The sequence below is a fragment of the Corapipo altera genome, unplaced genomic scaffold (genome assembly GCF_003945725.1).
Source record: "Corapipo altera isolate COAL_440 unplaced genomic scaffold, ASM394572v1 58, whole genome shotgun sequence".
Classification (NCBI taxonomy): domain Eukaryota; kingdom Metazoa; phylum Chordata; class Aves; order Passeriformes; family Pipridae; genus Corapipo; species Corapipo altera.
In genome coordinates this window covers 8,814,129-9,102,486 of record NW_020884898.1, presented here as the reverse complement: position 1 = coordinate 9,102,486, position 288,358 = coordinate 8,814,129, and the positions used below count along the sequence as shown (strand labels likewise).

Genomic DNA, 288,358 nt, shown 5'->3' with positions numbered 1-288,358 from the left:
GCAATGTCATTGTTTCTGAATCTATTGCTAAACATATCAAAAGCATTTTTACACTATTTGAATCCTTGATGTTAAGTGTTTTCTTGCCTGGAAATATGTTTAATAAGTAGTATGGAGATAGATAGGAAAATGTCCTGATCATAACCTGCTCAGTATCTCACAAAATGTAATCAAGTCTTCTTGTCCATTGCAAAGAGAAATGGGTGTTTTTTGGCTCTAGATCTGTTCATCTGTTGGTGGTTTGGAGGACTCTAAGAGGGCTAGGAAGCTTTGAGCTGAGGCAGCAATATGAGCTTGACTGACCTCTAATGTGGGGTTGTAGCAAGGAAGCAAGGCTTGACTGGTTCTGTTATTAGCTGCTTCATCCTTAGGATTAAACTCTGCCCAGACACTGAAGAATCTAGGGGATTATTCTTTTATATACATCAAAAAGGAGATGCAGATTATGGGACTGTGAAGCTCTGAAGAGAGAACAAATGGCAATAAGAAACATGTTTAAACCATTTTGGACTTTCCAGGGAAGGTCCAGGAGTGGTGTTCAGTCCAGGGAAACCTGTAAGATCTGTCCTGAGAAACACACTTATAACCATCTGATATAGTGTGCAGAATATGTGACGTTTTGCAGCTGGTAGATTATGTTGAGGGTTTATAATTGGGCTGGTTGTGCAATGAAAATTACTGGTTGTGTAAAATCTGAGCTACCTTTGGGTAATGTTTGTTACCAAAAATTATCAAGTTTACACAGGCAAGGAATGGAAAAATTATATTCCACTGCAGGTCAAGTCACCTCGAAAAAAAATTAAAAAATCACCTAATTAAAGGTTTGATTCTAGACTGACAAAGCTGCACATAGCAGGTTCCACTTTAGCATGTCATGTTATCAGGAGAGTAGTTGGGCTTCTTTTCTTCTTTATGATCCATGCTTAAAACAAACAGGAGATATTTTCACATATACACACACAAGCACACACAAAATGGTGCTATGGAAATCTTCACCACGGGACACTCCTGACAAAAAATTACCTTTGTTCAAAAAATTACATTTATTCAAAGAGTGTTCAGTCAAATGTCTGGATGAAAAATCCATGGAGAGCTGTTAAACACATTGGTATTACCTCTAACTCAGTAAATCCTTGAGATGTGAATTGCTGCCGGCTAGGAAGCTATAGCAGGGAAGTATTTCTGTTTGTATGTCCTTTTTTCTCTTAGGCATTTACTGTCAGAGATAGGATACTGGACTCTGATGTGTTCTAGTACATGCATTACTTGGTTCCCTGAGGTGCTAAGTGTGACCCCATTTAAATTTTCCTCAGTGCTGTCTTTGGGAGTAAATTGACTTTAGCTATAATAAACAAAATACAGTTGAGCAGATGGTATATGTACAAAAATGGAAACAGCAAGCCACTAAATTGTTCTTTTCAGGTATTACATTGTGATAATAAAAAAGATAGAGGAATTTTGATGGTGCATGAAATAAAGCATGTGGAAACACTGTAGTCAGCTGAAACAAGATATTTTGGTTTCTTGAATGTTCAGAGATGCTTGGCATTTATCAGAAAGTTGAAATATATCTGCATTTTTAAATCCTTTTAGAATGTCCCATTCAGCATCAAATTCTGAAGCTGCTTTGACCACCTTAGTAATACAAGAAAATCTGAAATGGTGAAAAACCTTGCTACGTAAAAATTTGATATTTTGATAATTTTCAGTAGGCTGCTCTATGAGTGTATGGCTGTATTTCATTTTTCTGTTAACTGAAAGATGCTGTCCTGACCTAAAGCCTACCCATCAAATACCTTTGAAACAACAACTGTGTGCGTGAAATAGCTGCTTCTTAGGTTTCCATTAATTTCTCCCACAAAATTTATGCTCTATGGCTGTTTCCTGTAGATTACTTCAATTAGTCTATGATTTTTTGTGAGAGGCAGTTATAATGGTTTGAGTCTCTAAGTTATTAACATATCATTCATTGTAATACATGCAACATCCTGAAAATTATGTAGATTTACTGTCCAAGCAGAATGGGCTAAGTACATGTAAATGTACATATTTTTAGTAAAAGCTCTCATTGTTAAGCCAGCTGCTTTAATTGGTCTACAAAACATAAATTATTTCCTTTTGTTTCTCATCCTGCAAAATATGGACATAGAATTAAGACTATGATAATGATGATTGCCATGCTGAAAAAGATATTTACATTGTAAATAACACCCAAACACTAGTTAAATCTGAAAACAAGAATATAAGGAATGACAATCTGTTGGTGTTTTGTAACAATATATATTTCCATTTAAGTCACTGAAAAGCAACTAAGTGCTAAGCGTTGCTTCCCTAGTTTTTAGAAAGTTACAGTGATCACAGAGACCTGGAAAATTCTGGAGCTTAATGCTTCTCTGGAAATTTTTTTAAATAGTTGACATGATGTCATTGTAAAAAATTATAAAAATTACATTTGCAATATTTTTGCGAGTTATTTTTGAAGACACTGTGTGGTTCTGCTCACAATCCAAATTTTGGAGCCAACATCAACATGAATGTTGATAGGAATGCAAACCATTATTTTGATATAGTTACATAATTTTATTATGCATATTAATTTTCTGGCATGTATTTGGAACTATATTAGTGTCTTTTCTAAAAATTTTTACTGAGCTGACTAAATAAAGACTTACCTCTCAGTAGTTTTTTCCTGTGCCATTCTGATATATATCTGAAATAGTTTTTTTGTATGGCATAAATGACTAATATTTCTTTCCTTCCTTTACTTACCTGCTCAGTCTCCTTTTTGGCTTAGCATCATGTCTTTTACAGCAGTGTCTATGTAATACAGAAATGTATGTCTCCATTAAAATATGTCCATGAGAGAGACCTGGGTACAAATTTTGTGCACCTCATAACCAATTGTTTCATATCCCTTATAGTTACACTCTCATGACTGGTAGCTTCATTATTCATTTTCTCTCATTTCTTTTCACAGTTCCTGTTATTGATATAATAACCTATATTGATTATTATTAATGTGACTTATTAAAATTTTTCCAAGACTTCTTCATAACTTTCACCTCCTCATGCCTTCCTACCAATGTAGCTATTATTTGGATCTGGATGTTCATTATAACAATCAGAGCAATGTTTTGGTGTCACTGGAGGCCTAATCACAATTAGAAGCTACTGTTGCACAACAATTATGAAGACACAAACCCTGACCAAATGACCAAAAAAAAAGAAAAAGAAAAAGAAACAAAAGCAATGCAGTGCAGCATGTATCAGAATAGCATATAGTAGTCTTATTATTTATTGTTAGTGCAAACTCTGTCAGCTTCAGTAGTTAAATACCACTTTATTTCTTTAAAACGTGGACATTGTCATGTTGTTCAACGTTAGCATCATAAAATAACATGTAGATTCTTCTATACAATAATGTTAGTACCTTGTCTCTATAAGTGGTGTTATTTTGCTCTCGTCAAACGGTTTTTTCTAAATAGAGTTAATCACACATTGCCTAAGTAGAAGCATGTAAATCAAGGACGTTTGACTCACTGTGCTGAAGGATACAGAATCACCTATGATCAGAGATCTGTCTGTTCATCTCGACTTTTATATTGTATTTTCTGATCTGTGTCAGTCAGGTGAACTCTGATAAGGTGGTACAAGCATATATAAAAAGCATCACTTTAAACAATGCAACCAGCTGTAAGGAAACACATCCTCTACCGTATTTGGGAAAGGTAGACTCACAGGAGGGAATGGAAAACACAGAACTGATTTTTAAGCACTTAGCTCTTGAGATAATCCATTTATCAGCTCTTTTCCAACTTCTGTGTACAACTGGTGAATTAGACAATTTGCTCTCCCTCTGTTTTGTGCTCAATCTATTTTAAAGTTTGATAGTAGCAAGTTTATTTCCCACTATACTTAAAACAGTTCAGCCCATTGCTTCTGTCCTCTCTGTTTTATTTGGTGGATAATTTTCAGCAAGTCTCTCAGCGTGCATTTTCATGCCCTTTCCATCCAGTGCAAGAGAATTAGATGGATTCTCAAGGGAGCTAAAGTAACTCTTCAGATTGGTTTTGTTGAGGTAATTCACTTACTGCTGAAAAAAACGAAACACCAACTAGGAAGTACAGGAGCATACTTGGATTCCTTTTTCACTGGGATAATCCTTGAAAATAAAGCTTTGTATGATATAAATTTATGCATAATCCTAGAACTAAGTGCACCTGGTAAGCAATAGGCAGCAAGTCAGCTCAGGAAGAAGCATATATACTGTAGGCAGATGTCTTGTGAATTTCTTACTTAATATGGAACAGTTTATTTGAGTGACCTCCGAGGAAATGTTTGAGAGAAAGAAGAGTTTGTATCACAAGTCAGTTTGAAAAGGTTTGGTTGGTTTTTTTGTCATGTCTTTGTCCTGGTTATCTGAAGCATCAGCAACCTCTTCCAGTATGCAAATCTCAGTGTTAGATGTTTTCTCTACTACCTGAGTTAACTTCTGTTGAGCTGTTTCTACATGTTGAACTTGCAAGGATTCACACTCCTTTCTTGTTTGTTATACAGAAACGTGCCTCTAGATTTTATAGCTTACCCTCTCTTGTTAGCTGCAATATTCCTTGATGCATAGGCAACCTTAATGTTTGTTTTTCCCTACTTAACTCTGATAGGCAGTTTAAGCTATTGTTTATACTTTGCATTTTTGGCCAGATGCTAGAAATCCTGATAAAATCGTATGAATCTTTAAAAAAATAATAAATGAAAGTACAATTCTAGTACTAGTGGTGTGGTTTCCTGGTTTGGGTAAATAAAACATTTTAAAGAACTTAGAAGATTTCAATTGGCTGCACAAAATACACTTGCGTGATAAAGAATAAACTTTGTGTTCGTATTTATTCAAAGAGATAACATATATTTGATATTCATTAATATCTATTCCATCCCCTACTTCTCAGAATTATGAGTCAGTTGTTCTGTCCCTTCTGTCCAGTTCAGGGTCTTCTGGGATCTTGGAAAATGAAACATTCTTTAGAGGAAATATTGTAGAATCATAGAATGGTTTAGGTTGGAAGGGACCTTAAATATCATCTCGTTCCAACCCCCCTGCCATGGACAGGGGCACCTTCCACTAGACCAAGTTGAGCCCCATCCAGCCTGGCCTTCACACTTCCAGGGATTGCCTCAGTCTTTTTTGAACTCAGTCCTTGTCAACCCTCTGCTTTACAGTGTGGTGTTGAAAAAGTTGTTCCACTTCTGTGATAGTGTCAAATGTGTTCAGTGACTGTTTATTACAGCAATGTCTGACAGACATCTGTTAGGAGGAAGAAACCAGTGCGTTTTGCTAAATCAGCTATTGAATTTGCCTTGCCCAATCAGACAAGAGGTTTCAATATCACTCGTGAGACTGCTGGGAAGTGCTATTTAGAAAAAAAAAAAAAAGAGATGCTCGTTTTTGCAGCTCCTTCATGGCTGTGTGTAATCTTAATAGCAGCACCTAAATGCATTAATGACTTTCACAGATGAGTTTAGTTCTCTGGTGTTATTACAAAGATAATGCAGTTTGGTAGCTATTTGGTTTCCCTGTTCAGAGATGAGTTTTGGAGATACCATCAGGTATTGCTACCTTCTATCAGAGGAAGATTACTGATTTTGCTTGTGCTTTTTGCTTGTCTTGTGTGTTGTCTTTATTTATGTTGTGTTCTTATTGAATTTACTGTTATGGATAGTTGGTGAATAAGAGCCAACCTTTAACAGTGTTTAGAACTGTGTCTCCATGTAGACTTTTATAGTTATGTATAGAAATATATTGTATCTAGCTCTTAGATTAAAAATTATATTGAGGAAGGATATTTGAAATGTAGGGGATTTTTTTTAATTGATTATAATAGTCAGGTTCTTTAATAATATTTAAGAAAAATACAAATGAAGCAGGATCTAGTATTGAAGATTTGCCAAAAGCAGTAATTCTGTTGGGCAATACAGGATGAGGGTGTTTTGTTAGGGGAATCACAGTCAATAGTTCTGTGATTTGTTGGTCTGTTTTTTTTAATTTAGTGAATATAGACTAGGAAAGTGTTTTAAACTTGACTTGTGACAAGAGACCAGCTACAAATGGAAAGTGGGTGAACACCTGCATGGGTATGGCACAAAAACCTAATCAGACTCATGTTTGGCATGAATGCTCTCTGTGTTTTATGTCATGCTAAGAACTTCTTAGTTTTCATTTCCTGAGTTGCTCAGTAGTACAATACACTGGCTTGAACTGTTTTCTGTCAGCATAGTCCTTGAAATCTTTAGCACCAGCATTTTCCTGGGCTATGCTGGCCTTGAAATAATCCTAGAAATATTCAGGACCCTTTTGGGCATGAGAGAAAAAACTGAATTTATAGTCAGCTTTTTAAAAAAAACAACAAAAAAATGTACTAAAAAACTCCCCAAACCTGTGTTATGATGAGCTGCAAGAATTAGTGGAAAAAAATATAAAATAAAACAAAAAAAAATAAAGTCAGGATAATGCCTATGAGTGACTTGCTCTGATTTTTTCTTCCAAAAAAAGACAGAAACAAAAAAAATTCTATTCAATAAGGTCTCCACCTTTTTGGAGAAATTTTGGCCAAAATTAGAATATTGGGGCCTTTTTATAGATACCAGGTGGCAAGGTACACTTTATCTTTACTAGAGATACATTTATTTATTTAATTGTCATTTACTATTTCAGCTTTTATCTTTTTAGTCAGAAATTGGGTGTGTTTTGTCCAGTTCTATTATATTGAGATTAAAATGTGAAGGGATTTCTAACACATATTAGAAATCTTTGGATCAGATAATACATCAGATTTACTGCCACATAATACCTTTATGGCAGGTACTTCAGTTTGAACTAAGAATGAAAGGGATATATTCCTTCAGAAAGAGTGGAAAGTATTTCTCTTTCAGTACCGTGCAGCATTTCAGATGAAGCACAGATAATTATATATAAAATATATAATGGTTAGCACATTATAATTATTTGTGAGGCTGTTTCAGTTATGAAGGTACATAGTAAACCAGTGTGGGAAAGTAGCTGAACTCCAAGGCCTCTTCTACAAATGGGTCTCTCACAGGTAGACTTGTGGATTAAAATAAAGGATTGGTGCATGTGGAGGTAAAGTTATTTGTATGTAAGAACTTTGACTTCTGGCTTCCTTGTTCTGCCCATTCTGCTGTTGGAGTGGCCTGGAAAAACACAGTGTTCATGCTTACATTTAATTTCTTTTGGAAAGTTCAGCATAACTGTGAAGCAGCTTTTTGAGTGGTGAAAACAAATTGTGTTCCTCATATAAGAGAGTGAAGCTCATAGAAGAGATCGGAGGTCAAAAGGTAAATTCAACTTCCTGCAGCAAATATTTTTTGATCTGATTGCTGTTCAGGAGATGAGCACAGCTTTCTCTTGCAGTGCACATTGAAGCAAGAGATGTCATCCAGCAAAAAATACCTATAAAACCTGTACCTTTTACTGCTTTTACTTTGTGACTTTATCTTTTGTGGTTTGTTTGTATTTGAAATTTTCTGTGAATGGATCACTCCTATGTTGTACAGCAAAAAAAAAAAAAAAAAAGGGAAAGGGATTGGGATGAAGAAACATGATTTGGTAGGAAAATGATTACTCAGTAATGTAGAAAAAGGGATTGGGAAGAGATAAAAAGAAAAATTTTCACCAGAAATCAGAACTACTAGCAAAGTAATAGTGTCAGAGTTGGAAGTTGTAAAATTATTAATTTACATTGTTTTGGAAGTTGTTTCCATTGATTTAGTCATAAACTTTCCTAATGGACTCTGATTCTACTGTTTTTGCTACAGTCCCTGGCTCTAATTAAAGCATGGAAATTTGATTTTGGAACTTGATTGTTACCTTGAAGCTGTTCTTCTGCACTCTGCTAATGGTTTGTCAAAATATTCTTCAGTGTGCTGAACTTTGCAAAAAATCTTGTGAGAAGCAGTTCCTTGTTATGGGATTTTGGCATCTGTTCTCCATACTTAGGAGCAAAAAGTGCTGAGACCATGAAAAGAAACTGGCAATCAGGTGAGGTAAATGGGAGGGAGACACATTTTTCTTATATAGAGAACATCCCTCTTTTCCCCTGTGTGAGACATGCAAACATTGCTGGCAATAAAATGGATGTTTCAGCAAAGCACCCATGGACTTTCTGTCTCTGGGGGCACAAAATTACCTTCTTATGTTCCACAGGTGCTTCTTCCATCACTGTCAGTTAATATAATTTAGTAGTCAAACTGTGGAACTTTGAGGTGTCTTCAACATTGATGGCAGTTTGGTAATTTGGAGGAGTCTTTGTTTTGTTATAGAGGGTCATGCCTTGGAAAATACTTCTCTTTCTCTCTCTTATTGTTTTTTTTTGCTCTTGTTAAAAAGAATAGAAGAGGCAGGGAGATGAAAGTAGTGGCTTAAGACCAAAAATGCTTTTAGTTTTTCCTTTCTTCTCAAGATAAGAGACTGAATAAGTACTATTTATTTTCCAAAATAGAAATCATAAAATGAATCTACTTTTTTTTTTTTTTTTTTTTTTTTTCTGTGAATCCAACCACTATAGCCTGTAATGATACCGTGACTTTCCTGGCTGGGTCCAAAGTTGGTTTTAATTGATATTATGGTGTTTTATTACTGATTTGACTTTTGTTTGTTGGAGTCACAGATTTTTTGTATTTACCAACGAAAGGGTGCACAAAGAGATCAAAGCAGACATAAGAGATTAAACTCCTGGTCTCAATTAAGTAAAACAATGCACATATTATCACAAAAACTATTTTATTTTCTCCCCTTTGATTTGCTGTACCTAATTAATTATAATGTACAGGCAACAAAAATCCCCAGCTTTTATTATTAAGCTTTGTAAGTTAGGACCTTACTCTACCACTTCATCTCACTTTGAACAGTGCCTTTACACAAAAGTAATTCTACTGTTGCGGTGATTGGGATCACTTACGTGGCAACAAAGGACTCAGGGAAAGAAGATGTTTGATTCCAGACTTGAATAGTGAGATGAGATGCTTTGAAAATGTTTAAGTAGGTGGGTAGTGTGGCAAAGATTTTACAGATGTATCCAGCAGAAGTTAAAGCACTCGTTATTTGAAAAAGCAGAAGATAAATGCCTTCAGCTTGGAAAGGCAACACGATACCCGTCCTTGAAATCTTCCAGCATTGGTCTCGCTCTGTTTGTTCTGAACTGGGGATCCAGCTGATGATCACTGAAATCAAACAAGCTGTCCTTCTCTTCACATCCATAGCATGTTGAATACATTATGGAAAACCCGTTATGACAGTTGTAGTCATCTGTTACACTTTTGGAAAACGGAACATCTCATTCTTCTGTCCCTTCTCTTGTGTGCCCGTAGGCAGACGTCATTCCACTGACTCGAACTGCCTTGTACCTCCCTTAGCCATTCAAGTTTTACTGGCTGCTTGAAAACTTTCACTGCTAATGGTGGCTATTTAGAAGTGTGATGGACTGATAGTTAGAGTTGTGCAGGCAGTGTTCCCTTTTAAATCTAAGGCAGGTTTGGTTGAAGTTTAGCTGTCTTCTGCCATGCTTACTAGCTGTGTGAGGCTTTGATTTAGGCTCTGTCAGAGGTGGAGGAATGTTTTCAGTTTGCTTTGGTTTCTTTGAGAACCTTTGGCACAATTCTTGGTTTCTTGGATTTTCTTTCTAAAAACACCTTAGTAGCTCTTGAAATATGTGCAGAGATTATCGTCCTTTCTAGCTCTGAATTTAATTTGTGGTGCAAACTGATAAAAGTGATAAAAATACAGACCTTTATTGTTAAGATTTGATAGTAATGTAGAAATCTCTCCCAGAGCTGTGGCAGTTTTAGCTCAATCTATGGGGTTAATGTTGCTGGTTTTGCCAGGTGTCCTGGGGATTCGTTATGGGAAAAGAAATTCAACTTTATATGCAAGTCTGGTGATAGAATGACTTAAACATGTGCTGGAAGGGGCTATAACTAATATGCCTGGAGGTATTCCCCTTGAGGTTCAGACTGCCCTACAGCTATCCTTGTTATTATATACCCTACTCCACTTAGGATTCCCATTTTCTTCTTGAGGTACAAAATCAAGTTAATTTATAGTCTTTCTGTTTATGCATAATCATGAAGTTTTGCAAATTAAATATTAGAGATTATGATAGGTCCTCAGAAATCACTGCATTTATGAAAAAGAGCTTTGACATGACTTCTTTAATTATGTATGCGAGTAATATGCATTGAGAGAACTGTCATGAAAACCAAAACCAGAATGAACTGTTAACATTTCCAAAACAGTTATTATTTAAGAAAAAAGTAAAAAAAAAGAATAACCACATGCAATTTAATTTTTTCAAGGGGAGTGTGTGTAGTCCACCAAGCAAAATAACATGCAAAACAAAAAAAATCTTTTAATGGTCAAGTTGGGTCTAGTGAAGGTACTGGCATATAGTAATCTTTCTGCCTAACAGGTTGTTAGTAAGAGAAACTAAGCTCTCCTACTTTGATTTTTTTCTTAGTATTATTGAAGGGTTTGTGTGTATGTTTATCACATGGTTTTGTAACAGCTCCCTTTTGAATACCGCAACCTTTTCAATGAACTGAATCTTTACATTCTAAAGTTTTCCTTGATTGCAATGGCTGGGCCTCTTCTTCCTCTGACAAATTTTCAGATCAAGAGCTATGAGCCTTTTACCTTTTTACAGACTCCAGAGGCATTTCACAACACTTGGGTAACCCTTGATTGGGCTTACAGGACTGTCTTAGTTTGATGTGGCTGAACCATAAACTACCAGGCATGAAGTCTTTGTTCCAGAAGAAATCAATGTTATTTTAAACAGTGTAAGGAATAGACTAAAGTTGTGTATTTCCTTACCTCATTTCATGACACATCTCAGTGAAAAAACCAGAGTTGATTATGGCACTTAGAAGTCTTCATTTCTCTTTGCTAGTGTCTTCTGGAACGTAGTTTCTCCAGTCATAATCCTTCTCCTCTCTTCTTCAGAAAAAGCAAACCATCACTAAGCCTCTCACTTTAGAAATTCTAGTCATTTTTTGTTGGATGACCTTCTGACTGGTCTTATCACATGATAAAAAAATAACTAATTGTCCAATGTATTACCATGCAACAAAAAATTGGGAAGAGATGCTACTACTCCTTGTATCCCAAAGGATACTTAATTATTCAAAGAAGCTTTTCTCCAAACAGTATTCACCAAGATTTAATGTTCTCGAGCTGCCAACCCTGTCTTATTTTTCCTGTGGTGGAAGTGTTCTGTTGGTTTAATGAGAGGTTCACAAAGACAACACAGGAGACAAATGTGTTTTGTTCTAAAAGGAGTTCTCAGTCAGATGCAGAGACACAGAACTGATGTGGTCAGAAAAGTCAAGCTGTCATTAAGGAAACCTGTATGAATATGTATGAACACTTAAATGCCTCTATGCAAATGCAGGCAGCGTGGGGAATAAAGAAGAGGAGTTAGAGAGTGCACATGCCTGCAGGGCTGTGATCTTATTGGCATCATGGAGATGTAGTGGAATGGCTCTTATACCTGGAGTGTTGGAATGGAAGGATACAAGCTTTTTAGGAAGGACAGGCAGGGCATAAAAGGAGGGGGTGTTGCCCTTTGAGTCAATGGCCGGTGGAGCTGTGCCTGGGGATGGATGAGGAGATGACTGAGAGCTTATGGGTCAGGATTAATGGGAGGGCAGGGACAGGTAACATTGTAGTGGGGCCTGCTCCAGGCCACCTTACCAGGAAAACCGAGTGGATGAGGCTCTTTATAGACAGAAAGGAGCAGCCTCATGTTCACAAGCCCTGGTCCTCATTGGGGACTTCAACCACCCCAATATCTGTTGGAGGGACAATGTAAGCAATGCAGGAGGTTCCTGGAATGTGGTGATGACAGCTTCCTTCTAAAAGTGATAGAAGAGTCAACGAGGAGTGGTGCTACCCTGGGCCTTGTGCTCACCAACAAGGAGGGGCTGGTGGGAAATGTGAAGCTCAGGGGCAGCCTGGGCTGCAGTGACCATGAAATGGTGGAGTTCAAGCTCCTCAGAGCAGCAAGGAGGGGACACAATAAGCTGCCTGCCCTGGACTTCAGGGAAACAGACTTTGGCCACTTTTTTTTAAAGGTGTTTACTTGGTAGAGTACCATGGGATAAAGCCCTGGAGGGAAGATGGGCCCAAGAAAGCTGGTTAATATTCAAGGACCACCACCTCCAAGCTCAGGAGTGGCGCATCCCAAAAAAGAGGACGTCAGATCAAAACACCAAGGAGGCCTGCGTGGATGAACAGAGAGCTCCTGGACAAACTTAAATACAAAAAGGAAGCCTACAGAGTGTGGAAGCAAGAACAGGTAGCCTGGGTTGAATACAGAGAAATTGTCCATGCCACCAGGGATCAGGTTAGTAAACCTAAAGCCCTGATAGAATTAACCCAGAGACATCGAGGGCTACAAAGAAAAACGTCGTATATAGATGTATGAGGGAGAATATGGGCCCTCTCCAGAAGGAAGTGGGAGAGCTGATTGCCCAGGACATGGAGAAGGCTGAGGTACTCAGTGCCTTTTTTGCCCTGGTCTTCGTGCATGTGCCCCGGCCACACTACACAAGTCACTGAAGACAAAGGCAGGGACTGGAAAAATGAAGAACCACTTGCTGTAGGACAAGATCAGGTTTAAGACCATCTAAGGAAAATCTAAGTTCATGTGGCCTTATGAGATGCATTTGCAGGTCCCAAGAGTCCTAAGGCCAAGCCAGCATCCATCATATTTGAGAAGTCATAACTTGGTGAAGTTCCCACTGACTTAAAAAGGTGAAACATAACCCCCATTTAAAAAAAAAAAAAAAAAGCAAAGGAAGACCTTGGGAACTACAGGGCAGTCGGTCTCATCTCAGTGCCCGAAAAGGTCATGGAGCAGATCCTCCTGGTAACTGTGCTAAGGCACAGGGAAAATAAGGAGATGACTGGTGACAGGCAGCATGGCTTCACTAGGAACAAATCATGCCTGACAAATTTGGTGGCCTTCTATGATGGGATTTGCATTGGCAGATAAGGGAAGAGTGACTGATGTAATTTATCTGGACTTGTGCAAAATTCATTTGATACTGCCCTACACAACAGCCTTCTCTCTAAACTGGAGAGACATGGATTTCACAGATGGACCACTTCATGGATGAGGAATTGCCTGTGTAGTTGCACTTAAAGAGTTGAGGTGTAGAGCAGTGACAACTGGCATTCCTCAGGGTTTGGTATAGGGACTGACACTGTTTAACAACTTTTTTGGTGACGTGGGCAGTGGGATTGAGTTATCCGGTTTGCCAATGACACCAGGCTGTGTAGTGAAGTCAACATGCTGAAGGAAAGGGATGCCATCCAGAGGGATCTTGACAAGCTTGAGAGGTGGGTCTGTGTGAACCTCATGAAGTTCAACAAGGCTGAGTGCAAAGTGGATTGGGGCAATCCCAAGAGCAGCCTGGAGGAGAAGGACTTGGTGGTGTTCCTGAGGATGTTGGTGGACAAGAAGCTCAACATAAATGTGCTTTTGCAGCCCAGAACTCCCCCCTGTCCTGGGCTGCATCCAAAGCAGTGTGGGCAGCAGGAGAGGGAGGGAATTCTGCCCCTCTGCTCTGCTCTGGTGAGACCCCACCTGCAGTGCTGCCTCGAGCTCTAGGGTCCCCAGCACAGGAAGGACAGGAGTGAGTCAAGAGGAGGGCTGTAGAGACAATCAGTGTGCTGGAGCACCACTGCTAAGAAGAGGCTGAGAGAGTTGGGATTGTTCATATTGGAGAAGAGAAGGCTCTGGGGAGACCTTATAGCAGCTTCCAGTACCCAAAAGGGACTACAAGAGAGCTGGAGAGGGACTTTTTAAAAGGGCATGCAATGATGGGAAAAGGGGGAATGGCTTTAAGCTGAAAGAGAGTAGGTTTAGATTAGATGTTAAGAAAAAATTCTTTCCTGTGAGGGTGATGAGGCACAGGAACAGGTTGTCCAGAGAAGTTGTGGATGCCCCATCCCTGGAAGTGTTCAAGGTGTCCCTGCCCATGGCAGGGGTGTTGGAATGAGACGATCCTTCAGGTCCCTTCCAGCCCAAACTGGTCTACGATTCTGTGTTTATCAGTAGAATTGGAGTACAGAGGAACTCAAATATTTGAGTGAATTTTGATTTCTTCTGTTGCCATCTCAGTCTGTGTACCAAAAAGCATCTTAAAGATGCTCAAATTTAGGGAGCAAACTCTTACAAACTGCTGTGGTTTGCTAAGTTGTGGTTCCAAAGGTTTAAGCTGTGACAAGCTCCATTACAGTGCTTGGATTTGTTTCTTTATCACTGCACTGGCAGCTCTTCTTAGCGTTGGTGCCTTGCCACGGTGAGACTGCTTGTAAACTGGTGTTAACAGATGCACAGCAGTGTGCACCTTCCCTCCTGAAGGTGCTTTTCTGAGGCCACAGGGACCACATCTGATGGATGAAGAACAGCCTCTCCTCCTTTTAGGTCACGGGCTTAGAAAGATGCATAGTCTTGTAGCCTCACTTTCTTTTTTAACTGTAATAATATTTTAACAACCGTAGCTCTTATGACATTGCAGGTACTATTCAAATCATCTGCATAACATGTACCAACCAAACTGCTTTGAAATAACATGCAGCAAATTAAAGGAATTAGTATAGAATAGGGCTGCCTGTCAATGAGTGTTCTCTGGCTTCTACATCTCATTTTGAGACATATAAATTGTAGTGTTTTTGTGGGAGTTGAGCCTTCCAACACTTATGTGTCAACAGGTCACTTTCCTGATTAACCTCCATTTGCTCAAGAGGAAGACTCCACCATTGGCCACCACTCAAACTGAATATTTCCCATACTGATAGTAAAAAAAATAACTACTAAATCTCTTCCACAGTGATCATCAATCTCTGTCCTGGATTACTCCTGTCCTAAAACAATTACTCTTTTTATATGCTACTCCTATCTAGGCAAGAACTCAAACAGAGAGGGATAATGCCCAATGAAGTCAGAAAGTTTCCAACAAAATAAATCTGCTCTACAGATTATTTTTTGGCTCATTATGAAGCTGCATATATTTCAAGGTGTGACTGTTGTCAAAAAGAGTGCCAGCTAAAAAAGTGAAAACTATCTTGGTCTATTTTAGACAGTTAAATTTGCATGATAATGTTTGTAGTTATTTGAGAAAATTTCCATGATAATCAGGTTTTAGTACTTTTTATCGTTTCATTTTTTTCAAAATTTCATCATGTCTGTGTTCTTTAGACTAAAGAGTAGCTTTTCCAGTAGACCCAGAACTGTGGATGCTCATGGTTTCCATACAGGCCATGCACTGTGATACTAGTACTGTTCTCTCCCTTCTATCTTTGTATTCATGGACTGTTTTTAGGGATCTTGAGCTTTAACAGCATTTGCTCCAGGTCTTCTCATTTGGATCTGCCTGCCGCTTTGTTTTTATTTCAATACTGTTTTTTACTTCACTCAGGAACTATGAATGTGCCCTTCCCAAATTAATGGATTGGAAAAGGCTTTCCATCAGTGATTTATTTTCCAATGGCAACCATCCTGAAATGTGGAGAGATGCAATTGCATTTTCACATAGTCTGGAAAATTGCTAAAGGGACTGAAAAGCTTTATTCAGCATTCTCTTTTAAGAACATTTCTCTGTGATTGCTTCAGTCTTCCCCTGTGCCTTAGGTGTCTTAATTCCACGTTGTTTATTAAGCATTCTACCCCTTGGAATTTCTAGTTTTAAACACTACGAATAGAATCTCAATGCTTCTGGAAATAGCTGCTCTTTCTTAATGCCTGTTCTGGCTTGATGCTAAGAGTAACAAGTTATTTGTATTCTTAACTTCACAGGTAACTTTTCTAACTGATCTAAAGACTCCATACTGAATACCAATACTTCAGCATTCAGTAAAAATAGCAACAACTGCCAGTTGTGTCATTGCTAATGCATGTGTCTTCCTTTAAGTTTCCCTTCCTATGTATCATCTATTTAGTATTCCACACAAAGTTGATCAAAGCCAGTATTTTATTTCTGATTTTTGTGCCTACAAGTGATCCTGCAGTATGTCAGACAATTTGCTTCAAGCTAAAGTAGTCAGAAGCAGGAAATTAAAGCAAATAATTCTGTTTGGTTTTGGAATAAAACTTTGAATAGTGTTTATGCGCAAAGAAAGAAAAATCACTTCTTAAATAAACAGAATTTCCAAACAGATATTTCCAAACAAAAATGATCCTATGAGTTTAGGATAGAGGGTATCAGGTTACTCAGGCTTTCTAAAGACATGGTGCCCCTCAGTCCTATTGGACTGGCTGTGCCCTGGTTTCAGATGTCTATGAACCACAGCTAAACTGAACAGCTTTGGCACTCCAGTGATGTTGTGATTAAACTCCTGGAAGTTCATAAGAAATTCCTGAGATCTGCTGGAAGAGGAGGTAATTTTCTAGTTCATGTTCATATTAATAAAAGAAATCGGATCGGGTCATTATTTTTAGTTCTAGTGTGCAATTACCCATGCTGTTTAATTGTTTGCATGCTCCCTGACACAGTTTCAGCTTGTGGCTGAAAGCAATTAAGTGATAGCATGGGCCAAGCAATATGATATGGCAGTATGGATATGCATCCTATTTTTAGGAAGCAGAATTAACTGTGCAGTTGGGAGTCTTGCCACTCTGTCCTCTGGGCCTCAGGTTTTCCAGTTAAGACAATACAATGCTTCCTTTGGTCTTCCAATATCCCTCTTATGGAGCTGACAGGACAGGCTGTCAGAGTAAAAGCTAGAGTTGAGTTGTCTTCCAAACCAAAGCATAGAGCTTCAACCCCAAGACAGGTTACTGAAGCGTGGCTTGTGTTCGAGCCTTCCAGGGAATTGTTGGAAATCTGGTTGTGCTTCAACAAAAGTTTTAAATTCATGGTGGGTTTTTTCGTTTATGCTACTTTGCTGTCAAAATTTGTTTTTTAAAGGAATTTCTGGTTCCTTTTGCAATTTTAAGTGGTAACATTACTCATCTCATGACACTCATGCCAAGAATGAGATTATAAAACATTCTCTTTAGGTTATTGATTTTTGAATAGAGAGTGCCAGTGAGCAAGGCAACTTCAGAGAAGGTGATCCTTTTCATGTTGTAGATCTGAGACCACCAGCTATCTTGCCTGAGCCACTGGAAAGTCTATTTGCTGCTAGAAGATAATTTCTGCCATTTTCTAGACAACATTAAATGAGTGAGAAAAGGGAATAGAATAAATTAGGCCTTGCTCCACATTGTGGAGATAAACTCATTTACACTACTAAACCCAGCACTGAATCCCAGCTTATTTAGGCTAACCCAGTAGTATTGCTGAGGCATTGAATGTGGCATTGTAACTGAATGTGGCATTGTAACTCAATGTGGAATTGTAACTGAATGTTTTTTTCTGAAAGGCCTGAAGACCTGAGTCAGTCCATTTTCCAAAAAAAATATATAAATTTAAGAGGCAAGTAACTTTGAAAAGTAGTGGGAAGGAAAAAAGAAAAACATCCACCCATCTTCTATGTTCATCTCCTTCCTGGGAGGAAGAGATAAAAAATATCAGCATATATTAAAAATAATAATTTAAAAAAAAAAAACAAAAGGAAAAAAGCAAATGAACCTCTCAAATCCCAAAAACATTTCAAACATCAAGGTTTAAAGTTAATCACAGACTGCTTAAATAAATGTTTGACTTTTGGAGATGCTGACCACCCACAGTTCCAAAAGTTTTTAATTAGTAGTTTGACTCAGAAATGAAGTAATTTCCACTTGCTTTTTAAATTTAAGCAGTACAGTTTTAAATGTGGTCTGCAAAACTTTAATCAAGTTCCCAGATTTTTATAAATATGTTTCCATAATATGACAAGAATCTATATCCAGATGTTGATTATGTGCACTAATCTGTTTAAAAGTTGACTGTAAAGTACCTTACCCAAGATAGTCATACCATTAAGGCAAAGTTTAAAGTTCCATAAACTTCATAGATGAAGACTAAACATTGTGAACATGACTCTGCAAGCAGTAAACAAAGTCCTTTGCTTTCAAACTATAACATATATATATAAGTAATGCTAAACCTAATGTGTAAAGAAGATTTGCCTCTGTTTTTCTAAACATGGATGCCAACCTGCCAAGATTTAACCGTGGGGAGTTCTATTCTCACAACTGCCTATGTAAATACAAAATTAGGACCTCTGACACAGTCAATGCCTTTTAAACTGCTGTATTAGGAACAGAATTATGCCCAGGAAATCTCATGTTTATGTTAGCTAACAGAATTGAAAGAAATTTGGTTTTTTTGGTGTCAAGACCAAGCTGTCACAGGAAATAAGTTGGCAAATCTGTTATAAATGGATCTGCATTGATTTTCATTATGTTGCAATGTGACCCATTGCATTCTTTGTTTGTTCAGCTTGCTTCTCATTACAGAAGTTGTCTTCTAACTCATGTGGCTGTACTGACAGTGCTTTTAGTAAACTTTGGATTTGAACTTTGCACTGAGACAGACACTAAGTGCTCAGATTCAGGTTCCCCGCTTGGGAGGACATGATTAGCAGTGGAGCCTGGAACTTTATTTCCACTTTGCAGCCTACATTCATGAAACATTGGTTAATTGTTCCTGTATGCACAGTCCAGGCACATACTGTGATGACTTGAGTGTAGCTGAGTCCAGCTGACATGTCCACGTTAGATTTACCTATAACCTTTTGTCATACCTCTGTTCTTCTGATGTTACTTTTGTCAGCAATTAACTGCATCTGATTTAGCTATATTTTTTTCACATTGCTCTGTCTTATTCTCCGTAAATCCTTACAATGGACATAAAGAGTAATCTACAGATGCTGACTTGGGATATACTTCTACAATATTTTCTACAAGGAATGTCTTAGTGAACAAGTAATGACCATGGTGACAAGGGGAGCTATTTAGATTAGATTCTTAAAGTAAAACAAAATCCTTGTGGATTTTGAAGGTAAATATGTGATATCTACCACCTTTTCTGCTGCAGTTGCACTCCACATACTTTAGTAGGTGTGGTCGTTTGGGCTAGGCCTTCCTTGGTGACCAGTTTGTAACCAAGGAAGGGGCCAGATTTACCCAGTATTCCCTACGATTTTTACGTAAGCCAGATTATAAGAAGAAAGGAGGAGAGGCTTTTGCTCTCTTTCCTTCCGGCGGCTTGGAGGTGCAGGTTCCCTGCTGTTGAGTCTGCCGTGTTGGGGAGCGAGGCCTGGTGAGGCCTTGTCGACCTTGGGAGACGGAGGTTGCCGGCGATCGTCCCGGAGCAACTCTCAGTTGTCCCAAGGAGAGTGGTGATATATTTCCTTTGCTAACTCTCTAGTTACTAGATCTCGGGCTACTGATTTGGGATATATATATATATATATATATATATATATAATTTTGGTTTTGTTCCCTTCCCCTTTCCCTTTCCCTTCCCTTGTGAAAATTGTATATATTTTAAATGATATATATAAGTGTAAATATATTTATATATATCACTTTAGCTGTCTCTCTCGTTTCGGGTTATTTCTTAGTTGGTTGTTTTTCTCCCTCTTCTCCCTGAGGTTTGGGGGGGGGGGGACTTCTGGTGGTAAGGTTTGGAGACTTGGCAGGGAGCCAGCTTCAAACCATATCAGTAGGAGTCTTGTTTCAAAGCAGAAATAGTCTCTTACTTATTGACCTGTTTCTCCATAACCCCATCACTTCAGTTTTTCATCAGCAAGGGAGCATTGTGCTCTTCATTTTACCTTAATGATTCCTTATTTTCAAACAATGTTTTCTTTTGTTATTTTAAGTTCTAGAAAAGTTTTTCTCTAAAAAAACCTAGATCTTTCTTAACTTTAAAGTCATTCTATTTCTGCACTTCATTTTGAAATACAGAATAAACCCACTATTTTGAGCTCTGTTTATATGTGGCATGACATGCCAACACTGGCTCTGAGATAATTTTAGGGGTAAACTATATAACAAATCAGAGATGGCTCTCTCATGGAACTCATGTTCTTAAGTGCTCTAGATGTGAGAGAAAATATATTATGAGCAATTTCTAACTGCTTCAGACAAACTAGGTCTCAGAGCTAGTCACTCCACCATGTGACACTCTTGGTGGGTTTAGAATTGCTTTCATGAAACTTAGGAAGAGAAGAGGCATGTCTGTACTCAGCAGTCATAATAAGAAATGACTGTCAGATTTTTTGACTGTGCATGGAATAACTTATAGCATTATGCACTTATCAATAGGTAGAGGCTGTCTCATCTTTGCTGTAGTTATAAAAGTTATACAAGCATCTCTGAATAAATCCTATTCCACTGGTAGTAACCTGAACTTATTCTCTCACATCCTTGAGCTCAGTGTAATCAACAAAAAGTTTATTTATCTTCTGTTACGTATTTATCCAATAGTTCATTCAAAAGAAAAATCAGCTTGCAATACCTCTTAAAACTTTAACTCTTCAGGTTCCATTTAAGTTCCTTCTACTTTTAGTTTTCAGTTTGATTTATTTATTTTACGAACATTGGGTAGTGTGTCAAGGACAAATGGAAAAGCAATGAGATGTACAAATACTCTCTAGATGCAATTTAAAGCAACATATATACTCATGTATACTGATTGCTGTTCAAGGCTGGCAGTTCTTATTCAGTGAAACCCATTATGACTTCTGGATTTGATTCCTGGACTTTTGCATGAGCTGTCTTTTCAGGCAAGAGAACTTTGATTTCTCAGGTAAAGATAATAAAACAAATTCATCAAATTCATCCAGTGGTACCAGTAGTTGTGAGATTTTGAAATATTTTTTCCTTTAAATAGGTGGCTTATTTTTAATTAAATTGGCAAGACTTCAATTATCTTAAGTAACTAAATACATTATGTATTCATTTAGAGAGCCTATGTTGAGGCTTAGTACAAGTTGCACTCATTTTGACAAATTTTAGGCAGAAAATTTCTCAGGGGAGTCCTGCTTTCTGTCATTCAAAAAGCTTTTATAATCATTTAGTCCAAAATGGTGATGTAGGCCGAAGTTTGAATCCCTGGCATATTGCTATAATGCTGCATTAGCTTAATCCTTCATTTTCTTGTCAATTAAGGACTTATCTTTATTCACAGATTCACTTATCTGTTATTCTTAGAGTATTTTAATGCTAGTAGTTAAAATCCCTTTGTTTATGGCAATAAGGCACCATTCAGTTTGTGAACTTTATAAAACCAACCTCTGCCAATTTTGCTGTTTGAGAATTGCTGTAAAGAAGTGTTCCCACAGTAATTACTTATTCCAGAGATGTTCACTAAAGAATGAAGTAAGGGGAAAGTGTATAAAACAATTGTGCACCAACTGAGGCAAGTTTTACCCAGCACCTTCCCAGCAACTACGGGGCATTAAAAAAAAAAAAAAAAATCCTTGCAAAACAGTACACAAAAATCTGTTGTCCTTAATGCAGTTGCATATAGTGACTTTACAAATATTGGCAATTACTTAAGGTATTCACATTTAAATTAGATCTGGCCAAAAGGTTGGGAAAAAGTGAGGGGGAGAAGCGAGGGGGGGTTGGCAACAGCTTTTCAACGTGGGGCTCAGCTGCCCATCATTACTGGCTTTCAATGGTTTGGGTCATGGGTAGTGTCACTCATTTTAATACACACTTAGTCACATTGAAGTAGAAATGGCGATGCTGAGATAAAGAACTATGTGATAAGCAAAAATCTTAGGAAAATCTTTCCAGTTGGGTATTTCTTATGGCGCACATGCTGTTCTTTTTTTTAACTTCGTTACTTTTGAAAATGTATTTTAAGTTAAAATGTGGGGTTGGAAGGAATAGAGTGTGCTATTAATATGCAAAGGCAACTGTGGAAAACTGCCATGAGTTTGTACTTTGAGCGTTTCATTTCAGCAGTACTTGTAGAATGGGCTTAGACCAGGAAACCATTGTGGAAAGCTTTGTGAAAACTTTAATGAGGCCAGGAGTTTACCCATGGCAACTGCCCCAGTCACTTAAAGCATCACTTCTGAGAAACAAGTAGCAAACCCAGAAGCTTCTGTTTTTGTGCTACCTCAGCACATCTGATCAAAAAAATGTAAACCCCAACATTTTACTTCAAAAACAGAGTAAATTCTGCCTTTGAGCCCCTTGGCGGAAATGCATCATCTTTAATGTAGCATAGAAAAGACAGAAAGAAAAGAAAACAAATGTGTAAAATTGTATTCATGTTGGAATTTTAGTACTGATAATGTAAGAGTTAGATGTGTTCTGCTTCTCAGACTTCAAGGGCCATATTTCTTCAAGGGCAATAAGGCAGATTTTTGGGTTGACAGAAGGGTTCTTAAAGACCGTTTTCTTCTGCTTTCTAAGGAAAGAGATATGACCCAGTTTTCAGATGCCGGAACTACCCAAAGCCTAACACTATTTTCAGTGGCTTCACCTGAATGGATGAGCTTTCACAGAATGTCACAGAATATTCTGAGTTGGAAGGGACCCACAAGGTCAGACACGAATCAGTCAAGGAGAATTTGGGTTGTAACTGAAATGGCTCTGTGCTCAGTCATCCTACTGGTGCAGAATGTCTCCAGCCTCATGCTAGAAAGAGAACCTTAAAAAAACCCCTAAATCTATGCAACCGTTAAAAAATTGTAAATGTCTTTGTAGCATTTAAAAAAGTAATTTCATTCTTATTGTACGTATAAACTATTTCTTGATGACTTCAAAGGATACATAATATTTTATTTCTATTTCTATAACACAATAGAAGAGTGATCTTAGAGGAGAGGAGGAGTAATGCAGGAGTTACTGAACTCAGTGGAGAGTGAAGAAAAGTAACTGAGGTTGAAATCTTACAAACCCTGATGTGATTCAATCTCCTTGCTTTTAGCTAAATGAAGAAGAAAAGAAAAAAAGGAAAATTGTACCTGTTCTAGTGACTTTGTTCAGCTGAAGTTGATAAAGATTTCTCCTGATAAACTGAAACAGTCACTTCTAGGATGCTTCTTATCTTTTCATTCATTATGGCTGCTTCAAGAATAGAGCTAGAATAATTGACTAAGCAAAAAAAAAAATGCTTTGTAAATAGTCAAATATTATCCTGAAGCCTTGCAAGAAAGGATTCAAAGATCAGTTTTTAAAAGGAATTTTCCTCAGGGAAAAGCTTTGCATGCTAGTTTTAAAGACCGAGCTTAATAAATGTCTTCTACTTTTCAAAATGTTTCAGAACTGGGTTAGTAATTGGACTTTAACCTAGAAAACTGGGTTCTCTCATTATTGGTTTTTGCGAAGGATGAACCATTATTCTGTCATTCACTTTTTTGCCTACAACTTAATGGCAGAGGATGACCTGATGCTACATTTTCTGCAAGATGGGAACTGTCAGCAGAAAGATCACAGTTTAAAACTAATCCCTTCTGTCTGACTATCTGCTATGCTGCTTGAGACTAAATTAGTGTATTTAGTGAGTGCCTAGTTTTGAGAGCTGTTATATACCTGTCATACCAGACAGACAGACATTCTGTCTGTTGTGAACCACAGTGATCTCTAACCAACAGAGATTACCGAGAAAACATCTGACTGCTGGTTCCAACTGACCTGTGCACTAAACCCTGAGCCCTGTGCTCGTCTTCCTAGGTGAACTCTGACTCCAGCTCTGCATTCCTCTCATGTTATATAAAAATGACATTTGCCTGCCAGAAGCACAGCATGAGCAATAGCTGTAAAATGTTGCCTAAGGATGGAAATGCTACTGAGAGAGTTTCACAATTGGGTTAATTTTCTCTTCCAAGGGAAATACTTTGCATAGTGTTTGCTTGAAGACAGGCACTGTTTCAATTGCCCTTGCCTTTCTAAAATTATTTTTAACTTATTTTGTAAAACTTGGGATCATGTGAACTGTCCTTCTATTTTAATTATTGAATATCTCGACATGTATATTACTTCATAGGTTTTAGTCCCTGGCTTGTTTTGGAAGGCAATAACATACACTTGGTTTAGGTTACATAATGCCAGTACTGAGTAAAAGCAGGTGATCTTATACATATGCAGCTATATAATTTTCTAGAATTTTCTATGCCATTCCTTCTGTGGAATACTATGTTAAAATGTTATTTTAATAATGAAAGTACAGATTGTAAACTATAATCTCCTCAGCCATGTCATGCTTCAGATTCTATTAAATGATCCCCATCTTATCTTTTAAATTATCAGCACAGCAAATACTTAACTCAAAACTTCTGGATAATTCGATTGTCATAAACAATCATTTGTAAACTGATTCTTCTCCAGGCTGCTGCCAGTTTGTGGAGCAGTGAATTCAGCTGGATCCTGCTATTAAACTCTGTGCTGTAATCCAAATGATGGGACGGGAGACAACCTGAGCAGAACTTGATAAGTTAATGCACTTGGTAAGTGCAATTTTCCTGCTGTAGCAAAGGTGGTTTTTATTCCCTTATTGAATGATGAGTGGTCAGTAGAAACAAGTTACCCGTTAATGAAATTTGCTTTTGACAAGGTAAGTGGTGTATGTACTAAAAATTCCTATTGATTGTCAGTTAGATCACCCAGGACTTTGTATCACCCATGGCAAAATCAAATGAGTCATAATTGAGCCCAGGTGCTGATGTCAGTGAGTGGGAAGCAGCTCACTAATGGCTTTCTGCAGTGCAGTCAAAGAGCAGCTGTGTGCAAGGGGCAACCACCAGGCCTCACGACTTGGCTAATGGGAAGATCTGCAGCTTGGAAGTCTTTTGTTACAGGACACTTTTCAGTGAGTTGTGGAAACTAGCCGGGAATGAAACCCACCTACCTGAATCTGTAAAGGTGCACGTTATCTCAGATAGTTTGGGCAAACCTGGCACTGGCAGTAGACAGTAGTTTTCTTTCTCTGCTGTGGGTCTCACAGTCTGAAATCTGTTGAGTGGGTGAACCAGTTTTGAGAGTCCAGGTGAGGGGATCTGATGTATCCTGTTTGTTGCTTGTAACACATATCTGCTAAGTAGTTTTCAAAAGATCTAGTAGATTTAAGTGAATTGTTAGAAAAGCACCTTTTGGTTTTAAATCTCATAATAAAAAAAAAATAATTTTGGAGAGATGTTCCCCATGAATTTCAGTGAAAAAGTGTAGAACCTGAATTTGAGAGGATGTAATTGATGCTTTGAAAAGCCCTTAGACACATAACCTTCAAATTCATAAATATGCTTTTCTATGCCTTAAATGTGCTTCTCCTGGCACTTCTGCATCTTATGAATTGTAAGTAGCCACAAGGATTATATCCCTGATGAGACCATCTAAACTGTGTTATTCCATGTCTTATAAAAAAGCTTTCTGCAGACATATTTGGAGCCACAGATATCCATGGTTAGGTCTTTTTACTGCATGAAAATGTGAGAATTTTCCTGTGTGGCTGCCTTTCTTAGATTTCAGTATACCTTGCAAATATAACATTAGTTCAGATACAGGTAATGTCTTTGTCCAATGTTTTACAGTTCATAAATTTAAATTAATATCATGAATATAGACACATTTAGAATGAAAGTAGCATGTTAGACCCTTTCTCTGAGATGAAAAAATTGTATAAAGGTTTTTTTAATGTTATTTTTTTATTTTTAATTTATTATGATTTGTCCTTTTTACATTTTATGACAAAAACTATGTTTCTCAATGAGGTAATGCAGTTGTTGGGTTTTTTTGTTGGTAGATTCTTCAAAAAAATCAAATATAAGTTGACTTTCTGTTCCCTTGTAATACATATAAACTTTAGAGTATCTAATTTTATTTTAGTCAGTTTTAGAAGCATATTGCTCTCGTGTCATCAAGTTTGTGAGATTAGCCAGACATGATTGGCATAGTTCAGCCTGAACAACAACTGTAGAGCTTGGACTTTTCTCTGCTCAAATCTTTCCTTTGGGTGTACTCTTGGTATGGATTTTGTTACACCTACCTAAACATATCAGATACATGCAGTACAATATCTAGCTAATCAGTAAGATTATTATTCTGTTTAGAAAATGGAATGGTAGCAAGATTGTGCAGATTTGTCAAATCAGCAAAATTGCACTGTAAAAATTACGGCTATTTTAGCACATTATATTCTGAAAACATGCAATGGTTTTGTAGGCCTTTGAAGAATGTTTCCACTTCCCAAATATTTTAGCCTATCTTTTATGAAAGTATTTTACTACTTGTTTCTTCAAACAGAATAATTGCTGAGTCTATGAAATACTCATAAATTTGGGAAAGTTTCTTCTGGTGTGAAGAACAGAAGCAGATGGGACATGAGATAGGAACCATATAAACTTCAGTATAATGTCTATTCATGAAAAGTCTTAATTAGGTGGGGTTTTTTTAGTACAGTAGTGACTGTTTTTTGAGTGATTTACTACACAGATACTATTTTGTTGTTGTTGCAGAATATGGGGTAGAATTTCCTTTGCCAAAGAAGGTAGAATGTGCCCCATGTTTAATATTTGCTAGAGAGCAATAAAGTCTGCCAGCCTGTCTCTTGTACAGAGTCAGTAGGAACTCAAATGCCTGTTCTCCACCATGAACATTCCATATTATACTGTAAAACTTGTACTTAAAATTTTCCTGACTTTATCAGACCAACATAAAATCATTAGGAAGTCTGTTACAAAGCATAATTTTACTAGCTATTCTTTTATTAAGAGGATGAGTGTGTCCAGTCTTTGTCAAACTTTGAGAAAGTTTTCTGGGGACTATTACGTTCACAACATGTTGATGTGAACAAAAAGCAATAATAATATTTCAATTATCATTGAGTGTGTTTGGCTTAATAGTGGATTGCAGTCATGTCTAGGATGTCCTGTGTAGGTAATGGAATGATGAGTTAGTCTTTCTCTGTGCAGGCATGAGTTACTGCTTTGTGATTTTGGTGTATTTTTTTTCTTCATCTGCTGGTTTTGATATTGATTCTCCTGCTGTTCTGTAAGATTCTGGTATGAGTTACAAACCTCAACCATGGAGGTTTAAACTCCACTCTAGTAAAGACTGTGAAAATTTCAGCTAGAAATCCCTCTTTTTAGTTTATCTGATTTCTTAAACTCTGTGGAGCTTGCAAGGACTCTAATGAATCGTGCTTAGCTCTACTCTGGTTGGCTGGCAAAGTTGCAGCAATATGGACTCAAATATAGAGCAGTTTTAACTTTATGAACTGTAATCCAAACCCATCTTTGGCCATCTGTGAACTTTTCATGGTAGTATGCTTATTTTGGCAGTGTCACATCATGCCTATCATGGTGACACTGACTGCAGACAGCTCAGAATTTTTCTTTACCCTGAAGTCTCTCCCTGCCTCGCTGTGATATCTGTCCAGCAGGCTCAAGAAAGACCAAGCTTAGAGCACCCATTCTTAGGAGGAAAGAAGGTCAAGAGTTGCCACTGAGACTGGGCTATGCAGCTGAAACTAATTTATGGCCAACCAGCTCTACCCTTCTTTCTTATACACATGCAAACCTTTGCTTAAATGTGTTGGAAAGTAATTGCACGCCCCCTCCCCACTCCAAGCACGTTAAAGAACACAACTTCCAGCCTTTTTCTTTTTTCCCCTGTATTTTCTCACTTGAAAAATGGTCTCAATTTGAAATACTAAAGTTTAGAACTTAGGTCTGAAAGCTTCAAATCTCGGTCTGCCCTGATTCCTTTTGTGCATCTTCTCTTTTCTCATCTGGCTTCAAAGAGTGTGCTGGGGACTGTAGACTAGTGCAGAATTTTCAGCTGACAATAACAAGTTACAATGGATACCTGTGTTTTGAGAAAAAAAATACATTCTTCAAAGTTATAAACTTACCATGAACCAAAACTGAAAGCCAACTGCATGTAAAAGTGTGGTTTATTGTGTATTTTGTTTTCTCTTAATTTTAACTTATTCTCTTAATTTTAACTTACTCTCTTTGATTTATATATGCTGCAAGAATACTAGGTCATGGTACCAGTGGGATTAATGGAGTTTCAATAATCCATTAATCAATCTGTAAATGTGTTTTTCAGCACACAAGTGTCAATAAGATAAAACAGTGGTTAGAAAGAGCTGTTCAGTTCTTCGTTTCATTATGTGTATAGGATGATGGTAGCACTATGTATAAGTTGTGATTTCTTTCACTTCTCCATTTCTAAAAGTCTTAGAAATTCAGACTTGCAATGTGGAATATAAAGATAATAAGAAAATGTAAAATCTACCAGGTGAAATTTACTGAGTAATTTAGAAAGGAGTAAATACAAACACTTTCCTTGGATTACTCTGGGATGTTGAAAGGGTTTCACTAAATTTTGTAGCACTTGGCAGGTTAAGAAGAATGCTGTGAACGTTTGATGATTACAGCAGTAGCAATAAAGTATGAAACATTTATGATGGGTAAAGTAGTTGGTAGGCTACAGACATGAGCTTACACAGAGAAGGCAAGTAAAATAAAACCTTACAGAGCGAGCTTAAGAACAGAAAATATAGCAAAACATGAAGAATTAGTCAGATAAATAGTGATGGTTCCTCATCCTTTCCTATGCTCTCTCATTCTTTAGTGGATCAAGCAGTTGACTGTCCTAAGCAAGAGGTTATAGCTGTATCTTTGCGTTAATAGGCTGTGATTTACCTTCTTGCACTTTTTTAACATTTACACTTAATGAAGTCTTCTGTGTTCTGTTGCAATGAGTTCCAGGATAAGAGCTGTGTGGAAAAGTACTCCTCTTGTATGTTTTCAAGCGGCTGCCTGGTAATTGTATTTGAGGAAAAGAGGGAATTATCATTGCCCCTCATATTCTCCATCCTGTTAGTGATTTTTATAGCTTTTTAATTTATCTTGATACAGAAATGTCCTTACACCATAGGTCATCCTCTTTGTTTTTCTCTTGTGGAGTTCTGCTACATCTTTTTTTGAAAAGGTTGCCAGAATTTTGCCCAGACTTTATCATAATGATTTTGGATCTTTTGAGCTTTATTCTTTCTCTAAAGTTTCTAGTATTCTATTTGTCTTTTTGACTCCCACTGAACCTACATTGGTATTCTTATAGGTTTACAGACAATAACTGTCCTAAATTGTAATAGCCAATTAATATTGCATCATTATGTGTCTGTATATGTAATTAGGTACACAGAATAGGTATAAACTTACAGATATATATCTCATATATACACACAGAGAGATATCTGCATATGTATGCATAAATATGTATATATGCATAAACATGTATAAAATGCAAATATATATATATATATATATATGCATAAACATGTATATGTGCCATGCCATACCATGATTTGAAGTCAGATTGAAATGTAACAGTAAATGTTTGGTCTGCTACCACACTGTGTCTTTACCAGAAGGGTCTTTTTTTTTCCCACTGCACTGAAATATAAAAGATGGTTTGTAAGACAGCATCAGCAATGTATGTTGTCTGTGCCATACACTTAAAAATTGATCATCAGGATTCCTTGATAGGAGTGCAGGTTAAGTACCTGAAGGGTAGTTGTCGCTGCCAGAGGTCATTTTTTTTCTTTCCCTGTGAATTTTTTTGTTTGCTCAGTCTAAAGCAGTGTGGCAGACATATGTACTACTCTCAACACATTGTGCTTGGTGTGTGTCTTGCAGTTCTAATGAACATTAGGAATGCACAAATTTCTTTATCTACTTCTCTTTGTTGATGGTTATGTTAGGGCCAGCACCCTTGGGCAGCAGAGTCTGGTTGAGATTGCTGGAGTGCCACTCGTGGTGCCCAGGTCATGGCTAATCCACAAAGACACATGGTGGCTTAGTCATTGCTCCTGGCATGATTCTCTCCCCTGTATCTAACTGCATCCTGGCAGAAATGGAGGAAAACTGAATCATACTTTCCTTTCACGGGAAGACAGGCAAATACAGTCTGCTTTAAAAGATGGCAAAGTTTCCCTAAAATTATCCTCAGTAGAAACCCAAGGTAAATAAGCAAATCTTATTTCAAAATATTACCCATCAGGACATGAGTAATTTTAAGCTTTGCCTGGAAGTCAAAAGTCAAACGTAGTCATTTTTATAAATATACTGTCTGCACTTGACCGTATTACTGTCATATCTGTCTAAGTATGCTACCTTTTTTCCTACTCCAGGCATGATTGGAATGTGTTAGACTATTAAGAGTAGTCCAGGTGAATGTGCTGGATCTTGATGGAGGGCAAATGCTGCCTGACAAAAGCAGCCAACCAAAGGAGAATAGAAAAGGGTGCAGTAGTGAGGCTGGAAACCTTGCAAAAGCCATCCTCCCTAAAAACCCCAGTGTGCTATCAGTCATGTTCCTCATCCTGCAGCCCATGAGGTGGCCAATTCTGATCCCAGGTGCCATCCTCATGGCGTGTAAAATATTAGGCACTTGTCCTTTGCCTTCTGGTTGCTTGACCTTGGCTGTGTGATTTATGCCCTAACAAGCTAATTTATGTTTTCAACCAGTGTGTACCCACCATAGGCTTTTTACTTGCCTGAATCCTAGATCATAATAATAATATGGAGTACCAAACTTCTGACTACATCTGTGCCAAAATCCCAAAAGTTCCCAAGCAATCAAATTTGGGAACACTTACCGGGCAATTTTTTTTATATATATAATTTTTTAACCACAATGAGATTCCTTTATGGTCTGGGGAAGTGCCAAGCACATGCGATTGCTCTTTTTCCTTTCTTTTGCATTTGTCCCCTGTTTTGTACCATATGCTGATTAGAATGTAATGTGGCTGTTGTTTAAGTGAAGTGGCTACAAAGTTAATGCAAATGTAACACACTTCAGAGTTTTGTACACAGTTCTTTCAGACTGGCTGGATTTGTGAGATGTTTTGGTTGGGTTGCATTTGGAGGTTTTTGAGGGTGTTTGGGGAGTGTTTTGGGTTTGTTGTTTGTATGTTTTGGAGGTTTTTTGTTCCTTTTGTTGTCGTTTTCTTACATGCTAAAGAACAGCTGATGATGAGGGTTTTCCAGAGTAGAGAGGGAAAGGGGTCTCTCTGCTACTCAGGACCCAGAAAAGAACTGTCTCCCATTTATTCTGACATGGAGGCATAAATGACACCGGGAAAAAAAATATCCTTCATCTTCTGAGTATCCTTTTGGTTTCTGCCTGTTACCCTCGGTTGCTGATTTCTCTCCGTCTTCCAGAAGATTCTTATTTCTGGGGGACGCAGGGACTTCCCGAGGCGCTGGCCGCTAGAGGATGCTCCTAGTCCGGCGCTGGAGAGCAGCGTGCCCGGGGCCGGGCATCCTCCTCCTCCCGACACAGACCCCGGCCCAGCTCTGCTCTTCATCGTCCTCCTCCTCCTCCCGACAAAGACCCCCGCCCAGCTCCCCGGAGAGGACATCACCTGTCAGGCATTACCTGCATGCCCTGAGATATGTAAAATGTAACTTTGTGCTGGGGGGAGCTGGGATATTTCCACCATCGAAATGGAAAAGAAAATCCATCCAATTCACAGACAAAATTGCAAAATGCTAATGACAATCAGAGAAACACACTGCAGGAATTTGAAGGTTTTCATTATAATGAAGTACTTGGGCTTATTTAGGTGATACTATTAATGGCATATTTGCAGTGTGCCCCACAGTATCCAAGTCCTGCTGTGGATGGTCACATCCTGGTATTCAGGTGTTCAGTTAGCTTTAATTTTTTTGTCCAGTCTTTTTAAGTGATCCAAATCTCAGTGCTTAAATGAAACTTGAGTTTTATTCCTCAATAAATATAATGGAAAGGACATCTCTAATTAAAAAAGAGACTATTTAGCGTGTATAGTTTTTGCACAAAAGGCACACACATGGAATTAATTCAGTATTTTAAATAAAAACCAACAAAAGTTCTCCCCCCAAAAATCCTCAAAGAAGCAAAAACTGACCAAATCAACAATACCTAAAGTAAAAAGCAAAGCATAAAGCTAGAGAAAGTTATATATGGAAATATCCTTCTAGTACTTTATTGCCCTCCCATAATTCTGTTGTAGCATAAACAAGTTCTCTGGCATACAGAGCACAGGATTTCGTACAGCAGTAGCATGAAAAAATAACACAGACTAATTTTTAGGTAGCAAAGCAGAGTACTCAGAAGTTGAAAAAATGGCAGATTTGAGGTCATCAAACACAGCTCATTTTTTCACGTGCACTAGAACAGAGTCTTTAACTATGTAGTGATCTACTGCCTCTTTCTCTCTCCCCATGTCCTCAACTCCCACGGGATTTCTGCCTTATCCAGACTACAAGTTAGACCTGCCCAGAGATATAGAGGCTTGTGCAGTAGAAGAGACTGTTCATTTCTTGCAGTTGGATGGCGTGTACTATATAAATCAAAGACTACAGGAAAGGAAATATATAGGTGAGAAGTTAGATAAGACTCTGAAAAATAGGACTGTAGTCTTGTCTCTGCCACAGATGTTTAGTACAGTCAGTAAATTTTTCATATCGTGCATGTATTCCCCAGCTTCTGCGTGCTGACTGTGAGATCCTACACTCTGATTAATCAGAAGTGTTGAACACCCACATCTACTCCTGAAGTCACTAGAGAGTTGTTTTGAGTCTACAGAATAATGAGTAGTGCTATCTACTATTCCAGCTCATGTGCCAGATGTCTCAGATTTTGTGTACCTGTATCTCTCTGACTGTAATCTCCGTGCACGTCTTGTGTCATCTGTAGAAGATGGATGCTGACTTTTTTCCGTCTGCAGTAAAAATAATATGTCTGAATCACTTGTATCCTCTAACGATGAGCACCAAACAAATGCCTGGGCAAAGTAAATGAATTTGTCTTCAGAGCAAGTTTTGAACCTAATGTAGAGAATAAAGGCCACTACAAAGAACTGCAATATGAGTAATGGAACAAAACAAAGTACTGCAGAGTGAGGTGCTTCTGAAGTGAGCATTTTCTATCTTATGCATTAAATAAAGCAACATTAGTACTGTGTATTAAAGGCTGTATCATAAACTGTTGATCAAGCCTAGATAATAGTTTAGGCTGAGTTTAAATCACACACTGATCCTGCAATTTCTGAACAAATGAGTACTGAATTCTGTAACCTGACTGACATTGCTTAACAAGGTGTGTAGGGTAAATAAAGAGGAAACAACCCAAGTACCCTCACTAACAGCAAGCTCTCTAGTAAGGAAGTCTGTGCAGCCTTAGGTAAGATTCTAAAATGTGGTTTAATTCTCATATTTTCGTCTTCTATTTAGTTCTTGTATAAAAGTGAAATCCATTTCTTGCCACAGGGAAGAAGGAACTTAGTTGTTTGAGAGCAAAAATTCGTGTTGGAATGGGTCTGTTTTCTCTGGTTGCAGGTTCATATGCCTTCCACAGTCACTATTCTTCACATGATCTTCCCCTTCTTGTGAAGAAGAATAGAGTTCCTGTGTCCCTGTCCCTTATTTCTGCATTTCTATAGACAAAACAATTTTATGGCATGTGCTGAATGAGTTTGCTTCCTGAGGCTCAGGAAGCATCAGGTTTCTGGCACATGCACTGCAGAGGCAGGTGAGGTGATGAGCTGTGTCTTTCCAGAAGCATTAGACTCAGCAGCAAGTACACAGTGATGCAATGTGGATAGTTACTCTGTTTGCTCTTTTGCTTTCCTATGCAACTTGTGTTGTGTGCAGATTTTTGTGAGCTTGCAGTTATGCAAATTGCCCTCTAAACTATTGAGAAGAGACACTGCAAGATTTTCAGATAATGGTGGTGGGGGGGTGATAAGCTAAGAAACCTCCTGTAGATCAGCTAATACGTTCAGCTCCCTTCTTGCCTTTGTAAATTGTTTTCCTGCTTGTAAGGTGTTTAACCACTCAAATCCATCAAAATAAAAAAATTCATTCATAATTCACACATTTGTATGGGTTAGGAAGCAAAAGATGTCTGGTTTTGACTTTGTGATTTGGCCTGGAATATACTTGCAGGATACAGAATAGAAATGTGTGATTTTTATCTATAACATCCCTTTTGTTCATTATAACTTAGTTTTGTTTTCTTCCCAGTGTAGTTGTAAGAGGAGTGGGAAAGAAAGGAAACTTCAGAAATACTAATTTTAAAAGGTGTTCTGGAGCCTGCATTAGAGCTGCTTGTCTTTTACCATGAAAATAAACTGGCATATACCTGCCAGCTGAATAGAGATAGGGACATAAGTAAAAATGTTAGGAGGCCAAATGATCGAGAAGCTGAATTTTTCTCAAGTGATTTAGAAATCATACTCTAATTCACTGCTCAAATTATGTTTACAAAGATGTTTAGCTCCTAATTCACTCCCACTTGTCAGGAAACCTTTCCAAGAGGTGAAAAAGAATGATGTTGGCTGTGGAGCTTTTTAAAGTATTGTTATTATTTAAAGTAATTTTTCAACAAATTGTAGATTCATTCATTGAACTTCATCTCAGAATTAGAAAAAGATGCCGGAGGCTTTCAAAGTTTCATATCAGATAGGAAAAAAAAAGGAGGTTGCAGAGCAGAAGAGATTTCTTAAATCAGGTTAGAAAATTTCCATCACTTCCTAACACTTTGAAAGCTACTGAGGTCGAAGTTACTTTTATTACTTTCGTGTTTTTCTGCAGTGATAACATTTTGTTACACTATTGAGTGAGTTACGCTGTGTTTCCCTGGTCTTTTATGTTTGGTTTGATTTCAGTGTCTTGGCTTGAGGTCAAATATATCTTTCCTAATGTCTTTTTTAATATGTCCATTTTTATGAGTAAAGATATGTGAACAACCTTAACTCTTAACTTCAATCAAGTGAAACTTTTTGTGAAGGAATATATAAAACTGAAATTTGGTGCTGTTTATGGTCCAAGAGGTTTTGCTGTGAGAGGTAGTGAGGCAGGAGGGGAGCATGGAGCCCTGCTTGAATCCCAGGGTAACAGAGGCATATTTACAAGGCTATGCCCTTCACTGGTGCTGTTGGCAGGGAAAAACCATACTGCTGTGGGAACTAAATTCCTGTAGCCCGTCAGTCCCTGCATGCTACACCCTGACACAGTGTTCCTGATCCCTGCTGTCCTTGGTTCTTTTCTTCCTGAAATCCCTGTTTTCCTGTGGGATCAAACTCAGTTAACACATCCCAATGCGTAAGGTGATAGTGCTGGCGTTTTAGAAATGAGTTGTTTGGGGAGCTTGGTCAAAGTGATTACAAGATAATGAGAGGATAGCTCCACCTGATTAGCAGATGGGCAGTCTCTGGCCAGCAGATCAAAGATGGACTGACAAGCTCCTCGTAGTGGCTGTCTGGCAGAAGTGAGTGACTACTCCAGGGTGGAGACCTGGCTGAGGGACCAGGAGTGTCAGCTCATCACAGTGATGTCTGCTGGTAGGCAGTGGTGACAGCAGGAGCGCTCTTTTCTCATTTTTTTCTTGGTTATTTCCAGCGAAAACTCATTGGGCAGAATGGTCCTGTGGGTAATTTATGATGTCACGTGCAACCAAATATGTACTTTGGCCATTTTTCATGCATTTTGCTAATGATGGGTCACAGAGTTTCACTAGAAGGTTCTAAAGATTAAAGTCATCAGAGAAGGCAGCCCTGGTGACTGATATTCTCTGACCCCATGACCTACCAAAGGCCATAGTACCACAATAAATAAAGCTGTCTCAAGCTCATCACTTCTCTTGGGCTCTAACACAGATTTTAAAAAGATGATCAGGCTTGTCTTACAGATTTTAAGGATTTATCTGGCATGTCCTTAAAGAACCAGTTTTAATTAAAATTTATTCTTTGTGTTAAAAATGTCATTCCTCTAATAGGAATTTGTCCAGCTTGTTCTTATAAAAAATTATTTTCTATAAGTAGTCTCATTTCCCACGTACATACCAGGAGGTACTCGTTGACTGGATTAAATTTATTTTTAATATATACAACTCTGTATTATGCATAGAATGTGATCTGTTAACAAGAGGCCCCTCTATTTTATGATGTTGTGAAGTCCTCCTTGTAAAGTACAAATATCCAAGAACATAGGTGGGTTTTTCCCATCCGTGCAAGTAAAGACCAGTCCTGAATCTGCAATTCAGCATGACAATTTCTGTGTCTTCTTTCTGTATAAAAGGCATTGGAACAGCTCTCCTCAGCTCAGTCTTCAAGAAACATGAATAATGGAGAGAATCCTTTTGATTTTCATTCTTTGTTGTCTGATACCTTACTGTAGGCATTTGAACCTGAGCAAAGATGTAAAATGCAGGGATAGCATCATGAGTCACCAGCAAAGTGGGTACGTTAGGTGTCACAAAGAGCAGACTCAGCTTCATTTGTGAAGTCCAGGAGTCCCAGTAATCATGTCAAGCTGAAATGGACAGGATTACAGCAAAGGGAATGCTGCAATTTTCAGTTTTCATGTGTGCCTGTGAGTTGACTGTAACCTGGCAGGGAGCGCAGGGAGCAGCTCCTGTTTTCACTTGGCTGTGGGGTGCTCTGAGTGCAAGGAGCAAGGGGAACACAGAAGTTCCCCACTGGCTTCTCATGCCCTTCTGAATGTGGCACACACTCAGGAAACCCCTGTGGTTTTTTGAGGTTTTTTTTGGTCCTTTTTTTTTTTTTTTAATTATTATTATTTGTTTCTTTTTGTTGTTGTTGGGGTTTTGTTTTTTGTTTGTTTGGGTTTTTGTTTGTTTGTTGTGGTTTTGTTTGGTTTTGTTTGTTTGATTTAATTTACTATCTTAACCAACTTAACTCTTAGATATCTGGCTTTTCTGTAAGCTGTTCTTCAGTAGGAGACTGACTGTATTATGACTCTTCATACAATGTACAATATATATTTAGCCCTGAACATTGCTCTTGTCATGCTTTTTAATTTACTGTGTTTCTTGCTGCTGGCAACTTTGAAATTCAGTGGAGCCCTGCAGGGATGTCTCAGTCTCCTGTTTTCTATCTCCTCCGAGCTATTGCATTACAATCATCTGTCAAAGATGAGTGGGAGTCAAGGAAATGGAGCACCTCAAGTGGCTGACACTGCTGAGCAGATACCTTTCTATTTTTGCTGAGTGCTCACATACCTCCAGAGTACAGATGTGTCTGAGCTGGATTAGATGCACATAAAGTTTGTAACACTTTCATCTTATAATAACAGCAGTCCTGGTTGCATGGGAAAATGATACAATTTTAACAACTGCTATGACCTATACACCAGGCATAATTGCATATGCACTGTGGTTATACTCATTTAATGTGGTTAAAAAAATTATTGCACCTCTTGCAGTTTAGCTAAGGTAATGAAATTCCTGAAAGGAATCTTCAGAGTGCACATACTGTCAACATCCCACTTCCATTCTATTAGCAGCATTAGGAATGAGAATGTAGGGAAAAGAAACCATCACAGGGTTGTTTGTCCCAGAGGTAGTGGCTGGCATTGGAATCAATTGTGTAGGATCTATAATAACCATGTGGCAGAAGTTTAGCTACTAAAATTGATGAGTGCAGCTTAAGGGAAATTGTCATACCACAGAATACAGTGTATGGTGCTAACAGCAGTGAAAGTTTAACTACTGCAGGTAACCTGTGGCCTAAATTAGTATGTGCTTTTCAAGTAAGACTCTCACACTCCTTTTTCTTAGGGTTTTGTAGAAGTGAGTTTATTAAAATAGATTGCAAAAGGCTTTATAAATATACATGTTTTCCTTATTCTAGAACAAAACACAAATATCCTGTTCATGTCCTGAAAATTTTGAAGTGGCTGAATCTGTGTTGACTCCCTGTTTCTAAAACCAGTATTTTATTGGAATCTCCAGTTAAGTCAATTTCTTCCATGATTCATTTTGCTTAGCAACAGAAATGTAAGCTCTGGCCTCTGGCCCTAATGAAATCCTTTAAATGCAGTCTACATAGCAAAAGGTTAAGAGGGCAAGGCACAGTTTAATTTCCCAATAACACTTTATGGTAGTCTTTGTAAATGTACTTGCTTCTGGAGTTTTCTAACACCCCTTTCTCTGAAACTGTAGTCAATTTGCAGGTGAGAAGTTGCTGTATTAAAATTACATACATGAGAGAGGTTGGAGGGCAGTGTGGTACAGGACCTTCCTGCTAAATTGCTAATCCAAATTGGGCCTTAGTCAATCTCTTACAAAGTTGTCAACATCCAGTGACCTATACGAAATGAATTGGTAGCTTCAGTCCAGTTCCTAGAGAGGTGTGCACATCAGAAGAGCAATCAGCTGGCACTAATTGGCACCCTGGGTAGCAGCCTCAGCAGAGAGCCAAAGGTCTGTAGAGGAACGGAGGCTGAAGTGCTCTCTCAACCTTAAAGATGGTCCCTCTGGGTCAGAGTTTAGGGCACGTTGGTAATGTCATATGTGGAATTTTGCTGTGCCCCTTGCAATGCTAGACTGGAGCTGTGTCTTGGGAACTGCACTTCCCACGGTGTTTCAAATGCCACAGGGCTTTTTAAAGCCTGAAATCACTTCAGCTTTCCTTCAGGTGTAAACAAGAAGAGAACATTCACTAAGCAATAACCTGATAGTCTGAGGTGTCAGATGACAACCACTCAAATTGAGGGATTGCACTGGAAAAGGCAAAGAGAGGGAATGTGTAGTCCTTGAAGAAAAAAGTGTCTCATGTCCATGCCCAACATGCATAAGTACTTTTGCTCTGTCAGTTTTTTTCACCTGTTGGGCTCAGAAAGGTTATGAATTAGTGGTACCTGAATGTTAAAAATATATTGTTTCATTAGAAGGTCTGAGAAGTTCTGTTCATTTTAAAAGTGTAGTAACACGTGGTCTTCCTCCTCTTGGAATTGTTCCCAGACCATAATAATTTTAGAAATTTTATTATGGGTTATTATTTTCCCAATAGTCTTGTATTTAAGAAGTTTATGTCTTGTTTTGTTGTTCTATTCACATAGTTTCAGTCATTCAGGCAAGGTGGAAATAATGTAATGAACTTTAAGCCATCAGCCCATTCAACATGAATGGAGTCAGTGAAGAAGCATTAAATTAAGAAATGAGTGATTAAATACCTACCTAGCACTAAAATACCTACCTAGTATTTTAAGCCAGGCAGTCAAAGGTGATAAAATATACTGTCTGAATTGGAAGTTGAGCAATTTTCTCTTGAACATACAAATGAGTAATGAGCAGCAATGACAAATGTTTGGCTGTGGATGTCTGCTACGAATAATAAATAGGTTTGTTCCATGGAGGTTGGTCTGTTTCACAAAACATTTGGTGTCTTCAGAGAGCAATTTTTGCCCACCTATGCATCGTCCGTACCGATAAAGATAAAATGAAGGTGTTACATAGAGCCAGTATACTTCCAGAAATCAGAGCATATATTTTGTCTTCATAGCTTTGCATTACTGGAGTCACCAATGACCTGCTGCAATTTTTCTCCCTCTATATCAGATAACAAAAGAAACCAGGATCACAGCCATAACCGAAATGATGGGGTTCTGAAAGTAGCACCCTTTTCCAGTCATATAGCAGCCCCCTTTCACTGCCTCCATGCTCTCTCACTGGATGATGTGGTGCACATTTATCTGACAGACTAAAACTAGAACAGCATGAAAGGTAAGGCAGTATTTGCATCCCTGAGTGTGGGATCATCAGCTACTACGAAAGATCAGGGAGTTTGGAGATACGCTCTGCTCTCAGCATTGCCAAGGCCCAATGCAAAAAATCACCCTGAAAAATGTCATATTCTTGTGTTTTAATGGTCTACCCTGAAACACAGTGGTGCTCTAAGTGTATAAGCATTACCATTTGCAAATTCCCACCTGTCGTTCCTGTTTCCGGAAACAGTATCCCTGGCTGCAGTCTGGACGTTGCCCCCGGGTGGTGTCTGACTCTTAACCCAAATCAAACAGTAATTGTTCAGACACTGTCTGGCTCTCATGCAGTGGACAGGGAAAGCACAACAGCCTTCTGGTTACCTTTTAGTAAGCTGCTCCCGGAGTCCCCTATCCCATCAGTTCTTCAAGGTATGGGGCATGGATTCAGCCTGGCTTGCAGAATCAGGAATTCTCATCCAAAGGCATTAAAACAAAACTGTTAAACACTGATAATTCTGTGAGAACGGCTACGTTAATCCCAGTAACCCTGTCCACTTCTTGATTCTGCAAGAGGTGACACTCTCCATGCTTAGAGAATCTGAGAGGTTCTAGCTCAGATACAAAGACTGAAAATATAACAGAGTGCTTGAAGGTGTGTGCAGACAGCAATAAGCACTCTCAGGAATACGGACTACCCTGCTTGACTCAACCAAAGTGTAACTCTGCCTTCCAAGGGCAGGATGTGGTGTGGATTTTATGGCCGAGACCCCATTTATTTGATGCTGACTTGAATCTGTTTATTTGGCCTTTTAGCTTGAAGTTGCATTGTTGTTATGTCTGGACTCAATGGAAATAGTGGTATATATATCTTGGACCTGAGCAACAACCAGTGTCTTCTGTGAAAGGGACAGAGAAAGAACTGCTCTTTAAAAAATAAATAAACAGATCACTGTTATGAAAACCAAAGAACAATAATATTTTTGCATTCTATGAAGAGTAGTTGCAGTTATAACTATCAATCTGATCAAGTTAAGAAATTATATGTACATTTTGGAGAAAGATTTTTGATATTAAGAACAGTTTCAGGGAGGACTCTGGTGATGGTGTAATGTCTGAAAGAGGGAAGCAGCTAATGAGAGAGATCTCTAATACCTGTGATTCTGAATTTCTACTCTCTTCTGTAACAGTTTACAGTCTTATTTTTGAATGCTAGACAGTTCAGTTGTTCTAGTTCACTTTCCTAGGTTACTGAACTAAGGAATTTAGCTTTGAACTTGCAGATTTTTGTATGGAACCCATACCATCTCTCAAAACTCATGTTAATCCTAGGGAGGACCACAAGAATCTACTAACATATGCACATTGCCAAAATAAATGATATTCAGATTCCTGAACTAATCTTCTCCTTTGATCTCGTGAATCATAAAATTTATTTGGTAAAGTAGTCATGAAATATTTCTGACCATTCTGAAATATCAGCTGCAAATAGCCTAGACTTTGATTTTCAAGACAAATCAGGAAATGTCAGGGTTTTTCCTCCCCTTCCAATCCTTAATAGTCTCCATGGAAAGCTTTATAATGAGGCAATTCACAGAGTAGCAGTAGCCATTCTTTTTCCGGCACTTACAGCTTTATATGTGAAATTGCGTGACATGTTTTGTCAGCGTGTGGGAATCTCCCTGTGTTGCTATCTCTGAAAGTATCAGCAGAAAGAGATGGCAACTTTTGTCTTACAGTTTTTCCTCATTGGGTATGGTTTTTCTTTTTCTTTCCTTGTTCTACCTAAAAGTTCACAACTCACGGTGTTTTCTGCACTCACAGAAAATAACATAAAAACATATTAATGACACATGGTCATGTCTTTCTTGCAGTGGATCTCCAGCATGGACCTTGGTCTATTTTTCTTCTGCATTCTACACAAAAGAACCCTCAAATAGCAATGTTTTGTGCTCTGGTCATTGCTAATCTTGCTTTGATGGTTCCTCCACTTACCTTTCTTTTCTTACGTTGTCCATTCACTTTATATTTTTAAATGTTTTTATGGTTTCCTATTTTAGCTGATTTATGGTGGATTTTTCAACATAGTAGAACATGACCTTCCATTTTTAACACATAGGGATGTTTTGGTTGTAACTGTGCAGTTACAATGCTGAAACTTGATCTTTGAGTTTGTGTTAGATCCTCTCAGAGGAGGGTGGGGTTTTTTTTGTTTTATTTTTGGGTCATTGCAGGTTTGGATTTTTTAGGTAAAATACAGCCTACTTTTTGCAAAACACCTCCTTCTTTGCGCTGAATAGCACTTTCTTGTTTCAGGACTTTGTGATGTATACAACCACATGTGAGAACAAAGCTGAAAAGCTTTTACTAGTTATTGCATAAAATCTATGTGATAAGAAAGCCAGTATTTTATACCGTAGATGGAGGTTTTTGGATCAGAAAGAGGGGTACAGAAAGATTGTTTCACTGAAGATAAAGTAGAGCTCTGCTCTACATGGGGTAGAGCTCTGCTCAGATCTTGAGCATGTTCCAAGACCTTTCTTCTTACAAGTGTAGATCATCATGGCCTCATCTACTAGGATAGGAAATACATTTATAGCAGGAGAAGTCCAAGTTCTCATTATCCTGGGGAGATGGGGAGAAATTACTGTAACCGTTGTCATGGCTATATTATTCCCTTTGTTAGGATGTTCTGACTCTGTCCTGTTGTGATCAGTGCTTTCCAGGAGCGTGGTGTAGGCTTGAACTAAACCCACCAAACAGTCCCACCCCTTTCTCCAGAGTGACTGCACGCAGAATGGCCAGATGGGGAAGGTCTCCTTGCCTGCCCACATGCCATTCAACCAGACCCTATACCTTCTCTATGCACTGTAGTGGGTGTGGAGGCAGTTCCCAGCAGGTCAGACCATGGCCAGGTGGAGACAGGGTCACCTTGGGAAGGCAGGAGGATGTTAGCAGCTTCTACAGCTAGAAGAAGAGAAGGGAAGAACTTCCAGTTGGGCTTTCTAATCTTGCTCTGGCCTTGAGGCGAGGAGAAAAAGGGCAGGGCTGCTGCATGTCTGGAGCCTGCAAAGGCTTCAGTCATTTCTGTAGTTGTTGTGATGTCTCCAAGCTGAAAAAACTGATTTCCTTGTTGCTGAGTGTGGATCACCTTCAGGCTGCAGATCTGACTTGATGGTGTCTGAAACTGCTGCTCATTGCCAAGCTGTCTGGAGGAGGTGTGCTTTTGCATGCATCTGAACACAACAGTAATGAAAACCTTTAAAAAATCAGTAGCAATTAAAATAATATTAAACATAATCAGTAGTCTATTAGTAAAGAATGACTTCTTATTATTCTGTACAAGTGTGCTTGATAAATATCAGGGGGATGAAATATATCTGTTTATGGTGTCTTTGTCCTCTTTTTAGTTTTTTCATTTAGCTCATGATTTTATTTAATGGAAGAGACACTTCTCACCTATTGGCTTGACAATTTACAAGCATTTGTTTGTGCTGAATTAAGCACATTTCTAAACTTTGTATGTTGCTGCTGACAGTTTGGGGATTGATTTTTATCCCTAGAGAGATGCCTTTTTGTCTTTAAGGCAAATTGAAGTTGACTACCAGAGCATTCCCTGGTAAGGGAGAGAATCTACTTGAGGGATATTTTTCTACTGAGAATTCATTTTTAACTGAGAAGCTTCAACAAGGTCATGCTTTTCATGACACTGAAAAAAAAAGTTCGCAGATAAAGAAGGAGCATTAACTTCAGAGAAAATAAATAGAAGCAAATATTACTAAGCTTTTTTTCCCTTACAGTTCTCTGTCAGGGAAATGTTCCTAGATATGCAGTAGATAAAAATTCCAGACTTTTCTTCTAAAAGCACATGTTAAATGCTGGTGTGGGCAATGGCAGAAAAAGGTTTTACCCATCCATGTGTTTCCATGTATGTTATGCGATTGAATTTTAAAACTTCTTAACATTTTTAGGACAGTCAAATTCTTTCAAGAACAGATTCATTGCTTGTCCACATTGGCAACACGGGAAATGATTTGCAGACGTGAATGGATTAAAGTAATGAGCTGTGTGTGAGGTTGCAGGATCTCCACCAGACAGGTGCTGTAAGAAATCTTCATTCACATCAAAAACAGCTAAATACTCTTTTTTTACAGTACAGTCTGTGGCTGTACATGCTGGTCTAGAGTTACACTCTAAACTTGGTCCAACCTACATCCACTCAGTCAGCCTGACACAGTTTTTGGATACAAACATGGTGTTGTTGCTATTTTGACAGGGATGCTGGAAATCATTTATGTATCTTTCCCTTCAAGGTCTTTTTTGGCACTAGATTTGTTTCGTAGGAATATTTTCTACAAATACAAATACTGTTAAAATAAGTAGTGTCTTTGTATATATCTGATTTGGTTTCTGTGGTCAAAATGAACAGCACCTCACACCTGAACACCAAAGCTAAATCAAACCATCCTGGCCAATGGACAAGTAAAGTGAGGGTTACCCTGGTGGTACCTTGCAGGTTACTGGTGAGGTGATGGACAGACCTCATTAAAATCTCATTTAATGCTTGTCTGTGGAATGAGTGCACTCTCTTTAATCTCTGTCTTTGTATTCACTCAGACTTTTAAGACCCAAGTGTCTTAAAAAATAAATAAATAACCTTAGTCCTTCAATCAGGTGACAAACTCACACCCACTTGTTTTCATGTCTAGGAAATAAAACCAGCTGAAGCTGAAGTTTTTCACTGCAATACATCTAAACAAGTAGTAAGAACCAGTTTCTTCAGGAAAGTCTTATTCTACTGGTTATAAAGTCTTCTTAAAGGAGCTGCACATCTCCGCAGTCTTCCTTTAAGCCTTCTTTGGAATGTTCTCATTGGGTTTTTCACACATTTGAACCCTAAATATTTGAATTATCTCAGTATGTTTCTGGAGACCTGGCTATCAATTACCAGAATTTTCATTTGCTTTTTTTATCTATTTTTTCCCCTTCTCAGATTCCTCCTATAAAATCTGTAACAGTTCTCTCTTAGCATCTACCCGACTAAGATATTTGCAAAGTCCAAGAAACAAAATTTCCAATATTCATCACACTGAAAAGAAAAAGATTAGAAACTACACCCTCAAACTTCTTCAAGTGTGTTTTAAATACAACAAAAAGCACTTGGCTGGTGTTTAGGATGAGGTAGGTGAGGGGTGAGAGGAAGCGGGGACTGACATTGTTTAGTTGCATCTGGTGGGCCACATCCCAGAGCTACCACACTACAGCAAAGAACTCACATTTTTTTACCGTGTTCTCAATGCCAGCATTTTATTAATTAGTTTTGAAAGTTTTTACTCAGCTTTACATTGGAATTTGCGTCTTTTTTTTGAAACAAAGTTATCTTTAAATTAGAACACAGCATTTATTAATAGCAGGAAATTCCAAGTAATCATATTGTGTCACTTTCCCCTACTACTTTTTTATTGTAACTAGATGTTGATTTTTGTGAACTGTACCTTTTCTACCTTAATCAACCTTGTTTCTCTTTTGTACTTTTGCCTGAAGACTTCTGGTGTTTAGAATTAACTTTGTTCTCAGTCCTTTTCCATTTTGTGTACGATTATGCACCTAATTAAAGGTAATTGTTTCCTTGTTCCTACAGCATCAGCCAAGCAAGCAGATCTCAGCTACATCTGAGGGATATGGGAAAACTCCATCCTAGAAAAAGTGCAGCAAACTGGTAATTTAGTATTTCATTGTTCTGTAGCTGTCACAAACATGCCCTAGATGTGCTTTACCTGCTTCACTAAGCTGTGGAAATCAGGGAAACCTGTGTATTCTGAGTCAAGGAATAGTAGCATGAATGTTATAACGCTGCCACTAAGGTTGTCAATCAGGTGTTGTTTTTTTTTAATCAATGTTTTAACATTTATTAGCTTTGAATTAGCTTCTCTCTTGGGTTTTATTTGTAATAAAGAATAAAGTGCATGATTTTACTGATTTACTGCAACTTTTTCAAACTTCAGAATTCCAGGAATGATTTTTTATGTATTTTCTGGGACTCAGCGAAGGTATTTTAGCTTGGCCTAATCATGGCAAAGTGCCAGTTTTCATTAATTAAGTTCGTAATTGTGGAGCAGGAGTGAGGACAGTTTACAGAGGCGGAGCAGGAGAAGAACTTTAAGTAGCATTGCATGGCGAATGAGATGCACAGCTTCCATTATCAACAGGAGCTGCATGTCTAATCCACCAGACTCTGCACTGCAGAAAATGTTCCCTGGGATGTCAGGTGTTAAGGGGAAGAATGGGCCTCTCACGTTCTTTGCACTTACAAGCCGGCTGTAACCTTTTGACTCTCTCTCTCTTTCTCTTCTTGAGTTTTGTTTCCTGAAAGGAAAAGGGGGTGGGGGAACGCAGGGGAAGAAGGCTTAAAGAGTGGAAGATCTGTTTCAAAGTACTGTAGTGTATTTGCAAGCTTTTTTTTTTTTTTCCTGGAATTAGTTTTGTTTTATTTCTTAAAGAAGCAGTTGCTTTTAATGCAGTGTTTACAGCATGACTTAAGATATGAATGTCTTGCTAAGTACCACTATCAACACTATAAACTTTACAGATCTGATTCCGCCACAAGTGTTTTACACATAGCTTTTTTGTCTTTCTAACTAAAGTGAATATAATCTCATTTAAGAGTATAACTGAGGAGGAGAGCTAGTTCTGTGAATAAATGTTACAGGTATTGCTTTTTATATGGACCACTGTTATGCAGAAGAACAACCCCCAAATAACAATAAATCCCTTTTATTCTCAAAGGATTCCTTAATGTAGCATGATCATGTATCGATCACATTGAACTTGGATGTATTCCAAGCCTGAAGATCTGCATATGCAAAGGAAAGACTTTGTATAATACTTACACATTTCATCTTCTTGCTTTTTCTGAGTTAGTAAGTGTGAAAATACCTCGGTGCAAGTAGTCAAGAATTTTCTTCTTAGTATGAAAGATCATGCAACAGATAAGGGGGAAAAGAGGTGGCTAATTAAGGTAGACCTCTCCAAAATTCATTACTTTTGAGGAAAAAGAGCAGAACATGGAAAAATATATGAAAACTTACATCACCCTTCCTTGAAATAGTCTGTTCTGGGCTGATCCATATTAGAATGTAAAAATGGAAACACTGAGGCGGTGTTTACTTTCATTAATTAAAAAGAATCTTGCTCATAGCACAGCACCCTGAGAATGTTAAGGGAGTTCTATATATTCCTGGCTCCCATCTTTGGTTTGAGGACCTCGTTCTGCTTCAACCTTTGTGTCTTTTTTTGCTAGAGATTATTTTGAAATGGCTCACATTGCCTTTGCATGGCTGAAATGTGGCAGCGATGGAGTGGTGCCAATGGAGGGGTAATTTTACAGCCAGCAATCAGGAAAAGGAAGAGTCCTTAGCCAGGGGACTCAACAGTGCCAGGAGGAGCCATTATTCTATTATTATTTCCAGTGTGGAAGCATTGTTTTAAGTTACATTAAAAACATCCTTTAAATTTCTTTGTTATTTGTGTTGTAAATTTTCCGTATCAACCTTTCCAAATGCAAGGTGTGTGAATGTATAACTAAGTGGACTGCTTGGGATGCATCTTGCTTTAGAAATTGTAGGTTAAAGGGAAACCTGAAATCAATGGTAGTTCCTCTAACTTAGCCTGGAAGTTCACAGAGATTGGCCAAAGATGGAGTGAGTTCTCCATTTCTTAACACTTGCTGGGACCAACACTCCAGACAACTTGTTTCCTGACAAGCACTGTCCTCCCATATTTTTCCTATTATTAGGGACTCCAACCCCTTATGATTTAAGGGCCTAACTCTATGTAACCTTTCCAGGAACCTTACATTTAGAGGGCTAAAAGAGAGAGAATGAAGCCTATACTGTTATTCACGTGCATGGCTTTGTATTTATCTCCTGGAGACTGAGTTTATGTTGAAGCCTGTAATGGATTTGAATGATGTTTCAGAAGGTTTGATATAGGTAGTTTCCTTGTGTTCAGTTACTCAGAAGTCCAGTGTCAGTAAATATTTTATATTCAATACTGCTTTAATTCCACTATGTAGAGCATGTGTTGTGAACCAGTGTTGAAGGGATCCATTTATTGAATATTATTTTCATCATCCCTTTTTTATTGATAGATTTTGAGGAGGTGAAGGCAAGTGATGTTTGGCATAAATGCAAAACTTGAAATAATGTCTCCCAAATCATTTGGGCCACTTGAGACACAAATGGGAACAGAATCCAAACATCCTAAATTCCAATTCAGCATCTTAATCCTGAGCCCATTTTTTTCATTCAAAATTAAAGTGTCCATGATTATTATTTCTACTGCCAGGGCTTTCCAAGGATTTAAATGTGACCTAATTTATTAAATGCTGTCTTATGTGCAAGACAGAAATAAAATCCTTACCCTAGGGCACTTACTCAGTGTCCCTGATCCTGCAATCTGATCTCTTGAATGAATGTCTGAACTAACACAGGCCATGCTGCCTGTTCAGAGCGTTTCACTGGGATTTTAACGGAGAATGAACATGTAGATTGCAAGTTGTCTACAACAACCCCAATGAATTTCAGTACATTACTGCCGCTTTCTTGCACGATTACGTGTTTCCCTGAGTCCTCTACGAGCTTTTGTGTAGCGGTTGCTCAGTTACTTTCAGTATAGACGGTGAAGTTTGGGCTGAACTGTTTTTTCAGCTATGTATTAGCCTTGATCTGTGGCACCACTTAAAGATGCTTTGCGATGCACCTTGAGATTAAAGTGCATCGCCCCTGCGGTGCATTGATCTCGTCTGGCCCAGAAAGGGGTTGTCATAGATCTGCTTTTGAAATCAGGACTCCCTCATGGGTTTTTCCAAGGCATCATCTCCATGTCATTGGGTTGGCAGGATATGAAGCTGAGGGTCTTTTTGAAGTTTTCCTTCACACCAAGGGGTGTATACTTGTTGTGTGGGAATTGTGGTAAATTACACCCTCGTCTCCCTGTGTGTTCAGTGCAGGATAACTTAATGCAGTCTTCAAATATTCTGGACCTTTTTTAAAAGTAAATTTTTTGATTTGTTATGTTGGAGTATTAAAATGAAGAATGGAATCTGAATGCTGAGAACTCATTTCTTGCAGAGGACTGAAATACCTGGGCTGAACTTCATGAATAAATTAAACAGTCCTATAAACATCTATTCCTTTGTAGCTACAGACGAGAGTCTTATTTTGAGGAACATGATCATGTGCTTCATCAAATATCACTCATGCTGATATTATTTAGTTTTTGTATCATTGTAAAGCAAATATAATTTTAAAGTCTGCTTGTGTATCTCACATTTCAATCTTTTTTTTTTTTCCCAAGTGCAAAAAAGTTAGTTTTCTGCATCAGATGATTTGTTATTGGGAAAACAAAGTAACATTTCTTTACTCAAAACTCTTCTTCCATCAAAACTGTGGAACTTGGAAAATATTTTCCAGCTTTCAGAGTTTATTTGATTTTGAACACTTTTGGTTATGTAAGTTTTAATAAGTAGCTTTGCTGTACCCCTAAAGGCACACCCCACACACTTATGTTGTGTGACCTAGGGTCACAAGTAATGGCTGCAAGCTAATTGATTGAGAAAGGCTTGTCTGACTGGGCCCCTTTGAGTCCTCCCTTTACATTCCTAAATTTCTGTAAAGGAGGCACTGGCAGCTTTGCCTGGAGAGAGGAGGGGTTGGGGGAAAGGGAGGAAGTTTCTCAGTTTCTGATTATGCGCAGAGTTTCCTTGTACCGAGCTTATGTTCTCCACCCACTACTTAGTAAGAACTCCTTAACAACTTAAAGCTTTATCCCTGTGAGTACCAGAAAAGTGATCTGAGTATTTATTGAGCAGGGAGAACAAACTGCTTGCTCCAGTCAGGGAGAAAGCTTATGGAAATGATATTAGACCTTCAGCAAAGTGCACAGCTGCATCATACAGAAGCTGAGACTCAAACTGACAGGCAAATAAGCCAGATCACGGAAGGGGCCTCTGTGTGGCAGCTCTGAGCTACCAAGTGTTGGACAACTAGGCAAAAAGTGCAATGGAACAGGGCAGAAAATAGCACACTAACTTCAGGCAACTGTTGCTTTTTCATGGTGAGTCCAGATTTGAAATGTTGTTTGAAATGTAGCTCTTTTTGTTGTTTCTAAAAACCCTTCCGTTTTACCACAGCAATCCTTTTGTGAAGCTCATTGTGTTAGAGATTATTTGTCCGGATGTGCAGTTCAGTTCTGACTGATACAGAAATGTACAGGGATAGCCCTTTCCTTGCTGCTTGCTCTCTCTTTTGCGTTTGCTTGCTTCAGGAGGCAGGTCCCGTTTCCAAAAGCAGGCTGCATGGCTCCTAATTTGGAAAGGAAGAGTTTTGCAGCCAGCACTTGGTGTGCAGCTGCATGTAGGTGAATGAGTGAACATAATTTCTATGCAGAGTTTTCTGCATTTTGAGCTTTGTGGCACCTCTCCATTGCTCCTTATTTCTCTGCCTTATCTTGAGAATGTATGGCACGGTCACTATGAAAAGAGCTTTGTGTTTGAATTCCTGGTGAGTCGAAGGGTCAGGGCCTATGAGTTATCTGCCTGCCAGCAAGACTCATTGCTGTGTCCCTTTATTTTTCAAGCTGAAATAGAAAAAACATGTGTCCTCATCCCTTTTCTATAAACGTATTTTGAATTCAGGTTTTACATGCTGTTTGTGTGTGCTTTGTTCTTTTGACAAACTTCGGGTTTGGGGGGAAGCCAGTTTTATTCTCTCCATATTTATTTTATTTGCTCAAGCTTTCCTGCAGCTTTTTTGCATTCCTTTGTTGTGATGCACATAATTTTTTTTCTTAAAACAACATTCAGTTATTTTGATTTCTGCTAAGAGAAAAAGGATTCATACTTGGATACATATTTCAAAAAATACCAGAGAGCTGTCTAAATTTTAGGTAAGTTGCACAATTATGCAGAAGATAAGACTTTTATAACATTTGACTCACTTAAGGAGGGAAACAGAATACTTCTGGATAAGTTCTTCAACAGATTGTGTTGGATACACTAGTCACTTAGTGTAATGGTAATAAATATCATCTGAGCTATAATGTAATTGCAGTTACTGACTTACTTTGAAAAAGCTACTTTATTAGCACAACAACAGAATTAAACATTGCATGTTGACAGTAACATTAGAAATATGTTTGCAAAAACTGCTGAGTGGAGGAAATTTGGAGTAATAAATCATCAAGGCATGTCAAAGTTACTCTGTATGTGATGTTTTAAGATGTCTGTAATTTAGAGGAGAAATGAGTCTGTTTTTCCTCCAGTAGAAGTGTGATTCTGTACAAACTTATTTTCATCATATATTTCATTAAATAAATAGTTTTCTTTAAAAAAAGAAAAAGAAGTAGCCAAAGTCGGTACAAGAAAAATCTTTGGAGCTAAAGGGAAAAGGCTCACTTGATAGAATAATTTTAATATGCAATATAAAAAGTTGGTCAGATGAACTCTACACAGAGGGTATATTACTATCATGTCTTGACCAGTCTAAGTTTGTATGCTCACCTGAAACTTACTAGCATTTAGCACAGTGCCTGTTTAAAAAAATAAGATGATGCTTCAGATCTGAGCTGATCTCACATTGCCGTCCCTTTCAAGTGCAGAAGTTCATGTTGTTCACCTCTTGTGTCCTTTCTTATTTGCCAGTTTGAGATCTTGAGTTTATCCATCAATTATGAAAATGGTTTTAAAAATAAAAGGGGGGGGGAAATTTTGTCAAAGAAAGCTGAATACAGATTTGAATGTGATGCTGCAATGTACAGTGATCTAAATGGACCTCATTCTTTGTGTTTTCTTATTGTGAATTTCTGCGTATTTTGACTTTGGCTAAACATAAGACTTTCTACAAGAAAATTATTGACTGTGTTCTTAGCTTAGTTATGTTCTTAGCTTAGTTCTTAGCTGTGTTTTTCTTTTAAGAGTTTCAGGGTTCACTTTGAGGGAAAGAAATATGTCCTCTTAAGTAACATAAATATGATTTCCTTCTTGGCTATACTGTGATGGAGGAATCCCTACTGAAGTGTTCTTTACACCTTTAAAAACTGAAAGTAAAAGAAACTTTGAGGAGATGGTCTCCTCCCAGCTTTGTTGGCCTGGAGAGTTGGGTATCCATCCTCCTCCTGGTGGTCAGGAGGCACTTGGGGAGCAGGGGCTGGTGGGTGCTCACATGTGGCCGCCTCCTCCATAGGCACACGAGCAGAGGATCAATCCTTTCTGTGCTGTTGGGTTTCCATTGGCAAAATAATGCACCACTGGTGTTGTGACACCAGATTAGAGGGTTATGAAACATTTCTTCATGCTCTGATGATCAGCCTGATGAAGGGGAAAAGGTTTAATGAGGAGGAGAAGAATTTACTGAGGATTTTATGCCTATATCTATTATTAAAAGGAGAATATCTGCTCCCAGTAGCTGTGTTCTGTGATTCACAGAATCCCTGCAATAATGATGTGAATGATGATTAAATGTGGTATTCTTACTGACTGTCTGAGGGCTGACACAACTTAGTGTGACTGGCAGGAAGCTTAAACGTCAATAGTATGTCTCCAAATACTACTATTCTCTCTTAGAGAAAGTCAAAGAATCATGATCTCAAACTAAAATATTTATACTGTCTTTTTTAATTCTCTCTGGCACCAGTCAGAGAAAAAAAAAAGGTAGTCTTGAAAAGGTTAAAACACTATTGCTTTATAGTGTTATTTTTTTTGAAAAGTTTGTATTTAATGTTTTTAGTGTTTTTCAAGGAGTAACTAGGTTTATTTTGTGAATTACAAAGTGATTTTGGAGGTTCACTTTTGGATTTGTTCTGTTGTTCTGTGTGGAAGAAGAAGAACTTTTATTTACTAGCCCTGTTCCTTTTATTGACCTGTTCCTTAAGAGAAACAGGTCTTCACGACCCCTATGGGTACCTTTACTGTCACATGAGAAATCATGGAAATTCAAGACTAACAATTGATTTTTCTTTCAAAGAATGGCAGTAGTTTATGCTGTCATGACAAGGTGATGTCTATAACAAGAGAGGAAGGAAAATTGACAGGTATAGGAGAACGGTAGAATTCATGGAGACAGTGGATCACAGTGATAAGATGAATTTAAATTTAAAACCCAAATTCTACATTATATCCTAGTAATTTTGAAAAAAAATATATTTTTTAAAGAATTTAAAAAGAAAACAAAGACAAAGGAAAGTTTCTTTCATCTTCTCAGCTACAACTCATGATCACATGGAATATGATCTTTGGGAGACCCAGATTAACTTTCAGTTCGTTTTTACTTTCCAACAACATATTCAAACCATCAGCAGAGGACTATCCCAAAAGGTGATGATGAAGGTGAAAGAAGAACAGATAAAAGGAGAAACATTTTTCTCCTGAGGTTATTTAAGTGATTATAATATGTGGGTAAAAGCAAATGAACACAGAGAACAAGCAGAAGTAATCACAGATGAGGATAGGAACAGTAATAAGAGAGGCAGGAACTGGAAAAGCAAAACAGAGGAGATCTAAAAGTAAAAGAATATCACATGAGAGAGGACTAAAATGGTCTGTCAGGCACTGAGATGAGCCTGTGCCTTGGGAATTGTCAACTGACATGCTGTCTTTCTTCTGGTTTGTTCAGAAGCGTTTCCACTGCTGGCAGTCAGTTTTATACCTGAAGTTATAAATTCATCCAAGAAAATAGTCTGTTCTTTCCAAAATTATGGTCACAGCATTTCAGAGAGGAGAATGTTAGATGGACCCTTTCTTTTCCACCTAACATCCTCTTATATTTACTTATATTGCTCTGTCTAGTAGTGAAGGTGGAGGTGAGGATGGATGGTTACATGTGATGTGTCTGGTTGTTTTTTGGTTTAAGTTCCTTTTCTCAACTCCAACATGATTCCAGTAACTTTAAAAATTCTTGTAAAACTCTTTGGAAGGTCGTTGGGCAATTCTGATTCTTGGATCTGAGAGACATGCAAGCCATATGGAGCATGAAACATGAGAAAACAGAAAACAGGAAATCTGTGAAGGACAAGAGAAATGGCAATGGACTTTCCTCTACCTCTCCTCTGGCCACCCACTTTAAATTCCTTTCATCACCCATGGCTTTATTCAGGACTCTGTCAAAGGTCCTCCTGACTTTGGTAGGGGTTTGGTGAGGTCAATGGGTGAGTTCAAAACTGTGTTCTTGATGATTTTCAATGTATGAATGTGGAACCCATAACATTTTAAGGTTCTTAATGACCACACAACCAGAGTAGTACACTGCAGTGCTATCTCCAGTTTATGAGAGTCCTACCTCTTCATTATAGAAATGTTTGGTGATTCAAGCAATAACTAGATGAGTTTTCCAATTCTGTTATTACCTTTAAAACACAAAGACTCTGTTAGTATTCATTATGTAATCCCAGTTTATTTAGCAATATGATAGAAATAGGTAAAAAATACAGCTTGAAGTACTGCAAAAAACACCCTGTTCTCCCTCTTTTAAGCCATTTTGAGTGACAGTATCCCATTTGTATTACCAGCTCTCCATATCTCTTAATCCAAGAAATGTCCCATGGACCATAAATGTCCTGTGAAAGACATGCAGGACATGCAGGATGTAATTGGTTCCATTTTGAACAGTGCACATTTAATGGTGTTAAATGATAAAGGAAAAAAAAAAGAAGTACATGTCCCACCACTGTTGGCAATTTTCATTATTTCCAAAAAGCAGCACCAGCTAAAGACATCCTTCAAGAATAGTCCTTTGTGGCAGAGCTTGTTGAAGGTATCCCAGTGCTCTTTTGCTGCTTCTCCCTCTTCCCTGCTGCCCCGTACAGGTGTACAACCTTGGAAAGCTACTCAGAGGAATGGATCAGAATTGATGCTGGTTAAAATAATGCTGAAAATGAGGATTTGGTTTTGGTGCATGTTTTATAAGTTATCCATGATTATGACCTGGTTGTCACTGATCATCTGTTAGTTCAGCCTGTCTGTAATAAATACCTGAAATAAAAATCTGTGCCTTTGGTAGGGGAGAATAAGTTATAAACTATGAAAATGGAGGAGAAAGTGATCAGCGCAGAACTTAGTTCAGAAAATATACAAAATGGGACACAGCAACATGACAGAATCAGTCTGTGTTGAAAATACATTAGAATTTATCATATGGAAATCAGAGTGTGCTCTCTGTTGGCCCATAAAGCTTCTTTCAAGCTCTGGCTGGAAATTCACAAGGGAAGTTTTTTCCAGAAGTACCCAGGGTAGGCCCAGCTATCCTTCCACTGACAGCAATGAGAATTACATGAGTATTAGGCAAAAACTGTAAAAATTAATGCTAAAGAAAAGTCGGATTCTTCAAATTCTTTCCTTTGTGTTTTTGTTTGTTTGTTTTCATTTGCAATCTAGTACCAGTCTCTGGGATAAAAACAAGAAATTTGGCAGGATCTGGCACCTTAATCATGTTTTAAGTTACATCAAGCCATTTGCTTTCCATCACTTTGCTGTTCTTTTAACTGTATTTTTTGGCCTGAAATTTTTCATTGTGTAGTCCCAAACCACAGGTGATTCTTTTTTGTTGTTGTTTTCCTTTCTTTTTTTTTTTTTTTAAAAGGAAGCATGTTAAAATTATTTTAAGCAGCAGAAGTAGGAATACATTGTATTTCTCCTGTTAAAAATGAAATAAACAAAACTAGCTCAACAAAAGTCTTTGAACAACAACCCTTGAAACAATGTAATCAACAGGTAGTTTGTGGACTGCTTTTAAGGGTCTGACGTAAAAATAAATGTAAATTGTTATATACTGGAGATGTTAAATCATAGCTACTTATTACATGCCTTTTGGCAATAGGTCTTAGGGTACATACTGGTATTTTTTTTATTTGCTATGAGGATCCTATTACAAATTGGGCATCCCATGTGGATAGCACTGTCCTGTCCTTAGAGACTGCAATGCTGAAAGTGCTTGGTGTGAGCACCTATCCAAGGTTAACTTAGCTGGGTGCTAAGTGAAAACACAGGAAGCAAGATTGCCATCTTGGAGCATCTCACATGGAGAAGGAATGAACCCTCCCTCCATCTTCCACATTCTTCAAGTATTATTAATAGTCAGTTTTGATGGAGATTGTTCATTTTAATGCTGCTGTTGGCTCTGTTTCCCAGAATTGTTTGTTTTCAGTACTGAATCAGAAGTTAAGAATCACAATCAATTCTTGCTGTAGTTTTTCACAAAAAGAAGGAATGTCACCACGAAGTCTTCTGAGTGAGCAGGACTGGCTCAAGTTGCATATGGGCATTGCAATATATATTCATATGGAGAATGATACAGGGAGATGCTTTTTTTTTTTTTCCTGAAGGCTTCCTTGATTGTAACTTTGTTAATTGAAATGAAGATAGGCTGGGTTTTTTTCCCCTGTTTATATGCTGCCCTATATACATAACTACAGTAATTCAACAACTCCTGCATCTCTCCCAACCAGGTGATTGACAACAGTACTGTGACTCATAACTCAGCTCTGGCAGGACAGGCAGTGGCCATCTCCTCTGTCTTACCTCAAAGTTACCACTGTTTTATGGTTTTTATTCAGCCACTTATATTCAAAAATCTGTTATTTTAAATAGCATCATGCTGTATACTGCTAGATTATGGAGTATAGACAGATTTATTTTTGGCATATCAGCAGGTCACAGCAAATATAACTTCTGAATTGTTTTTTTGAATGGAAATATATAATATTCTATAAAAAACCTCTGAACTGAACCAATATTTAATTATTCTGGTTAATATTTATGTATTAGGGAACAGCATGATAGTGACACACAGAATCCTGACTTTATTCCATCTATTCCATCTTTTATTTTTTATTATTTAGACTTCAGCTCTGACAGTTTTGGTGGGGGGGAGGTTTGATGACATGCTTCATTTCATGTATCAAATCTACTACTCTTTTGCTTCAAATTTGGGCAAAACTACCTCCCTTCCAACATTCATCTTTCTAAACAAAACCCAAAAAAAGATTGTGAGCAAAAGCAATGCATGACAGTGTACAGGCAAATAGATTTATTTAGAGGATAAGAAGTTTACCTACACTTAACTTTTTTTATATTTAGTAATTATCTATTAAACCAAATGATGCTGTCTGTCATCCTGGGTTTATTTGGAGTTTACTACAGAATTAAGAATTTCTAAAAGTTTCAATCTACATCTAGATTTAGAAATGTCAAGGCATCATCTAGCTTCTTTGTAGCTTTGGGCAAATCACTTAAAGCATGTAATTTCTTACTGCTAAAATATTTTTAGTATTTCTATTTATTTTATAAATTAAGGTGTTCCTTTTTATCTCCAAGTACATTAACTTGATAATATCTATCTAGAGAGTTTTTTGTTGTTTTTTTTTTTTTTTTGTTAGTTTTTAACTTTACAAGTCTGTTTATCTATGTTCTATGAGTAATTACTTACATCTGGTTGGATGCATTTGTAGGTGATCTTTGTTATGTCTGAAGTCGGGAAGTGAAAGTCTTGTATTTTGAAGTGTGAAGTATGGTGCATGTCACACTTAAAGTAAGATGCTGGATTTCTACTGGATTGGAAACAGAGTCACTCACCACAGTTCCTAAAAATGGATTTTAGATCTTAGAATCTATTAAAAAAAACCAAACAACACAAACTGTGGCCTGGCATGTGACAGGACTGGTGAACATTACCAACAGTATTAATCTTAAATACTTGTTGTTACTATCACTAAGAAAGTGAGACTTCTACTAAGATTTGTATGATTTTCTTTGTTCTTTCCCTTTTTCATTGTTTTTTGAACCCTTTCATCTATCTCAGTTAAATTTGAAAAGCTAAATTCTCAATGAATATCATGTTTTATGAAAATCCGTGTCTGTATGGAGGAAAAAAAACCCAGATCAGTGCCAATTTTGAGGAAGAGGCAGGCAGAACATAGCTGTTATACATTCTGTTTGGCAGTGGCTCAGTGGCCAAAAAAGATGTGTGCAGTCCCAGACTCTTCACAGCACAGTTTCTCCTGACAGGTGATAGTGTAATAAACAATGTGGAGAGACGTGGCCATTTGCAGTGAGAAGAAAGAATGTGGAGATGCAGAGCAAAGAGCATAAATCTGAAGGAAAGCAGGTTTCATTCAATCTGGTGCTTACAGGACACCTTGGGTTTGCTATTGCAAAAGAATAAAGGACCAAATGCCAGAAGATCTTAAAAGGATGTAAATTGCTTGCTATAGGCAAACAAGAACATCTTGTTTGCTGGGGTTTTTTTCTATTTACTGAGCATTTCATCCTGCATGGAAAATATTACATACTATTTCAGTCATCACAAGCTGCACTGAACACGAGATTTCTACTAATCTTTCATATGAGATGGGCCAACTGCAGTTAAGTTCTGTATAAATAGTAAGATGGGGATGCTGAGATACAAAATATGATAATAAAAGTTAAGTTGGAGGAAATCTACTTTTTCCAACTGTGAATTAAGCCAGAACTTATTTCTTTACTTGGATCTGTTGAAGTCAGCACAGACATGTTTAGATGAGGATAAAATCTTGATTTTTCAAGTGCTTCAGTATTTTCTGTTTGTTTACATTTAAAATGCCTATGTATTCCATTTTACCTTGGACCAATTGCCTGCTTCTGTAAACTTGGGTTGAGTCTTTTCTAAAGATGAAAATTATAATACAGAAAATATTAATGATTTCCTGTTTCTCTTATTTGAATAATATTTTTTCAGAACACTTTAATTCTCAGTCAAACAAGGTTCATCAATGGATATGGATCACCACTGTCTTTTATGATTTTATTGATTATGTAGATATGGTTTTCTAAAATGCTGGAGCTTGTGTAAGATAATTTTCCTTCTCCTAAAGTCATTCAAGATAAGGGAAAATACCAACTCATTTTCATTAGTATGCTTTTGTTTTACAAGCTGAATGAGTGCCAGATGATGATCAGCAGCAATCACTAGTTTATTTATTAGAGGAAAGTAGAAACGTTTCACATTTGAATATCAGTTGCCTTTTATGGGCTGCTTTAGAAAGGTGCTACTTCTAAATATTCTCCTGGGCATTTTTCAAGAAATGGGAATGCTACCACTAGCAAGAGAAAAATCTTAATGATTTTTCAGGTCACTGCAGGCCTGAAGTCCATCCAGCAACAACTTTTGGATGGAATTTGCAGCTGAATTAAAAAAGTTACTAGCAAGTAGGATTTGTCCTTTGAAATGCTGGATAACAGATGTATTTAGCCACAGTGGCCATTCTGCGATATCTGCAGTGCTTACAAGCTCGGTGCTCAGGACACAAGGCTCTTCCTCTCTTCAGGGCATTTAGAGATGGAGGTAAGCCCTTAGAGCAATATTCCCTTCTTACAGCTGGTAAAGCAGACTGTAAAGGCTACTGTGGGAATGGTGTATGAAGGTCTTTCTGTGGCTCCTTTTTCTGCATTTCTGTACACCCTTTTTGGTGGGTAAACCATGGGGATTCTCTGAAGGAAAAGATTCTTCATACATGCAGTAGCAAATTACTGCTTCCAAGCAAGTAGTTCTCTTCCCTTTCACAGCTCTCCCATTTCATGTCTGCTCAGTAACCAGGGACCAGACCAGTAGTGCGCTTTTCCTCTTAGCAGCATGTTGTGATGTTAGAACTTCCTGCAAAACCATGTGTTTCATATGGTTTTTATATTCTAATCACATTTTTTTAAAGTGCTTCCAGATGTAAGCACATATTTGGTTACAGCTTACTGCACATGCTTACACACCGATAAACTGGTAAGGCCTGCATTCAACAGCCTGGAAATCCATATGTGACTTTGTATGTGACTTCAGATGCTCTGTTTTGGGATGCTGGAAGTCAATGGGTTGAGGCTGCTGGTTTTCTCAGAGGTGTTCAGCAACAGTTAGTGCAATAATTACAGTGGCTTAGAAATGTGAAAAGTCCTATTGCAAGAGAAAATGCTTTTCCTTTTCTTTCCTCCTCCATGAGTCAGGCATCTACTCATGCTTCAGTTGGCTCTTGCCAAAGACAGACGAAGCACCCAGTCAACCAGAGAGGCTGGTTACGTGCTTAGGACTTCCATATACCTGTGCAGGAGCACACACAGCAAAATGAATGTGTCCTGGGCTCAGGAAATCCTCATGCAAGTGCACTGTGTGTGCAAATGCAGGAGGTAAAATTACTTCATTAATTGTCCTTTTTATATCTTCCGTGATTGGCAAACTCATGTCTGTTTGCAACATCCCTTCACCAGAGATCCCTTGCTGCTTTCCTACCAGGCAATCCTGGGCATGAGGAATGCCCCTAAGGGAAGCAGGCCGCAGGAAAAGGAAAAGATGAGTTTCCCACATAATGCGATAAGGGACTGGAAGTGCACGTGAGGTAGGGGAAGCACATGTTGGCACTGTAAAAGGCTCAGTCCTACTTGTGCTTCACCCATTTTTCCTTTCAAGCAGGAATATTGAGCAAGATAAAGCACCATCAGTTCCCTTTTTGCTGATTCAAGTTTTGTGGTGGCTCAAGCAGACCTCTATGGAAAGCTGAAAAATGTAAAACAGATCTATGTGGCACCTCTTGAGCGTGGGTGGTGGGAGGGAGATGAGGGATGGGCTTGGAGTTCTTTGGGTGTCCTAAAAAAGAGGAAAGCCATGAGATAGGTACCTAATGGCCACCGAATAGGCTTTGTGTAAGAAGTGGAGGCTTTGGGACAGATAGAAATTCTCAGAACTTCATATGATGAAAAAATCAAGGACTAGGAAACTTCTCACAAAGATAAAATTGGAGTATTTTATAAAGGCTCAGTGAGTGAAAGCTGAGAAAAAGAATCTTAACTTGATATATATATTCATAGTCAACCATAAACTGGGATAATCAGGAACAGACTGATGCTGTAGGCTGCTCAGGTCATGCCATGCAGGACCATTTGTCGGTAGCTTGAGGAAAATCTTAAAAAAAACCCACAAGGTTTGTGCGAGAGATGCACAGAAACATCCATAATTTAACTGAATAACTTTACACACGGTAAGGTGAGCTCAGTGTTGGCTTAAAGGCTGCATGCTGCTCAAGTTTTAAAAAAGAAGACTTTATTTGGTTCACTTGGGACATCTCAAATGTTGATAAACTGGAAAGATCTGTGCCAGTACTTCTGTCAAATGGTGACTGAGAAAAACATGTACAACAGAAATGTACTGTGCAATGAATCAAGTAACACAGTTTCTATTCAGAACACAGCCCTGTGGGTAAATTATATAGAGTAATTTTAGCCCTCTTAGAAGTGTGTTGCTAGAATTACTCTATAAAGAGCAGAAATAACAGAAGCCTGGTAATTACACATGCTGAATTAAAAAAAAAGGGAGCAAAAATATTTATTGCAATAAGATTGAAACACTTAAAATCTTTTCAGTTAGTCTCACATTAGCCTTTGTGCATCAGTGGCATTTAAATTAAAACCAGTATGTTTCCATAAATAGAAAAGTTGGTTTTGATGAAGGCAGAATTTGTGATTAAAACAGCCTCCATTTGAAATCCCTGATTGCATCTATAAAGCAACTCCTTTGAACATTATCCTGCTGTCATGCTGTTGATGACAATAAAGCTAAATATAAGTACAGAGAGATATCTGCAAATGTGTGTGTCCAGTTATATATTTATATATGTCACTGACAAATTGGAAGCAATTGGGAAACTCAACTTATCTAATTCAAATGCAGACGTGATCTTATGATCCCTTTCCCCCAAATCTGGTCAAACAGAGATATCTAAAGTTCTTTGTGTGGGAAAGAAGCAAGTGCCCACTCTACCCCACCTATTATGAACAGATTATAAATGCAGTGCTACCACAGTACACACGCTTGTGTGAAGATGTGCACACAATTGCTGAGAATAGACATCTTGTAAGATATGTGGTGCTGACACAGGCTGGACACCAATGGGTATAAATCTAAAATTTTCATGAGAGGTTATTTTTTAACCGTATTTAACTTTTTTTTTTTTGCTATTTCTTGTAAGTAGTGTGTCTTAGAGTCATTATTTCACAATATCTGCCTTGAAAAAGGCAACACTACTGTTAGATTTTATTATATATTTATTAATTGCTTTTTATTATATACTTATTCATATAATTAAGAATAGGATGGTTTTGCTCCATTAAATCACTCCTGCTGTATCTGTTTTTTTTTAAATTCTACAGTGAGGAAGTAAAGTTGATTAGTTTACTTGTGCATTTAAAATGATTGCTAAGGCAATCTTCCATTAAAATACTTGTAATAAGAAAGAAACCATTGCTTGGGTGAAACTCTATCTTTTTTAAAGGTGAATGGTGGTAAAGTAACAAAGACAAATGTAAGCAATAAGTCTGAATCCATCACTGATGTTGCCTACTTGTTGAGTATGTATCTAGAGAAACCTAAAAGGTCCCCCTGTCAGTACTTTCAGTCAGTTGTAGTTGATGGCAAGATCAAGAAGTCTTTTTTTTTCAGATTTTTTTTTTATTATTCTGCTTTCTCTCCAACCATATTTATTGTGTATTCATATAGAGCATGATTTTTAGTCCAGTGTTGATGTCTTTCGATAGAATACATAGAGAACTTATTATTCTATAAAGGGACAATATTTATACTGAGAAAGTAGGTATCTACTATTCTACTACTACTGCTTATCTAGTATATTTGTAAGCATGTTAATATTTTCTATAATACTGAGCTAGGAAAAAAAAAACAATTTTGGCTAACTTTTTATTTTTTTTACCTTTTAATCCAAATAGTAATAATTTTCTAAATCTTTAATACTTTAGTTACTAAGCAATATAATTTTTTTTTTGCAAGTGACTTACTGATTGCAGCAAATCTCTAAAAATTCTGTTACATCAATGTTACTACAGATGTAGAGCATGTGGGAAGATCTGCTGAAAGATCTGTACTAGGAATCACTGGATCCTTTAATACAGATCTGTCTTATGCAAGGAACTTATAAAGGTGGAGTTGGCAACTTGGAGGGTATATTGAAGTTTTAAAGTCCTGAGGTCATGATATTGGATAAAAATCTTAATTTTCATTGAAAAGAAGAGAAAAAAAATGTATAGTCCAGATTGTTATAGAAAGAACTGTAAACCATGACTTTAGCATGAATTCAAGTAAGCATTAGAAGGTCAGTTTAAAAGTACACCATGTTTTTAATTTATTTCAAAGTCCTAATATCACAATCCTTTCAAGTCTTACTTTGATTTTGTACGTGCCAGAGTTTTAGCTTCTGTAGAGGCATATGATATGTATGTGTGTGTATATATATATATATCTCTGAAAGCAAGAGATCATCTCAAAATGTTGTCTGGTTTCTCTGGTTCTTGCTAGCTGAAAGCAGAAAATGGTAATTGGCAATTTAATGAATAGCTAGACCACAGTGTAAATATCTGTTGATATTTGTGGTGTCTGGGATAACAGGGGGAAAGGGTTAGTGCTGCTTCTGCTTTGTAATGCTTTAGCAATGCTTGTAGCCATAAACCTGCCTTAAAACACCAATTAAACAGGGTTTATGACTGCTTTGTGTTGCTGGAGTGATGTAATAGAGCAACACGCACCAATGAAACCAACCTGTGTCTAAAAGCAACGGATGGTCCTCTCCCTCCCTATGGATTAAGAAGTTATTTGAGTTTACTAGTAGGTTATAGGCTGTTAGGCCCATAGTATCAATTTGAATATCTAGCAGCTGGAGCATGTAGATGCTGGTGACTGGGGATGAGAAGTGCAGAACAGCTGGGAAAGGCTTTGGGCTGGCAAGGAAAGGAGGCAACAGCTGGAGGGTATAAACATCAGGGACCTAACAGGGAAGATTCAGATGAGGAGAAAACCTTCAGCTAGGAACAGGCTTGTGAAGCTCTACCTTCGTGGTAGGTGCTCCACACAGAGATTTTCCCCCAAAATTTTTATTTGGTCACTCTTAAATCTTCTTCTTCTACCTCTTTTCCACATCTGTATATATCAGTCTCAACTGGGTAGTGTATGCCACATTTTATATGCCATAATTTTACTATAGATGTTATTATTTTCCATTCTGTTAATTTAAAATATAAAAATTAAAAATATATCTTTAATAAGTAACTCATCAACATCGAATTACATCATATTAAGAACCAGTATTGCTATGAATAGTACTTTTCAACTGTGATTTCTCGTTAGTGCTTTTAAGACTATTTTTCAAAGTCTATTGAATTGCATAAGCTGAAGTATATGATATCATATATATATTGTTATATGCCTGTAGACTAAAAAGAAAAAGCAGAACAAAAAAAGTGAGATCATTCAGGTTAACATTCTGTGTGAAATGAATTCCTCTTGAAATATGATTTTCAGAATGCAAGGTCCAATCTTGATTTAAAAGGGTCAAGGACAGAGAACATCCATCACCCTTGGGAAGGTGTTCCAGTGGCAAAGTACTCATCCTTGTGTATCTGCATCATATATATAAATATGATCTGAACTTGACTGCTGGAACTTGTTTGTAGTGCTGTCTGTTACCTCTAAAAACCTCCTGTCAAAACTGATTTAACCAGTGATCCATTCAGACATAATTTTCATAGGATAAATGAAGCTGCATTACCAAGTTTCTTCTAGTCCTTTACTTATGAGGCTCTTCAGTGAGTTTCTTGAATTGTGCACACCAGACACTGATATAGCCTTCCAACACTAGATGCTTGAGTGCCAAGTATACAGTTAATCCCAGTTCTTCAGTCCTATTCAGGCTTCTTTCCACAGAGGCCTCCGGGGATGCATTTTTCCCTTTGGCCCTGACAGCGCATGGAGAGCTTATGCTCGCCAGAGTCATGTCCACCCTTAGTGCCAGGTCTTTTAAGAAATGTTGCCCTCAGCATAAACTCTCTCACTCTGCCAAGAGAACCCTACTCTCTTGTTTAATTTATAGATATATAAATTGGTTCTCAGTGTGAAGTGACTTGCCCAGAGGCTCACAGTGGCAGGGCCTGGGAGGAGCAATCAAACTCCTAAATATCATACTATGTCCTTGCCAATGGACTATCAATTTACTTGTTTCTTTCTCTGTAATTTATGTATGACTGAATATTTGCCTTTTTTTTCCTCTGCGTGGGCTGAGGCTATACATGCTCTTTCTTTTGGATTCGGTCTAGTTTCATCTGTTAACATGGTATAGTTTAGGGTTGCAAGGCTATTTCTCTAATCATGTTTATTATTATTACTATAAAATGTTATTTATAGGGTTAATTATTTTCTGTAGTTGTGTGATGAATAAAATATTCATCTCAAATACATTATGAAATTCCTCCCATGTTGTTTAACTTAAGATTAAATTTCTTTCATTGCTGCCGAGCCCTGTTCAGGGTGGTACTCTTTCTGTGCTTCCTCTGGAGAGCTGATATCATGCTGGTTTGGAATATTCATTAGTTGCCCAGCCCTTTTTCCAGAGATAACTCTGGTTATGACCATTTCAAATGCTTCTGCTTTTTTTAAAAGCGCATTATGAAATTATTTCCCAAATCTTCATTTGCGAAGCCTAGCCATGATGATGATGATGATGAAACTATTTATTTCAAGAAAAAGGGGATTGAACCTGAAATCTCCTTCATAGACTCTTTATACAGAGCAGGAAGCGGGAACCCCCATCTTCTTGGAATGAATTAACATTACCAGCATGACACCCTTGCACTGAGGGCAGAAGCTATTGTTTCCCTTCCCAGGTGTGAGAAAACTATTTCCTAGTGCTAAGTAGAAGGGTAGGACTTTTCATTTTTTTGGTTTTTTGTGGTTTTTTTTCCTTATTACTCTGTGTTTAAAAGCTTCTATTTGAATGGAGCAAGTGTTTTACTGGGGAAAAAAAAAACTAAAGCAAAATAACTTGATTCCTTAGGATATCAAATTGTATGTGGAAATGGAAATGAATCCAAAGAAAAGCTGAACTAAATAGGTATTTTTAACAATTCCTTGAACAGTTGTTCACCTTCCTGGAAATGAAGGAGGCATCTCTTATTATTTTTAGTTGTCGCTTTCTCTTGAAGCCCTTTGCTAGAGCAGTTGTTTGGTGTGAGTTGTACAGGTTGCAGGTCTGCAGTCAGACACAGCCCTGCTGGGTCCTACCGAAGGGCCAGGCAGTGAGTGTGGAGAGCAGTGAGAGTTGTGCCTGCCTGGCACCACGGCAGTGTGGTGTACTGATGTTGGCAGTGACTCCCTGTTCCTGGTCTGTTCCTGGTCACCTGGCATCTGTGATGACCTTTGAGGTCTCCTGTTGCTGGTGGGGCAGAATTGTTGCATGCTGTTATGCGCTGTCTGGAAGCAGGAGGGTTGAAACTTCACCGGGGCTACTTGCTTGCGCCATGAAGGAGGTTACGGGAATGGTGAAAGAGGGAGAGCTGCTGTGTTGAGGGGAATCAGGCAGTACAGACAAGACTCCAGAGATGTAAGGCTCCTGGGCCGCCCTGCTGTGTCCTAGAGCATTGTGACATGGATGCTCATCACTGGAGTTTGGATTGTTCACTCTGGTTCCGCCAGGTGGTGACTGATGGGGCCAGTGGAGAGGTGACAGTGCTCTCTTGGAGCGAAGGCACATACCGTGCTGGGTCTGGGGGACCCTGGGGCCAGGTCCAGCACAGGCTGCTGCACCCCTGTGCTACATTCCCTCTGGGAGTTCCAGGCTTTGAGGGGTGGCACAAGGCACCCCCAGCCTTGTGATCAGGATCTGGCCTGCAGTGCTCTGGGCCAGGCCATAAATACCTTCAGTGGTGCCCAGAGGGGGTCACAGACCATGCTGGCTCTGCTTGGCCACAATGGAGGGAGCAGGAATGGGACAGTCTCCCTCTTCCCCCTGCAATGCAGGGGCCTCTCCCCACCCTGTATGCCCCTGCTCTGACCTGGACCCATCTCAGGGGGAAAACACAATCCCCATGAGGTATTTTAGGAAGAGCGAGACCAGCAGACAGACTCTTCTTCTTGTAAAATATCTCAGTTGCTGGGCTGGCTGGTGTGAAATGATGTCTTGTGGCAGTTCTTGAGCTCAAGAGCAGATGGTATCTATGTGCTACACTGTAAGTGCAGAAGAAGCACTTGGAGGATTAAAATGATGACTCATTGGAGCAAAGCAGGACAGGGAGATGAACACTAGAAAGAGATGACATTAGTCAATACAAAGTTGTTGGCTTTTTGGAGGCATGCAAAACATGTATTTTACACTACTCAGAAGTGGTAAGTTCTCGAAGTTGTAAATCTACTGTCCGTACTATATATTAAACTAAATAAAAGACAAAAAGACAACAAAGGCAACCTCATTTTTATTTTCTTTTTTTGGTTTGTTTTGGTGGGGTTGTTGTTGTTTTTTTGGTTTTTTTTTAATCTTATGTTTTGCTTTTCACCTACCAGGTAATGAGTCCCTATGAAATTAAAAAAACAATCCTTGTCTGTTTTGGGTAAATAGAAAGATTGGCTTGTCTTTAAGTGATTGATTACTTTTAAATTACTGTGAAAGCTCCTTTTAAATAGGTCAATGTAAGTGACAAAGTAAGCAAAGCTACTCCTGTCCCCCTTTTTGTTGGAGGTAGCCTTAAAATTTTCAGCATACATTTATGGTGTGGAACTTAAGATAACACACCTCTAACACGCTTCCTAAGTGATACAGTTGCTGTGAATGAGGTAGAGGTGACACACGTAATGAAGTTTAAGGACTTTTCCAGTTTTTCTTTTAAATACAATTTTGTAGGAGGTTGTAACTTCTGTGAAGCTCAGAAGCTGAAGTGTTTCGTGCTTTAGAAGGTAGATTTTTGTAATTGGGTTGTTTGTCTTGGATTTTTTTGATTTTGTTTTTATTTGATTTTAGGGACGAAAGTGTATGATGATTATAGCATCTCTGATTTGGAGACAAGGAAGAAAAATACAATACTTTAATATTTTTTTGGGGTTTTTTACTTGCTTTTTTTAAACTTTCTGCAGCCAAAACAGCTAGGAAGAAATGAATCAATTTTGGCAGGGAATTCTTTAACAGGTCGTGATGAGACTGGGTTTTATTTTCATGCCTTGTGAACTACTAAGCATAGAGAGTATAGTTTAATAATGAACATTCAAGCTGCTCAGAAAAAAAAAGTCTGCTAAGCATGCTCATAGACTGGGTTAGCTGCATGTTGGAAAGTCAGAATTTAACATAACAGTAGGAAATAGAAAGATAACTGGAAGTAGGCATCAGCAGATAATGTAAAGCATACCAGGGCTCAGGTAAGGATTTTGCTTTTTAAAACTCAGCATTGATCTCCTCCTTACAGTTTGACATAGAATAATAAGTAGTCCTATGACAGTGCCTGCCAGCAAGGTCCTAACTCTGCAGAACAGCCTATGTAGTGACTTGATTTATGGCACCAAGGTTTAATAGAAGATTCAAGCATATCTATTCATACAACCTAAAGTTTCTTCGCTGTTTGACTATGTACTGTTCACATTTTGTAACTGAGATTTACGAGGAATTATTTACACTGCTTGAAGTAATCTGTATAGTAATCTTTCCTTGCATCTAGGGATAGCACAAAGTTACTGTTTTAAAACTAAGGAAAACTGTTTTATAAAATGGATCTCTTTTCTGAGCCTCTATGTGTTTGACTTGTCATGACACCAATGAAGTAGAGGAGCTAGGCCCACCCAGAGACCTCATCCAAAGAGACCATAGACCAAAAAAGCAAATTTTGCGTGCTGGTATTCCATAAATGTTTAATAGCTCTGGAGAAGAACTGTCTGACAAGTCTAATGTAATAGAAAATATACGTGAACTGCCAATAATCAGAAATGTGAGGGGAGCTACTGGGACAGATAAAAATCAACACAGTTGGCTAACCTCACTGTAGAATCAGAAACTCCGTTCCTTTGCCACGTATTTATTTTCTTCTAAATAAATCCTAGTGCAACTTCTTCCCTGGTCTCCCACCAAGTCTCTCTCTTGTTCCTGTCCATGCTGTTTTGCGGACAACACAGGTGCCTACCAACATTTCTTCAGAACTGCCTTTTTGGACATGGGTGCTTCCTCTCCAGAGCAACATCTGCTGAGCCCTGAGTCACCCGGTGTCTTTCCAGGAAGAGAGGGACCATGACAGAGGGCATTTGTACAGCTTGTGTCTGCACTTGTTGCTGCAGAGGAGAACTTAAATCTGCGAGTGGCACTGCTTACTCAACCCAAAGTTCAGAAGGGATTTTATGAGGACACAAAAAACTGATGTGGCTGCAGCTTGTACGGGGCCTCCCAGAGGCAGCCGAGGCCTGATGTCTTTGGCCTTGCAGGTTGCCAAAGAGCTGTCATCTGCAGAATGAGGCTTTAGGAGAATGGATAAATATTTGGGGAGTGCAGCAGTGGAATGAGCCTACTTTACTGTGTAAGTTGCTTAATGGACACGATTTGACAGGCAGAATGTGCAGGTCAGTCGGCTGCCCGGTGGGGAGTCCAGAGTACCTGTTTGTGCAGTGAGCAGTTCTCTGCCTGGCTGAAACCCTCAGTTTGTTACAGATGTTGGTATACACATATCTTTGCAAATTACTTGTATAAAGTTCAAGCCGTAATACTGGCTAGCAGAAAACACATTTTTAAAACGCGTTTGTGAAAAGCTAGGAAACCACTGAATAGTAGTTTCAAAAAATCTCATTTCCATACAATTTGACTTACACAGCTGATGGTCCCAGGTTTTTTGTTCTATTTGTGTGGCTGGTGTTGCAGTGGACTAACCCATAAACATGATGGTTGTCCACACCAAGAAGTACCTCTGGATTCTGCTGATGGTTCAGGTCAAATCACCCTTGAGTAAACAGTAGTAAATGTCCATTTGTTTAAATCTCTGATGTTTGCTTCGTATGTCTGAAGCCAAACTAAAGATTTGGCACTACACTTTCATTACATCTTTATGAGAACAGCTGCACTGTGCTGAAAGCTTACCAAGATCTTAAAACTTTAAATGTAGCTCTTCAGAGTAAATCATAGTTAAAACTGAATGTATCAGTTTGCTTGTTTACATTAGCACATATTAGAGTGCAATAGAAGCAAATCTGAAAAGCAAAACATTTTGCTGAAGACCTGATGTGCACACCTGGGGACACTTTTGAAGTTTTTACTTCAGATTAGGTTCAGGCTGGTTCTGTGGACTGAGAATTCATTTATGATCACTGAAAATATTTTTCATAAGCTAGCAGCCCCACTCTTTATTTTTATTCTTATTTTTAATTAATGTGTGTGTTTTTTCTCTATCAGGAGATGCATATGATGTTCTGACATGGGTTTGGGTTATGTGCCTGACATATAGTAAGTTAGCACAATGAAATGCAAATTAAACTTATGTTGATTCAAGGAGAGTTTTGAAATGAGATCCTACTTTACAAATATCACACATTTTGATGAGGTTTCACTACATATTTTACTGAAATTAATGTTTTAGGGCCATGGAGATTGCAAGCTGAAACAGGTTGCAGGCCATCTGCTCCATATGTTTTCTGTGATGGCAGCCAGTTCCAGGTGCTTTGGAGTTTAGAAGTCCTATATTAGATGGCTGTGGAATAAAATAGCCCCAGGGCAATGTCTTTGAGTTCCATATCAGGTTCTCTGTTTGTTCTATTACCTTAAGCAAAATATTTTGAAAACATCGTACTTTGAAAACAAATATGGTTTACTTCATGCAAATCAAGACATTGGCAATAAAAAAGACCTCTCTGTATCCGAGCTTTAGGACAGATGACGAGCTTCACCACAATTATCTTTAAATGGCTTAGAGTATACTCTAAGAGGTGATCTAAAAGTTGTAAGTTTACTGAAGTTAGTTGTAATTTTTTAGTGATGAACCAAGTTTCTGTTCAGCTCCATTACTTGGATTATTGGGTCCAAACCAGCTATGGAGCCACAGTATCCATTCTCTACTGCACAAAATAGTTACTAATTTGTAGATATTAATAAAATAAAAATTTTTGCTCTGTGCCTGAATAGAATTTTTGTAGAATTTTGTAGACCTTTTGTGTCAGTAGATATCTTGAATCCCTTGGATTATGCTTTCTAAAGTTGCAGCTGGGATATTTGAAAATAATATTTTAATACTTGAGGGAAAAAAACCCCACATATCCAGTGAAATGGGCTTCAAAGCAATCGCAGTGTTAATTTTTTTCTGTCTTTATTTCCTAACATTACATGTAATATTTCACAGTACACTGAGACTTTCTGTATTTAAACATTATTTGTATACCTTCTTTTGCCACTGGCAACATTTTTTCTCCTGTTCACTTCAGCATGCATTTATGAACCAGCACATTTAATTAGACTTCCCTTTGACATTTGTATTTTTTTTAAAACTGGAAATGCAGTAACTTGTCTTAAAAACCCCTGCAGAAGACCTGATTTTTCTCCATCTGTTCCTCCCAGTCTCATAGGGAAGAGCGGGATGTCTGGTGGGAGGGACCACTTATGAAACCTAAGTTGGTGCCCAAGACAGCAGTGAAACTTTCCAGTTGGAACATGGGGTGGTCATTTCTCCTTTCTCGTCCTTCCTCTGCTTCAGGGAAGTGTTGAACACCATTCACAGCTGGCTTAGCTGTTGAGGGGGAAGACGTGGAAAACTAAAGCAACTAGTTTTTAGGAAGCCTTTTTTTTTTGTGAAAATGGGGCTGAATGCAAAGAGTTTGTTTTGGTGTGAATGTGGTGTATAAAACAGAATGAAGCTGAATGAGGTCTGTGTGGCAGACTGCCTATATCTCTGCTCATCTTCCTGTTGCTGTTTTCCAAGCTCAACGTGAGGACATCTTGACAAAATCCAGTTCTACCCAAACCTTGTGCTTTCGTATTCTGTTGAGCCTAGCTGATATTCAGAGCTTCAGTAAAGGTCCAAATCTGCAGGTCATCTAGCTGGGCCTTTTGTTTCCTTTATCTGTACTGCTTCCCACTCTCCTTCCAGTAAGTAACCTCACACTCTCCTCAAACTGTATTAAACTCTTGCTTGTTCAGAAAATCACTCCAGAGGTTCTTATTTCAATAATATTAACAAAGCTGTCTTTGAAGAAAGGCAAAGCTTGTAATAAGGAGCAATGCCAGGAGTTGTGCTAGTTCCAGTATTGCAACCAACGTGAAAATGAAATTACTTTTCACTTTACTTTGGGACAGAATGGAAGAATAAGTCTTTGCAGTGTGATAACTTAAGTAACATTTGCAGGAGGTAATACCATTTCATTCAGTTGAATAAATAAACCAAAAAACTCCACCTTCTTATCATGTGACTCTTTGGACAACTGACACTTGGAAATTCAAGACAGTGAATTTTTATTCATGTGTTTCTTACTAAGCACATATATTTTGAATTCTCTAAAGCAATAATATAAAGGTGAGAAATTAATAGCTTACTTTGGGGCCTTTGCTGTGGTTTCCTGCAGTGCATATCAGTGTCTTTTAATATATCCAGGAATGGTAGGGAGGCAGAAGTTGGTAGAGACTTGAGCAGAAACAAGAGGACCTGTCCAGAAACAAGAGGACCTGTCCAGAAACTTGAGGACCCTTCCAGAAACATTTAACCAGCTTCTCTTTAGGAGAAGATAGCTGATTCATGTCCACATCATATACTGTCCAATGCTGAGCTGGTGACCCTTACTGCCTCTACATGCTCCCTTTTAAGGAGAGCACACTTAAGGGCAGCATTGAATTGGAAACAACTTTATGGACTTGCTTTTTGTTATGCGAATTAACTACCAAATTACTTGTCTTTCTACCGTGTTTATGGACTTGCCTGTTTCTTATATGAACCAGTTTAATTGGCTGTGTCAGTTCCAATGCTTGCAGAAAGATTTACAATGGTTGATCTTTGCTGATATTTCCACTCCACAGTCTCCATTATACGTAGTTTTAGCCCTCCACAAGGGAACACACATAAGTGGAGATCATGCTGTGATAACTTCTTAAGGATTCTGGCATTGGGGGAGTGTGTGTTGGTGTGTGTGTCTTCCTTATCCTTATAGCTAAGCATTATCTATAAGTACTATAGCTACATAAGAAGTACTGTAGCTATATTAGAACTCACATCATTTCTGATTAGCCTTCAGTTTATTTAGTTTTAATTCCTAGTTGAACATATTTTCCTATTTAGCAGGAATAACATCTGGTGAATATCATAAGTAAAATGCTGATTTAAGAAACACAAAGAATATTTTTATATATTAGCAGTTACAGTTATAGCTTTAATAATTTTTTTTCTAGCAATATTAAAAGTCCAGATTGCTGTTTAAAATCTCTTATAGATTCCTTTAAATATACCTCCAGTTAAAAAAAAAAGAATAAATCAGTAGCACTGGGTTTGTACACTCATTTCCACCAGAACTATAAATAATTTTCTCATGTCTGATTTTATTCCATCTTTGGTTTTTCGATGCCCCTAGCACCAACTTTCCTGCTGAGCGTGTCCCAAAGCAAAGAGTTTAGGTTTTGAAGGTATATGAGGGAAAACTATAATACTGATAGCTTCTCATTTTGGAGTCTGATTCCTCTGTGTTCTGTGAGAGAATTACCCCCCATTTATATGGGTAAAAGAGATTCTCTGATATGTTATAGGAAGATTTTAGGCCAATGTATTTGTTTCTAAAGAGATTCGAGAATCTGTAGCAGACAACCTTAATCATTATTTCAGGTGATAAGTATTGTTCTCCTTAGTGTAAAGTAATAAGTTAGGAAATTTTTCAATATTAACTCAGGGGAAACCTTAAACAACACTGACTTTTAAAACTATTATTTTGCACTGAGGAGAATGTTGCTATTTTTCTGACCTATCGTAATTGCTATCAATTTTGGTGTAGCACATCTCACCTCCTTTAATATGTAAGTTTACAAAAAGAGGTATGAGGAGTTTGGGTGTTAATTTGTAGATAAGGGATATTTTAACATTCAAATTGACTGTGCTTTAGTAGTCTTAGAACTATTTGTGCTAGAAGAAGTAAATAAATGCAAAGGAGTATTATCAGTGCCTTCTCAAAAAGGGGGCATTGAAGCAATGGGGAAATGCCTTATTCCTTGTTAAACAACACTGTCAGGTGAGTTCAGCCCAAGGACTTCAAGGTAACTGTGAACAGAACATTTGGCACGTGCCTTGATGATTTGATGCTGTCAAGTTACCCTTTATGGGCCCAATAGTGTTGAAAATTCGGAAGGCATCAATTCCAGCGTCATTTAAATTAGCCTCCCACTGATGTGCTCAGCTAGATCTCAAGCCAGAAATCATACAAAATTAACAGATCTCCAGTCAAACTTAGTAAAACACATACTTTTCTAACTGCCTTTTATTGCCTTCCTCTTCTAGGTCTTTAGGGATTTTACACTGCGTATCTGGAAAAACAAGTCACCATTTAAACACTAAGTCTACAGCTTGAATGGTAAGGGGAAGCTGCATTACTGTGTTGTTATTACTCAATTAGTGTGGAGCTGATGACTTGGATAAAGGAAGTGCTATTCTAGTTTCTTTACTGGGACCTGTCGTGCTTTGAGTCAATATATACCCCAAAGAACAATTTTTTTAGAAATCACATAAAGCACAGTTTTTAACACTTCCATGCTTATAACTGTGAGCTGACTGCTAAAAGCAGTGTAGAGACTTTTCAGCTCCTATTGACCTCACTTCTATTCTTGGGCTTTGTACATAGGCCTTCTCTTATACAGATTTCTATTTTTTCATATATTTAATGTTTTAAAATATCTGTTTATGTTTCTTTAGAACTTCTGTTGTGTCCTGTCCAGTTTTACAATGATTTTGCCTTCAGGCTGGCAAGTGTTGTCTCTGAACAGTGCCTAGCGTTTTCCATTCGAAAATCTTACTTTCAATCTATTTCTGGAAAACTGTAATTTTTAAAGTTAAAATTATCCATCTTTTTCACTCCTTCCTTTCCCTTTCCACCAAAAGGCTTCAGTAGTTTAGAGGAAACCTGGTCTTCTGCTAATATTCAGGCAACCTCTTACAGAAAATATCTTCTGCCCTTTCATTACTGCAGTAAGAGGGCAGAACAGAAGGTGCCATTTATAGTACTACAAAAAATTGCTCAAATTTGCCCAAGTTGCTTCAATTTTTACATGCTCAGTGGAGAGCTCTAGGCCTCCACAGCTGGAGTTTATTTTCTTTTCGTGTTGAATAAACACCAACTTAGGACTGGCAGAATATTTGCTGCTTCAATCAGGACCTGCTTCAGGCAAATTTGGATTTTGGTATAGAAGCCCCAAACCAAAAGCAGGTTGACTGTACCTTTCCAGGGCTGTCAGTGACTATGCTTCTAGGTTTGGCTCAAATGCAAACTAGACACAGAAGGAAGTTAATTAGCTTGGTATCATTTGAGAGATAATTATGCATGGAAAGCAGGTCCAGAGTTGTGTTTAAGAACTTGACAAATACAAGAGTGCATCAAATTAGGATTGCCTTTAGAAAAAGAAATTTTTATTTATTACAGTTGCTCTGAATCAAAAGGCAGTTTTTTTAACAGTAATTATTTACAGCACACAATTAATTGTAGTTATTTATAGCCCTCACTGACTATGTATTCTTGGTTTGGTGTGGTGATAATTACAGCATTGGAACAAAATAATATAGCTTCAATACACTGAAGTTTGAACAACTGACAATATTATCCATGCAGAGTACAGGTCATTCCTCACTGTTTCAGATCCATTTCAAATTTACTGAAGGAGAAGTAGCCCATGGATTTCCAAGGGGATCTGCTCTAGTCCTTCACAGAAGTGCTCTAGACTTTTTAATGTCACATTTCAGTAGGTCTCCCAAGGGCTCAGTTGGTTTGTTATGGGTTTCAGTGGGTTCCTGAATACTTCAGAGACATGGGCATTTTTCATATTCACCTTTTTGGCCTGAGCATACTGTGGTGAACTCTGACACCAGCTCTCCGGTCTCTCCAGTGTAACCAGGACAGTAGTCAGGGGAAAAGTGAAGAAACAAGATTCAGAACCTTCAGCTATTCCCTGAATTTATACCTAAGTGAAAGGATGAGCAAAAGATAAAATAGAAAGGATAACAGAGATAAGACAATGGCAAAATTGGTTGCCTAAGTGATTACAATTGGTTTATTCACAGTAGTTAATTTATGCAGTACAAGTAAGGGATCATATAGAAGTTTAGAGTGAGAAGAATCAAGAGACAAAATTTTGCAAAAGTGTCCTAAAAATATTATTAAACATCCATAGATGGTAGAATAAAGAATAAAAAATCTGACCTTCTCCTTTGGGTGCTTTTCTATGAAGTCTCTGGCTACACAATTTATCTTGAATCTTGTTTCAGGACAAGCTGGCCCTTTCAAAGAGGCTTCTTAGATATTAAAGATAGTCTGAAACATGCAATTTCCTACAGAAGTAGCCTGGGAATACAAGCCCAGTATAAAGCAAACAAGAAAGACTGAAAATTAATCTTTTGGAGGAAAAGCCCAGTAGGAAAGAATGAAGATGCCCATCTTAACTCCCTAGTAAAAGATGTGCAGGCTGATGCCTGCAAGGGATTGCTAGGCCGAGGAAAGCACATGGATGACATTTGGAATTTATTTTTCTCAAACAAAAAATGTAACCTGAAACTCATGCCCTGAAGAAAATTAACTCCTATAGCTCATAGGAGCTCTCTGAAACACTAGCCAGTGAATTAAACCACTTATTTAGAAGTTTCTCAGGTAGCTAAAAAATATATGAAGTCTTCAGGGCAGGGAAATCTTTTCTAATACATTTGTATGTCATCAAGCACAGTGCTAAGAAATGCTGGTTCCATTTATGCCAGTAAGAGTGTAGTATGAAATCTCCCTTGCAAGTCTGTATTTTAATTTCCTTTTAGAGGCATTTCTACCAAAAAAATATTTTATTATATAGTTGGTTTCTCTTTTTTTTATTTTTTTTATGTGAGTTTGGCCCATGAATTTGTTGGAGAAAACCAAAGTAACAGTTCATGTAGCATCTAGAATCCAATGTAAAGAGGTACAACACTTCTGTCTAGCTGGCATCTAGAGCACAAAGGATCAGGAAGCAGTTAAAAATCCCTTTTGCCTGTGAGAGTGTTCATTGCCAATATTTATCTAAGGAAAGGGCCTGGAACAGCCAAGTGGTCTGTAAGAGGATTCAAGGAAGGTGAAGTTCAAAGGAAAAATAGGGAAGCCTGAGAATCTATTTCAGACTTGTTTGTTCCAATTTTTTTCACCTGTGAACAAATAGCAGAGCACTCTGAGGGGTTTATTCTGGTCACTGGCTGCTCTTTTATCAGTCCCAGTGGGAGCAAACCTGAACCTAAGTTGAATCAATTGAGGTATTTATGGAGACAGTAAGCCCAGGTCTGGTCTGAGGAGAGGAGATCCAAGTATGAACATGCCAGAAGTAGATGTCGATTTGAGGTCTCAGAGCAGGGGTTGCAGGTCTGTGCTGTGGAATTGGTTAAGGGGCGGAGGAAGCACTGCTGCCCATTTATTATCCACCCAGCATGGTGCTGTGCAGGCTTCTCAGTGTTCCTGTGGGAGAGGGGGAGCTGTGTTTATGTTGTGCCAAGGCTGAAGGGAAGAAGGCTTTGCTGCATTGGCATTATAGTTGAGGACAGAGCCATAGCCCATCAACAGCTGAGCTGATTTCAAATGTCTGCCCAGCACATCCCCTTGCTCCTGGGGTTCTGCTGGTAGTGCTGGTGGCCAGCACAGGGTTGTACCTATGGGGTTTCACACTCAACAGATGTTAGAAGGATACTGCAATGACCAGCCTCATCTTCTGCCCCTCCTCAGGCCACCACCCCACACGCTGTGAAATATTTTCAGGATTCTTCTTTGACATTAATATCTTTCTTAGTTGTTATTGTTTGGTTTGCTTTGCTTTGTTTTGTTGATATAAGTTCTCCTGATAATACTGATGTGTCTTGAAGTACTACCAAGAACCTTCACCAGGAGTTAGATAACACTTGGTTATGTACAAATATCTGTGAGGAAAAACCACGCTGTGTTGACAGGGTAACAGTGAAAGGTGTAAATGACAAGTGACTTCAGAAGTGAAAAGCTTGATGTCATACTTGTGTGGTTTGTTATGTACTTAATAAAATAAATGTGAAGTGTCAGTTATGGAAATCTTCCAAACCAGTCTTTCATGACTAAGATAACTTCTTGCTGATAGTTTTGCAGAGATGATTCGCAGTAACCAGTCTGAAAGAGAAGAGGTTCATTGTCTTTTATGACATTCATTCTTTTATTCTTTTAAGTTTCATCAAGAGTAAAGCTATTACAAGCTACCATACTCCACATACTCATACTTGGAGAGTTGCCTAAGAATTACATACATGGTCTTTCTGCAGTCATTGTGATCACATCATCACAGTATAAAGGAGACTGGAAGGGACCTCCAGAAACTGATCTAATTAGATCTGGTTGCTCAGAGCTGTGTCCAATTGTGTTTTGCATTTCCACATTGAATTTTTTCATGAGGAGATTCCTGTCTGCACACCCTCTGTCAGTGTTTGACCACTCTCATGGTAAATCAACAAACAAATAAGTTCTTCTATCTAATCAGAATTTCCCACATTCTGACTTTTTTTGTTCCCTTTTGTAGTTCCACTGTGAAGCTCTGAGAAGAGTCTGGCTCTGTCTTCTCTGTATCCTCTGGTTAGGCAGTTGTAGACAACATTATGTTCTCCCAAGACTTCTCTCCTGTGGGCTGAAGAGGCCCAGCTCCCCCAGAGTCTCCTCTTTTTTTTTTTTTTTTTTTAATGGATGAGACATGTCTGTCTACACTTTACAGCTTACTCTTGTGAGTATATATCCACTTGTCTAACTTCAAATTGGTTTTGATTTCTTTTTTTTTTTTTCTTCAACCTGGATAATTTAATAGAAAGAATTCTGGTAGCCAAAAACAGTGAATATGCAAGTATGTTGTGTTTTACCATGAAGTTTATCACAATGCCTCACATACAGAATCAGAGATGGGTTGAGGCAGGAAGGTGTCTCTGGAGATCACCTGGTCCAAACCTCTGTTCAGTGCAGGGTCAGACAGACTAAGCTGCTCAGGTCTATGTTCAGTTAGTTTTTGTTTCCACAACCTTTGTGAACAGCCTGCTCCAGTGTTCAACTACCCTCACAATAGTAAAGTGGTTTCTTATGTTAAATGAAATTTCTTGTATTTCAGCTTCTGCCCATGGCTTCTTATCCTGTCAAGAAAATTCTGACTCCATCTTCTTTCCTTCCCCCTTAAAGTATTTATACATGTTCATAAGATGCCTCTGAGCCTTCTCTGCTCCAGGCTGAACAGTTCCAGCATCTGCTCATGTGACAGATGTTTCAATCCCTTAATTCTCTTTGTGGTCCTCTGCTGGGCTCCCTCTAGTGTGTCTCTGTCCCTCCTGTACTGGGGAACCCATCTTGGGACCCAGATTTGTCTGACCAGGACTTTGCAGGGGGAAGGATTACCTCTCTCAACCTGTTAGCAGTGATTATCTTAATGCAACCCAGAATGTCAATGTGTTACAAGGGCACTTTGCTGGTTCATGATGAGTTTGGTGTTCAACAGAACTCAAGGTCCTTTCCTACAGAGCTGCTTTTAAACTGGTCAGCCTTCAGCATGTATTGCTGTCTGGAGTAATTCCTCCTCAGGTTCAGGACTTTACATTTACCATTATTGAACTTCATGAGGTTCCTGTTGGCCCATTTCTCTACTTCCCTCAGAATGGCACAACTCTTTGGCATATCAGCCCCTTCTTTCAGTTTTGCATCATCAGCAAACTCTCTTGATGTGCATTCTGTCTCATCACCTGTGTCATTGGGGAAGATAATTAAAAAATATTGTCCTTGAGATCAACCCCCGGGGTAGACCACTAGGGACTATCCTCCTGGTGAAGTTTGTGCTGATCACAACCCTTTGAGCAGCTTGGCAGTTCAGGCAGTTTTCAGTCCACATCACTGTCTACTTGCTAGTCCATATATCATTCCTTTGTCCATGCAGATGTTATGGGAGGCCATATAAGATCAAGATAAACATTCATTGCTCAGTTCATCATAGACAGCACTCAGGTTGGTCCAGCATGATTTTCCCTTTTTAGTGCTGTGCTGACTACTCCTATCATTTACTTGTCTGCAATCTGTCTGGAATATTTTTCTGGAAAATTTGTCCTGGAGCCTTCCTGGGGCTTGAGGTGAGGTTGAGCATTCTGTAGTTCCCTGGATCCTCCTTCTGGCCCTTCTTGAAGATGGGATTGACATTTTCTTTTTTCCAGTCCTCGGGAACCTATTCCAGTCACCGCAACCTTTCAGAGATTATTGAGAGTGGCCTTGCAGGGACAACAGCCCACTCCCTCAGCACTCATGGGTAGATGCCGTCAGATCTCAGGGACTTATGTCTGCTTCAGTTTGTTGAAATGTTCCTTAGCCTGATCTTTTTCTGCTGACGCTAAGACTTCCTTGTTCCATATTTCCCCTAATGTCTCGGGGGCCTGGGATTCCTATCCTAATGAGTGAAGCAGACATTGAGCACCTTGGCATTTTCCATGTCCCCTGTCCTCCACCTGGGTTCCACAGCAGGCCCACATATCTTTCTGTATCTGCTGTTGTACCTGTAGGAGCCCTTCTTGTTGCCCTTCTCATCCCTCACCACACTCAACTCTAGGTGGGTTTTGGCTTTCCCGACCTCATCCCTGAACACTCAGACAGCTTCTCTATGTATCTCTTCGATCAGAAAATATAAACTTGAACTGTTGGCAATAAATGATGTGAACAGGTGACCTATGTTAAAACTAAGCACCCCAAACCCCTCAATAACGTAAATATGCATTACAAAAAATTGTACTGTGACATAGAAACAAAACTTTTTTTTTCCATATTTTCTGTTCTGTATGGAACGTGCCTGAACTGCCAGTAACAGGCAGCATGTTTTGTTTGTTACGTATTTGCCTTCATTTCCTTGTTTTTCCTACTGAGTTGACAAAGATAAGATTAACTTATGATCCATATCTCCTTAAGTTTCTAGCTTTCCTTGATTATTAACAGTTAATGTTTTTAGTCATGTGTTGTTTAAACAATGGCCAGATATTGGAGTAGGTAATAAGTGCACTTCCATGTTTCTTAAATAGATTTGAACCATTTACAAATAGTCCTACCACATTTTGTTTGATAAATAGAACATCTTTCTTCTGACCTCAGACTTTGTAGGCAAAAAAAAAAACCTAAACCCCAGATTGCCTTTGGAAAAGGCTTTATCTCACTTTTCTAGAGTACAAGGGTATGCTAAGAAGTGTATCCCCGACGTACTGAAGTAGTCTCAAGTTTACAGCTATCTTTATCTGTCCTGCCTATATAAACAAAAGTTGAAACATAGGTAGGTCTTTTGTTGGTCCTTCTGTAACTGGACAGAAGCTTTTAATCTTTATCTTAGTTTAACTTGTGTCCAGTATTCTGCATGGTTGTTTGATATTGTCAGCCCAATGCTGACGCTGAAGTTGGGTAATTCCTGCTTACTCATTATCCTCTTGAATGCTCTTAAGTGGATGTGGTTTCACTGTACTTATGGAGAGGATCAATTAAGATAATCTTGGATTAATCCCATTACACTCTTTGGTCTTGTTTATGGCTTTCTTTGTCATCAAATTCACACAAACTGTGAAAAGACTGTATTCTGTTTGTGGTACTCTCATTATCATTTATTACAGAATTTCCTCCCCTATAAAAATGTAAATTTATCCTTCATTGAATCCTACTGCTCACAGATAAACAAAAGAGAGACATACCAAAGACTCTGAGTATGTTACTTTAAATACAGTGTCTTTTAGGTACTGATCTTACACATGGTAATACGTATAGGGTCACCTTGAAACACTCCTCTCAGGTTTGTGGTGCTGTTAAGAAAATTACACACTGAAGTTTTAGGATGTTCAAGACTTCTAGTGAGGCATCTTACCTGAAACTTTTTACTACTAATGGAGGTTAAAAAAATGGAGCTCTTACTCGACAGCTACTAGAGAGCTCATGAAATGATTCTATGCAAAGCAGGCTAACATAAGGTGCACTTACCTTTCTCAGTTCAAAACTATTAGCACAACATTTATGGAATCATAAAAAATACTTTTTGTTGAATGAGTGTTTTGATGAGCAAACCCACTAAGAGCATAGGAGTGTATGGTATGCACTGTAATATCAAGTTGAGCTATAATCATATTTTTTGATGTGTCAATATGTAGGGGAGTAATCTGTTTCATTAAAAAAAAAAAAAGAGTGATTCATTTTCACTGGGTCAATTGCTGTTGCTAATCCAGAGTCTTTGTCAGCTTGCAGGCTTTCTTCTGTGTTGTGTTTTTACACTTTTGCTTAAAAGGCAGGTAAGATGATACTGTTGGCACTTTCTGCTCTTGTTTTTTTACTTGGAACAATAATGTGATAGACTTTTAAAAAAGCTGCTTTTAGCAAATTCTATTTTTCGCATGTGTATTCATGGGGAGACAGATGGCCAGAGAAGGATGGAATGACTTTGATTTATTTGCATTAACCATTTTTTTTCCTTCTGTTTATGGTGCTGTCTTTGGTGTCACACAAATTCATTCATGAAATAAAAAGTTTGATAGTCCTGGAGAAACAAAATTTAGTTATTCTCTCTGAAACACGGTAAAAATGTTATAGTTTATTTTGCAAAGGTTTGAAGGAAAAAATGCAACTTTGTGCTCTGAATATTTAACCAAAGGAAAATCTCTCAGGACTATCCTGTGTCCACAGTATGAGCTAATCTCCTGTGGTTTATATTTGGATTGCAGGAATGATTTTTCTTCCAACTTTGTGCATATTTCCTGGTGGAGCATCTTTGCTGTATTTCTTCTTACTCATATCACGTGGTTTTAAATTTTGCATTTTTGTTCTCCCTATTTCAGACCAATATTTTTGTTGATATTTCTTCACAAAATTTCATACAGAGTCAAGAAATAAGTCTGTAGTTATGAATGGGTGTGTTGTCCTGAGGTATGTGGGGAGGTAACTCTGCTGAGTGGCTTAGACTTGCAGTGAATCCTCATTTAATAATATTGTTCCATGCACCAGGCACACAGAAATATTCCAGGATTGGGTCCTGCAGGCAGTCAACATGATAAAGAGGATTAATTCCAGTAAATGAACATACACATAAGGACTAAGAGTTTTGGTGGTTATGTATTGTTTGTGTGTGCATAAACACATTATAATGATTTTGTTTCCTAGATTTTCTTTTCAGTGTTTCAAAGTATTACAGCACCGGGGACTATTCTGTGCATTCTAACTCTAGTGTCTAAAACAGGTGAAGTCCTCAGAGAACAAACACCGTGGAGTCGGTATAGGCTGGCATGGTGCCTTTTTTTTTTTTTTTTTTTTTGATAGGCAGAATATTTTAAACAATGATTAAAGGTGTTCTTTTTCTTCATTTTGGTAAAGAAGGTTTCGATGTTTTGGTGAAGCTTGAATTGTGACAAAGAGGCAAACCCTCAAACTGCACGTTACTTTTTAAAGGATATAAAAACCAAAAACGTAGCGGGAAGAGCAACTCGGTCTAAACCTACGTGAAAAAAAAAAAAAAAAAAAAAAAAAGAAAAAAAAAAAAAAAAGAAGAAGAAAAAAAACAGTCAAAAAACCAACCAAAAAAGAATTCCAGCAACCGAAACAACACTTTTCCCCGCTCCTCCCAGGCCAGCCGGACCAAACCGAAGCATCTCGTCCCACGGTCGCCCCGGCCCGTGTTTGCGGCACCGGGACCGCAGGAGATGCTGACCCCGCGCTCCCTGGCAGGGCGGTGCTCCCAAGCGCGGCGGGACGGAGCGTGCATGATTGTTGTCTGCCTTTCCCGGCTTTTCCCGGCCCTTCCCTGCCCGGCCCGACATCCCCCGGCGGGTCCCGGCCGGGATCGGGGCCGCGCTCCCCGGCCCCTCCGCCCCGCCAGCGGGGGTCGGGTTTTCTTTCCCTTTCGCTCTTCTTTTTCCTCAGCGCACGAGGAGGGGGGGGGGGGGGCTTGAAAATCGGAAATGATCTTAATTAAATGTTTTCTATACAGAAACAAGCGGGCCCTTTTTGTGCGCTAGGCGAAGGCAGCAGACCTTATCACAAAAGACAAAGGCAAATATTTATCAGGGAACAAAAGATGTCCACGGTTGCTTGCAGCGGGGGAGATTTTTCTCTCTCTCCCGGTGAAGATGTTTAACAGCGTAAGATGTTTATCGGGGCTCCTTGTTGAAATTCTTTGTTTCCCCGCAAGATCTACAAATGAAACTGTTTTTCTTTCTGTGAAGCACACAATGAAGCCCATGAGTTAAACTGCAGAGAATGCAAACACCTGCTTGTCCCTCTGTTGACTTTGCGTTTCAAGAAGGTCTCTTCTGTTCCACGTGATAATGGTCTGGGGGCTTGGTTTTGTTTGGTTTTTTATTTATTCTGTGTGGACAGAAATGGTCATCTTGTCTGTCTTCACTTTGTGTCCCTTCTAATGCAGCGATTGTCTCTGTTAAAGGAATACCATGTTGTTGAAAGTATTCCTTCTCCTTCAGAATCTTATGTGCCATTGAGTGAATAACCTATTAAATTTTATTGCTTTACTTGTCTGGTTTATTTCTGTATGCTTTTTTTTTTTTTTTCTTTTTTTTTTTACGCTTTGGTTTATGAGCTATGTGTCTGACAACTTCACATTTTAAGCCATGAACGAGAGGGAGGAAACATTAGAATCCATTAAACTCTTTGCCTGTTCCCCTTAACTAAATCATACATGAAACACAGTATTTCAGATGTACTTGAATACTGATAACCCAGTGATTTCACACACGTGTATCCTTAATACAATTTGAATTTAGTTGGTATTTGAAATGTACAAGCACTTATTTTTATAACTATTCATCTCCAAAGCTGGGTCATCACTTACCTACAAAATCTTGTATAAAAGTTTAAGATTTTGTAATATAAAACCCCACTTTCTCAAACTTGTGAAGAGACTAGTTGTGATTAAATTTATTCACATGGCAAGTGTTCAGCCTCATAATAAGCATTATAAGCTGATGTTATTGCATGGAGTTCTGGCACTGAGCAACATAATTCATACTAGTGTCTGATCAGTATTGGGGGGTTTTTAATAGTTCACAGGATTTGAGGAATACTTTAAAATATTTTTCCATGGAAATTTACAATAGGACTTTACAACAATGTAGGCTTTTAAGTACAGCAAGTAAACTTGCTGTGTCAGTGTTGTACCCAACAGAAGTGTTGTGCCCAGTCAGGTTTTGTCCGCTATTAATATATTTCAGAAATATTTTATTTTTAATGGCATTGGAGGATGGAAAAATATCTATTTCTTAGAATGACTATACTTGTAGATAGTCCTGTTTATCTGGAAAAAATATATTCAACCTGGTGGGACTTCTGGGAGCAAGCACTTATGGAATTGACACCTTTCTATTTTATATACATCATTATATTTTGAATTAATAATGTAAAATAAAGCTTTGTAATGGGAGACAGATTGAAATATTGTTGTTTCTTTATTCCTGACAGTAATATTTTTCTCAAAGTTCTTCTCTGAAATGTCACGAAACTGGCAGCTTTAGAAGAACAGTTCCTGGGTGTTTTTGTAAATTTTTTACCTTTCTACAGACCTTAAAGGTATCAGTTTTAATGAAACCAAATTATTTTAGTTCTAATTTAACAGAAGAGTTCTTAGATAAAGACAATTGTTTGTTTCCAGGTAAATATTTTAATTCAGATTACAGAGCTTGCATTCTATTTGTCTTGCATTACTGAGTCCAGATAGTTTGATACTGTTTCCTTAAAGTTGTATAGAGAAGCAGTAAATTAGATGGTCTCAGGATTTTCTTAGAACATATCCTTTTTTATTTTTTCTTAACTTTCTCAATTCAGAATTTTTTCTTTACTTTCCCAAAGGTAACATTTGTTTTATGATATCTTGCAAAATTTCTCTGTTATACTAAGGCTTTTTGTATTTCTAATAATACTAGAGTGTGTGTCTGGAAATGAAAATATAAATATAAATATAACAGAGTATATAGTATTATGGGTTTTTCCATTTCATTGAATAAAGTGATTATCTAGGCTACCTCAGATAGAATTACTATATTTTTTTCAGGCTTTTTGGCAAGACATAAGTACTCTAGTAAAGAGAGATTTATTCTTCAGATACACAGTATATTCTGTAGACACATATTCTGTATAATAGTAAATGCCATATACTTTTGAACTGCTTTTGCCCTCAAGATAAGTTTTCTTCTTAAAAAAAAAAAAAAAGAAACTGGGACTGCTCCAACTTTCTTTTCTAATACCACATGAATTATTTGAGGATTTTATTGTTTTCAGTTTTATAAATACTGTAGTGAATTATCATTAGTACAGAAGCAGAAGAGTGAAAAGGAGGGGAGGGAAAGCGCATGTGCCCAAGTTCATAGAAAAAGCTCCTCTTTTAAGATAACTTACCTTTCTGCTTACTTCTATCTGATAACATACCTGTAATATTTCTTTTATCTATATATAAAAGAATTCATGATGGTTAACATGGTCAACAACTCAAAAATGATGAAAACTGTACCACTGCTGAAATAAATTCGTTCCAACATTAGGTAGCAGTTTATACAATGGTAATGTATTGCTGCTGGTGAGAGCAAGGCTGACCATTCTGTAGGGTAGTTGGTGGTGAAAACCCAGCTTTTCAAATTTATTTTTCCATACAAGCAAAGTGTTTAGAGATGAAAGGGAAGGATATTAAAATATGAGTATTTTTGGTACAGTTTTGTACAGATGGGACTGTAATTGGTGACATGGGAATAGTATATATACTGAAATATTTGAAATGCTAATTCATTTTTGCTTCGGTTTTCCAACTGCCAGCTGTAATTATGGATCTCATTTAACAGATGCTAACAGATGCTAACACAGGGAGTAACTTCACTCCTGGAGTAGTCCCACTGAGACATGGAAGTAAAGTTAAGGCTCAGGTACTTAGGCATTGGTGTAGATAGAGTTCTAGGAAATTATTGGATGCTGCTATTAAAGACTGTCTGGTGCCTAGGTTATAAACCATTTGCATTTTGAATATATTTAGTTATACATAAACTAATTTATGCACTAATATGCTTTATCAAGATTAATTGAAGCCTTTAGATTTAAATTTATCACTGTTTACAATCCCTAAAATTTCATTATTTTTTGAGAGAGATGTATGAATCTGAAGTGTTTTCTAGCTCCACAGAGTTCTTGTAAAATTTGGGAGGTGTGTGTGAAATGGCTTATGAAACTATTTCAATTAGTTTTATATTATTTTCCAGTGGGATGTATTGTATACAAAGAAGTGTTCTAATAACAGTAATAGTGTCTCTAAAATTCCTCAAGCCCTCTTTTTGAATTTTTAAAAACATCTGAATAAAACATCTGTTTAAAATAAGTCCTATACAAGCAAGGGTTCTGTTGGCAGAAGGAATCGAAATAATAACTCAAGGCTTTCCTCAGTGACTTCCCTTTATGAAAATGATATAAACCCATTAAAAAGACAATATCTTTTAGTCTATTTATTGTTAAAATATAAAATCAACTAAATATGAAGGATAAATGTTGGGGCTTTTTCTTTAGTCAGTATTTAAATACATGTACCATTTATAGTTCCATTGTTATTTATGGGAAAAATTGTATTTCACTTCAATAAGAAACCCTATATTTTTCAATCTAGTTTGGAAACTTAATGTTGAACTTTCAGGTCAAATGAAATGTCTTTGTAATTGCAAAATTAAATATTATTAATATCCTGAATGACTTCTTCAGTCCCACAGGACTTTTCAACAAGGATTTAGTAGGACTAGATCCAAAAATGTTCTGTATAATATTAATGGAAATTACTTTAAATTCTTTGTCATGTAACAGGAAATATGTTCCCTTTGTAGCACTTTGTGGTTGTTGAATAATTCTATAAGATTTTGCAATAGTTATATGATTTTGTAAATTCTAGGACAGAAATTCTTTTTTCCCTCATTATAAGGACAGAAAATCCTTACAGAACAAAGAAATAAAATGCCGAAGGAATGAACTACACAGTAGGACTAATTCTCCACAACTCCTGAAAAGGAACTAAGCTTATTATCTTGGGTTATTTTGTTATTATTATTATTATTATTACTTTATTCCCAAGTGATTTTAAGATGATTTAAAAGTTAATGAGAAAACAGCGAGCACATTTTAAAGCAGCTTCTAAATGCATCAGAATAAATGAAAGAACAACCTGGTTCTGTGCTTCCTTTTGAAACTCAAACTTGGAGAAAAGTATTTCTGTGTTTCTTCAGATGCACTGTAATTGAGTAGGGATTTATTTTTATAAGAGCTAATAGAAGTGTAATTACAAAAGGGTGAGTAGAGATGAAAAGGATTGTATTGTTTCAGGTTTTCTAAGATATTCAATCATTGTTTTCTTTCTGTTTATGCTCTCCTTATGCCAGTGCAAAAAAGAGGGTGTGAGTAATGCAGCACTTAGAAGGTTAAGGTGAATTTTCAGGCTGCATGCAAAGTCAATAAAAAGTGTAACAGGAAACTTCATATTGGTTCATATTAATGTTCAGGGCCACATTATAACTACTGGAAGGATAAGAGTGTGAAGTCATTTGCTGTCTGGGTTTGTGTGGGTTTTTTTTGAAGTACCATGGAAGAAACAACATAATATCTTTTTAGGCATTAATGGAGACTGAGTAAAAAAGAAAATAAATAGGTTCCTTGCCTTGTGAAACAATATAATTTATTTGCTTTATTTTTTTATACATTTTTCAAGATTGTTTCCTGTGCAAACTCAGAGATGGAGACTGGAACTGAGATGGCTAATTATTCACGCAGTTTTATGGGAGATAAAAGCTCTTATTTTTCAACCCTCTGTCCCTTACATCTCTTACTATTGCAAGTTCAGATTTTGGTAGTCAGTAGAGCCAAGCATCTTGCCAGTGTACTTTGCCTTATACCGTCATGTTTCTTTTCTTGATGTGAGTGGAAGGTGGCAGAAGTTTAATCAAGTCAATGTATGATGGGTTCCGAGAGGATTTGGCTTTTCACATGTTCCAATCCCATCCCTGTGCAATGCATGTGTATGCTGGGATAGAGTGAATTTTTTGTCAGGCTTATCAGTAACTTAAAAGGATAAAACAGGAGGAATGGCTAAATGTACACAGCATGTATGTGATGGGGTGTGACATTATTTAAAACTAATGACAAGGGAGACATTAATAAAGAACACATGTATGTGTGTATATATATGTGTATTTATAGAAGTGACAGTTGCTAGATTGAAAAACTGATAAAATCAGATTATAATTCTATTTATTCCATTACAATTAATGCTTAAGGAGCCAGGCTGCATTGAATAATTTTGCTTAGTGATGGGCAGTGTAGCTGCCTCTTGTAATAGGAAAGCACCTTTCCAGTAAAGAAGTAGTATTTCCCTACAGCATTTGTTTAGAGTTCTGGGGTGAAGTCAGTCATTTGTTGCAATAGTAGGAACATGTCCCAGAGCTGCTTCTCTGGGACACAGAGTTAAAAAAAGTATTTTGCAAGACAGGAGAAGTTGAGTGAGATGTGCCCAGTGCCCCTGGCTGGGTGGCTGCCTCTCATCTACCTCCAGTCACATTCTACAGCTCTTTGTCTCCCTCCTCCTTCCCACCCTGTATATGCAGTACCTGGGTACAAAAAGCAAGAGAATACACATTTCTTTGGTGAGATTTCAAACCAGTGCTGACCTATTTAGGCCAGAGGGGAAGAGATTCTGTATGTGGAGCCTTGGTATGACCTTAAAAATTGCAGGTGAGAGAGAGGATGGTTTTGATGAAAAGCCAAGAAGCCAGGGTGGGAGAAATTCCAAGGTGTTTGCCTGGCTTTGAGGTGGACTTTGTTTTTAACAATGGGAATGAGCCAACAAAAGAGAAAAGATTCAGGCATTTGTTTTGTCTGTGGTCTGAGTAGTACCAGAAAGGTGTTCATATTTTGTGTGCACCATCAGGAACAGAATAAATGTATTGGTTTTAAGGATGCCACCAGTAGCTCTGTTGTAGTAAAAGATGTTTGTGAAAAAACTGCACGTTGTGGACAAAATCAGTTTTAAATTGATTTATTTTCAAATTGGTTTAGCCATTCAGATTCAATTTTATCTAAGGCATTGAGGGGTTTCTATGCAACTCTTTCCTGAATAACGCTGTGGAGCTTTTTGGCGTTATACCCAAATTAACAGCATGCTGCATCATTAAAAGTAAAAGAGCTGCAATTTTTTTCTTGGCATAGATTTCTGCAAAGCAATAAAAGACTCCCAATGCTGATTACAAATATTCTAAAATGTTTACTTTGGTCTATAAACTTGGAGCATTTCATGGGGCCTCTTAAGACCTTTTCCATTTTTCTGCTTGTACCTTGTTTGACCAGGGTTTCAGGTCTCATATGCAAGAGAGATTTTTGCAGGACAAAAACAGTATGCCATGCAGGGAAAGAAAAGGTAATGAAGGCAGCTGTAGGTAGGATGCACATACATTAAGAATCTTGGCTTTTGTTAATACCTACTATTTTACTGATGGAAAATTGCACAGTTTTCCAGTGCCCTCATTTCTCCGTATTTAAGAAAGGAATAAAATTGACCTGGCATGCAAACAAGTAGTGCTGTTCTATATTTATGCATTGAAATACTAGAATTTCTTTGCTATTAGAGATTTGTTCATTATTAGACCAAACATGAGTTTCTCTTTTTCCAGCTCTAATGTTTATACAGAGAAATCCCCAACCTTCATACATTCACAACTCTCAAAAGTACTAATTGAGTAACCACACACAACTGCCCAGTGAGATCTGTGAACACCAAATCTCTTCCTGCATAATCCCATATGAGCACAAAACCTTCCCAACCAGAAACTGGGGTCTTCAGGTTTTATGAATAGTGAAAATGGTTTACAGCTGGCTAAAATCTTCTCAGAAGTTAAAATAAAATTGCCTTTTGCGGGCCTGGTAATAAAAGAAAAGTCAAAGATGGACTGTTTCTGCCTTGGGCAGAAGAGGAGCTGGTACTGGACTTATTCTGTGGGGCAGTGCAGGGACTCATTTCCCAAGTATTAGACTTTAGTTGCTCGTGGTTTTAGGTCATGTCCTGACCCCTAGAGCTGGCTGAAAGCCAAGAATTTAGTCTCACAAAATAGTTTTGTGTTGTTTAATTTTGCTTTTGCATTTTATTGTAACAGAAGCATGGCTTTCCATGCCTTTTGGTGCAGCACATGGATATGTAGCACATGGGAATAGGAGAACCCATCCTGGAATAGCTGGTAGGCTGGAATCCCAAATGCCTCTTGCTGTGCATGAACAGGACAGGGATGCAAATCTCCAACTTTGTTCTCTGTTTTGAAAACAGAGAACTTCTACTTTATAAAATGTGTTCTTAAAAAATGCTCGTATTTTTACTTGTTACTTTTTACTGATTCGTTGTTGGTAGCATTCAGTGGATCACTTTTATGCTGTAGCCTACTGCTATGCAGGGTTATTTTCCAGATATCTTTCATGTTGAATAACATACAATGTCAGACAGAATTGACATTTGTGAAAAATGGAAATGAGTGCTAATGTTCCTACTGCGAAATTCTGGAGGCAGTTAGTAAGAAAGTTTAATCAACCATTAAAAAATCAATAGCTAGTAATTCACAGAAGGTTTATCAAAATTTTAATTTCTTTGGTTTCAGGATATTGGAAGTAAGGGATTGTATTTTCTACAGGCCTTAAGGAATTAGAAGTCTCACTCCTATTGAACTTAAAAGTGATTTGAACATTTTATTACTTCAGGCTTCCTCGAAAATTGCCACATGCTTGCGTTGGATCTATTGTTCCTTTACCACTGAAAGCAGTGAATTGTGGATTCTAAATTTCTAGTTCTTCAGAAATGTTTGCATCTTCATATCAAGACATGAAACATTCTGCAGTCAACTTTGAAGACTTTGTAGAGGGACTTCTAAATATCTCATAAGGAGTAAATTCAATTTCATTTTTCTTCTTTTTTACCTTTAGGGTCCATCTTATTCTGTGGAAAAGACCATGTGTTCTCAAAGATTTCATAACCTTTTTCTTTTTGTTAGTTGCATAATTTAGTTAAGAGAACTCGTACTGAAAAGATTTGTGATTTGAAGACTCTTTTCTTTACTGAAAAGCAGTTTTGTTTTGGTTTTTTTTCAATTCATAGTGCCAACAGAAAAAAAAAAGTACTTGCCACCTCTGTCTCTCTCTCGATATCTAAATTTATCTTTGGAGTGTTATCTTGTATTACTTTGGAAAATATTCAGGCTTACTTAATAGACAGTCACTATTTTATTTTATTGTATTGAGTTAATATGTCTAAATTTTCTGGGGAAAATATTTTCAGTGCATAAGCTTTTCTGAGTATAGTTGTTACCTTCACTTTTAGTATGATCTAATCAATAATTCAGCCACCCTTCTCAACTCCTTGACTCATATGGCTTCAGGGTTAGACAAAGTCTTCACCAACTTCAGAACCAGTTCATATGGATCTGTGTGAAACACACTTGCAGAAAAAATCATATATTCATGATTGTACTTTGTGTCTTAGAGCACATGAACCACTTTCATTTCAAATTAAACTAATGTGGGAGATGCTCCCCAGTCAGGGGTTCAAAACACAAAATCAGACTAGAGTTGAAATGTTCATAGCAGGGGCATCAGGTTCTCAGTACCGAGATGTAGCCAGAATCACCTGCAGACTGGCAGTTTGGGCATTTTATTGAAAAGGGGCTTGTGCGTATTGACCCTTCCATGCACATGTCTGAACAGCTGGCCTAGTAGTTCTATTTCTGTATTTAAAATAAGAAAAAAACAGTTGGAACAACTATCCAACAGTGTTAGCCTTCTTCTTCCGTAGTTGGCGTGACTTCTAAAGAAAAAATAGTAGGATGGAAGGAAACACTGCTGAAATCTGGCCCCTCTACAGGCAACATCTCCTCGATAAAGGTGCCCTCCTACTGTTCTGAGTATAAAGACTCCTGAGTAATGCTAAAATAGGAGCATCACCGTCATCAGCAGGCAGTAGGATGAGATCTGCAGGGAGGGCAGTTTTCTTTCCTCAGAAGGTGGGATGGATTTTGAATGGATAACGAACAACTGTTCCAGGCTATGAATCTGCCATGGTAAGCCTTAAGTTCTGTCACCAGATTCTATCATGTAGAAACTCTTAAAAAAAGTTACCAAGTGTCCTTCCTTTTGCTCTGCTCCATAGCTCAAACTAAAACATGCTGCAGAAGGCTGTCCATTCTGTCGGAAGTTGGCATTTTTAAAAGCAAAAAGTGGTAATCAAAGAATGATTCATCTCTGAAAACACATTTCCTTTTGCTATTTAGGTAACAGTAGAATAATAGAGATCTTTCAAAGTATTTATGCAAAGCAGCATATTATTAAGCTAGTAATGTGTTCTAAATTCAAAGGACAAGATCAGGCTGCTTTAACTTCCTCTGTTGGTGCTCTGGTTTGCCTATCACAAGAAGACAGCTGTAGATCAGAAAACAGACACGCTCCTGGCAAGTGATGGGTCTGTGTGAGCAAGAACTTCCTGTGAGATATTGAGCCAGTCACGGGCAGCTGCTCTGAAATTTGTTAAGTAATCTATCTAAGATGTCTAAGGAGTAGCATATCCAAATCAATCCATCCAAATGCCTCAGGAATATCAATAAATAGATAATAAATCTGATAATTCTCTGTGATCTGCTCTGGTGTGAAGCTGCTGGGGAAGCCTTCTACAGGATGAAGATTAATTCTAGTACACGTTTGTTGTGGTGACAAATGCTCTGTGCCAGAACTGTGGCTGGTGAAAAATTCATTTCAAATTAATTTCAAACTTTATTTTGTGCACTAATCTGCTGTCATGAAACTGAATGGCAACAAGTGGCAATCACTGATAATGTTTTCAAAAGGGGAATAGACCCAAGGTTTGCAGAAGGAGCTTTCCATCCTTTTTTTTTTTTTACTTTTGTGAATTTCTCACTTAATTTCTGTTCAGCAAAAGAAACATTTCACTCTTGGTTATTGTTCTAAATGTTAAACCACAGTAGTGATAGCAATAAACTGTTCTTTAAGTATAATACAGGAAATAAAAAGGCTGAAGGGATAATAAATGTATTTAGATAGTTATTATCTTTACCAGATTAGTTATTTAGTTATCAGTCCTTTGTGAGAAGTTAAAAAAAATACCCACTGTTCAGGCACAGTCCTGAAAATCAGTATGTTTTTTGTTTCATTAGACTGTGTGTCCTGGTTGCAGCTTAAACACTGACACTGTGGTAGGTATAGAATCAAGTGTGTCATCTGGAAAAGGTGCTGTATATAATTTATTATTTTTCCATTTGTCACACTATCTCAAACACCTTTAGGAAAGAATCCTAGCACTTCTGCTTCTGACTCTGATGTGAAAGGAGTGACCTTTCTCAGGGCAAATAGGAAATATTTTTAATGTTTGAAAACCTCAGAATTCTATTTGTGAGCTCCACTCTAAAAATTATCAAATATTTGGGACTAGCTGCATCTTCTCAAATTAACTTCAGAGGCCTTGAAGATCAAGACTAATACTTTAGCCACCTACGTCTTGGTTACTGAAAGAAATTGGTATTTATTTTAAAAATAAAGAGCAGAAAGGAAGAGTTGAAGTTTCAATTTACAAAAATAAAAGCAGAACAACTGTTAATTCATGTAAAACACTATTTTCACAATCTGAATCTGCTAAATTTCAGCATTTGGATTGTAGACTTTTTAAAACTTTGCAGATTGTAATTTTTTTCCCACATTCCTAAATTTTTGCTGCACAAAAATCTGACTGTGCCTTAAAATCAAACAGAATAGTCTTTGTCCTCTTTATTCATATTACCATGCTATCACAGTGTCTGCCTTCTGTAAATCTAGATAAGGAAAAGTTTGTGTTGAAAGCAAAGTAGATAGTGGACTCCAAGTACCTCCCTACTCTCAATCAGTGAAGTCTTGTCCCTCAGAAATACAGGATCTGCTGATGGCACTTTGTAGACTCTTTCTCATTGACTCTTGGAAAAGGGGAAGAGCACTGTAATGTCTCTCCAGACAGGGATGGCTGTTCAGTACTGCTCAGCATGAAGTTTTCAGAATATCCTCTTTTCCTTTTTGTATCTTGTTTTTTTAATTTTATTTTTTTAACAGACAAGGGATCTTCCTTTCTTTTCTGCACATTTTGGAAAAATCCCAGCCTTTAGTCCCTCAGGGGCTGCTCTGGTGATGGGCTGAGAAGGTGTAGCCCAGAGGGCACATTGTTGAGGTTTCATGTATGAAAGAGAACAAGTAATACAGGACTGGGTCACCAGCTTGTTTGAAGTTAGGCCTTGGCTGTGAGCAGAACCTTGCTGCATCTTTAGCAAATGGTTCAATCCACAGAATTCTTAGGGCTTGAAGATTTTATTTAACTGTTTATATTTTACTCTTTTATCTTGGTGCAGGGCATTGATATTTCATGGTAATTTGTTCCTATCCCATTTACCTAAACTAAGCGGTTATTCTCATTCCCTATCCAAGAGATGAACTGTGATAGCATTTATCATGTAATATCTCAGCATCATAACATTTAGTTCTGGTATTTTTTCCTCTTCCCCATGTTTACCTTGGAGAAATAATTATTTAATTCTCAGATACATCAGTTATAAGGAAAAATATTTTATTCGCATTCTTCAGGTAGGCACTTGGTTTATGATCTTCTCAGAATAGATTATTGAAGATATTTATTTTTTGTCTTCAGTCCCTAAAAGAACTTCAAATTCAGAAAGACACTTTGTTGCAAGGTATTTTCTCCTTGTCTTAAAATGATACACTTAAACTGTGGGCTGCATACAGTCAGTGAGGTTCTGAACTCCAAACCAAGAATGATATGAAGTTGTTTGTCCTTCATACAATAAAGGATTAGTCTTATGAAAACTTTATTGCCTCTGTATTGAAGTTATGCATGTTTGCAAACCATTGTGAATTTGGCTCAAAATCTGCTGATGCTTGTGAAAAGAGAATGCTTGAAAATAATGTTTATAGAGTTCATATTTGTTTAATGGCATTTGTATTTCTTGTGGTATCAGCTTGCTCTTTAATAATCAACTTCTTCTCCATTTTCCCTTTCTGTGTGTGTGGATTTAGGAGCAGAAGTCAGCTTCCACTTTGGTTAATGCATTATTGGAAAAATTAATTAAATAATATTACCATCAATCTGACATACATAGACCTGTTTAGTTCACTTAAGTCTAATTCTACAATGCTTATTTCACACTTCTGCAATTGCTATATATTTTGAAACTGTTACCATGATGTTCAACATTCTGTTGTATACTGGATACTTGGCAAATACAAGAAAACTTATAATCCAAAGCAACAGTGTCTTTACTTCTAAATGGCAAAAATCAGTTTTTCAAAGAAAAGCACTTTTTATATTTATAAACTGAATTGGGTTTACTGATGATGAGGTGTAGATGTGTAACCCATAAAACATAGGCTTGTACACTAGAAGTCCCAGTTTGAGGAGTGGTGAAGTTTATTTGGTTTTGTTTGTTTTTTGTTTTAGTTTGGCTTGTGGTTGTTTTGTTTTGTTTGAGGAGATTTTTGCTTGGGTTTTTTTAATGTTTGGGTTTTTGTCCTTGTGAAACATCAGACTTAATAGGGATGAATTATATAAAAATAATCTTGGAATTATACAGTGGAGTGTTTTTACAGAGTCTTTGTTTCTGAAAGAACTGTGATTTGTCTTTATGTTACAGGTCTGGAAGGTAACATTTTCTGTAGATGTCAACTGCTGCCTGCTGTGATATCCCACTCTTTGAGTGATGCCACATGCAGCACTGAGTAGTACTGGCAAACAGAAGAGGTTTCTTGGAATAAGGTAGGTTTATTTCTTTCCCATGAGGCTTGATGAAGTTCTTCATAATCGCTTTTCTCTTTAATATGAATTAAGTCAAACAGGTATTCCCAGTCTTCCAAATTTTGGAACAACATTAGTAGTCTCAGAGCTATTGCTGCTATTACTTGGTTGTACCTTTAAATTTATTGGCAGAAGATATTTTCGAGTTATCACCATTTCACTGCAGCAAAACCCACCATTCGCAATCAGCAACAGAAACTGAGAAATTAAAGGACTTACTTAATTATTATTTATAATAGTAGTAACTTCTATAATGTGCAAAATTCATTGCTTGTAGTTTTAAAGACTATTGGGACATCTGCAGAAGAATCAAGTGGATATGATGTTTCTTCAGCGTGGTGCTGCAGAAAATGGAATGGCGCAAATTTGAGCTAGGAAAGCAAGAAGAGAATATATATGAAAAACTTAGAGCTCGGGAAATAGGGAAGGAGACTTCTCCTTGCACAGGACCCCTTGATTATCAAATCCTGGAGTACTACAGGGTAATTGTAGAAGCTTGACAATGGAGGGAGCAGTTCTGAAAACAGTGTTGTGCTGGATCCAGATTTCACCTTGACTTGTCATTGGTTTTAGTGGCTTCTTCTTTTACTGAACAAAGCTATTAATGCATCCGAGTGTTGTACTGACCTACAATGTTCATTAGTCTCCCAGTTTTGTTCCAAAGCATTCTTGGAATGTTGTGACTGTTACCTGTGACTACAAGTATACTCTGTTGTCCCTCTGTGCATGTGTCATCAGAAAGAGCAGATCTTAATTAGTGTTCCATAACCAAGGCTGTTTCCTAACAGAATGGTTTCATGACAGTGATTTTGAGAAAATTTGCTTATTATTAACGTTGTTGTTATTTTTATTATTGTTATTATTATAAGTCATCTCTGGTCAAAGTGCAGTGAAATGAATAGACACAGCCTAACGGCATTGGTTCCAGTTTATTATTTTCTCACTAGTGGTAAAAGACATATTGAGGTGGAAGTTTGTTACTTAAACATGGGACTGGTAAATATGACACAAACCCTGCAATAGACCCACAGCCATCTGGAATGGCAGCTGAGCCCTTGGCAGGATACCCTAGGGTATGCAAAATGCACACGTGCTCCTATCCTATATGTTAGATATAGTTTCCCTCAGGAAACAATACAACTTGACCTGATTCAGTTTGGATCGTGATAGGATGTAATTCCAGATTCAGAGGTGATGTTGGATGTGAGGTGTACTTGGAGACCTGCAAGGAAAGAAGGGTTGAAACGAAGCAACCGAGGCAACAACTAGGAGGATGTTAGACAGTAGGGGGGCTCAATTTATCTTATTTTGATTGCTTTTTCTACTTATACTCTTCATGGGCTACCAACTCACCACTTTCAAGTGAGTGACATCTTTTCTGAGTTGTTCTGTCATGCATTATTTCACAAAAAGAAATGTATTAATTGCTCTATGCTGTACTGCATCCCCTCATTGTGTACCAAGTGTAAGGGAAAATATTACGGTTGGTATGTGACATGTGGAACTAATTTGCCTCCATTGGAGTTCAGGGAGAGGTCTTGGCTATTACAGTGGATGAAAACATTACGAATTTATAGGCACCTTACCTCATGATGCTTCATTTGTAGTTTACATTTGTGGTGATATACTATGAATAAAATATGGGGACCATATTCCATTGAGATCAGTAGGAGTTTTTCTCTCAAGTTCTACTAGGCCATGACCCTGGGAATCTCTGCTGGCTCCTGGTAAAAGATTTGTTCTGTTCATGCCTCTAACTAGACCTCCTCTGAGGACTTAGTTTTTAATATTGCTACCAAATCTGCTGCTTAGGTAATAATTCTCTCTTATTGAAGTTTATTTGTACTTTATTTGGGAGGTCCTATACTCAAAGGAAAACGTTTTTATACTTATATTTTTCTATCTTTAAATATGGCATATTGTTAGGGGTAATTATTGACTGACTCTCAGGAAATAGTATCTGATAAAGAAAGTACTTCAGAATAACTTAGGAAAGGATAGGGTGGCAATCCTGCAGGTAAGATGTAATATTAAACTATTCTGCTTGTTGATGATGGCTACAAAATGAACTAGATCACTTAATAGCTCTTTAATATCACCAGTTTCTATGACTGCAAATTCCTTGAGTGTACTGTGGATTTTCCTTTATCAACTGTTTGGATTTGATAGGCTTATTTTTGTCCATGAGTGAAAAGAATTATTCTTGCTTTAGTAATAGACTCTTTCACGCTCCTACTGTTGGGGCATGTACCGCCCACAGGCCATTCATAACTTACAAACCCTTTTACTACAGGGCATCAAAATTCTTATTTCCTACATAATATTGCTTCTCTATCAGCTGATGTGTAGAGTACTTTGTTCTGTATTCCACTCATTGTATAGAGCAGGCATAAGAGTATGTTAAAATTGTTGCATGACGTCTGAAGCTAAATTTTGGTTGGCAAAAACATGAATGTCACATCAAAGCTACTTCTGACCCTAAAATATTTTTTAATGTGAGGATTAATTGCTTTTGAAAAAAAGGGACGTGAAATGCTGAGTGTGCTCTCATGCTATATCTGATTTCACTGTTTCTATCTCGGGTTCATCAGCTCCTATTGGAAGTTCTGCTCTCTTGGTGGATCTTGTTTTAGGAAACTCACAATGCTTTTCATTAGAAATCCTTTCCAGTTCAGGCTGGGTTTTTAGAATTACATCGGTACCCAGTTTATGCAGTGTATGTGTGCATATACATGTGTATGCTCAAGTGTCTGTTTATGTTGGGATTTTGAAGCTGAGTGGTAGAGATATTTTAAAAATCTTCTCTTTGCATGTTCCGGCCAAAGTGTCTGTACAAATGCTCTGTTATACTTTGTTATACAGAGTTATGCCAGAAGGGAAGGCCATGAAGGTATTAAACCATTTATAGCCTATTCCTATGGTGTTATTTTACCATTCTATGCTCCCTGCATTTTGCATCATTCCTTTACAAGTATGTACAAAGCATATTTTCTGTCTTGAAATGCCTTGCTGAGGCATTGCTCCCATAGATAATTATCCTAGCTTTGGCACTTCCTCATGTTTGAGATGGTTAACTTTGCAGAGGGGATGGGGGGTAGGATTATTTTCACCAGGGAAGAGCATGATGTCTGTTTTCCATGGGTATTGTTGTATTTAGTTGTGTGTGCTCTTCCTGGTTTGTTGCCTTCTCTACTGAGCTGTGCGAGATATTTAGGGCAGTCATGTTGTGTACATGTATATTATATAAATAATAAACCAAAATACTCAATCTTGCTAGTTCCTGTTCCTTTTTGATCGGCTCAATGAATTAGTATTAATCCTTCGCTTTGTTAATTAACTTGCCAAAGCAAACCACTTACTCACCTGAAAGAGTACCAAGAAAACAAGATCCTAGTGCTCTTCTCATCACGGTTGTCCCAGATGTTGAAGTATTTGAAGTATCCTGTAGGTAAATAATCTTAAACTAATTTGTAAAGAACCTAGTATAAATAAATCCATTTTTTATACAAGATTTCATAGTGATAAGAATGTTTGATGGAGGAAAAATGATTCAGTGCAATTTGTAACTTGGAGAGCGCGATACATTTGACTCCTTTTTCAGTATAATCCAAAGAGTTCATCTGTTGCACAATGTTCATTTTTAATTAAACATTTTATCATCACGCAGACTTTTATTGACATTCCTCATAATAGAGCTGATAAGATCTTGACCTGCTCTTCAATACAGCGATGTATAACTCAATATTCTGGCACACACTGTTCCCTTCAGAATTAAACACACGATTTTCTGATTTAATTTTAAAATCTTATGTACTTTTAGTCACATTTATTTACTTTAACTTCTCAGATTTGTGCTCTTTTTGACTTATGCAATTTGGATGCAGCCATTTCTAGGACTATTACTCCTGTTTGCTTGAGCTTTTATCCATCTGGAAGATTTTATTGAATTTTTTTCTCCTTTCTTTTCCTTTCTAAAATTTGCAATGAAAGGTGATTTATCGCCTAATCTTGTTTCCTACTGTACCTTTTGAGCCCAATTTTGATTAGATACACTAACTTCACTCACTGCTGCCTTAATCATAGGTTTATAGAATTTCTACTATCACAGAAACTCCTTCAGTTATTTCATGAGAAGAGATTCCTGAAGATGCCCCCAAAGATGAATTGTGAAGAATATCCCTGTCAGTAACCTTAAAGAACTCGGTGATGTAAAGCTGCCCATGATCATGTGTTTAGCCATCCTGATAAGCACCTCTGTAGCTGGGCAGGATTTTGTCACCTGCAAGGAGGGGAATCAATCCCTTCAGTTGGTAGCAGCTGCCGTGGTGCTGCTGACACAGGAGACATCTGGACACAAACCAGGAGTTAGTTGGCCATAGAGCAGCATCCAGAGGAAATAAGCCTAAATCTCTTTTCCAGGGTTTGCTGTCTCATACATTAGGTTTTTTATGTCAGAAACTATAGTGAAAACCAGAATTCTCTAACATTTTGCTGTAGCAAGTCACCCCTTTTGAGTTGAGCACCCACTATACTCACCTAGGTACCTGAAGACCATCAGGTGTTGCAAGACCCAATTTCTCAGTAATTCCCTACCCTACTCAGCTATATCAGCTGTCTCAGTTGATAATCACCCAACTACCCTGTGCTTCTCTTGCATATTTTGTAAAGGAGCTCTTGCTGTTTATCCTTCTCCTTGTATCCCAGATCTGTCACTGCTCACTATAAATGTATATTGATTTGAGCTGAAAATATTGAGATAATTTAATGAACTAATTTGAAATTGCTTTATCTAATAAATAGCATATAGTGCAGAACTCCCTAACACTTTGGAAGAGTTTTAAAGGTGTGGAAATACTCAACTATTGAGGATATATTCTTTACGCCATCGCAGATTTTTAATCTTGCTTTGTCAGCATAGCAGAAGTTAAAAATTGCATAGGGCCTCTGACAGTGGGAAGTTACCTTGTGCCAGGTGTCTATCATTCAAAATTGAACCTTCAAAGCTCTTGGTCTTCAACATGGTCCAGATCCTCAAGGATAAATAGGTATGTAATAAGTTTAACTAAGTTACTAGATGTTTGAACTGAACTTAGATTTTGGATTTAGTTCTGATTTTTTTTCTTTGTTTTGACACATTAATTCCACAAAACCTGCAAGAAAGTATACGTCATGGTGTTGGAAACATAGAGGAGTGTGTGACTTGAAAGAGACAGCACATTTTGTTTTACTAATTGTTCTAAAGCTTAACTGTTTATGAAAAAGAAGTAAATCTAACAATATATGTAGCACGTTTATGGCTAACTACACCTAGCCAAGTTGGAGAATTGTGGAAACACAGTCAAGGTGTACCTGGCATATGTAGGAAACTGTAAGCACAGGCGCCAAAAGCTGTGCCTCTGTCTTTGCTGCCACTGCCATCTGTGCTTGCTAGATCAAGACAAACCAGGTAAATGCCAGCAGAAACCCATGACTTTATTTGTTGTGCAAACACAATCGATACGTTACAGGTGCAGGGCCTGCCCATCCCCAACAGAGAAGGGGGAATGAGAGCTGAGAGAATGAAAAAGCTGATAGAATTGTTAGTCGTATGTGTCCCTGAAGCTCACTTGTTAAACCAGACCTGAGTCATATCAGATGAAGCTACCCATTACATTAGAGATGCTGGACATCAGCACTGAAATAAAGATTCCCAATTTACATCAGACTGGTGGAGCAGAGAGACTCAGTTTATGCATAGGATGACCCTACTCTGTAGATGCAGCGGTGAGGGTGCTCATGAACTTGTTTGCTCTTCCTTGCTCTTCCTATTCCGAGCAGTCCTGCAGCTAAAATGCAGAACGGGAAGGAGTAACATGGGTATCCTGCTTGCTTCCTTTGTTTTATTGGGTTTTCTTGGTTTACATCTCTACAGCTTCAGGCTGGTTGGCAGTGCTTGAGACTGTGCAAGCTAGGATTGTGACTGGCTGCTTCACAGATGCATTGATACTGGTTTCACCCCAAGCAGTCCTCTAGGTATTTTAATGGACTTCTAAAATTAGTAAAATAAGATCCTGGGTTTTAAACATACTTAAACCTTGTTAGAAAAAGAATAAATCTGTTGTATTTGCTGTCAAACATTTTTCTAAATGTCCCCTGGTGTGTAAGGGACTAATAGGAAGATCATTTTCTCCACCTTTATACAGAAAGTAATGTAGGATGTTTATAGAAGAATAAAACCCCTTAACATCTACTTCTAATGTCATCAATAAGTACTTAAAAATGCTTCATGATTAATGATTTAATGAATACCCTTTTAAAAACAAGAGTTAGACTGCCAGAACTCAAAGGAGTGTAGATGTTATTTCTCCAACAAGTTATATTTTATATTGGTTAATTAAATAAAAAAATAAGCTTGCATAACTGAGGTTTTGACATTCAAAGACACACCCTCACCAGGGGGAAGGTGTGTGGTTTAACTAAGTCTGTAATCTCATTTGGAGAGATGTGTTCAAATTTATGTAAATTAGTATTTTAAATCACCTCCTTGATCACATTGTTTACATTATATGTACAGCATATAACCTGGCACAGTTAGAAAGCCCATGGAAGGGCAAGTCAGCCCTGGGCTGCAGCAGTCAAGATCAGGATGACCTGGATAGGTGGCTCTGGCTTTGCTGCTGGTGAACATGCTTTCTAAAACTCATGAAAATTCACAACCACTTCATGTAAAGTCTAATTTGCTTCTGTAGGCACTTGAGACGGGGAAAAAAGTGTGTTTTTTAAGAGGAGAGGAGTTAGGTAGCATTGTTTTTTCTGTGTGTATTTGTTTAGTGCTTTAGATTTTATTGAAAGGGGAAGTTTGTTGACTGTGTGCTTTGGTTACTTTCAGTTCCTTAAGAATGGATGTGTTTTGTTTATCGCTTATTAGCTGAAAAAATAGCAGTTAATGTTGAATTTAGGGAGTGTTATTGGAATATCATAGGTGTATTATTTAAAATTAGTGAATAAGCCTTATTTTGTTGATGTTTTATTGGAGTAAATCTCAATTTTTTATAGAAAACAGTCTAATGATTCATGAAGTACTGGTTAGTTGCTAAGATATTGATATCAAACACTTGTGAAAAAAAAATATATAAACTCTAATAATTTAATTGTATTACATTATTAATAGGGACAATTAAGGTGTTTTCTTACATTAAAAAGAAGAAAAATCAAACAAACCCACCTCAGTATTTTGACCTTTTTAAGAATATGCATTGTACATGGAACATGTATATGTAAGGTAATGTAGTGAGGAGGGCTGGCTGTTTAGTTAAGGCCTTTAGCTAGAACTTGGAAGATGCAAGTTTATTTGCTAAATTTTACTGTGCTTTTTCATGATCTGCTTTGCAAGACGGATACTTTAACATCCTGGGAGAAAATAAGTGAACTTTACCAACTCGTTTAGCAGAGCCTGTATTTTAGTCCACTTTCCGTTTTTTTATAGGTTGAGATTATTATTCTGCCATTTCTTTCTTTTCCTTTCCCCTTAGATTTATTTTATGGCCAAAGCCTATTAGAACTGTTAAAACTTGTTATTTCAAAATTGGATAAAGACAACAGATTTAACCCAGAATTTCTTTTGGGGGAACAGCCAGTTATTTCAAAAGAGATGAAAATAATTATGTTTACTGATGAGACTTCACGTTCTTATCTAGTTCCAAGGATATATATATATGTAGGAAGGTACTGTCCAAAAGTACAGGTATTTTGATAAAAAAAAACTCTAATGAGGTCCTACTATCACTACACAATTTCTATTGGTCTTGATAGAAATTCCCACAGAGTACAAAAGATAAGGTTGAGGTTATTGTTGGCCTGTGTTTTAAATGGATGCAGATAAAGAAAAATAGTGATACACATACTCTACATTGTACTGGGGGGGGTGTGTACATATACATATATATGTGTGTATATATATATATATATCTATCTTCCTGCTAGGATGTTCTCCGCCTCCTTGCACCTATATGCCCAGTGAATTGAAATTTTGGTCTGGAGTTAATGAAAGGACATTCTTCTGCTCTGCAGTTAATGAAAGGACATTCTTCTGCTCTGCAGTTGCTCTCAGTTGTTGTATTTAGTGGTCTGATATGGCAGCTTTCTCTGCATCCATAAAATATGAGTGTGAGCATCAATAAGCTACCCAAGAGAAAGGAGTTTTAAGGAGGTATTTGAATGAGGAGAGAATGACCGTATAAAAAAAACTTAAGGGAAGTTCTCTGAGTTTATAGTCAGACATCAGGGAGAAAAGAAGGAAGTCATTTAGGCCTCTAAGAATCCTGTCAGAGGGTTAAATGATAAGTTGAAATTGTAAATTCCACATGGCATTTGTTGTGTTCTGTGAGTGTGCACATGTTGGTGTAATCTCCAGGAATCTAACAAAGCTCTCTACTCATCCTCTGCTCCCTCAGCAGCTCTCCAGGTATCTATAGCGTGAAGTCACAGCCACGTTCCCCAGTCACAGATGTAGTGGGGAAAAGAGCAATCTGCAACAAGTCTTTGCAAGAATGGCTGCACTGAAAGTCTGATTTGAACAAAGCATTTTAACTGATGCGAAAGAAGACTCCTTAGGCAGTTGCAAGCATTTGTGGAGAATTAACAAACAGAAAAGGCCTTCTTTTCTACATAGCTTGGGATACCCAGCCCAAAAGAGCATGGTTTTGTGCTTTAAGTGACCAGTCACGCATTGCAAATAACGAATAGTGATTGTTCGTATCGGTCAGTTAAAAATTGTGTCATAGGGTCAAATATGTTTGCATACACTGCTCAAGGACTTGTGACTAACAAAGTAATTAATAACACCCGTGACCTATTTGCAGACACCTGGTGAACAGATTTAAGGGCTCCATCCATTGACTGTGTTTCCCAAGAAGAAATTCCACCAGCCCTAGCTAAAAATGTGTAAAATCAAGACTAGAACACAAACAGTTTCATAATGTAACAGCAATGTTCCTCCTCAACACCTGCTGTGAAATATCCTTTGTTGATATGATTATTACATATGATGGATTCTGTACCTGGTTTTTTGATCCCACTCAGTCCAAACCAGCAGATCCGTAGGCCTCCAGAACCTTCAAATTCCTGTATTATTTTTAAATCAGCTTTTGTGTATGAGATACTGTTACAATAATTATTTTCTTTGATTAGTGTTATTCAGTAATGATTCAGCCAAGTGCTGTTCAAAGGCAGGCAAAGGTCTTATGTGCTTTTCTGGGAGTTTGTATTTACTGCAAGGAGCAAGTCCTTTGAGGTCACTGGGCAGAAGAGGAACCTTGGTGAGTGAAGTGATGAGCAGGGTTGGTCCCAGAGACACAGCTTCAGCCTTAAAACTTTTCTCATTCCAGTGATTATTGCAAACAGAAACATCTTCCCCATTGAGTAGGAGGAGGAGGGAGAGGAGGCCAGGACTGGGAGCATGCAAAACTCAGAACCACAAGATTTTAAATTCCATTGTGTACTTAGTGCAGTTATTGTTTGTCTGGGGTTGATGTGTTGCTCTAAAGAACAAGTGAAAACTGCATATATCTCTGTCGTATTTTACACCGATTTTACTTCAATATTGTATTATTATTGCTTTGTACCTTCAAAAAAACCTCAACAACACAGTTTTGAGGAAGGAGTAAAGGGACGCTTTGATTGGAAAACAGCATGTGAACTTTAAGACATCTAGTTTGTAAAATCTTTAGTGTCTCTTTTGCTTTTTGTTCTGTAATTGATTACTAGCACCCCCTTTAACCCACCTTAAAGGGCAAGCAGGAAATTCATGTTTTCGTTCATCAGCCCATCCCTCTGAAAAGCGTTCAATATTAAAACAGTTTGCAAGAAGCAAAGGCAGAAGAAACAAGAGGCCCAGTTAGACCGTGGCAAGGTTAGGAGATGCATGTCTGGTGCCTGCAGCAAGTATCGGCTCTTGTTCCAGTACAATTTTTGCATGGGGAGACCAAGTTAATTGGGGTATGGCTCTGTTCTTTCCTTTATGTGTGACCTTTTATTATCTCTGTGGCCCTGCAGTTCATGCAGTGTCATAAAGCTGTGGGAAAGTCTTGCAGACAGTGTTATCAGCTGTTGGAAATTAACTTAAAATTGAAATATTTGTGTTTCCTTTTGTCTGAAGGTGTCTGGGCGTCTGTAAACTCCTATGAAGGTGCAGTTATTGTGGTTGTGATTTTGCTGAGCATTGCTTGTGCATCTTTTTCCCTGCTTTCTCTTCCCATCTTTCCCCCCCCCCCCATGCTTTTTGGTGCAAGCTGTGGGTTGGCAATCAGGTGTTGTGCTGGGGAAGGGGGGGCTACTTTAGGAGGGGGGTTACATGGCATAATTCCCACGAATGTGGGAGGAGGATGAAAAAGATAAAGAAATTTTGTTTTTCTGAGCTAGAGGATTCTCTGCATGACTTCCCCACTGATGGGATCATGTGCTTTCAGGCTGAGATTTTATTAACAATTCAAATGGAAATTGAGGGCACAGGAGGAGCAGATTCTCACATAAACTTGATCTGTCCATGAATGCAGTTCTCTGTTTGCCCTGACCCTGCATGGCTTAAGACACTGCCTGTGAGGCCTGAGTGCCAGACACAAAGACCGAAATGAAAAGCAAGCACATTCCAGTAGTCTGCACAAAGGCAATGGAGCAGTTTCTAGCCGTCTCCCCAGGGAGAGATCTTATCTCCTTGCAGCTAAAACCCTTTAGAGTGTTTATTTGTACTCTAGCACCCGAGGTTTATGAATTGATATGGATGCTGATTAAACGCTGTAAGTTTCCTCAGTGAGTCTTTTTGGGAGGCACTGAGGTGTTTGCTGCTTATATTTTCTTTCCCAAATACGTATCGATATCTACCAAAAGGGTTGCTTCGGTTTCCTGAGGAGCAAAAGCAGTGCTGAGGGTCAAGGCAGCCTAGAAAGTACGTTCTTTAATAAAAGTCATCCCCAGGCTTAGGAGAGTTTTGCAAACCTTTGGCTTTCGGACACGTCACCTGCTTTTTTGACGTGGAAAAACATCAGCGCAGCCCGTCCCCGGCGCCCGGTGCTTGTGCCTGGCAGGGCTGGGGAAGGGGGATAGGTTGCTCCTGAGTAGCTGTACCGATTAAATGTTGTGTATAGTGGGTTGACCTTGTGCTGCGGAGGCAGCGGTGCGAAGCACTGGGGCACAGGGAGGATGCGTGAGGCGAGGCTGCTGTGGCCACATCTGCAGGGCCATCGCCCTCCACCAATGGCAGGCAGTGGGTGATGCTGCCTGTCAGGGGAATTCTGCTGGGGGGTTTGCTGGTGGTTTGGGTTTTTTTGGTTGTTTTGGTTTGGTTTTTTTTTTTGAGACTGGAAGTGGGAAAGGCTCGCAACATATCCCAGCGCAAAAACAGAATTCACGCCCCCCTGTCACCACCTGATGTTAATGTCACGTCAGGAAATTGTTAATAGTGTCGGTAAATTCTGGAGATTCCTTAATCAAACTATTAAACATTGGTATTCCTGTCTGCCCTAATCAGGCTTTCTTTTATGAAAGCTCCCTGAAACAGTAGGGAAGCCGTAAGTGAAAAAATGTTTTGACTGTGGTAATTCCCAAGAGTTACAATTTTAATCGCCTTCGGTTTCCTTGTTTTCAGCCAAAAAAGAAAAAAAAAAAAAAAAGACAAAAAACCCCAAAGCAAAAGCCAGCAACTTTTAGGTAGGAAATCATAACCATATGTTTTTCCATTTTTCTTATGGCGTTTAAAGGTTTCAAACCTTTAGATACTCCTGAAAGTAGTTAAATTAGTGGAAAGAGGCTAGCAAAGGATATTGATTCAAATAGTTTTCTTCCCTTAATTTTATGGGTTTATATTATCCAAAATTAATGGTTGTACTTAGGCAAATTGTCAGTAATTGGTGACAAAATTGCTTTATTGCTTTTCTTTCATTTGATGCTAATTAATGGCCCTACATTATTAACTTCAAGCCTCTTCTGTATTTCTCCTTCTCCATAAATATTCTTAGTGGTAATGTGTTGGAGTAAACTTTTTTCTTCAGTGTATGCAATAATTGCTTTATAGAAGTGTGATAACAAACAGATTTCTGGCATAATTTTTCCTGAAATAATATAAATGTTATTTGTTCAAGAGCTTGAAGTCATTTTGATAAGAAGGAATACATTAGTAACATAATGTGTTATTTGATTCATGTGGTAAAACATTAGTTTTTCATATCAAAGTACTCCTTAGTAACTTACCCAGCAGTTACTTTACAAAATCTAGACTTTGTTGTGTTTTACCAATTAAAGCCCCCTTATCTTCTCTCCTTCTATTTTACAGTGTGTTTGACAAAACTGTTCTATTTCAGTGGACTAGAATAACACCACAGAATTTGTCATCATATTTTCCACCTGTTAATGGCACTGGTATTTGGTACAGAACAGTGTTTATCCATGTTTTCCAGATTAAACTATTTTAATGCTATGTAAATATTTTAAAGTCTAGAATAGGTGCAGTAAGTAAAAGCCAGTTCTAATTTTTACAAGCACTAGTCAAAAACCAGCTTGTATGTGTATTTGTCTGTTTCCTAAGAATTAAAAAAAAACAAAACAAAACAAAAAAAGAGTAATGAATATATGTCACAAAATTTGATATTTTGAACATCACAGGCCAAAGTATATACCAAAGTAGGAAAGGAGATACATATCAAATGACTATTAAAAGGGAGTACTGATGACCTTGTAAGAATTAATTAGTAAAAAAAAAATATTGAAAGCCAAAAAGACTTCAAAATGTAGGAGGAAATATTTTCTAAGCTTTTATAGCTTCACAAATTATACTTATTTTCTCTGGTGTCTAATGCTGTAGTACTAAACTGACAGAACAGTTTCTTCCACTGGTAGAGGATTGTACCAATGAAGAAATGTTATCTCTGTGATTGTTGGCCGAGTTCTATTTATCTTTAATTTTAGGTATACTCAGTTTTAAAAATTAGGATTTATTATTCCTTGCAGTGGTTGTTGTCATCTTTTGTCATGAGTTAAGCTTAAAAATTAATTTTAAAATAAGATATATAAATGTATTAACATTTCAATCATGGTTGCATATGATTTAGATCAATCTTTTGAATTACTTTTTTTATAAACAAATTCATACCTGTTTTGATGTAATTTTTTAGACTTGTTCCCCACTAACAGTAGATTTTGGAAAAAGGAGAGTGAAAATTTACATATGGTACTAGAAATTTTTACTGTTATGTAAGTGCTGTTTCTTGGATTAAAGCAAGATAGTGAAGTAAGATTCTTGGCAAGTCGAATTATTTTAAATTTGTTGAAGGAACTTTATTTTATTTTTTAAAGCATGCTTCAGTTATGAAAACTTTGCCTTTGTAGCAGAGTCCCAATGCAGCAGTAATTCTGAACTCTGTCCTATCCCTGATTTCCACTGAGGCCTTGTTACCTCCATGTGTTTGGAATGAAATATGGGTAAATATCTGTATTCTGAAGGCAGCTAAGAGAATCTGTAGCTCTTTAAGTGTACTAGAAAAGAACGGCATTTTGCAAAACATCTTGAGCTGCTTTTAGTGAAGTATTTGTAGGTGAAAACTGCCCCAGAAAAATACACGTTAGTGCTTCCCTGTGTCCCCACCTGCCACCCTTAGCTGCTCTAGTTGTGCTTGTCTTATTTCTTTGCCCTTCTTGCACCTCTGTGTACTTTAAGATCTTTGCTCTGACTTCAGCTATGTGTGAGTGCACATGAGGAGAGGTGTCCAGACTGCAGTAAGACACCTGTACTTGCTCAGATATCCCTGTAGGCTGTGCTGCACGCTCCTCCTGATCTGCAGAGGTGCAGCTGCACAGTGCATATGCTCTCAGCTTGAGGCTGGCCTGGTTTCAGGCACGATGAAACTCTGGACCATCACAGATGTGGAGGGAGATATGGCAGGGGAGCGTTAAACCACTGCCATGACTTGAGTTCACACAGCTCCATGTGGGATCGGTGGGAGCTGCTCCGCGCCTCATCAGCTGTGCCGGCTGCTTCTTGCAGCGCAGCCTCCCTGCCCCAATCCCTTAGTGCCTCGCAGGGGAAGGGGTTGGAGCAGTGGCCTTCTGACAGATTGTTGTCTCCTGGATGCCTGTTGAAGTGAACTTTGTGGCTCTCACCTAACAGGGGTGTAACTGGAAGAGGGTAACCCACAGCTTCACGCCACGTTCACTTGAAACGCGCCTCACCAGTGAATGTGTGTGTGTGAAGAGTCTTAAGTCTTTTTCGTACAGTAACACAGGTCACTTAAACTTGATTTCTGCATTTGAAAAGAGGCTGGAGATTAATAATTTCCCAGTAGGGCTGACAGTTTGTTGACATTTGAAATGTGGGAGGTTTCCACTGTGAGGGATTTTGTGGACCTGAGGAGATTCCTCTCACCTGGACATCAGGGGACACCAGCTGTCCAGGCAACTCTGCTTTTGCTGCTTATAATATCCTTTGGTGTTTAAATATGTCTGAGGAAGAACTTGATACCTAATTCTGGCGGGTTTTCTCATCTGCATGTCTGTGTCTATGGTTTAGATTTGTTTGAATGTGAAGGAGATGGTGCTGCTGGACTTCAGACCTTTATGTAAGTTTATTTACTTTGATTTTGACTGCTGGAGGGAAGTAGATACTTCTTTGCAGTGCCTACACAGAGAATTAAGGTCCTAAACTTAGTTATTTTGGGTTTCATCATAGGGTACATAAGTTAACCCTCTGGTAAATGGTATGAACTCCCCTCACAAGTAATGGAAGAAGAGAATAACTAGAATTAGGCAAAAACTTGGCAGTCTGTGTTGTAAAAATGTGAATTTAATCTTACCAGAGAATCTGTCCACAGCATTCACTTCTCAGTGCCTGAAGTAATGTGGTCTTTCTCAGGCTGCCTTTAGATCAGCCATTTATGATGCTTTTCTGAAATTCACTGCAATTTTCACTGAAACCACAGTGAAAACCAGTGAAGGGGAAGGGATAGTTCTTTGATCATGGGCATGGTCTGTGAGATCAGCTTTCCCTGACAAAGATGACCTTGGAATGACAGTTGGGAACTCACTGGTGTAGGTTATTAGGAAGCAAAAACGAGACCTCTGTAAATTGATGTTGACGATGGATTAAATTAAAAGATGTATTTTTTTTTTAACGTTTTATGGTGAAATATAGACTCAGTCGATAAAAAATTTTGTTGTAAACCCCTGAGAAATTTACCATATGGATGGAACTGATTGAGGAGAAGGCTCTGTCTTCATATGGAAACCCGGTGAAATTTGCAGATGTTCTTGGAAATCCCAAATCTTCTGATAGTCACTTAAAAGTGAAGTAAATACTTGTGCTTAAAATTGCCTTCCATTTCTTTTAGCCTCCTCAGGAGCTATCTCCGAGTGATACAAATTGCATTTGTGATAAATGGCATCTAGTGTATACTTGGTGTGTTTCTTCAGCTTTTGTCTGTGGTTTTTATCCACTGGTGTGAGCAAGGGAAGAGAAGGGAAAGAAACCTATTGCCCTCAGCTCCCAGTTTGCGCTGCCCCTTTTGTACATGGAAGATTTTATGTTTTCCCTGTTCTAGAGTGGGCACCAGAATAAAATACATGCTGTTAGATCCGCTTGCCCTCCACAGCAATGCAAGTGCTCCAGAGGGGCAATCACACAACACACTTCATTTACCCAAACTGAGTACCGAAGCTGGGCTTTTCCAAAGGCAGTCTGGGCATCCTTCTTTCAATTTTCCCTTTCAGAGTAGTCTTTTTTTTTTTCACTGACTGTGTAGATACCCTGAAGTTGTGGTGTTATGACTTCTCTGAAGCTGTGGCATTAAGACTTTCCCAGTTTACCTCCCTTCAGTTGCTTCAGTTGCCATCTTTTCTATCAAATTATATGATGCTGATGTTTAATATTGACCATATTCTAATAAGGCATCAACTGCTCTAGGTGCAAAATATTTCATTTCTGATTTCTGAGTGGAAGTTTTCAATGATACCCTAGTTATTTTCAGCTTTTCAACAGTGATTTTTAAAGAACATGTATTAGTCTTAGCAAGTCCTTGTTGATCTGGGTGAGTCTAACCTGAGGAAACAGTCATTAAACTAAAAAGATCCCATTTATTTTAATTTTTCTATTGATAATTCAAGTTTAGATACTGATTTGAAAGACGAGAATATACACTTTTTTTTTCAGTATACTTTCAATAATACCACCTTTTTTCATGATCATTAATGTAATTTTATGTCCTTACTGTAAATTGTGTATAATATTGAAAAATAGTTCCCTTTGGGTCTGCTGTGTAAATATGCTTTCTAAAAAAAAAAAGCAATATGAATTGAAATTTGTCATGTGCTTAAATTCATTAAACAGGGATGAACTGAGGAATCTTTCTAGTTTGAGAAGTCAGTCTCAGCCTCCTACCTCCAGCCAAGTCATATTTGATTGTTTCTACAGGAAGAAAAGATAAGGAAAAAGAAATGCTGCTCTAAGACTAAGAATGAACATAATAATGAGGAAACAATGCAACATAGTCAACCAGGCATGAAGAATTATGTATTGAAGCTAAGAGGCCAAGTATCTCATCAGTTGGATTTTAATAATGCCTGGCAGAAGTGCTTGTACTTGTACAGCAATTGTTTAATATCTAATTGAGTTTCAAGCTGAAATATGACAGTCTGTCTTGAAACATGAAGAGAACATTTCCTGTGATGCAATGCCTAAGCATTTCTTTACGTACTAAACTGACATTAGAAAATTGTAATACTTGTGTTTTCAGATTCCAGGAGCTTTCTAATTATGCATAACTAAAGCTGTATCCTGTGCAGTTTTACTATTTTTAACTCTTTCCTCTTCCTGTCTTTATAATTCACCTTGTTTATCACATTCACTTGATGCAGCTTATTCCTTTTTTGTTGCTGTGGGGTTTTTAATGCTGTTATCTGTTTCACTTGCTTTGCAGTTAGCAGAATACCTAGTGCCCTAGTTCTGCTTTGGGAGTGTAGCTACAAAAGCAGTATAGAATTTAAAAATAAATGTGACTCCAAAGCTGACATACGAATTATGCTCCTGATAATCTAACATTACCCTTACAAGGTCAGGAGTAGAAGATCATCATAACCGAAGGTTAGAAAAAAGAGAGGAGTTTGAAAAAAGCTTAGATTTTTACTTAGCATGCACACTGAAATTGATGCAATACTCAAAATGCAGTCTGGTTTGAAATGGACTTTTTCATTTTATTTCTCATGATTGATTGGTATGTGAAGCTGGAGCTTTTCAGGAAAAGTCTGGGATTATGAGTGCGTCAGCCCCTGCTTCTAGCACAACAACGAGGTTATCAATAATGCATTGGAGATCTCAGAATCGTTGAACATAGGGAAATCACAGCTGGTCTGGGTTTATTGTCGAAATTGCAGATTTGCGCCAAGAGGTCACGACAACTCCATGTCAGACGGTCACACACACACGCACACAGACATGTCTTGGGGGAATGGGGGGAATAATATTGAAGAATTGCCAGTGCCCATGTTATTTAGAAACTCTTCATATGTTTCTATAGTTCAACTTTAAAAGCAGCATATTTAATGCTACTCGCAGCGGCCTTTTGACATTTTGGCCTTTCCCAGTATTGTAAGTTTTATTGTTTTCCTGACAAGTTTATTCATATACTAACAGCTTGCTTGGCAGCAATGTTCAGGCTCAATACTTAGGCTTTCTGGTCACGGTGATGGCTGGCAGTAATAGAGAAGGAGAATAAGTGAGTGTGGAAATGCAAAGCTGTCTCTTGTTACATTTTATCGATCTCATTCTGGTGTCATTCAATTAAGACAGAAATGTGATGGATAGTGTCTGCATAGATTCTTACTTTGCTTTCCAGCCACTCTATATAAAGCTTTTTGAGGGGAGGGGGGAGGGAAAGGAGTGTGAGGGGAGGAGGGGGTAGCAAATCAAAGATACAGTGTGATTTGAATTACAGATCAAACTTATCTTCTAAAAAAATCGTTATTCTAAAGCTATGCTGAAAAGCAATATCAGCAGAGCTAGCATTCTATGTTGTCTTTCTAATAAGTATCTGTAGATGTCCAGCACATTAATTTCAGTAACACTGGGATTTTTTTGTCCAGATCTTGTCTGTGATTTATGAATAAACACTTGATTCTTCTGAATTTAGTACACAGAGAGAAAGGGCTTAAGAAATGAAAGGACTTGCTTGCCTAAGAGACTCGCCTGCGTGCAGTAGGGCAGTAATTCCAGATAAACATCTGAAGATAAGGGTTGCTCATTTTTGTCTATTGTTTACTTTAAATATGGCCAAAAAAACCCCATTGAGAAGCTCTGTCAATGTAATACAAAAACACAGAGATTAGCTCCACAGGCTTAAGTAGACCTACATCAATTCACAACTGATGTTCTCACCAGTCTTCACACTGTGGTAACTTCAGAACTAGTAAATTACTTTCGATCTAACTCACAGTTTTCTACCTAAAATGTGAATGAGACAATCCTAGAATGCAGAGGTGATTTACAGAAGTGCTCTTTTTCATCAGACTTGGGGCAGAAAGCTTAGACATTCCTGAAAATGTTCAGGTTCCTTAAAAGTTTCCTGTGAGGAAAGCCTTGATAATTCTCTCCTCCTGGTGTTCCTTCCCATCTTCTGTGTTTAGAGGTAGCAGGGCTGTGTGTCCAGATCTCCTCTGTTCCCAGAGAACTCACAGGGGAGGGTTTGCAACTCAAAAACCTGTGTCCAGGGCAGGTTTGGGATTCTCTGCTGAAATGAGGTTACCTGGGGAAAAGCCAATTCACCAGAACCAAAGTACTTCACAGATGTATATTGACCATTCCAACTATCATGAACAAAAAAGACCAACCGATCAAACAAAAACCCAAACTAAACAGATTCTCATCAGCTGGCTTGTTGAGCTGCTAGGAAACCTGGATTTCCAAGGTCTGCAGCTGTGCCACATGCAGTATGTAGGGCTGGTATTCCTGGCTTTCCAGCCTTTGTGGCTGCTGCTGATGTTCTACCTTTGACGGCTTGGCTGTGGCTCCCAAAATCCTTTTTCCTGCACTGGGGAGCACAGGAGCCCTAGGAGCCATATTTTAACTAAGAGCCTTGAGGCTTTGATGTTCAGGACTATATCTTCCTTGGAGCTGCCATTATTAAATGCACAGTTACCAGTGTGGGAGGCATGGGCCTGAAGATCAAACTGGGGTTTTCAGAATTACAGGATTTCAGATGAGAGGTTGGGACTGAGATGAAGTGAAGTTTCTCAGGATAGTTTGATCCTGTGCTATTAATTAGGTGTTTCTGCTAAATCAATCAGCAGCAATTAGACTACTGTGAGTATAAAGTGTCTTCCCTTTGTGCAGCAGTTCTAGAGGAGATCTATAACTTGTCTTCTGAGGACTCTAGGAAAGGAATCATGTGAGCAAGGTACAACCTCCCAGACATGAGGATGCAAGAAGGGCCTCAGGTTCTTCCAGTCATTTCTAGTTTTTTACCTAGAAGCACAGATAGGTACCTTCAAACTCTGAATTATTGTTGGACCTGCTCTTTGTGGGCTGATCTAGAATGGGGATGCTGCTTAGGTGAATAATGGCTGTTTAATTCCCACTGCTGTTCTTGAATTCTCAGAGGTAGAGTATACACAGCTTAAATACTTGCTTCATTGCCAGTATCTTTGCGGATTACTTTTATTAAAAGACAGTGGGGTGAACTCATCTTATGCTTTTATCCCCCCAAAGTGGTGTTTTTACTATTAAAGTTAAATCACGGTATAACATGTTGTAGCAAAGACAGCACTGTTTGTGCAACTTCCTCTCTTTGATGAGGAGACTTTCAGTGCTGGACCATTTAATAAATCATCCCTTTTGCATTTGCCACTCAGGTATGAAATCAAAAATATCAGTATGCACATGAGGCAAATAGCGTTGCTCAGATTTTATGGGTAGTCTCAGAACAACTGGTTTGGGTGCCAGTGCTGTTGGTGTAGCTTCTTAACATAAAGCAGTTAAAGTGATTTCCTCATTTAACATCCTGAATAGGCATAGGTTTCTGTTTCTTTCTGCACTCCAAACAGAAGGGGTGTGTTGCTCCTTCCTGGCTTTGCGAGCTCACGTAATGTAACTTATAAAATAATTTTGCATTTTTATATAGTGTTCATTTCACTGCAGGAAGGAAAATGTTTGTGGTATAAAAAAGAAGAATTTTTTTTTTTAAATAATGTGAATTTGGGGGAGGAGACAAAGGGGTCTTGTTGTGGCAATGTGAATAATTTATAACCAATGTAAAATTTGTCCATAATTTATTCTGGATTTTTTTCAGTGGTATGTTTAATTATATCAGGTTCCAATAGGCTCATATAAAATAATGTTAGAAAAAAGAAAGCCAATCAGTGTCCAAATTCAGCACTACTTAATAAGCTCTACCAGGCAACTTTTATTATATTTTCTCCACCACAAACTGTTGTTTTCCCTGACCTGATGAAAGTTCATTGAGGTGTACTTTTGGATAAATTCAGTTTACCGACAGCTAACCCTTGAACTGAAACTGAAGAGACATTAAGTTTGTAAAAGTTGAGTTAGATGATTTTGTGTCAGTGTCACACTTTTTGTAGACATCTGCATTTCACAGTTCCAGAATTAGTACCACAAGAACTACTTGTTTTGTATGGTATTTTAATCTCAGAAGGGAATAGCTATAACAGCACAATACAGACTTGCTGCTTTAAGGTATTCACTTGAATTTCCAGTTTTATTTCTAGACTTCAGACATTCACAGAAGACTGGGGAGAGGAGGGAGGGAGGGAGGGTTTCCTCAGCATAAGCACGCAAGTGGTTATGGCCTATTGTACTTCTTTTTAGAATTGAAATATTTCAATAGCTTGAAAATGAGCCAGACAGCCTGTGTATTATGAACAGGGAGAGAAAAAAAGGATCAAAATAAATAAAGAGCAGCTGCAGTTCTGTTAGCAGTGGAACAGAGTTAAAAGGGACCTGAAAAATTATTGCCGACATTATGTATACAAATCTAGAAGAAAAGATCCCTAAAGTATATCAAATCTTGTAATATTCTGTTCTGTTCTGAAGACTTAGGATTCAGTGTTTTACTTATGAGCAATAATTCTTTTTGTCTTTCAAGTGCTTGTAGAGAATTAGGATTAAATATATGACACAAGGCAGAGCTTTAAACAGTTTGCCTGAAAAGAGAAAAAAGTAATTAACTCAATATCTGAGTCAGTTATGTTTTTGACTGTTATCATCCGTAGCAATAATTTACCAGTAATTGTCAGCAAAATTAGGGTAGAAAATAATACAGTTGTTTAAGAAAAATTTCTTTTTCTTTTTGGAATTATTTTTGGGCTTGTCAAATTCCTGGATTTTACTTCTTTTTGATATTTAACTGTTGGTGGATTTGTAGACAATCACATTTTTCCCATATGCAATTCACCTTTATCACTTCAATGTGCAAAGGATGTCTAAAGTATTTTCACATTATTTGGCACTTAGAAACCTTTTAGTGAGAAAAAGAGAGAAGTTGTTATAGTGTGCTTGAATTTTAGAGACATGTGGTTCCAGAGTGGAGCAAACATTCTTTCAATCTCTGTGTGAAGGTTGGATAAATAAATACCGTTTTTCTTTATTGCACTTTATCCAATAAACTAAAGCTGGTAACATAGCATTGTTTTGTCTTTTGATTTTTCAGTATTAAGTAGTTTTGTCCATTAATCAGAAACTGGACAGTCATTTGTAGACAGTGTTCCAACTGAGGAGGAATCAATGGTGTTTATACTACTATTCCCCTTGAAGTTCAGTATTTAACACATGTACTAATTCTGGTTGTGAAATGTCAGACAGTAGATATAAAAAGAACCATATGCAAAAGAAGAGTAAACTGAGTTTCATCTAGAAAATCATCAATAAATACCAGTGGAGTGAATTATCAATTTAGTCCTAACAATGATTAGATGTGGTAGTAATGATTGCCAAGATTTTGGAAGTACAATCATAAGTACAGTCACGTTAACTGCTGTAATACAAACAAATATCTCCTCTTCATCAGTTTTTGGGTTGGATCAATTAAAAAAACTCTTCCTACTGATTTTGTATGTGCTATTTGAAAAGCAAATTCTCATACTTCTAGGTAATTTGAAATAGAAGGAAGTAGTGGGGTAAGTCATGTTAGTAATCATAAAATCATCATAGAGTCAGAATGGTTTGTGTTGGGACCTTAAAGATCATCTCATTCCAATCCCCCAGCAGTGGGCAGTGACACCTTCCACTAGAGCAGGTCGGTCAAAATGCTGTCCAGCCTGGCCTTGAACACTTCCAGGGATGGGGCGTCCACAACTTCTCTGGGAAACCTGTGCCAGTGCCTCATGCTACAGTAAAGATCTCCCTTTTAATAGGCAGGATAGACTTCCTTAGGTTCTCCCTTTTGATGGCAGCCCTCTTCTACCACTAGGGATTCCAAAATCTGATTCATATCTTCCCAGGAAATGTCAGATGCTTACAGTGAATCTGAAAATGAGATAAAGGTATTTATCTTTAGAGATAAATAAAGTCTAGTTTCTACTAAAATGAGTGAGAATTTCCTTGTGAGGGTTCATTTTCTCGATTGAAAGGAAAAAATATGAAGACTACTTGCCCAGAATATGCATCACTACCTATATTTCTTATGTAATATGGAAGCACTTGAGGCTCTTTTCAGTTTGCAGCGAGTAGTGACAGGACAAGAGGACAGCCTCAAGCTGTGTCAGGGGAGGTTCAGGTTGGACTTCAGGAAGAATGACTTCATGGAAAGTGTTGTAAACATTGGAATGGGCTGCCCAGGGAGGTGGTGGAGTCACCATCCCTGAAGGTGTTCAATAAATGACTGGACATAGCACTTAGTGCCATGGTCTAGTTGACCTGGTGGTGATCAAAGGTTGGACTCAGTCTCAGAGGTCTTATCCAGCCTAAATGATTCTGTGATTCTGTGCAGTTCAGAAAGGTTTCTAGTCATCAGTATCCTCTATGCTTCCCAGAAAGAAAGAATTTCTGGATTTCAGTTTTGTAAGGCAGTCCTTTCAGCATTGTTTCTAAGAGGAGTCAGTGGTCAGCTGACTAGTGATTGTATATATTGAAATCAGTTGTAGAGGGACCACAAATAATAATAATAATAAATTTTAAAAAGCACAGTAAACATTTAAACCTTTTGCTGACCAACAAGCATCTTATTTGTTCTTGAAGGAGGCAAGGAGATGAAGGCTTATTTGTGCTGTTGGAGAAAGACCAACCAATTCCTTTAATTTTTTTCCAGACAAGGGAACTTGTAATTGATGACTTCTGAATTCATAGCAGTCTTTACAGAACATTACATGATGTTCTTGCATGAACCTTGCTTGGTTCTTGGTACTTTATCTTTCTTGTGGTGCTACATTCTCTTACAATGTGTAACATCAGTCCCTTAGGAGCATCGGATAACTTTGTGGGTTGAAGAATAATATTACTTAGTTCTCAAGAGGTGTCCAAAATTATCAGGATGTTTTTTGCATGCCTTTTATGACTGCCCAACTCACAGAAAAGCAGATACTTTAGAATAAAAGTGTGGGTAACCTTAGTGGCTTTTGTTCAAGAGGATTGCATTTCATTTTCCCAACAGCACTGCTGTCTCCTAAATAATTTCATGACTTCCCCACCATAAGGCACACAAGAGTTGCAATGGTGCAGCCAGACTGCAGTCTCTTCTATATCTGTTATAGCAGAGTATAGACAATGTACAGCCAACAGAAGGGCAACTGGAACCTCACCAAGTCCTGCTCAAAGGAAAGAGTATTGTCTATGGGCAGGAATTTGAAGATAAGTGCTGGAAGGAAAATACAGCTGTTTCCTAGTTGTTGTCAAGAACAAGATGTTTAGTCAGAGGCTTCTCTGAGGAGGAGATGAGAGAGGGATGATTTTTTTTCCTGTTTAATTTAATTTTCTGCTACTCTGGCCTGGGTTTTGTCACTGTGCTACGTAGTCTGTTTGTAAACTGGTGTGAAGCTTCTGCATTTATAAGGTGTAAGGGCATGCTCTACTTCACTGGTTTGCTTACCTGAAATTCAGACTATGTTTTGAAGAGTTTGTTTCAAGGATGGTGTCATCTTCCTACAATGAAATAAATTATTCTTGCTAGTTTCATAGTTGTAGAGGAAAAACATAATGAATGATCTTTTACTTTTCCTACTTTTCTGTTTGGCTAAACTACAAGCAAAATCCGAAGAATCTAAGATCATCTTCCGAGAATTAAAAAGAAAAAGAGATTCTGTTTTTAATATTCATCTCGTAATTGGAATACTTTTCTTGAAATTGCTGAGAGTAGAGATTTAAGTTGTTTTTAAGACTAAGATGATGTCAAACTGCTAAGCTAGTTAGCCAAATATATTATCATGAACTCATAGACGCCTTTAGGTTGGGAAAGACCTTTAATATCATCAAGATCAAGCATTAAGCCAGCACTGCCAAGTCCAACACTAAACTATGTTCCTCAGTGCCATGTTTTTTAAATACATCCAGGGATGGTGGCTCCACCACTTTCCTGGGCAGCCTGTTCCAATGCTTGACAACCCTTTCTATGAAGAAATTTTCCCTAATATCTGATCTAAACTTTTGCTGCTGCAATTAGAGACCATTTCCTTGTATCTTCTTGTTTGTTACCTGGAAGAAGTTCAGGGGCATAATCGCTGCCCTGGTCCTGCTGGCCACACTATTTCTGATACAGGCCAGGATGCCATTGGCATTTTTGCCCACCTGGGTACACACACTGGATCATGTTTAGCTGCTGTTGACCAGCACCCCCAGGTCCATTTCTATCAAGTGTCTTTCCACCCCAGCCTGTAGCATTGCCTGGGGTTGTTGTGATTCAAGAGCAGGACCTGGCACTTGGTCTTGTTGAACCTCATACCATTGTTCTCAGCCACTGTCCAGATCCCTCTGAAGAGCCTTCCTGCCCTCCAGCAGATCAACACTCCCACCCAACTTGGTGTTCTCTGCAAACTGACTGAGGGTGCACTGAGGGTGCATCCCCTCATCTGTATCATTGATAAAGACATTGAGCATGACTGACCCCAATGCTGAGCCACTTATGAAGGGCTGTCAGCTGGATTTAAGTCCACTCACCACCACTCTCTCCAGTCAGTGAACAGTCCACCTGTCCAAGCCATGAGCAGCCAGTTTCTCCATGAAAACCCTTTGGCAAATGGTGTCAGAGGACTTCCTAAAGTCCAGGCAGACAATATCAACAGCCTTTCCTTCAAGCAGGACCTGCCTTTTGTGAACACGTTAGCTGGGTCTGTTCCCCTGCTTTTCCTGCCTATGCCACATGAAGGCACTCACTACTGGAAACCTCCCATTTTAGTCCTGTACTGGATGAATTTTTTCTATCTCTAAGTATATTCTAAATACTTCTAAGGAAACCTGGAAAGTGTACCATAGTTCTAGGGACTGTGCCTTTTCAAAGAAAGGAAAGCATGAAGTTGAACTACTAGTTCTTTGCGCTCCCTTAACTTACATGTTGTTCAGACTATGTACATTAGGTTTCTTTCAAATATCCTGGATTGGTGGACAGATGGATGGATGGATAGATGGTTGTGGATACAAATTTGTGTTTATAGGATCATAGTCAATATTTGTGGTCATGATCATAATACTGTTTCACATTTGTATGTTATCTATACCTGATTCTATTTTACACAGAGGCAAAAATTAATAAGCAAAACTCAGAAAAGTAGTCCTCAGTTTGTTTCTTTAGATATATGAGAATATGTTATTCTCATATACATATTAATATTGAGAATATTTCCTCAAATTAAAGAAATACTTGAAGTCTGTTTAACAATAAAATTTACCCTGGTAAAGCTACAGGGGTGACAGAGGTTCTGTTGAGCATAAAGGAGAACTTGGGTCAATTAATTTCCATCATTACAGGTACTAAGATTCTGTCTCATTAGGCCTGCCCTCCTCTTTATCTTCTTTATATACTTTAAATGGTCATACCTAATTGATGACTGTCCTTCTTTCTTCACAAACCAGAAAATCCTGAAGTTATATTTAAATGTGAAATGAGGGGATGAATAATCTCTTTCAGAATGGTTGATCTGTAGCAGTCAGACTCAAAAGCTGTTTGACTCAAAAACTGAAAGACTTCTCTAGAAAAGGGAAGTTTTGAGTTCTATATAACAACAAAATAAAATTCATGGATGTTCCCAGAAGGTCAATAGTGGCATGAGAATACAGATGCTGTCACCAGGTGCTCCAAATGACATGGATATCAGAGCTCTGGACCGCTGCTCCAGTGAAGGCAAATTTAAATCTGAGTTTCATAGGTGTTGATACATGTTACTTCTTTTGTTGACTATTTCTCTTTTCTTGATTAATTTTATGATGAAATGGATCTTGACTTACAGTAAAAGTCCAAAAATCATGAATGAAAAAAAGGTGAGGATAGGAGTTTCCTAGATTATCAAACTATAATATAATTTAATATTTGTGGTCCGGGAATGTAATACCTTATTACTGACTTTAATCACATGAGTATTAGTAATTTATTTCCTAAAAAAATAAAATTCCCCATTTGCATGGAGTTTTGAAGTGGATGTATATAATCAAAGAGCAGTAATGTATCTTTAGGAAACCAAATCATCCTGGAAAGTACATACTAAATGACAGAGTATTACATGAATAGTAACTGTATAATTCTGTCTTTAACAATCTAAGGAAATAGCATGTGACTAGATGAGATCAGGACAGTAGTTAAAAGGCCCAAGGTTCTAGGAAGTGACTTTATCTTTGTGGATTTTTGTCTGAATTCAGAGTTGGCTGAATGAATGTAGAAATATGCAGTCAGAAACCGCACTGCAGCTGCTCTGTTTAGGGGACTCAAGAGCATATCTTTTCTGACTTTAAGTGGGCAGTAAATTATTTTCAATAATTCCATCTCCCATTGCTTCCATAAGTAGTAGAGGAGAAATTTGTAGTTGTTTGATCAATTTTTACCTGCTTAGGTAAGTCATTGATCCCTGACCTGTGCTACATGGCTTTTTTTGTCAAATACAAAAGTAAAATGGACTTGAACATCTTTGTAGTGGTAGTGTTTAGACATCCAAGAATTTACAGCTAAACAGAAATGTCTCTTTACCACAGAGGCACACTTTTTAATTGTTGAATATGGTAGAGGACAGAGAAGGGTAGTTTTATGGCTGCTATAAACTCTTTTTTTGGTGAGGTTCCAGTTGCACATGTGTGCTTATGCTACTAGTTTTGTTCTGGAGTATTTTAATAAAGTTATTGATGTTAAGGTTATGATGCCATAAAATTATTTCTTAGAAGAGACTTTTGGACCGTTTCTATCATTTTGGGATATGAAAATAAAGCAGAAAGTTATAAAATGAAAAATATTTACTTGTTTGGGGATTGGTATGTATCAGTCTTGCTGCCTGTTGATATGTGCTTCGTTGTCTTACCACAGCCAGCTTTCCTAAGATATGGTCTGTATTCTGCTACAAAGTTACTTGGTATGAATAAAAAGAAAGGGCTATAATGATTACAACATGGTCTTTAACCTGGAAGATAACTAATGGACGTAGAATGGAGTGGAATTTTCTTTCACATTTATTTTTAAAATGCTTCGAAGTGCATTAGAATAATGAGCTAGTTACTGGTAATGGAATGAGAATAAACAAGGCTGTTTTTATGGTATGGCAAATTAGATGTCAATTATGTGGCAAAGCAACACTGAAGGATGAAGCAGACTGGGAACTAAGCTGTAGTGTTAATTGATTATGAAATCATTGGATAGCCTTTTGTTTTATTGAAGTGATTCTGAGAGTGCATCATAAACTTAAAATCCATTATAGGAGAACCACTGCTTTCTGTACTGAGAGGAATATCAGTAGTGGGCCAACTTCTGACAACAGTGAAAGACTTACTTCCATTTTTGCAGCTGTTTTGCATAAAGTGATTAGGGGGTCGTGCATTTTTCTGACCATAACTACGAGTACAGTTTGGATCTACGTCCTTTAGTTTTACAACATGAATATCTTTGTTTCAGCTGTTGGTATAACTAGTTAAATGATACATGTGCTCTTAATCTTTTATTTATATATAATTTGCTTCCTTAAATTAGAGGTAAGTGTGCCAAGTGCTTCTACTTGTAGAGGCAAGATGATACAGCATTAGCTGATTAATACTGTCTAGCCTCTGTGCAAGGTGACAGCTCCCAGTTTCTTTTGAATTTGGAGAACCCTGCACTTTTTGGTCTGTTTTTATACCCCCTCCCAAGGTTTTTGCCCTTGGTCTCTGTGGCAGAGCACCAGATGGCAAGACATGCCACTGGCAACCTAATGTAGCTTTGAATGTTTCAATATCTGTTCCAAGGCCAAATTTGGTGCCTGCTTTCCCAGGCTGCCCACTCCTTTTTTTGTACTGTGTTTTGGTGGGTCTTGCTTTGTCCTCGGCTCCAGTTCAGCCTCCTAAAGTAGCTGCACCTTTTCATATCAAAGGTAGGACGATTGCCATAAATTCATAACACTTAAGTTCTAAGTGGTTTGTAACCTAACAGCTTTCTCTCTTGCTGCTCTTAGTGCAGGAGACTGCCTTTTGCTCACGGAAGGTCTGGGCAGTTTGGCAGCCATACCCATTTTGACTGCCTCTCTTCTGCCTTGCACACTTCTCTTTTTGATGCTTTTCACCTTCTTCTCCTAAGGGCAGCAGCCCTAGGTCTGTGGAGAAGTCAGAATGTAAAGATAAAAGGAAGATGAAATGGGGAAACAAAGTAGTCTGAAGTGCAAAAAGCATAAAGGGGCAGACAATAAATCTGCAGCACAGGTTGGGGAAGACATAGTTGAATTACGTGACCATTCAGGAGAGCTGCATGGTTGTGCTCTGAGCAGTCAGAGTTTTGCTCTCTCAAGTGACCTTTATCATTCATTTTTACTTCTTTCTGAGAACAAATGTTGTCCTAGACACTAGGGATAATGTCCATTTTGCTGGAATGTATCAAGAAGTCTCAAGTTCTGTTCAGGCAGCTACTGGAGATTGGCAGAAGGGATCTCATTGACTATCTTTCTTTCTTTCTTTTCTTCAAGTTCTTAGAAAAAAAACAAAACAACCACCAGAAAATTTTGTCTGCCATAATTCCACTGAATTATGTTACCTTTGCATGTAACTTGTACCGAGCAATAAGACTTCTGGATATGGGGTGAGGTGGAAGGCAATTGAGCCAGTCTGACATTATTTGGTCACTAGTGTATATAAGTACTGTTCTAGTGCCACTTCTACATAGGTACCATACATATCTTTAATGGTATTTAATTGAGATTAAAGAAGCTGTTGGAGTGGATGCTGTGAATGCATATTAGGAATATTACTTAAAATCGTAAGCCTTGCTATGATAAACCATAACAAGTCTGAAGGACTCATAATGGCTTATCTTGTCAATAAAATGCACTTAAAAATCCCCAAGTGATTAGAAGGAGCCATTTCAGTCTATTATATCAACTGTTATATGCTGAGAGCATGAGAGATTTATTTTTCTTTTCCATCCTCTGTTTAAAAAAAAAAAAGAAAAGAGGAAATTAAATCATAATAAGCTATGTTCAAATAGAATCAAGGTACTAAAATAAACCCACAGAAGGAGATTTACAAATTAAGGAAGGCAGTGAAAAGTTCTTTCGAAGCAAAGAATACTCTCATATTACGCTTGGCCTCTCATTTTTGAGCACCACAGGATGGTTAATGGGTGGAGCGTGTGCTTGCACCAGTGCTGTTCCCTTTGAACTGTTGAGAATTGTGAATTTAACATATTGTGTCATGAAATCAGAATAATGTTGGTCCTCGTGCCAGTGATAACCTCCAGCACTTGCACATAGGGAAAACTGAATTGCCTTTACTACTCCACGTGGTAGTAAATGCTCAGCAAGGGCTGTAGAAGAAGAGGGTGACGGTGTTTTCCTGTTCCAGTACTTTTCCTGACTGCTTTTTCCAGGCATCTTCTTCAGGGACGGGCAAAGGGGAACTGCAGAGCCCCCAAACTCTTGAGGGTGAGAGGGGCCCTGATGTTTGTTGATATCACAATGACAGCTTCAACCATGGCAACTGCTCTAAAGCTGCTGTTTGGGGCTAGGTTTCTATCCTGGAGGTGGTCTGTCAGACTGTGTTTTCCCCTCGTGTTACTCTGCCTGTTGTCTGTTTGGTTCTTTTCACCTTGACTGGCCTGCGAGGCTCATGCAGATTCAGCAGGCTTTTGGAGGTGGCAGGAGGGGCTGCCATAACAAATGTCCTTTGGTGAGAGGGAGGAGCTAATTTTGGAGGTGATTACTGCCCTTGTCCAGTGTGCATTTTAGCCAGGGGAAAATCTTGCTCGTTAATTTTACACAGTTGAGTCAGAAAAGTTTGGAATTTTTTTCTTCTAATAATAAATAAAGGTATGTTTTCCTGCTGCAAGGAAAGGTATCTATTCTCTATAAAGTGGACTTTACTCTTTCCCAATAAATTCTTTAATTGTGCTAATATCGCACAATTTTGGCTCTTTTGCTATCACCAAAATTCATGCAGCAGTGAGGAGCCAGCCTGGATCCCTTATATCGCTTATTTGCGGGCTCTGAACTGGATTACGTAGCCAATCTGTAGCATTTCAAACAGATCTGAGCTGGCTCTCTGGGGCCAGCTTTGCAGATGGGTCTGGTACAGTCTTAAAATAGCCCCTGGGGGCAGATTGCTGGTGAAATTGGTGTCGCGCCTCCCCGGGCTGGTGAAGCAGTCAGAGGGAGAGGCGAGGGCTGCTGAGCAGCTCAGTGTCCTGCTCTCGGCTGCCAAGCTTAACCTCTGCGGCGCCCACGTTTCAGCTGTTTAATGTCTGAATAGACGGAGAGTATTCTGGGAAAGTGGATTTTTCTCTCTCGACGGTATCCCTGCTATCTCACTTGCAGATATTACGTCTTACATTTAATGCAGTCTTTCCAGACGGTCCAGCTTCGTGTTGTCAAAGCCTGAGTCATGCCTGTTCCTGCCCGTATGGAATTAACCTGTTCGTTCCTGTGCCCCATTCACAAGCTCAGGGTACCCCTGGGATGGGGATGCGTGGGGCTGCTTTTGGGGGATTCTTCAGCGCCGCTGCTGGCAGACAGGCAGGAGAGAGAAGACAGGTTCAGGAGGTGGGGGAAAATGAACTGGTGGGAGCCAGGGGAGAGAAGCAGTGGCAAGTAAACGCAGCTGAACAAGAGGAAAACGATGTTTATGTGTGCTTATTTAAGGTTTGCAGTGGGGATAAATGCAAGTCTGTCAGGGCAGTTTCTTTTCTCGCAGTGCTGTGAACCCTTTGTCTATTTACATGCTGTTATATGTGAGCAAGAAATTTGGCATTATGCAATTTTCTTTTTGACTGAAATAGATTCAGTGAGGTTCGGCAGAGAGAAATTTAACTGGCTGATGAGAGCCCGAGTTTGAGGCTCAGCTGGAATAAGAAGCCAAAATACACACATTCCCATCAGTACATGTACATCTATGTATGTACATGTGTGCATGCTGTCTTGTTACCCAAGAGAGCATGCTGCTAGTTGGATGACCACTTGGCAGGAACAACAATTTAATAGCGACTTAAAAACATACATTGGATTAAAGAAGGAGATGGCACCCTAAGAAACACCCAGAGATTACATATCAGTGCCATCTCAAATTATCAAAGCTGGGGAAACCATGGACGTGGAAATACAGCCTCTGTGTTGCCACCAAACACCTGACAGTGCGTTCTGGAGCAATATTCCAAGATTCATTTTTCATTTTCTCTGATGTCTTGTTGGGAAGGGAGACGTGTAGTTGAACAAACTGATCAATAAAAGAACAAATAAGGAACAAATGCTAGGAATATTCAAGATAAGGTTTTTACTTGAAAATCACAGGCAGCTTTATTATGCAAAAATCTCTGAACAGAACATTTTTAAATCTAATATGTTATTTTTACAGTAATATTCGTTTGACAGGCTTATGTTTCAGACAGGCAGAAGGAAAAAATAATATTTAACAAGCCCCTCCAAATACTAAGATGCAGCAGAAAATGAGCTGAGAAAATAGACCGGGAATAAAAGCAAATCAGCAAATAAACCTGAATAAACATACCATAAATAAAAGTACTGTTTGGAGTTTTACAGTTTTAAAATCTGATATTATGCCTAGATTTTAATATGTTGAACTAGGAATGTTAAAGTAATTACAAACATTTAAAAGTTTTATAACAATGTCTAAATTGCATCTTTTCAAATGATCATAACAAATTCTTTGGGTATGTAGGGAAAGACATTTATAATATTTTACAGTTTTTAAATACCTCAGTTCTGTGTCCCTTAGGAGCCTCAGAATAACATTATGAGGGAGAGAAAAATGAGAGGGGCATATTTACAAGTATTTGTAAGGTGATAAAATACAGTCATTTAAGACAGACTGCTTAAATACATCATCTACATTCATCATACGTGTCTGCATGTGTGTATGTCATGCGGTTTATCTGGCAGGTAGTCCTGTCTTACTGCAGTTTGCAGAAATATTCGTGACTCAGTGTGACTTAGGCATTCTCCTCCATAAAATTGTTCTTTAATAGATGATTCGTGTTATTTACTGAAGAGCAATACTTACACAGCAGTGCCGGGATCGGTAAATTAGTGTTTGCTTTGTTTTGCTTTATGCTTTGAACTAAAAACAGGTGAAGCCAGGATAAGTTTGTTTGTGAAAGCTTGGTGAATACTAATGAGAAGAAAAATCATCCCAGTCAAACTGAATAAATTCTGTAGAGAGTATGAAGGATTTTCAGCGATCCATATTGTCCTTGGACTTGGCTGTTGCGTTGTACTTTAAATGGAATTGATTGTGTGGTTGTAATGAAAGTAACAGATTGATTTCTATACAGAGTTACACAGAGTAAATAGAAAAATGTTCTTGTCTTGACCTGCATTCGTAAACTAAAAATCGGTGGCTTTTGACCTAATCCTTAATAAAACATGTAAATGTAATATAGGACATAAGAAGGTTTCTTTAATTCTTAGAAAATCTACTGTTTATTGGGTTTTGTGGGTGTGCTTCCTTGGATTTTAATTGATTTTGTTTAGGAATTCTGATAAATATAATGCATTTTCTCTTTGTGAAACTTGTACTTTTTGCTGTTTACATCTCTTGGGAAGATGTATTTAACTATTTTCTTTCTTATTATTCCTTTTGCCTTGACTACATAGCATTTTCCTTTACCTAGGTAGAATATTTATGATTTTTAGTACCTTCACTGTTGAACAGTGTTAGCACAGGATCCTTGCGAGCATGTGACCTATACACTTTTGGGTTGCTGCTGCATGCACTTGCATAGATTATTTCCAAAAGACAGTGTTTTCTGAAATGAATGTGCAGATTATTAGCTTTATGTTGTAATAAAAGGAGGAAAGCTGTTGACTGAAATAAGGTGCAGCATTCTTTCTGTTTGAATGAACCCCCAAAAATATTTATATTATTGCAATTATTATCTTGTTAAAAAGTCACAGAGATTTTTATGAATAGCGTTTATTATTCTTTTTCTTTTGCACATGTGAGATTGTGGTTCAGGGCCCAGTAAAATGAACAGTCCAGCTGGTAAATTCTCTCATTGAGCTGTAAACTAGGACTACAATAAGCAAGATCAGAGTTGCTGCATTCATCAGTTTCTCTGTGAATTTTGTGACTTTATTTTTGGTGCTTAGAGTTTAATTTCTCGCTGAAGTAGAGCAGCACATTGTCAGGACACGCAAACAAGAAGACCAAAACAATAGAAACCCTAACGCACCGACGGCCACCGCTACTCCATTGTAGCTTCCAAAGGCACTCTATTCTTCCCAGTCCACTTGATATCCTGCAGGTTGTGGCAGTACAATTCACAGGAAAAGCTTAGACATTGAGCTTGCACGCTTCTTGACTCCATTTTAAACCCTTTGTTCACACCGGGGTGGCATTTTTTCACACCACATGTGGCAGCTTTGACTCCTATCCAGCTTGTCGTATAGAATCAAAGTCTGTGATTTCTTACATTCCCAGTGTTGTCTCCTGAGCTGCTATGTTCTTTGTAGCTCCCAAAATATTACAAATCTTAATTTCAGTTGCAGTTTTTTAAAGATTTATAGGGTGTGGGATGAGACAACTATACCTGCACGCTTAGTTTTGGTTAAAATCAAAGCTGTTTGCAAAGGACATGAAGAGCTCTTTTCCCCTGCCTTTTCTCTTTTAAAAAACCCTCAATACCGGCTGTTAAAAATGATGTGGTGAATTTTATATGAGTCAGCCTGATGTAAGTTTTACAGAAAAGAATGAAAATAATGTGTAATACTATATATTTTTAGATTTGTAAATTACATGCGTACTCACTGTTTGATTCAGTATTAAAACATTGTTCATCTTAAGAGATTCTTTTGTTGCATGCAGGCATCATCTGACGTGCTTTCTTTTCCCTACTTTTCCAAAGGCAACCTTCCTCTGCACTTTTGCTGAAAGTTTTATGTATATCAATAGTAAATTTTAATTCAAACTAATTTTAAAGAGAACCAGGCTACCAATATGAATGCCCCTAAAATATACGCTGTTTAAAAGTTTATAACAGAAGATATATTGCTTAAAATAATGTCATTTAGGGTAGCTAAATGCCATTTGACTCCTTAAACAAATGCTAAAGTATATTATTTCTTGCTAAGAAACTTTACGATGGATTGCAAGTACAGTGTGTCATGGCAACAAAAATATTTGGATAAAAATTGTCACAGGAATTAATGTAACTTGTACTTTACACTTTTTAATATATTTTTTAAATTATCAATGAAAGCTAAATGGTTGTATGATTTGAAAGAATGTTCTCAGTCCTATATATATTTATAAATCTGTACGTTCATTGTTACTGCTTCACTCAGCTGAAGATAATAGAATAATTTCTCCTTGGCACATATGTTAGGCTGTGCATTGACATGACACCCTAATAAATATTTTGACTCGAGAGCTGTTGTTTGTTGCTGTTTGTCAGGTGGTTAGAACGGTCTTTTGGCTGCTGCTCCCGTTTGCGAACTAAAATATTAAAATGTATGCTTTCACTCTGGCAGTTTGCTTTTTGTACTTCGTGCATTTTCTGACTGCTCATTCTTTCTTTAAAATATAGTACTGTGGTGTGCTTAATGCATCCTGCTCATCCACCGAAATACACTTAATTGCTTATGGTGTTTATGAAACACTTAATATTGGTTTTATGTTTGCTTTTAAGAATGGCATGAAATCATATTATGTAAGAGAATAGTTCAGTAACAGCCTCTAGAGAGACAAAATTTCAATGTTCTTTTCTGGTTTAGAAAATATAATAATAATTTCACATGCTGATTTTTATGCCATTTCCTTGCTATTTTGTTTATGGAACATTTGATCTTAAGTTGTTGAATCATCTTAGCTGGTCTGATATATAGCAGCACAGAATAACAGAAAGTCTCTCCCAATTAATCTTTATTTTATATTTCAGTCCAAAATCTCAATGTTATAAACTAACCCCCAGTAATAATTCATTTTCAGTTAGAAGCACAGTTTTATTAGCTCTGACTGCTGAGCAGTTTTTTGTTTAATTAAAAAATCCAAAATATATGAAAACAAACATGTAACTCACGGTTGTTTGATTTTTTTGTCTGTGATTTTTCAAACAAGATGAAGACTAGAATAATAGATTTAGAATATGTATCTCAAAATAGTTTTATTTTGCATACTAAATTGTAGAAAATTTATAGAAATGTTCTTTGAGAAGATCAGTGGTTAATACAATTGCATTAAAATGGAATTTTTAAAAGTTACCTATTACTTTAAAAAATACTCAGTCTAAATGAACATTTCTAAAGAGAAAATGAGATACTGTTTTGTTGGGGTTTTGTGCCAAGCACCTTAGCAGTTTTTTCAGTTTAACTAGCTACACATGTCCAGGCATTCTGAATGCAATTTTAGATCATAAAAAAATAGTTGTTATATGAAAACTGAAAGTCTAAAAAGATGAAACCTTTCCGAATGTAATACAGTAATTTGTGCTAGGCAATTATTTTCCAAAGCACGCTATAAGGAGAGAAACATGTAAAATACTCATGCAAGCTTACTCACTTACTGTTTAAATATTAAAACAGTGACTCAGAAAAGCAATGTACACACACTTAGCACAAAGTTATTTTACTAGCACAAAGTTATTTTACTAGCACAAAGTTATTTTACTAGCACAGTTATCTACATCTAAACTTGACATCATACAGCATTTTTAGAAGACTCAAGTATTAGTTTCTTGGAAGCAAGACAAGTTCAGTAAGTGTATCAAAATTAGTTTACCTACTTCCACAGCGCATTAATACTGAAGAAAAGGCATGATCTTATTTCAAGTGTCATGAAGCAGAAATATAGAATAAGCATTTGTCAATATCCATTCCAAAAAATCCCAACTTTTATTTCTCCGCATTTCTTACTTTTCCCCATGTTTCTTCAGACCCTCTTCGCGTTAACTTTTCTTCTGTTTCCAGAAAAGAGAAGGGTTTGGAGGAAACCCCAACAACAAAACCCCACAAACAATCAGCAAAAGCATAATTGGTTTATATTGCCTTTCAACTCGTGGCCTGTCCTCGTATTATTAAATCGGATCATACATACTCCCCTAAAATTCAGCTTGGAGTAATCCTCTGCTACTTAGGGCTGGATGAAAAGAGTACTCATTGTGAATTATGTTTCATCTGTCACAATAACCTTCTTTATTCTTTAGTGCACCTCCCCTTTGCCTGCGGCAATTAGAGAAAATAGGTATGCCTTGAAGTATGAGATAGTGGTATCTCAAAAATATATATACTGATGTCATATACAGACAACACTGGGTAAGCAACACCCTGAAGAATATATAAGCCCTTTTTGATGCAATCCAGATTTTATTAGGACAGAGTAGAGGCAGGCACATTTTACAATGAGTAGGTGCTGATGGCTTTCACTAGATTATTGTTTTTTCGACAGGCAGTGATCAGAGAGTTTATCATTCTGTTAAAAGAAGAGTAAAAACTTGCTTACCGACTGATTTCAAGAATGTATAATTTTCCATGTTAGCTACAATTCCGGTGTTTTTTTATTTGGAGGTGTTAGAGCATCTTTTTCTTCACTCCCCCCTGAAATTCTTAGAGTTCTGTTGAACTCTTCGACTGAACACTTCAGCTACATTTTCTCAGTGGTTTAGCATGATTTTCATTATTTCTTGCAATGGTGTCGACATTCATCGGTATAATTTTTTTAATTAAATGCATATTAAAAAAATAAGCTGACCAGTGAATATCAAAAAGGTTTATGCAATAGTACAGAAGAACAAAAAGTGCTTTCAAGGTCCCATGTTACCAGGTGTTAATTTTCTGAATTATTTGTCTTTCTATATCAAGAGAAAAAAAAAGATTCTTTTAGAGTTTTAGCCACCACTGTGAGGTTATTTTATCTATTACAATATCTATCTTTTCTTAACACTATCTACTTTATTCTATTTAACAACAACAACAACAAAAAAAGCCGTATTTGTTGGATTTTTTACTTTTTGAATTTATCTTGGAAGCTTTCCAAGTTCACTCTTCTTCCCCCTCAACCCCCCTGTTATTTTTAAAGCCTTATGGCAGCAAACGTCCAGTCAGTATCTTGTTTTGAAATGATTCTGGGCTATTCATACTGATTCAAAATCAGCCGCCCTTGCACTTTAAGAAGGCTGATGTTCAACTGGGAATGACTAAAAGAGAAAGCACCTTTAAAAAAAAAAAAAAAATTGAGTGCTAAATCAAGCACATTACAACAAAGAGATTCTGTTGTGAGGCTAGTCTAACATTAGGACACCGTTATTAAAGTTCCTAAGAAATTACTATACTACAAAAAAACAATAATACTTGTGAATAAAGGAAGAGAGTTTGGCCCACTGCACAGGTTTGGGCACAAAAGTGCTTGCTAAGCTATCTATTTCACACATGCAACGACAGAAGGTTCGATATTCATTCGATCGATGACTGAAAAGGCACAATGGCAAAATCGGACGGACTTCTTTTCAAATACAGATCTCCGATGTCCCCCTACAGTCTGCAGTCGCACGGCTGGTGGTGTGGCACAGACGGAGCAAGGGTTACATCAAGGCTGTTCTCTGGACCGTGCAAACAGTCTAGACCAATGACCTGCAGCATCGTGCCCTTTGAAGAAGAGGCAAGTTCAGTCACGACGAAGAAAAATCAAGGCGTACCCCTTTTAACAATAGGGAGCAGCTCGTGGCTGCAAAGAGGTAAGCAGGGGTAAGCAAAAAAGGCATCTGCTTCCATGGTTACAGGCCAAGCATGGGAACCTTGCTTTTGAAGAGGGACGGTTCTCAGGCTCCCTCACAGGCTATGTCATGCATTATAAGCAAAGGCAGGTTGAGCTGAAATCCGCAGAGTTATTTCAGGGTAAAATGATACGCGAGCACATGGCTGTTAGTAAAAAAAAAGTCACATGACTGTTTAGAAGCAGCCTTACACAGTTTCTGAATTGAGCCTTTCGTTTGGGGCAATTTCTTCTTCTTTTCTTTTTATATTGTCTTTTTTTTTTCTTTCCTCCGCTTTTTCAGCAAACTAAGAAAATTAGGAGAACGTTTATATAGAACAAACATTTGTTCGATATACAAGATTCTGGCTATTCTCCTTCTCTAAACTGAAAAAAGGTCAAGGGTCAATGTTTTTTCATGACAGGGCCACAAATCCTTTTGTTAGTGTAGCTTTAGAAAATGCCATTTAAAATAAGATTTTGCTTTTGTTTCTAAGTGCATATTATTATAAGTTTGACAGAGTCTGAAAGTAATGAATTTCTGTCTCTCTGCAATAACTTTTGTATTCCAATATTTTACCAGTTATTTTTCTTCCTTTTGCCAATTTTCGAGATTTGCACTTCTAGACAGGACAAGTAATAACGCACACAAAAGTCAACACATAATAGTCCTACCTTCTTTGGGGGGCAAAAAAAGAAATTATCTGCTAGCTATAGGTAGTAAAAATGTGATCAGTGACAATATGCCTGTGGTGTAATCATTAACCTTTGAGAATCGTTATGTTTTTACTCAATCTCTTTTTGCTTTGTTACTCTTTTATCTGCGGCATATTACATTTCCTCTTGAAAAATTAAAATGTGCAGTGTATTTGCTCCGGCATAAGTGTACCTGCTTTTTTTAATTGTGTTTATTACATCTGTGACATTTTAACTGTTTGTAGTAGTTTGTAAATTTTGATGGCTTACTATTTTATTAGAATTTTACTGTTAAAGGGTTTACTGTAGGACCAGTAGCTTCTGTTATATACTTATTGTATGTTGTTCTGTTTTATTACAAGCTCTACAGCATTTGTGTTCTTATTATCAGTATGAGATTAACTTTATTCCAACTATTCCTGTTAAAATGGGGGGTGTAGTGGAGAGAAATGTCTAGCAAACTGTTGAACAGAGTTCGAAGTTCCAGGAGCCGTAATAATTACACAGGTAATTTCCATCAGTATTTTTTCCTGCTCTTCAATAGTTGCAGGGACCTGTGGTACTTGGTAGAATTTGTATTGCTATTCCTATAAATGTAATTATTATTTATGAGTGTATCAAGGGCAGTATTTTCTCAGGGTGTGTTCTGAAGTTTCGTTGATCTGTAGGTTGGTTTGATTCAGGTTCAAACTGAGGACTGTGTATTCGAGAGGAAAGTATGTGAACTAACAGTAAGTTGCCTCCAAATAGCAATAGACTTTTTTGAAAAAATCTTTGGCCTACCCTGCACAGTTATGGGTCAAAATTATCTATGGAAAAAGTGCACAGAAAATATAAATACGCAATATAAGCAATTACATATTAATAGCAAAAGTAGAAAACCCATTATCTTAAAATGGTCATGATCCGGATTAATTAGATTCATTCTGGGTAATTTATATCCTGCATATTAATTCAGTTTTCAGATAGACTTTGACATGATTGCAAACTGTAACTTTGCTCCAAAAGGTCTGTTAACTTGTCCCATCTGCTTAAGATAAGAATTTGTTTGCTGGTCTTTTGTGTAGGCTGTTAGATGTAGTACAGCATTGTGGTGTTCCTGCTGAACTATAGATGCATGTTAATGATGACAAACATGTTCATATGCTGACTGTAGTTTAGAAATTCATACACCATGTAGAAGTGTTGTGCCTTCAGCTTTATTTAGGCTGTGGAATTCTCCTAATTTTTATTACTTTCAATAATAAATTAAAATATTAAGTACTCCAGTCTTACATGTATGGCATAAACAGTGCAAAAGACAGTGCTGCTGTATTTGGTATCCAAGCACTGCTTGAAATTATTCTCATGCTAATAACACATTAGGTTTTAATAAACAAATTTTAAAAAGAGAGAGATTTGGCTACTAGAAGGAAGATTTTTAAAGTAAAAGGCTTCCCTCTTGTCTATTTTAATGTCATTAATAAGAAAATAATTTCTGGTTTCACAGCAGTCTGCACAGTGTACCAAGGGGAGGATCTGATATTAATTATGTTCATGATCATTCTTGAAATAATTAGTCTTCTCCTGTAAGGAGCTGAGAACATTGCAATGAAAGATGTGTAAGGCTTGGTGTTGAAGGGAGTAGTTGTATCTCTATGAGCAATGAAAACATGATTGAGAAACCATTAAGTTTTAGTTCTGTTGTTGTTGTAGGGTGGATTTTACCATGTGTTGATGTGTTGCCCCAAAGTACACACACTCCTGTCCCTCTTGTGTTGTCAACACTGAGATTCTGAAAAAAACATTGGGTTATACTGAGTTGTTGCTTGAGTTATGTGCCAACTTTGCACCTGGTTCATTCAAGCTAAAGTTCAGGCTGCCAGTTTGAGGCCTTTTACTCCATTTCAGCCAGTGATGACTAATAACTGGATATTTCTCTTTACTTTCCCCTTTGAACTATCCATTTAAGTGAAGGAACAAATCATCTAAGCATCTTATCCCTCTTCTTGAATACCAGGGCTCTAAGGGCTTCATGAAGCACCACTGTTTTCTAACCTTCATTGTGATACAGAAGCCAATTCAGCTTCTCTGAACCAAGGGACTGACTACATCACTGATTTTGAGAACAGGGAGAAGGAGGGCTTTTTTTAATACTGAAGATGCCTTCTGGATGATGGGGAGTTCTGTGGTTTGCATAGCAAGGATTATCAGGTGCAATTTCCTTCATAATCGATGCAATTCATGCCCCTGTTGTCTTCAGAATGAAATCCTTTGTTTTTACAAGAGAGGTAGACAAAGTTTTAATGCAACATGCTGGAGGCAAGGGTCACTGTGTCATCAGTTTACTTTACAGGAATTTTACACTGAATCGCTCCCTTGAATTATGGGAGGTACCAATCTTACCAGCATGATTTATCTACCCTTTCTTCCTTCCATTTTTCCTTACCTGAAGAAATGTTACGGAAATCTGTTAAGATAGCTGAATGAATGCAGAACATCTAGCCTATGAAAACTTCAGCAACTGAGGAAAAGGTTTTATTTCACCAAAAGTCTCATAATTTGAGTCACCCAGGTAAGATTCTTCAAAAAAAGTGTCAGCTCTGCCATAGTACACCAAACCAGAACAAAACAACCCACGATCCTCTTGTTCAGTGAAGATTTGGGTTCTTCAGTTTGGTGCCATCTTTAAGCAATGTATACTCTGGCACTTTATTATGATATGCAGCAATGTTGTAAGCAAGCACTATAAGGACAGTAGTTTGTCAAGGTGCACATCCTAATAATCTACTGGATAAAGCAAAGGCAGCAAAACCCGGAAGAACCCCAAGGTTTAGCCTGGGGATACAGGATGAATTACAGTTGTCTGAAACTTGATGAAAAGACACCTTTTTAACTCAAGGTTTTTAAAAGTGCTACCAGGTTAATCCCCACCAAAAATCCTTTACTTTTTTTTTCTCCAGGACCATCCTTTTCTAGATTTCCTTAATGAGAATGAATATTCAAGCCTAACTGTGGACTTGCTTAGAGCAAGGACTTGGAGAAGCCCATGTAGCAAAAAATCATCAAAGCTTAAAAATGTATTTTTTGACTTTTAGTATCAAGTGAAAGTCTATAGGCTTTCCTCCTCAAAAGCAAGAGGCCTGATAGATCAGTTAAGCCAGTAACAGTTGTAGTTGTTTGCTTTTCGTACTGTAGGTGGATTTGTTTGTTATAAACTTGGGAATGACTAACTGCATCAACTTCGATTTAAGATACTAAACAAATTAAGTCTCTCTGGCTCTTGAATATTCTTCTTAGTCTATAATCTCCACCACAAAAAGCCTTAGAAAGTCTGATTAAATTGTTACCTCTTATTGAAGTCTCCTTCCAAATGCACTGAAAATAAGTAACAGATGCAGCATGCACTCTGAGTCAAATGACCAGAAAGGCACATTTTCTCACTCGTAGTTCTATGATATTTTGAAATGAAAGTTAGTCTGATTCCAGGAGCATCTCAAGTGTATGAGGTTCTTTTCTATACTGGCAGTTTATGAGCCTCTGATATTGGTAAGTAGAAGTCCCTTTAATGCTTATTATATTCTGTTCGCAGGAAGGAAAGCTTTAGCATTACTTAAATAATGTTAATCTGAAATAACCTGATATTTCTTGTAGCTTTCTAATAGAGACCTGAAGAACAACAGCAATAAGAGCTGTTCTTGTGCAGAGTTCAGTTAAGATCTTGTGGCTAAGTTAAGATCACAATTGTTGTGATATGATCTCAGGGCTAAAATATTTGCTTTAAGGTCTGGTCATGCCAAACTGTCATAGAATCATAGAATAGTTTGGTTTGGAAGGGACTTTAAAGATCATCTAGTTCCAAACCCCCTGACATGGGCAGGAACACCTTTCACTAGACCAGGTTGCTCCAAGCCCCGTGCAAGCTGGCCTTAAACACTGCCAGGGATGGGGCAGCCATAGCTGATCTGACTAACCTGTTCCAGTGTCTCACCACACTCATAGTGAAGAATTTCTCCCTAATGTCTTACCTAAATCTATCCTCTTTTAGCTTAAAGCCATTATTCCTTGCCCTATCACTACAGTAAGAAGTCTCTCTACACCTCTCTTACAAACCCCTTCAAGTATTAAAAGGCCCCAGTAAGTGTCCCAGGAGACTTCTCTCCTCCAGGCCTGACAACCCCAACTTTCTCAGCCTGTCTTCGTAGGGAAGTGCTCCAGCAACAAAAAATCAAACAGGACCAGAGCATGTCTAACCTACTGTTGGTCTTGGTTTTAACATGTTGTGTTCTCTGGGAAATGACTACTTTTTTTTTTTCTCATTTGATTTCTCCCAAACAGTTAGTCATGAAAGAGGGAGTTCTCAGGGTAAATATTGGCTATTTTATATACAGATATGCCTTTAGTAGAATTATTACATCCTGTTTCAGGAAGAAGGATGGAAATTTCCCCTGTGTTTGCATTGGTTGAAGAGCTCTGGAATTTATACTTTACTGACAAGAAAGAATGACAAAGAAGTCTTGTAATGCTTGTACACTCATGAGCAGGGAACTTTGCATACTAGAGTGAGCATCCAAAGTTTGTGCTTAGCAGTATTTGAAAGAATACATAGCAAAATGATAAACAAGAACACTAATTTTTTAAAAAGAGGAACTTTGAAAAGGTCAGCACATATGCTTAACAAATGCTGCTACCAGGAACGTTTACAAGAATTCTGGCCTAAGAAAGTAGAATTTCCATAGAGAATGAAAAATCTGATCATTTTTGATTTATGAGGGGCAAGATGGTTGTTAGTCTGACATTTAAAATGTAGCTGGAATTACATCCTGAAAAAAATCATATTTATCTGAGATGGCATCCCTTTGAACCTGCTGTGGCAGGGATTTTGGGTCCGAATATGTGTCGTGTGAGAACACTAATGGTATTTCTTCACTCATTATTTCTGACTAGGTGATCTCACTTTTAGGCTGTACTGTTAAACAATTTTAAATTGACATTTTCCCCTCACAATTTTATTTGAGTTTCCCTAAGGTACTACTGAAGTCTGTCTGTTTTTTATTCACGGAACAAGATAATTCAAGAAATACTCTTGTGGGCCAGAGTAATGGTCTGTCTGCCTTGATGCTTATTTTGTGACAGTGCTAACAGGGCATTCAACTGGGGGATAGCACATGGGCCTCTCTGCTTTCAGAGATCCTTTTCCCTTGTACTCTCTTGACATCCATCTTTTTTGGATTTGTGATATTGGATGGGACATCCCTGCCTTACTCTTCAGTATCTGTTCATGGACCTCCTGTCCATGAATTTTTCCTTTAGCCTGAACTATCTGGAAGTTAATCCTTTTGGTATTTTGGTCCAAGGAATGAAGTTGAGTTTTGGTTTCTGAGTTTTGGTTTCTGAGCACCAAGTAGGATTACAAGTACTCATAGTTAGTTCTGCTGTGGTAAATAACTCAGTTTTGAATTGTTCGTGCTTGTGTTCAGCAATCTTCCAGATATTCTGTAATTTGTATTTAGTTTGGGTTTGGATGAAAACTTTCGCCAGTTATCCCCTCTCATAAGGAATTTTGTCTAAACACTTGTGTCACATGAAGAATTGTTCAAATACTTGTATGTAAACAGGATTGGTGAGACGTGAAGAAAACCTTCATGACTGTGTACTGGCCAAATCAAAACTCTCAAAATATCCAGTCCAGCCTGTTACTTGCTGCAAAACCTGGGATAAACTTATTTGTCTCTACCAGCACTTCCCTCTCAAAGCAAAGAAATGGTGGTATAGTGGTTACACTTTTCCCATTTTATAGCTCATATTTGGAGGATTTAAGGTAAATTCTTAAGATTCAAAAGCAGTAAATTTTTAAATATTAATCCACTGTGAGACCATATAGTACAGTAACTACATTGATTTGTCTGTGGAGGTGAGAGAGAGTATCAAATTCATTCTGATTTTAATTTGTTCTTTGTGAAGCAAAATTCTGTAATTATTCCATTGGAGAAGATGATAGAAATACATATTTGCACCTGTTTGTTTGATTTTAATGTTTAACTTTTACTATTCAAATTTTTCAAGCATCTTGCTTAGAAGATGTAGTTTAGAAGCTTTGATAGAGATGTACTGCCAAAAAGCATCCACCTACTTCCCCAAGTCTACATCCTTTTATTTTATCAAAATTCAGCATTTTGTTTTCACCGCTGAATGTTACTACAATCTGATTTCCTAAAATAGCTGTTGCTCATATGCCAGACTAGAATAACAATTGTCAAATGGTAATTCTGTCAAATCATTACACAAGCACTTGATTTTTGAGAGGAAATTGTACCACCTTTAGGTACTGTGGGTTTTAAAGGCCTACTAGAAGAGCCATTTTCAATATACCGTTCAAAAGTGCCATCAATGAATAATCCAGAGAAAACTTCACAACTGGGAGAGTGTGAGGAATATAAATAGGATGGAAGTCTGAAAACTTAGTTATATATGTGGTTAAGATTGCTTCTGCTATTATCTGATATCTCAAGATTTTTAAAAAGGAAATGAAGGATTATATTAATAAACAACAAAATAAGCTGTTCATAGATCTCTCCAACTGAGGTATTTGTTTAGACATGGTCAGTGAAGAGTATTTCTAGGACACAACAGATTTCACCCAGTCAGAATCTCTAAAAACAGGTCAGATGAATCATGCTGTGAAATGTCTCTCTAATTCTACGATGGCCTGCAGTGACTAGCTCAGAGATGCTGCTTAAAACTCGGTAAGATGAATTTAATCCAAAATGACTGCGGTCCCAATGATCTGATATGTCTATAGATGATGTTTATGCCAGTTAAAAATGTACCAACTTAGACCTTTCAGGTAATTAAATAAAATGATTAATGCTTCCATAAGAGGCAGCACAACAACCTCCCCAGGAATACTGCCAAGCATTCAGGTGCCTAGGTATAGGAAGCATGAACTTAGGTGTAACAAACAGAGAAATGAGAGTAAAACAAATAGGGGTAAGGGAAAGGTTATTGTGAGGATACTAAAACCTTTATTTCTCTTGAGTAAAGTAAAGGCCAAGACAAAAGGTATGCTGTGTGGAGAGGACAACTGTGAGTTAAGGAGAACAATTATTTAATCTGAAGAACAGAGCTGGGGCAGAAATAATTGGCAGAAAATCAGACTGGAAGTTACAATATTTCCAGCCATGAAAGCAGTGCTGTTCTGAAGGAGTCTCCCAAGAAGGTGGTCAGGTTTTGTTTTCCACACACGTCTAACTGTTTGCAAGGTGGAAAATGATACATTTATGAAAGGAATGTGAAACACGGTTGCCTCTGATAGCAGGAGCCTGGACTTGAAATGCCACCACTTTGATCCTAGAAGGGGATGAACATGCATGACTGCACTTATTGAAGTGACAGTAATTATGCTGTAGATATGCCTATACTATCAATGTGAATATGTTGTGGTGCTTCTTTAAACTTGTAATTAATACTAATTGAGCTCTGAGAAACTGAAGGGTTCCTCGTTTAAAAATCTTGCGCTTTTACTGAGTGTAACAAGTTTGCTAACTTATCCCTCTTCTTGAAAAACTCCATGTTAATGAAAGGAAAACACTGTATGTGATATGTTGATAACAAACAGCTCAAAGCATTTCTTACTGTGTAAGCTAAACACATTTTCCCAGCATAGTGCTTCTGCTACACGTGTTTTCCCTTGGTATTGTATTTGCTGTGCTAGACATGTGATTGTAGGTTAATACTTTCCCTAAATATTCTGCTAAACACAACTTTGTGTCTGCTGTGAAGAAGTTAGTTCAAATGAGAAAAGTTATAGGTTTTGTGCATAAATTCAGTATGTTTTCTAACAATACACCGAGAGGAAGACAAAAAAAGAATTTTCAGGTGCTGAAATTTGATTTAAGAAATGGAGTTGGTTGGCATGAAATAAAAGTCATAAAATCATGACTTTATTAGCTTGCGTAGGTCAGTACACAACTGAGTGTCCAACCAGCAAGAGTGCCCCCAGTTTGTGATGTGCTGAAAGGCTGTGGGCTCTGCAAGACAGATGTCATGGTACCACCTTATTTTGTCACTTCAGCTGCTGGTATATGACAATTCCCGTAAATTTTTTAACGTGTTGAAGTTCATCAAGCCTTGAAAAAAAAAAAAGATTCCTCTTTTTTTGTCTTTATATTTTGTAATTCTGGGAGATAACATTGTCTTTCTTTGAAATGGGGTTAATTGTAAAATAACGGGTGAAACTCAACTAGTTTATTGAGTGAGTCCTGTATCCTTGTTCTGATGCCCTACATCTTTTCTAGGTGTGCAGCTGCCATTCTGTCTCAGCAGGACTGTGTTTGCCATGAGCTGCAGGTAAGCCCCGAGGCCATTATCCAAAGTTTCAGAATCCCAGTCACCCAGTGCACATGAGGCCGTGGGCAGTGCTGAGGTTCTCCATCCTATGGTGGCTTTCCCAGGATGGGGAGGAGACACTCCTTCTGTGTTTGAAATGGCTCCCAAGGAGCTCAGTCATGGTCCTTCTCCTCACAGCACAGGGCTGTGTTTCAAATCAGAATGTGCCATTGGACCATGTAGTTTAAACTCGTAAGTTTTTACATTTTGTGCTGTCACTCCCTTGTATTTTGTCTTTGAAGCAGGAAATTATTTATTTAATCGCTATTTATCTTTATGGCAAGAATGCTTAATTCCTGAAACAAACTATCAGAATTTGTTTCTTTTACCTAATTTAAATTTGACCAGCTTTATCTTTCAGCCATAGATGGTATTTTTTTCCTGTAGTCACTGCTACATGTTTGTTCAAGTCAGCTAAAATAGATCTGATATCTCTTAAAAATTTCACCGTGACACATTACCCGGTATCCAGTAGTTGTGGCTCTTCCTTTACCTGTATTTTTTCCCCACATCCTTTTCAAAATATACAGAATTTTTCTAAACGTGACTGTCGGATTACTACTAATACTGCAGTTGGAGGAAAAAGCAGTTGCCTGTCACTCCTACTTCGCCAGCACTTTGAACATCATGGGGTTGTGCTAAGCTTTTTATGCTGGGCCCTTGTGTTGAACGGTGGACCCCTGTGCTTTACTCCGTTCCCTTCAACAATGACTCACTTGGTTTCTCTTTCTGATCTCAGGATGGATTTTGAGTGCATGGTTGTTCACACAGGTTTGCATTTTCCAGTTCAAACCATTTTGGACAGGCTCATACTCAAAATTCTTTCATACCTTTACTTTTCCTCTCCCTTCAGATGTTAGGAATGAGTTTTATGGTAGGTTCTGCTCATACTCCCAGCTGATGTGAATGTGTGATCTCAGAAGAATATCAAACCATAATGAAAAATTTATGGAAAAGTCTTTTGAATTATACTATATCTAGATATTATCTTCAGTTAAAATGACACTAATTTGGGCTGCTGGTGGTCTAGTACACATCCATGTGAATGAGTTTTTACCTTTTTGGTTTATTTAGAGGAGCTAAAAATTAAAAGTGAAATATTTACGAATATTAGCCGTAAGTGTGAAAAACAAGTCTGCCTGACTGCTTAATGTTTAATCAGTAGAAAGTAGGCATATCACTGTGTTCTTGAAAAATAGTATTTCACCAGCCTATTTCAGCTGGAGCAGGTGGCAGAGGCCTAGCTTTTTGCATACAGTGGCATTCCTAAAGCCAGGCCTGATAGCCACACTTAGGCTTTCCTTCTCTCTCTTCCCAAAGGCTTCACAATCATATTTTCTTTCCCTTCTGCTTATGTTTCCTCCTTTTATTGCGAATATTTTGGTTTTTTGTGTGCCTGAGACCAGTTTCTTTTTTGCCATTGTTGTTTTCCCTCAATCTTCTGTTTATCCATAAAGCCTGGATAATTTTTTTGCTTTATTTTTGTGGCCTTTTTTTAACATTACCATACTTATCTGTTTTGTATATCTGGAGAAAATTTTACTCCACTTTGTCTTTCTGCTGAAAAAGAGATCATGAAACTAAGAAAGGATCTTGAATCCCTGCCTGTAGGATGGTGGAAGCCAGCTGTCCAAACAGACTGTGTATTTTGTAATAAATTTATTGGGGGATGAGTGTGTTTTATTAATAAGAATGTACACTTTTGATATTATGTTTGCAGTCAGAATAGAGATGCATAAAAACCCAGTTAATAATTCTGAATACTAATATTAAAAGTATAGCAGTGAAGTCCTCTTTTTATAATATAGGACATTTTGTTCTGGAAAATTTCTTTTAAAAAATGGCAGAAGTTAAAGACATAAAGAGGAACAATAATCTTTTGGCTAGAATCAATGATCAGTTGCTTCTAAAGCTGGATATCCTACAGAGCAGTCCCCATCTACTAGACTACATTATTTTATGATGCCTGGACTATGTTGAGAAAACTTTCTTGCTTTTTCCAGTAGGAGCAATTGTCAACTCCCACGTTAAAGGCGATTTAACCTGTATGTAATAAAGTATGTACTGCCTGCAATATTTTTGCAGTAGATGTTACCTTAAGAAATCTGCACACTGAATATTTTTGTCAAACAATTATGCACAAGGCTTTTTCCATTTCCACCCTTTTTTGGAGTCCTTTAGTCTTTTTAACTGTTAGCATGTACTGTAAAAGTCTGTTTATTATACAATTGAAAGTTACTTGGTTATTTCTGTTTGGAAATTATTCGTGGAAAAAGGCAATGACTGGGAATAACACCTGCACTTCTCAAATTTGAGAAAATTACAGTATACTGAAAAAAACCCCTATGAAATGATATCTGTTTAAAAAAAAAAAATCGAAACAACTTCATAGGATACACTGATCAGTGTTGAACTTAGCTGGTAGTACAACACTTCATCCTACAGTTTGTCATTAAATAGAGGGAAACTGGAATAGCTCTACTCTACATGTTCAAAACCCCAGCATTCCGTCTTAAGGAAAATCCCGAATATAAGGAATACCATTGTTTGCTGTGCATGTGGTGACTGGTTATATTAAGTTGAAGTTACTGCCATCTGGTGGGCAAAGCAGTGTTATATCCCAATAGTTGGAAGCAATTCTATTAGGGTTATGTTCTCTGTGTGTGTGTGAATACTGTGTGTGCCTCTGTGTGTGTATATATACACACACACCTATACAGACATCGATATAGATATATTTAATATGAGCATTTGGTTGCTGATTTTAAAAGAATTTTCAGATATTCAGTCATACAGAATGGCCTGCTGAATTGGAGATTAATTGAGGGTAGAGAAATGTAGGAAAGAAAATAAGGAAAACGTAAGAGGCAGAGCAGACAGAGATGTGAAATATGTGCTGTGGTACTACCAGTGTGCCTACACTTCTGGTCTGGATTAACATAGAGAATCATGTATAGAACTATCTTCAGAATATTTCTTTGTACTTTGTACAGCTGGAGATCTTGCAGTTTGTGCAGTTTCATGTAGCACTTCCTATCATCATATAATAGAATCATAGAATGGCCTGAGTTGGAAGGAACTTAGTTCCAATCCCTGTGCCATGGGCATGGACACCTTCCACTAGACCAGGTTGCTCAAAGCCTCGTCGAACCTGCTCTTGAACACTTCCAGGGATGGGGCATCCTCAGCTTCTCTGGGCAACCTGTGCCAGTGCTTTACCACCCTCAAAGCAAAGAACTTCCTGCTAATATCTAATCTAACCCTACTCTCTTTCGGTTTGAAGCCATTCCCCCTGTCCTGTCCCTACAGACCCTTGTAAATAGTCCCTCTCAGTCTTTCTTGTTGGCTCCCTTCAGGTACTGCACACCACAATTAGGTCACCTCAAAGCCTTTTCTTTTCCAGGCTGAACAATCCCAGTTCTCTCAACCTTACCTCAAAGGAGAGGTGTTCCATCCCTCTAATCAACTTGGTGGCCTCCTCTGGACTCTGTGTTAGAGATGACCACTATTTATTGCTGCAAAAATATCCGTGCAGTTTCTGCCTTATGCCTCCATTCCTTGCTTACGTTTTCTCTTTGCTGCACTAAGTTTGCTCCTCCTTGAGTCTTGACATGTACTTGTGTTAACTATTGTCTGATTCCTGAAGGATCAGCCCAATAGGAATGGATTTGCATGAGTGGTGCATCAGGGGAGTCTGTGAGGCATTTTACACACATTAAATTATTCATGTTTTCTCAAGGAGCTAACACTCTTATGTTAGATGTACCCGTGCAGTGAATGATAGGCAAAGTGGTAAGTGAAGCAAGATTCAGTTGTGGGAGACAGTGTCAGGTGTCTATCTTTAGTAAGAAGTTGCTCAGTAACCATGTGAGAATAATAATAGTGTCCAGAATTTGTTCTTATTTCATTGGTATGGTGTCTGAAGAGTCCAAATAAGATTAGGTCTGCTTTGTGTACAAATATTAAATTGCTTTTGTGCTTGTCATATGCTGTACTTTCTTTCGGTGGAGAGCAGTAGAAGTGATCCTTTGCTTTTGATATGCAGAATAAATTGCCGTTTTCTCTACTATTATGTTTGTATCAAAAGTGTATCTTTAACTGGCATCTTCTCATGCTCAGAGTCAAGGAAAAGTTAGGGAGATCCAAGAGTACCTTGGGGTGCGTAGTGGTGCGATCAGATCCCCAATTTGGATTGGTCAAATCCAAAGCCCTCCAGCTGCATGATTAACCTCTGATGCTGAGGCTCAACCAGAGCTGAGGCTGGCCAAGGTAAGGCTACAGGAGGCATACATGGCTTCAGTGTTGTTCCTTGACAGTCTCTGGACCCTCAGTGGCACGTGATTAATGACGAACACAAGACACAAGATTTGATTGGAGCTGAGATCCCTGGATTCTGAGTCCTGCTGATTTCAGGTCACTGAGGAGACTTGCTTCAGGCACTCGTGAACATCGTGCCTTGTGCTGAATTGGAAAGGCAAGAATCAGTGGTAGAGTAGTATTAGATTCCTCTTTAAAGGGGTAACTAAATGCTACCACCCTAGACTTTATTACAACATGTATATTGTTCTAATGACATCCTCTCTGTTGTCTTTTTTTTTTTTTTTTGTGGGGAGGGACCCTTGCTTTGGTGGGCTTTCTGATGCTGTAGTCTACAGAATATTTTTTCTTTGGCTGCTTATTGGCCTTAACAGTGACATCAGAGTCTTGCTGAGTGCTTGTCTGACTGCATGTTACATTCTAGACAACTAAGTTGAATTACAGGAGCTCATCTGTTTGATAAGATTTGGGGTTCTGCTTCATTTATAGCTGGGTTTTTCATTCCTGTCTTATACAGAGCATCTTATGAGGAGATTCTTGGTTTATACAGTTACAAAGTGATAGGTCAAGCCCAGGTTGTAGGCAAACCACGTTCTTCTTGCTCTTATATCTGAAAACAAATTCTGGTTACAAATCCACATGTGAAGAGGCCTTATGATTACATGAATTCTTTCATCCTTGAATCTAATTAAGCAAAAAACCTAATGATATTGACTTTATGTGTATCTCTTGGATGTTACTGAATAAGTGTGGTTTCAGAAAAAGATACTTCTCATCTCTCATAATTCTTGTTTATTTTGTTTAAAATTCTTTTTCACTTGGTTGGTTTTTGCTGCCTGTTGTAGTTTTTTTGTTTGTGTTTTGTCTTTCTCCTTTTTCTGAGCTCTCTAGGAGCCAGAATCCTGCCCAGATAACATCTGTCAAAAGGAAAACCATTAACCTTGTAATCCTGTCATTCTACTTTCAAGACTGCATTGCACATGCAGGTGTCTGATTTCTTCATAGGTTTTAGAGGAAGTACTTTTTCATGACTTTGCAATGTAAGTGCCTAATTGTTTTTCAAGGAGACAGACAGTTTTCACCCTGTAGGACTCATCCTGAAAAGGTTTAATGGTTAGAGTGGTGGGGGATACATGACCACATATTATGTAAGTGCTTCAAACTCAAGCCCACAGCCTGAACCATCCAGTGCAAAGATCTCTCTCTGACTTGGTCCAGTTAGCACAAGACGGAAAAGTGGAACAGCTTTCAGAAGGAAAATAAACCCTGATTCTTTCTTCCATCCTTCAACTCAACATAAAGTTCACTTTGTGCTGTTGATAGAAACACCTAAGCTAATTTGTTCTTGATTACAAAACTGGCTGTTTTCTATTTTCACTACTGCTGGTAAAATGACCAGCAGTGAAGCATTCTTAGAAATCCTGGTGGCACTGAGATGCAAGATTTCTGGAATATATTTTTCTTTTTGTCTGCCAGTGTATTTTTTCATTTTTCTCTCTTTATTCCCCTTTTCTCTTGTTCCCATATAGCTTGACATATTTATTTATAATCCCCTGGCATTAATAAGCAGTTTGATAGCTAGAAAGTAATTGGTCTCTGTGCTTAGGATAACTGAACTGTAAGAGAAGCTTTTGTAGTGCAAGATGAAATAATACAAGACAAGGTTAGAAGGATGTATCTTCTGAACCAAAAATGACCATCTTCTAGAGTGTCTGTTAAGGTGGGATAGAGTTATAGATGCTATATGATATGAATTATTCATTTGAGTATGGAATGCATTGCAGCACCTCAAATTTCACCTCTTTAAATCAAAACTTATTATACACATGTCCTTACTCAATGAGTTGATACAGAAATGAGTGAATCCAGCTCTTTGAGTTCATTATGAAGGAAATCAAAACTGAGCACCATAGTGATCACAGCTAGTGTTGAAATTCTATGAGCATGCAGATGTTCCTCTCCAGGAGCACTCTGATCGATGTGATATTTCTATTTGATATTTAAATCTCCATTCTTGAAAATGTTCAGGACATGACTGGACAAGCTACTACAAAACCTGCTCTTAGACCTGCTTCAGCAGGGAATCAGATTAGATGATTCTTAGATCTTCATTAATGGCGTAGTCATAAATAAAGGGATTGAGTGCACTCCCAGCAAATTTGCAGATGCCACCAAGCTTAGGGGTGTGGTTGACTCACCTGAAGGACTCGATGCCACCTATAGGGACCTGGGTAAGCTCAAGAAGTGGGCCTGTGGGAATCTCATGCGGTTTCACAAGACCAAGTGCAAGGTGCTGCACCTGGGTCAGGGCAACCCCCGGTACCGATCCAGGCTGGGGGATGAACAGATCCAGAGCAGCCCTGCTGAGAAGGACTTGGGGGTGCTGGTGGGTGAGAGGCTGGACATGACCCAGCCATGTGCACTGGGAGCCCAGAAACCCCCCCGTGTCCTGGGCTGCATCCAAAGCAGTGTGGGCAGCAGGGGAGGGAGGGGATTCTGCCCCTCTGCTCTTCTCTGTTGAGACCCCACCTGCAGTGCTGCCTCCAGCTCTGGGGTCCCCAGCACAGGGAGGACATGGACCTGTTGGAGCGAGTCCAGAGGAGGCCACCAAGTTGATTAGATGGATGGGGCACCTCTGCTATGAGGAAAAACTGAGAGAATTGGGATCATTCAACCTGGAAAAGAAAAAACTTCGGGGTGACCTGATTGTAGCCTTCCAGTAACTGAAGGGAGCCTACAAGGAAGATGGAGTTTTTGCAAGAGTCTGTGGTGACAGGACAAAGGGGAATGGCTTCAAACTGGAAGAGAGTAGGTTTAGATGAGATATGAGGAAAAAATCCTTTACTGTAAGAGTGGTGAGGTACTGGAACAGGTTTTGCAGAAAAGGTGTGGCTGCCCCATTCCTTGAAGTCTCCAAGGCAGGCTAAGTAGAGCTCTGAGAAATAGAGGAAGGTGTCCCTGTCCATGGCAGGGCTGTTGGCACTAGGTGACCTTTAGGGTTCCTTCCAACCCAGGCCATTCTATGATTCTGTGGCTTCGGCATCCCTTCCAAGCTCATTTATTCTGTGGTTCCTTGATATGAAACCTAGACTTCTAGATACAAGATATTCCCAAAGAATAGAGATTTCATTACAAGATCATACTTCTTATCTTGAAGATGATGAATGAATGTGAGTTTCAAAAAATTGACCTAATTTTGAGGTAGACAATCACTATAGTGAATTCAGTTTATGAACACTGGAAATTTTTAGATGCTTTATAAAGCTTATCTCCTGAGCCTTTCTAAGGACTGTTTGGGACGGTGGGAGCCACTTCCTATGGAAATTCAAGTGCGAGGCACAATTCTTTTTCATAGCTGTGTCTCTGACACAAACATAGAAGTACATGTATGCATTTATTAAAATAATAAAATAAAAGGAACCTTATCAAGACATTTATATTTTAGACTTAGTTTCCCCCTTAGGGAAATAGGAAATGATCCAACTACGGCAGACACTACTTCTAGCTTTTATTAGACTGCTGAGGGTACTTTGATAGCCCAGTGCTAAAGGCAGTAAAAAGACTATACCTCTAATAGAATACTAAATAATTTTAATGGTGCTTTGTTGTTTTTTAAAGCAAAACAATTTAAATATCTTACAACTTTCAGACTACCAGTGCTTTATTTTAAAATCTTGCGTGTTAGCAATCTGAAGATCAGTAAAATGCAAACAATACTTTCTGAAATTCTTGTACCGTCATCTAGTTTAGAGGGAACACCCTCTCTCTGGGGTAGAAAAGTAATTCAGTCTAGGACACTAAGCAATTTTGGCTTCTCTTGAACAAATATCTCAAGTAAAACAAACTTTTGTATGTTTCATGCTGTTCTTACTCCTATATACCGAGGGAGCTTCAAAACTTATTCAGGTCAGTTGAATTCAAGGAGCTGACATGTAAGCTGACATGATGTTTCCTTCAGATGGGGCTAGATTAAGTTTTGGGGAAAATCAGTTTCAGTAACGTGCTAGCATGTTGGTATTCCTTTTCCTAGTGTGTTGTCCTTCCATTTAGAGAGGGGTGCACAACTGATCTGCAAAAAAGCTGACGCATCCTGTCTTTGAATTTAGTCTTGGCTGATAACAAAGAAACATCAGTGAACTTAATTTATGTATAACTTAACTTGATCAGCTACAAAAATTAATATCTTTTGCAGTGAGTAGACAAGATGGGCAACTGAGCTACAGTTATGATTCACTATTTTGTTGTCATTCAGTTTTTGGATTAATCATGACACAAGTGCAGAGCCAGCTTGGGCCCATGTTTTTCTACCTTAGATCTCAGTGCTACATTAATGTGGTTAAAACCATCTTTAATCCACAAACAGATTAGCTACTTTCATGCATAAACTGTGTATGAACCAAACAGGCTCCATGCAGACCTAATTTGAACCTCCCCGAATCCATTTTCCTGGTTGAGGAACGCAGAAAATAGATGCAGAGGCAAGTCCAACAGCTATTATCAGTTTGGACTTGGTGTCAACTGTCCCAAACCCACAGTGAATCTATTTGCAGTCACTATCACTTCCTCCTGCTCCATTTCCAAAAGGTGTTATTAGGTCAGGTTTTGCAAACATGGAAGCACTGAGAGGCAGCACTGGACTAGAGCTGGTAAACTCCAGGAGGTCAGACTTCAGTGCAAAGCCTTTTCTCTGCACTCCTTTAACAGCACATCAGCACTCAATAACTCAAGCACAGCACTAACCCCACACTGGCAGAGTGTTTGAACTGTGAGGTGGGTTCCTGGCCCTCCAGGGCAGCACTGTGCTGGGAGGGATGCAGAGCTTTGCTGCACTGCATCCAGCTGTGTGGAGCTACACCTTGGTCTTGTGTTCTCTCTAAAACTATCTGTATTACCTCTGCTTCATTTCACTTCCCTGCTCTCCCTCTCCCCCAGTTTTGGGGGAATCCAGCCTGCTTTTACCTTGGACAACAAGGTAAATGATGCTGCAGTAATGAGGCAACTGAGGGGCTATAGTAATGCAGCATACTTATATAATCCCTGTATTTTTCATATCTATTAATTTTAAAGGATTGATTTTAATTTTACCTGATTTTTAGTTTTGCATTTAAATCTAGAATGATCTTTATGCTTCAAATCAGTATTTCATTTATGTCCTGCTTTCAAATTGCTGCACAGAAGCAGGTTTGTAACATCTTTTATCCAGGTTATATTATGGAAAGGCCTATACTCTCATTTTTCTGAGCTTTTACTTTCCTTCAGATTACTTAACAACTTAATGGTGCTCAGAATGAGAATTGCCTAGATGAACATTTAAAACATGCAAGCTTTACTTTCCCTTATGCCTTTTGTTGATTTGTTAAGGAGTTTTTAAATCTTCTGCCCTCATTTTGGAGCAAGTGTAGTAGTTCTCTGGAATGGAGTTTCTAAGGAATTAGAGGTGGTTAGATGCAATGTTTTGAGTGTACCTGATGTGTTGGATTCACAGGTGCATGTTCAAGAGGGGGATGGGGATGAGAGGAGAGTCTGGATCCCTCAATACCAGCTACTGCTTCACATCTTAGATCCAACAGCATGACAGCACATCTCCCTTGTTTGGATCATCCCTGTACTTATCCCCCAGGAAGAAAATAATTTATTTTAGGAGAGGTGACTGGTAGGTCAGGACTGGGTCCTCTTCCTGTGCCTGTCACACGAGTCAGGTCACATATATGCTGTATATACACGCTCCTGCTCACATGAACCCCATTTTTTCCTTATTTCCAGAGTACTTAGGGGAGATACTTGTGCCATCCAGGGCAGCATCTGGGAACTCTCACAACTCCAGCAAAAGAAAACGGGGGATGAGCTTTGAATGTACAGAAATAGGTAGTTTGAAAAACATCAGTCTGTGAGAGGTTTGGTTTTGGTGCCCAAAATAGTTTTGATAATTTTCTGCCAGTTAAACTGAAATGATACGAATGGTGCTTTTCCACACAATGATCTCATGTATGTGTGTGTTCTGTTCTTCAGTGAAGGTTTGTGGAGTACTTGGATAGAATAATATTTGCCAAAGAAACAGCCCTTCAGAAATTAATAATAGCATGTGAAGTTTTAAGTACCTTCAGTAAAGGAGATAAAACCTAGAGTAATAAGACCAAAAAGAAATGCTGAAAGGCTACTTAGGCAATGATAATTGTCTTTTCTGGGCATTGAGCAATGTCTGTTCAGTTTATAAATTATGTATTGTCCTCTAAAGGGTGTTTTGTAGTGAGAATATAACCCAAGATTTACCATTCAGGATTTTTTGTTTGTTTGTTTTTTAATGTGCTTTCATAGTAAAGTATGTGTATATATTATATATTAAATATATATATGTGTCTACATATCAAATAGCAAAACCTTATATTTTGATGCTACTTTGAGGTTACAAAGCTGAGCACCAGAAAATAACTTGTAAGTATATGCATATGCATATCTGATAATTAACGTGTAATGTAATTTTTTTAATTTATGGAATGTTTCAATGAACACTTTCTCTTCTTGTGGGTACTGTATTGACATTCAAACTTAGATACAATTTCTGAATGTTCTCTGTACAAAAATATTGTTCAAAGTGCCTTTGGAGTCAATGGTTTTCATTAACTTTGGTATAAGTTTCATTTTGAGAATCTCCTTAGAAATGATAGTTGAATATGATATCGGATGACAATTTGGGAGAAAACTCATTTGTTTGTTGGTTTTTTTAGGGTTTTCAAGTCTTCAAGGAAGGTTATATTGCTTACTGAAATTTAGTATTTTGATTTCTGAATAATCTTTAAAATTTTGTGAATTAGTTCAGCTCAGCAGAGATGCAGTGCAATGGGAGTCAGTAGAATTATTTGAAAGGTGTGTTTGCAAAGTCAACATGATTATGCATTAGGCTTTAACATCAGCACACTATTAAATCTCTACAAATAAATGCCTTATCTTTTTTACTGTGTTTTGCTTTAACCACTGATATATACTGGTGATATCACTGTCTTGTTCCAGAATGGTCTATGTAATTATTATTGATATGGAATTCCCACTTTGCAAAACCAAAATGAAGACTGACTGACATAGTACATCATAAAGAAAAATGAGGAATCATTAAAAGAGTAGGACATTAGGTGAAAAATTAAGAGCTTTTATAACCAAAGTAAGGTTCTTTCTCTCCTTCCTTTTATTGACAAGAAGGTCATAATGCAGAAAGAAAAGAGAATTCTCATTTGTTTGTATTATTTTGATGAGTTGTTTTCATGAAAGACAACTGAATTTAACGATGTGAAAACACACAGACCTAAATGTAATTTAAATTATAATTAAACCTAGGTGGAAAAGGACATATAGCTGACCATGGACTAGTGTTACAAGCAGTCTGAGCATCCAGTTGGCACAGCTCTTCTTTTATTTTTTGGAGTTATGGTAAATAAAAATTTTTTAAAAACCCAACATTTGCTGAGAGAGTCTCTGGTGGCAGACTGAGAATGTGATAACAGACCAAAACATCACATAGATAAAGGCACTTGTACACTTTTAACTCCCTAACAGGACAGGAAGCTCGTGAAGTAATAGAGTTGTGCTTGGTCCAAAGCAGCAGACTGTCAGCTCAGACCCCTCTGGAGATCCTCATCAGCGAGACCTTGCCCTAGGGGGTCACCAGAGAGCTAAAATGGAGGTCAGCATGAACTGTTGGGCCAGAAATATTATCTTTGCATCAAAAAAAATGGACAGATTTGAGCATATAGGTTTGTCAAAGCCAGAGAAGGATGCCATGACATAATTGACAAATGGTATTTTGGGAACATGGGACAGGCATTTGTTTGAGGATATAGGTGGGAAAGGCCATACCTACAGCTGATGACATAAAAAGTATCCTACCTATGAAGACACAGAAGGGAATTCATTAGTCCTATCAGTGTAGGCCAGATGTTAAAGGTTTTAGAAAGATTGAAAAGGATCTTATGGAAGGGACTTCTGTGAGACAAAATCTTAAATTTTTGTTTTAGTGATGCACAGCTTGAGTCGATGGCCAGATGTTCATAGAGAGATAACTGAAAAGTAACATGAGTTTAATTTGGATGAAAGGAATGCTACTTCTAAAAGATTAAATAGAACAGGGGATGGCACGAGTGTGTGAATTGTACTGACTGTCTCCATTTATACTTTACAGAAGTAAAGTGAAGTGTTGTGTACGTTTGCTTTTTCACTGATGTGAGTGACATCTGGTTCAGTTTTGATTGACCCGCTTGGAAGGCAGGTGGAGTTCAAGAGACACCTAATAAAAATGGATTCATCAATACTTGTGTAAGCTAAGAAGTATTTACCTTGACTAAAAAAATGTTTATTCCTTAATGTTAGGAAGACTAGACAAGACCATGGTAGGAAAATTGTCTCCCTAAAGAGCAGATGCAATTACAAAATGAATTCTGAATAACGGTTAATGAGAGAACACACAAGATCATTTATTTTTAAACCTTTTGTATTCACTTTGCAATCATCTTCATTCAGAACTGTTGGGGAATGGCATAGATAGTGAGATGTGGGTCAGGACTTGGTTGGCAGTTTGAAGGAAAAACAAAGCAGGTAAGTAGCAATCTGATTTACAAGTAATTTTGTGTTTTCATGTGGATTAGAGAGTCCTGGTCAGAATGGGAAAAATGCCTGGTACTGACATTTATTCTTCTTTTCAAATGAAGTACAGAAGATCGCTGGATTTTTTTTCCAGACATTGTGAGTGTAAATGTTAGAGAAGAGTTGCTTGTCTATTTTCAGCAAAGCTAATTTTCCAGATCTGAGCTCTCTTGGCTTCAGCTATTGGAATTGCATACCAGATAACCACAAAAAGCACAAGAATTCAGAGTTTTATAAGGAATCAGTTCTTATTCATTTAACTGCATTTGGTTTCATTTAACTATATTTGAAAACTTTGAAGCTGAGGCTAATAGACTAGTACCAGATTTTGAATCTTGTTCATCTACATTAAACATATATAAACTATATATAAACAAATGGGTTCACTTTTCTCCTTTTTTTTTTTTTTTTTTTCTCCCTTTCCCCTCTCTCCCCTCTACTCAGTATGGCAAAATATCCGGTACTGGCAAGAGTGGGAAGATTACTTCCTTGTTGCTGCTTTGCTATCCAAATTCATTCTCAACATCTAACTAAGTATGATATTCCAGTGTAGCAAAGCAAATAGCAGGCTCAGCTGCTTCATTGATGCTTTTGTGTTCCTTACATTTAAGCAGATTTTCAGTACAGTTCTTTAAAAATAACTGGATTTAATTTCAGCATATATCCTTGTGTGACTATTCAGAAGGTAATTGAAGGTAACTAAGGCTATGAACTGCTTTTATAGCTTCCATTTCATTTACAGAGGTTTGTTTAAAGCAGTGGGCAGTAGTAGTACTCAGTCATTACAGGGAGGTTGGCTTGCTAAGGGAAGTAATATAAAGACCATGCTGAAGAGACAGTGCAAACTGTGAAAAGTCAACGTAAGATGTCAGTTGTATGTAAAACATTGAGTTTGTTGTGTCACTGTGCTGTGCTGTGCTATAAAATTTAGTGGGGTCACTTGCATCCTAGAAACCAGTCTTGGCATTAGTTTCTGCAGGACTCAGCCAGCTGCAGCCACCTCCAGCAAGAAAGAGGAAAAGCCTCTTGGCTGTTCTGCATGTGGGCATTAAGGACATAAATACAGAGACTGACTGACTGAGTGGCAGATGTATTCTGGATCACTGAATTTTATGAATATTACATTGTTCCAGTTTTAGTTGTCATCTGTTCCCCATCCTTTGTCTCCTCGATGTTTTCATAGATGACAAACATTGTCCAGAGGGACTTTGGAAACATATCTCATCGTTGAACTTTTTGTTGAGTACAAGAGGGTAATCTGAAGCTGAGAGTGTGTTAAAGATTTCAGGATACAGTGTTTAAAAGGCGTAGGTAGGAAGAATGATGAAGAGGCAGAACTAAAACAAAAAATAGGATATTTCACTCAAGCACAGTGAAAACTTGAAACAGCAATAATGACAGTCGTGGAAAAGCTGATGTTTAGAAATTAACAATCTCAGCCTGGATAACTGCATAAGATGGGGGAAAAAGAGTATTTTTCTTTTCTTGGGGAAAAAGGTAGACCTGGGGCAGAAATTCATCATCTGAGGGAAATAAGTGAAAGGGAACATCAGCAACTGATAAAATGTTTTTTAAAGGCCTACCTGAGCACACTGGAAGTTTGCTGTGTGCCTGATCTTCTAGACTTTTAGTGCAGGCTAGGTGTTGCTTAATTAATTTTGCTTTAATTAATAGCTTAATTAATTAAGCTATTTGTGAATTTTTCCACCTCCATTTATATTAACTTATAGGACAGGATTATTAGACCCATTTTATTAATTTACAGAAAAGCCAGAGAAAGAAAGAGTCCAAGGCTAAGATCTTCACAAGTACCAACTTCCACAAGGGAAGTTTTGGGGATCTTGCTGGTTTTGTGTATCTGTGGCCCAGGACTTAGCTCATAGCTGATGAGGGCTGTCTGGGCTGAAATGAGGGATTCAATCTGGATCTGCCATCTCAAGTCTGGTATCATAACCACTAAGACCTCTTTTTGAGTTTTTGTTGTGTTGATCATAAATTCTTCCTACAAAATTAATTTAAAAGTCTTAAAATTGGTGTACCATAATTGTAGCCATTTGATTTGGCATTTGTTTTCCAGATGGATTGCACTAGCATGTAGAAATTTTTGCCTAAAGATTTAATTCAAGATTATGTCCAGACGTGATTAGAGAAAAAAATCCAAATGGAGATAATCAGTTTTCCAAAACAGATTCTGATTTTTTCATCTTCCTTACAGTTTCTTTCTCAAATCAATTATTTTTTTCTTACAAGACAGTCTAATGTTATTCATGATGAAACAGGTGGAACTACCTGACTTTTCAATAAAAAACTGTACAATGTAAACAGCATATTTTATTGTTTTAGGGAATAAAGAGCAACTTTGTCACAACTTTATTGTTTGTACAAAGCACGTTGTTAAACTATGAATATCTGAACACCTGAATCCACTTTAAATTCAAATTGACCTCTTTACAACAATGATGCCTTAATATTTTAAGTTTCCTAAGGCAATTTTTCCTGAAGTGTGATCATTATAGATAATAATGATAATTACAAAATTTGTTACATTTGAAACACTAGATTGTTGTATGAAACGGTTATTAAAATATCTTCTGTAATGTGTGTGAATTGTAAGGATGAGTGGCATAACACTCCTAATAGCTATTTAGTTGCATTTCCTAAGAGGAGGTGTAACCATCTGAAAAGGAGTGGTAGAAGAATAGTTTCCTTTGTTCATAAAGTTTGTTTCCTAGAGCAACACAGCGGAATTACTACAGTTGTGCCAATGCTGTACTACCTTGCAATTAGTCTGTCTTTAATGAGGAGAGAAGGAAGGATCAAGGCAGTGTGATGAGACTTGCTGTTGCAGCAGACACTATTAACTTCTGAGACCTTTATCTAACGCTTTTGTCTTCATTCTCCAGCCCAAAGCCTGCACAGCCATCTCTGGTATACAGTGCTCCAAGCAGGTATCTGCGCTGCAAGCCTTCATCCAAACATTGCAGTGCAGAGCCAGCACCAGGTGTGATTAAATCAAATGCATGCTTTTAGTTAAAATGTACGTTTCTGAAATCATACAGCACAGACTGTGGTGAGTGTACATCCTTCACTGGGGAGCATCTGTAACAGAATAACACATTCTATAATGTCTGTATGTCTGCACTGTGCAGAAGATAGAGTTTTCATTTCTGATGTGTGCATTTGACTTTTCTAATGAAAGAAAACGTCTTCTCAAGGCAAATATGCCACTGCTTGCCTTTTGAAAATTACTCATGGAAGGCATGAAAGGGTACAGAGACTGGTTTTTTTTTCCCCAGTGCAAACAAATTTCTTGTTACATAACTTCTTTGGCTTCAAGAATCAAGCAAGCTGTTTGGTTCTATACTGGGATTTTGAATCTGCCAACTCTGACAGCTTCACACAATCATGTAACCGTTGTTTGGTGGTATTACAGCAAACCTCTCTGCTTAGTTTGCTTTAACCTTGTCCTCTAGGTGAGATTCAAACAATGCTTCCTCTTCAGAGGTGTATCTGTCAGCAATTAATGTGAAAGTCAGATCATCTGTGCTCCAATAGATCTAGTTAAATATGGCTTTCTGTTACAAGTGAAAAGTAGGTACGATTTTGAGATTGTGAATAAAACAAACAAAAGTAAAAGAGAATTTCAGGCTCTTCTGTGTAGACATTTGTGAGGCTTTGTGTTTATATGTTAATATAACATATAAAAGTACCACTGAAAGCTACACAAAATTTAAATTTATTTGAAAGTGAATTCAGAGATTTTTCTGGTGATTTCTCTGAATATTTTGTATTCTGAAGAATGCAGGTACCATCCTTTCATAATCAGGCCTTGATAAAAATACTTGTGTGTGCTGTTGGGTGGGTGAAGGAGGGACTTTTTACATTTTGCAAAATTTCCTTTTTCACTTTTATCTTTAAAAGGTGCTGTAAAAAGGGGTTTGTTTGCAGTTGTGTTATATACAATCATAAAAATATTCTAGGCAACTTGCTAGATTTCAAATAAATATTTCCTTATTTAAATGTTTTTTGAAACATCCTGAAGTGTGATTTACTTTCAACTGTTTCAAAAGAAATGAGAATGCTAATCGTAAATCTTGACAGTACTGTTTTAACTTTTCTCATTTTGTAATGAACATATTTAAACTCTTCTCTATAATTCTACTTCTTCCAGATCAGTTTATTAAACTTTTGGTCAGTATCCTCATCAGCACAGTTTTATATCTTAGGAGACCAAGCCCTTAGATTTACTTTACTATAAACACAGGGAAAAGTCCTCATCAGCCAAAAGTTGTTTTTTGGTTGGTTTATTGCTTTTTACTTCTTTTTTTTTTTTTCAATTTTAAACTGACCAGGCTCCTCCAACATGGGTGTACCTGTAAATCCCTTCCAAATTAAACATAGAGATATAAACCCAATATGCAAACAATAGCGATAGACGTGCATCTTATTTATCCCTTCTTGATTTTTTCTCATGAGCATCCTTAAGTGTGGTCTTCCAATATTCTAGCACTGAGAAATACACTTAGATGCACAGCCTGCTTTCTCTAGGGATCTGTATTGATTACAGTTTTAACTGTAATACTTTAACAGTAGAAAACTGGGTCCTAATATTCCTTGAAGATGTCATCTTTGGAGCGAACTTGATTAGAAACATATTTTATCTCATCAGTTTGTTGCCCCAGTTGTGAGGAAAATGTAAATTGTAATCCAATCAGCTTTTTGAGCTTTTGATCTCTAAACAATTGTAGTTGTACAGCTTTTCCCCATGCTCCAGACCAGTCCTTTAAAACCTGTTCTGCACCCATACAGAGACTATGCTACCTATCCTATAATTATGTTATTAAATAAAAATAATTTTCTCATAGTAATGATAGGAATGAAAATAAGACCTATTCCAAACCCTGTAGAGCTATACACAGCTTCTTATGTACAAAACTCATCCAGTTGTTAATTAACTTTAGGAGTATTAGTTTAATCTAACTGTAAGTTCTCATTGCAGCTAACATCAAAGGTATGAAATAAGTAGTAGTATTTCTACTATGTATATATATATGTGTGTATTTGTCTGTAGGCATATCTACGTGGCAACTGAAAGTTTCCAGGGCTTGAATTACTCTTCTGGGGGCTTTTTCCTCCTCAAATGTGATATGATCAGATCCTGTAATATCGAAGAACAGCAGTGAAAAACAGAAACCTTAGAAAATGTTGATAAACATGCAACGGAACAGGCAAGATTTGCTTCCTTACTATGACCACAATGATTTCCCAGATTGGTATATAAGTGGAGTTTTGGAGGACTGTTGGACGGTTGCCACTAGTTAAGAATAAAATCACTCAAGAAGTTTAATAACCACAAATATTATTCTAAACCCTTCAAATTATATAGCCACGGTATGCTGGAAGGGGGAGGTGACTGTGCATTATATTATTGCAACTTTTTAACAGAAAGTGCCCAGAGCTGACAAACCAGATTGGTGTTTTTTAATGAAAGCGAATACAGTTAATCTGTGTATGCTTTCATTGACAAGGTTCTGCACTTAGGAGTACAGCACAGATGGTCTAAGCAATGAATACTTATGTCTGACTGTAATTGATCCTATCAACAATGACATACCTTTAACTGGGTTGTATCACTTTACGTCACATATGGTTAATTAACTAAGAAGGGCCCAAATACACTAAGGAGATTTTTGTGTTTATACTTAGGAAAACAGTCTAGACAGGTGTTAATGTAAATGAAGTTAGTACTTGTCAAAGGTGAAATTCTCCATATGTAGCCCTGCTTCAGTCTTCAAATAAATATAATTTGGCTGTGTCTACATTAGCAAGTAGTGAGGAGCAATAGGACCTGATCTGCAGAGCGAAACAGTTGGTGCTGAGGATCCCAATTCCCCACTGCAGGGATCAGGGGGAGCAGGGAGGTTGCCCCAAGCTGGCTCTCTTCTCATCCCACTGACTGCCCAAAAGTGCAGGACACAACTAGGTGCAGTCTTGGAAGGCATAATTTGGTTTAGGTTCATTCCCTATATTTAGTACCTTGCTGTGTACTTTTGGCAGCTACATTTTTTTATCTGTAAAACAAAACTTGCCCTTAATTTACAACATCATTCAACCTCAATAACAAGAGGTTTGCTTCCTTAGATAACCCCTCCATGCTTCCTGATTAGTCATCACAGATATTAATTATCTTTCAATGTGTATGGCATATGTCACTATGTATGTAGATGTCTGCCCTATTCATGGTGTGGTATCATGCAGTAGAGTTTGTGTTAAATTATTTTCTTGCATGTGCATGTGTTTGGATTGGCCCTTAGTTGGATAGTCTGTCTCTTGTAAAAATACTGTTAGAAAAATTATGTGTCCTAAATTCTTTCTTTTTATGGACTGTACTTTCCACTGCAAAGCACACCTTCCCTTTGCCTTCTCCATTGTGGAAAATGGTATGACAAAATAGAACTTGATGTGGTTCCAATTTTGGTCCTGAAGGTCTAATCTCGGTATTTTACCTCATTTTTGCTCTACTTTTGAAACTTCCTGCAATAGTTTTACCTTGAAATCACTGAATGTATAATCCTAATTATACATCGGAATCCAGTGGCCACCAGTCGGTGTCCCAGAAGAAAATCTCAACTGTTTTCTGAGATACACCTGCAATAAATGTTCTTGGGTTTTAAATGACTAGTGAACATATTCTTCTTGGTTGATTGTTCTTCCAAAACAAGTATTCCTATAAAGATTCTTTTCTTTATAAGAAAAGGAAAAGTACTCAGGCCCTTTAAGACCTTACATGTGACTGTTTTTGAACAAAGAATGTTTCACACCACACAACCCTTTTGATAGCAAGGTGGGCTTTTGTTTTACTTTTTTTCTGCTGGACATGCTTTTTTTTTTTTTCTCCAGTAGTTCCTCTTCCTTTCAGAGCAAAATCCTGTTTCTGTCTCTATCCTTAGCCCAACTGTATGTTCTAAAGGATATCTCTGCTTTGCCTCACGTGATTTTTATCAGCTTCTCTCACTTGCAAGCACTGTAGCTCCTTGAAAGCTTTAATTTGTCACTCCTGAAACACAGACTTTGTGGATATCATGCCTAAACTTTCCCATCCATCCCAGGTGGCTGTGTAATTTTCAAGTTTTGATTAGCATCATCAGTTCTGGAAGCAGAAATGTTGATGTCATTCTTAAGTTAACATCATCTTAGCTGTGATAACCATTAGCCTGCTGCCAGCATTTGGCAGATGCAATATTTCTTTCAATGTTATCAACTTTATAAACTGATATGAAAAAGTAGTGCTAAAAGTTGTTTTACTAATACCTTGCATTTAACAGTCTGCTTATTTATAAAGTGAAAACATTCATAGTTACTCTGGTTAGGATTGCATTCAGTTTTTAAATATATAATATCAAAAACATTATGAGTTAAGACACAAGACTATTGTGTAACATGGGATCAAACAGTAACTGAATAAAAAGGCCAAACTCCTTCCATGCTTTAAGAAACTGATATTAAGTAATTATGATAATTAGTCTTGTCATGGAAGGCTTTTTTCCAAAATAATTTATTTTGGAAAATAATTTTTTATGTTCAAATTGTTGACTGTGTATTTCTCTTTAACTTAATGACTAGTTTTTAAATCACGGAACATTGTCACAGAATTTTGAAATAAAAGAAGAAATCTCTAGGCTCCTAAAGGCACATTTTGACTCCTGTTTATTGTGGACAGTTTTAGATTTAGCTTTTTGTTTCCATTTGTGTTATTATGCTTAAAATTGATGCAAAAGTTCTATTTTCCTATTTCTCTGTAAAAATAGCTGACATTTTTTCAAAGCTTGTTGTAGTGTTGCTTGTACATAGTAAAAGAATAGCAAGCATGGCATCCTAAAAAAGTGATTTGAAGTAAATATAACAGCAGCATTAATTCCAGGTTTAATGGGATGTTTTAATGTACATCCTGGAAAAGAGAAGGCTTTGGGTTGACCTAATTGTGGCCGTCCAGTACCTGATGGGAGCCGACAAGAAAGATGGGGAGAGACTATTTACAAGGGCTTGGGGTGACAGGACAAGGGAAAATGGCTTCAAACTGCCAGCAGGTAGGTTTAAATTTGATATTAGGAAAGAATTCTTTACTGAGAGGGTGGTGAGGCCCTGGCACAGGTTGCCTGGAGAAGCTGTGGATGCCCCATCCCTAGAAGTGTTCAAGACCACACTGGACAGAGCTTTGAGCTACCTGGTCTAGTAGAAGGTGTCCCTGCCCATGGCAGGGGGGTTGGACCTGGATGATCTTTAGGGTTCCTTTGAACCCAGACTATTCTATGAGTCTATGGTATTGCTCAGATATTTTTCAGATAGCTTCTAATCAGTTCTTAATTGGACTGCTCACATACTGTAAAGTGTGCACTAAAGTATTTTGATAAATCAGAGTTTAAATTAAAAGTTTTGAGAAGTCTCAGTAATTCCTGAGCTTTTAATATTTGAAAACAACAATAACAAAAAGTCCTATATTCTAGAAAACACTTTGTGTTTTGTTACTCTAGGGCCAATAATTCTGTGCTTTGTTCCCATTGAAGCTGTGCATCTCTACTCTAAGTTTCCAAATAACTTAAGCAATGATATCATCCAGTACCCTCAGTACAGTATAACATCGTTTTGGAAGGGAAGGGTTATCTATACTTCTAAGAGGCTGATGGGGGGCGGGAAAAGAAAATTATTCTGGTATAATTTTTCTTTCTTCTCTGGGAAGTACTTTTTTTTCCTCTCCTTAAAGATGATCACTTAATTGAAAAATTCTTGTGTGTTATGATCTTTGATACAGGAAGTTAGTCTGTAGATAGAGCAACAGAGACATGTGGAACAAGTTTCACATTTATATTAGATTGCTTTTCTCAAAATGTTTTGTTGTTCATGAGTAGCAAATTTACTCTCCATGCATATTTGATCAGATAACACAAAGAAACTAAGAGAATGTTATCAAATTTGAAACCAAATGTTATCGACCATTCTGCAAAATTGTCTTTACAGTGTCTGTGAAGATAAAACTCGCTGCAAAAGGACAGTCAGGAACAAGAACAGCAGCTTCCAAGTTGAAAGATAAGTCTGTGTAGGTCATTAACAAGTAGAAGAAAAACAACAAGCATGTTTGTCTATTAAGCATTTATTATGATTTATTTGATGCAATCTGATACTTGTGTTACTTGGGCTCAAGTTAGAAAGAACAGAAATCTGGGAATTACATCAGTTTTTAAGAGAAAAAAAAGGTAGGATCAAGCTGTCTGGCTAATCTCAAGTGCTATTCCATATATCTGTTAAAGATGTGGTTGATCTGAAATTTAAAAAAATCATGAATTTTGCTTTGTCATATTTACTGTTTTTCCTTTTCTGTTCTGGTAAAAATAGAAATATTTTCCCAGTACTGTAGATGTGTGTTAGTAAGTAGATATCTGCTAGCGAAATAGGGGAAAGTTTTAGATATTCTCATGAAGTTGCATGTGCAGGTTGCTTTTATAAATTTTTGTATAAAAAATTCACCCACCTGATTATTAAGGGATTCACACTTTCTGAAGTGAGAAGATTCTTTAAAGAATCAGTAGACTAAAGAAATTACTAAATAGAAACAACAGTAAGAAATGGCATTTATATAATGCCCATCTTTAGGGCATTTAACATTTGTGGTTGTTGCTCATCAATTCTGTCTAGAAAAGAAATGGATTGCATGTGGAAATCTAAACAATTTGGTTAAGTATGAAATATTAACTGCTTAACAGGCCAAGAGAAGGGCAATATAAAGCTTCAAAGCTAAAATAACATATGCGAGCATCTTATCCATATTACACAAAAAAATATTTTAAGGTCGTTTTAATGTCAATTTAAATGAAAAAACTTACAACACAACCCACACCCAAAATCTGCAAACCCAAAAAATGCTGATTAATAGTTATTGGTTAAAACAAGATTTTAACAAACCTTGAACACGAAATTTTATAATATACACATATATCATAGCACCTCTATTGCCCTACCAGTGCATTCCCTTCTCTGCATAATTGCCTTCCATTAATAAGAATGCTACTGCTGTGCAGCAAGGACCTACAACCTTTTCTTTGAAATACTTCTAAGCTCACCTATTTCACAGTCTCCACCAAAATGCATGATCTTATTACAAAAATTGAACTACCATTTACTGCAGTGTTTGACAATTCTTTGTGCTGTTAATTCTGAAGTGACCAGTTTGAAAGCTTTGTGATTCACAAAGAATAAAGTTAAATTGCACAGGGAAACTGAAGAACCAACCAAACAAAACTTTTCTGTTTCTCAGTTTCATCACTAACATTTGAAATTACTTGGGGTTTTATCAATCTTGATTATATGCTGTGACCTAGGGATTGCAATCAGTTCTGTAGCCTACTTGACTATGGTCTACAGCAATGGTCTTCCAGGTTCTCAGTTTCCAGGACAATTTCTGTGTGTCTGCCACCATGCTGTTTATAAGACTTAGTCAGGAGTCCATCAGTCCTGGCAGTGCCGTTTATATATTGTCCAAACAGTGAAATAACAAAGTTTGTCCCATAGCAATGACGAAGGAGTTCGGTAAAAATACCGAGGTGGATGCTCCTTAATAAATAAGCAAACCCCTCCTCTGACAGCTGCTTTCTAGTTTGAGAAACAGTTTGAGAAGGAGCTGGTTTGTGGACTCTAACATGAAAAAGGTAGTATATAAATCATATACAGTTGACTAAATAACTAAGGTTGCAGCCTAAGGACTTTTTTTTTTTTTTTTTTTTTGGTATGAGGAGAAGTAATATCTGCTATTATGCTAGTATTTCAGTCATATGTGATTCATATTGTGCTAGTATTTCAGTCATATGTGATCCATATTCTCTAAGTTTACCTGAAATAATATTTTTCAGACTACCAGAGTCTTCTGTCCTTTTTCAATATCAAAATGAAGACTAATATTATGCAGTACTCAGTTCAGGAAGGAGCATAGTAATGCTACACTTGGAAATTGCATTTGCAGTTGTTACTTTTTTGTCCTGTTTCCTCCCTGTTCACCCCCCCCTCCCCCCCCGATCCCAGTTATAGTAAACTGTTTATTGTTAGGTATAAAATAAAAAAGTGTTTATGGCTTAAATATAAATTTAAGTGAGCTAAATCTTCAATAAGGGTTTAGAAATTCATGCTCAAATACATTAAGGTTTACATAGAACCTGAAAAATTTCTTTTCAAGATGCTGTTGGAAGAATGTTCCCAGAACTCTTTGGTATTGTTATCTTGTTATAATTGTATTGCGAATCCTGTTTGATAAAACTATCTGAGAGCTTTTTTTTTTTTTTTTTTTTTTTAATATTTGTTCTTCCCTTGCAAAGCAGTTTTGGTGGAGGAAGGGCAGGAAATATTTTTTTTTTTAATTTCTTCTTTTTAAAGTTTTCTGAAAATTCCTGACATCTAATTTTAAAGCTCAAGTACAATTGAACCATTGAGACTGCTCCATATGAATTTTGTGACTCACAAAAGTAATGAGAAATGTAACATTAGTTTTAGATCTAAAACACTGCTTCTGTTTGTGATTCTACACTTAGTGGCCTTTCTCTTTCAGCTTCTGGTGTAAATCATATTTGTAGAGGTTTAAGAACTTGACTCAAAAAGATTTGCTTTGGGTAAAAAACTAACAGTAATGCTCTAGTGCTTGGAATGAAGTTATCCAAATTTTGAAACAGAAAACTTTGTGAGTATTAATTCTGTATTAGCTTAGGATGTTATTTAGTGCTTCTGTAACTCAAAAATATATTTATGAACATTGATTTTTTTTTTGTTTATTTTACCATTTGAAGGATTTCTTCCTGTTTCACTCAGTATGTTGAATCATCATTGGTGGCAGTAGAAGTTCCTGTCATAAATTAAGAGAATGACAGAATGTATTCGTAAGGAGTTGCCTAACTCTTAAAAGACTGGAATAACAGAGTTGTCTTTTCTTCCCTGGATATAAATGTTTTTCTGGAGAATTGAGGATAGAATATGATACTCACAGAGCTGTCTTTGCAGTTGCATTATTGCAATATGTTAGTGACCAATGCTTTTAATATACTGAGCAGTCATTACATGTTGGGGATGATCTGTTTTTCAAACCAGTGTGAAAATGTCCCAAGTTGGGTTTGATCATATTTGGGCATCTTGGGAGACAAAGTCAGATCCTAACTGATGGTTCACTTAAAGCACAGGGATCCAACCCTTTCCATTGTCCAACTGAAACAGTTTGAGTTTGCTTTCCAGGCTGCAGTGCAAACAGATGAGTAAGTTGAGAAGAGAAATTTTTGAACTTGACCTATATCCTTCCATGTGTTACTATCCCTCTTAAGTTTATTTGGCTCAGTTAGTTGACCAAAGAATGTGGATTATCCTACTGGCAGGAAATGTAAGGCATTTGCACAGTTATATTCTACAGAAATTATTTTGTACTGGTAACATTACTGTCATATATTTTTATTAATGGCTATTTATTAAATAAAAAAGTGTCCATGAATTCTTTCTTAGTAAATCTTCAAGGAATCCTTTTAGTCTTCTTCTTTCTTTTCTCAAAGAAATTAACCATGCATTGTCATTGGATGGTTATTCATTCATGCCAGAATGAATATCAAATTCATAACAGATATTAAAAATGGTTCACATATTGATTTTAAAGCAATAAGCTTTATGGCAACATATCTGAAATTTAAAATTCATTATTTTTATGGGTTTACTTATTGATTTAGTTGCTGACCTTAAAAATAGCATTAAAAAGAGTTCTGTTAGGAAGGTAGTACTCTGCAGTAATCCAGGTGTCATTCGGGTTGGCTTTTTGCTGTTATTGAAGGGTTTTCTTTAAAGTTTTAACTTCACAGGCTAATCTTTTTATACATGACGCTGCCATCAAGTGGCTATTGAGTAGAACCTCTGTGTTATCCATCTTTAATCTAAATGTTAGTCTTAGTTTTAATGAACAGCTTGGTTTAGAAGGAGGAAGTATCCTATACTTTCCTAACTGACAGAAAATAATCAGTTTTTTGCTCTCTGGACCAGATTTGTAGAGGTAGATGCTCAAAGGTGCTTTGAAAGATGCTTTAAAAGAGTGGGATTTCTGTGACATCAAATTTTATTAACATTGATTTTTACATCAGCTGCAACAAACATTAAGAACCTCTCTGGTCACCTTGTGAAGTATTCCGAGTGTCCTTTTGAATTTTCAGGTACCTTAACAGGCAGGTAGAACTTCTCTTTTAAAGTCTCGTTTTAACTCATTCTATGAGAACTGCAAAATATATATGTAGTCTGTAGTCTTTTGCAAGGACTTTAATGTGCTGGATCTAAAAGGCCAGAACAAAAATGGTTCCTAAACTTCAAGAAATTTTCCCTTTAATCAAGGAGCTGATGAATAAATAAAACCATATCTTTGTGGCAGCCCAAAAATAGTTTCTCTAAAAGCAGACAAAACCTTAAGACTTTCATTTTTCAAGGCAGCAACCCAGCACCAAATGACCATTTGCAGTTCATCACAACACAAATATTGGCAATCACCACTACTCTCACTTCACTTCCAGCAGTATGGGGCTGTTAACCAATTCTAGGCAAGTAATGATAAACATCCCCATTCTCCTGAAGATATTTGCCTTCTTTCACCCTCTAGAAATAATAATAGAAAATCATGTGCACATTTGCATTTGTATTTACTGTGTTTGAATTAAAGCTGCAAACAGCTCTGATTCACTAATAACTGATGAAAGTGTCTCATTATTGAGCTACAAAACCTTCAACAAATTAATGGAAATTGCAAATCACCTTGAAAATTGCAGGCTCTTTAGTCCTATATTGAGTGCTGAGAAAACTGCATAAATAGCCTTGTTGCTTAACTCTTTTTTTTGAAAAAACAACTTTCTTATTACATTTTTTAAAAAAACATGACCTAGTAATTAAGGCATGGCTAAACAACATCTTTTTTTTTTTTTGCTGTGTTTTGTTTTCTACACATGAACATTTAACATATATTGCTATGTTTGGTTCATTCCCTTTTATAGAACATTTAGAATCATGGGCTCTCTGTCTCTGATGCTAAGCAAATATTTTGGGCAATTTTCTCTCATGCCCCAAATTAAAGTACGAGATTTGGCATGCTCTGGTTCTTTTCTGTAGATAATGAATTTTTAAAAATATACACCAGTGATGTTTTCCTCCAAAATTACAGCTTAATTAGAAGAAAATATTTCATGGAAAGGAAAAAATCCACACCGTGTATTTGTTTGTTCATTCTGTTGGATTTTTACTCTTTCTGCATAACTCTGAATGTCACTTGCCATGAGGAAATAAGTATGGGAGCTGATCCCTAGCTGATGTAAAATTTCATAGCCTCGTAGTCATAGAAATCTGCTCCAACAGAGTATCAGATGTATTTCTCTAAGAGACTGAATGATTTCTACAAGGAGCTAGATTCTCTTATATCCCACAGTTCCATATTACAGCTGCATCCCTGAAATAAACCTGGTTGATTTAAAGGAACACATTTCAATTTAATATAGATTCAAAATTTTTAAAAAAATCAACAGTTTGTAATTTTGCCCATTTTTGCTAATATTTGAGTCATCATTAGGCTTGTGATAAGTAATGTATCAACACTTTCTGCATTCAGTAGAGATTTTTAAAAGGTTATAAGACACAGCAGGCTATCTTTTTATATATAGAGCTTCATATATCATTTATGATAGTGTAGTGTAACTGTGGAGGATCAGAATGTGCACTTAAAGACATTTTTCTGCTATATTTGAAGTCACCTTGCTTACAGCAGTACTGAAAGCGTTTGTGTGCTGAAACTCCCTCTAGGTATTGCTAAGAGAAATTCCAAAATTCAACAAAATCTGTGAAACTCCAGTGACACAACTGCTGCTATTAGTTGGCAGGTGCCTTTTATTAGGAAACCTTTTCTATGAGTTTCCAAATTGATTCATTTCTAGGACTGAATAACCTGTGAGATGTCCATCATTAATTCTGTCGAACAATGGAACTTGAAGTAGTGAAGAATTGAAGTTTCTGGTTTTCCTGCTTCATTGTTGCGGGCTTGATGAGTGAGGGGAAAAAAGGTCCCTGTCATTTTCTCTTCCTCTTTTTATTCCTTCTAACCCACCACCTTCTGTTTTTCCTTTTGTACTTTCTTGGTATTATTATTAATGTATCCACAATTCTTGCTCATCATTTTCGTCCTATTCCACCACTCCAGTTTTGATCCTTTTACCCATGAGCACTATGTTTGGTAGCATCTTGCTAGTCTTTTTGATGAAAGATGAAGTATTACTCCATTTTAGCTTCTTCGTGTCCAAACTAGGGACTCAATTACTCCCAGGCAAAAGCTGTGAAAACAATAATATTATTTTGTCTGAAGCCCTGAAAACAGTTTTGCTTTCTTCTGTGCCTATGTCCTCTCTGCTGAGTATGTTCTCCCCACTCCTTAGTCACATGAGCAGTGGATACTTTATGCTTTTAAAACACTATTTAGCTGAAGAAAATGAGACAGCTTAATATCCAGTTCTTTGCATGCACTTGTCACTGTTTTGAAGTAGTTTTTTGTTAAATATGCTGAGCATATGTAGAAACTACATGTACCTGGAGGTACCATCATTTTCAGCATCAAGTTGGGTGCAGGTGAATTCAAACTGAGGCATCTGCTGTCTGTCTTCTCTTCTTACCTTGTTTTTTAGAGAACACAATGTTTGAGAAAGTTTTTGCATGTATGGAAGTTTGTGAAACCTGTTCCTCAGACGTTTGCTCCTTAAATATTGTGATGTTGGAGGGATTATTACATATCGAGATTCTACATCATGAATTTACACAGAGTAATAAACAAAAACTATATGTTTGATTGTTCGTGATACGTGATTACTCATGAGACTCAAGTAATAAGCATGTGTTCCCCATCAGGACCTGCATACAGCTCTCTAATACTAATGGAAACTGTATGTATTGAGCAGATGTGACAGACCATACTCACAACTTGGGAAAGGCTCTGCAAGACCTTCTTCATAAGTGAATTCCTGCTTTCTGGGTTTCATGTTGGAATGGTAATTTAACTTCATATAGTGTAAATTTAAACCAACTTGTGATGATGTGACTAACTGCAAATTACTTTTCATGGCTACTACTTTTTCAGCTGGGATGCAGAAGTTGCCTTAGATTAAACTTGAAACTTCTCCAGTGACAGTAAAGTTCTGTCTAAAATAACTAATAAAATGCAGATGGGAGTGGAATAAAAGCTGGGTTTAGACATAAGGACGCATTGTATCAAAAAGGTAGAGGTTAATATTTGTATTAATAAGCAAAAGTTATTGAATACAAAGTGCCTAATTTAATCTATGCAAGTTATTGTATTTCATGTTTCATTTGACAGTTAGTGGCAGTCATGAAAATTTAGAACACCAAAATAGTATGACAAAACTTATTAAGTACATTTTCTAACATCATATTTTATTGCTGTTGTTTTGATGAATGATCAAATACATTACTTTCCTCTACTTTGTGTTCTTGTAAAATCTACTCTGTTGTACCACAGACCTCTAACCAAAATAGTGCAATGCTATGATTTTTTTTTACCTACCATAGTCAAGAGACTGTAGCTGATGGTCTTTTCTCTTGGGCCTTCATAGGTATACAAGACAGCAGGTAATAACTAAGCTTCATTATCTGCTGCTTATTTGTTTAGGTAGGTTGATTGGCAAAGAATAAAGGATTTTAGAGATGTTCCTTTTGTGTCTTGTATTGGCTTTGGAAAGAGAAAACTCTAAACAACCAGTTTTGCATGAAGAATACAATAATAATATTGTACATGTTATTTCAGTTGCCTGTTATGTTTTATCTACAGGCAATTTTTAGATGAATTTATAATATGCAAATAAAGGCTTTAATTTCCAACACCCCTGATGTAATATTTTGGAAACATAGCTATTTTAGTGTAGGATGCACAAGAAGACTAGCTATTTTGGTGTGAGATGTCTGAGAAATTCCTCTCCCGTTGCCAGGTTTAATTTTGGTTGTGTCTGAGTGTGGAGCAGTGGAAATGCCTGCTGAGCAGGATTTCAAAATCATCAATGTATGCAAATCCCAACTGCCTCTTTTTTCTTCTCCAGAAGTTTGAATAGAACCCAAGACACAGTTTTTCCTTAACTCCTGGTGTAGCTGGTAGGCTCTTCTGCTCGATATTAATAGTCAATACTGTCACGATTCCTAAATGAGATGATTTCTTCTGTAAGTAATTAAGTAAACAGGCTCTCCCCCAGACAATAGCAATGCTTGTGCTGTGTCAACTGTACTTAAACAGGTGAGACTGAAAAACCAGAAAGTGGTAACTTCTCTCCATTTTGGTTGTGTGGGATCCTTGTTCTCTAAGAGAAATTTTTGTCCGAAAAGTTTATATTAAAAAAGTGAAAATATTTAAAGAGTCAACACAGCTTTGACTTAAAGGCATAGGCATTGGCAGAGTGATTGGTTATTTAAACTTTGCAGTGAAGCAGGTAGTTTAAAACTCTAGACATTAGTGCTTAGGACTGTCTTTGTGAAGCATGCAGTTTGAAAAACTGAATCTGATGCCCTGTCTCTCCAATTTACACAAAAATGGCACTTCAACCAACCATAAATTTATTCTGGATATTCAATTGAGCCTTGTTTAATATTTATTTCTACTCTAGATGAACACTGCAGGCAGTAAAAAATTGAGAAAAATTACAGGCTCAGAAATTGAATTCAGTTTACATTAATTTATGATTAAATGGTTTTTTTGATTGCTGCAAAGGTGGATCTCAAGCTGTTTAGCAAGAATTAATATTGTTTATATTAATACATTATTACATAATTAGAAATTAATAGGAGTATTTTCTGCCACGATTTTAGAGAAACTAAGATGTAGGCAACCAAAGGCTTGACTTTGCACATCCTTTCACGTGCCTTTTGAACCTTGTGCATTTACCTCAGCTGAAATCTGGAACAGAGGAAGTTAAGTTGTATACCCAGGGGTACCTCTTGAGTTAGGAGCAGGGTCAGAAATAAACACCAAGAATCTAGATCTCTGGTCACCTTGAACTGCTGTATCATACTCCTTCCTAGAATTGCTAGCATCTCGGTACTATGCAATACTGTAAATAGGATTTGTTTGCTATCCATCTCGTTTTTCATGTTGGCTTAATGTTTGGAGGGGTGCGTTACCAAACGCCTGCTTCATTATTTTCTTTTTTCTTGTGTTTTTTTGTTATTTTCTTTCTTTGTCCTATTTAATCTCTTGGTAGAGAAAATAATAGAAAGTAAATCCATAGAAGATCTTTACCCATAGAGGGAAAACTGGGAAATGTCTCACTTTTTCAGAAGTCAAAACTGCCAAAGAAATTGTGGTGGTGGGAGAAGAGAGCTAACCTTGTCTACGATCTCAGGGGTCTTATGTACCAAGGCTGAACTTGACTGACAAATAGTAGGGTGATGTTTGAGGCAAGAACTGCCTTTTTGTTTGGAGACACAATAGGATTCTCGTCCTTCATCCTTGGATTCTCAGCACTACTCAGTATAATAACATGATAATTGGTCCCAAAGATGGAATGAGTAAGATTGGATGGTGGTCTTTGGGGGCCCAGTTGTGTTATATCTAATCTAATTATGTTTGATACTGACTTTTTAATACATATGGTAGCTATTTCCTTGGCTTGGAAGTGAGGCTTATATGCAAACTTGACGTGTGCTTGGTCTCTGTTCTAAAAGCACACCATTTTTTTCTTAGGAGAAACCCCAGCTATATCTGTCTCATGTCATGCCGTATTCTAATTCAAAACTAAAACTGATTTGTTCCAGAAGATGTCTTGAAGCATAAATATGTTGTGGCTTGTGGACATGTGGGAGGTGTGATGGAAAGAGCAAATGTCTATAGATTGTACTTCAAAAAACCACTGCAACTTGCTACAGAAAAGACATAGTAAGTTATTGCTGCCTTGGAGCAACAATCCACAGCAGGCATTCAACCCTTTGCATGGGACAATATAAACATTTTAGTGGATTTATGAGCATAAAGGAGCATCTGGAGATGATGAGATTGTGTAAGACTAATTTTAGAGCCTGAATTAAACTAACTCCATAGCTGCAAAAGTCACTGCCATGTTTTCTGCTCTTGTTTAAAAGATGTCTATGGACTATGGCAATACCAGATGCCCTAATCGAATGGAACAGAAAACTCTAGTGCACTACTGTTGGTAGTGGTGTGGTGGACATTGGCTTACTAAGAGGATTATGAAAATCCTTCATGAAAGATAGTTATGCAATCAAATTTCTAAGGCAAGTTTCTTCTCAGCTGTTAGCATCTGTGTTTTATTTTGCCATGAATAGGTGACTGTCTCTTGAAATTATTTGTGTTTCTCACTTTTTAATAGAAAGCATAGCATTTATTCCTGGTTGGGGGGGAAGTTTCTTGGGAGTTTTTTGTTTTTTCATGGTTTTTTGTTTGATTGGTTAGTTTTGGGGTTTTGTTGTTTTGTTTTGTTGGGTTTTTTTCCCTTGTATTTTGCTATTGTCTTTAAGCTTAAAATAAGCATCTTATAAATGAAACCTTGATAAAATCGGTGGATTGTGATGTACTAATGGAGTGGGTAGGGAAATAAAGTTGTTTGAAGTCAATTTTGGTTTGGGAGTTTTAACTTGCTCCCCTGAAGTATCTGCAATACTGAAATGTAAGTTCTATCTTGTGTTTAATTTACTTTTTTTTTCCTTTTTCCCCTGGTGATTCTTATCAGTTAAAGGCTTCCAGCCTGGCAGCAATAGTTATTGAAAGTTCAGATAGTAGAAGGCTCAGTTCATGAACAAATGCACAGAATTTTAGGAGCTCAGAGTCTCCAGTACCATTGACTTAAAATGTTATATCGTAGTTTTGGCTGTTGTCTCTTCCAGAAGTGGCTGATGCGTGAGTGGAAGCCGAAAGTTACGAATCACCTTCCAGTGTTAGCTGCACATTGCTCTGCATACACCATCTTCTGAGATCCTCTGGCAACATACTTAAAGCTTGGGGACAAAAAGGATAAAATCCTGATTCCTTTTAAATCAATTAGAGTTTTAAAATTGATTTGAAGTGAGGTAATATTTGATCATAAAGTGCTGGGCCAAAGTTACGGTTCTGAACATAGAAGAAACGAGGGAGAAGTCACTCTGAGTAGTTGACACTAAGAAGTAAAACAAACAGATAAAAAAACCTTTGGATGATATGTTTAATATGTTTTCTACCAGCTCCCCAGCAAAACAAAGTAGTTCATGACCTTGTTCATGACCCTACTTTCCTGTGGATTCATCTCTGAAGGTTAATTGAACTTTGATATTTAAAACAATATGTGGACCTGTTGGAAGTTTTCTCTATGAAGTAATGAAGCAGTTAGGTCTTTTTCTTCTTCTACAGATCTTCCATATTCGTACATGGGAATGCAAAAAAAAAAATTTCACTAGTTTTGTATTCATTTGCCTGTATTTGCAAATGGGATGGAGATCTCAATGCTACTGAGTTTCTGAAAACACACCTGAAAGCTCCAATCTTAAATTTGATCAATATTGGCCAAAAAATTTGAAGAGGTTTTAGTTGGCATAGATGCACACAGTGTAATCACATACACACTCAGCTCCCTAACCTCAAAATCAAGGGACAAAAAATGAATGTGTTATTTCTAACAGAGAACCCTTTTAAGAGCAACCAGAGATTTTATACAACAGGAAATGCAAATATACTTAGCTGTACTAATGCTTCATTTATTAAATAATAAAGATTCTAAACAGTTTTCTAGAAGGAAAGAGATTTGTATTTGTCAGCAAAACTCTACTAGTTACTGGTTCCAGTGTTTCTCTGTGTTTCTTAATGAATTGACCAAAGCTGACAAAAGATTGTTTAAAAGTGAAAGAAATGCCAGATACCACCTCCCTCTCCTGCACCCACTCTGGAGCAATTATGACAAGAGGACCCATCGTTACAAACTGAAATAAGAAGGAGAAGGTTGCATGAGTTTTCTACTAGTTATCCTGTAACTGAATGAAAGCCTTTGTGTTTCACATTTAAGTGTATAGTCTTGTCTTTTTTTACAACCGTGTTTAAAGTGTCTATCCACCATAGTTTATCTGCATCCTGATCTTGTCCTATCTTGGATAAGTTCCTTACTGGCTTCACTGAGAACATCCTTCCCTTCCTGTCATCCTCAAATTTTGTTACTAAATTCTTTGCCTGTTGATTTGGCCATATTACCTTCTTTTCTGCCTCAAGGACCTGGCAAAGCTTCACTCCAGCCTGTGTTTTATTTCTTATCTTGTACTTCTGTTCTTTTCCAACCATGCTAAGTTCAGTGTTGTTAATGTCTTTCTAGACCTAATACTGCATTATTGCCTTTCTTGTCTGGTGCAACATGTGCTGTGAATTCACAGGACACACACTGTCCTTTTTGTGGAGCCACATTTTCTTTAAGGACCCTGCAAATTCATCTTCTGGTAAATGTTTGTCTGTAGAGAGAGGAGAGGGACTGTAAAAACTGTTGGCTTTGCCCCACCAATCTGCTATTTTAAAATTTCAGATTTCTCAGGTGTAGGTAAAGACATTTCTTGTAGCTTCCTAACTTTGTGTAAAAGTAATTGCACATTCTTTCTTGGCGTTTCAGACATGATGCAGGTCTGCTCTTCCATTTCAATTCTCATGTTAGATAGGAACATTGGCATTTGTTGTGCTAGCCATTACTCATTTCATTTGTAATCCTTATTCATTTTATGGCGGATTATTTAAGATCTTTTCCAGGATCTTTTCTTAAACTCTTAATGTACTTGAGGACCAGTGAGGGGGGCAGGTATTTAGTGAGATCTGAGCCTGTGCAATATGAATAACTTCCACTGGTTTCTGGTAGCAGGCTGTTGAACAACTCATGAAAATGTGTTGGTGCACAACAGCCTAAGACAGAGCAACAGGCTCAGCTTTTATTGTATAGTTTTTTTTGGTTTATTTCAGTTTATTTTGTTTTACTTTTCTGTTTTGTTTTGGTGGGGTTTTTACCGTTATCTTTGTTGAGTATGCATATTGAATTTGAGATACCCAGCAGTGCTTACTGAAAGCGTTCATATGTCAGGAGCGTTCATATTAAATAAAAAGGGTTGGTTTCATTCTCTCTACCTTTTGGTTTTAGGTGGGCGGATTCTGATTTTTTTACCGATCAAGGAGTTATCATGATATGCAGTTTTTGGTACTAGCCAGCAACCCTCTGCAACAGAGTGAGAGGAAATAAAGTTTTGGCTTAAGTACTGTGTCTGAATTTAGGTGTAAATGCTGCAAAACCGTAGGTGCCGTGTTGGACTGTGCAGCATGCCCAGTGCTTCAGAGGCCCCCACTGGATTGTACCATGTGTATGTGCTTTGTTTCTCTTGCTGCAACTCTTCTTTGACTTTTTTTTGAATTAGAAAAGACGTGCCAACCTCCATGCCATACACCTATTACTACTAGTGCTTATATATTTTTTCGCTCTCATATGCTTTCATATGTAAATTGGCTATCAAATTCCACCCTCAATTTTAACCTGTAATAACTTCATTGCTTGCAGTGCAATTTGCACTGGTGTAATTTAGATCAGAATCTGGGTGCATATGTAAATGTGAGCATGTATGCACACATGTAATGCCTGCTTTCTTACATATATATGTGTATTTATATACACACTTTCATTTTACAGTTAAAAATAAGTGAGAGGGAGAATCTGTTTATTATTTATATACTGAACAATATTAGAGCAACTAGCAAGAGGAAAATAAATCATTTGAAAGAGTAGATGGATTTTGGAGTCATGCATGCACGTGCACACCTTTACAGTGTATTCTGGTTCTTGTCAGTCCCACGCAGGAACTTTTCTCTTTCCCCTGACTTACGAGCCTCAAATCTCATTTTTAGTTGGCTTTGGGGAAAATGGAGGCAGAGATACTTAAAAAAAAAAAAAAAAAAGAAAAAGGAAGAAAGAAACCCCCAAAACAGCAGCCGCCCCAGCCCCCTCTTCTATACCACCAGTCCAAACGTGGAACATATTTCAGCAGAAGTGCCCCAGCTCTATCATATGTGCTGTGCAGAGTCATCATGGCCATGGTGCATAGCTGAGAGCCGGAAAGCAAACAGCTGCTGTAGCCTGATTTGAGTTAAAATAGTGTCAGTGTTTAGTCTGGCGCAGTGCTTCAGGAGAGATTGGCAGCTGGGTCAAACAAAGTCATTCCATTGGCTCCCTTCCCAGTAAGCTTCTGCTAGTATTTAGGTACTAGTGCAGCCTAGGCCCCTTTTCTCAGGGATAGCCTAACATCTGACCGCACCCTCTTTGCTTTTTAAAAAATGCCTTTTCACTCTTTAAGATAAATCCTCTATTATACAATCTGCCACTAATTGTGTGTTAAGACTGTTTTTCTCTCGAAAGCTGACGCATCCTGCTCTCAACGTGGTGTAGAAAGCAGGCTGTTACAGTGCTGGATTAATAAAAGGGGCCTTTATGGTTTGTGAAAGAATATCTCTGTGCTTAGGCAGGAAACTTTTTGATCCACAGAAAAGCCAGACGACATCTAGGTAAGGCCGTGTATCAAATCTACTTTTATGGGAGAGTGGGGCAGCGAGCGATGTTAATTGCGATTGCTTCATGTTTGCATGCCCGTTTTGATAAGCTTTTTAGAAAGTTTAGGAAATAGCTGCTCCTGAGTCTTGAGCCCTTTCTCTCCTCCCTCCTCCTCACTCCTCCTATGCCTTTACTGCCTGCAAAAGCTTGTAATGATCTGCTTAGTTTTCGCTGAAATACGCGCGGGCGCCTCGCTTCTCTTTGGAGAGGGGTATCTTGCAGAGGCGTGCAGCAAAAAGTTCTGCTGTCAGACCCAAATGCTGTTAAGAGTGGAGTAGCTGGGGAGAATTTACAGGGAAAGCTTTCCACTGTTACATATTGCCTGTGCAATAATTTAAAAGTAGTTGAAAACTGCTTTGAACTAACAAGGGTTTAATTACGGAAAAGTTTAACGTGGCGATGGAAGGAATATTAAGTAAGTTGTCTTTGTCTCATACTTTTTAATTTTAGTTGTTGCTTTAGCCTGTTGGGTCACATTTTTTGTCAGCGCTGAAGGCTGCCATGAATTGGTAATGAGGGCCCCTTTTGCACATGATTTTGGCACTTGGCCAAAATCAACTTCCCAAGGCAAGCTTTCTCTAAAAGAACCTGAAGCATTTTTTTTGTGATTAGGAATCATGTCTGAAAGCTGCCACAACCAGTTGTGTAGGCATGTCAAAATGACTTTATACAGTATATCTGAAGCATTCGGGGGGGGAGGGTCTGTTTTTTCCTCGTGTACCAAATTGTTGCTATTATCATTCTAAATTTCCGCAGCTTACGCACCCCCAAAAACCAGGCTACAGAGAGCTAAGGCATAATGAGGATCTTTGGTACCTTTGTATTTTTCAACATGCCAAAGCAGCACTAATTGTCACATTTAAGCAGGATACAGTATTAGGGGTTGCCTAAAACACTTGTGGACGTAAAGCAGATGAATCTTTAAACTTTTAATCTCAGTAAATTATGCTCAGTGAACAGTAAGTAACGATATTTTCGAGAAGTTTCTTTGTTTTAATTGTATGAGTGGAGCTTTTTGATATCTATTTAAAAAATACATGCCTGGATCAATTTGGGGGGGAAATTTGCAAGGAAAATCTTGGATGTGCCTTTGGATTTATCCCAATTCCTTGAAATCTGGGTATGGGTCTGATCTACGAGACAAGGGAGCAGGAGCTGGGTAGTCCTTTGTTGTTAAAAAGGGGGAAAGGGAGTTAGTCTAAACATTAATAAGGAGCTGCAAAAGTTCACGTTTCAAGTGTGCTCGGAGTTTTGAAATTTGTGGAGATCATCAGTGCAATAAATGGGTGATTATTCCTCGCTGATATTATATAAACAAGTCTGCCACTGTAAGTGAATACGTTATTATTGTACACTTAAACGTTTTGTGAATTTAATCTGTATTTAGCAAAGCAACCCAGCAATTGGAATTAAGGACCTCCTATTACATGCTGTGTGTACTCTACCCCAGTGTCGTTTCCACGTGCGTTCAGTGTAAAGACAAAGTGCATTGGGCAGCAATTTTGTTATGTATTTTTGTTTTACATTTCTGCACTTGTGGCTGTGGCCAAGGAGCCGCTCCTTCCTTCCTATATGTGTTGTTTATTTATAAGCAACACCACACTTCGGCAGCAATATCGATATGGAACAGCCTTTTGGCACCTTTCCCTGCCCCCCGCCCCCCCCCCCCCAACCTTGATCCCTTTTGCGGTAGTTCCTGCTGTTAAAATGGGCTTTACAGGTATTGTCTTTCTTCTGTTAAACCATACATTTTCTGTAAGGTGTTTGTGCGTGTGTGTGTATGTGTGTGTGTGTTGCCTTTATTGCATAGTGCAAGACACTGCTAGATTGGGAAAAAACTCGAGCTTTATAGACTCTTCAGTATCTGTACTTTCATGTAACTTGTCTGGGAGAGTTTCTTCATTGTTACGTTGCAGGAGATTGAATTAGAGTACTTGAAATTCTCCTATAAGTTTAACTATAACACGTTTTTACAATGAAAGAAAGCAGACGAGATTAACATGTTGGAAAAAAATAGATGGAGAGCATTAGTAAGATAAAACCCATAGAAGTTAATTGCATTTTTGTGGGGGTTTTTAAAAGTTTTTACAGCAGGGGAAAAATACGTCACAGTTGAATCCTATTTTAATGTAAAGCATTGCCAGAAAATGACCATACTGGGTGCAAAAGTAAATGTGATAGTAGAGTTTTTGCAAATTGTTAGAGAATTTATTTGCTTATGCATGGAGATAATTTCTCTCGAGTTACTGAATGAAGTACAGTTAATTTAAAATATGCACATACGCACCTTGTTACTGCAAAACTAATTTTAAAATGTCTTATAGTGTTATTCCTGGTTTTGCCTACAAGGTTTTACTGTGAAATAATGAACACATGCAAGTGTACTACTTCTAGAGGTTTTAATTTCTGTTATGGTTGTGTACATTTCTGTTTTAGTTGTGTTATAAATCACAGCAAGTTGTGGTCCAAAAACTTTGTGAGCAGTTTTTAAATCCAGAGTCAAATTTTATCTCATAGCATTTCTGAAGTGTAAAATCTAATCTACAAAGTAACAGAGAGTTTTGCATAAAAACTTAAAATATCATAAATTTGGCTTTTGAATGCAGACACCAAATTAACATTTTCTTTCATCAAATCTATTATCTGTATGAACATACAAAGAAGTTATGTTTCCATGAGATAAATCAACATTCTGTACTCATAAGTTTAAAGTTTAAAATTTATAGATACTGTATTCTGTTTCTAAATCCCAAACCAGTAGATTAATGGTTCTTCTTTATAGTTAGGTTGATAAATAACTGTTTAGTTACTTTTCCTGAGACTAAAGGAAATAGAAGGTGAAGAATATTAAGTATTCTCCTTTGTGCCATTTTAATTTTTAGCAGCACTCAGGAATAACGTGTCTCTAATCTTCCTACTTGGAGGGCTTTATGTTTTCTATTTGTTTGCAAACATATCATGAAAGAGTGCAATTATAAAGATTAACTTTGTTGTAATTTTGTATCTTAGATTTTGCTCCATGGAACTGTTGAGCTCTCAGTTACTCATTTCAGTGCACTAAACGAATTTATTCTCCATTCAAAATACAAATTCTTGCTTTTTAGTTGGCATTTTTACTGACTATTAAATGTTAATATTTCATATTTTATTGGTGCAGTGTAAGTGGTACATATTGTTATGTATTTGAATAAAAGTTACAAATGTATTTACAAAATTCTTTCACTTATGTGAAAAAAAAGAACCTTAAACATTGTAGAATGCTTTCAGTTTATCAAGAAAACATTTGATCTTGTAAAAATAGCATTATTCCTTGGTAGATTCTGCTGCATGTTTTAGAACTTTAGAAATGAAACAGGGTTGTTTTGTTTTGTCTTGTGGATTTGTTGGGGCTTTTTTAGCAAGGTTTTCGTTCATATAAACTAAGCACTTTGTTCTATATGTTCTAAATTCCATCAATGAGATAAATAAATTGCTGCATTGGATGAAACATAATTATTGAATTTTGGCAGAACTTCAGTGAACTCTGCCATGAAAGATTGATGTGCACAGTGCGCCCTTAGATTCTAAAGTAACAGAGTAAGATAAGGGGAGTGCATAACAGGCTCCAACCTTTGTGGTTTGGAGAAAATAGAAAACCATAGGCAAATGTTAACTTTTGGTATAAACTGCTAATGATAATGTTTTGTCATCTAGTTGATAAAAACAACAGGAGGAGACAAGAAAATCCAATTTAACACAAATTCTCTCCACTTCTTTCTTGCTCTGCTTCCCATTTTTCAGTATTAGAATAGCCAGAGTTGCTGTGTATTCTTACAGAAAGGAGAACATAGCAGGCAGGCTACTTGCAGTATCCAGCCATGTAATGTGCAAATGGAATCTCTCCATATCAGCACGTCGGATGTGGGTTTTCACTGCAGTTACGGTTTTGGTTTGTGATTATGCTGCATTGATCTCAGAATACATGTAAAATTGTACTGGCTGGATGAAAGCTACATGTAGTCATAGTAGTGTTTGTTATTATTCCCCTCTCTCTTCTTTCTCTACCAAACCTTGATTGCTTAAAACATTTGCTTCAATTGGCAAATTGTGGTTATAATCACAAAATCTCATTCCTCCTGGCTTTTAAATAATTACTGTGTCCAAATAATGTTTTTAATTGAGAACAAAGATGCATTGTCCTGCCAGGCAAGCTCCCTTGGCAGGACCAATAGGATTGCAAAGACTTTTTAGTATTTTCAGTCAGTTCACTATAGGAGGGAACGGAGACGACATTAACCCTGCTCTGGGGAGAGCAGCTGCCGCTTTGGCGGTGGTACCCTGCTCCTGGGAGCAATCCCTCTGCCTGCCCGGCTTCCCCAGCACCCTGCACCTCAGCCCACGTGTTTTCCCTTCTGCAGATATGTGCAGCACCAAGCACCAGCCCTGAGCCCGGAGCTGGTTTCCAGTGGGCTCAGGGACGGCGGCACGACGGGCAGGCTCTGGTGCGGCTGCAGGCGTGCGGTCTACCTGACTGGATGGTCCTGGGGGCATGGCTCAGTGCACCCAAAATGCCTGGAATCAGAGGGAGTTAGGCAGGGAGGATGCACCCATGGTGGTTTTTTTTTTCCTCTGTTTGTCAGCTCCTTGCTTCCAGACTGTTGACCTGCTGCTAAGGCCAAGTGCGTTCAGCTCAGTGTTTTAAAATGGCAGGTATCCAGAATCTTGGATATATTTCATGACTTCAAAGACATTTCTGCTGTCCTTCCCAGTCACATCCTTAAGCTCATGATGACAGCATTAGGAGTGGGATAGTTAGAGAGGTATAAGGGCAAGGGACTGATCTAGTGCCCATCTCAGTCAGGAGAGGGAATCCCACTGACTAACATCTCTTTGGATCCTACCCCCTCTGACCTTGCTGCTCCGGGATACCAAAAGCTACCTCTTCCCCCTTAGATCCCAATGACACCAGCATGACTAGCATTGCCATCTTCTCAAGCAGCTTTGTTGTCTTCACTGGAAGTCCTCAAAGAAGAAGGTTTACTGAGTAAAAGGCTTGAACGTGCCTTCCTTGTATTGTAAATAAAAAGGCAACTGAGTGCTTACTTTGCCCATTTGCAGTCCTTTCTCTTGTCCTTCTCCCCTTCTAGAAATTACTCTTGTGTCTGATCTTGATTATCAATTCATGTCACCATTGCAAGCAGAGGTTCAGTGTGGGCAGCTACCTGACTTCCATTGTATCCCTGTTAAAATGCTGCATTAGATATATGTCCAAGGTGAAATGAATATACATTCTAGGTCTATTGTTTTGATAATTAGACACCAAATTCTTTCAGTAAGGTTGATTTCATCTTCAAACAAAAAAAGGATATTTTTATCTTTTGTAGAGTACCGTAGAGTGCTTCAGTCTTTGTTTGACCCATAGGTGTATTTGGTTGGAAAACCTTTAACAAGTTATATTCGGAGTGCGTCTGTATTTTGAAGTAGACAATAATCATTTTTATTTTAAGTAATTCACAGAAATGAACGTTTTTATTAGCAATGTAAGATTGTATCCACAGATAATAAAAGAATAGAAGTAGGAATATCGTGCCTTGTTTGCATGGATAATAAATATATTTGCAGTGTGAAATCAGATTATGTTTTTACAGCAGGGGGGTTATGAACTGTTGAAATACTAATCTTAAAATATTATTAATATTTTTACGAAGTATGACCCAGTGAACGCCCCCTACTTAATTTTAATGCATAGTAGATGGGTGAATGTTTAAATGCCTACCAGGTTTCATATGTGAGGCTATGAGGTAACCAAAAAAAAAAAAGGTCCATTAAAGTAAAGCTTGCTGTTCCCTCTCTGCTGATCTGGAGAGTCCTGCCTGCCACAGAAGCAGCTCTCTGGGGTGGTGTGAGACAGGGGCACTGGGACACTTCTGTGCTTCGGTGCAGCTGCGTGTAACAGAGCAGGGAGAGCGATAGGAGGGCAGAAGAGAAGCCAAGGTACTTGTGACTGTACAGATCAGTTGTTGTTCTGCCTGGCAGAGAGGGAGCAGAGCGGCTGTTTTGGGATCCCAAGCTGAGGTCTGCTTTGAGGCTTCCCTAGAGCGGGGTGAGTTTCTTTCAGCTGCAATCCCAGAGCCCCTGGCAGTGTGTGGTGAAGTTACATGGCAAAGCACTGGGAGAGGGCTCAGTCCTGTGAAGGATCCTCTGTGGCTTCATGAGTTACCACAGAATGTAAGTCTTGGGTTATAGACGGAAAGTAGCAGACAGGTGAATGTGAGTTCTTAGATGCATAAAAATGTGGAGGCCTTTCTTTCAAGCATGGTAACGGACAAGCAGATTTAATTATACTAAAGTGATGATTTGGGGTTTTTAAAGTTCCCTGTACATTATGCAGGTCAGCATAGCAAATCATCTTAAAACACAGTCTGCAAAATTTTGGGCTTTACGTCTTACAAATTTGTACATCCCGGTGTCCACTTATGATCAGTCTGTCCCTGGGCATGCCACGTCTCCCAGTGCCTGAGAGTTGCAAATGTTTGACCTTTCCCTTCCACTGGGACACACAACATTTTACATGTCTACATTACAGCCTTCCAAAATATAGGAAGAGTGTTGTGAAGAAGAAAAGGGTTTTGCAAACATCTGAAAGTTGTTTTTTTTTAATTGTCAGAGATTAAGAACAGTGATGTAAAATGTCTGTTATGTTTGGGTGGGGCAACGGGGAGTAGGGGAGGAAGGTTTAAGTTTAGAAAACCCAGAGTAGTTGTGTAACTCACAATGTTTGCAACCTATGAAAATATTGATGATGGAATCGAAATAGGGTCAGGCTGGCATTTGAAATTTGAAATTTGTAGTCTCAGAGCACGGCTGAAGCAGCAGAGTATTTGGCTAAAATACTGCTGGATTAATAGTAGGAAAGAAACAAATACTGGAAAGGAATTCCAAAATGCTTACAAGGTATCTCGTTTGGGGGCATACATGAGTTTGCTAAATTCCAATTCCCAGACTGGTAATAATGATTGTTAATGTATATCTTTTATGACTTTCAGAGCAAGAGGAGCCAACTTTAGGAGAAGGCATATTGTGATACCCTCACTGGTAAGTACCCTAACTGCAATCAAGTTTATTACATTTTTGTAGAGTAGAGGCCTTTTCAAGGCCACACTTGATGCAGCTTAGTCACACAACAGCTTCAGATGACGTTCTGGAACAATAGGGTAGTAATGTGATATAGTCTATAATGAAAATCAGTGTAAAACACAGGTGGTTGCTGGTATTTGTGTGGTCAGATATAAAACCTTCACTATGGGTACAAGCTACTGCTTTCCCACTTGAGGAAGGTATAATTAAAAGTGGTTTCCAGATGTGCTGGCACACATCTGCCCTTTCTTAAAAGTGAATTTTGCAAATGCACACTGAACTGTGTTGCATTCATCATTATAAAGCTGTTGATGGTTTTTCAGGTAATAAAAAGGTTGAAAGCATCAACACCCCCACTGTAAAACTGAGGTGTCTGTAGACAACAGACAGTAGCATTTTATGTTCACATTATGTTCTTGGGATTTTCTGTGAGTAGTTCATAGCTGAATGGCGGCAAATATGCAAAATCTGTCTGGACAAAAATTAGCATTTACTTTGAGAGGTGATCCCTTGATGGTGATTTCATTTTTTACTGGGGAGAGGTAGCAAATTTCGGTGGGTTTGTTTGTTTGTTTTCAGTACAGTGAAATAAATGATACCATAAAACATTAGATTTCAGTTTCTTTAACCAAATTTTCAAGATGTTTAAATAGTCAGAAAACAAGAAATATGTAATGTGCTGAAAATTGACCTTTAATTTGTCTTCACATAAAAAGTAGAAGAAACTCTACTTGTAGGGTTATATGGTGCATCCTTAGTTGAACTATGTGAAAGAAAATAAATCAGAACAAAATTCAGAAAAGGTACTAGGTTTTAAAATATTTTTGAGAGGAGATTACAGATCTTTTGATTTAACTAAATAAACAAAATGTTTGTCCTAATATCCACTTGACTTTGTTAAGTGAAAATGTCATTAAAAAAAATCCCAGTTTCAGAAGAAAGTTTTTGCAGTTCCAGAAGCTTTAGTTACTGCTGCTACTTGCAACAAGCACAAGGCAAGAATGTTGTTGCTGCCATCTTCTTACTGACTTTTCTTCTAGCACTGCACCAATTACTGATACCTATGTCTTCGAAAAAAATGAAGGCTGGGACCTACTAACCCGAGAGTCTCGGACTATTGATGAGGCTGCTAAATACTGAGAAGATTTTTTAGGGTACTGTTATGATACTGTGTGTAATAGTGCCTGACCTTTGCATATATTTCCTTTACTTGCTTCAGCAGATGTGACTTGTAGGATTCTTTGTCAAGTGAGAGTCCAATGCTAAACATTTTATTTTAGGGAAATACTAACACTGAGAAAATAAAAAGTTTTTGGGATGTCCAACGTAGTTGGACTCTTTTGTGTAGGAGTTGCATCTGCTCTGTGCCTGGAGCATCTTGATGATACAAAGAAATGGATAATAATCAATAAGAAGGATATTAATAACTTCATAATGAAAATGCCGATTTCAGCAATATTGGCTGCTAGTACAGCTGACTTTTTTTTTTTTTTAAATTTCCCTTATGTTGTAATGGCTATTCTATATTATAAATGTTCTATCTTGACATAAAGACTTCAAATTTGTGCTTCCAGTGACTGTTTTACAAGGATGTATTTACTAACACATGCGCATACATTTAATATTAATCACATTTAAGTCACTGTTTGCCCAGGAGGTAGGATTTTATCACCAAGCTGTTATAAGTGTGGGTATTTTTCTGGCAAAATGTCATTTTGCACCAAACTTAGAAATCTGACTACAAAAGTACAGACATTCGGATGTGAAAATGTGCAAAATGAACACTACCTATACACTTAACTCACAGTTTGATTGCAATTAAGACTTGTTAGTGGTCACTACCCTGAACTGGCTACTCACATCAGAGACCAGCCCTGGCCAGACCCACAACCTTGCTTGCAGTTTGTACAAAACCATTTTGTACAAAGGGTCAGTTCCCACAACAGCTCAAATGGGTTAAACAAAGTAAGTAGCTTGCTGAAAAAAAGAGATTATTTAAATATTAGGGAGTTGCATCCTTGGTAACTGCAGAATTTTGTGTGCTTGTTAATTAAACATATTCTTATTAGTTGAAAAGTAAAATGCTGACCTGACTGGGGAGATGTCAAAAAGCTCTTTGGGACTGGGCAACAAGGGACATGAAGAAGGCAAAGATCTTTCCTTGACCGATAGGTGCAGAAGACAACCCACCAAGGATGTATCTCCCCCTGAGTGCAACAAACCTGTCCAGTGTACTTGAAACAGATGAGGCAATACCCTCCTGTGGTATAAACTTCTGCCAAACATTGAGTACAGGTTTATAAGCCAGTGGGTTGATGACTGTGAGTGGAGAAACTGTTACATATATATGGCACCATTGCTCCTGTTTATTGCCAATTTTGCAAGGACTTCCTCTTGTGAACATCTATGTCCTTGGTTTTGGGAGTGTTCCAGATTCAACAAGTACAATGCTCCCTGTTTCACAGAGAAAAAAAAAACTAAAAATGCCTGTCTGATGCTGCATTTTATCTCTAGAACAATTTGCTTTTTTGTCTTGGGCTTTTGGGTTGTTGATTTAATACTTTCTTGTAAATCAGAATCATTGCCAGCATTTCTTATGTCTCCCAGATATCTATTCTTCACCTTGAATTAAAGACTTCTGGCTGTGGCTTCACAATTAGTTGCTATAAGAATATAGTCTATAATGTTAGAAATCATTGACTAAGGCCTTGGGAAGAGTAGGCTACTGAAAAAGGAGAACTCTTTAATATTAAGACTATTTTTTAAAATGTATATCCCTAATGATGAAAGAATTCAGGAGTAAGAAAAAAAGATAGATTCAAAATATTGCTAAAATATTCTTCAGATATTTTAATGAAATGACTTTACAGAACATGAAGATAGAAATAATTATCATGTGTGTCAAGAATTTAAAAAAAAGATAAAATACATTTTATTTTATAAATAAACGTTGGGGTAAGGCGAATCAGATCAAGTAAAATATATCAATATGTTTGAAATATTTCATTTTGATTTGTTTTTCTACATGTCTATATTAGTCTTTAGGGAAAGAAACCCAAAAGGATAGTTTTGAACTTTAAACCAGAACTTTTTCGCCTTGAAAATATCTACATAGAATATTTGAGCAATTTTAAAACACTCTCTGCCTTTTTAAATGACAAATGAATTGGCACATTTCCTTGCAAGTAACTTTGTTTCTAATGAACTGGCCCTTTTTTTTGGAAGCAAATATGTCTCAAATATTTCCTACTAACTGTATCATGTGACAAACATATATTTTGCACTCCTTTAATCATTGTGCTTGTGGTTTTGTAAAATGTGAAACATTAACAAATTATCAATTTAAGCTGTGAGTTTTCAGGTTCATTCTTTGAGAGAATGAAGTAGGTGATAGCACAAATATATGGAAAATCTAGTTTGAAGGTTTTGGCTGTGGATAAGCCTCATATACTCATGTAAATAAGTAAAAACACACCAAAAGGTGTGTGCTTAGTGATTTACTCAAGGCCAGTATGTGTTACAGCATTATAAATATACTACTTGAGACCTGCACACATGTCATTACACTACAAATAATCTTGAATACAACCATGCAGAAATTGCTGCCCTGAGCTTTCATCTCCTCTGGGATTTTCCCCAGCAGCTGGGAAACCTGTGCAGGACACATCTGTAGCCAAAGCAGCATGACTAGGTGCTTTGAGCAAGCAAGACAGAGTCCTTGGGAAACCAAAGGTGGCCTCCAAGGAGTCTCCATATCCCATTGTCCAGCTGTGTGACTCTGGTTCACTTGCCTTCTCCCAGCATCAACCTTCCATTTAACTGGGCTGAAATCCCTTGGTATTTTGCTGTTTCCTAATGTCATCCTGTTGAAATGTTTCAGTGATGTTTAAGGAAGGCTTAAAGGCGCAGCTCTTAATAGGGTTGTCATTCAAACTGATTATACCCTTGCTTTTTAAGATTCTTATGGGGGAATATCTGCTTGCAGCAAGAAATATGAGCACTGTGCCTTCTATTCTTGTACAGGGTCATCAGTTGTGGCACTAACACTGAAGACAAATGTATCCTGTCCTCACCTGTCTTGCATGACTGTTTCTGTTGTTTGCTAATCGAGTGCTTCAGAGCTGAGATTGTTTCTGATCTGTGCTCATTCAACTACTAGAGGTTTGAAAGAGCAAATACGTTCTAAATATTATCTTAATTTTTCTGTGATGCAACACAGTTAGAACTGGCTTCCAAGTTCAGATGATTAAAGAGACATTGGAAATCTCTGAGAGGAGAGCTTTAGTTATTTAGAAACAGAACATGGGTTTCTCTGTCGGTAGTTCAGTTAAAATGTATGTCTGTGCAGAGAGTGCAGTTGCTGTTGACAGACACTCCCTGCTTAGCTCTGGCTGTGGTGGTAGTCTGGAGTGTGATATCCGGTTTTGGGCACTGTACAGCAAGAAGGAGGTAGAGTATAGTGATGATAATCAGAGATCTTGAAGGTCTAATTTATAAGGAATGTCGAATGGAGTAACTAGCCAAGTATCTTAGGAAGGACAAGAGTAACTGGTGCTGCTTTGTGGAAACGTGGTGGACTAGAGGATTCCTTGTGTTCAGTCTGTCTTTCCATTCTCTCCATGGTTCCCCACATTGTCCTGTTACTTCACCCCAGCCCATCCCAACAGGCAGAGTTTTCTAACATTTCAGAGGGAATTTATGCACAGTGATTCTTGTTAAACTCGTAAAGAGTTGGTCAGAAAAAAATTTTCTTTTATTGTGATAACTTCTCATGTCTGGCAAACTGATTTGTATGGCAAGACCTACTTTAGTGGGTGGCATTTGGTAAAAGAAGTCTCTTCAGCCTTTATCATTGCTCCTATTTTGAGTTGTATTTCCTAGTGCACTGTCTGAATACCTGCACTGCTTTCTGAAATAACAAGGAACAACCTTCCTGAAGCTCTTGGTCCAGGAGCAGATTCTCTGGGCTCCATTTTTCTCCATCCTTTGTTTCCACAGGCATCTGAAATGCACTGCTGAAAATGCAGGGGGAAAGTCCCACTTCAGAAAAGCTTAAATAAAGGGGAGTGCTTACTAGTAAATAGTGGATGGATGAAAAAAAAAAAAAAAAGAAAAGACAACTCAAAACCCAAAAACCAAACCCCAAACAAGTTACAAGTATTTCAGCTTCAGCATGGCAGCTTCCTAAATGGCTAAGAAAGTGCCTATGGGAAGATCCTGTACTTACAGAATAGCTGAAGATAAATTGGGATTTGAAACATTGTGGTAATTTTGTTTGGATTTTAGTTTAGCCTTTTCTTACCACTAAATGAAACAGACATGTACAGTGCTGAGAATGTGTGTCTAATGCTAAACAAATCCTTTTGTACATAAAAGATGAGTACATGGAGTCTGTGTTTTGCCAATGGATCCAGTAACATACTATGAATAAGCTTTGAGAACAGGCAAACGACAAATCCCTGATAAAAAATGGTAAACTGCAAAGTTGTCTTGTGTTACTTAAAGCTGCAATGGGCTACCATATCTTCTTTAAAATATGGTGGATATGGGACACTGAGAAATGCATCAAATACCATCAAGTGGTTTGAATCTCAAACCATGACAATATCATAGGTAAATAGATAATTTTTTGTCAAGAGTGTTAGAAGTAATGTTCAGATTTTCTCTTTTGATGTGAACTGGAGAGTTTTTAGGGCAGAATATGTCTCATAACATGGTGAATAACACCTGTTTCTCCTAAGCAACCAGGTATCTTACTCGTTAAGTCCTGTCTGTTTGGCTCTGTGCTCTACAAAGCAAATTTACAGTCCTTGTCTGCCAGGAAACTCTCCAACTGGAAAGCAAACATAGGATGAGGACAAAATATCCCCGGACATCCAAACCAAGTCTGTTAGAGAAAGTAGAAAACATCAACAAAAATAGATGGAGTAGAGGAGCAGAAGGTGCATTGGAGATGTTTGTTGTGTTGGAAGAAAATGAAGAAAATTCCAATTTGTGGTGTTTTGAATAATAAGTGAAAAAAAAAAAGAAACCTCCAACTCTATGAAGCACAGGAAAGAAGGTGCTAAGGTAAAACAAGAATATAATTCATGGTGGAGTAAAGACCACATGGTCTGAAAATATAGCAAGAATGTGGGCAAGGCAGCAAGGCAAGGATTCTAGAAAGTACATTTAGGTAGAGGCAGATTTTCGTATTATTTCCAAAAATACTAAGAACTGTGAGGTTGCTGAGTAGAAGTTGTGCATAAAAATCTATGTGTACACTGAAAACTAGTGCTTTCAAAGGCAAATGAAACTCTTTGCAGTTCAAGACACATGTAGATAACATTAGAAGATGACCATCTGATCATGGTGGTTCCCAGTTCATAGCTGGAGTTAAGTCTGGTAAAATTCATCTCGATGCAAATTTAAAGTAGTACCAGAGTATGTCAAGAAGAATCTAGGAAAAGAGGTTTTTTAGTCAGTGCCTGCTGAATTTTAAGTAGTGTAATCCGCTTGAGTAGTGTGGACTTTGAAAATTCATTTTTCTTTTTATCTTCTCAGGTAAAAAATTTTCTGTCCCTTGGGTTTCATTAAAAAAAAAGAAAACAAAGAAGGAAAAAAATAAAGAAAAAATTCCCAAACCACAAATCACTGCATGCATTAGAATTTTCATGTACAAGACAAACTTCTCTTTCTGCAGTATTTTAAGTTGTAGAGGAGAGAGGAGTTACCTGTTTCCTTCCATAAACTGTTTGATTCCTCAGAGTTTTTCCAACATTTCACTGCTGAATTTAAGACAGGGGTTTTCTTGGATGTTTTGAACAACAAATTTGATGTTGTCAGCACCATGATCTTTTCTAGTGTGTGGTTGGTCTGCTGAGGTGCTGAGAACTTCTATTTGAACACCTCAAAGATGACAAATGAAATCAAAATAATGGTAGGGCCAATGTAGGAATGAGACAGTATCCGGTCTTTTTGCTGCCCTTCCGTGGTGGGCTTGTGTTTCACTCAAAGTATTATTCATCTTTTGAGCACAAAACAACTGATTTATTTTTTTTCGTAGCAAACTTTTATTTTTATATTCCTTTTAAAAATTAAGAAACTGTTGAGAAGAATTGTTATTGCAAAAAAAAAAAAAAAATCCTACAGAGGATTAGTATCAAAGGAATCAGAACTTAGAAATCTGAGCTTGCAGTTGGAATTGAAGGAAACTCCACAAGAGTATCTCTGCAATAGATGTCAAACAGGATGAGATTGTAGAAATCCAGGAGCAGAAAAGGAAACAAATAGGCGTCGGTTGTGACCTGAAGTTATGAAAAAGGGAGGAGGAAGGGACACCACAAGGAGGTGGATAATCCTGGATAAGATTTCAAAGTTTTCAGAGCACACCCAAATCAAATGTCTGTGGTCCCTGACATTTTGCCTGTTATAAACCAGTGCAACATTCCATCTGAGAAGAGTATGTTGAAAAATCTGTCTTAAACTGAAATAATTTGTTAGAGCGTGTTCCTGAGTAATGAGCCAGTAAGCAGTGAGGAATCTATGACACAGTCTAGAAAGTGATTATGGCAGCATGGGAGACTGATGATGTACAGCCCTCAGACCAGAACAACTGGGGAATGAAATTAGAAGAGAGACTGCTGCTCTACTCCATCTGTGAGGTGGCATTTCTGGAAAACAATATCAAACAAGATGTTTGATGCTAAGAACCCCAAATATGCTTCTTCTGCCCCACCCCCTCCCAAACTCAAGTTAAACATCAGTATTGCTTTCACAGACACCATTTTTAAAATCTCCTGGGGTGAATCATGCGTCATCTCAAAGAACATCCTTTCAGCCAGACCAAAGTCACTTTCTACCTTGTACCTCATTGCCCATCTTGTGTATAACTGAGAACAGGAAATCAGCTTTCAATGGGAATTATAGGAAATACTTGGAAAAATATTTACAAAACAGAAGGGAAGGCATCAGGCCCATTATCCCAGAATTACAGTACTAATTCAGCAGTTTTCTGTTTATTTTCTGCTCATGCACATTCATTTCTGTTTTTCTTCTTGATAACTATACATACCCAAAGTCTCACAGTTAAAATAAGAAAACAAACTCTGAAATTTTTGTTCTGTTGATTCTGTAACAACTGTTCTCTTCTCAGCAGTTTAACATGGTATCACAATAGTTAGCAAAATGGGCTATATAAGATTGTGTGCACCATGCCCTGGTGGAAAACATACCAGAGTAAAGTCAAAAGGATTCATTTCCAATGCGTTACTCGGGAATTTAGGAAGGAATAGTGTTCTTGTTATATGGATGTGTTTCCATTTATTTGGGTTCACTGACAGTCAAACACTTCAATCTTTACCTCTGAGAGCACAAAAGTGGTGTTGAAGTGACTTTCGCCGCCTTATTAACAGCAGGCAAGCAGAAATCCTAATTGACTTGCAGATAGAATTCAGTCTGAAATTAAGAACTCAGTTTTGAAATAAAAGTTTTCTTTGTATGATTCCCATATTTTTTTCATTCGATTTTTTTCTGTTTTCCTCTGTCATTTACTAGTTTAGTTGCTGTACTCTCTTTTATGTTTTTCCTTAGAACTCTTTCTCCAAAAGGACTGTGCACTTAAAATTCAATGTATAGGCCCATCACACTAGAAATCTGTTGAGGTATCACACCTGGGTTACTTCCATTGAGCACATCTTCATTTTGAAAACCAGTCAGGAAGTTGCTTTTTTGAATTTTGAAACTCTCTAGTGTTCACTGTAATACCACGTTGAGGCATCTCAGTTTTGTCCCAGAGTCACTTCTACTTTCATCTTAGTCAGTTCTGCTCAACCCCTTCCTATTGCTCATTCCCAGTGGTGCTCCTGCCTCTTTTTCCTTGGAAACAGAGAGTAACCTTTGCATCACCCATTCACTGGGCACTTCTCTCTTTGTCTACTGATCTTTTATTGTTGCTTTTGCAAAGCTTTTGCTAATACTGGTTTTGAGGCATAGCTTTGATTTTTGTGTTTAAAAAAAAAAAAAGTGACATCCTGTCATAAGGTTCTTTTGCTCAATTAAGTTATTTCAAGTTCATATTTATGCAGGTAATTAAATGAGATCCTTGTCAGTTTTCCTTACAATGCAGTGGTTTAGCTCAGCTGGGTCTACCTTTACCCATGTAGCACAGTATTTTCTAACAGTTTGAGTTAATTCCTTACTTGTATAGTTCAGTTATAGCTTTTGAAGAATTTCCTACAGTTTCTAGGATTAAAAGTCTACTTACTGTGCCCTCAGTGGAGGCAGACAGAAATAGAAATTAATAATCACTCATTAGAATCCTTTATTTTGTGGTATGACTCTTGGGCACCCATTCTTGCAGAGTTTGGGGAATATTTCCACAATCTGATGTTAAAAGACAGCTCAGAAAAAGAGGCAATTGGAATTTCCCTTTGGAAGAGCCCCTCTCTATCCACTGTTGGGCATGGAAATGTGCCTTCTTAAATGAGGTAAGTTAGGTACAGGAAGCTGAGCTATAGAAAAATTATCACCCTTTGTTTTGAACTCTTGTAATGTGTGTTATTAAGCTTGAGGAAAATTAATGGAGGATTCTCATAACTGGCCTGCAGCAAATTTCAAAATTCCCACCTCTCTCTCTTCTTGAAGAGCTGAAGTATTACATAGTCTTCTCATGCTTTGAAATTTGCCTTGCTTTCTAATTATGGAGGGTGCTCCATGACTCCAAACAATGATCCTTCTCCTGTATTTTACACTGGAAGGAACAAGTTCTGTGTCACAGTGAACATACTGCCTGATGACATTTGCTGAAAGTTTGTACATTGTAAAATTCTCATTTATGTATTTCGACACATATTTTAGTCAGTTTTATTCCTGGAGACCAACTCTGAAGTCATTACAGTTTTTATTATAATCTAAGAAAATGTCAATATTGCATCTGAAAGATGAGTATAAATATAGAAGTTGGCTTGTGCTTTTACACATACAGTACTCATCATAAGGATGCAAAACCTGCCATTTTTGTGTATTTCAAAAAATAAGCCAAGCACGTAAAATGAGAGTTGAAAAGGAGATTGTATTGAAAGGATTGCCCTTTGCTCTTCACACAGCACTTAAGAGTTCATTCCTGGTTTTTTTCTGCTCATTATGAATACACAAATGGCATCCTGCAAAACCTGCTGTAATGCATTTCTCTAAATGCCAGCCAGATAATATATATCCTCCTACATATCAGAGGATAGAACTGGATGTGAAAAGCAGACGTGGTCTGAAGTGCCCTCGTGTAGTTGAGGAATGGCATTGCACAGCAAGTTGGCCACACCAGAACTGTGAGCACAGGTATTTTCAGGATCTTTAGGCAGCATCTCTCTGCGCAATGGTTCTCTCCGTTCCTTTGAAAGCAGCTGTCATATTACTTGAAAAGAATTATCTAGTATTTAATTACTGTGATGTGAAAAAGTTACTTAAAGAAGCAATTTTTCTCTAGTTCCGCAGGTAGAAGGTGAAGCCAAAAAAAAAACTCTTACAGGTGCAGGTTGGGGTGAATAATGCATTATAAACTACAATTGTAAAATGACAAAGCAAACCACATAAAAATGTGGAAGTGGCAAGTAAACTATATTCTTGGAAAATTATTGGGTCAGTGAGATCTAGAAATGTATTGTTTCAGTGGTGTTTCCTTGATTTTATCTCATAAAAGTGAGTGTTTCTGAGTTAGTTTAAAATAATGGATATCCCGAACTTATTATATGGCCTCTCAGAAGTCAAATCAGCACACAGTTTGGGAACTGGATTTTTACATTAAAATGTCATGCTCTGTAAGAAGACTTTTAAGTTGTGCAGTGCTTATACTCACAGGTACAGGTACTGTGTGATAGGGCCGTAGATAGAGCTTGTAGCTGTACTAAGTTTCAATAAATCCTGTAGCAATAATGAAAGCTGATCTGCTTTTTCTTGGCTAAACATGGTTCTGGGATGTCAGTATGTTGTGAAGCATTGGCTTCACAAGCAGCCATGTGTTTTCAATTCAGCAGTTTTAATTACAGGAAATTTAATGATAATGAATAGTAACCAAAAAAAATATAAAGGAAGAAAAGACAAAAGAGAACTTAGTTTCCAACCAAAGGAAAGAAGTATTTTGGTAATAAACTGGTACCTTTACATCGGAAAATTCATTTATTGTACTTAGAGCATATCTGCTAAATGTTAGCAATAGTCCTTTATTTTGTTTTTGCTTTCCTTTTTATTTCTTCTTTGGTTTCCTTTTTATGGCTACAAATATCTATTTAATAATTGGAAAAACATTATGGTAACGTGTGATCCTAAACAGGAAGGCAGCTGGTGTCTTAGGAGTTTGGAAATAGGATATCAGATTTTGTCACTGCTATAAAGTCAGTAATAAACTCAGGCAAAATTTTGGCCCTGCTGAACAAGTGTTTTGCCATTGACTTCAGTAGAGTCAAAATTTCATTGCTGGGGGTGATGAGTAATATCCTGAATCAGAATCTGTGGCAGGCAGAGGAAAGCTGCCTGTTTGGCTTGTCTTGGCCGAGGCCTGGAGCATTCTCCTCACTGCTCCATTACCCGGGCTTGGACTGAGATGTTCGTGGTCCCTGTACCTGTATCAGAGAGGGGTCCAACCTCTGCAGCTTGTACCTTGCCCAGTAGACTTTCTGATGATGGCACAGGCACAAAGGTATGTAGTTTTTTGTTTGTTTTATTTGTTTTTGTTTTCCAGAAGTCCTGTAAAAGCAGTTTGGAGGATTTGCTGTTGCTGTGTCTTTGCTTTAACTTTTAGTAAACAAGTCTTCAGTTCTCCCAGTTTTGCCAGAATCAAAGAATGAAATAACTAAGAAAGAAATGTTCAGCAATTGGCACCAAATTAAGCATAAGGATGATAAAGTGTAAGATCATAAGCCTGGAAAGCTGGTCAGTTAAAATACCAAATGATCCAATTACAAACAAAAGACAAATTCATACTATTGGGGAACTGTTGAGGTCGTTTGTTCATGGTGATTCACTGACTGAAGTAGTTTGGCCAAGAGCAGCATCAGCTTACATTAGGTTTCATTCAGACTTATTTTTGATATAGAGTACAATCAATTAACTATTGTGATCCTTATGTCAAATGTTACAGCTAATTAATTAGCTTTATCTAACTCTGTTGGTAAATTTATTTATAGTCTGCAACATACATAGAGTTAGGATATTAATAAAAAGGTGAACTCTTAGTGATGCTGCAGCTTGTTTGGTAGCCACCTTTTTTGCATATGGAATCAATTAAATTTCAAAAATACAAATTTTCAAAAGGCTACAAATTCTACGTAATGTCTGACAGTCACATTCTTAATTTTCCACACCTTTATTGAAAACATGTATTGGATTAATTTTGAAATTGAAACTTCCTTTTAACTTCTGTGTAATTATACTTTGAATTTAAGAAGGTGTTTCTTCATAGCCTTTATTATGAAAAGTTCAGTAGTGACAAAGAAGATGTTAGAAACTTTAAATACAGTAAAATTTTTAAACCTATTTTGTAGTCCATGGTGTTGTTTGAAGAACAAATGAAAACCTGAAGGGTTTGCTTTTCACACCTGAAATGCCTTAGGTTTCAAAGAAATCTCAGTGCTTAATTTCCTTTGAAACTCACCAAAAAAATCTGGTATTTTTAAACCCTGAGGATCTAAACTGAATTTCACCCAGTTATTTCTGGTTTCTCTGTACATGCTTATGAGCAAAGATCAGGACACTAAGATAACAAGGATTTCTACCATCTTTCTTTTTAAGTTAGAACATCTTATTTCCTTATTTTGTTGTTCTTGGTGTCATGCCCTCAACTGCGTGCTAAAAAATTAATTGGAAAGATGGGAAGACATGTTTGTAAGCTAATGAACTTTGGCCACTTTAGTTTCTTGTGTTTAAATACAACACATTATGTGCATGATGCCTATACAGAACTAGTGTGATGCAGTATAGAAGATGGAGCCAGGCTCAGTGGCATTCAGTGAAAAGATGACAGCAATTCTGTTTAAAGATGATTTGAAAAAAACCAGAACTTTTTACTCTGGGTGTGGCCAGCAAGGAAGCAGGATGTTCAGAGAGGCTGTGGATTCTCCATCCTTGGAGATATTTAAAACCCAACTGGACACAGCAACCTGTTCTGGCTGAGCCTCCTCTGAGCTGGGTTGGCCCAGCAAATCTCCAGAGGTGCCTCCCTCTCTCAGTCTTCTGTCTGAGTCTATACTATGGTCTTTTCCAATGTAATAACTTTAAAAATGTGATTTTAAACTAATAGTCTTACAGAAACGCAAATTAACCAGATTCTGAAATTGTACTACGTGTTGTAAAATATATAGATAATATGTTTTCAGGTATATTCAAAGCCTAGCCATGATGATATTCAAAGCCAACCTTGACCTAGAATTTGGTAACTGTTACTAAATTACAGGTTAAAGTATTTTATATTGTCATCATAAACAAGGGGATTCTGAAGAGTAAAACCATAGAAGTTGAAAAAGCAGAAAAGTCAGTGTTAATACAGTGTTTAAAACCATGTCCTGGAGGCAGACATTAACTAGCTGAAAAGTATGTAAATTAGGAGCTTTTAAAACAGTGTGGAGTTGCACAAATCATTCATTAAATTGCTGTATGTTGACTTTCCACTCCTTTTTTTTTTTTTTGTCTTTACTTCTATTAAAAGCGAGTTCCCCTCAAAGCTGCCCCAGTCTTGTAGGAACTGTGCTCTGTCCCTGATTCCAAAAACTCTACAGTGTGCATTTATGTGCATCTTGAAGAGCTACAGACTTCAGTGGGGTTCGATGTGCAATATGATGATGTTGCTAACGTGTTTATTTCTTGTGCTGTGATGGTGTTCAGAGTCTGAGCCCAGAGCCCTCCAGTAGGAGACTGTGCCTGTCACAGGAGCCTCTCCTCGAGCACACAGTCCAGGTCAACACTGCAATAGCCTCCACATGTGATATTAGTATCCTCCACCTTCCCCCAGCTTTCCAAAGGGCATTTTGACGGATATCTTTCCTTGGATTAATTATAATTTTGTAGGGGAAGCATTCTTGAAGGGAAAAGGAACACAAAAGAGAGGAAAATAAATTAAGGAAATGGAAGTATAACAACATTTGGAGCATCTGAATGAGCAGGTGGAGAAGTGTGTCTGATGTCTAACATTTGGACAGTGTGTTTGCATGCCAAAAACTGTTTTGAAAAATATTGTTGTTATGTACTTGCATTAGTTGATAATGCAAAAACTCATGGCTTCTTTTTTTTCCTTTTTTTTCTTTTTTTTTTTTTTTTTAATGTGTAGGCAGCATATGCCAATAGTTTTGTGAGGAGATCTGGCTTCTAAAATGGTGTCCTTTCATTGCATCATTATCTAATAGCTTTCTTCAGTGAACAAAGCAAAAAAACCCACAAATTTATAACCAGTTCTTTTACCTTTAAATTAGCATTACATTTTTATTATGTGTTTGTTTACCTTTGGAAAAGAGGTGCTAATTTTTTTTTTTGGTAATTTTTTTGGTAATGATAGTTTAAAGCAATAAACCAAAGCTTTGAATAGCATGCATGGACATGCTTTAATATATTCATGAGTGATCAAAATACAGTACAGAAATCACATATGCTGCTCTGCTGCAACTTTCAAGGTTCAATCCATCATTCTGGAACCCAGGGGGCTGAGATTTGACATCCTGCCTAGAAACCATACTTCAGATTGGCTGGAACTGTGCCATCTTATGTTCAGGTTAAAAGAGCAGCTGTAATTTGTCTGGGTAGCACTTTAACTATGCACAGCAAATCGTAAAACCCATTTTCAGTAATAAACTTGAACATAAAATAGGTCCATTTGCTTCATTTCCTGATCCATACAAGATTTTCATCAATTTGATACAATACCACTTGGAGTTTGATCTTATAATGATGTAGATTTCTGTAACAATCTTTCTCAGATTAGCAGTTTTATTTAGCATATATCTACTATATGTAGATGGTTTCTTTTTTGGCATTTAGTGGTAGCCTTTTTCTATTGTTCTTTGGAACTGAAAATATGAGAATAATTTCATAGTAGGAGTTAAACTTATACGTGATTGCCACAATAAATAAAACCCAATTGTAGTCTTTTTTTCAATTGTAAATACCCTATCCTTTTCTTTTCCCCCTTTTATGTCTTAGCAAGGCTTGCTTGCAAGGGAGTAGCAAATGCAAGTATTCCTGGCAACTCAGTGAAGATACTTTAGGAATATATATAAACATGAATTTTATTTATGGCTTTGGATGGTAATGATTTTGGATTTCAGCCTTTTGTGTGCCACCCTTGTTTGCAAGCATGGCTTTGCTTGAACAGCAAGTTCCAGCTTGAGAGGGCTAGTTTTCTGTGTAAAAACCCCAAGCGAGCTCCTAGGATAGACTTTCCACAAGGAAATGTGCCAGTGAGCCCAGCTGTGAGGAGCCTGACTGCAGGCAGGCAAACTCACCTGTACATGGAGGTCGTAGGCTTTGTTTCAGCTCCTTTTGGATGGTGCATAGTTTGCGTTCCACTATTGTCTTTCTTCTGATACAAGTCAGCAGAAGCTTTGTGTGCCCGTACGCTGTGAGAAACAACTTTAAATGTCATTCTCCTTCAGTAGACAACTAATGGTTTGACCATTAAATAGATTAACCAGTCCCCTCTGAATCCTCTGTGCATTTACTTCACTAACCTCCCGCCAAGTGCCAGATCGCTGCGTTTTCTCCTTCATGAGGCCATTTCTCTATTTGCGTTTCTGCTCAGACTTCTCTCTTTCAGCTCCACAGACCTCTCCCTTTTTGGTTATGTTTTCAAAGTCTTACAGTTTGCCAAGCCGAAAGGAAAACCCCACATCACTCTTCCAAACCCCTGTCCCCCATCTCTGAGCAGAGGAGTTACATTCACAAGACAGGTCTAGCACCCCTGGGTGCTGCCCGTGCACAACCACTGTGGCTGGCATAAGGGAAGGTTCTTTCTCTCACCCTTTCCTCAGTACTGACACTGTTGGCAAGATGCTTGTCTCTGTTACTGTATTGTTGTAGCTCAGCCTACACTACTGAAAACACATTCTTTCAAGATGTTTGTTTCTTTTAAATGATTTGGCCCTTTGAAAATGCCTCTGGAATAAGAATTTATGGGAGTATAGAGTACTCATATTAGACATGTACTTTGCTGGGGTAGCCCAGCCAGGGAAAATGAAATGTGTTTAAGTCTGTTCCATCTTTCCCCACCATAGTTAAGTGAGAGCAGGCTGCAGGATAGCACAGTGTGTGTTGGTGGCCACACAAGCACTCGGTATTCCCTGGAGACTCGGAGGTACGACAGCTGCATATAAATATGCATAGCTGGAGAGATTCGTGATTGTGCCTTGTTCCAGGGCTGATTGGCTGTGGTGCTGCCACTGCAAATCAATGAGCATTTCCCTCATCTATCAGCTGCTCGCTTACTTGGAAGCAGACAAAATGGTTAAAACACCCACAGCCCACAGAGGGCTCCTGAGTGAGGGAGACTTGTTTGCTACAGCACTCAAAACATTTCCCTGAATCTACAGTAGCTCTCAGTAGATGAATTTAGCACTCAGCAGATTAATTTAGCTCCCAGTGTGCTGGATTTAGAAAGAAAAACTAATATAGATGAATACATTCTGTTCAGCCAGCATATTTTGTTTTGCAACAATACACATGTCTTATTTGAACTGCAATCTGGTTGGAAAGCATTTTGCGAATGGTGCATTGGTCATAAAAAATGAGTCATGCTTGCTCATTTTTTAAAAAGCTCTCAACTAGTGCAGATTGAGGAAAAAGGTATTGAGCAATTCGATGGAGAAAGTCTTGGAATTTTAGTCATCTCTGATATGCTTTGGGCAGTTTTTTAAGGTAGACTTTGACATTGTGTTGCAAAAAAAGTAGCAGCTGCTTTTCCCTTTGTTACCTGCATAGCCTAGTATGTGATGTGTGCCACCCTGCTCATGGTGGCTTTTCTCATTTGCCTTCTGGATTTACAGGCTGGAAGCTGAAGGTATGCCTAATGGCAGTTTGGAAGAGCTCTTGAGGAGGGAAAAATCAGGATACAAAATCCATTGTTTTGTGGCTTTAGTGTAACCTTTAGCTTCCTTCCTTAACCTGGAACATGTCACAAGGAAAGCAGGACTAGATTGCTTATGTATGGTAGCAGTACCTTGCTTACGATAACGGCAGTGTTTATTGTTTCGGGAGCTGAGAAACTGAATAAAAAGATAAAGACATAAACTAAGACATAAAAAAACCCCTAGGAGCTGAGGAGATCATTTGAATGGTTTTATTTGAACATAAAATGGTCAAGGAAATGAAAAGAAAAATGCTGTGAATGCTTGAAATGACAAGCTGGCTTTCTAAAGTAGTATCCTCAGTAAATGAGTATCTCATATGAAAAACTAACTCCCAACACATCTTCCAGAGCTGCTGTTGATAAAGTATTTCCACTACCAGCAGCAGAATGATCATTATAAAGCATTCTTTCAACAATCTATTTTTTAAAAAAAAACATTAAAGAATGGGTTGAAGAGCAAATAGCTCCTTTCAATTGAGTCGGTGCTGTACAGTGCAGATCTAATTTACTCAGGAGGATCTCTGCTGCTACAGTGATGAGTGCTTTATAGTAGTGGTTCCCAGTCCTATTTAATGAAAGGGCTACTGAACCTTTTGGAGAACAAAAACCAGAGACCTTCCTCTTAGTAATACTGCAGTGGTTTTCATTTACCAACGGATAAAAATGAAGCAAAACTTCGGAAGCTTTTTTATGAGGTTTGTTTCCCCACTTGTTTGTGTGCTGGCTTGCATGTGCAGGGATATGCATATGTTTTCTTCTCTCTGTTTTTAAATCCTACAGTATTTTTGGAGTTTATCTTGCAATATCTTACAGGCTACCAGCAGCTTTTAGTCAGTATGTCGAGGAGCACTGCTAGGAAGACCGCAGAAGGCTGGAGGCCTGGTTCCTATGTTTGCTAGGAGCCTTGCCCATCAAACTGCAAAGCCTTCTGTGCTCAGTTGCCCTCTTTCTTCAGGATGGTAAATGTTGCTTTCAGTGAGAGACTGTGAATCATGTGGGATTTTACCAGTTCTCCTGTGTGGAGGATGATGAGGCACAGTGGTGCATCCGGAGGGCACTGCAGGGAGGCAGTGGTGACTCACCATGCCTTCTGGCTCCTCTTTTCCAGGAGGAGTGGGAATGTATTATGAGTAAGTCCTCCTACTGGAAGAGGAGAGTGAACAACCACTATCCCACGTGGATCTGGCGAGGCTGGCCATGTGTTTACTCACTGCCTGGATGCTCAGAAGGGCAGTAGAATGTTGTGCATATGTATCTATGAATACAAATTATACGTATAAAGGTCATGGGAACATTCCTTCCCCACTTCCACATCATGTTTGGCTTCCATGGCTGGGGGCATAGGTGTCCAGTCCTGAGGGGAGCTGTGAGAAACCTGAGGGGGGCTCACCCTCTTCTTCAAAGCTACATTTCAGCCCTGGCGCTGACACACCACAACCCTTCCCAGGCCTGGGCCCCGCTGAGCTGGGCACCACCCTGACCCCAACTCTACCCCATCCCATCTCAGGGGCTACCTTCCTGGCCAGCTCCAGGGCCTGCAGTGGCCACCGGGGATGGCTGAGCCATTCTTGACCCTGATCACCATCCCCAGCCTGGCCCAGCTCACCTCAGTAGGTGCTGTGGGAAGGGACAGGTTGGAGAGTGATGGCTCTGCACCACCCTGGCAACCCTGTGTCCCTGACCTTGCTCCTGCAGTCCCAGATCCCCAGTGGAGGGATGCAGAAGACATTTTTTCATTACAGTGACATTTGGCCACACTGGAAGCAAGGAGAGGTTTCTACTAACTGAGGTCCAGCTATTTATTAGGTCTAGTTTTGAGCAGCACAGTCTTTTAATTTCCTTTGCTATGTTGAGGTGGTTTTGTAGGTAAATACAAATCATGGAAAGCTAATGCTGATTCACAAAGATGCAAGCTGTACAGAAGGGCTTTGTGAGTGCTGCAAGGTTGAGTACCCCAGAGCATTACCCTCCACAAATATGTCAGGGGGTTTTGGTAGTTAACCTTTACTTTTGGTAATCTGAGATTTTGCAGGTGGAGCCATGGATGCAATCAGCCATGGGAGGACACCACAGCATCCTGCTGCTGCTGCTGTGAATCCTTACCTTCCACATCCTGCTTCATTCATCTCCTCCTCTTCCTTTCAGGGTTTCCTTGCGTTCTTGGCAACAGCTACAGAGGAAATTAAAGGCTTTATTTCCAGACTAGCTTCAGATGTCACAAACATGGAGGCCAGTTTCTGAAAATCCAGTTCTCAAAACTTCAGTGTTTATTGTTTTCTGTGCTTCCCTGCCAAGACCTTCTCCCTGCTGTGGCAAAATACTGCCATCTGTAAGATATATCAAACTAAATGTTAGTGTGGTAGTACTTGAGAATGCCATGTGCTCATTCATAGCCTTGTTATGGATTAAGATTGTGCCAGACTTCATGGCATGCAGGGCCTTGTTTTGAATGTCTTTTTTTTCTTGTTGTTGTTTGGGGGGTTTTTTTTGGGGGGGGGGAGATTTCCCTTTAGATTCAGTATGGCCCAGTTTTAAATCTCTGGCTTCGGACACATCCATAAATTAGGATAATTTCATCTAGATCTACTCTTGTACATAAATGGACATTGTGGCTCACATGTGTACATGGAAACAAGGGATAACATCTATTGACAGAACTGAGTTGGCTGTACATTGTAATATTATAGCAAGTCCCCACCAGGGTAGCAGTAGTGCGCTGATAGCTTCTCATAAAGAATATTTGCTACTATAAGTTTTACAGAAGTGAATTAATATCAAAACATGGTCTTCCTTGATCTTTACAATAGTATTTATTCTTTTATACAAAAAAGTTTCATGATCATGTTAAATGAGTTAGGAACAAAATTGGCTATTTCTTCCCAGGAACACCGTTGGCCATTTCTTCCCGTTTCTGTGATATAATTTTAAGCTGCTATTTTCAACATTCTTGATATTACTTAGTAGGTTATAAATGATAAAGTGAACTAGATAAGAGATGTTCAGATTTCCCCCGAGCACAAACTACGCTTAGCTATAGGAAAAGGACATAACAAGCAACATAGGTGTAGTCTAAGTTGCTTAAATGGACTACTCATCATCAGATGTTCTTTTCATCTTAGCTTGAGAAACTTAGAGAATAAAAAGTAGACTTAGATTGACTTCATCAATTCATGGGATGTGGAAAGTATTCAGTTTGAAACAGATGCACAGTTTAATAAAATTGCTACTCTTTAGAAAGAATATTTGTTTTGTTTTGAAATTCATATAAACTTGGACCCAGAGGTTGTATAGTTTTGGTCCTAGGAAAAAAAATTTTGTTTAATGAGGAACAAAAACTGTTTTAATTCCCAAAGTTCTACCTGTTTACTGGAAATATTTTTTATTTATGATTTTGTTTGGACTGGGCAAATGATTTGCAAACAGTGTTTGTCTTTATCACCTTTGCCTCTTTTTTCCCCTTTCCCTGCCCCTCACCTCAGCAGACTTACCTGTCTGATGCAGGTAATAATTTGTAATAACTTTGTATCTGAGGAGTTGCACTGGCAAAGTCATAGGGGCTACCTCTGGCTGCTGTCTCTGTGTAGGCAGTATTTCTTCATGAGATAGTAGAGCTGTCTCATTTAAACAGACTCAAGAACTGTTCGGTGCCTGGAGAAAATTCCAGTCTTCAGTAAAGAAAGCGGATATCATCATCCTGAATAGAACAATGCTTAGAATTTTGACATTTTTCCTCCTTATTTGATGAAAGCTTTGACAAAGGGTGCTGATCAGTATGCTGTGATGGGCTGTGATTTCCCAAGGAAAGAAGATGATACTGAAAATAGTAGAGATTTCACTGTTGCATCAGAATTCTGCACAGAAACCATATGTAACATGTTCCTTTCTTTTCCTCTTTCTTTCTTTCTTTTGTTGTTTTTTTTTTTCTTTAACTGCATCTGATAATAGCTATAGGCCCATCCATTTTTATATCACAGACTAAAATTAAAAGTACTGCATACGGTAAAACACTAATGGCTAAAGAGTCTGCCTAAAGGTGTAAACAGAGAGGAAAAGATGCTCCATTTCTTTGCCTTCAAGCCAGCCCAAAAAATCCATGTACATAGGATTTGCTGAACCCTTATCATTCAGGAAGTAGGAGGAATAGTCTTTAGATTAGCATTCTAGTCTGGGTTATCAGAGGCACAGCTTTGGTTCCTGAGTTGTCGCAGATATCCTGCCATAAGTAGCATAAGTAGTTTTCCTATGCCTCAGTTCCCCATCAGGTAAAAATAGGGATCTCTTACAGGGCTGTTGGGGGGATAAATACATAAAGCTTGCTAAGTGCTTGGATTATTCAGTAATAAAGCTTGTCTAAGTACCTCAGAGCACTGTTTAGGCTGGAATGTGTATGTGCTGTATCCATACACCAAGGACTTAATAGCCTGGAAGACATGGAACCAATGCACCTAAGAGGATGGAAAGATCAGCAATGTACTGAACTGCACTTGTGTCAGAAACAAGAGACATTTCTTAGTGGAAGACAGTTCTTTGTGCTGCGGGTGGACATGACCTAAGTAGAAAACAATTGAATTGCCTGGTCCAAGGAGATGCCAGGGAACAAGAGAAAACTCTTATCAAATGCTCCATTAAGAGAGGAGTAAGTGGAGGAGCAACACAAGCAAGTACTTTGTAAGAGGGAATATTTCTAGAACTGATGGTTCTTCATGGAAGTCAGGCATACAGGAATAGGAATAAAAAATGGAAGAAAATGAGGCAATAGGATATAACAGAAGGATTTTTCTCCTGGTAGGCTACATAGCTCAAGACATAACTGGGGAGTTGGAAAAGGAGAGGGAGAATATGTTGGAGAAGTGGGAGAGAGTGACAGTAGTGATCACTGGAATACATATGTCAATTTATTGTATTTGACTAGTGAAAGACCAGTGTTGTGGATGAAGTTGTGCAGACAGGAGAGATCACAGAAACATCAGAAATCAGAGTATTTATAGTTTGCAGCAAACCTTTTGTGTGAGATTTCTGTATTAGAATTGTCAGAAGAAGAATAATTACTGAAATACTTCTCTCCAGCTGAAAAGCCTCTGAAAGGAATCTGTCTGTGTTACCAGAGGGAAGAAGGGTGCTCTAGAGATAACGAGGCTTTTTCAAGGTTAAAGGCAGAGGTCACGGAGGTGCTGTAAATTCCACCAGCTCCAGTTGTCTGTGCTGGGCCCCAGGAGGAGACCCCGGGCTGGCTGTGAGCAGCGAGCCGGGCTCACATGGACAACAAAACCACAGCTCTTTTCTTAGTCATGATAGTGCAAAATGCATTGTAGGTAAGTGTTTGGCCTTGTAGGCAACAGGTTCCTGATGTAAAAATAGTTGTGGGTGGGGGATGTGACTTATGTGGAAAAATACTGAGGGATGAGGCAGTCAACAATAGGGTAAGCAGCGGGAATGCTGAAGCTCTACCGGGAAAAACTGGAATTTATCTAGGAACAGATGTCAAAGGTTTAAGGTAGAGGATAATCTTTAGGGCAAAATGTAAGTACAGAGTGTTTCTGACTGGATTTGGAAGGTGAAGTATTCAAATAATATCTTTGAGAATCTCCGGAATTTGAGTTTTTTCTTTGTTTTGTGGTTTTATTTTCTTTATTTTGCTAAGACCATGCAGTTTCACAGGGAAAAAAACAAAGTACAGAGCGACATATCATCTCATCCCACCTCCTGTATAACACTATATTTGGATAGATTTGTTAGCTGAGGTTTTTGTTTGACTTGTTTGAGGGGGTGAGCAGCAAACAGAATATGGTTTTCTCCTGTTTAGTCACACTAGTGAAAAAATGAGCAATTTGGTGTTTAGCTGTCAGGCCTATGTACTGTTCCTCTACGAATCTTGTTTAAGAAGAATTTAAGTAAGTACAAATGAAGTATTGAAATCGTAAAACATCTGGAATGTTTTAGAGATGCACTGAAATATAATGTAATTAATTTCTATTATGCTAATTATACCTATTATGAATTAAAGCAGATTCCACTTTACAGCGGTTGTTACGTAACTTGTGGCTTTGCAGTTCTTTGAAATGCAGCTTTCCATTCATGTGGTATAGTAAAGAATGTTACAAGACAAATTACAAAGCTCAGCCAAAATAATACTGAAAATCTTAAACAAGTTACTCGACTGGGTAAATAAATAATGTAATGCTTACTGTTTTGTTTTTTTTTTTTTTTTTAATAAAAAAGAAATAGTAATGTAATGAGACAGGGGTGAGAGGGATGTGTTTTGGTTTTTTCTGGTTTATGGTTTAATGGAGTTACTCTGCACCTATAGTGAGGTATCTGAGATCAGGTTTTGAGCCACTATTCCTGCGTGGTATTTGGTATTCAACAGTGCATTCAGCTTTGTGCTGCATGGACTCTAAGTGTAGCATGTCACTGAGTTTGAATGTTCTGGTATATAAGACAAGGGTGAGTTCATGGTAAGGTTTTACAAACAGCAGCATTCACAGTCGCAGCAAAACAGGGTGACACATCATGCTGTACTTGTCTGGAACAGGCCTCTAGAATGTCTTTGCCTTTTGCTAGCATCTGGATGTGGATGTGGAATTTCTTCTCCGTAGGGAGACACTTTGGATTCTTAAAAAGCTGCAGGGGACAACAGGAAAACAGAAATCTGCTTTTGCCTTCTGAAGGGGAATAAAGATGGTGGTTTCGGGGATGGTTCCCCACAAAGTACCTGCCACAGGAGTGAGCTGCAGGGGACAGTGGCTGTGTGGGAGATGTGGATGTGTCTTCTGATCCTCCTCCAGATGCAGTGGAGGTTTTACATCTCTTTTTCTGCTAAAATGGGCTTACAGCACAATCCAACCCCTAGTAAGTATGTTAAAATTAATCCTGTTTTAAGTAGTTTAGGAGGAAAAAAGACTTTTACTTAAAAGACTGTCCTTTCTTTTTAGCAGTGAGGGAAACTACTGCTATAAAACAAAAACATTTATAAAGGCTTTGTGTTGGTAAACTGGATTGCTTGTGTATTGTTATAGGAATCTGACTGCAATTAGCAGACCCAATATTTGAGTCTAGTTTCACCTCTAATTTGAGAAGTGAAGTGAACCTGAAACCTTACAAAGTAGAATAGATCAGGGGAAAGAAGTGTTAAGTTCTCACTCTCAAATCTCTCAACATTTGAAAGGACCTTGAAGGTCTCAAATTCATTTAATAAAATGTTTAATTTTTTCTGTATTATACTTCTGAGACACAACTGTCCACAAAATAAAAATTATTAAAAACCCCCACAAAAATCCATATAAGGAAAATCCCTCTATGTGGTTTGTCTTTGGTCACACCAACACATGAGAAAGAGTTTGATTCTTCTCATACTTATGTACTTTCTTCAAATGCAGAAAATACCATGAACGTTTTTTTCACCACAAAATTATCCAGTCCAGTTTTAGTGGTATCTGAAGTAATGGTAGGTGACTTCTTCAAGGTTTTCTGCATTAAATATGACTTTTCAGTGTTTTCAGAGTGGCCCTGTTCAGCTGGAAATATACATTACAAAAAGGGGATTTTTTTAAAACATTAAAATTCAAAGAGTGTCAGCATTTTCAATACTATTTAGAGGATTCTGTTAACTCTTTATGCATGCATTTATTACCATCTCCAATATTAGAAGTTTTTTCCTCCTGGAATGTGTACGTTTGTTTTTTTTTTAAAAAATGGAAACAATTTTATTTGAATTAACACTTTTTTAGATTATTTTATAGTCTTGAGTTCTGCATCTGTAATATAACTTTTATTTTGTTGTAGCTCCCTAATGGGGTCAGAACTGTCTTGTCTGACAAACCTGCTGTCATTCAGTTGTGTGTCCCGCTTGAATTGTGCAAACTCTTGCATGTTGGTTGCATTACTTTCACTGTAAACAGCATAGGTAGGTTTGCAGAGCTTTTCCTGATGAGCAAAATTAATTTATTTAGATAGGACTTCAGTGTTGGGGTGTTGATGGTCTCTCAAAGGCCCTCAGGAGCTGCCACAGTGAGGGCTGTGTCCACACCCACCTAGATGGAGTTGTTTCTGACTGTTGGTAGAGTTCAGCTCTGGCCCTACCTCACCTGTTGCAAAGCCTGAGCATCCTTCACTTTTTGCAACCATGTTTCTATTTCATGGGACCTTAGTTAGTACAACCAGGTTAAGGTCCATCTCAAACTGTGTATCTTTCCTTCAGTCTTGGCAGTGTATGTACAGGCTGCTATCCGTCCCAGGAGGACTGAAATGGAGGAACCAGTATGTCTACCTTGTGTCACTGCATGCTGAGTAGAGTCATAAGTGTCTTGGGGCCATTGGGGTCACCCTGGAAACCCTTGCTAGGTTCAGCTGTTTGCTTTCTAGGAAAATGTTAGGGATAAAAACTGTGAAAATAAACATCATCCTTCCAAGAGTGATGTATCATAATATATCTGAATCCACCTTGAGAACAGAAGCCTGATTCCAAACTGGAAAGCTGTGGGTAGCTGCCACAGGGGATAAAGCAGTTGCATGCTGAAAAGCAGGAATGTGCAGCTCTCAAAGTTCACTGAACATATTTGTTGCTGTGTTTGTAACCAGCACAATATTTTACTGGTGTAAGAAGGTGTATGAAGCCCATCACAATATTGCACACAAAAAGGCCATAAAAACACTGTGTAAAGAAATATATGCTGTCCTGAAATGCCTCAATGCTATCACAAAGGTATTCAACTGTGATCCTCCTGTTTCCACAACTTTTTTTAACAGGTATATAAACTGACAGATTTTTTTTTATCCGTTGACTTTACATTGTTAGCTGGAGGATTTACGGTGGCATTTTTTTATAGAAAGATTTGAGTCTGTAATAATAAAATAAGGCAGGTTCTAATACTTTAAAAAGCCTGACTTTAATTAGCCAGTGTCCATTTCTGTTGGCTCTCCATTCTTAGTCCTTTTTTCTTTTTTCCCATAAATGGCTGTGGAAGTGGATGTAAGAAGTTTAGGCATTATAATGTACATTCCAGGATTGTTTGTGCTGACCTGACTTTAATGTCTACAGACTAGGGTCAGAAAAGCCAGTTTAATTATGTATAAACATCCAAGAGCTATAGACAAGAGCTCCAGTCTGTTGCTTTTAGCTATTGATAGGGATAACCCCGCCATTGATGACTCTGTTGCAAAATAAGGATCCCCCAGAAATCCAGTTCATGGCATCTTTGTTCCTAACCTGTGACTTTGTAGAAGTCCTGATACTTCAGCTTTTAAAAATTAATAATGTAGACCTGAAGTGAAAAAAAAATACTTTGGAAGGGGGGATGAAACAAACTCTTCCCTTTTCATCTTTCCCCAATGATTTGCAGGCAAACACAACCCCAGGCAACTTCCGAACTTCCATAATTGCATTGAATTCCTTGTTAATTGGGCTTTTCTCTTGCTATTGAGTTCTTTCTTGAATAATGCCTGTTTTATAATGATTTGTGTGCAGACAATAAATGTAGAGATTTAATAGGATGAAGGCTGTGGCTCCAAATAAAGATATTTAGCCCTTAGCTGCCAATGAAATCAATACCCTTGCAAATCTCTTTATGACTTAAAATTAATATGCATAAAATAGGATTACTATTAAATGTTTAAAGAATAAGAAGAGACTAAAAACACTGTTCTCCTCTAAAGTGACTGCAAAATTTGTGTCTTTAGAATTGCATGATAATTGTCCCAGTACCTTGATGCTTTTTATATCATATGTGCTCAGTTTGAAAATAAGAAGTTGGCTACCATGTCTGCAGACTCTGCAAACTAGAAGGGAAACTTGCATCACAGGTAAAAAACCCCCCTGTCTTCAGTCATCAGACTCTTCATGATGCCTGTTCCTCCAGTGAGAGTGGGAATAACAGTTTGGTTTTGATTCATTAGAAGGTGAAGAATTCAAGTTACTTTCCCTAAGCAGTAGAGAGATAAGTGGACCAAGGAGTAGTGAGCAGTATCTTTTGCTCTGAAAAAGGCTGGGACATAATTAATGAAGGAAGTGGAGCTGCTGCTTTTATTTCCCCAGAGCAGAGTCATATGTTCAGAACTTTTGGCTGGTACAGGAGTGCTGGCAGCAATGCCTGCATCAGCAGGGATGGGTGACCATCACAGTTTTGAGACGTGGCCAAGATAAGTAAATTGCATCCGGTCTGTCATTAATGCATTTACTCTTGCTCAGTTTTCATGCCTATCATCATGCTGAAAGTAACAACAAAAGTACCCAGAAGTCCGACAGGGAAGGATAGTTTCCTCTCTAATTCTAAACAAATATAATCATCAGGACTATCCATGTTTGGTTCTGGAGTTTCACCATGGGTGATTGAGAATGGTGGGATATAGCTGTTGTGGCTGGAGTTCAAATCCAAAGCTTCCCTGACAAAACTGTCAGGAAAAGGGTAGAGGAGCAGTCATCAGCAAGACTACTGACTTTTAGTGCACAAAGAGTAGTCTTTCTCAGACAAACATGACTATCTTCAACATGGAGAGACAAATAGTCTCCTGAACATCTTGCTGTTCTGGACACATTTGCACTGTTTGTCCAATAGCAGTAGATTCTGATTATGTTTTCTGTTGGTTTTAGGTTTATTTTTTGTTTGGTTGTTGTTTTTTTCGTAGTACAACTCATTCCACTCCTGTGTAGGACCTCAGAATAAAGGATTATTTATGGCAAATCTTACAAAAGCATAGTCACCCGTTTAGTTTATCCTTTATCCTATCATCAGTCTTCTTTTCACTGTTTTTTTGCATTCGTTCAAATTCTCTTACTGTTAAATTGCTCAAAATTTCCTTGCTATTAGATGGGAGCAGAGGAACTGTTTTATCTGCAGTTACCTGCACAGTCCAGTGGCACAAACCCAGTAACAGGGCTGTAGTTGGGACTGGGAGGATAAGTCAGGTGATATGTCTTTCTGAAATGAGGTAGATGTTCTCAAAAGTCACAAACAGGTAGATGGCAAAGGAAATGGTAACAACATGACCCTCTTATCTCAAAGTTGTTTGACCCAAATCCCAGTTTTTAAATTAAGATAAGCAAGTCTGGCTACATCAGAAGAGTGCTAATGTAACATGAAGAATCCTAATTTTGAGCAGGATACACTCCAGTTTTTGCTGATAATAGGGCTGATTTGACAAGGTTTGCAGTTTGTCTGTACCTTTTCCCGTTGCTATTTATTGATCCATTCAAAAATTCTCAGCACTGTGGTCACTGGCCTCCCTTTTAATGAAAAATGTGAGGCTTGTTGGCCAATACTCATATATGGAATGATGTTCCATATGCCAGAAACTGCTGTCTCTGATGAATGGAAGCGAGGTGATAGAACTGTCTTTCTGTGTTATCACAGTCATTTTCAAGAGCCTTTTGTTGACATTGTTTGACACTTACCATTATGAGACTTAATTTCCAGAGTCCGGGATTGAAATTATGTTTCTTTTCTTGGGGTCAATGAGTATTTAATCAAACACTACCAAACAACTCTTCTGTCATACCAGTTCTCAGACAGGATGGTATATGCTGTCAGTTATTCCCCGACCTCTCGGAGGATCCATGTTCCAGCACTGGAGTTGGTGATTGTGGTTGGCAGATATCATGCTTCCTAACACAATTTCTGAAGGTTTTATGCATTCCAAACGCTCTGATTAGACATTTGCTTATCAAGAAAACCTGCGTTATAACATTATTGAAGTGGTAAAGTGAAACAGTACTAGAGTGGCTTTGTGCAGCTTGATGTAACCACCTTCTGCAAATGTGCTGTGGGAATTTTTTCGTGCTTGGTAAGAATCTTCTTTTTCAAACTGTTCTTGATCCAAGCAGGGAGTGGATGGGCCACCTTTGAGGGTGAATTTGGTTTGTAGTGATGGAGACTCTGAGACCATATCCAATCAAGAAAAAGGAGTCTCATGACAAAGTTGATTAAAACCCAGGAGAACAAAATTCAGTCCTCTGATTTACCACAGAATTCATACAAGATATGAAGTGCACTGCACCAATTTTTTAGGGATGCTTAGCAATTAGGTGTTTCCCACTTTTGTAACCTCAGTTTGTCACCTGGTTTGCAGCGTGCTTGGTGTTAACGTCTCCAACTGAAACCACTGAGCAGGATCTCTAACGTATAAAGTCCAGTGTAATGCTGAGTCCTCTGAAAAAGCTGAGCCCATGTGACTCAAATTAAGTGTTCACTTTTCAGCTTGATCTCTTGGCACTGAGGAACTCATCTGGGACAATGTTTTTCCTGCAAAGGAATTTGCTGAACTTGAGTTGTGCAGTGTTTGCAACACAGTCAAAGCAATCATGATTAGACTATATGGACCATAGCAAAAACATCACCTTTTTTTCTATCAGGATTTGAATGAATGTCTCTCCAGACTACAGGTTAATCAATGAAATTTACAAAAAATATCAGTGCTTGAACTTCTTGAACGTCTGTTTGCACATGGACTGAAGACAAGTTCCCATGGAAATACTGTGGGACTAAGTAATTAACAACTGTAGCATATTCCATACTAATTGAAGAAATAAAAGTTGCTCAGGCAGGCTAACATTTGGTATTTTCTGATGTTTATATTAACCATGTTACAGTCTTAATAGCGTTCTTTTGATATGGTGTTTATATGAAATGTTATAGAAGTAAACGTACTCTGTATATTTAAATGCCCTGAAGAACATTTAATGAGAAATATATGTTTAGGTTTTTTTACCAGCCGGACATCTGAGAATCCTTTAAGGAATAATGATAGTTACACATTTGTATTTGACTAAAAATACACAAAAGTTGATACCACTGACATAACAGATACCTTTAATCCTTTTTCGAATAGCATGGTTTGATTTTTATTGTCTATAAATGTAATTCTGTCACACAGTCAGGAATCCTTTGGGAAAACAGTGACCTGAAAGATTTTAAGAGGCTTTTTGTTTAGAATTATTTTGCTGCTTGCAATTTCTCTATAATAGTAACCACTTTTTTCTAAGTTTTGTCATTAAAAACATTACAAAACTTAGTAAGTTTTTAATAATTATAATTTTTAATTATAAATAAATTATAATGAAACTTTTTCCCCCTCTTTTACAGATTTCTTTTACAATGCATTCTGTTCAGGCCAGTGAATTTTGCTTAACTGTCCAGGTAAGCAAATACACATACTCACATTTTTTTTAATAAGAATGTTTTCCAGACATTTGATGACTAATTCTGAGAGATTTGTGTTCTGCATTGTTGGAAAAAAATTTGCAAAATATATCATAAATATGTTCAAAATGCTGTTGGTTTGTCATTAAAAAAAAGAAAAAGTTGACGTTTCAAGACTTCTACCCTTTTCAATTAGAAAATGAGTTTATTTTCCAAATGTATGTATTTTTATTATTTCTCTACCTTCTTTTCTTTTGTCCTTGTTTCTTCTCATTTTGTGTTATTTCAAAACCTTACAAATGATTTTTTTTTTTTTCTGGGTGCTGTCAGTCTCCCTTTACCTACCAGTATTTCAGCATTTCAAACAAGATTGTCTGCTGACAACTCCAGGGATGGTATTTTAACATCACAGGAATGGCAAAGCAACACTCTAGTGAGTGTTGGGAAGTAGAGATGTCTTTGGAAATTTATAAGCAGAAATTTATTTCTGTACATCTGAAATTCATAAAATACAATTAGGAAATGAATGAAATTGCAGATAATGATCCGGTTTGCTGGATACCAAAGACATTAAGCCAAAGCACCAATTTACACTCTTGCTGTGCATAGGTTTTTAGGCTGGATTCTGTGTTTTACCTGTGGAATTTCAGTTGTTATAAGCTGTAGGTAGTTTGCAGAAAAAACTTGGTCATGTCTTTTATTTTTATGGGGTTTAATGAGGGAGTTGGGCAATATAATTTGCATACAGTACAACTTTAATGTTGCCTACACCCCATTTGATCATTTTTTGATGCTTCCTATACAGTGATGTGATAACTTGTTGGGAGAGACAAGTATGGACAAAATAAATTAAAGATGCTATTTTGGATGGAATGTTGTGTTCACAGTATACAGGTGTGGTTTGCCTGAGATTTAAAGTTCTTGTGCTTTTCAATAGACTCATCTTAGGCCTGGTTAAAATAATCAAATACAGACAAAATAGTAAATAAGATCACGGTGTTCCTATGTAAGTCTTTCTCTTATTTCATGTTGAAGTGTTCCATAGCTCAAATTTTTTTTATGGTATTTTGTTTAAAACATTACAAGATATAATTATCAATAATATATCATCCATTAATAATATAATTTTTACAGCTCTAGCAAAAAGATTGCTAACATTGTCTATTCTTTTTCTTCTTATATTACGGTCTCTCCTGAAGAGCTTGTCATGGTGTTTGCTTTATAGATATACATTGTAATTAAATTGTAATTATTTGATTGATTTGGAATAATAATTGTAAGAAATTACTATATAAGAAATCACTATAAGAAATCTGAGAAAAGAAATCATTGTGACTCAAATAGCAAATTTATTTTTTAACAGTCTTTGTTTCTTTAAATACTGTTAATCATTTTTCTGAAACAAAAATCAATACAATTCAGTAAAATTTCTCCAAATATGTTTTTGATAGAACAATTTTTAATTTTTTTTAATTAAAAGAATTAAGTAAAATTCATCATCAAAACTGTATTTGTAGTGAATAAACTATTTTCTCCCACCTCTTCCCTGGACCCTCCATGCTTCCTAACTTTGGCCACTGCTCTCAAAAATTGCCTAGTCTATGTTTCTGGATAAAATATGTCTGTCAGTCAACAACATTTTTTTAGAGAAAATAAGTCAAAAGGCAGAGGTTAGATCCCCAAAAGAAGCTTCATACTGGACAAGCTCGAGGAATGTGCCAATAGGAATCCTATGAGGTTTCACAAGACCAAGTCCAAGGTGCTGCACCTGGGTCAGGACAACTCCCAGTACCAATCCAAGCTGGGGGATGAACAGACCAAGGGCAGCTCTACTGAGAAGGACCTGGGGGTGCTGGTGGGTGAGAGGCTGGACATGACCCAGCCATGGGAGCCCAGAAACCCCCCGTGTCCTGGGCTGCATCCAGAGCAGTGTGGGCAGCAGGGAAGGGAGGGAATTCTGCTCTCCTGCTCTGCTCTGGTGAGACCTTGGGGTGGCCAAATTGCAGCTTTCCAGTACCTGAAGGGAGCCGACAAGAAAGATGGAGAAAGACTATTTACAAGGGCCTGGAGTGACAGGACAAGGGGGAATGAAACTGAAAGAGAGAAGATCTGTTTAGACATGAGGAAGAAATTCTTTTTTGTGAGGGTGGTGAGGCACTGGCACAGGTCACCCAGAGAAGCTGTGGATGCCCCATTCCTGGAAATGTTTAAGGCCAAGTTGGATGGAGCTCTGAACAACCTGGTCTAGTGGAAGGTGTGGCAGAGGGTTGGAGCTAAATCATCTTTGAGGTCCCTTCCAACTCAGACCATTCTGTGATTCTATTAAATGTTTGCTTTCCTTATTGGCTTAATTTATAGCCTTTTTTGTCCTTAATGGTGATGATTGTAGCCTTTATGAAATAGAAAAAATGAACTACAGTAGACACTGCTGCTCCATGGACATGATATGTCTTCGTGTGTATCCTGTACAGTTCCATAAATTAATTGGTTCCCAGCTTATGAACATGTCTGTGATGAAGTAAGGGGGCTTGGCTGAATCCAGGTGATGATGAGCAGCTCAGCATGGAGGGCGGTGCTGGTCTTTAATATTGATATTGAAATGGAAGCTGATTTGGCACCTTTCATATCTCCCTATCAACTTAAAACGTGAATCAAAGTGTTTTTAAGATTATTCACGTTTTTGATGAGCCTCTTATTCTGTTGGCATTTGTGGAGTAGGAAGCTGAGAGCCTGCATGACTGCCTAGTGACTAGTTGGGTTGCTGCTGTGATACTGTGCAATAATAGAATTTTCTGTAGATATGTGGTCAACAACAATTCTTACGAGAATTCTTATGAGAACTGCCAAAAAGCTGTATTTTAGAGTTTACAAGGCTACTAATATTCTCAGAGGCTTTGAAAGCCTGCTAAAAGTATGAGTGTATTGTTATTACACAATTTCTGTGCAGTACACAGGTTGTGGACCAGGAATTTTCTATGAGGACAAGTACAATGCAAAACGAAAATGCTTATTTTTCATTCTTTCATTTTAAATCTACATTTCATGCTTTTTTTAGCTACTGATGGCATCTTGTGTTTTCATTGCAAGGAGTGAATTTGGTTTCTCTATGAAATATTAAGAACTCTAAATAGCTATTTTGGGGCAAAAATCTGAAAAGCATATTGCAGAAGAGCTCTGGTAAATGGCATGACAAAGTTTTTTGTACTCCAACAGTGCCTCTTTGAAATGTTCAGAAGTTTTAGCAAGTTAGGCCTATTCTAGCACATCAAGTTCCTGGCAGATACAGAGCACATTATAAGGAAAAGCTACTGGGAGTGAAGATTGGAGTCACAGTTTTCGCACAGGGCATCCACTTACCAGTGTTACTCTTGAACAAAACCACAGGATTCATCAAATTATTCTCCACTTAGGTTTCATATACACAGAGAGATCTATTCACAAACAAACTATAATCCAAAAAGGTATACAAGCTAGAATAAAATAAACCAGTGACTCACCATAAATTGTTCTCACTTAAACCTTCTTCAAGGTCCTGCCTCTCTTAGAGACCTAGTACTGGACATACTGGCCTTAGGATTCACCTCATGTGGTAGTTTCTATATAGTTATTTTGAAGTCTTGTATGGTATAAAACTGTATTTGTTTCTGTGCACCAGGGTGAGTTTTGTAAAGAATCAGTACAGATGAAATTGTTTCAGTTTGCCTCTGAAAAATTAACAACAACGAGAAAAACAAAAGCAGATTCTTGACTAAGTGTTGGGGTTTGCGTGTATTTGTACTCAGAATTCCATGTATCTCTGGGTGAGTGCAAAATGTCCTTTAAAAAGCAGTATTGTTATTAAAAGAATACAATTCCATTCATGTACTCAAAATTTGGAGTATTGAAAATAATTTAATTCAGAGATATTTTTTCATAATGCCCAGCAGTAAATAATTGCTCTTCTGGACCCTTTGTTTGGATTGGTGACAAAAATATATGAATGTGTGAAATTTTGAGAGAGGCCTTAAATTTGTTAGAAGAGCTGTTTCTTTTCCAGCTTGGGGATGCAAGAATATGAACATTAGTACAAGTGATTATAAAAAGATTTCTTGTGGTAGCTAAAATGGCATTTTGGAAGACCCCAGAACTCACGGTAACTTTGCCTATATATTTTCATTTGTGGTATTTTTGTTTAACTAGTCCTAAATTCAATTCCATTTTCCCTTCTTATGTAGTATTATCTACTGGTCAGCTTTGCTAATTCCTGTGGGTGACTTGTATGGCAAATCTCTTCAGTTTTTTTCTCCTCCAGACTGACTTCCTTTAAGGTGTTAGCACACACATCTGCCTTTTCCCAGCAGGAGGTTTCATCAGGAGTTCTTCCTCACTTTGATCACACATTTTATGCTTGCTGAGTCAGTTGCTGTACCCACACATTTAAAACACAGCTTTAGTTCAGGTGGCTCAAGCCCCTCCTATGCAGATCTCACCTTGGCCCCTGAAGAATAAAAACAGTCAGCAATCATTGAGAGAGCTGATTAGAGAGGGGAAATCCAGCCTTCATTAGTGGATCAGGAGTGTGATCCTGGCCCACTGTTTATACTTGAGAAATCAGGGTCCAAAACCTTGTCTCCCTTCAAGTATCTCTGCCACTAAGCATTCTCTTAATCTTTCTTTAAGGAAAATGAGATTTTTTTGAGATTCTTTGAAATTAAATACAAACCTTGGAACCTCCTAATGGGTGTGGAATACACACAGTGCCTTTTTTTGTGCTGTGTCAGTAGGCCTAGGAAAGCCTAACCATATAGAGCCTTAAGCCAATTAAAATGTCCTTAATACTCTGTGCAAAGCTCACATATGAAGTTGTTAGCATATGCATATATGGGTTCTAGTCCTGGAGCTGCATCCAGACAGAGAAAGGTCTTGTTTTCAGACATGACAGATTTTGACAGATCTTCGTATGAGCACAGGAGGCCACTTGCAGGGTCAGGCTCTCAGCAAACTTGGCAACTCTTTTCTCCATCCATCCATCTTCCAAACTTGGATAATTTTATTAGTGCCTCAGCAGTTGGATGTGAGCATGAAAGAGCTCCTCCTTTCATGCTCTCTTTAACTTTGTAGCCTTAGTAGTTACAGAGGACATTTTCAGAGACTAGTTCTAACTTTAGACTCTTGGATATTGAAACAGTTTTTATGAAAGCAAGAATATCCAAGATTCAAAACTAAGCACCAAGTCTTTTTTTCTTTCCTAAATGTCATAATTTATGCAGTATTCTTACAATAATTATTAGAGGGAGAAGGAAACCTGAAAAGATAGTTTCATACCTTTTAAACAATTTCAAAGCAAATATTTAAGGCAATTTCCCATTATACCTTTTTCCTTCATTCTATACTTTCTTATTTTCACAAGGATGTGGCAGGTGAAGCATAAGTTATCTGTCATCTGAAGTGACTTATGTGAATATTTCAGCAGAAACAACTCAACAGTTCGGTTCGGTAGAGCTTCAAATTTAGCTTTAAAAGTTAGTCAGACAAGTAAGAATAGGATAGTGTATGTAACTTTTTTTTCTCAAATATCTCCAGACAGTAGTATGTCAGAAGTTACAGGAGCTAAGAGCTACAAACCTCATCTTGGAACAGCTGTAACTACTGGGGCTTTGGCATTTTCTCAAAATGAATAACTGGATGAGTTACTAACTTGCTTCATTTTTACAGTATCTTAAAAACTGTCGTATGTCCAAAGTTTTAGTATTAAGTAGTTTTTCCTGGAACATTTAAGGGAAATTTCATCTAAATATACCAGCAGTATTATTTTGTAGTTTAAGCTGATATCTTCAGGATGCTATTTTTATGACTGCATCTTTTATGTCTGAAGTGACTGGGTTAGTTTTTATAATATATAGGAAAAATGAACAGCTGATTTACAATTATCTTGTGATTTCTAAAGAGTTTCACTTTTCTAACCCTCTCTGGGTAGAGTTTTAAACAGTATTGACAAAGTTTTTTCTGATCTACTTGAATGCAATTAAGCAAATAATCAGGACAAAAATTCTAGAAAGGATGAGGAAGAAAGGCTTGCTAAAAATGAGTTAAAATATTTTCCAACCTTTTTACAACTGCCCTGCTGGAATCACTGGCAGCTATAATAAATAAAAGAAGTTAAATTATAGAGGGGTTTTTGTGCCAATTCTCTTTTAAGATGATAATATATCCTAAAGATTTTGTATCCTATTAACTCACAATGGTTTTAAAACAAAACAAAAAGCTTTTTAGCAAGCGCATCTAATTCTTCTTGAATAGAAACTACACTGTGAAGAAATTCTGTTCTAAGGAAGTTGCTTATGTTACAAAGGGAAACATATGAAAGCCAGCAAATGGCAGATTTACAGGTCTAAATCTGTTCCCCATGTATCACTCTGAAGACTGAATGTGGCAGGGACCTGCTAGAAAATGATGGTGCTGAAATGTATACTCGTACATATGTCCCAGTCTCCTTGAGTCTCAGTGATTGTAATGTTCTCTTCATGCTTCTAATAGTAAACAGAGTAGAAACCTTAACTGTTGCAAGGTGGTGTTGCCTTTAATGTTGTCTTATGTAGTACAAGAAAATCATCATGTATTTGTCAGCCCAGGTTTACAGGATCTGTGGTACAATCCCTGTTTCCCACTGCAGATGGGTATCAAACCAAAGTCCAAAATGCCACCATCTAGTAGAAAAGACTCTATTCATATTGATAATGAGACAGACACATACAACTCTATGAGGCTTTTTGTCTATTTCTATTAAATATTGAACCATCTGGACGCAACCCTGTGCCGTGTGCTCTGGGATGACCCTGCTTGAGCAGGGAGGTTGGACCAGGTAGCCTGCTGCTGTTCCTTCCAACCTGACCAATTCTGGTATTCTGGGAATAAAAAACATGATATTTTTAAATCAGGAAAAAAAATGCAGCCAATATTTCATACAAATCTAATGATGTACTTCTTAGGCAGAAGTGGGGAGTGCAGAATAGAAGAGGTAAAAATTGTGCTAGAAAGTGTATAACACCAAGCACTAAGGTTATGTATGGAACATATGCTTTGCTTCATAATTCTTCATCACTGAGGCTTTTTGTTTGTTTTTTAAACTCCTCAGTCCTATTTCTAAATTGTTCTATACTCCTTTCTTTCTTACCTCTTCTGCAGGTTGCCCATGGACTCTTATATCTATATATTTACATATGGACTTGGAGTACTTATATATAAGTACTTAAGGCCTTATAAGTATATAAGGCCTTATATAACAGGCCTTATCCAGAGGAAGAAGTAATTTAAGAAAGAATATATGTGAGGAAGGGAGAGAAGGTGACTTGGAGTATGCCTTCACTTGGCAAGACATGGTTTCCTAGAATATGATTTGTTTGGGGACTTTCAGTTTTTTCCCCACACACTGATGTTGTTTCATGACTGGGTTGTCTTGCTTTAAAGGCACTTCTTAAATTGAGACTCCAAATAGCTGTGATAGAGAGATGCAAGTGTGCTAGACTGGGCCCACTGAATGTACAGATGCCAGACTTATTGGGAGTGACACTGTAAAATTAATATGTACACACTGCAATTTAAAGGATAATATTATGCAAACATTCCTAAGCATGACATGTTAAAAAGTAGCTACATTTTAGACACATCCATTAATATTTTCTCTTGAATATCAAGTACTTCTTCCCACCTGCCATCTCTTCCATGTTTTCACTTGCTATGATGGTTAAATGTCATAAAGCTGTCATAACGCTGTGACTAGGCTTTTTGGTTAGTAGAATCTTGCACAATCTGCATTTATATTGTGCTCAGCATTTTAAAAACAGATTATACTTTTCAAGCTGTACCCAAAAGACATATTTTGAATAAGTATTTTTTCCGTTGGGGCAGATTCTGAATTGCTTTTGTTGTTTCTAGCATACAGCACTACTGTGTTTTGCCTCTAAACAGTATATGGGGGGGAGTGGTTAAATGAGTCATTCTGAATCCTCCTTATACTCCCACTTCAGACATACATTTATGCATATGATGGTGTCACTCACTTTGGAAAAGAAGCAGCAATTCTAGGTGCTCAGGGTTTGCTGGTAGAGGTTTAGTTCACAAGTCACCATAACCACCATTTTAATAGCACTGTTAAAAAAGAATAATAAATTTCTTCCTCCCTGGAATTTTATCAGCAAGTTCACACTCCCATAATCACTGGCAGTGGGTCATTAAAACTTTAGCTCTGCTGTTTCATATTGGACTAAAAGTATCCATCCTGACTTTTAGAAAGTGTCAAGCATATTTAGGTGATACCTTCCTATTCCCCTCCGCAGCCTGTCTCTCGCAAACATATACATTCTGTTCATTTTAGTTTGTGAACATTATCACTTCTTAACACCTGGATTTAAATACTAGAATTCCACACTACAACTAAACAAGTAGATGAATTGTCAAATTCTGTAAACAGTCACAGCTCTTGTAGAATCTTGATAACATTTGAAAGTCATTATTTTATTTTCCTGATCATGGCTGTCCATTAATACCATTGTACCTGTGCCCCAAAATACTATGAATTCTTTTCCGCCATCTGAGCACAAATGACTAAAATAAGAAGAAAGCTTTGATAGAGGTGGTTTCTTCTTGTTGTTGGTTTGATGGTGCAGAGGCTTGGTGATTTCTTTGTAGGCAAACAACTACACACTTTGTTTCCAAGTCTTACTGGAGATTTGAAAACAAGCTCCTATTATAATACCAGCTTTGCCTTTTTGATGAATAGTAACAGGAAACTCACAATCTCTATGAGCATCTCTTGTCTGCAAAGGATAGGAGAGGCACATGAGAACTCATATGTTTAAGATGCTTCACCAAACTGTTCCTTCCTCTCCTACCATCCTTCACAAGGCTTGAGCATCACTTTAAATTTAACCAGTGAAGGTACTTATTCATATGAGTAGTCCCATCATTTTCATATAGATTTCGTATAGATTAGGAGCTTACATTTGTTTATTGTGAAGTACTGTGTAATATTCTTCACATTCTATTCTAATGTACAGAAACCATAATTCTAGGCTTCAATTTGTGTGCATTCATTTAGGCAAATTAAATAAAAATAATTACAGTTTAAAACCACCACATCGACAGAAAGGAAATCTACAGTGACGGTCAGAAATCTTAATTGGAGACTTAATAAATGAACCAACAGGCTTAGCTATAAACCTGTAGTTGTAATGGCAACGTTATGAAAATAACACTGGTAATATCATAGCAAGGTATATTAGCATTTGCAGTTTAAGCGGGATAAATATCCTGTTACAGACTTGAAATTATTGAATTTTTTCTCTGAACTGAGCAATGCATTTTCTAATGTTTCTCTATTCAAATTTGTCAACCTGCTCATTCTTCTAGGGGAAAAACAAAGCTACACTGGAAAAAACACATTTCTGAGTAAAATGAAATCAAATTATATATTCTTGCAAACAATTACACACTATTTATTTAAGATTATTGCGATTATGTACAAATTTGATAGATATATATACTTTTAGGATATAGATAAAAGTTTATTACTTATGTTAAAACTGTTATCTTGATTCAGCAAAACACAAAAGTTTTTTATTATACATATGCTGAAGGTTCTGTTTTTGTGCTCCAATCAGGAATTAGGACTCTTTAGGGACTGATAGCAGGAGAAGTTATAAATTGATAGAAATCTTGACCATTAAGTACATTAATTACACCTTATATTAGAATAAACAGTAGGTATCTGTGTGGTTAAGTATTTGAATGGAAATTAAATATTCCTAGAAGTTGTTATCAGTATAATAGACATGATTATACCGAGTAAAAGAATTCATGTTAACCATTCTGTCATTTAAATAGTACACCACAGATTTGCTTCCAGGAAATAAGTTCCTTCAAAGCACAGAAATCTGAGTTTGGAGAGAAGATAAAAGTGAACAATGATTTACTTTATTCCGTATAGGTTATTATACTGCTCTTATCGTCATAATATCTGATTACTTTATGGTGGTGCATTACATTATGGGATTAGCATTTTTTACTTATTGCTCTGCTATTGCAGGATGAGACCTGTAGACTTGAGGGAAAGAGGAAGAGGAAAGATGTGAAAACTTGCTTAAATATTAACAAATTCTACATATGGAAATGCTAATTCAGAGGAGGAGAGAGCTGAAATGTTGAAAATTATATCCTGTTAAGTGAAAGAAACACATATACACGTCTTGACTAATACTGCAGAGACTTTTGGAAGTTAAGGCTTGCAAGGGGTTGACATTTGATCCTGGAAGGTTGGTGTCTATTTCAAGAGTAGTTCAGAAGACTGTGACAGATTGTTAAAAGGTATTACAACCCACAAAAAAGGCCAGAATTTTCAAGCGTTGGATTTTAATCAACACAATATTTAATTTGGAAAGGAACAAAGTTTCCAAAATATAGTATCCTTATAGCTCTTCTGTGACATTATTCCAAGGCAGAAGTAGTTTTAGAGCCCCTTCCCTTTGGTAAACTCTGCTGTGCCAAACAAGGATTCCTGGGAAACCTGTGACCTTGTGTTCTAACTAAGTGATGCTGGGGAAATACCTAGACAAACTGCATTCAGAATATACTCAGAGTGAGCTTTATAGTGAGATTAAGCAAATGGAATTAAGCTAAAAAATAAAACTGTGTTCAGTGCACAGAAAAAGCAAGAAGCTTAAAAAATATAAACAGTCAGGCTGAGAGGCCTCTGAAAATAAGGAAACACAAACTAGAAAACTATGGATTAAAAAGAAAATCAAACTATTGAAGGTACTCTTTCTATCACATAGAAAATGAATTTGATGATATTTTAAAAACCTCTGCAATCCTGGAGTATTTTTGTGTCAGTTTCTTCAGGAAGGTCCAAGAAAAAAATTGTTTTTACAGTAATTACTTAAATGAACAAAATTCCTTAAGAGTTTCTAAGTATATATATTTAGAATACCTGTGCACAGTATGTGTTAAAGAAATGGCCACCTAATTAAATGGATAATTCATCTGTATCAGACTTGAAAATGTATTGATCATTTAATTTCAATTCCTGTCTAACTACCTACAAACCTGTGATCTGAAAAATAGGTCTGAAACATGTTAAGAACAGGACGTCCTTGCATTGTTTTTACTGTGTATCACAGGTTATTTTGTAAGTGTTGCACCTGTTTTTCTCATGGCCATTACACAGTTCAGAGTTATGTTGAATAGCAAGTGGGTGTTATATTGCAAGTTTAACCAGAAAAACACAGCATTTGAGACCCTAGTGTTTACCCTACTGCAAGTTTAATTCAGAAAACCATGTATGACTTGAATTTGGTCCCAGTTATCATATAAAAATTGTGCTGGATTTTTACCCAAATCAGTTTATGCCGAATAATCTTGTTTTCTCATGTCCTGAAAAGGCAAACTACACGTTTTCCTAGTAGCAATAGGCATTATTTACTGCTTTGACTGACTTGAGATACTTAAGGGGTCAAATAAGACCAGCTTGACTCAGACTGTATTCACATCTGGGCATATTATCAACAGGCAAATGGATCTGTTGTTAAGCATTGTATGTGCACAGTACCTCTAGGAACTCACAGTATGACCTTACCTGAAACTGGAATGGTTGCTGCATACATATTTTTGCAGACTTGATGATTTGCATGGCAGAACATGACATCAGCAGCAGAAACTGCTTTCTTGACTGCAGCAACATATCAATTACCTTCCTCTCCAGAAGTGAGTATTTTCTCAGTTGCAGTTTCTTACAGTACTCTGGGGACAATGCCGAAAGCAGAAAAAAGAGGATTACTACCCAGCTAAAGAACTCTTATTTTTCTGTAACACCTGCTGATCCAACTAGTCTCTCTTGTGTTCTTTGCTCCAGAACCTAATTCCAAAGAGAACTTCACGGGAGAGACACAGAGTATGAGAGAGGTGAAGCATTTATTCTGTCATACACTGTACTCAAGAGAGTAATACGTGAATTTCACTGCCAAGCAATATTTTTACAAGGGTTCTTGGGCTACATACATGTTTGTATGTATACACACACTGTAGTATCTACAGAGCAGTCCAGGATGGGCCATACAACTGTAGAACTGTTAGTAACTCCCTAATATCAAAAGTAAATGGGGGCTTGGTCACATTACATTGACTCAAAAGGCATCGACTTTTTGGGAGGAGTTGCAAACACGAACACGTTTGTGATATGTAGTTTTTCTCTCACAGAAAAAAAAAAGAGTTTTCAGAGTGTGTTGTGTTAGAAAGTCTTGTTTGGCGAAAATGCTATTTCCTATGATAAATTTGGTTTACAAATACTTCATTATTAGCATTTACATTATGGCTGAAAGTGTATACAAATGCTATATTCATTTTCTTTATCATTGTTAGGTACTTTTAATGTGTTGCCACATCCTTTGGGAGCAAAGCAGTACTTGTGCTTATTTATTTAGGTTGTTGGGGTCTTTCAGGCTCTTCATTAGGCATCCAGATGTTAAGTTATACCCTGAACAAGAAAGATCACTGATACCATTAAAGGCAGATAGAAGTGGACAAATGGGGAGGAAATTCCGGGAAATAAATAAGCACTATTCATGTCAAAAACAATTTTTTGCCAGGTAGATAAGGAGATAATTTATGAGGAAATGCTCCACATATATAGGAGAAGCCACTTGGCTATTTATTTGAAACTTCTGCAAGTTGTCAGTAGATACCAGGATAAGATAGTGATCTGAGGTGGACAATGACATATTGATGGATGTTTTGGCTCATCTTAAAGTTATCTGTTGCTGTTTAGATCATCTCAAAAGACCTCAGTAAAGTGTACGAGCTTTATTGCATAGTTCTTTATGTTTGCATAGCATCCACTATAGGTGGCTTTGTTTTCAGGGCTACCATACAGAACAAAGCTCTACATGCTTCCTGATATTGATAGGAATGGTTCCTCTAATTTCATTGAGAAGTCTAATTGTAGTACAGGTAATACAAGTGTAAGAGTTTGCATGATAAAGGCCTAGAAACATTATATAGACCATTCTTCTCCCAGAGCATGGAAATAAAAGGTTTACCACAGAACATACTGGATGAGGACATGGTTTCTGCATGCTCTGTGCACAGCCTTACATTCTATCAAGTATATGTTGTTCAAATTGATATAGGATATTGGCATTCCTTGTGAAAGTTTATTTCTCTTGAATTAGGAAATATTAGAACGAAATTCTTTACTGTGAGGGTGGTGAGGCACTGGAACAAGTTGCCCAGAGAAATTGTGAATGCTCCGTCCCTGCAACTGTTCAAGGCCAGGTTGGATGGAGCTCTGAGGAACCTGGTCTAGCGGGAAGTGTCCCTGCCCATGGTAGGAGACTAGTACTAGGTGATCTTTAAGGTCCCTTCCCTGCCAAACCATTCTATGACTGTATGATTTCACAATCCCATAGTTGCTATCAATCCTCTGAGGGCAGAACTAGATTCTCTCGCAGAACTTAGCTGCATTTTAACTAAGGGGACTGTTGTCTACATGTTGCATTCCACTTCTTTCCTCCTCGATAAAAGCTATCCAGAAATGCATTCCAGAAATCTGGTTGCTTGGTTTCATGCTCTGCAAGCAATGGGTTACCATAGTGTTTTAGAAAAATACCTTTTCAGGAAGCAGAAATGTAATCAAATACAGTCCACTGAAGTTGTGCTGAATGAACCATCTGTTAACAAATTGGAAGTAATACATTTATAGATTAAATTATTACTAACCTTTAATTTCCCATTACAACCAGGAAAATAGGAAAAAGAGAACATGAGAATATCTTGAGAAATATCCCTTTAGGTACTCTACCCTTTGAATGCACCTCATTACCAATGTCTTGTGACAGTGTTATAAACTGACTCTGTTCAGCAACCAAACCTCTCTGGAAAGCAAACCAGACAGTTCCCTCCACTCAGACTGAGCACATTTCTGTAGATACTTATCTCTGAGCCACTGGAACAATTAATGCCTCCCAGTTTTGAAGCCAGGATATGCCCAGTAATGATCAAAACTGTTATATTCATACTGGAATGCTCTTGTCCAAATGTTGCTTTGCATGTTTTTATTGGAATAAAAAAAATGCAAATTCTTGTCTTTGATCCCAAAGACCTAGGCAATTGTACAAATTTAAAGTAAAATCCCTTTAATGTTTTTAAGTCTATGCAGTCTATGTAAACTAGTAGTTCAGAATTCCAGGCAGAAGTTGAAATAGGACTCAGTACTCTTTGTCCCAATGTGAAACAAGAAATAAAGGTCTTCTATTTATTGCTAGGAAAGATAAAACCACCATCTAGGGACATGACCCTTGTTGGTCCTCTGAAATCTCCTTTGTGCTGTTCAGTCATTCAGTATTGAAAATTTCAAACAAATGACTAACACACTGTGCTATCTGGTTTTGGTTAATGGTCCAACATATTTCATGTTCTTCAATAATCATTCTGTGCTTATTTATAATCCATCACCCTTTGTCCAAGTCTGCAGCTTTGGCTGTCAAGTGTGAATTAGAACCACCTCTTAAATTCAGGTGTATTTTCAGCTACACTGTGGTAATATTGGCTGTGGTGAGGCTCCTGTCTCCCCACCAAGAAAACAATTTGGTATTAACATGAAATTCACAGTGTTATGTATTAACTGGGACAGCAGATACATGTATTAGCATGAAATTCAGTGAACTGTGAACTCATGAATCATTGCTGAATTAATTTCTGTATATGTATACGTAATGTTTGGCATTTATTTTTATTCAGGAGTTTCTGAGAAAATGTTCTTAGCTAATTTGCCATATCAAAATCTTACAAACATTTTCTCCAGTAAAGAACTTAATTCTGATAGAGATGGATAATGATCAAGTAACCAAGGCTCTGGTAGCTAAGATACTCAACTGATTGCATGAAAACTCATCTCAGTGCTGAGTTGAGTACCCTGTGCTGGTAAGTTGTGAAAAATGCTTGTGTGGAAGACTGGTTGTACACAGGAATATTACCAAAATGTGTGAGACAAAAACTAAAGAAATGTCCTTATGTGATTGCACAATGTGAATTTCACATAGTGTGGAACTGTAATTTGCTAAAGAGATAAAGACCTCTGCTCTGAGGAAAGGCTGAGAGAACTGGGATTGTTCAGCCTGGAAAAGAGAAGGCTTTGGGGTGACCTAATTGTGACCTTCCAGTACCTAAAGGGAGCCTAAAAGAAAGGCAGAGACTATTTGCAAGAGCCTGGAGTGACAGGACAAGGGGGAATGACTTCAAACTGAAAGAGAGTAGATTTAGATTAGATATTAGGAAGAAATTCTCTGCTGTGAGGGTGGTGAGGCTCTGGCACAGGTTTCCCAGAGAAGCTGTGGAAGCCCCATCCCTGGAAGTGTTCAAGGCCAGGCTGGATGGGGCTCTAAACAACCTGATCTGGTGGAACTTGTCCCTGCCCATGACATGGGGGGTTAGAACGGGGTTATCTTTAAGATCCTTTCCAACCCAAACCATTCTATGATTCTGTGATTTTGAGCCATGTGTGCTCTAAATTTTCTGAAAAGCAATCTAATGTAGTTAGCACTGCTTGACTCCAAACACGAGTTTTCCATTATTCCTGTGAGTTATCGCTTCCAAACAACACAGTACCTTTTCTACAATGACACCAGCACAGTGTGCCTTTTTATGTTTGACTTTGTATAGAAAATGCCAATTCATTGAAAAGAAAGCTGCTTACATTAGCAAAATTTCCTTTTAAAAAAAATATTGGAAAAGGACATTGGAAAAGCTACTGTCTAGATATTTTCAACAACCAAAGTTAATTTTTGTATTTTAAATAACTTTTCAGGCCTGTAACCTATATTTAATGTATAAATAGTTCCCCTCTCCACAATTCAATAACCTGTAAATTATACATGTATTGTGGAAGTAGGAGTTAAGATCCAGAGTCCTCTCCCCTGCCTTTGATCACGCATAGCCTGCTCAATCTTATGAGAAGGCTCCATGCCTTTGATCTCATCTGCCTCCTTCTCTATATTGTTCAGGTTATCTGAGGATGTTGATTATTTTGAAGTGTAAGTTTTCCTCACAAAATTATGCCAATTCAAACTAAAAAAAATTTGAAAGAGTAGCCATTTGTACTAAAAATACTGAAGAAGTCAAAATCCAGACCAAATATTTAAAATATTTTAATGTACAAAGTGTTAATTGCTCCAGTAGAAAAGTACTTTAAAATTTAGATTTGAAGGATTGTGCTGTTTGGAGTGAGATTGTTTTGCAGACTTGAGAATTCACAGTAGAGAAATTGAAAAAGGTTATATATAAAACTGTTTCCTGTACAGTTTTAATGATTTTTGCTGCAAACTAATTGATCCTTTAGTCTGCTGAATCAAAAACACACCTTACCTTGGTCTATAATTCACGTTTGTTCTTTTCAACTAAGAGTTATGACCTGACCAGGTTTTTTTTAGCTAACAGAACTCAACCAGCTAGCAATGTAACCCAGCAAAGTGGATGCATGGGTCCCATATTTTTTTAATTAAATTAACAAAATGTGTGGGGTATTTCTGGATATGGTACATATATATCTACCTGCACAGCATTTTGATGTTTTGGAAAGTACTGCCCAGGTTTGTAGGAATATAAGGACCTAAAGGTATATGTAATGTCCTTCCTGAAATAATTAATCATGTTTCAAAAATGATTATTTTCTCTCTTTGCCCACGAACTCTGGCATATTGAGGTGTAAGACTGTGTCATTTATGGTAGCTGAGGGGTAGGTGACACACAACTTATGTTCTATTGAGGTCTACTTTTGGCTCAAGGCAGCTAAACAAAAATGCTCCTCTTAAATAACATTCTATAAGATGTTTTAAGGTATGAGCAGCCAGGATTCGTACATGGTCATACAGGAAAAGTGTGCATTAAAAACATAAAAACTGTCTATCACTGATGGAAAAATCAATGATGCAAAGAATGCCCTTCTGACACCCTTTATATACCAGTTATTCAGGCCAAGAATGAGTTCTAGGAAAAATAAGTGCCCCTGGAGGACCTTTGCTACACAACCTGCTGGATGGTGGGGAGCAAGAAGTCATCTGAGCTTTCCACTGAGTTACATCTGTGCAATGTCAGGCCCATGAGGATTTTTTGTTCTTAAGCTTGGAGGGGGTTGCTGTTGTGATGATGTTCTCTACATGTAGGCCTGCAGCTCTACTAAGCATTGCTGCAGTTTTTGGAGGGGAGCATTGGGATGGGAGTTACACTGGGACAGCTCTAGGCACTAAGGATGGTGCTAAATCAGGTAATAGTAAAACAGTGTCTGTCTTTAATTCTGGCTATACTTGTCCTTATCTTGAAGAGGTGCTAGGAAAAGAAGTAGATGTTCCTTTTTTGTCACAAGAAGAAGGCATGTAAGGAATTATTTGTTGTTTACTCTCTTGATAGCTGATGCTCTGTGTGCACTGTCCTTCTACTCTAATGACCAGGAACTATATTAAGTTATCTTTGGATTTTAATTTTCAAAGGTAGGGGCCAAGTTGGTGCAAACTGTGTGGATGGTATTTAGAAATCATCTAATTCAAGATAATACTTATGATTCAGAGCAATGTACTTAACACTGAGCAATGTCAGGTATTCTATGCTCTGTACAGTAATGACAAATTGTTTATGAAAACAAGTTAACCTTTAGTTCCTTTGGCTCTAGTACTGGTAAAAACATTTAACTGCCATGTTACTTAGGGAGTTTGAAGAGTGATATGCTAAAAACTTTTAAATTTGGGGGGGAAATGATGCTCCAGATTTTTTTTTCATCTGCTGAATGGTAATGATAGTGCTTAGTCATATTTGTACTTAGATCTGGAAGAGACAAACGAAGTAAAGAGAATGCACAAAGTGTTTTTCTGTGTCTAAGACTGGGTGTATATGTATATTGAATGTTTTACCTCTTGCTATGAATTTATTTAATGTTTCTGGAGTGACAGTGGTGAAGTAAAAGGGAGCCGAAACACGTATGTTGAAGAAAATGTCTGTGGCAAAACTCTTCCTAGCATCAGGTTTGGTTTGATATAACACCACAGCATTTTTACCTGTCTGAGTCAGTGTGTCGTTGTTTGTGCAGAAAGTGCCATATCTTTTTGTGCCTGTAATAGACCAAGCTTTTTTAAGATATGGGAAATGGTGATTCAGACTGGATTTTGCTTGGGCCTTGCTATGGACTCCTCTCTGGACTCCTCCAGCACTGCAGCTGTGCTGCTTACTCTACAAGTGTGCTTCCCTGTGAAGAACAGAAGGGTATCTCCTTTTTGTTCTGAGTTCTTTATGCTGTGCAAGAGTTACTGGAAAAGGCTCATCTGAATTTTCAGTATCTGTTTCAATTCATTATATTTGTACCCTTTGATATTTATGAGTATCTGCACTCTTAAGGGAAGAGCTAATCTTAAAACATCCATGAATAAGGCTTTGCTTGCAGAAACAGGAGTATCGGATGAACACTGTTCAGTTTTTGTTGCTTTTTATTTTTAATTTTCTTTCTCCAGTAGCAAAGCAGAAAGAAGGTTGTGAAGATCAGGTGCCCAACCATACAGACCAAGTGACCAAAAACTTAAATAAGTTGCAGACAACACAGTGAAAAGTTTCAAGAAGGAATTTAAAACAAAAATGTTCATGAAAATTTCAGAAAGGAGAAAATTACACTTAAATTTGTGATGAATGACATCTCTGGCTCTTACCAGAGAGCATCTTGCTTAAGTCTCTTAATTCAGTGCTGTTAACCTTAAGGCAGAAAAAACCAGAAGGCATAGTGCCATTTGAAGATAAAATTAAAGTAACAAGCAGATGATAAATTTTAATTTGCATGCATTTTACAAATAATTTTTGTCACCTCTATATACTAGGGACTTTGAGAATGTAATCTGCAGAGCAGGACCATTTTATTCTAGTGTTATGCTATGCAATACAGTATGTTAAAGTTATCCAGAAACATGCAATATATCCACCACTTGCATGTCCTCATTGCTTTGTGTGTTTTCAGCTTTTAACTTGTAGTTTTATAGTTTTAAGCTTGCTAGTTTTGTTTTCCTGTTCAAGAAAAACCATGTGAAAGAGCAGATTCCCATCATCCCTGTAACTTCACTCCAACACTGTTGCTGTGTTTCTTTCCCATTCTCTCTCAGGTTTGCTCTCATGTCTTGTGTGGATTGCCATTGCCCAGGGAAGGTTCTGATTTTTTCTGTCCAGTTGATTTGCAAACTGCCTCTTAAGCTAAGAAGATTTGGTTGATGGTTGTTCTGTGGGAGTTGAGTACAGACATAGAAACCATGATCGTCTGTGAACAGAAACCCTGAGCCCAGTCCGGATTTCCTGTCCTCCTTGCCTTCCCCTTTCTTCCTCCTGAGTAGAGGAAGGATTGGTGGATGTCCTCTTCTCCCATGGAGAGGCTGGTCCTGTGCAGCCTCCTTCCTCCCTGACAGTTGTGGATGAAGAGGGCCAGGCGCTCCCACAGATGTATCTTTTTAGTTCCTTTTGTGTTGCCCCTGTATTAGTTCATAGACAAAGCACTCTGAGGTTCGTCTACATCTCTAATTGTTGTCAGACACATATGCAAGTGATTTTTTTAACAGCTTTTTAACATCCTTCTTAAATATTGGTGAAGTCAGTACTCATTATTGAGGGCTAGCCACATGTTGAAGTGTTTTTCCACACATGGAAAATAAAAAAAGACTGTGTAGGATGCTGTACCTATCATCCCTCGAAAGCTACTGCTCAAATTTGCCCTGCTCAGACTATCTATTATTTGTAATTAGTGGCAAACACCCTTCTGAGATCTGAAAGTCAGACTGGTCCCTTGTCCTTTTCACATACCATCACTGATAATAACAGTAGTAAATTTGAATAGGATATGAATTCATTGCTGTTTAATTGGAGGCTTCTGCTCAATTCTGATGAAACCATTATTTTTCACAGTGATGCAAAATGCACCTGGGTTTGTAGGTTTCACCCTTGTGAGGGGTTCTGTTGGAGACACTGATGAATTATGGCCTGAACATTTTTATGGTTGATGATAGAATGTAAGGTGGAATGAACTGGAGTCCCATGTACCCTGTTAGAAAAAAAATGTGAAACTCTAGTCTGTTTGCTCAAATCAATAAGAAGTCTACTAAAACAGTTTCTACATAATTGTTAATGAAAGACATTTGGCTGTCTGAGTTTTATGAGCCTGAAGAAATTAATTTATTTTTAAATAATGTCTAAGATATATTATTAAATCTCAAAGTTATTTATGGGAGAATCCACCTATGTTTCATTTTATGGCTGAGGCATAATTACATGCAGAGTTTGCTTGTGGTCCTTGGAAGTCAGTGTGATTCCTGTGGTCTTGTGGCAAGAGGCTGGAGTGATAAGCATCATTTCCACTTATTGATAGCACCTACTGAGCCATCTTTAGCTCATAGGAAAGAAAAAAAGGTTTCTGGACTCAAAACCATGCACATGGCATTTCACTCTGGAAGACCATTTGAGAGAGCTTAAACCAGGTCATTGCATCAGAGAGCTTTCCTCCAGCCATGGGCCCTTGAAAACCTTCAAATCTGGAAAAGAGAGGGACTAAGCCCTGGACTGGTTTACTGTTGTCAGACACCTCCCACCAGTTGACCAGAGAAGGGCTGAGCCCAGGTGCTCTGGCTCAGCAGGCGGAGCAGGGTCACTTCCATCCCCTGATGTTGTACCCAGCACCTCCTCACGACCCCTTGCCACTGTTGGGCCACAGTGGCTACACCTTCTCCCCAGCACAGGTCCCACCAGCACTACCCCTTGTTATTCATAGAGGCTGCCCCAAGCACTGGCCTCCCAGCCACACCTACCCTCCCAGAAACCTGGATGGAGGCCTCTGGGATGTACCAGGAGCAAGACAGAGGCCGACCTACGCTGCCAGGCTGCCCCTTGCACTGCCCTAGTCCCAGCTGGGGGTGCAGCCTCTGCAGCCCTCCCTCTGAGGGCTGTGCCACCATCATAACCATCTTCCTCTACTTCAAAGCCCCCATTCTCACACTTCCTTCCTTTGGCAATGAACCTTCAATTTCCTCCAGGTAAATAAAATGAAAACTGGAAAGAACTGTAGAACAAAGCATAAAAGTAGCTGAGCTGGAGAGTTATGGCCCTCAATGTCCCTGGGAATGGGTTTTCCTGTCCTCCTGCTGCGGTTCCTAGCCTGCTGTGTCCAACTTTGTTTGCCTTTCCTTCTCAGTGTTTGGCTGTAAGCTCTCTAGCATGCAACCTCCTCTTCACAGGAGCATTTGTAGTGATGCTAATAGGTAGAGAGGCTCCTCCCATGGCTCCGTTTTTATTAATGGGAAGATCGGAGAAATTACCATGTTTTTAACATTACCTTTGCAGTAGCTATTAAGTTTCATGGTGTAGAAAGAGTGAGCTCATTTGCTTCACAACGCGGAGCTCTGAGGTCAATTCTTCTGTATGAGGTTTTCAGGTGCTGGGTGAGCATGTTTGTTGCTCAGTAGGTTACGTGGTATTTTCATTTGGAAGTGACATTTTACGTGACATTTTACTTTAAAACAATAGCTGGGCAAAATTGAAATTTCAGGTCTGCATCAAAAGAGTAATGTCTATTACTTAGTCTATTTAGTAACTTGCATCGTTTATAAATTCTGCCTGATTGCATCTCTTTTCACAAAATCCAGTTTAAATACATTTTGAAGGGAGGGCGCTGGCTGGTTTCAAATGTGCTGGTTTGCAAACTTGCAGACCAGCTGTCCTACTCACTAGTGAAGATAAGAGGGCTCAGATGAAGGGTTTTGTGCTGCTGGAAACACAACCAGTTTTCTCAGGAGATTGCTTTGAGGGAGATTGCAGCAATATTGCATCCCCACAGTTACTGGTGGGTATTGCCGCACGCATGTATTATTTGTGCTAGATAAAATCAGGAGGTAATAAAGACAGGTAAAAAGAAAGAATGAGAGATCTGCTGTGTAGGGTTTTTTTCCCTTTCTTTTTCTCTTTTTTTCTTAGGGAGAAAAAAATGTCCAGGGGATGCCACATTAACTTGGGGAGAAGCGAGTGCTACTTTAAATCAGAAAATTTGTGTTATACCAAGTGCTTTATTTTGGGAACCATTTCAGTATGTTATGAAGGAAAGTTGCAGACTAGGCATGTTTACTAGACCTTTAATTGCTACATTTAGGAGAAAGGCGCTTTTTTTCTTCTTCTTCCCTCCTCCCTCCCCTTTTTAACGACAAGAAACCAGAGTTTACTGTGCAAATGAAGCAGGCTTTGCAAGAATCAGATTCACTTTGGACGACTCTTCACATTCCTCGTCATCATTACATTAGGCAGCACAATTCCATCTCTGGTTGATGGGCAGAAAAAGTGGGCAGCCTGCCAGGTAGACGTTTCCATGGCTCCCAACCCCCAAAGGTGATGCGTTTTTCAGCTAATTCAATGAAGAGTGGGCTGAACTTTGGGTATAAACTAGACAATAGCTGCCTTCGCAGTATCAGCAGAATGGTTTATGGGAATGCACTCCACATTTGGCAGAGCATCATGTGACCTTACGGCTGAGATTTTGTGATGGTGCCAACGGAGACTTGGAAAGCGGTGCCCGTTCTGACTTTTTTCCTCTTTTCTTACATGGCTCAGAAAATGGTGGATCTTAATACTTGACTTTAGCCAGACTCAGCAAGCGATTGAGCTTTGAAGCACAACTTTGCCTTTATTCTGGCTTTTTTGGCACACCACCAGGAGGCTGTCCCTTTCACGCCTGATAAATTCTGCTTCTTATCTCCAAATAGAAAAAAAAAAAAAAAGAAAGAAAGAAAATATAAGCAGAATATTTATACTCCATAACTGCGTTTTAAAACTACACGTTTTATTTTTTTTATTGATGGTGTGTAGTTTAGAGGGTCTCAACGATAGAAGTTGCTTTTTTTATTTTTCTGGTGGCTTTTTTTTTTTTTTTCCTTCCTCCTGTTTAATGAACAGGCGTTTGAACCGGGCAAACGGGGCGACAGCATTGAACATGAGCTCATTGCAGCGTAGTGTAGCAAACTGGCACCCTGCCTTTTCACCCCTTTGCTCGGGCAGATTTGTGCAATCCCCATTTATAAAACCGGCGCAGGGGCGAGGTGAATTTTCTGGTCTCTCCCCACCTCTTGTCCTGTGCAGGCAGTTGCGGCAAGGATTGGTGCAGCTTTTGCGCAGTGCTTTGTGCCTGGAATTCCGAGAAGAGCGAGAGAGAGAGAAGACAGGCATCCTGGTCTTCTTCCGAGAAAGAACAGGAGCCCTGAGAAGAAGAAACAAATCTGAGTTTGTCCTACGTACAAGAGTGCAGGAAAGAAAAAAAAGTGACTCTCCTGCTTCCAAAAAAAAAAAAAAAAAAAAAATCTGGCATGTTTCACTACAGAGGCATCAGGACATGTTAGAGCTGCTTAAAACAGTGTAACAAAATGAACATAGGAGATTTTAAGTAAAAAAAAGAAAAAGGAAAAAGAAACGAAAAAAGAAGGAGTGAATTTTTTGTTTGTTTGCTTGTTTTTTTCACTATTGCTCATATAGCAGTATTTGGCACTGAGTGAAAACGTACCTTTCATATCAGGTATAGCTTCTGTTTCTTTTTTCCTCTTTTTCTTTTTTTTTTAAGTTGTTTTAAACATGTTGTTTTGCAAATGAGTTCTTGTGTATTAATTTTAACGTAGTCAGATGTTCACACTTTTTAAAACTAACTTTTTGGGTGTGTGTTTGATCTAATACTGCTGAAAACAGAAAGTAAACAAAAAAATTGAGAGTCTGTAGAAGTTGTTAGGCACATTTTGTCTTAGCTAAGCACTGGAGTTATGCAAAGACCTTAATGTTACATTTACTCAGTTGGAGCTTTGGTTATCTCTAAGAAAGTTGTGGGTATTTAGATCTGGTTGCTAAGGAAATTAAATTCTTTTTTTACAGTGTGACTCATACTTTCACTTTCTAAAGAGGAGAAGTGGAAAAAAAAAAAAGTGTTAAACTGCAGGAAAGGATCGCTCTTGTAGCCAGTATATTAAAGTTGTTATTGAGTTAATTCATATATGAGTTTCTTACAGTTTGTATCTAAATCCATTACAAAGAAATCAGTGTGATAAGCACTGGAATAAAAGGCACATTATTGGGACATTCATGAAGTACGCCTGGTTTGCAGCTAGTAACAGTGACTATTTTAAGATGTTCGGTAAAGCAGCACTTGTCCAGGAATAGCTGAAAATAGTATTTAAAATACCCATTCAGAATGTTTGTGATAAGTGCATGTACAGTTAAAGTAAGTTTTGAGCATGTGACGCTTTAGTAGAGCTTTTTTCTTAAGGCGTTTGTCTGTCTGTTGTAACATATTCCTAGGCAATTAGAAGAGTGTGTAACAAAATTCATTCTGACTGACAGATTTTGAAAAGCTCAGCCAAATCGGTGTTTTATGTAGTTTGGATTTATTTATTTTTTTATATATTTTCCTAGTCTTTTTAATTTATGTTAAAAGTACAGATGTCCTCAGCTCGAAATTACTTTGAAATTACAGTATCTCTTTCATCAGAAACTGTTATAGTTTGGGGGTTTTTTCCAAATGTTCGTGATGTGTGTGTGTCTAATAAAAAACTTTATAAATGTATTATGACTTTACAAAATAGAATTGTTTTAACGTGTGCTTCATTTTTTATACATTACTGATTAGGCAGTAACTTCTAAGATTATATGCCAATTTTGCTACTTTATATTTTTGTTGTTCTGCAATGAATTCTGGGAAATTGCTGAATGGAGACCTTATATGTATGACACATACACCTCCATATACCCATTTTGGACCAGAAAGTATTTCTTAGATTTATGGTGATTCTGCCCTCCCTGTTAGTTTTGTTGGAATAGTTTTGTTTGTCATTCGTACCTAAGCCTGTTGAGAAACCAAGGCTTGCATTAGCTTAAAATAACTTTTCAGTATTCTCTATTTGGTCATACTAATCACTTTCCCCCTCCCATAAATTTTTGTAAATGTTTTTTGATTTAAGCCACATACTTTATCCCAGTATTTTTGTGAAGTTCCGGACCAAATTACCTAATTGTATTCACTGTCTGATAAAAAGTACTTCCTTTTAAGTTTGCTCCTTCCCTTCCGAAATTCCTAATATAAATTAAGTATTTGCGGGGTGAAAAAAGCCTAGGAAATAGTAAATGAAAGATTCCCTTTGCCAACGTGTGCGTGTTCACAGCATGTCTTCCCATGGCCCTGAGGAGGGGTGTCAGCAGTGTGTCGGGTTTATATCTTAAAAGCATAATTACTAATTTTGTGTATGTTTCATGTTGTTCAGAAAACACTTCAAAAAAAGCAAATATTTCAAAATCTTTCTCTTGCGCTTTTTTTTTTTTATTTTAGTGAAAGAAAAAATAAAAATGAAAAAAGAAAATGAAGAAGTTAATTATACCAGAAATCAACGAAGGTAACACAGTGATCTTGAAATTTCTTTTGTTAAAAAATAAAGCTATTAGCAAGAATATGAAGGTGTTTAGATTTTAATAAATTATTTCCTTAAGAGAGCCTACAAATATAATTTCAGATATGTGTATTACACTTTTGTTCTTGTTACTTTCTGTTGGGAATGTTGCAGTTTATGTAACTGTAGCTGTACAAAGCTGTAGCTTTATACTGTATGTTTACATGAAGTTTTAGAAATAATTGAGAAATTAAAACATAATTTGCTTTTTGGTTATGCCTGGTAAATATATCATATATATATTATATATATATATAATATATTTCCTAGTATATTCATATCACTAGTATATTTATAATACATATATTTTTTTTGCTAGTATGTAACTGTAACACAGTGACCGATTATTTTTGAAATGCAGAATATCTCTTCTATTCACCAAAAAAAAAAGAAAATTGGAAAAGCAATTTTACAGTGCTTATGAAATCATTCAGTAAGTTGTATATGCAGTCTGCATACTTATTTCTGATACTGGTATAGCTCTTCTAGTTTGAAGTCTTGTCTTTACATATTCTATCTCCTCAGTGTCAGCAGAAAACAGCTATAAAAATACCATTCCTTCTGAATGCTGAAGTGTTGCACATAAAGTGAAAGCAGGTTTAAAAGAGATTGTTCTAGAAAAATAAAATAAGAGTATTTTAAAATGCAAAAGGGTGTGCTTGAACATGCAATATTTAATCTAGCAAGTTTAAAAAAAAAAAGAAAAGGAAAAGGTAATTCACTAATTTACAGCCGTCATTACTGAACTCAAAATACATGTTGCAGTCTGCAAGAAAATGAAGCATTACCCTGATGAAAAAACTTTGCTGTTGACAACATTTATTTTACTAAAAGGAATTTTGCCCAACTAACAGTGGCAGAATTAGGCCTTTGGTGGAAACTAGTGGAAGGAAGGCATTAAGATGGTATTGAGACACAGATTTCAGTAACCCGCTGAAATCAAAAGGCACCTTTTTATAGCACCTGGTTTTAAAATTATACCTGTATCTTATGCCTGTATTTTACAAATGCATTTGTGGTGGTATTGTTAAAAGTTATTCTGATGTGTGAGATGTTCTGCTTCAAAGTGCAGTGTTTGTTAGTGCTTTCATTTAGAATATGAAAGTTATAAAACTGTCCGTGTCTCACCTTTCTGAATTACTGGTTATTACTCCAAAGGACCTGTTTTCAGTCTGTTGTGTGAAGTACCCCTGCTTTTAGTGTGTGATAATTTGTATACTATGCTTGCCAGTCACAAGAAGGAAGGATTTGTTGTAGGCATTAACCCTGGAGTTTTACAAGATCGCGTTTCCACTTGCATTCCTATTATTAGGGAATCGCATTGATGGGAGGATTAGTGAATAAAATATACAAATCAACCTCTTTGCTTTGATTAATAGCCATTGTTTAATCAACAAGTTATTGTCAAGGAGTATGTAGCTGTGCTGTAAGTTGAAGAAATAGCTAAGCAGTCTTTGTAATGTCATATGGGAGCAACACTCCAGTGTGCCTCACGCCTTTCGGATTTGGTGGGGTGATTTTTATTTTGAGTTGTAGCACATGATATGAGCTCAGACACAAAGGGCAAACCTGTATTGTTTACTTCTATGTCATGTCCAATTATTGATTCCAGTCTTGCCTGCTGTGTGCACGCTATAGTCAGGTGCAAGTTGGGAGTTGAGGATTCATTGTTGAAGGCAAAGGGTGCGCAAAAGGATGTTAATTCCTGCTGAAGACAAACAATGGTGTGCCATCAATCTGTAAAAAAAGTAAAATAGGCTTTCTTCCATTTTCAAAAAGAAACTAGTTACAAATCATTGGCTTGTTTGTTTCCTCCACCATTTATGCAGTTAAGCTTGAAACAGCCTTCTTTGCAGTAGATGGTAATACTTTCAATCTTGAATACTCATTCTTATATCACGTCATATGTTTGTTTGTTTAAAGTCTTCTGCGTCTCTCTTTAAAAGGAAAATTGTAATCAGCGATGCCAATTGGCATAAACCCGTAGATCCGATCTTGTGTTGAAACGCACTGCACAAGCTCGCTTCTATGGGTCTGTGTCAGTGTGGTGATCTGGCAGAGGTCTGTGTAGCACACACCACAGTGGTATCTGACAACAAGCCCAAATGAGTGTACAGAACTATACAGGGTTTGGAATGCTTCTCTTGTCCGTTGCCTTATCTTCAAACTTAAGTGATGTGTACTTTTATCGGTTACTTTAAGCATACTTGGCTTAATATCTTATTAAAATTTAGAAAGAAGTGTGAGGGAATTGTAGGGTTTCCAATGAGGGAGTGTAGGATATACCGTTTCCTGGCTTTATTAAATATACCATTCCATGGTATTAGACTCAAAAAAAATGTAGAAAAACGAAGAAGATTTTTGTATTTTATTTTTATTGTAAAATAAGGCCAAATATCAATTTTTTTCCAGAAATGTAGTTGGGCTTGCGTCATTCCCATCAAATATGTATGTATATATATATACGCACACAACACACGTATATATCTTTATACATATATAAACAGCATAGAACAGAAATTCTGCCTCTGCAGTAGAAAAACCTATCTAAGAACATGTCTTTTTGTCTGAAAAGTGGGGAATAACTACAGTTGAAAGCCTACCCCCCTGGGAAATATATAGGCCTATTTCAAAGAAAGGCTGAAGAAGTGAAGAAGACTTTATGGTCACCGTCGGAAGCTGTGTGCATCCGGGTTGAGGTAGTAGGTTGTATGGTTTAGAGTTACACCCTGGGAGTTAACTGTACAACCTTCTAGCTTTCCTTGGAGCACACTTGAGCCATCGAGGAATTCATCACCACTTTAATCTGATCAGGGAAAGTATGCAAAAAAGGTATTGTTTCATGGCTGTACATAATGAACACTCTGAGGCTTTATTGATGTTGAAATAGTCCTGATGACTTGATTATTTCATTTAAATCCTGTTATAAACAATGCTGACACGTTGTCTTAATGGGCTGTGACTATGTACTGTAGACACTTAAGGAAAGACTGATGATTATTTTCATGCCATTAACAGGAAAACTTTAAAAGTTTATTTTGATTTATAAATTCAGGAAAATATCAAGTATTTAATGCTTCATTCTTTCTTCATGGAAACAACTTTTCCTACACAGTTGCTTTTTCATTTCTGTTGTTACATGGGTGGACATTTTTTTAAAAAATGAGGAATTTTTTTCTGTCCTTATAATATTTTCCAAAAAGCATTTCATGCTGCTGCTTGGATAGTAGCAGGCAGTGTCACAAGTTGATCCTGGTCTTCCTTGGATTTACAATATTCTTGCTTTGTGCCTGAACAACTTGGTGTTTAAAACTCAGATCCAAATGACCTGCAGACCCACCTGTGTTCCCACTTTGTAGAGATTCATGTGCTGCTCAGCCCAGTCCCACTCTGGGGTCTCAGCCCCCATGTCCTTACACAGCATGTCAGGCTGACCCTGAACCACAATGCCCTTGTCTTTTTTGGCACAGAATTAAGTTCTGGTGCATCTTCCCAACTCAGCAGGACTTGGAGAAGTCACACTCCTTGTGTGAATGGTTCCCAAAGCACTGGGAACTGATGACAGTGGCACTTCCCAGCGCTGGGTGCTTTTACCCGTGTGGGCCAGGTGCTGTAGACAAAATCATCCCTCCTCAGTCCTGGTGTTCTCTGTATGTTTGTGTGCCTTTTCTTAAAAAAAATCCCATAAGATCTGTACATCCCATGAGCAGGTATCCTAACCAAAAGAGAAAAAGGGCTGAGTGTTTTTGCAGTTTAACCATTCCCAGCAAAAGCTGTGCAGCAAGAAGGAAAAAGACTGTGCTTACATATTCATAATGATTTTTTAAGTGAGAGCTGCTTCTGAAAATGACCTCAAAGATGAGGTCTCCTCAATGTGATGGAACACACTGCTGCCAAAGTCGAAGCATCTGGACAAGGCAGTGACGCTCATTCCAAAATAGTTGGGAAAAACTGATACTGTATGTTTCCACATACTTTTCCATAAAAAGTAAAAGAAGTATTATTTTCAAGAATATTAATTTATAATTTAAGACAGTAATAGTGATAATTTTGGTGGAAAATGATTTAAGTTTGTGGATATAAAGCGAAAGAGTGGAGCAACGCCCCTGTGGTGCTCTACTCAGGGGGATACCTCTGATGTGGGCCATGGGCAGGCCAGACTCCCGTGGGATAGAGAAAGTGTGAAACATGGCTGTTCCACATGGGGTGAGGGATCTGGTCCCGGAGCTCCCAAGTTAACAGCAAATAGTTCTTTCTTCAGGGTATTTTGAACCCCTGCATTTCTGGCTTTACTTTTATTGGAGGTGAACATAACAAGATGTTCAATATTTCCAGTGTTTCATTAGTTTATGTTCTGCATCAGCAAGGAAAGTTAAGAATGTTTATTTTAAGTAGATTTGACAATTGATTGTGTTTTGGTTATTGTTCTCTTTCCATGTCTGTCTATTCAAAAAATCACTTGCTTACAGGCCCCTGTTTGACTCTTTCTATCTCAGCTTAAGACTTACCTTACCACTCTCCTAGATAAGGCATCTAAAAGAAGATGAAAATGGATTTAGTCTCTCTTTTTAACAGCATTTATTTTCGGTGATGATTGTTTGTGATAGGAAATTGGTAAAGAGGATCTGTAGGACAGGTGGATGCACAATGGATTTTAAGCCTAACTTAAAGTATGTGGGACAGAGGAGAGATGAGGTTGAGTGAATCAAAGCTACTCCAAGTTAATGGAAAATGCTTAAAGGAGCAGTGGCTAAATGGAGGGATAGAGAGGAGACCTCCATCAACAAATGAAACTTAACAGAGACCATCTGAATAAAAACTGTCATATCCTCTGTGGATTCAAAAGGACCCTGGTCACCAGTATGTTTTCTTCTTTTTCTATTTTAATTTTTTTCTTCTGTAGTTTAAGTTCACTGGAAAGAAACATTGTAATTGCTGTTTTCTGCCAACAGAGCAACAGGTGTTCAAATCCTTTTATATTAATTCTTCAATTAGTTGCAAAATAAGGGGAATTGTTTATACTAAGCTGAACTGAATAGAAATGACTGATGCAGAAAATGTGGGAATGTTTCATCTATCCTTCAAAGGCATGATAAATTTGTAATTCTATCAGGCATAGTTGCAGGTTGCTATGCAAATTTTCAGTGCAGCATCACCAGCTTTAATGAATATACATTTTCTCTATTTCTTTCTATGTTCTTTAATTTAAGATTTTTGCCCTGTAATGTGCAATACATTGTTTTGGTAAGAGTTATCAAGTTACGAGCAAAAATGAATGAGACTGTGAGGTAATTTTGAAGCGGATTAAGGTAGAGAATGAAAAACAAAGGGGAAAAAAGCTCTATTAAGAACAGCTGAATGGAGTTAAATCTTCTGTGATTTCATTTTGAAGTCATAAAACATATTGTCTGTTTTAGGTGAAGTCTGGCATTTTTTACCTTTAGAGTCTGCTTGGAATATTAGTCAGTATCGTAGCCTCAGCATTATACTACTATGATGATTCTGTAGTAAATAAATGCACTTTGTAACATGGCTACACATGGATGTGTTCCAATCTAGGGCCTATCTGAGAGTGTTCATTCCTGTAAGTAAGCTGTAACATTGTCATCCTTGTGCCTTTATGTCGCTTCTTACATTTGGGAGAAATCTCCATTAGGATATTTGGGGAAAATTTTGAGATCCAACTGACCTGCAACTCCCAGTGGTTTCTTTGGGAGACACAGGTTGCCAGCCTTTCCCAAGTTTGGTCCTACAGAAATACTGACTGCAGAAGCACTGACCTGCCCAGCACCTTTCTGCTTGCCACAATTTCCTGGGTAAAGACCAAGTGTTATCCATGGTCTTAGCCCTGCTTCCCAACACAGAAACTTGCATCACGGTAAAAATGCACTTTAATGCCAGATCCTGTTTGTCTTTAGAGCTAAGTCACTTCAGAGAGCTGGGGAGCGTTTCTATTTCCTTCTGCAGCCCAGAGTGCCTGTGTCCAGAGCCATGTCCAGAGAAAACAGAGTTAAAGGGATGTTTCTAAGTTAATAACTGTGGGTCAGATGCACTAATAGAGCCTGGGTGTTTTGGGTCCAGCCATTTTGAGGCCTTTCTGTGGAATAAAGCTGCCATTAATCCAGTTTACCAGAGGAGGTAAAGTAAGTTAATAGTAATTTTGCAGTGTTGAAATACCTCAGAATAGTCAAAATATATGAGTGAATTTCTCTTCTTGTTGTTTCCCTTCAGCAAAAGAAAATGCCGAGTTTCACTTGGTCTCATCCTTTGTTTAAATTCCTAGTCTTCGAAAAAGTTAAAGTTCTTAAGAGATTTTTAGATATACAGAATGTGGTAAAATATTTTAAAACAATCCCAGGAAAGGTTTTCTTTGCAATTCTATCCTTTAAAAATGACAAACAGCTCTTAGGAATCTCTAAAACTTGTTTATTGAAGCTCTTCAGCAAGAGACCTGTGATAGGTTGCTTAACTGATAAAGTTGGAATAGAAGTGCACCTGAAATTTTTCAAATTTTTTGAATATGTTTTCATATGACATTCATTTATCTATTAAGAGCAGCTTCTGGTATTTTTAAAAAAACTAAAGCTAAATACATCTGGCAGGCCCTGTTTAAATGTGAGTATTGCTTTTATAGCAGCTAAATACAAGTTTGAAAAACTAATGCTTTTGCATTATATAGTGCAGAAAAATTACATTGTTTCTGTTTTGTCTCTTCTCACATAGTAAAAATATTTGCATCAGAGTGATTTTTTTCGTAGAGTTTACTTTTGCATAAGGCTTCTGAATATTTCACAGTTTGAAAGGGACCACAGTGGATCATCTGGTCCCACCTCCCTTCTCAAGCAGGGTCATCCCAGAGCACATCTGGATTGCATCCAGAAGGTTTGGTAGTGTCTCCAGTGAGGGAGACTCCACACCTTCTCTGGGCAGCCTGTTCCAGTGCACAGTCACTACACAATAAAGCAGATTTTCCTCATATTCAGGTGGAACTTTGAACTGTATTTTATTATAATACATATAATGTATATGGAAATTTCAGGGAAATTTTGTTATCTTTTTTCCTCCGCTTCTTTTATGCTGCTTCTAGAAATAGTAAGATCAAGCCTCACACCGATGAAGTCTTTTCGGGAATACTTGCAAAATCTGAGTAGAAAGTCAAAAATGAGGCTTCTCTTTTCCTTGCTTTTGAATGGAAAGATCTCACCTGTAAAAAACTGTATTTGGAGGCTTTCTGGTTGATGTAGTTGTTTGGCTTGGGTAAGACTGATGCTGGTGTGCACCAACCATTGCACCAAGAGTCTCAGTGAAAGGACACAGATACAGAACAGCAGAATAATCATTTTTTTAAGAGTCAGAACAGTCTTGTGTACTACCTGCTTTGCTTTTATGGCTGAATGAAAAGGGAGGGGTGTACATTTTACATTCTCTTGTATGTAGTTAACCTACATATATTATGCCTGTATTGCTTTTATCTGAATGTTCTGAGTCTTCTCAACTAAACTTTATGTCCATGGTTGAGCGCGATTTATCTGGGTCAATCTGCAGTTTGTCTGGGAAATGGAGTTCCCTCCATTTTACTTTACTTTTTCACTGGTCATTTTTTTATTCTTTATTTCCTGACATGATAATAATCCTGAAATGAATGTAAAACTTTGCAGATATGCTGGCAACAGGGTTGGATTGGGACTGGTGTCGTGTTTGTAAGGTTAGCAGAAACCAAAGTTTACTCCATGAGTCCTCTCTGTCATGACTCGCCAGCTCAGGAAGGAGCATAGACTGTTTGGTAGTACAGTCTTTGTAGGTCTGGCTTGAGACCACGGGGGTTGGATTTGCTCAAGCTCTGTGAGACTCTCATTTTCCCAAAGTCCCTGGACAATAAAAGCAATTTAAGTCTCACTTTTCCCTGACATGCACCCAACCTGGTGGTTGCTGCAATATCAAAATAGATTTGTATGTCTAAGAAAAGATGACTGTCAGTGTGTATGTTTATGCGTATTTACTGTGGGGATTTTTGCATGGCACTACACTGATGTGAAAAAAAGAAAACAAACACAAAATTCTCCATCTCATTCATTGCAGTTAGTTTGCTGAGACAAATTTGTTAATTTCCCATGTTAGGAAGAAACCATGAGATGAGAACTTGACCATGAGAACTTCACTATCACTTGAAAGAACTTCTGCCTGAGACTAGAAATAGCATTTGAAGCATGCTAAATCTGTGTAAATGGTTGATTTCCTTGAAAGTTGCCCAAGAAAGATGTTCTGTCTGGATCTGGAAGGAGATTTCACGGTAGCCTATGATCAAGAGACATGGAGACATGGCTTGTCTGGTATTCATGTGTCCTGGGTGGAAGATCAGTGACTGCTATTCTATATCATAGCTTGTCCCACAGATCTTGTACTTTTAGACAGTTTTTCTATCTCTACCTCTTCAAAAAGCCTAGGTACACTTAGTTTGCACAGCTGAAGGGGATTTACTCCCAAAGTGCTTTGAACACCCAGATTTACCTATGTCAGTTGAGCCGTTCACAGGGGAGAGAATTTTGGGGGGGTAGAATTTTTATTAAAGTGTGATTTATACTATGTTGAACTAAATTGTTTGAGGGCTGCTGCTGAGGCTGGTGTCACTGAGCAAGGACACCTTTGTGAGCTGGGGAACAGGGAGCAGCAGTGAACCAACGTACCTGTTTGGCTCTGTGCTAAGTAATGTGCTTTGCTCCTTTGTCCAAATGTTGATAACTTTTGATCTAGAGTTAGGCAAGATTTGTCCAACAGTATGGATCTTACCACATTCACTCCTAATTTTTTTGGCCTTACTGCCCAAGTATATATTTCCAGTTTATGCATTGTAAAGAATTAAGCTCAGACCTCCTAATTCATATATTACCCTTGTGTCTCGTCGCTGGCTGGATAGGGAGGCAGTCTGAAAACTCTCAGCCTATGCTGTTTATGGCCCACATCCACTTTGAGAAGAGACTGATTGCTCGAGTCCATCTGAAGTACCACAGCTGGCAGTCTGGCTACAGCCACAGGGAGGGTTTTACTAAAAAAAAATTGGTTTTGTCTTCAGAATTATGTTTACTCAGGATGTGACTTGTGAAGTACACGATTCCTGTGGTGATAAAGGGGGTTTTGAGAATCATACTGTAAAGTATGTTGCACTTTGGAAATGTTAAGCTTCTGATATAAGAAGAATTTACAGGTATCTTTATTATTGTTTAGGTTTTGTTATAACTGTAACAGAATTGCCAAAATGCAAATTTTAGTGACAAGTTTAAGAACCTAACTCATACTTAGTGTAACATTTTGAAGCAATCCTGCTTTTTCCCCCAGAAAGTGTTGGGCATTTAGGAGCCTGCGTCCTGTTGATTTACAACATGAGGGCAAGTTTTAAAAGGGAAACCGCAGGTGCAAAGGCATTTTTACAGCTTTTTGACCATAGGCTTCATAATGAGTGACCCAGTGGCAGGATGTTAAATATATATAAAGTGGTTGGTGCTGCCTCTAGGTCGTGCTTCTGTATGTGAAACACTTAAACATGGACTACCAATATATTCTTAGCCACTTTTATGAGATAATAGTGCCTTAATTTCTCTCCACTTGCTGTTGTAAAGCAAGGCAGTAAAAGCAATGCAGTCAGAAAAAATATGTGCAGCTTGCACACCTGATATGCCTATTGAAGCTGCTGCTGGCCATGCAGGTGCTCGAAGGGGACATACAACTCCTTCCCTGCTCTTGCCAAGCGCTGCAGGAGGAGTTGTCTGCTGTGGGAGACAGTGTTATCCCCAGCCTTCTGTTTTTAGGACAAGTTCTGGCAGGGAACACTGCCCAGGCGCTCGTGCCTCTGTCCTTTGAACCAGCAGGCACCGTCATGCCAGGGGCACCCAGGAGCCCTTTGCACTGCTGGGACTGGGGTGGCTCTTGCAGACATGGGGGCTTCTGCTGCCCCACTGCTCCACCAAGGACAGGTACAGGCAGTGCTGTACCCAAAGGAAAGGAATTGAGCATAATGTTGAGCCACGTTGGGAGTTTTTGGCTCAAAACGTCCGAGTATTGGTCTGTGGAAGCAAACATGCAGGCTGCCTAATGAATGTAGTATTTATTAGCACTGGGAGCTGCTGGAAATACCAAAGCGGATAAGGGCTGTGATTCAAGGCCACGGGGCTGGACCCACACAGCTCCCTAAGCCAGGAGCCAAAGGACGTGGGAATCCTCACCAAGGGGCAACCCTGGAAGTCTGCAGCGAACATCGCATCTTCAGGTTTGTGTTAAGGAAACCTTCTCATGTGGGAGGAGTGGCTGCCAGTTGTTATTGTATAATGTGATTTGACTCTAATTTAATGGCAGTTCTTAGTGGGCAATGTGATTTATAAGGCTGATTTCCATTTTTATTGATTGGACCTTTAATTTACTTAGACTTGCACTCAGAAACTTCATCGTAGATTTAATGCAAGTCAGCAAAACCAGCATGGTAAGGAATTTTTTGATGGAACTCAAACTCAGATGCTTCAACAACAAGTCAGTGAGGCATGGTGTGAAAATATTTTAAGAAACAAGATTCTTAGTTAAACTCAACTATTTTAATAATTGATTGGCAATGCTTTTGCTCTCGTGGATTTTTTTCCCCACCCAAACTCTCACATTCAATATCTATTCAAAGGTAAATTAGAGATTTCATTTTTAGAGTTTTGTATAATGGGCTTTTAAAGGGTTGATCTTGGAGATTGTAATTGCAAAACTCACTGAAAATAAGTAGCTTATAACTTCTGGAAATCTATTATTTTATTTATTAGTAAGAAATTTACCAAATACAGAACTAATACTGTAGAACTAGCTGCAACAGTCTCCTAGTTATTCTCAAACTGCAGGATTTTTTCAGAGTAGAGATTGCAAAGCTTGAAAAATCGATTATTTGGTTTTGAAGTCTATCAGTGATTTTATAGAAACAAGTTTGCTTTCTTTTTAATATTTACAAATTAATATTCATAAATGTTAGGAATTAATGTTCTGAAGAGGGAGGAGCTAGCAAGGGGCTAATTAATGGTAATATTTCTTACCTTTTCCAAAATCAAACCTTTGGACCTGAACTAGTCAATGAAGAAAGCAGCAAGAGACACAGAGTGTATCCATATGGGAGAAAGGAAGGAATAGGGAGGATGAATTATTATGTGATAAGAAGTATAAGAGGATGTAAGAGAAGGAAGGAAATTGAAGCAGCACACAGAATAAGAGAGAGGCTGTGAGGAATGGGACTGCAGCGGCTGTGCATTTGCACTTAGAGGGGCTCTGGATATGGAGGCAGAGGAGTACAGGAAGGTGGAAGAAACAAAGGGAGCTTGAAAGATATGGGGAAAGGACGTGAGGGTGTTGTAGCTTCACACTGTTTTGCTTCATCCATTTTGGTCCATCTCGGTAACTGTAAAATATTCATTTCTATGTTTTGAAAATAGAAGGGGTTTTTTTTATTATTTTTAAAAAGGAAAGGTGTACAGATAAAACTTCATATCTATAGATAAACAGAAGGCCCCATGGGAATACGTTTTTTGTATTGCCTGGTCAATTTTTTTTCTTTTATAGGCAGAAAACCCCATTATAGTATATAAATTTAAAGGGTGGTAAGTCTGAAGAGTAGTAATTGAGGGTAGTTCACATTCCAGACATATTGAAACCATGTTAAAATTATTCCGTACTCTTGACTATTAGGAACCCACAAAATTCCAAGCTAAAGAGAAACCAAAAATCCAGTGTGAAGGCAGACAGATAGCCATAACTGCCTGATGCTGACACAGTTAGGGAATGTATCTCATAATGCTGGTTAGTTCAGTTTAGGCTAAGACAACAAACACTAAATGTGATTATGTTGTAGCCATATCATTACTACACAGTGTCATTGCAAGGGAGAGTTAACTTGTGTGTGCCCTTCCTTTGTGTCTGCTCAGTTTACTTACATGAATGAGAAATATAAAACTCTCAAAAACCTGAATCAAAAAGAATAAGATAACCCCAGCTTTCATATGAACTGTAATTAATTTGCAGCCTGTTACCACAAAACTTAATTTAGGGAAATTCCTAGTTAGAATCAAGAATGTTAAACATTTGTGCGAATAAGAACAGTATGTGCAGTGGCGCTAGAAGTAGCAATATTTCTGATTCAAACCATGCACTGAAGCGTTGTTGAGGTTACAGAACTTCTTCCCTTTTCAAACTGTGAGAGAATGAAGTTATTGACTGCTGATCACTTCCAGACACAGAATGATGGTCTATTAGTCCCTTCCAGAGTGTAATAGCAGTTTCACATGACACATATTAATGGAATATCTCATTAATTCCCTAAATGTCACTAAACTGGTCAAGTCATTATAAGTTTCCATCTCCTTGAAGTAAATTTAGCTGCTTCAAATTTTTCGACTCTATGAAAACATCTGCAGAATATGGAATCTGTTAAACCAGCAGGGTCTGCATTGTGAGATACCCAGATCTTAACCTGAGCTATTTTTGTAATGGAGATCAGCTTGTTCAGCATCCAAAAGCAGTCTGAAGATTTGCATTCAGCTTCTTGTTTTGAGGAAAAATTTTGCCTCTCTGTTCTGTACATGAACACTATTTTTTCTGTCCAACAAAAAGGAGAAAATGTGACTATTTATGTCATGAGTTATCAAATAATGTTATTATGTATTGTCAGAATTTAAGTTTTGATTTATAAGGTTATTTACTTGTTAAATGACTAAACAGCAAAACAAACTCTTGCTTTGGTTATGAAGTAGGGAATTATTCTTTGCCTTGTTCTTCATGTAAGGTATCCTCAAAGCTTTTGCTTTAAACAAAAAGTAGCATAACACAAAGTGGAGTCATATTCATGGGCAGTTTTGAGAGGGAAAAAAAATATATTTAAATAATATTGTCTTTTAAAAGACAGCCCTTTTTTACCACATACTAATTTCTCATTAAAGAGAATTACAGTTATTTTACACTGGTTTTAACATTGCATTGGGGGATTCTACTGACTAGTCTGATCATCATCACTTGTTTCTCTTCTTTCCATTTGGTGGAACTGTACTTACACCATTCAGCTCCCAGTTTACCATTACTTTCTGTCAAACACACCTTCCCGAATGTAATGTTATGTTTTTAAGGCCTGATAGTACATTTCTCCCTGAGTAAAGTCTTGAGTGAAGATTTATTTCAGAATTAGTGTTAATGACAACAGAATATGTGCATAAAGAGAGGTGTTCACTAATGTAAGTCTATATTTCAATTAATATATATGAAACTAGGAAATATTGAGAAAGTAAAATTTTCTAAAATTAATTAAGCATATTGGGGGGGGGTTATGTAATTTTTCACTCACGGCTTTTCTTTTCAAAAGTGAGTGGACCCAAACACCTTAAAACCCACAAAACTTACCTGTAAGAAGAAATAAATGAAATCCTTGAGGAAGTATGTCAAAATATTCAAGTAAAAATCAGTCCCAGTTATCTTTCATCAGTAATGTCTGTAGCATGGCATTTGAAATACTGGAAAAGTAACTATTTCTGTTAAAAAAGCATTAGAAAATACTTGCTCTAAAAATTACTGCGTGCTTTCAGAGCTGCCAAGGACTTCAGAAGCTTTAAATCTACTTTAAACTTTAAATCTGTGGATTGAAGTAAACATGTATAAATATATTTGACAAATACTTAGGAATATTCATTAATAAGACCATGCACATTCAGTTCTAGTTCTTGGAGTGTAAGGGAGTGAGAACTTTTTCTATTTTTTTTTTTTCACAAGCTTGGTCTCCATATATGTGACCTTAATTGATCTTGAATAATCAAAAATTTTTTTTAAAAAATGGGAGTAAGAGAGTTACCAACATTGTTACAAGGATTCAAATTCATGTAATTTATATTTTAGAATCTTCATTTTTTTTATGAATTTAAAGCTATTTAACAAAAAACTTTGTTCCAGGGTGAAATTTTCATGCATGCAGTTTCAGCAGTTCATTACTTTGTTAGGATAAAATTTTCTTCATTTACACTCAAAGAAGAGCAAGGCAAATGATAAATGATTGAGGGAACATGGTGAATTCTTGTCTCTTTTTCAGCTATAAGAGCTTTTCTGTAAACCTGGAGGTAGGAGTTCACCCTGCTACGAAGAAACTGTTCCATGCAGACAGACAATAGTTCTGTCCTACAGGGAAATAGTTATGTGAAGGCCAAGCAAAGACCATTATTGAGGAGAAATGAAAGTGTAGTAAGTGTACAAATGAAGTCTTAGCAATGTCAAGTTTTTTCAGGGACAAAATAATTATTTTTTTTAAAGTAAATAGAAAAAGGTATGTAAAAAAACCCCAGGCTCTCAAGAGAAATAGGCCTTGTTGCTAGCAGTAGGAGTAACCAAGGCCAAAAGAGAAATGAATCATTAATGACCATCTATCAGGCAAAGAAAATCGTCCTGTTATTTGACTCAGCAATCCTGTACTTATGTGTTTAGCATCTTCTGACTAACGGAGTCCAAGAAGAGTAAATATTAATGTTCATTTGAAACTTCACAAAGCCAGTTCAAAGTTATTAAAAAAAGAACATGAAGGAAAAGTGAATCATTATAAAATGAAAAGCATGATTTAAATCTTTGTAGTTGTTTGCAAAGTAACATTTGAAGACTAGCTGTCTAAACTATCACCTTTTTGCTAATCTATATAATTTGTTGAAAAAAATCTGTTATCTAAAGGTAAGCCAGCTTTATATACAGCAGTTCAACAGCATCCACTTTAGAATATTACTATCATCAGTATATGGAAAAAGTAAATCTATTCACTGCAAGGACTACCAGTCACAGCATTTTGAAGAATTCAATATTTTCACAAGTTCCAGTAGAATAAATGAGATGTAACTTTAAGTGAGATGCATCCATATAAGGCATTGCAATTACATTCACCAAACATTGGGGAACAGTTAGAAAAAACAGGGAAATACACAGTGTTTCAGAGGTCTATCATCTTCTCTGGCAACCTCACTGAGGTCTTTAAGGGCATTTGTACTCAGGAAAGCATTCAGATTTGTTACTTTGAGAGCAAATGTCTTTGTGTCTTTCTCCCTTTATATACCTATATTTAATAATTTTTCACAGACAACTTCTAATAAATAGGATGTACCTGGGAGTCTGGTATCCTTTTGTGATATGATAGCCATGGTGTGAAGAAGGAGCTCTGGACAATTAAACAGTTTGTCTAAGCTCATGCTGGATGTCATTGTCAGCATTGGGATCAAGGGATGAGCCTTCTAATTTACCAAAATGATGACTAGTCCAAAATATATATTTATGAAAGTTCTTCATGGGCAGTACATTAAAGGTGTAGCCCCTGTGCTCTGAGTCAAAAAGCACCATCTCACAGTTTGAAGGCTGTGTATCACGTTGGAATGTGTTTTTTCTATCAGTGTGATGTTTTCACATTGTGTTTTCTAATGTTGTAATTACACAGCTCACCCTACAGTTCTTCTTTAAATTAATGCATATCTTGTATTTAATAATAACACACACATTTAATAACACTCTTTCGTTGTCATAAATATTAAAAGCTACGTAATTTATGCACATATAAAGACTGCAGTAATGAAGGTGTTTAAAATAAACAACACCAATTGAAATTCAAGTGCTGAGGCTCAGAGGATCCTGAAAGTAAGACTGACTCTACAAATAAAACTAAGATTGCCTTTGCTGATCTTGATTGTCTAAGAGGAGAGGAATATGGCATATGAATAAGGAGGGTGAATAGAGGTGGAAAGTTCAAACTTTTTCAAATAATCTGCAAATAATCTGCCTTTGTATTAAGGAAGGTGAAGAAATGCTCTTGGTAATGGCATGTAACCTCACCTGTTCCTTATCCTCACCTGTGCCCTGGCCCCTTTTCTATGGCAAGGACCACTAGAGCTTCCAGACATGGCCCCGAAAGCTCCAGGTCCGTCCAGAGGAGAGCTCTGATGTGGAGGGAAGCAAGGAAATGACCGTTAGGCTGTTTTCCAGGCAAGGCCTGGGGAGGCAGGAACTCTGAGTGTGCCAGGGCACAGCTGGACAAACCACAGCATCGCTGCTGGAGCTCATGGGCAGCTGAGCTCTCCCTGCTAGAACCTAGGCAGACTCAAAGAGACGACTGAGTTACGTGAGCAGATGCAGAGCAGCCCAGGATAAAGGAGGTTCAAAACTGGATTTTACTCCCACTTACCACAAGGTGTGACTTGTACGTTCTACACCTTAGGAATGACAAATTTAAAGTTTTTATGTGAGCATTGTACTGTTAACTCTTTAAAGTATGTGGTAAAATACTATGTAATCTCAAATTCAGATATGAATTTCTGGAATCCCACAGCTGTGGGAGTAATGTTTGACACATGAGTGGGAAAGGGTTTATCTGTAAAATTCACAGCTCAAGAATATAAAAGTAGAAGTTTGGAAGGGTTAAGATCAAAAAGTGTCTAAGGCTGTGGATTTTTATTCTGATTCAAGTTGCTTTGCTTGTTGTATGTGGATGTTAATGTAATTAGAAGGTCTCAGTCTCTCTGACCCGTGAAAGCAACAGTAGTGCTTATGTCCTCCTTGCATTAAGGAAATCTATTTTTGGAAAAATGTGATAAAGTATATAAACATTTCTTATTTACATGTGATCATGTTTCAGTTTCTGTACTGACAAATTGAACAGTAGCAATTCTTCAATACTGAAGAATGGAATAATTCAGATCAATCCAGTGGAATATATTCCTGTGCAATAGAAAGAGATAGAGACTGGGAATTAGAGGAGGCTCTATTTAGAGTATGATGCTAAAATGCTGACACAAATATCATAGTTACCAGGCCTTTTATTTTTGAAAATATGTTAATTCCTCACTATTCCAGTAGCTCTTTTATTTTCACCCTTTTTTTTTTTTTAACCCATTATTAGAAAAGAAAGGGGGAAAAGGATCGGACAAGATAATTTTTGGACTTCAAAAAGTTTTCTCCACAGGAGCAACTTCTAAGGAAGCTAAGTAGTCAATAGTGGAGAGGGAAATCCTCATCATGGAGTGAAAATTGCTAGACGACAATGTCTAGAGTAAAAATATATAGTTGTCCTTCTCTGTGACTGAAAGATTAGAGTGGGCTACTCCACTGCTTCATGTTATGATGGTTGTTATTTGATAAATAGAAATAAAAGAAAGAAAGATAGGCAGTGGGATGGCAGCATCTGCAAATGGCACAATTATCTGGGTTACTCAAGTCCAAACCACAGTATGTGGGGAACTTCAAATGGGAACTCTCAGACCTACAGTAGTGGATGACTCAATGTCAAACAAAATTCAACAGTGATGTATAAAAACCAATAGGCATTGAAAGAAGTAGTTTGAACTATTTGTGACCTTTGTTGTGTTCTAAATGAATTTAAAAATACCAGAAAAAGAGATCAAGTTATTGTGGACAACTCAGTAAAACCTGTGATCTCTGTTAGGGTTTCAGTTGCCTTTCTCCTTCCCTTGTAAATCATCAAAATAGAAGAATCCCCTCTCCACAAAACAAGAATAAATGGCAACAAGATCCTATCTGTGTGATAATAAACTACATACAGTACAGCTCATAGCATATAATGCAGCGTCATCTCTTATTCTGACTGCTGTGGTAGAGAATAAATGAGCAAAAGGAGAGAAGAAAACAACATATTTCCTAATAAACATGTTGTGCCTCTTTCTAAAGTACAAGAATTAGTGAAAATTTGGTAAAAGTGAGAAGACACAAATTTTAGGTATGCAGAAATAAGGTATGTTCTATATTAAGCAAGTATCTGGATACTAGTCACTGCAAGAAGGTTCCAAACTTGTAGGTGGTTCGGAGAGCCATTTAGATGTGTAAACCTAGACTGAGATAGAAGTGCTCGTAGTATCAAACAGTACAATGTGCTGAGTATCCCAGAGAGGGGAGATGTCAGTGAAGGTCTTAACTGAGCCCTTCCATCCTGCTGTTCCCTCTGTGGTGCAAGATTTACCCTGTCTGTGCCACCGTTGAAGGAGTTGAGGTATTTCTGTGAACAGTCCTTGTACCTTGCTTATATCTTAAGTTGTTATTTAGCATAGCTAGTGTTTGCAGAGTTACACCTGTAGTTAGACTTGCTCCTCTGCATTTGCTGGGCACATGCTACATGTTAATAGTAAATGATAAATGGTATGAACAAATGAACTACATGGTTGTACAAGAAATGTACCACTGTTACAATGGACGGTCACACAGTCACAGCAGCAATTTTTTCACAGTGTACCTCCAAGTGGAAAACATGGGAAGAGGGTAAGAAAAAAGTAGAATGAGCATCTTTTTTTTAGTATTTTGTACAAAACTGATTAAAGTAGACTTCAGGGAGAAAAGCGAATTATGCCATTGCTCAAACAACTGTACATTTAAAAATATTTGAAGAAAAATTGGATTTGCACAAATCCATTACAAGATGTTGATTAAGGTGGTCGTGATTCAGTCCACTGATGGAACTTCTGGTGCAAAGGATTTGGCAGGGAGGGGAAGTAAGAGGTCTGATGCTGCCCAGGGAAGTGGTTGAGTCACTATGCCTGGAAGTATTTACAAGGTGTATAGATGTGGAACTAAGGACATGGTTTTGTGGTGGACTTGGCTGGGTTAATTGTTGGACTTGGTGATCTTAAAGGCGTATTCCAAACTAAATTATTCTATTTTTTCTATGATTTTATCCTCTTTTGTTAATTTTTTTTTTTGAATTTGTTATAAGTCAGACATGCTGACATACATCTATTGTTCAGCATAAAGAAAAGGTCCAGATTTTGCATAAAGGTACATTGCTGTCTCACCTTTTGCAGATCGTTCCATATCACAATTACAGCAAAGAATCTTAGAAAAACCCCAAACCAAAGAAGTTAATTGAAGCCTCGTAAGAGTTTCTCTTAACTCCAAGGCAAATCCATGCACCGCTATTTTTTGTCTTCTTTGCTTCTTTCTGGATGTTATGTCTTGTCCTAAGTCCTTTCACATACTTACAAATACCTCTATGTTCCTATATTTGCTGATTTCAAGATTAAAAGGTTTTCATCATGCTTTTGTCAGTGAATAGTCCTCTTAATTCCTAATTACTTCCTGTTCTCTTCTACATTTTACAATATTTCCATATCCTCATAAAAAGGTTGATTCCCTGAAAGGTCAGGTAGAAGGATTCTCACTGTGATGTTGCTGTTGTGATCTTGTTTCAATCACTGTCAAGGCAGATGAATCCTTGAACTGCTGCCATGCTCAGAGGTCCCTCCTCTCTGTTGATTCTTACCACTGATGTGGTTCTTTGACTTCCTTATTTTCATATTCATATTAACTTCTTATTTTCATAAGAACTATAGCTGAAAGTGATCCATTATGCTTACTGAGCCAGTGAAGGGTTACTGCATACTCATGTTTGGTGTAAGCTAATTTTGTAGACATTAGCCAATATCTGTAAATAGTGTTTCATTGTGAAAAATAATTCCTTGTTACACAAATAGAAATTCTCACTTCCATCTCACTCCTACACAGGACTGCGTATGGAAAAACTCTCACTTTTGCTGTGGGAGTAATGCCTAACAAATACTTATAGGCTGTTGTGCAAATACTTAAAATATTTACCTCTGTTGACAGTTATTCTCCAGTCTGTGTGGCCTAATCACATCTCTTGTCTTTCTCTGAAATCACTCCAGATTGTCAAAGTGTATCTTATAACAGGATGAGCTAATGAAAATTCATTTGACTGGTATATCTCATTTTAGGCTAATTTTGGCTATACCTCAGTAGCCATGGCAAATGAGAAATGTTCTCCTACAGTTTATGTATAGGTTATCTCAGTGGATCAAATTCATATTGGAAAAATGTTAGTCCAAGCTTTCTGGCCCAAGACTTTCTTAATATGCTACACAGTAGTTTACTATAATATCAAAATAGAAGTACAGCTGGGTTTTTTAACCTGTGTTCTCCCCTTCGGCATTGCATTTTCTATGCATTTTCTGGATCCAGTCCATGTGTTACAGGTTATTCTCCACAAAATTTAAAATCAGCTTGTTATCCAAAATTAAGTCCAAATATTCTTTATCCACAGGTAGACACAGTCAGATCATGTTTGTATACCCAAACATGGGGTACAGTTGTGACATTCAGGATCCCAACAATCAATTTACTTTGTGTTCATTGCTGATCAGTGTTGTTTCTTCCCCGTTTAGTCTGTAAACTGCACAGTGGTATTGCTCATGAAGCTGACACTGGTACTTATCACTCTGGTTTTCCTATTGATCTCTTCTCGAAACTGCTAAGACCATGAGGGTCATTAAAGCCTTGATTGGATGAAATTCACTGCAGTGCAGTATATATGTGCTTAAGAAAACAGGGCTTGGATCACTATGAAAGACTTGCAAATTTGAATTTCATATGTGCTCTGATATTGAGGATATCACAACGTCTCCATTCCTTATCCTGCAGTGGTATTTATCTGTGCTTACCATGCTTGAGTCTCATCTCAAATACTGCTATTTCCTACTGTGGGTACAGGGAAATAGCAGTTCAATGACAGTTTGGGTAAATTCTGACTGTAGTTCTGAAGCAGAGGAGTGAATAGGCCTTAATGAAGGGCATGACTGGGTTTCCACAGGTAAAACCCTTTGCTTGAGATCCCTTTATCTGATTTATTTTGAAGTGAGAGTGTGGTCTGTGAGAGAAATATTATTGCTCCCTCAAGACTATTTTAACCCTTTGGATAATAAGCTGAAATGGACATAGGTTCTGTGGGTTTTACTCCCACATCTAATGATATCATATTTGAAACTCTTACAAATCAAAAGAAAATCCCTGTATTCAGATTAGACAATGAGTCTTTTCTTTCCTGCTAAGAGCAGAATACAACCTGGAGGAAAATGGAGTGAGAGGATTCCAGGGTTCACAATCATGGGCAGTAATAATCATACCAAGATTATAGATGAATGAATGTGGAGTGCCACTTGATAGTAGTTTTTGCCTTTTTTTTTTTTTATCCAAATGTATATTGCTTTTAAAGGGATGCAAGATACTGTATTTTTCTTTTTCCAAAAATGATAGAAAAATATTAAGAAATGAGATTAATAACAAACAGTATATTTTTAGTACTCCTTTACCCCACTCGTAATCTGGGAATACATGAATATGAGTACCAAGAATTTGTACAAGTAGTTTTCCCTGGAATAAGGGGAAATGGTGTGCTGATGTAACGTAACTTGCTGCACATTCATTGAGTGTTGAATGCCTGGTATTTAAAATTGAAAGCTGCTGCTATGAGTTCACTAGCTAAAGTAGTGACAGAAGTGCAGGAGGCAATTTTAAACAGTTGAAATCTGTAAAAATTGGTGGAAAGGTAGAAGTTATAAGCCTATCCTCATGTATTGTTTGTCTCATGCTTTCTGGTGCTCCTCACTGAATAATGAAAATGCTTGTTGACTTATTTGCTGAATTCTAAGAATGAAGCAAGTGTAATAGCACTGTTTGGCAGGCTGAAAAAATACTGTGCTTCAGCATGCTTTTGAAGAATTCTAATATCATCAAGGCTTAACAGCACCACTTTTCCATGGAAAAGCATCACGTGGCCCTTCTCTTGCAGGTGGATTTAGCAAAGCAACCTGCCACTTCTGCACTGGATTGAACCACTTCATAAATCAGGACTAAGACATTTCACTACATCACAAGGATTTTTTCTCAGCCCAGGAAGGCTGCAGTTACCTAACTAAAATCCACAGAAAGTTTTGGTAATTAATTTTTCAAATAACTATGCCTACAGTGTCTGTATCTTTAGAGAGGTATAGTGTTTCTCTCTAAAAAAAGAAACACTATAAGACTCAGTTGCTGGCTTAAGGCTTTAAGGAGAACTTTTATGCTTGAGTAGTGTAATACAAGAGTATATTTACTTAGTTTCCTGTCTATTGTATTAGTGGAATAATTATCTCTTTAAAACTTGTTGGTTATGTGTTTTATGACATGTAGCTTTTAACTATATTTATCAGACTCACCTAGGGGCAGTATCTTCAAACTGGCTTTCTGAACTTCCCAGGTGTAATTGAAATATGTGATTTTGTCATTAGGAGTTTATTCATAACTTTTCCATCTTTGAAAAGCTCCCAGGTTGGATCCCAAAGGATCACTAGATGGAGAGGAAAAAAAACCCAAAATTAATTATTAAAAAACATTTCTGTCATTTAGCTGCTGTTGTTGGGTTTTGTTGGTTTGCTTTTTCATCTTCTGGGGTACCTGCACTCAGCAAACTTCAGAGTTTGACTGTATGAAGTAGTTCATGTGTTGGTAACAACAGATTCCTTGCACCTTAGAACTGATGTGCAAAGGCAGCGCAGTTGCCACTGCTCATGTTGAGCAGAGTGTGGAATTTGACCCCTATGAAAGAATTGCAGAGAGGCTTTGAAATCACTGTAATAATATCGATGGATAACAGAGAGGAGCTGGGAAACCAGGGAAGTTTTAGTCAATATAGAAGAACAGCATGTTATACTGCTACCTGTCCTTTGTGCCCTCTGCTGTCCTTCAGGCTCTGAAAACAAGTTACTACAAAATTCTCTGATATTTTGTTTTTCCCACCTGGCATCTCTCTTAGTAATATAAAAACAAGTTCTCTTTCCTTATAGCCACCTAATAGTCTCGTTAGAAGGATCATCTATGCTTGTCTGATTCAAAGGAAGACCTTGGCATCCGTATATATGCAGTGTTGAAGTCAGGATCCTGAGCAAGGAGGCACTTGGATTTAACCCATTAAGGCAATTTTTATTCTACATGATGGATTGAAGTTTGTGTTCCTCCAATTGCTGGTTATCCTACAGGCCTCTCACGTACTGTCATGGAAACACATGTTTTTAAAGTGTAGTAGAGCTTTTACCTCCTCAGGGAGAAAACAGGTGTATTAATTGTGCAATTTTCCTGGGAAGGAAAGCCTTCATACAGTAGGATTTCACGTAGGGAACTGTGCCTTTCAAGGTGCCATTGCAATGTAATAATCAAAAATGAAAGAAAGATGCCTTATATTCTCTGATGCCTGCATTTCCTTAGGTCTGTGGTTAAGGCCATATTCTCTTGATGACGAGCAAATGAAGTGCTGAGGTAACACTGCGCATCAAATTCACTTTATTAAAAAGGAAGTTATGTTTTGGGGGCTATTTCAAAGGTGAGTTAGCATGGACTTGGGAAGGTTTGTTTTTCTTATGTGCAGTAATTCTTTAAGCTGCCTGGTTGCACATGTTGCTGGTGCCTCTCTGCCAGCTGGTGGGTTCCCAGGCAGAGTCTGTCGCGTGCACACGTCACATGGATTCCCCGTGCGCTTGGGAACAGTGCGATCCCTGGAGGGGCGTGGTCCTTTGGGGGCTGAAGTGCTCAGCCGTTGCGATGAGATGGTTCTGCTTAGGAATTCAGGGCACAACGTAAACCTAGCTGTGGATCGTGCCATTCCACCTTCTTTTTTTTTTTTTTTCATAAGCATGGGATGTGATATGGTTCACAACGATATGTTTCGTCTTGTGTTGTTGCTCTCAGATCGCGCGTGTGAGAACACAGCGTCTCGAAAACGATTTACAAACACGGGCGCGGTGTCTGATGGCACTTTATTTGTGAAGGAAAAGGCATATGTTTGCCTTGTGGTGTGTGCCTGTGGATCAAAATGCAATGAAAAGTGAACTGACTACATCAGTATGAGGCATGTTACTTCCAAAAAAAAAAAAAAAAAGGCAGCAAAATGCTGAATGGTATATGGAGATAGCATACAATTTATTGATTCTCTCTGTGTGGTTTATGGCTATAATGGACTTTATGAAAACCCTAAGCCTGTCTATTTTATCTTTGTAAATAATTGACTGAGAACACTGTTCTAAATGGGATAAGTGGAATGAGATACATGCAAGGAGAAGGCTGTGCAAGTAATTATATGTATGCAGTACATTTCGGCCCTCTCTGGCAAAGTTCAAATAAATTTCTTCACACTGCCTGAAAATCAGAGATGTAATTTTTGGTTCAAATCTGTTGTCACAACTACCCTTAGCTCTACTGTAATTTGCATTTCAAGTGTACTAGAATCTCTGAGCACTTCCTTTGTCTTTTTTTACTGTTAATACCTGATTTCACAGTTATTTATAGCCTTGCTGTATTACTTGACTGTTGCTAATATCTCATTTACTATTCTGACCACCTTGAACAGCCCTTTTACATGATACTTCCTGGAGTGTCTAGTCTTTTATCCCCCTGGCTGTATCTTCTAATTTCTCTCTGGCTGTAAAACAATCTCATTTCTTTGCTCCAGAAAGTATTTTAATTTTGTATTGCAGGGCTCAACATGGATGCCAGGGAACGTAGTAAGGCTAATGCATAGTCAGAAGATGGAGACCTTTAGTGTCTTAAAGAGTTGAACTTGGAGAGGCCACAGCTCATATAGCTCCTGGTTCCCACTAGGCATAGGGCCACATATATTCTGCCTAAGTTTAGGTTGCCACTGAACGGAGAAGTCCATCCTCTTGCCAGTGGCACTTATTTCCACCTGGCCTTTTGTGCTGGCACTTAGTTTATCTGACTGCCTAACAAACCAGATCAAGGACTGATCCTGCTGCAAACTAATCTTGTATTTCTTCTGGTTTGATTTTTGGGTCAGGTCTCTAACCTGCTTTATGATGCAGATGTAAGATGCAAGTGTCAACATAAGCAAGGTGGAGAAATAAATGACCGAGGTCAGGAGGGAGAGCAGAAAGAACCCCCACTTTGAAGGTCCTGGGTTGCACACTCCCTGAGAACTGGCAAATGGGAATTGCTGCCTTGCACAGGAGCAAAGGTCTGCCAAAAAGGTGATTGGCAACATCACTCATCTTTAAATGGCAGCAGCTTCTGGCTCCCTGTGCAGTTTCTATTGACAAGGTCTGTCTTTAACAGGGGAGACGGATCTGAAGTCTGGCACTCCAGCCTTTGTAAGCTGTTCATCCCTGCTGCAGAGCACTCAGTGGTACAGGTTACATAAAGTAGTCTCTGCAATGTAAACTGGCATAAGTAAGTGCCTTATAGAAGATAAGCATAATTACCCAACCCCCTAGGTAGAAGCACCCATAACGTTTGCCAAACAAAAATTCAGATAATTGGAATATCTGGTTTAGCACATTCTGAAATTGGCGTGTCAGACCTAAAAATCTCTGATTTGGTCTTTCTAGCTCAGTGAGTTGGATTTCCAGTTGGGAGATTCATTCAGCAGAGCGTAGGTTTTAAACCAGATATATATTAAAACCACCAAAGCCTTTGCCTCAGGGCCTGCCATGGGAATTATATTCCTAGATAAATCAGAATACCATCTGTACTGCCAACTGCAATGTGAGAGAGTTAAACAAGGCACCTAACAAAAATAGGTGCCTCTCTCCAGGCTACTTTACTTTTCCTAGACAGTCACGGGCCTCTGAAGAGTGTATTTCAGATTGTGACTCTAAGTTACCCAAACCTAACTTACCTGAAACCCAAGGCAGGCAGGAAGCAGACAATATTACATCATGGAATATAAGTGATGTCTGAATTGGTTAATAAATCCTGATAGAGGATAGGGGATTTATTATCCATTTGCCTATAGAGGCAAATAATTTTGACAAGACAAAATCTGATTACAGAGGGCTGCTGCTGGTGAAACAAAAGAACTGTGGTGAATGGATGGTAAATGAAGTTTATACTGTTGAACTGTGCTGATGATTTTGGCAAAGCTGATCATGGCAAACCCTGCAGAAGTTCACTCACTGGGCACCAGCAGCTTCTGTTCTGACAAAATTCACTTCCTTTTTTGATGCTTACATTGGTTATCAGGCAAAAACTCAACCATAGTTACAGGTAAATACACATCAGGGACTGCAGGGAGAAAGCTTTCCAGAAACATTACAATTAAGTGAAAACTTAGATACTTTTAATTTTAGAATGTTTATGTAAATCTATACATGTTAATGGAGAGAAATGCATGTATAAATACCCTGAAGTTTACCCTGGAGCGATGTGGTAATTACCCGGTTATGAGTTGTGCGTGTTAATTTTTTTCAGGTGATTTATCTGGTTTATCTGGCTTTTAAAGACATTATATTTTCCTTCTTTTCTATTTTTTTTAATGCTCCTATTTTTACAACAAAGCACATATAGAATTCCTACAATTATGAGTGAATGGGGGAAGTGCAGGCAAGAGTAGACTACGAAAAGGAAGAGCTGAAGGAGAGGCAGCTACTCAGTTAATCTGTGAGGAGATAACTGGCAATAACATGAAACCAGTGCAGGGATGTGGCCAGAGTGGCAAGCAGAAAGGATACTTTTATCAGCATTGTTTCAAAGCAGCTATTACAGTAAGTATTAAGAGAGGAAGAGAAGCAATTACAGCAGTGAACCCTAACTGAATTTTGAAATACCTTTTAATAATGTGCAGTACAGGAACTGCATCTTTAGCTAAGCAACTGGGACATGTTCTGGATGTGGATGTTTCTTACCTGCTTTGAATAGAACCACAAATCCAGAGACAAATTTTAGCTTAATTTGTAATCGAGAGCTCGTGTTTATGGATTTGTAAATAAGACCTGGTATCGGCACTTTCGGAGTTGCAAATGTTTTGTTAATGGGGCTGGGCTGTGCACAAAACCCTTCCATTGTAAGTATTTTTGAGTGCCTGATTTGTCAAAAAAATAATCAAAGATACAGATTATATGAGCCTTTAATATTCATTGTTATTTACTTCTGAAAGGTTCAGCTGGTTTGCTTTGTGATTGCTTTTCTAAAAGAATTGCTGCATTGTAATCAATTTACTGTGTGCAGTTTTAAATGTCAGGGACATTTTTGTTACTTAACCTGCAGACTCATGCAGGAAGGGATGAGGCAGACTTTTTGAAGTAAGGCTATCTTAAGGTTTAACTGCTAAAAGATTTCAGGTTCAGCATATCCAAGTGTAGTATATGCTTTGTTATTTTTTCCTTTTTTTTTTTTTTAATTTAAAGTTGAACTGCATTTTAGGAAACAGCTAAGGTGCATTAATTCAGGTATATTTTTTTTCATTCCATGTTTCTGATGATTCTTTTAAACTTGATAAGTATAAAACCTAATGACTGATTGCTTTTGAATATTGACATTATGTTTGAAAATTTTGAGGAAAGAGTTTCTTTTTCATCAAAACAGATATTTGAGTGTATAATTCAATTAAAATGTCATAATCATAAAACATTTAACGAAGCAAACTGCTCTGTGCACTAATTTGAAGAAAAGAAGTTTTTAAATGGAACTCCATGGAGCTTTTGTAGATATGTAGGCCTCTCTTCACTGCTGGTTGAGTTTATTTAAAGAGCTTTTCTAGTCACCTTTGAACCCAAATGATTTCTCCAGATGTACTGAAGTGAACAATGTAAAAATCTTGCTGCTTCAGCAGAACAGGATCCAGCTGGCAGGGAACTGGATCTGCAAGTCATTGGTTACAGCTGTGTTTCGATTTATGTGATGGTTGAAAAAATAAATTACTGGATTAAATGGCTAGAAAGAGGACTCTTTGTTTAGCCCTTGTGTGGGGACTGAAAGTGTTTATGGTGCTGTTTTCTTCAGAGCCTTTGCAAAGTAAGCTGGACAAATAGACTTATTCAAAACTTCTCTGAAATGTTTTGCATTCAGCTTTATTTCTTTACAGAAGAAACTGTATGTTTTTGTATAATGCTCTCAGCCAGCAACCGCTTTTAAGGTCTCTTGGCCTTTGAGAGTGGCGGTCGCATTTTAGCAATGTCTTTTAGGCATTGCAGTTTATCACTGGAAGGCAAGTTTCCTTTTGTTAAAGGTTTTCAAATGCATTTCTTGGCATGCACACAAATACATGTAGGGACTCTGTCAAACTCATAACTTTTTAATGGGTTTAATATTTCAGCTTTGTATACCACTTACCTTTTGCTCTACATAATAATGCTGATGTAATTGTAAATTGGGTGCACAATAATTTACAGAGCAGGCACAATGAAATCAGAAACCAATGCCAAGTGTTTGGATTATCATATATCTTAATGCTCTAACGATGGTGATTATGTCTTATTACCTGATATCCTGATTCTGCAAAGATTTGCATCCTTAATTTTACTGAACAGCTCCACTGTCTTTGATAAGGCTGAGTGGTACATAGAGCTCACAACAGCTTTGTTAGCTATTTTGCTAAGAAATGTGCTGGGGTTTTTTTAATCTTTATAAGGTTGTGGTCCTGTGCAATCCCACGAGCTGCCTTTTCTACTGGAGGTAGCTTGGATTGAAGGAGTTGAGATGTAACTTCATGCAGTGAAGTCCTGACTCCACTGAAGTCACTGGACATTTTGCCACTGACTTCTCTTAGGCTACAATTTCACTTTCAGAACTAGATTTTAATGCTTTTACTAATAACAAATATCCCAAGACCCAGAAGTGATTTCTCTTAAGTAGAGAAACTGCTTGTGAAGTGATATGCTACCAAATGTGAACAAAAGATTTGGTATTAGACCAACAGGAATTTTGAAGATTTCTTGCAGAAGCTATGAAAAGCTAAATAATAGCATAGAACTTTCAGTCACGACAGACAGTGAGCGTATAGTGCATTTTTTAAAGCTTTAGCTGGCTTTCAGCATAATAGTTTGCAAAGCCAGGAGCTTTTCAGCACTTATATCTGTTTATTCAGCAATATTTCCTAGTAATTATTTTAGGCCGACCATTTAGTTTCATTTTACAGTCATAAAGCAGTCCGTAGCTGTAGCCGAGTATCGGTTATACTCTATTTATTAAAACATTTCTAAAACAGTGCTTAAACACGGGAAATTATGGTTGTGATTAGATCGTAAGCGTTGTCCTATCAAGATATAATTACTTTTCTAAGAACAGTTTTCACAAATCGTTTTCAAAGGGCTGCCTTCATAAAATCCTACAAAGTGCTGACCAAGAAGAGCTAAATACCAGAACAGTTCTTTTCCAAGGCAAAAATGAAACCAAACAAGTTGACCATGTTCCATCATAAGCCACCCTCAGAAATACCAGAGAGAGGCTTAAAATATTTTAAATAGAATATTTCCCCTCCCCCCTTTTTTATTGTTGTCCCCGAGAAGCATTATTACATTAAGAGCCATGCGACAGAAAGTCATGGTGATGCAGAATAAATAACCATAATGTATCAAAAGCAGACAAAGGTGTGATTGATCTGTCTGGAATTGGCAGACTCTTTCGCTGTGTCAGGCTGTTTCTTTGATCAATGAAGGTATAGCCTCTGACCTTTAAAAAAAATCAATGAGATTGATTGAAAGGAGAGAGAGAACTATGAGAATGCAGGATAGCTTTAACCTTCACTGTCTAGAAAATTTAAAATATTCCAGTTTTGCAGACATGGAACCTGCTATTTTGTATTTTCTTCTTAAAAGCGTTTGCTTTTCCCCAGCCTGCTTTTGAAACTTCTTAGAACAAGGCTGTAGAAATGATGCGTCCGAATGTTTCTCACAAATGTTTATCTTCAGATCACATTGTTGAGAAAATAGGAAGGTTTTTTTCCTATAGCAGAATTCTGTACATTCTGTTACTGTTTGCAGCATGCACTGAATGTCTTTGATTTCCTTTTATAAACTCGGATTCTTATGTGGCATATACGTATCCAAGAATTGGTGCTCTGAGAAATAGTTCAGGTCGTTTCAGAGACATTATTCGTCCGAATAAAGTGACTTGTACTGCACTATTTCAGGATCAGGTCCACTGATGATTGCAACAATAGTGTGTAACCAGCATGGAGGGATGAATTCTGGGAATAAACAGCATCTTTTGGTGATCTAGTTCTACGTAATCTTGTGGTTTGATCCATTATATATGTATGTATATATATACATGTATGGACATATACCTGATTAGTCAGGAAACAGTAAAAATGTCATACTAGAAAATTTATGAAACAGGATTTTTAAAATAGTGCTTGGTACTTTACATCTTTCTTATTGAACAGACTGCAAATGCAGACTTGAGTGCTTAGTGAAAAACAGTTTTTTGAACAGTTGGAGTTTCATTTTAGCACTGGGCTCTTTCTTCACGTTGTGCTGATGCTGTACTAAGCAGTAACACAAATCAGTTAGTGATGTAAGTATAAAAAGTGCTCATAAATAGAAAAGTTAATTAATTCATTATTTCATGCTTTCAAAGCTGAAGGAAACATAGGTCAAAAAAAGAATATATATCATAGTGGTTTGTTTTCACAAATAATTACTTTTTTTAATTGAAAATGTTGGTGAAATCAAGGTCTACTGAATAGTATTCACACACAGAGTAATTCAAACTGCAATAATTTCTGCTGTCATATGTCTTTGTTTTAATAAAGGGCAGGTAAATTGACAAGTCAGCAAGGAGACGGTATAATAGCATTTCTTGAGTAAGATGGAGCTTGCGTAGGAAGAGAAGGATATTGCTGTTTCTCTGTAATTTTATTTCTATGATTTCCTTTCTTTAATAGATTGCGTAGGCTCTACATATTTTTAATACTTCATAATCAGGTGGGAATTTCAGCTAAGTTACAAAAGGCACTCTTACTAAATAACAAGACAGTCTGGGTGTAGCATTTGTAAAGAAGAAAATAGGAGGATAGTTGGGGGTTTTTTTGTGACAGATCTGGAACTAGATAGCTGTGGGAATTTTCTGAAGTCTTTATCTGCTTGGTGTTCATCAGTGAGGTGAGAAGGTGTTATGGACAGAACTATGGACTAGGTCATTCTAACTAGGCACAGGTCATTCTAACAGTGTCACTGTTCTGAGTCATTTACATGCTGCATTAAGAGAAACTAAACCTTTTATTTTATGAGTACCCTTTCCATGTGCACTGTGATGAAGAAACTTTTGCTTCTAGAAAAAGAAAAGGGATGAGTGTGTTGTGTCCCAGTTGGAGCGCACTGAGAATATGAAGATGAGAACTGTAAAATTAGAATAGTGACCGATATTAGTGCATTCTTCCCCTCCTGTTAGATGCATTCTGATTTTGTTCCAGTTATATTTAATTCTTGTCATCACATTCTCCTAAAATTATTATTTGTTATTCCAGAAAGTCCTTATCTGTCACACAAAGTTTGCATTAATATTGCAAATCACCTTACTCCTGCTGTCTAAGAAACAAAAGGCTCATCCTATTTGGGTGGGTTTTGATAACTGACATGCATACCCAGCCTCACCTCCCCTCCCTCTCTGTCCAGAAGTAATAATCCAGGAAACGCCTTCTTTTTCCTTTTTTTTTTTTTTAATTTTTTTGATGCTTTCAGCAATGGCTGCTCCTTTTTCTGTTCTTCCTGGACACAAACTACATCTTTCCAGTGTGGATGAGGATGCTGTCCCCTTGTGGATGATGCTCACAGTCTTTAGCTGCTGCCTGCAAAACTGAGCACTGCCCTTCAGCCAGTTTAAGGTGGTGTCTGGTGCAGTGCATTCATTTAGCATTACTAAAGGACAAAATTAAGGTTCTTTTTGTATCTCATGCCCCTGTCAGCTAAATCTTTCCCAGAAAAGAGGCAAAGCTGAGGTCATTTTTTTCCATCTGTGAGGGGTCAGTGACTGCAACAGTCGTTCCTGGCTGAGGCATAAGCCTGTGAAAAGCACCTATACTAGCAGCTGAATCATTTTCTAGGCCAATTTTTTATGTTTCAACTAATGAAAACAGCTGGGTCATTAAATCCAGCAATCGATCTCCAATTATAACCTGTCTTGGACAGCACGGCGCCCTGCCCCGGCAGGTGCCCTCCCCGCAGACAGACCCCCAACCTCAGCCTCTGCCTCTACCCTGAGACACCAATTTGCTGCCCCATCCCACACCCACTTTCTTGCTTTTCTAGGAGCACAAATTCCTCCCCAAAATATCACTACCATGGCACGGGGGCTAATTGTGCTATCCAGCGTTCACGGTGCTGTGAGGACTGAGGCCACCGTACGTTCGGTCTTTCCAGCTGAGAAGCAGATCTATGGTTAAAAAAGGTGTGGTTCTGCTTGGAAACAGAGGCAGTGTGTGCAGGCAGTGATGTAACTGTAAATCTACCGGGGTTTTCTTTCACTATTATTATCTGAGTCTATCAACAGAATAAATCAAATTAAAGTGACCAAAATTCCGGATACCTGCTAGCTGGATTCTTTCTTTCCTCCTGAGAAAGTGAGAGTACGATATGTGGCAATTGCTGGAGCATTTTTATGAAAAGATTTTCAATCTTTTCAGGGTCTGCACAGGAATAAAAAAAAAAAAAGTTAAATGGTTGACATTTAATCTTCATACAGAGAATAATAATTACAGGCAAGAATTTAAAGTGGTTTTGCTCATAGTCAAACCTGATGGTTCTTTTCTCCTTGCATTTCATGAGGATTTACTGTACTGTGGATGCAAAATGTAAATGATGGGCAATTCCGTGAAATTCAGGCATGCACACAAAACTGTCTTTCCAACTTTTTCACACTTACCCTCAAACTGAAAATGGATTTTCCTGGTGGCTGATTAACCAGAAATGAGTTGTTTCTAACTAGATTGAGGGGAGGAGGGTTCTGTAATATTGGATTAGTGAAAGGAGTGAACAGCTTCAGTTTAATTCAACTAGTCTTCTATTTTTAATCTCCAAGGAAACAGCTGACTTGAATGTTAATTAAACAGCAGTCTTTGATCCACCCAGCCACTCCCGGAGGCATAATAATAATATATAAGGGCACAGCAGCAAATGTATAATAGGTACATTTAAAGGAGTGCATCTAATCTCACCATATTCAGATTTAAAACATTCCTTGCTGACCCACTCTTCTGTTATTTAAATAGAGGAAGGGGAAAAGAGGGGAAAATGCTAAGTGAGTTAAACTTTGATGGTCTGAAGGTAGGGCAGCAGAGCAAGTGTGAGTTCCTGTTTTGAGGATGTATAAGGGTTAATGATTAGAAGAGTGGAATCAGGAAAGACCTTAAGCCCAGATCTATGACAGTGGTAATTGAGCTGATTGATTACGACATCTCGTTTCAGACGACTATTGATTTAATCTAGTCTGCAGTCCCATTGGCCCCAGAGGTGCTCCCGAGTGAGGCTCAGCACTTGAACCTGGGTACTCTTCCCTACTCAGTGTCTGGATATAAATTTCCAGAATCTTGCAACCATTTATAATTTTCACTCATCTTCTCATGCTTTTATTCAGAAGCTTCTAATTTCATCAGGCTAATGTTTTTAACCGTTGAGGGGACAGACGCAGGGAACATGAAATGGCACAGACTGAAAAGGGTGGGTTTTTTAAAAAAAAAAAGGCAAGGCAGAGAGCCGGGACTATGTGGCTAGTATTTGCATCTGTTGTTTCTGATTCGCAGAGCTAGCAAAGGCTGCTTTTGGAGGCAGTCCACAAAGCTGGGCTATCAGTAGGCAGTTTGCTGTACGCGCACGTTCAATTATTAAAATAGTAGACTTTTTTTTCTGTCTGATAGCCATAGCGAGGTCATGACATTAATTTATCCAGGGTATTGTGGGTAACTATACAGAAAAAAAGCATAAAGGGCACAGATGCTGGAGCAGCAAAAAATGGATGGGTCTGAGCAAAAGGAGATTAAGAGGCGATGACCAATCTAATGTACGTATAGCAGTAAGAAGCCGGCATCCGTCACAGACTGTTGATGGCAATAAGTATTTTAAGCCATGCTGTGCATGTGGTAATTTTTTATTTTTTTTTTTTATACCTCAGTAAATGCTAAGCTGAATGCTGTAATCCTGTATTTTTTCAGTTTCCCAAATCTGATTTTGGTCTTGTTTTTGTTGTCTCATGCTTGGCGTTCTTCGCTCGCTCTCTGTCTGTGGGTGTGTGTCTGTCTCTGTCTCTCCCTTTTCACTGAGATTACAAACTTAACTGTTTCCTAATTGTCTACTTTCCTCCATCCTTTTCCTAAGAAATTAATTGCCATCACCACGGCCGGTCATAAGCGCGTACTAACTGGGCTTAGGGCGTGTGCCCCGGCGTTTTGGCTTTCTGTCTTTACTTCGAGGCTGCGCGGTGTTTTCTTTTGGACCTTTCCTGCAAGTGGATGCCCTTCACCTTTGCTGCTGCCTTAAGGTTGCCAAAACCTGGCTACCTGAGCCGGGACTGCGGTGCAGCACTGCATCCTGGGACCTGCCTGCCCGGCTACGCCGAGTGCTTCTACGGCACCAGGCAGCTCTGAGAATTGGCTGGCGAATTGCGTATCACCTGTCCCCCCCCTCTGGTAAATAATTTTTATACCGCGAATCACAGTGGTGTGGTATTGTCTGGAAAAGTAATTCCCAAATACTGTTGGCGTAAAAAGGGAAAAGCCGAAAGACTGTCAACACCGTAAGTCATTAAAGTCCCTTGCCTTAAGAACAAAGGAACAAGGTAAAACTGCACACAATAATTATGCTCTGTGGATTTTCATAGCCTGTCAGACAACTTGTGCCTGTGTTTCAGTTATCAGCCTTTGTGCTTTGTTTTGTGTTGTGTATTTTATGTACTTGTCTTGAGTTTCTGTGTGTGTGTGTATTTGGTGTACGTGTATGTGTTCAGGCTTCTCTACCAACACGGAGCAAATACCATACAGAAAAAATACACAAGTGTAGCTCAAACATGCATTTTCAGGACTCAGTGTGGTGGTGAGGGTGTATTGCCATTGTTCTCTCACAGTGCTCTCTCTGACGCAAGCAGCTTCTATTTTATATTTTATTTTAATTAAGAAGTCTAAAAAATTAAATAAAAAAAGAAAAGAGAAAAAAAAATTGCTTAGTCCAGTTAAATGCCAATTGAAGTTCAGAAACTCACGGTTTCAGCACAGTGAATGGTGATTCAGACCCTGGCAGGGTTTTGGCTATGAGACAATTCCTACTTATAAAGAGCACAATGAAGGGGGGGAAAGATAGCATTAATTTTGAGGAAGATTAATATTAGTCTTTTAATGTTCATTATTTTCTGAAGAAGTGAATCCTTGTAGCTTTTGAGAGCTAGTATGTCCTTCCCACTGGTATTTATTCGAGCAAAGGAAAAAATGAAGAAGGCGTAGAATAAACTCCTAAGACTGTTCAAGAATTACTGGCATTATTTCTCTCTACATCACGTGTGAGCCTGGGTTGCCTGCTATTCCTGAGGCAGAGGATCGAGGATGAAAGTCTGTGTGTCAGAGCCTGTTTTCACAACTGCATTTGGAGATCTGTCTTATTGATTAGGAAAAAAAGGGGGTGGGAATAGGAGTGTGAGGTGAGGGGAGGACCGACTGACTACTGGCTTATTGCAGCTCAAGACATTTTCTTCCGGAAAGATGTCAAACAACTGAGACACAGCAACAGAGGAAGTAGAAAGGTGGAAAAATAAGAAGAGGGACCCTTTGGAAGAAATGAAGGCATTCCTTATGAGAGCCTTGAGGTTTTTTGGTTTTTTTTTTTCTTCTAACATCTGACCCACAAGGGCTAGAGTGACAGCGTCATGCAAATACTGCAGTCCAGCAGGTCTGAGAGAGGGTGGATGCTAGAGAGTGAGTTAATGTTAATGATGAGTGCAGTGAAAATACCAGCCGATACCACCCCCTCCACACACAACTGCTCTGAGTCAGCATCCGCTGCTTTGCCTTGCCTTTTTGTGCGTGTGTGTGTGTGTGTATGTGCGCGCGCATGTGTATGTGTGTGTGTGCGTGTGTGTGCTGGTGACTGTGTGTGTGCATGGAAGGTAAAGCCAGTCAGTCAGTGAGAAGCAAAGGTACGTTCGAGAGCAACTAAAATCTGACTGATTTCCATCTTCAGAGCATCAGATGTATTCCCTAAAGAGGATGGGTCTATGCGATGGGGGTGGTATAATTATGTTAATGTCATATTTATAGAGGGGAGAGATTTTTCATTCTAATTATTGATTTGAAAGCTGTGGTCAAAATTGTTTGTTAAATCATGATCAGCTTTAAAAAAAGAAATTGAATGAAATCTAGGGGCTGCTATACATATATCTCTCTCTCATATATATATATATTTTGTTTCATTTAACTATTTTGTGTCTGAGGCATAACTGATTGAATGGTGCACAGTGACAAAGAAACGGCTCTTATATAATGTTGCATTATATCATCAGCTGAAATAATATTTTAAATAATCCAAAATGTTCTGAAATCTGAAGTATCAGTGTGGAGGGGAGGGTGAAGGGCAGGGGTGGGGGTGGGGGGCACTGGCAAATCTTTTCTTCGGCAGAGCACTCTGTACAGCTTTCTTGTAAATGGATGATTCACCTGTTCGACCAGCAGAGATTCTAATTCTTCCCCCCCTCTTCTCTTTTTTTTTTTTTTTTCCTTTTTAAAGCTGAACGGCTTCCCGAAGAGCACTGAGTTTTCTATGCCAGATTCTGCTCCAGTGGCTAGGACCTTTATGGCTGCTGTTTCTTTTGCTCTGGGATCTGATGGAGAGAAAAAAAAAATAAAAAAAGCCACGGTGGATCTTGTCCCTAAAGTAGAAATTTTCTTTTTCATTCTGCAAACAAGGCTAAAGATCGGAGGAGAATGAATGCAAAAGTAATTCAGGACTGTGGTTGTGCCATTAAAAGTGTTCGGCTTCAGAACAAAATTATTCGGGAAATCCGAGCATTTCTTCTTACTGTATCGACAGTATTTGAAAGTTATGTGTGCTTTGAGTAATCTGGTTCAAGTGACAACAATCTCTGCATGTCAATGTTTTCTGCAGCTTATGGAGTAAAGTATAGTTTTGCCATTGGAAAGGAAGAAGCTTTTTGTAGCAGTCTGTAGAAGGATTAAATGTTGAACGTGGGGAAGAGGCAAAAAGTGAATACACGCCCAAAGGTTATCCTTGCATCGTGAATGGGTTTAAAGTACTCTGCAACCCAGGGCCCACCTGAACAGTAGGACTGAAAGTATAATGGGGAAATATTTCAATTAGAACCCCCTTGACAAGCATTTAATCCTTCTTTCAGGCATTAAAGAAAATATAATAAAATTGTTACTGTACAAAGCAGATTTTAACCCGTTTATAGAGGCTTCCCTCAGATGCATTATAATAATATGGCTGCTTGCAAGATGAGGCAGTGAAGATTTTTTTCCTGTGTTCTTTGTTTTTTCTTTTCAAAAGTTAAGGACTATACTCTCAGAAAAGTCTGTTCGGTCAGCTGATACATTGTTTGAATGTATGTATGCGTCTTGCCTGCTTATTTGATCTTTTCTGCCCCCTACTTGAAACTGTGGTTTGTTTATCTGGGGGGAAGGAGGGGTTGTTGATTTGGGGGGGATGTTGTTTTTAGGGGGTTTTTGGGGGGGTTGGTTTTTTTTTTTTTTAACAATAGCAGTGAAAGTTTTGCTGACAGCGGTTATGACTACTAAGCAATTCAGTTTATTGGAAGACGAATTCTACTGGACCATATCGGACTTTTCCTAGTCCCTGAGACCCTAACTTGTGAGGTTTTTTAGCAACAATCACAAGTCAGGCTCTTGGGACCTAGGCGGAGGGGAACCAGCAGCTTTGGACTGTGATTGTTTCTCTGCAGAATTTAGAGAACCAAAGGAGCTTTCCTTGTCTCGAAGGGTAAAAAGGAAAAGATACCTATTTCAAATGTTAAGCAACACAACTGTTCCTAAAAGAAAAAAGAAAAAAAAAAATCTAAACAACTGTTATCCATTGTACAACATTAGGAAGTTACATATTTATGTGTTTAGAAAACTGAACTAAATGCCATGTAACATTTAGAATTAAAATTTAACCTGAATACCAGTTTGCACCCAAAAAAAAGCCCAAACAACAAAAACAACAAAATCCCCCTCTCAAAACTGATACTAAAATATACAAAAGGCTTTCAACCATGATGTTACTATTACTATTATAGAAAATTCTGATAATTATCACAAAGTATAGAGTCATCCTGACTGTTGCAGCATTAACTCTTAAAACATAAAACAAAAACACTGATGTTTGAGGCCTAGAAAACATTCATTCTATTGTTTGAATAATGATTTCAGTCTACAGGAAAACTGTTGCTTAGCTTTTCCTGTAACATGAGACAAAGAGTATTTTGTAGTTAATTGCCATCTTTTTTCTTTGTCCAAGTGAAAACACAATATGTCATTTAAAATATTCTCTCATTTAATTTACATTTTAATCTGAGATGGAATATTGGTTTAAAAATCATACTACAGCATTAAAATCGCTTTGCACCCAGAATCACTTTCTTGTACCTGTTCAACTTAAAATGAGCCACCAGTACTCTAAGTACTAGACCCAGCTTCTAACTTCTCCATCACTTTTTGCATTTTTCACCCCTCTGACAAAAAACAGTGTGAGCTTTAGGTTGTCCCTCATGTGTTAAGTACTTCACTGACTTTGCATAAGAAGATTCACAAGCACACGAGGTATTTCACAAGCACACTGTTCATTAAACTCAAACTTCCTATCTACAACACAGAATATGATTTGTATTTCTTAATATTTTATAGGTGGTGTAGTTCTGAGTAATTTTTCTCTGTTTCCTGTGTCTAACCAAGATGCTGCAAGACCTTGTTGATACATCAGACTTCACTGAAACAAAGACTTCACACAGATCAGGCATCTAAACTATTTGTTCATTTCAGAAGTGGTATTTTGGCTGCAGTATATTTTTTCCACTTGCGTGGGAGGAATTGTGTTTTATTGTAAGCATCAACACTATTGTTAAAATAAATGGTTCTTATCTGTTAGTATAATACTTTTTCTTCTTGTCTTGTTTTCTTAAGAGACAGAAACTGTGCGCTGTACATAGTTTTCAAGTTGCTCAAGATATAATTAGTCTTTAAATAGTCATAAAAATATTGCCTTAGCAATTACAATGATGATACAGTTCCTGTAAATATGCAATTCTTTTCTTCGTAAACTGTCAGTCCCACATGCTAAGAACACCCAAAAGAGCGACTTGCAAAAATTTAGATACAGACGTAACTTTTTAACACAGACATGATATTCAACATTGACTTCTGTTTAGGCAGTATTGGAAAAGTCAATCTGAATGTGTACAGGAAGGGCGGACTCACCCAGCTAGGTGCTACACTCCTCAAGCCCTTCAGTAGCAATTGACATGTGTTTTTTACAGCAGTTTTCAGTCCTGAAAACAGATTATTTAAGATACTGATCAGCTGAACAGGTATTCTGTTCATTCAGGCTGCATAATGAGATAAAACCATATTGCGTGTTGGTATATACATGTCAATATGCAATTTAAATTACGCATAGTATTTATCAGAATAAAAATCCATATAGATTTAATCAGCTATACTGTGCACATGTCTATGCATATTAAAGATTTTCATTGCATTTATTTTTCAATCGGCAAAATTTACTTGAATGAGGATAGTTCACATTCAGCACTCTGAATTTGCTTTGCATTTAACACTGTGAGTGCAGCGAAGGTGAAACTCTAGTGTGAAACATTTGGTCTGTCAGTCTGAAGATTTCAACTATGCTCTGCTCTGCACTGAGAGTGAGAAGATAATGAATTATTAGAAACCCCTGCCTAGTGTATTTGGTGCTACAGCAAAAGCTGTAATTATACAGTCCTACCTCTGCACTACTGCTTGAACTGGGATGACTCCAATGGCTCTACTCTGCCCATTGTACTCAGTGCTGCCCCTTGCCATAGAGATGAAAAAGTTGGTGCATTGCCTTCCTCTTTTCCTCCTCTCTCTTCTTCCCCAGTCTCAACACAGCCAAGCCAACCTCAGGTACACAGGTAGGACAGAAGTGGATGAAGGGGAGGGAGAATCACGATCTCCACTCGGGCAAAATTCCCAGCAAGGCGAACAAGATATAGTTCTGGGGCTATGTGACAATGCCTACAGACACCATACAGAAAGCAGTCTTATTTACCCTGTGACAGTATATGAAGGCTGTCTCTATTAGCACAAATAAATAGAAAGCATCATCTTCAATATGCTATGCTTAGATATATGTACAGAATTTCAATATAGTCTCATTTCTATATGACTTGATGTTGTTTCAGTGCAAAATGCATTTAAATGCTATTTAATATGTGATTTCAGAGTAATCAGCTTGTGCTACAACAAAAACAAAAAACCAAAACACAAGCTCTTGCAAAGGGGGAGGAAGAGAGAGAGAGAGAGTGAAAATGATGTGTGGTGCATACAAAAAAGGAATGATATTAACAATTCGATGAATTCCTAGTTGGTAGACCAGACTGAGCCAGACGCATATATTAACGGCTGTCTGCTGCTGATGTGAGCCTGCTCAATGCGGTGGAAATGAAGGATCACCTAGTCCCTGACACCAGCTTATTTGTACGTTTTAATTTTAAAAAGGAAAATCACTGTTTTACATAAACATCTTAACCCCTACATGATTTTTTTTCTTTTTTCCTCTCTCATATTGTTTGCTAATTTACTGTCAACTTAAAGTGCTGTTTAGCTACAGCCCAACAAAAACATCAGTCAAAAAGCAGAGGGAAGTGTTAGCTTCTCTTTTGTCTGACATGTACAATTGAGTTATTATTATGATAATTGTCTATTTTAATTTTTAGTCTTCATGGGAGATGCAACAATTTTCCAGAGCTTCATTTTGGAAGCATTTTAAGTTTCAACAATATGCCGTTTCATATTTAACTCAAACAATAAAATTAAAAAAAAAATGCTTATAGCTCAAGATGGGGTGATTTGATCAATTCTTTTCATTAACCTGAAAGTCTTTAGCACCTTAATATAATATCACATGTATGGGGCAGGATTCCTTTTCAAACCACATAAACTCTCGGATCCATTAATACAGTGCTGAAGACTGTTACATGAGTCAAGGGAATTCCACTCCAAGTTAATTACTGTTGGAATTAGAGGAAAGAATATTTTACTCAAAGTTGTATAACAAGAATCTACAATTATCACATTTCAGGGCATTGCTCTGTTCATTTGATGAAAAATGTCAATGAAGTTTAACAGAAGATGTTCTGCCTTTCCATGGGTAATGAAAATCGGCACGTTCACAATAAGCTAACACAACATTTTCAGTGTGTTAATATGCAGTGCAGAAGAAAATTCTGTAGGCAGTAAATGTAGCCATCATTTTGATTTGCCCGTGTGATGATTAGGCTCAATTCCTGAGTGGGTACATAATTTCACACTGAAAAGCAGTCATCTCCTCTTAGGGACCAACTGTAGCCTACCAAGAAAAAAAAAATTAAAGAATTAAAGAATGCCTGAGGTCTATAACTAGCTAGGCAGTCAGATAGATACAGACAATGGGGAAAAAATATCAGGAATATTATAAAAGTGCTAGCTGAAACTGTATCACTTGATTATAAGTTGGTTTATTTTATTATGTTCATTTAAAGTATTTTTGTCCAAACAATGTATCTGAGACATTCATCACCTTGTTAAAGTTTTTCATTGTTTGATTATTACAATAGGCATTTTCAGAGTTTGTTGGATGCTACGTCGTTCCATTCCTTGGCAACACTTGAATTATTCTTACACGGTGAGTCCAGCACTATTGACTGATGTGCAAAGCTATGCTTTAATTGCAGTGTCTGAGTAGCAACAAGTGGATGGAATATGGAAGCCTTGGAGACTAAGAGAATGTAAGATTAATGAGATCAACACTGATAAAATTATTTCATCTTTATAAACGTCTTTAACCTATTAAGGAGGATTTAAAATTAATCATAGAATCATCCAGTTGATTATAGACTAAAGTTTATCTAGTAGGCTTTCAGAAATGCAATTTTTATGCCTGTTCCTACTTATTTAGGAGTTAAGGATTAGTTGTAATTGTGTGATAAACTAGATACGGTAATGATACTTTGAACACTATGAATATCCTATAGAGAAAAAGGCAGATAATATTCTGTACTTTCCTTTTACTCGTTAGCTGTTGCACCGGGGCCGTGATTCTCTTCAAGGAGCATATTCATTTATTTAAATGGCCAAGCAAATCAACAAGGTTGTGCTGAGTAGTTTAGGGCTGGTAATTTTGGTTTTGGTTTTGGGTGGTTTTCTTCCACCACCACCACCCCCAACTTCTTTTCTTGGATGTGTGCGTGTCATGCATGGGAAGGTATGAAGGAAAAACAGCTATTCAGCAGAGACACGTCCCACCCCTTTAATTAAGCTTTTCCCGGACTATGTAAAAACACTGGCAGTGTGTAAATCCCATTAGTGTGTTTGTTATTATTATTTTAGCAGATTCCCAAGTATTATATTAAGTTACCTCAGTGATGAAATACATATGAAAATATGAAAATAGTTGCATTAGTAAGTCAGTGGATACCGAAAGGGTTGGATGGCATGGGCACAGTGCCAACTGGAAGATTTTTTTTTCATTTAATTCCTTTCACCTAGTAGGCTCCTTAAGCATTAGGCAGAACCCAGTATGTGGCTAAGTTATTGCTCTAGTGTTCATCACACAAAAAGCACAGTCTTAGCATTTGTAAATTTTCTTCAGGGAGGTTTCTAATCTAGACAGCATTTGCGTTTGGGGATTACACCACAATCTGTTCCCCACCACCTCCCCCTCTAACATGTAGCCCTTTCAACTTCTTCAAAGAAGTGGGGAAAAGTAGGTTCTTTTATTAATAGCAGAAAACAAACCGACTGCTGGACTTCCGTGGCAGAGCTCACATAATGCGGCAGGGTGGGAACTGTAACAAAGAATGCTTGAATGCACTAAACGTATAGTGAAACCCCATTTACATTCACTGATGGGGCTTAAAGTACAATAAATGAGAAGTTTAAAGTAGAAATAAGCAGGGCCATGAAAAGACTTCAGTGAAGGTAAATACTTCTTGAAAAGTTTAGCAGAGGATTTAATTTCAAACTCAAGCCTTTCCTAGTAGAATGCATTTCTTCATAATGCGTCCCTTCACTCAGAGCATCTCCATCAGATGGTGGTAAATCAGATGGAGTATCTTCAATGCATAAAGAAGTAGATTCTGTTTTCCCAATTTATATACTGATTTTCATACAAGTGAGACAGTTGGCAGTGGAAAAGTCTTCATGGTTCGCTGTCTGTTCCCCTGTACTCTCTCTCCTCTACAAACTGCCTTTGAAGTGTAAGGAACAACTTTGTGTCTAGAAATAAATTTGATTGTGGGATCTTACCATAATTTCTAGCTCTCTCTACTTCTAAAACATTTCTGCCCATGTTGGTATAGATATGCTGAAGAACTGGACAAGTTTGTTGCTTTCTCTCTAAAGTTATTCCGTGAAATAGATTCACAATATTATTACTGCATAACTGTCACCTCTCCCCTTTTCTTCTCTTCCAATATGGTGATCATCTCTCTGTTTTAGCCCCTTCCACAGCCCCACTATAGGGCCCTACAAGATTCCAGCTTTGTTATCCTAAGAGTTTAAATTAGCCTTGCTCCCACTTTTTGCATTTGTCTTCACAGTGGTCCTTCATCCTGAATATGAAGGATGTATAAATCACCCCTACTTGTAAATTTTTGCAGAATCTGCCTCTCCTCCCTTGGTCCTGTTCAGAAACAACAAACTGTCAGAGGTTCTGTTTTCGGTTGCTAGTTGCAGTTTTTCAGATAAAGGTCAACTTCTTGCTCCTTTTGGAGCATAATAGCCCTACTCTCTGCACGATCAGATCAGAGGTTCATTTGTGGACCATCAGATTTAATAACTGTGATTTGGGGAAGGTGGGCTATGGAATAACTTTCTGCTGCACTCTTCAGCAGAGGTAGTTTCTGCTTGTGATGTGCAGGAAACATTTGCTGCCAGCATTTAGTCAGATTGATATTTCCAGTGATTTTGACAATCAGTCCTTATCCTCGAGGAGCCTGGTTCTGCTTTGGGCATACAGCAGGCGGGCAGGCAGTTCTGGTCCATGGACTCTCACAGTGCCTGCCATCCTGCGGCAGCTGCTGTGAGCCTAATCCAGGCACAGCACCAGCCATGCACAGCACCTCTCCATTCCTATCCCGCCCAACATCCCAATGGCAAACCCAGGATATGAAATGGCCGGTGCAGCCATTTTGTAGTGGGATTTACAGCTTTTCGCTGCAAAGTGAAGGGTTCATCTCTCTGTTGGGAAGATTTGTCACAAGCCTGAGGATACACAGTGCTTATAGCTCCTGCTGATGTTATTTATACACACACAGTGGAGTATTCAAGGAGTTAGATTTACTGTTAGATTTTACATAAACCTAGGAGGCCATGCTTTTTTGGTGTTTATTATGTTGGCATATTATTTTGGATATTAATTCTTAAGCTTATGTCTCCTTCTGAAATTAGAGGACTATGGTCAAAACATTGATATTTTAGGAGTCATTGAGGCACCCGGTTCTTAAGCAATGGCTGGATGTTTAAAAGTGCAACAGGTTACCCATGCAGTATTGGAAACCTCTCCTGACTGACTCAGGGGTTAGATTTCTTGTGGGTGTTGCCAGTATCTGAGTACTGAGGTTTGGTAGGCTTTTATGAGTTAATAAATTCCAAAGGCTGCAGCTTGGCTTTCTGAAATTTGGTAATCATTCCCTAAATGCTAGTGGGAAATCAAAATTACTACATGCAATAACTAACACTTTCAAAAACCTTTGAAATGTTTCCAGGCTGCTGCCTACGTGCTCTTCTTTCCTGCATCGATGGCTAAAGGCTTAGGGTCGCTTCCTGGCACCCAGTATGAATGCAAACAAGCTCACTCGAGCTCTGTTTCAGGGAGACAACCTTTACTTTCCTTCCCTGCCACTTACCCAGTGTTGTCCAGGCAGACCATGGGGTCTTCACGTTGGGACCACCACTCACTAATGGGAACAGAGTGGGACCTTGACTTTGATTAGATCTCCAAGACCGCAGTATTAAGCAAATATTAGCAAAGCACTCGGTGACCAGTAGGAGGTCATGATGAAGCGTGGCAGTGTGAGGGGACATTTCACACATTTCTTTCTGCTATTTGTTCTTCAGTTGTTCACAGTAACTTAGTGAAGTGGTTGGGAAGAGTGAAGGTTGCATCTGAACAAGCTGTGGGATCTCTCATCCCAGTATTCATCTAGTCTCCATCAAAACGCTTCAGATTTGTTTTGGCATGCACATTTACTTTTTTTCAGACTAATATTTTTAAAGGTCCTAGCGATCTTCCGCAATAGCAAGTAAGGCAAAAAAAAACATGCAAAGGACTAACTCCACAGAGAGTCCCTGGGTCAGCATTCTTCTATAAGGCAGTCTAATGTGGGTCTCAATTTGGAAGGATTTCAATATGGCGAAAAAAATCCTCCAGCTGGCACCCAGCTCAGATTGTGA

General features: G+C 37.8%; 1 protein-coding gene across 5 annotated transcripts; it reads left to right on the top strand.

The window, feature by feature from the left end:
* Window positions 1-106,273: 106,273 nt before the first annotated feature.
* On the top strand, window positions 106,274-284,565 carry LOC113949763. Of its 5 annotated transcripts, XR_003528556.1 has the most exons (7): window positions 134,412-134,670; window positions 143,660-143,711; window positions 187,357-187,405; window positions 196,760-196,914; window positions 217,601-217,654; window positions 243,039-243,102; window positions 284,521-284,565. XR_003528556.1 is itself a non-coding variant. In XM_027648752.1 (6 exons), the coding sequence occupies exons 2-6, from the start codon at window positions 134,562-134,564 to the stop codon at window positions 240,953-240,955; spliced, it is 405 nt and encodes a 134-aa protein (XP_027504553.1). In that variant the 5' UTR covers window positions 106,274-106,360; window positions 134,474-134,561; the 3' UTR covers window positions 240,956-241,008. The 5 variants fall into 5 exon arrangements, 2 of the variants coding, with proteins under 2 accessions (XP_027504553.1, XP_027504552.1); XM_027648752.1 differs by lacking the exons at window positions 196,760-196,914; window positions 243,039-243,102; window positions 284,521-284,565 and adding exons at window positions 106,274-106,360; window positions 240,815-241,008 and having other exon boundaries at window positions 134,474-134,670; XR_003528558.1 differs by lacking the exons at window positions 196,760-196,914; window positions 284,521-284,565 and adding an exon at window positions 279,438-281,820.
* Window positions 284,566-288,358: the final 3,793 nt, after the last annotated feature.

What these genes read in the sequence shown, in the direction of transcription:
- LOC113949763 (XM_027648751.1), top strand. Translation starts at nt 134,418, where the DNA reads ATGGCAAAATCGGACGGACTTCTTTTCAAATACAGATCTCCGATGTCC. An exon ending in CAGCTCGTGGCTGCAAAGAG is followed by an intron (nt 134,671 to 143,659) that starts GTAAGCAGGGGT and finishes CATCTTTTCTAG; the next exon opens with GTGTGCAGCTGCCATTCTGT. An exon ending in ATATTGTGATACCCTCACTG is followed by an intron (nt 187,406 to 217,600) that starts GTAAGTACCCTA and finishes CCTCTTTTACAG; the next exon opens with ATTTCTTTTACAATGCATTC.